Below are 276,021 nucleotides of genomic sequence, written 5' to 3' on the forward strand. Positions count from 1 at the left end.
CATATGATAAAAAGATGCTTCAAGAACTCATCACAGAAGGAAAGCTTTGAAAGAAGCTTGGTTTAGAGCTGATCATACCTTACTTCCAATCTGGTACTTTCCCACTTAAGATAGATACACGTTTCATTAGATGATCACTAGTACTTGGACTTCCAGACGTGAACAAACGTGAAAATACACGGTATGTGGAAAAAACACAACTCTTCTTCAGAGTGAAAAGGAAGGAAAACCTGAACTATTTGGATAGTTTCCTTTCTCCTGATGTGACTGATATTTCTCCTTGAGTTGCATGTAGTGGTGCAAACCATTTCAAAATACCTGAAGTTACCATATAAGAAAAAACAGCAAAGCAATGTCAGTAATTTTTTAAAAATTATTATTTATTTTTAGGTTTTAAGCTATTTTTTTATATAGTGCAAAATAGCTTCATGGAATTTATTGAACTGTGAGCATCTGAAATTGACCATTCAGATGTGTAGCACTTTTAAATTGTACACTTTTATGTGTAATATAAGATGATAGACATAAAAATGCCAATGATCATCTTATTTAATTGAACTGCTTCCTCAACTTGAAATAAGGGATGTTTATAATCCAGATAATGATTAACACAGCTAAAAACGTAGCAGCTTTTTTGTTTCTCAGAGTGGATACAAACATGTATACATGTATTTGACTACTCAAGCATACAGTTCTAAATTTTAAACAGGATATTTTCTAAAAGTGTCTTGGTCACTCCATGATAAATGCATTTTTTTTATTTATTATTTTTTACTGCTAGAGGTCTTCTGTGACCTTAGCATTTTTGAAAGCTTCCGGAAATAACGTTTACTACTTCAACTCGCTTTTTTTTCTTACGATTTTTGGGTTGTTTGTTTTCTCCACAGAGCTAGTCTTGTGGAATTTAATGCCAGATATGATAAGGGGGCCAAAACCAATTACATTAAAAATAGTATCTCATTAGCTAAATACCTTCGATACTTCAAAACCAAGCTGAAAGTGAGACCCATGTTTTCCAGCGGGTTACTGCAGTGATATAGTTGAATTCAACTGTACCGTACTTCAGACATGCAAGATGCGGGATTCTAGCAAACTTCTCAACTGTTAGCAAGGAACTGGTGATCTGCTCTTCCCAGGGGAAGCACAAGCTGTCCCTCACTTGTATTTTGTGTGATTAAATACGTGTACACAGAAACTTTAAAATCTGATATAATTTCACGTTGCACCCTGGGCTGAAGCAGGAGAAACAGTTTTAGATATAAAAGAAGGTATCAAATTGGAAGCACTTGGTAGCCTGATACCACATCAATTATGAAAAAAAATGGAAAACCTTATGCTGCCTTTTTTTTTGTTTTCTGAAAGGAAGAAAAACCTCATTTACACATGGGTGACTGAACTGAACCAGAGATTTTTAATACCGACAGCTACGGTCTGAGGCTTTTCTTACATCTTTTTCACTATCACTATGAATAATGGCAGATAATAGAATACTACTTTAAAAATACTTTTACTTGAGGTGTCTCCCCCCATAATTATGGTGTTGTAGAACATGCAAGGTAAGTTCTGAGTAATAAAACCAGTGTTCTTGGAAACAAATAGAAGCACTCATACTTCTGGCTCGTGGAACAGATGCTCTCACTTCATCTCATCGGTGCTTTCTGCCACACTGAAAGGTTGTATTTTCACAGCTATTACTCAACCCACCCTGCTTGTGAGTCCACCTAATTTCCAGGGCATCCCAGAGGAAGGAGGTAAGGACAAGCCACCTTAGTGTTCAAAAAGAACCAAAAAATCACTCAGGCCTTAGTGCCTGGTGCCACACATACTTAAGTACCTTCAGATGCTTGATTAGTCTAAATGAATACACTAATGGGAATCTTGTAGATGCTCAAGTTGTTGAACTGTTTTGCATGTGACTATGAGCTCTGTTACTTAAAGTTTGTAAATCCTCTCTGCCTAAGCCAGTATTTTTTGTACTTTTCTGTTTCCATTTTAGTTTCCGTGGGGGGGGGGGGGGGGGGGGGGGGGGGGGGGAATAGAAAGTTTGAGAAACTACACAAAATACATGTGTATTGTGGTCAGACATGAAATTGGTTTCTGAGAATGCTTGCAGCGTGCTGGCAGGCTCTTTCTGTTACCTGTAACGAGACCATAAACCACCTTTGGATTGACTTAAGCAGTGCTGACAGGCAGAGAGGTCTGTGCGGCAGCCAGCTCAATCCTGCTCGGTGCATAGGTGGCAGTGGCTCTTGAAGAAGGGTATTTGGTTTCTAAATAATGTTGTTTTAAAGATATGGGTATATATCACCTAGAAGGAACATAAATAAATAACTTTCCTATTATTTCTGAGTAGAAGTATTTCTGTGGCTGGATGTTGACTGAAACAAAAAACAGAATTTGGTTGCCCCTCTTTGCCATGCTCAGAAGAGCTTCCAAAGGCACAGTTCGGATGCTAAGTGTGAGGTAGCTGGACAGTGCTTTTATTTTAAGATGATAACTATAACAATTGCTTCTACTAAAACAAGATTTCTAAATGTGCTTACTTTTCAAATATATCCTTTCATGTTTCTCAAAACTTGCTGCTGCCTAAAAATTACGCTAGTAGAATTTGAACGTTGGTGAAGCATGCAGGTTGGGTTGAGCAGCTAATCTGCAGGGATGGATGGCTGATGCTTTTGTTTTCACGGAGTACCAGGGTTAAAATGCTGTTTTCATCCCTCCACCCCCCTCAGTAAACATGCATGCTCTCATTTCTGCAGCTCTGAAAGCTTCTGGTGCATTTGAAAGGCCAGAGGAAATGCAGGTAGATGCGTTATTTTGTATCTGTGGTTTGAATGACTTTGGTAGCTTACCTCTTCAAACCAGGCCACTGGGGTTGAACTTTGTTTTGAAAGCCATGTTAAAACCCATTGAGCAGTGGTTTTGAACGTTACTGACTCAAGCCGCTTCAGGATTAGCAGTGCTAACTGTTCTTGGATCTTATTTTCCTAGACTCTGGTTTATCTTTTGCAGTTCATACTGCCTTACCAGTATTAACATGACAGCGTTGTATGTAGGTTTATGTCAGAATTTTCTGCAAGAAGACTTCTTTCAACTACCTCTGGTTTAAATAAACAGATGACTCTGTACCACGCTTCAGTACAGCAATAAACTGGCCAGTTTTCACAGTTATCTGCAACATCCTGCATCGCCTGCAAAACGTTCCTGATAAGGAGCAAAGGGAAGCATCCTGGAACTGCTCTTTCTGATGCAGACCTTGCTGAAAATTTTTGGAAACCCTTCAGTTTTTCTCCACAGCTCTTTTTCGGATAAAGGGTTCGTTTTTTCCCCCGCCCCAGGATGTGTTTCTACCAGCCAGCTGTCATCTTCCTCCCTTTGAAGTCAGCTTTACTTCCTGTGGGGTGTCACGGCGTTGCTTTCAAAAAGGCATTTTGTTTTTGTGTTTATACACATCATGGTTGTTCAAAAAAGCAGCTTGCTACTGGCGCTGTGGTGGAAGACTGCAAGAGCTCCACGACGGACATTGTGGGCACCACCACCCGGCTTCCACAAGGACACACACGTGTGGCCTCGCAGAGCTCATTCCCATCCGCCGTCCCTTGCCAGCGTGCGTTCACACATCAGGAGAGCCTCCCACAAAGACGGGTGTGGAGAAGCTGTCCCATCGCTCCGTTGTGCTGGACGATGCCCGGTTAACGTGGACTGCCACTCGGGCAGGTCGGCGGTGCCTTCTGCTGCCGAGGGAGGCTTACGCAGCTCCTCGTGTCCCGCACAGGCCCAAGATGGAGGCATCCCCTCCGTGTGCCACACAAACTGCCCTCTGGCCTGTAGTTGGGTGTGGGCCCCTCGCTCTCAGCGACAGGTAAGCCTGTGTGCTGGTAACAGGGCAGGAATGGGCTGACAGCGAGCAGGCAGCAACTGGCCCGGTCTGCCTCGAGGTGGCTGTGGAGGTGCTCAGGTCCTTCAGTGGCGTTGTTGGGCTTCAGCTCAGAAGTCTCGTGAAAGTCACCTTGTCCAAGCGCCGCATGCTTCAGCGTTTGCTGCAGAACTGGCCTTTTCCTGCCGTTGGACACCGTCACGCAGGCCATGTTCCTGGAGCCAGCGTGCCACCTCCTTTCGCCAGCAGCTGACGGCGGGGCAGGCTGCGGGCACCCAGCCCTGCTCTCCTCCAAACCGGGTGCTAATGGTCAGCTGCTCCTCCGGCTGACCCAAAAAGACTTGCCGCCCTGAGCTAGTTATCGGTGCAGGACTGCAAAAATACAGGTAAAATACAGCTCCGCTGTCTCCTCAGGTCTCGGATGCAGGGTTTGATGCATGCGGGAAGGCCAGCTCTCAAGGTTACGGTGTCACCCAGTGAGTTGATTTTTGGCTGATGGCACTCTATATGCGGGGCCCAGCCAAGAGCTGAACCAAGTGACAAACGCACGGAGACTGGGCACGAGCTGCTCCAAGGGCAAGGCATCCAAGAGGTCACAGCCCATCTGAATCAAAGGTGAGACAATTGGGAATCGGAGCTGGAGCTTGCCTTCAGGATCGTGGCTTCAGGAAGGTGGCGGGCAGCAAACCTACCCGATTAACAAACGCATTTTTTGTCATTTGGGAACTCCACGCCGGAAGCTTCTCCACTAGAGACTGCCATCGCACCTAGCATCCTGCTGCTAGTAGAAAAACCCATGGCAGGTTTAAAAAATAAATCCCATGCTTGGAGTCAGCAAACTTTTCCAGAGAAACCTCTAGCAGTAGGAATGGCTACTGTAGAGCAGCTAGCCTGGGGACAGAGCAGCAGCACGCTGGTGCAGCCGAGGACAGTATTTGCATCCATTTATATTCGTGTCACAGTGTGGATGCTTAATAGCCTTCCTGCCAACCATTGCTCAATATTCCAGTTGGAGAACCTATGGATCAACTTTATTTTTAAAAGTTTGACGTTGCTCTCAGCAGCAGAAAAGTAATTGAAAAATGCGACCAGAGGAAAGTGCTGTTTCCCTTATTTATTTTTCTATTATTTCTGTACCTTCTTGCCTGCTGTATCATCGCGTTCAGCTATCATCGCAGAAATTGTCACACTTTGTTCTGCGTAACTGCCTGCGATAAAGACTGCAGAATAAAGACGTGGCAGGTGCTTGTGGCACTTAGGTGCTCGAGTAGCTGCCGTGGTGGGTAACACTGGGTAATAACCAAACCCTATTTGTGAAGTGAGTGCATTTCTTGGATCCTTTCTGCAGCCCTCCTGTGAAGAGGACACTTCTTAGGGCTACCTTATGAAGGCCGATACCTTCCTGCCCAGTCATTCGACGGCCTACATTTGTTTTACCTGTCTTCAAATATCGACGAATGACCCCAAGGTTGTACGGATGCTGGATTTGGGTCTCAGGCCACCTATGGAAGGACACTGCCTTATAGGTGGCAGGCGGGTAGGAGGCCAGCAACGTGCCCCCCACCCGCCAGCCCCCCTCTAGACATCGCACCTTGTGCATTGCTCGGCACTAATCTGCCGCAGCGCTCCTGCAGCAAATCTCCCCGGGGCAGATAATCCCATCGCAAGCTGTCCCTTCCACCCCCGGAGGGACCCAAACTAGGTCAGATGGGTTGGTATATATATTTTTAATAATATATTCTTTTCTAGTTTACTAATTGGATATTGTATTTTTATTTTATTTTGTTTATACTTTATTTTTAAATTGCAATTATACTTTTTTATTTTACTTTTTAATTTTTTACTTTACTTTTATTTTTATCTTTCTTCTTTTATTTTAATCTTTCTTCTTTCTACTACTTCCTCTTTTCTCTTTCCTTTCTTCTTTTTATCTAATTTTTAATTTTTGTGTTCTTTCTTCTTCCTACTACTACTACTTTTTTCTCTCCTTCCTTTTTTTCTTTTTCCCCCTTTTCTCCTTTATTTTCTTTTTCCCCCTTTTCTCCCTTATTTTCTTTCTTTTTTTCTTCTTTTTTCTCTTTCCTCCTTTTTTCTTTATTTTCTTTCTTTTCTCCCTTTTCTGTATCCTTCTCTTCTCTTCTCTTCTCTTCTCTTCTCTTCTCTTCTCTTCTCTTCTCTTCTCTTCTCTTCTCTTCTCTTCTCTTCTCTTCTCTTCTCCTTTTTTTTTCTGCTTTCTTTTCTTTCTTTTCTCCCTTTTCTTCTCTTTTGTCTATTTTCTGTCTTTCTTTTCTCCATTCTTTTCTCCTTTTTCTCCATTTTCTCTTTCTTTCCTTTTTCTTCTTTCTTTTCTTTCTTTTCTTTCTTTTTCTCTTTCTTTTCTCTTTCCTTCCTCCTTCCTATTATTCTCCTTTTTCTCCTTTCTTTTCTCCTTTTTCTTCTCTATTTCCTTTCTCTTTCGTTCCTCTTTTTTTTTTCTCTCTTTTCTTTCCTCTTTCCTTTCTCCTTTCCCTTATTCTTTCTTTTCCTTTACTTTCTTCTCCTTTCTCTTCTCCTCTCTCCTCCCCCGTGTTTCATTCTCACCGTTTTCACTCCCTTCCTTCTCTCCCTTCCCGCTCCCCCCTCTGCCCGCTCTCCTCCCGTCGCTCCCCCGCCGCCTCCACCCCTCCGCTCCCCTCTGCCGGCGGAGGCGGGCCGGGGGGGCCGGGCCGGGGGGGGCCGGGCCGTGCCCGCGCCGTGCGGGGCCGGGGCCGGGGGCGGGCGGCGGGGCCGGGCAGAGCCGCGCCCGATGGCCGCGGGGCGGCGGGCGGCAGGCGGCAGGCGGGGGGGGCGATGGCTCGGAGCCGGGCGGCGCACACGGAGTACACGGAGGCGGAGGACAAGAGCATGCGGCTGGGCTTCCTGCTCATCGCCGCCGGGCTGCTCTCGCTGCTGGGGCTGGGCTGCTGCTGGCTGCGCCCGGCGCTGCAGGAGCGGGGCGGCGGCGGCGCCGCCAACTGCACGGTGCTGGCGGTGCGGCAGCTGGGCGAGCGCTTCGCCTGCACCTTCTCCTGCGGGGCCGCCTGCCGCGGCACGGCCCGCTACCCCTGCCTGCAGGTGCTGGTGCGCACCTCCCGCTCCGCCGCCCCCGCGCTGCTCCACGAGGACGAGCGGCAGCTCCGCTCCAACCCCAAGGTGAGCCCCGAGCCCCGGGCACCCCCCGCGCCGCGGCGTCGGGGGGCGCCCGCTGGGTCCTGGTGGGGGGGGGGGGGGGTCGTGGGGTGGTCCTCGGGGCTGTCCCGCGGCTGTTACTCAGCAAAAAGTGGGCGTGTGCACGTGTACGCGTTCGTAGCTATCCGTACAAGTGTGTGCGGACACGTATATATGTTCATATCTATCTATATAAGTGTGTATGTGCACATACGTGTTCATATCTATCTATATATGTGTGTATATGTACCCATATATACATATCTATCTCCGTGTGCACGTGCACATATATCTTCATATCTATCTATATAAGCGTCTATGTGCACATATATATATATATGTACTCTCACACACCTCTTGACCCGTGGCCCTGAAACCCAGGGCAGGCGCTGCGCTGAAGCCAAACTTCCCTCCCTGCTCCTTTCATTCTCAAACTTCTGCATCGCGCAGAGGGAACCGGACCGGGAAGAAGTCGCCGCTTCCAGCGAGCCCCAGCAGCATGAAGGCAATGCGTGCTGCTTCTTTCTGTCTTTAGAGGCAGTAACTTCATCCTGCTCTCTCCTTTTAACACCAAGTAAAGTCTCTCTTGGCAGCCTTCCGCCTGGGCGGAGGAGATTTTGCTAAGTAGTTCCCAGAAAATCAGAAAATCCCTGTCCCGAGGAGCACCCAAGCCCAGGTGAGACGCCGGAGAAGCAGATTTTGGCTCTCCAACAGGAGATGTGGCTGCGGAGCAGCCACGGGGGGAGCGGGCTCACATGTCGAGGCTGGGACACCCAGCCTCGCAGCCTCCACAGCCCTGGTCACACCTTGGAAGGCGGGTTAAGTCAGCTCAGGGGCTGCGTGTTGCTTTTTTCTCCCCACGTTCAGAAGTCAGCAGAGCGGGAAGCAGGACGGTAAATCTGACAGGATTTGGATTAAGCTGTTGGCACGGCTCAGACGCGATGAGCGATGTGGCTGCAGTGCTGGACGGCGGCGAAGCGCTGGCCCGTGAGGGAGCTTTGCAAACTTCGCCTTTCCCCGGGGTTGGGGCTGTCAGCAACGGGCAGGGACAAAAAACCCTGGTGGTGTGGGGCAAAGATGCTGCGTGGCCACAGAGGGTGCAGCATCCAGCAGGGATGGGTGCGGGGTGCCCGGGCTGAACATCTCCTGCAACATCCGTGGGTCCGGCAGGGGCTTTCAAGCGGTTCAAGGGTTTTGTTTGGCTTTTACTTCTTGATCCCATCTTCTCCTGCCTTCCTGGAAGTCTGGTGGGAAGGTGGGGCACCTGGGCTGCAGTTTCTGCAGGGGGCACCCAGAGCCTCCGAAGCGACGACTGGAGCTCATTAGCCTGCTTGTATGCAACAACTAACAAGCAAGGAGCTTGTTTAACACCAATACAAAACAAGAATCAAAGTTGTTTAGGTCTGATTAGGAACTTAAATCCTTTTAAGCCAAGTGAAGTATGTGTAGCTGGTACTTTGGTTTTCTTTCTTTCCCTTGCTTTGGTGTCTGTCTAGCTGGGCAGCAAGTCTCCTTTTTATTTTTGTCCCAAGGTCTCACCGTCTTCAAGAGCTTTCAGGATTTTATGCTAAAATAGATTAGTCATAGCAACAGGCCAGGAATCTGATGGATTTAATTATCTGGGTCTGGTACGTACTTATGAATGAGCACTTGAAGAGCCTTTTAACCCTGCCTGTTTCCCTCACCTTCCCGTAGCACGCCTGCTCGTGTTAGTGTGATCAGACATACAGCAGGCTGATCAGCTCCCAACTAGAAGGAAAAAAAAAATATTTGAACAATTTTATTTTGGAGGGTCTCAGGATTTTCCATTCTGTTCAGCTGCTTCTCCTCCTGGGGTGGCTCTGTGCATATTTCAGGCCCCTCGCAACATGCAACTGTACAGCATCAGCTGCCAGCTTCACTCCACCAAAAAAAAATCCCCAGTGTATCAGACTAAAATTATTCCACTTTCCGTAATAGAGTGGGCTGGTGTATAAACATACACATGGTGGTTATGAATCTGTCTATTCCAGTGAGGTCTAGCTGCAGGAAAAGACTTTTTTTTTTTTTTTCTCTTGCGTCCTAAGACGATCACATCACTGTACAGCCCAGGATTCATTTAGCTCTTAAAAGATTATGTAGCTGGGTCAGAGTTAATCCAGAAATGTATATAAAAAGCGCTGCACACGATTACATTTGTGTTCAGTCTGAGTGATTTGTGGATTTCCTTTTTTTTTTTTTTTTTCTCAGAGGAAGAAATTTCAGCAGGGCCACGGTAGCCTTTCTTCAGCTGCGCTGATAGCAATAATCATTTCCGAGATAAGGCTTAGGGGGGATTAATTGCGAAGTCAATTTGCCGCTGTCGTTCTGGCCGTGGAGCAAGATGGCAGCACGCACAGGGAGCGTGGGGACCAGGCTGGGGGTTAGCTGGGTAAAGCCGTGGTGGAGCACGTCACCGCCACCAAGATCTGCTCTCTTGCTCTTCAGACTTCACGCTTTTCGACTTAGACTGCAATACATGGGTCTGTAGGATTAGGCTTTCCAGCCTGCGGGTGCGAGGGTCATGGCGAGATTCCTGGGTCCAAATGATCTCTGTCTTGCCCAGAGGGGTCTTCCTAAACTCTGCCGTTTTGTGTGGCTCTTCTCGGGAGCACAGCGTGGGCTGCAGAGACCTGTCTGCCCTCCAGTACGCCGTGCTGCTCGTTCTTCAGGTCTCACATGGGATTTGTGGTGAAAGCCAGACGAGGTATAACCCCCGGCACCGTGAGCTGTGGGGACTTATTTTTCTGTGCTTATGCATCGCCTCCCACTGCTGCTCCTCACCAGCAGGGTGGTCACGGCAGCACTTCCTTACTCCCAGGCCATGAAGATAACCCAGAAACGTGTGGAGATACTTGCGCAAGTCAGGAGGAGCTCATACGTTGCCTGGAGATCGGGAGTCAGACGATGTTAGTTTTAGTGGTGTGTTGTACTTTTTCAGTGATACTTACCCAGAGCATCTTTACACAAGCAGGTAAATCAGGGGCTAATTATCACCCTGCTATAGAGTGGCTGAAGTGGGAGGTCACTGTGTTTGTTTCATGCCTGTGTTTGCTTTCCTTACTGAAAGGGTTGTGCAGCATTGGAACAGGCTGCCCAGGGAAGCGGTGGAGTTGCCATCCCTGGAGGTCTTCAAGGCAGGTGTAGATGTACAACTTAGTAGCATGGCTTAGGGGTGGGCTTTAGTACTAGGTTAAAGGTTGGGCTAGATGATCTTAGAGGTCTTTTCCAACCTTGGAAAGGATGCTTTTCAGTGCCGTCAGTTTGTATTTTGATGCATTGACTTGCTTCTACTTTGGGCCCTGATGTCTGTTTGCACTTGGGATTTTCTTGGCCTTTTCATGTAGTTGACGTCTTCCAGGCTTGAGACAGCTCCCCTCAGAGCTTACCAAGTCTGCCTTCTTTTTCTTAAAAACGTTACTGAATTAGGCAAGAATTAGTCTTTGAAAAGCATGACATGCAAACTGGAAGCTAAACTAAAGCTCACACCTCTGTCCCTCCTCCGTGGTATGCTCCAGTGAAGCATTCAAAATAACCAAGAGTCCTTTCAGGCATCTGCAGGGACACCAGAGGGTGAGCACCTAGCAGCAAACACATGCCAGATACAAAGCTCACAAAAACCTTGGTGTGACGGTGTATTAGCTGCTCTCTGACACTGAATTGAACCCTGAGTCATCTATCTAAACAGTGGCTTTGATTGAAGAGAGAATATTATTAGCCTGGTACTGATTTTGAGCTGTGTAATTGGGACTGCATTTGAATTGCATAATAATATTATTGTTGCTACGATATGGTGTAGGAGGTGCGCCGTGTACCAATAGGTCCTCCGAAAAGGTCTCCACACTATTAAGTTTATTCTGAGTGTCTCGGCCTAAGTGCTGTTCTCCAACTTCTTTGTAACTGGTTTAAGAAAAGACATCAAAGTAGTATAAGGTGGAACACTTCCACTGAAAATGGATGTTGCTGCTTGATCTGCAATTAAGCACAGGGCATCCTAGCTTGCTTTCAGACGCTTGGCATTTATTTGCGTTTTATTGGTAGGATTTCATACCGTGTACTGGGGGGAAGGACCGTGGAATTAACCTTTCAGAAACGGCCTGTTGCCAGAGCAGGAGGTCATCCCCTCCTCATCCACCACATCACGGCAGGGGAAGTTGCCAGGTTATGATTCCCTTCTATCCACATGCTGGCCGTGCTTTGGAGGGGGATGCAGCTCATCAATCAAAGTGCCCAAGAAGTGTGCTTGGGAGGCTGAGAAATGAAAGCTCCACCACCTACATGGATCAGAAGGAGTCAAAATGAACATCAGGTTAGTGGAAACCATTCTGGGGAGGCAAACCAGCTCCGGTGTCTGTGCAGCAGGTGACAAATCCAGGCTGGTGTTGGACCTAAGGTGTTGACCATGGCTCAAGGCCCTTGTCAGGTTGAGGGGGTGCTTCAGGAAGATACGCAGGATTCCCATGATGACAGTACTTCCTCAGGTAGGGACTGCTCCTTTCTTTGAGACGGCCAGTCCTCGTCAGGTTCAAGCAATGAGGTCCCAATGATTTATGGCAAGTCCCTGTGTGTTTCCTTTGTGTTTTTCCCATGAAGATAGGTGTTCCCGTAGTTGTTCCTAAGCCTGAAATTCAGAATGGGAATACAATGGTTCACCAGGTCATGAACTTTGTGGAGGATCCACACAACATTTGGGGGACATGGAAGGTATCTGAAGGATCCAGCTACAGTTTTGCCAGCAGAGAAGTGATAGTCTTGCTGCCCATGCCTCATGTAATGTGGGGGTAAGTTAAGCTGTGTTACTCAGTTTGTTCGTCTGTAGTGATTTCTTGTATGGACGCCTAGTAGTGACAGGAGGAATTGTGCTTGGGCAGCGATACCCTAATACTTCCAGTACTGGATTCAGCTGACCAGTTGCCTCTTCGTGTTGAATTCCCAGTGGCTGGGAGGGAAGGGTGGTGTGTCAAAGACACGTGGTCCTGGGCAGCCTGCTCTGGGTGTCCCTGCCCAAGCAGGGGTTGGACCAGAGGGGCTCCAAAAGGCCTTGCCAACTCAACCATTCTGTGGTTCTGTGAAAGATGAGACTCAGAAACAAGGTGTGTGGGTTTTGTGCCACCCAGAGCTGCATCTCTGAAAGCCCACATGTGCCGAGGTAGGGGAGAGATTGCCCTTGATCTCCTTGGGCTTTGAAGCGTATGTCTGAGGCTGGGATCTGCACCCAGCGTGCTGTGCGCTCGGCTTTCGTTGGCTTCTCCATGGAAGAAACAGACGCTGAACCTTTCTGCTGAACTGGGGCTATGAACAGTTTGTGCTTGTTACCCGTGTCGTAACAGTGGCAGAATAAGTGTCTTGTGCCAACAGATATCAACTAGATATCAGATATCCCATCATCTGGGATTTGCTGGAGTATTTTATTTATTAGCACGGTGCTAGTCAAAACGGGTGATTGTGTGTCCCACTGCAAATAGGAAGTGATTCAAACCCAGTCCAGGCAGCTGGTAGGAGTACTTCAAAAGTAAATGATTGCTTTTACGTTCATCGTGCAAAAATAAGGAAAACCAACAAACACATCAGGTGTTATGTGGCAGGTTGGTTTGATAACAGAACAAAATGCGATAAAGCCTTTATTTTGTTTGTGAACACTGGCATATTCTTTTCTGGTACCAGCAGGCTGTAACTAGTGATTCAAGTAAAATTTTGCTTTTTTTTCTTTAGAGCTATATATACTAATATATATATACTATATATATATATATATACACTAATACTAATTATTCTTTGCCCGTTTCAATAATTATGGCATTATGAGGAAAATGCAGAGAAAGCGATGCATCGTTATTGAGCGCAGAAGTAACTGTGTTTTCCCACATGTGTTGGCAGTGTTCGTACATCCCTCCCTGCGCCAGAGACGATCAGGAGAACTCCGAGAATGTCACGTACAAGCAGAAATACTGGAAGGAGAAAGTGGGCTCGCAACCCTTCACATGCTATTTTAACCAGCACTTGAGGTAAGTAGTCCACATTTGCATAGACGGATGTGCTTACACATCTGTTTAACAGCTGTGTATGGGTTCTGTTTGAAAAAATATATACGCATACATATGTATACATATACACACGTGTAGTGATGTGGTTTAGAGCATAGTGCTTAGGGCAGAACTTTGCAAACTCTATTGATGAAAAGCAACACGGGAAGTGAAAAAGCGCTTTTACCACTTCAAGTAAAAACGCAAAACTCTAAGGAAGGTTTCCTTTAAGCATGGCATTTTACGGCAAAGAACACGTTGGTTTTTAACACTCTGGTGTCAACTTTATGGCTTGGATATAATTGTTCCTTCCCTCAAGGGAAGAGAAACCGTACTGTGTTTGGGAGGGGCTGGAAGAAAAAGGGAGACCAATAAATAGTACAAACCAACTCAGGAATTGTGTTCACAGAGGATCAATGAATCAGATACATCCAGTAAATGTTCACAGAACTGTCAGTTTTCATACATGCTTTCAGAGTAGAAAGTTGTAACTGAAAGCATCACCTCTTCTGTTTCAATTCTTCCTTTTACTCCCAGTGCTGATGGGACTTAAACATGCACTAGGGTCATAGCTGGTCTCCTCCCTTCAGTAAATGGGATTAGGAAGGAGTGCTCTTGCTTGTCTCCTTCTGGTAGTGATGTGCTGGGAAATTAAAGGTGACGTGGTGGCTGGAACTGAGTGCTACCACAGTGTGCAGGCATGCTGGGAGGAATGTGGGAGAACAGCTGCGGAGGGGATCACAGGTCCATGTAGACAGGGAGGTGGAAAGATGATACTTCAGATCTCCTGATCAGCCAAGTTTTTGAGGGGTTTAGACTCCAGTTCTGGAGGGATACGGCATGTGCTTGATTTGATCAGCATGAGCCATTTTGGTAGAGCTGAGGAGACTGTTCCTGGCTGCTAAGTTAAGCGCTGAATGGATGTCTGCCCCACCAGCGACTAAAGGAGGGTGGGCATCCTACACCACGAACACCCAGAAATTAAACAGGTGAGAGAGACTTGGGTGGGGAATGGCATGGTTCAGGGCTCAGTATGGAAGTATTGGAGTCAGATATCTGCATTCACTAAGACACAGAGGGAGGAAAATGTGAGGCCAGTGTGTGCTAGGAACTTGGAGGAACCGGGGAACTGGAGCAGGCTGGCCAGCACAGAGACACCCAACTCTTGTGGGTAGCTCTGGGGGCTTCAGGTTTCTCCTAGGCTGGTTGTGGTTGTCCTCCCCTCCTTGGTGAGGCCATAGACCTAGTCAGCGTGCCCAGGAGGACAGTCTGTTGTCCCTGGCCAGCTCTCTGCAGAGGGGAACTACCAGTGCTTTGTAGCAAAATCTAGTTGTTTCTTACGGAAGGGGTGAAGCATTGTCTAGAGCATAAAGAGACTGAGTTTTAGGGCACCCAGGGCAGTGGCATCACGCCTGGCAGGGCCCTTGCTGCCCTTGCTGGGATGCCTTTGGTCAGCAAGGTGCTAGTGCTCGGTTCTGCTGAGCAGGAGCTAAGTGATGGCTTTGGCTCCACTGGGCAGGCAGCTGCTGTTGTGGTGAGCAGCAAAGGATTCTCAGAAACATTTGTAAAATGCCAATTGTGCAGCACTCAGGCAAGTTTTTTTTTTTTTTTCCTTATATTTGCCGCATCCTATATAGTTCAATGTTATTGCCAAATGTTATGGCTGCCTTGAAACGCTGCCTTTTGCTGATTGTAGAACAATTTATATATGCTAGAAGGGAGGCTAACTGCCAGAGATACTTGAAGATAGCCTAAGCTGAAATGTGCACACCATCTATTTTCTTCTGGAGATAGGAACGAGCTTCGAAAGATAAGTTTTGCTGACTAGAAAGGTGTTTGCTTAGGTATACTGCTGGAGCTATGATAACTAAAGAGCTTACCAAGCAGGAAAAGATAAAACAAACAAGCAAACAAACAAAAAACAGATATACAAACTGGGGGAAAATTCTGTTCACTTCAGAATGGAAATGTGCATATTTTCTGTCAGCATTTTAGTAACTGTGTGGTGGAGCTCACTCCTCCTTCTCAGCCTGTACAAAATATATACAATTACAGTGGCAGGTCCCTTAGATGGAGTAGTATTCATAATATTATCGTTCTCTTGAGATGTAGAATAAAATTCTAGGTAAGTATGAAGGTAATGAATTAACATCGTCTCTTCTTCATCAAACTTAATTCAGTAACACTGTCAGGATTGTTGCTGCGTGTGGAGCTTGCTGTTGGGCAACTCTCTTCAGTTTGGTGGGGCACATTTCAACAGGCTTGTTTGAGAAGAAGAAGCAAGTGATGCAATTAGTACGGTTCAAGTTTAGACAAAAAGGGTGAGAAGCAAATTTGGCAATTTCAGTCATTCTCTGTTAATACAAATAGCAAGACCCAGCACAACTTGCTGCCTGACATTTATCTAAGGCAACCAAAGCACGGCTTAGGTTTTGTGGATCTCTGATGAAGGTGTCAGTCTGCTGGCATGATGACGCTCCGGTCTGTGGGGAGAGCTGCCCAGCAAGAACCAGCTCCCAGTGTTGCAGAGCACAAAAGAAACAACAAATTCAGGTAAAGCTCTCAGGCTGCTGCGAAGGTTTGAGAAAGCACTGAGCTCTGGCACCTCAGTGCTGGTCGATCTCCCATTGAGTGTCCCGAGGGGTCTGCAGTCATGACCACGTACAGACAAGGGTCACATCTGCATGTCCTGGAGTGGGAGGTCTGAGGGAATGGGCGGGATGGAGGAGATCCTGTCACTCTGCATCAGGGGAAGTTCAGATTGGACATTGGGAAGAATTTATTTCTGGAAAGGGTGACCAAGCATTGGAACGGGCTGCCCAGGGACATGGTGGAGTCCCCATCCCTGGAGGTATTTAAGAGAATCATGGATGTGGCTCTGAGTGATGTGGTGTATTGATGGGACTCAGTAGGTCAGGTTGATGTTCTTGAAGGTCTCTTCCAACCTAGATGATTCTATGGTTCTGTGATGAATTTCTTTGAGTTACAGGTCTCATTGCTATCAACCAAAAATCAATAAACAAGGATCTCTGTCAGCTCAGACCCCTCAATCTCATGCCACTCAGAGATAGACAGAGCAACATATGTCAATTCATTTCTTATTAGTGGCTCATGTATGTGGCATCGTTGTTCTTCAGCTCTGGGCTCATCCGTGACAGCAAGGATGCACTGTGGTTGCTTTGCTGCAGAACAGCTTGATCCATTTCAGAGTTTGCGGCAGGGTGCAGTACAGAAATTCATGCCAGATTTGAAGAGCAAACACTATTTAGTGAGTAGTGACCACCTGTGTGGTGTTGGGTTTACCCTGTAGGACATTTACGTGGGAATAATTATCTGCTGAAGCCGAGGGCGCTGTGGGCATCGGGCTGCTCATCCGTAAAGGGTGGAACAGAAATCTCAGTTTGCCTTGGTACACCACACAATTTTCTAAATTAATTCCCTGCAGTCAGATGACGGCATTGCTCTTTTTCATCCTTTCTTTCACTGTGTGGCCTGTGGAGCTGTTCTCAGGCCAGAGAGGGAAAGGACATCGCTGTCGGTAAGCCACAGCACTGCCCCTGCCTGAGGCGATCCAGCAGCGCCTTGCGGCAGTGGGAAAAGAAACTACTGAGTGCTCATCCTAGTGAAGCTGAAGGGAGGTGAATCTGTGGGCAAAATAAGTGCATGCAGACTGCAAACATCTTTAAATCTGGATTACTCTGAATGCAAAAAATAGTTGTAAGGTTTTCAAGTCCTACACCTTCACTTCTGTTGCTTTTGCTGTGTCACGTAAGTTGCTCGGTGTGGTAAATAAGTGAAACTTTTTTGGTCCTGCATGGCTTTTTGGTAACCCCTGCAAGCAGTTCTTTGCATGGTGCTTGGTAATTGCCCCGAAGGGTCTGGTGGGGACCTGCTTCTCTCAGTGCCTGCTCTGAGCAACCGGGCAGTGCCCAGCCGTGAAGCATCTCATCGTGCAGCGCCTGTCTGGGCAGCCTGGTCAAGGCCACCAAGGCTGCAACTCTGAGCAAGAAGTCTCGCTAAAAATAAGTGCTGCTTTCACCTTTTAACAATGAAAACGGATTTATGCCATCCTTATCTCTGCAGGGAAAGGGGAGGTATGTTTTCAGTTCATGTAGAGACTTTAGTTGTGGTGGTTTTGGGTTGTTTAGTTGTTTGGGTGGTGTTGTGTAGCATCCATCACTGTCTGCAGCAGCTCCAGGGCTTGGTGGCATGCACTGGGGCAGGATGAGCTCCCGCTCACTCAGTAGTTAAAATCTCCTGATTTTCACAGCGAAAATAAACATGTTTCCAGGCACAACATACCTCCTTGGGCTTCAGCATCGCTGCCTCCAGACCGGGGGAGTGATGCTGGGGGGACTTCCAGCAAAGCCACATCCTTGTGCAGTGAGGGCTTCCCACGGGGATGGAGGCACCTTTCCTTTTCTGTTTCCAAGCCAAACACAGGCCTTCATACTCTGCCATCAGGCAGGTCACCTCTACAAAAGCAGTAAACACAAGTCAAAAGAGCTAGATACAAAACTGTGTTCGATGCATGCTGACCTTGCAGTGCAAACCCAAAACTTTAACGTTATTTTGGGTGTATTCTGGGTGTCCCGATAGCTATTTATTTTTCTTCCTGAGAAAATGAGTTGTTTGCTGTGGAAGTACAGCCACAACACTCTCTTCTCTTTTTTCATTTTTCTCCCTTTACCCTTCCACCATCCTCTCGTTTTCCCTGCCCACCCTTGGTAGCCTCTGCTAACTGCTCTCCTTGTTTCTACTGCTGATAAGAGCTATTGCTTTAGAGGTGGAATCCAGAGATTTCAGCTACATTTTTCTGCTCCTTTGGTCCACGTGCACCATTTCTGGATGGCTGCAACATTTTCTTTCTACTGTGGGCTTCCGTGTTGTGGGCAGGTGATAACCACCAAGAGGCATGTTCTCCTGACAGCTACCTCTGGGTGCATTATTCTGATTCAAAAAACTTGCAGGCAGCTCTCTTGTATTAACCACGTCCCACTGTGTAAGCTGTGGAGCAAAAGTTGAAGGTTTTTGTACCGGGAGAGCAGGATGGACCCAGCTTTTGCTGGGCCATGAGGAGGGTTGGTGCAGAGCTCTGGCAACAAGCTCAGGGTGTTTGCTGCAGGCAGGTTTTGTTCCTTATCCCTCAGTGTCTGCTGCAGAAAGAGTTGTCCCAGGGATTTTCGCAGACGTTCTCTGTTTGTGCTTCCAGTGCCTGAGGACAGCTGCTTTGACAATGCAATGTCTGAAGAGGTGCTGTGAGCAGCTAACAGGGAATTGCTGCCTACCTGCTACAATCTAGGAATTAGACAGGGACTCTTGCTGCAACTAACATTAATAATAACATACATCTGAAAGCAGCATTCATCCCGAGACTTCACTAATGGCACCTCTTTTCCAAAAGGGAAACCCTTTAAATGACTAAGTTGTGAGATTCACAATCCCACCTGCAATGAGTGGTTGGAATCCATTACTTCTGTCACATCAAATATTTTCCAAAATCTCTTAAGATTCAATTAAAAGGGTATCTTGGTCTCCCTAACTGCACTTTCTTTTCTTTAATTAAATCCAATTCTCTAGTGTGTTTGCATGCCCTTTGTTTTTAAACTCTTTGATTAGTATCCACTTTAAAAAAAAATACTTGAAATTCAATGTCTCTTGTAAGTTTAGAGCAAGAGGATTGAATGCTGTCTATTTATGGTCTCCTGGCCAATTAGCACTCTGTAATTCACAGGTGAGGATACAGTAAATAGGAGGGAAGCAATATTATGCCTCCTGGGAAAGGATTTCCTCTTTGGGTGCTGTCGTTAATTTGGCATAGACTGGTGAGTTTGTGCACATCACACTAATATTATTTCATTCACATGCGGTCTCCGCATGTTTCTGATTATGTGTCTGGAGGATTTCGGCTGAGCAGCCTTCACATGCTCCCCTGTTGAATACACCTGGGTTTCTTTTGATCGATTTTTATGTAGCTGAGTCTCAACTTTTATGTAGACGAGCTGCTCATGATCAGAGACTTACTCTGCTGGTTCCTACACAAACAGAGATGCGCTGTGCTGGCATCTGCTGATTTGCAGATTAATTAATTTCTTGGTGCAGCAAAAAGGGGATAATAGCACAGTTAAACTGCAGGGAAAGCAGACAGAGCCAGAGCTGAGGAAAACCCACTTGCAGGTGTCCAGACCAGCTTCCCAGGCTGGGGGGAGGCAGGTGGACACCTGGTCTTTCTGACATTTGGCCCGGCTGAATTGCCAAGCCCCTTGAGATGCCTCCTCCTTGCTGTTCTCCTCCTCCACCCTTCCCTCCGTTTCCCTTTAGCAATGTGCGCATCGCTTACAGACCCACACATGGCCGTGTGTTTGCTACCCCTGGCAGAGGTGTGAGGGGCAGGTCCTCAGGGGGATCCCCAAATTCCCCCTGCCTGCTCGAGCCCCCCGAGCGGCCGAGGACGTGGGCTGGTTCTCCACCCAGACCCAGAGCACAGCCAGGGCTCCCTCAGGGGCCTCCGTGTGGCCTCGCAGACGTGCCAGGGCTCACAGCCGGGAGGGAAGCTTTAACCGCGCTTTCAGTTCGTCGTGTGGTGTCTGAGGCCGTTTCAGGTAGGTATGTGTAATTGCTGTCTTATGTAACGTTTTCCTGGAGTGGTTTTTCAATCCGCAGCGTGATATTATATCTCTTTGTGATTACCACGACCCCAGAAAGACCTAAAGTACCAGCGCTTTTTTATTTTTTTTTTGTCTGAATGAACTTTTTGGTCTGTCAGCACTGCAAGGGCGACGTCCTCGCGGCCTGCCGTGGGCGCCGATGAGAGACAGGCCAACAAGGCAGTGACCGAAGCCGAGCAGGCCGCTTAATCACACCCAGTGCTGCTGCGAGCAAAGTGCCTTGATTATTTTCATGGCAGATGCTTTCCCCCGGTGGCGGCGTGGGGCGGGTTTTCACCTCTTCCCGTTGCAGGCCAGACGACGTCATGCTGAAGCGCACCCACGACGAGACCGTCCTCCTGCACTGCTTCCTCTGGCCGCTGGTCACCTTCCTGGTGGGCGTCCTCATCGTGGTGCTGACCGCCTGCGCCAGGAGCCTGGCCGCGAGGGCGGAGGCCATCAAGAAGAAGAAGCACTCGTAATCTGAAGGGCTGTGAGGGGGAACGGAGAAGCTGGGCCGGGAGTCTCACACGGGGAGGCTCAACACACCGCGCGTCCCCGGCGTCCCATCTGACGGCGGAGCTGCTCTTGCCTGAGGATTAATCCTGGGAGACCGCCCTACGAAATGTCGGCTAATTGCTTCTTCTGCTATGGCAGTAAATAATTATATGCTACCAAAAAAACCCTACACTGCACCAAATATGCTGTGCTCTGTTAGTCCTCACCAGCAGCTGCCCGGGTCCTAGCGGTACTGAGAGACAGTTTCTGAAAACCCCTGATGTGGCTCATTTCATCTCTGCAAAGTGATCTTTGCTACTGTTTAATATCATATATTTAAAATATTTCCTTTATGATAGACTGTATTTCCAAAATAATAAAGGTTGGTTGTTGTTTTTTTTTTTTTTTTAACCTTTGTTTTGTTGTTGTTTTTTTATTAAAAAAGCTTTAAGACAAAAATGTCACTGTGCTGATTTTATTATTTTTCACTGAGTAGAAGAACGTCGCTTTAAAACTCAAACTTTTACTTCTGTCTAGACAAAATCCCTCATCATCACCTGCTTATTGTGAGGAAATGTAAAAACCTCTCAGAAATATTCCCCCCCATCCCCCCACCAAAAAACAAAACAAACAAAAAAAACCACAAATTACTGGAAAAGGTGATTAAATACTGGATCTAATTTTGTTGCCTCAGTGGTGTTCAGTCCCTACAGCTTCTCTCATCCCCTCTCAGTTGCCCCCAAACGCTGTCAGGCCATAAGGAGCAGACATTTCATTTGGCGTGGATTTACCCGAATGCGTTTCACCAGAGACTCTCCCAAACAGCAGGGTGCCCCAGCGCTTCCTGAGGGCCGCGAGCCTTGGTGTCACCCATGCCACCAGGCTGTGGGTGACAAGGGAAGGACACCAGCAGGACGGGGCCACCAGCCCTGCTCCACTGGCTCTGGAGCTGTGGGCTTGCTCCCTGCAGGGCTTTCCCTGCCCATACAACCAGATTTTCCCGACCTCATCCTCGGGGCGCTGCAGGTGATTTCAGGAGCATCCTCTGGTCCCCATCCCCACCAGGATGCCTCTTACTTGAAGGTGCCATCTCAGCCTGCAGAAAAGACAGGCAGTACATTTATTGCCAGGATGAACAGAGCACACGGCCTGATGTGTGCGAGTGTGCTGATGTCTCACTCACGTCTTCTCTCAGCATGGCCTCCCTGCATCCTCTGATTCTGAAACATTACATGCACATGTGTGGTTTGAGAATTTTTATTTTATTTTATTTTTAAAAAAAGCCCCCAAATTTAAAGCCCCTAAAATTTAATAGGGGCAGTTTTGTGATGTGTGTAAGCAGTGCCATGTTCACCTCATCTGTTCCCTATTGGTAACCTCTTAAAGGTACGGGGAATGGCCATGATTTTCTGCATGTGTCCTGTGTTTTCCTGCAGGAGGAGAGGTGTGGTGACACAGATTTATCCAAACTGTCAAGCCAGTAGCTTGGGGTTTACAAATCCAGATTAACAAAATCCTCTCTATCTTTGCTCCAGAAGCTTTTGTGCGTGAACAGTGCAACTCTGTCACCTCTGAGCAAAAGGCAAGAAGCGAATTGAGTTCATGCAGCCCACCCAACTGTATGTTGTGTCTTTAAGTGTGGTAGAAACATGGTGTGCAAGGGCCTCTGGAAGTCAGTAATGGCTGCAGGGACAATATTAAACCATTTTGCAGAGGGGATTAACATCACAAGTTGAACATCTGAATTGGCACACAAAGTCAGGCCGTACCCATCTCTGCCAAGCTGGTGTGTGATGCTGAGAAAAAAAAATCCTAAAATTCACTCTTCTGTCATAGCCAGCACTTCGTTGATTCAGAAATGTCTTTCTAATCCCCGTACTTGTTGGTGGAAGCTGAGGATTTCCTTGCAGAGGATTATACACTGATTTCCCCCTTGGCTTTGTGTATTTCCAGTTTTCGTGGCATATTCTCTGAAGCGTATCCGCAGCAAGCATGTCTGCTTTCTTCAGAGCCATCAGCAGAGTTGACTTTTCCATTTTATTCAATATTTATGCACTCTTGCTTTGAGGAATTTTGTTCCGTCATGCTCTCTGTCGCTCAGCTTTAGCACGCCCCCACTTTCATGTGGTGCAATTAAATCATTTTGTTGACACAGCATCTTTCTCTGCTAACATCTTAGGCTCCTTTTAGAAGCTGGAGTCACTGGAGCGTTGTCTGTCAAGCAATTTGTCCCTGCTGGGACTGCAGAGCTGCTCCCGCTGCCACCGGTGTCCCCAGCCCCTGGGACCAAAGCACTCGACCCGCACGGGCCATCCCCTGTGAGCGCAGGTGGGAGATGTGAAAGGGGAAAGTTTGGCCGGTGCTTAAAAAAACCTTCACTTGAGGGGCTGCTTGAAAATGCAAAACTCTTTCAAATCGCAAAGTCAACATCTGAGTGGGTCTAACACGACACCAGATTGCCTGCGAATGGCAGAAATGTGCTGCGCAAGCCTGTTTGCTCAGCGCTGCAAACGCAGGAGCTGGCCACTGAGCTGGTGTTTCTGATAAGTTGCGCCTAAATGGCCAGAAATAAATATTTTAAAGACAAGAATGTCGGCATGGAAGAGGAGAGGACACCTGGAATTAGAAAAGAGAGGACAAAACAAAACAAAACAACTCAGGTGATGGCTTTTATTTAATTATTCAGATGAAATGAAGCACAGCAGAATTCCTAATGACGAAGCTCATTGTACCCAGTGAATAGTTTCTTGTGGTCACTGACAGAAATCCTGTAGCTGGAGTTAGCAACAAATTCTGTGCGTAATATCTCTGAGTCAAAACCCACTTTTTCCTCAGCAAGGAACAGCTGCTGCTCCTCCAGTAAATTCCAGCCAGAAGCAAAGCCCTTCCCTTTCTGCCCTCTTAAGGGTTTCCTGCGATGACACGTGGAGCATAAGCTTTGCTGCAGAGAGTGCAGAAAGCGCGAGTGAGGAAACCTCGGAGGGAAGACGTGCAGGATTCACCACGCTGCCTTGTCGGGTCAAGGCCCCAGTGGATGAATCAGACCCAAGCTGGTACCTGCGAGGCTGCACGGTGTTGACACCCCGGCACACATGTATGTAGCACACACATATGTAGCACACACAGCAATCCATTTGAAATCACTTTCCCAGAAATGCAGCAAAAGTTACTTGAATCACCTTTGATATTGCTTAAAAGTATATATATATAAATAAATAGTAATCTACCCGTAATTTAATTTAATGAGTTAATGCAGTGTCAAACACGAACCTGCAAAATACAAATTTTCCATAACATTTTGGCTAGCAAACGGTTTGTCCCTTTTCTTACTTGCATGCCAACTGTCATTCACTAAAAGGAGTAGGAAAAAAATCAAATATTCAGCTCTTTTCTGTAACTGCTTGTTCAGCAGCCCCCAGCAGCTGCTGGTGGTTTCTGGGCAAAGCACTTCCCATGCCCGGGTGATTTTTCTCCTGAAAAATCATGAAAAATTGGCCTGATACCTAAGGAAAAAAACAAATTCTGGAATTAGCCAGCTTCTCTGGCTTTTGGTGGATTAATATTCGTTCCTCATTGAAGCTACTGAGAGTATGCTGTGACCCTACAAGCATCCAGATGAGTGGATCCCAGGTAGCCAGCGATTCTGCTGTATTAAAAGCAAACCGTGTCCTGTGAACTTTGCTGCTCTTTTACAGTCAAACTGGAGACTAATGGAGACATACGGGAAGCAATACACCACAGGGAGCATTTTAAGTAATGCCTCGGGAACTTATTGGAGAAATTAATTTATATCAGGCTGGCAACAAGCTCAGGGAGACTGAAAATGGGCTGAAGAAGTGTCAACACAAAGCAATAATGAACTGCAAGATGCCGAGTGCAGGTGTGGGGCGAGGAGTCTCAGCAGCTTTACTCATGATATGACATGGCAAGGTAAAGGGCAAATTAATTGAATTTTTTAAAATATGTCAGATCAGGAGGTTTATGAGCGGCGGTTTGATGGGCAGATGAATCAAAAGCAAATATGAGCAGCTAAGAGCATTAGCAGAAGAATAAAATGTCTTTTCTATTCTTGAAAAATACCAACTAGTAAACGAGGATGGGAGGAATACAGCAAATACAGCATCTGGGGGGAGGAAGCTTCTCAGCAAGGAGACCCTTGTGACGGTAAAGCCCCCAGGGGCGATGCAGTTCAGCGGCGTGGTGCAGCAAGCACTGAGAGCACCTGCCTGCCCCCGTGCCCTGGCCTTCTCTTCAGCAGCTGCCACTCAGCGACTTCTTGGGGAAACACGGGGCTGACGTGGCATTTTTTAGCCTGTTTTGCTTTGTAATCGAGCAAAATAAATGAAAGCTTTGGCAAAACTCCGCATTTCAAACCAGAGCTACTTTTACTGACCTACTGCTCAAATTTCATTCTGACCTATCTGGCAACTTTGTGGGGATGATTTCTTTTTGTCTGGTGACCTCCAGCCCCTCTCGTGCAGTTAGAGGGTGGCTGTCAGAGCGATTTGTCCCTGAGAGGGGCTGGGCATGGCCCTTCCTTCCCATGTGCTGCTGGCATGGCGCACGCGCTCTGGTTTCACCCTGCTCCTTCCTTCTTAAGCACCCTTCTCCAGGCACATAAATGCACCCATACCATGTAGTAGATGTTTACTAAACTCATCGTTATTCTGTATTCATGCACACTGAGCTGTCTCTCTCAATAATTAGCTTTATAATGATCTAAAACAGTCTGTACCAACTCGCATTCCTCGTAGCATTGTTCCCCTATCGCTCTCTAACACTCAAGTTACACTTTCAAGGTTGCTTTTATTGATAGCCAAAACAAAAAGAGAAGTGACGGATTGATTAGTTTCATATTTATTTTGCAGAGGCACATTAGAATTCGCTTTTTTTTTTTTTAATTTGATGTACATTCTGTGCTTCGCTAAATAACCTTGAAGACCGTGTTGCCAAGTCAAATGTTGCCATTAGGATCGCCCATTATGGAGCTCAAAAGAGTTCTGATAATTTGGCCCTCTCCATTCAAAGAGTAGCTATTATGAAATATGAAATCAGAAGGAAAAGAAAAACACAACCCCTAAGAAGTGCTGTAGCCTTTCTGACAATGCAGAGTTTGCTTCCCTTTTCAGGAGAGCTTTCCCTTTTCTGGCAAATGTGCTGTATTAAAATCTGCTCCGTCCTTGGGTGAGGAAAAAGAGGGTTGGCAGCATGGTTATTTTTAATAGCTTCTTTCAAAGTGGGATTTTAATTGGAGTGTGTGTCTCCTCACATCCCCAGGAAGCGAGAATTTCTTTTACGTGCAGCTGAACTGCTGCGTGCGGGAGTTAAGCGTTGTGTGCAGGGTTACTCCACGAAACAGCAGCCGAGATGGACACAAAATGTAGGGATACCAGGTCCCCAGTCCCTACCTCTGCTGGTGGATTCAGCGTTTCCCCACCTCACCTGCCCCATCGGGTGCTAGCGCTCCAGCGGAGCTGCTTCTGCAGGCACGGCTGTAAGTGACGGTGTCTGCATCCATCACCTTGCAGCTCTAACGCGTGGTGCTGGCACGGTGCTGGCATGGAGCAGAGGTTCGCTGTGCTAGGGAAGGAGACAGCTTCCCCTGCCCCTCACTGCGTTATCCCTTGCTGTTCATCTGAACAATGCCCTCACATTTTGAACTAATTTTCTTTGAACTGCGGGCACTGCGAAACTCATACTTCTGCTTGCTATTCCTTCCCTAAGCATCTGTCATTATTTATCCAGGCAGTTTAAACTCTTTACGTCCAATTAATTAGTCTCTCTGAGAACTGCCTCCAGCTTTGTGTGGAAATACACTCGGTGATGGAAACAGCTGCCAGGAGGGCTCCTCTCGTGATGGTTTTCATTACCAGGATAGCGAGGACGAGGCAGTTTCCAGCACTGCTTCAGAGGCTGGGATCTGAGGACTGTGCTGTTTTCCTGGAAGGAGGCAGCAGCCCCATCTAGCACAATCTCTTTTACCACCTAAGTTTTGAGTGAAGACACGTTTAACAGTGATCCAGCAGCAGACGTCGTGGGTGCACCCCTTTCCTCGCCCACGTTGAGGGAAGATCTCCCCATCTCCTGCCCCACGGTGTGTGCTGTGGCTGGGAGGCAGCGGTGGGATCCCGCTGCCTGATGTTGTGCCAGGAGGCTGAGGACAGCTGCTCCTCACCCCATCGAGTTCATGCAGTGGTCTTAAATGTCTTAAAACACGGAGGACAGCGAGAGAACGGGCTTGGAGCACGGGGCCTGCTTTGGATGTGCGGTTGCAGTAAGGAGGAAAACATCACAGCGAAGAGGAGATGCTTCACACGTTCAGTGCTTTACTCTCACACAGATTAATTAATTATTTGGTCTGTTTTGAATCATTCTCCTGTACTTCAGGGACTAGTGCTAGGTTTGTCTAAACTGCATGCTTCAAGATCCCACCTGGCCCAAATCTTGTATTTCCTACCTTGGACGCTGTCATTGAAGCTTAGTGGGAACCTCGGTTAGGGCACACCAAGCGGTGTGGCAAATCAGACTGGCCACAATGTTTAGGGAAAAACTTGATTTTAAAACTTAATTGTGAATATCAAGTTGGAGGCTAAAGGGCCATTCATTTCTTCTGGTTAAAGGCCACTGCACAAGCAGCTTTTGAAGTTCAACTACTTCAAGGTCCATATACCACCCAAATCTGTATGCACATTGCTGTGAAAGATTGAAATGCACAGCATTTTCTACAGCATCTTGCATGCCATCTGTTTCCAAATCACTTTCCTCAGCTGCATAATTTAATTATCAAGATAAGTGCTAGAGAGGGGAAGGCATGGGGACACAGCTAAGGGAAAAGCTCTTTCTGAAGGCTCTGCACCACATTTTCCCTTTCAGTTTGAAGGTAAAAAGTGGCATTTCAGGAGCAAAGGGGACCTGGCCATGTGAACAAACCCCTCAGCTTCCCCGTCTCAGCTGGGGACTGAACGGGGCTTGGGCCTCGCTTCCTGAGGCATCCTGGTGGGGTAGTGAGGGGCAGGCCAGGCTCTGCCACAGCAGATCTCTGCTGAAACAGACCAGGGAGTCTACTCGTCTTTACCCTTCCACCCAATTGCCTTCCCATCCCCACATGGATGTTTGTGCAACTTTCCCAACAGAGATGAATAACGAACGCACTCACTAGACAAGAGCAGTAGAAGTGCACTCACCGTATTTTCTGACTTTTCTTCTTTTCCTCTAATTGACTCAGTACAACCAGATGTTTAGGTCTAATCCCACCTAAGCAAACAGAAATCCATGCTCCAGAACATCATTAAGTCAAGCATCAGAAATCTTCCCACCTACCCTGGCTAATCAACCACAACATACTTGACACTAGCGCTTCCTTTTGCTTTTTTTCCCTCTCTATTTTTGCCGTTTGAAATTCTGGGCATTTTTAATGCAAGATTTCAGCTGCCCAGGAGCTCCTGGAGGGGGCTTGGGGGAGTTGCTTGTTCATCAGGATGTTTACAGCAAATTTGTCACAGCCCAACCAGATCTAATTGGCATGATGTGTAAGAAACAGGCTCCTCAGCTATTTTTAGTGCTCCCCAATCTTTCTAGCACAGATCTGTAGGGCATTAATTAATTCCAGTTGTCTGCCAGTTCGGTCTTTCCAAGTTGGGCTCACAAATAATTTGGCTCCAGGTGTCTTTTAGATCCAGCGATAAGATAACAGGATGCTGCCATTTATCATGCTTGGTGTCTTGAGCCTACCTTTACTGATCTGTTTGGTACTTTGGACATTATACGAGTCTTTACTGCCTTTGCAAGTACACATATTTTTCTCCTAGTGGTTTCATTACTGTTGCTTTAGTCAGTGACAGGCAAGAGAAGTGCCCCCAATTAACACATGGACCTTTCTGTATCTGTCCTTTATTTGCATAACATTTTCCTCCCTAGCCAAGCCGTGCGGAGCATTCAGACCACCTTCACTTTACTGTCTGCATCTGATTATTTTTACTCTGTATTTTTACAGTGCGGCTCAGTTCATACCAACTCTATTCTGGTGGCTTTATTATGTGCCATCTCCAGCAAGTAAGGGCTTTCTTATCCATAATACCACTAGTCTCTTCTTTAATTTCAGGTTTCCTTATTCACTGCAGGATGGAAAACAAAACTGAAGGGCCTTCTTTCTTTGCTGGCTGTGCTAGAGCCTCAAACCTGGTCTGGGTTAAAAACAGACATGCTTGTCCCACATACCCGATGGGAGCAGGAGAGACCTTGGGATTATAGTTGCAACAGATCACTTTTAAAATTCCTAGTAATAAATTTGCAAAGTGGAAACAATTTTCTTATCTTTGCACCTTCCAGTAGGCATCTGACAACTCAAACAAATGGATTTGAAATATATCCCCGTCCCTACTGACTTGTGTGTGTGTGCTATGCCATGGACAGGGAAGTAATTTCTTACAGAGTCCTTTTTGTTTGCATATCAATGCAAGGATCTAGTGCTAGTGTCCTGTGGAGCCACCCAATGCAGTTGCTTTTATCCCTGAAGAGACCCTTGGTAATTTTTCCCCATCACTCTGCTAGCCTGATGATTAGGGACTTGACTTTGGCTGCACACCTTTCTCACCAGCTGTGAATTCAGAGCTTCATTCAGAAAATGCTGAGCAGCAAAGCTGTGAGGGGCTGAAGGCCCCAAGGTGACCCCAGATCACCTCCATTTGGCAGGGTGAAGTAGCTCAACTCTTTACCCGTCCCAAACATGGCCAGGATACAGGGATAGTAATCAGTTTACTTAAGCCCATGGATATCTACATAGGCACTGTAGCTATCTGCCTTGCTATCTGCTTTGTCAACCTAACAGCTTTCTGTGGCTTTGATGACTGGGGTATGGTTCTTCTGACCTCCTCTGGTTATTTGGGGAAGGGCGATCACAGGGGAAGTCTGCCCCAGACAGGCATCGCTGTACTAGAAAAGTTTGTGTGTGAGCAGATGTAAACACTCCTAGTGTTTGCTCTGTCTCCAGAGCAAAATTCTTTAGCCCTGAGATGCCACCACAGGTTGGAGACAATGGTGGGAACCAGGTTTTGGCAGCAGCTTGGTTGGTGCCCCTCGAGTGCACTTTATGGGGCATGTATAACCCAATGTTAGCCAGGTGCCTGGTCCCCTATCCTAAGGACAAAGCTGATGGAAATGCTACAGCTCTAGCTCTATGAGAACCAAAGATAAGGACTTTATGAATGTACATTGTTCTCCACATTAAGGAGGAACTTGACCTAAACTAAATTTACACTCTTGATAGTCCTGCAAAGATTTTTTTTTTTTTTTTAATGGAGGTGTGATATTAGCCAGATCATTGACTTTCTTCTGTCCAGGTTCAGACCTATGCAGGAGAGTGCATTTGGGCGTCCCTCAGCAAAACATGCCTAGTTTTAAGGCCCGGTGCAAACCAGCCTGACCAAGACGCGTATGTAAAAAAAGCATCCAAGAGAGCCAGCATGTGAAACAGGGCAGCTGGGAGACACCTCCCTCCTGCAGGGGCTCACCCAGCTCACCCTTTCTGCCTGTACCCCATCTTTTAGACAGGACAGTGCCTCTCCTCAGGCAACGGGGGAGCTTGTGGGAGCAGAAATACCTGGTTTCTGGCCCCTTCTTGTCCTGAGAGGACCCAAATTGGGTGGCACCTAACTACCAGCTGTGGCCTCACTGCTGTGGGGAGAGCAGGAAAACTCTGCCTTTATCCCTCAGTAAAAGGTAGCTGCTGCAGGTCTCTGCTCATTTGGAGCATAAGCAGGTCTGGGTGCTCGAACACCAAAGACAAGCAAGGACATGGTGTGAAACTTGGCAGGGATTTTGGCACGAGCGCGGGGAAGGCCATGTACAAATGCCTGTCCCCGCCAGCGCGGCGTTTGCCAGCGACGCTCGGTGCCTGGCGTTCGGCTGCTGCCCAAGGCTGCGGCTGTCACCCCCCCCCCCCCCAGGCCGGGCTCCTGGCAGTGCTCAGCCTCCTCTGAGCTGCTTTGCAAGCGGGCTGCAGTAACACCGGTGGGTTCTGGTCATCTTGCCCCAGCTTTTCGCCTGTCCCTGTTGCTGTTCCAACAAGCGCTGGGTGTGCGGCCCCGTGGCTCAGTGACTGAAGGCCTCTGTGTGGAGGGAGGAAGCGAGGCGGTGCCCAGCCCAGGGCCTACTGGCACTTCTCTCTCTCGTTGTCTCCCAAAGCTGTGTGCAACCACTAGGAGCACCTCCAGGGGCAGGACACCCTCCTGCCACCCTGTGTGGCCGGGAATTTGGGTCAGAAGGGGGTGTGCGGGGAGGGCAGCCTGGAGCTGAGACCCTCCCGTGCTGGTGGTGGGGACCCTGTCTGGTCAGTGACAGCACTCGGGGCACTTCAGCCTTTTTGGGGTCCCCAGGACCTGCACAACAGCAAAGCTGTAGGTGCTAAGCTAATGTTTTGCATGGAGAATTGAATACTTTGAGGTCTGCAAAAAAGCTTCTCCTTGGATTTTGGTGCCTACACGCCCGCAGAGCGCTGCCTAGCCCTACAGCCTTGGGGAGCCACCCCTAGTCCCATGCAGGAAGCACAGGTGCCTGTTGTGGTGAGGTTTTTGGAAGACGCAAATGATGGCTACCACCTCACTTTGATGTAACGTCAGGCAACTGCGAGAGGCAGACCCCAACACGGAGGCACACACGCCTCTTCACGCAGATACGAACAGCTACCAAGGCCCCCTTGGGACAGGAAAAGCATGCCTGGCTTTTGCAACTCCTCCGCAATACCATGTTTTTTCACTAATTGGAAGGCTGTTTTTCTCTTTTATGTGTCTTTTGTTGTTGCTGAGGGGTGTCTGCACAGGTCAGGACTGGTATTATAAATGAGTGATGTGTAAAGGCTCGGTTAGCAGCACTTCACATTTTCACCTGTGGTGTTTGCTGATGTACTGGTATTGCCAACCAAGTTCTGTCTTCTTGGTAAAACCAGAAGTGCTGGAGACCCTCTGTGTTTCGATTTCCTTGCTGCACCTTGTAAAACCATTTGTATTTATTCCTGTCTGCAGTGCTGGCCATGTTTCTCCTGCATAGAGATACTAACCGTACATTATCTTTATTGCTGCTCTTCTGTGCCTACGTTGGCTTCAGAATGGCGTTTGCTTAGGAGGTAAGCTTTTATACCACAAAGAAAAAATGTAACACCTTCCTCAGGACGTATCTAACAACATAGCCTTCAGTACACGGCTTCTCAGCGAATAGTTCACAGTACAATGTGTAACCCAATACATCATTCTTCCTTTAAAATAAACAGAATCACCTCGTTCTAAACACTTCTGATGACAAATAAGGACTAATGGAGGCACACAGGGCTGGCAACAAGCATGCTACTGCTGAGCTCCCCGAACCCACAAGAATGCTAATGGGTTTTAAGCATTGTGGAGAAGGGGAGCAGGAAAAATATATTTGTTATAAAGAATGGTTCAGATCCTCAGGTGGTAGACAGCGATGTAGCTCCAGTGCAGTCTTAATTGGTACAACCGCTTTGCGAAACATCTCTAAAATAACAGGCAGTCAAGTTCCTGAGTAGTACCGTTGTTTCAAATGCACACTGCATAATCCAGACAATAAGGGCAGAGAACTTGGGGGTGGAACAACTGTATCTTTCTGCATGGGCACTAATCCAGCCAGCAGGCAACAACAGAACCCCTTTCCCCAATAGGCTGAGGCTTTTGGTGAATTTAATGTTCTCTGAAGACCGTCTCACTTGAAATCAAACTCACTTATGACCTTTTCTGTGAGCAGCAGGACAACAAAATCCATAATGCAAAGGCAGTCAAACAGAAGACAAAGATGTGATTTTTTTTAAATGAATGTTTTATTCATGAACTATTTATAAAAATGTGTAAAATACACTCAAATATATTTGATTTGTTGACTGTAGCTAAAAATATAAAAATATACTTAACAAATGCATAAATTAAATTGACAAGAGTAGCACAATTCTGTGTTCACCCAGTGTTTGTTTGGAACACAAATATAAGTAATTATATAGCATATGACAATGGAGTATGTGCTGAAGAATTTTTCAGTCACTTTACTCCAGGCACTGGCAAAGAATTTATGGCTAGCTGTATTTCAAAATCATGGCTTTTTTCACTATAACATACAGCCCTGGTAGAGAGCAATATATATTTAGCTACTTGACATTACTTATAGTATTTCTTTAGCTTTCAAATAAACCAAGAAACAACCAAGTCATGCATATCAATCTACCAGCATCACTGACACTGTCTGTGCCCAAATTCCACAGTATTTTCTAAATTTAGCGAGACCCCAGTCTCCAGTATTTCCTGCCAGTCTTAAAAAAATATCCCAGTCTGAACTAGCTATTGATCGGTGGGTTCACTGGTAACAGACCACTTTGCTTTAGCCATACCAACAGGTCAGGAGTTTGACTTTGTCAGCTTGGGAGGGACAATGAAGGGCACAGGGTCCAAAGCCTACATGCAGTGGTGCACACTCACGTTTTATTCAAAGTTGCAGCCTCCTGGGACTAAGGGTCCCAGAGCTCTCACCTCCAGAGCCCACTCATCTGTGACAGGGCCATGAAGGGATTGGTTGTCATTTTATATTTTATTTTGTTTAAAAAAACCTGTATGCCTGAAGTACTGAAAGAAATCTGAATAAACCTAAGCACCCAACATACCACTCCTTGGTATCGAAGCTGTAACTGCTCTAGGCTGCATCTCTGAATGTCAGATGTGTTTCTCTGATCTGTGACCCTGGGAGGAGATGCTAATATAGTGATTAGATGGTTATTTGCTCATTCCTTTAGCCCACATATTAACTCCCAGGCTGGTGAGCACAGCTAAGCGCTCATGTACTCCGATCTGTTCAGTATTTGACTTTCTGCTTTCTAAGTTAAAGCACAGATAACCATATTCAATACATAATATAAACTTAAAGCTCACACATATTCTTTTCTCTGTTCTACAACTGAAAGAAAATTCATAGTATATCATGGCATAAAATAATATTTCTGGCAATCTTAGGCACGTATATAAGCTGTATAAATAACTATAGCAGCAGAGAAAAATGTATAAAGTTGCACTTTTATGACATCTTCACAGTATGCCTATTTCTCACCCACTTTTGTGTTCCATTAGTAACAAAAAATATCATTTATCAACTCCAGCTATGCAAAATCTACTTCTTTTCTATGATCGGTAGTGGATCTTGTAATTGTATTGCACGGATTAAAAACATTAATTATATTTTTTTCATTATTAAATAACTTTCAATACAAAAATTTGAATTAACCTAAAAGCCCAACCCTGCAAGTGCTTCACAAGTTGCATGGTATTTTTCAGACAAACATTCCAGTTGACTTTCATTAAGGTATTCAGGTAGCTTTGTGGACAATGTGGATATTCACAGGACTGGGCTCCAAGTGTGCAAATCTTAGCTTATGGATCAGCAATAACACTAGCCTTGCTTTATAACATTATTATTGGGAAACATCAAGAAGGGAATTCTGAACATCATCCATGGACATTCAAAACAGAAGCATCCTCTTCAGCAGAGGATGTCTCTTTCCTTCAGAGCCATCTTTGTTCAGTACACAGGCTTCTTCAAGTCCATTCTTGTTACATTAATAATTTCCCTTTGATTCTGTTGTTTAGCTTAGAGGCACAGTAAATATAATTAATTAAACTGGTAAGTAAGTGTCTTATATTAAAAAAAATGCTACATAGATACTTTGTACTTATTCTCAGTGGATTTACACCGGTTTCATAGGACCAGAATTGTCCAGAAAGCAGAACCAGAGCAATAAAGTGTATGTACAGTTTCTTGCATGACCTAACTAGGCAGAGACGTAAAGCTGTTCAAGAGCACTGTGCCAGAGTGTTTAAGGTCATCTGTCATGTTATTAAGTGATAAGGAGGAAGAGGCTTATGCACTGTGTCCATTATTAGCTGAGAAAAAAGATGTTTGCTACAACACCATCATTTTGAGTGTAGACTTGTGAACTCTATAGGTGTTCCCTACAGAGTTCCCTCTGAGAAGGGAGCTGAGAAACAACATTAAAATAAAGAGCAGAATGATGTGCCCGTCTGAAAACAACGAACAACATACATATATAGTAGTATACAATCAGACTTTTGCCATCCAATCATGCATTATTGAGCGAGTTCCATTTCCCTCAGCATACAGAAATGACACGGTAATATATAGAGTGAGCTAATTTACGGCGTGCACGTGGTACGTCTTCACAGTGCTGTTGTACTGCTGGTAACTAACATCATCTTCATTCTGCAGCCACTGCTGCAGAAAGAAAGGACTAAATGCAGCGCACGTAGCACAAAAGCAATTTCCATGATGCCCTAAGTTCAGCTGTTATTAGCAGAACCAATGATCAATCTAATGCTGCCATGCTTGTTTGTCCTTGCCTGCTAACCTGGAGTCTCTGCAGCGCAAGAAACAGAGAAGAGGCCTGCAGAAAACTTGCACCCTTCCTTGTGCTTTTGCCTAGACTTCCCCCTGTGACAGTGGCTTCCACTGCAATGTTGGTCCCTTCTTCTTCAGATCCCACTAAGGATGGTGAATCTTGAGGTTTGTGTGGGGGCCAATAGGGACGTACAGGAGGAAGAAGCAGCGTTTTCATACAGACACCTACAAGCTTATCTGAGCCTACGTGTTCTGAGCAGATGTGAAAGCTGATATGAAAGGTTGCTTCTGAGGCAGCTGAGGGTACTGGACAAGAAAGGATGAGACTCTAGCTGGAGTAAGGAAAAGGCACTATCAGGCTGTTTCTTTCTCTTAAGGAAAATCCGAGTGACACGGATGTGCACAGTCTTGCTGGTTCTGTTTTAGAATGATTTAAGAAAACTGTCAGAGAAGCCTTGCACATTTCTTCACCCATTGTCAGACAGGTGTTCCTACTGCTGAGAGAGTGTGGCTCCAGTAAGTCGTGGTGAAGTCACAGTAATCTTGTCCCAGAGCCACTGCAGTTTCTAACTAAGGCACTTAGATGTATTGGCTGGTTCTCTGGAGGCCTTCAGAAATGCTGATTTCTCTCCAAAATAAAAGTGGAACCTAGGCACTTGTCTTCAGCAGCAGGCTAAGTTTCTTCTAAGTAAAGAAGGAACGAATAGATAAAAGGAGAACTACCAAACACTTCCTACATGTGAAGGAGATGAACTGCGTGCTGCCTCTTTTCTGTTTATTTATAAAATGCTCTTCAAAGACAAAGAACAGCTGAGCAGAGTGTTCAAATCAGTTCCTTGAAGGAAAAGCCTCTTTTGGAGAGGAAAGAGGATGTTCCTAAACTGCTTGGCTGGGCAGGATACCTGGTGGGTGCTGTTGGATTACACTTCTTGCTAATCACAGGATGTTCTGAGTGCATCTGATGATTAGCACAGCGAGCTAATCATCGTGAGACTACATCCCCTGGGATATGATAAGCCTTTTTCTATTCCATCTGCCCCTGCAGCGGTGACATCAGGCAATATCTAAATGGAGGAGTCCTTCTGTGCGGACATGCTGGGGCCACGCTTTTCCTCCGTGAAAGCAAACAGCATTCGAAGGAGACCTGCACTTGGGCTGAGGCAGCTATGCTGCAAGCAGCTTAAAGCCAAATCCAGTTGTGCAAACTGTGGGATATGTATCTTTGTATGTCTTTATTTCAATAAGTTTGTAACCCCTCTACTTCCTAAGCTGTCATGGTACATCACTGTTTTAATGAGCTATGGAAGCTGACAGCTTTCACATCCTTATAGGTCTGATAACGTAAGTGTATGAGGTGTTTTCTTGAAAACTTTTCTTACTGGAATTGTCTGCAAGTAAAAATGCACAGACACAGGCTGTGGTCTGATTCTGCTCTCTTAAACCAGTGTAAAGAAATCAGGATGTGACCTGCTCCCCTCAAAGCGTCTGTGGGGAAAGGCCAGCTAGACTTCAAGGCAGCATGTGTTGTTTGATATTTTTCTACTATGTCACATTAGACTGAAACAGTTGCTTCTAGTGAGGTGGACCCTGTTTTACTCCGCTGTTAATGAGTTCTGTAAAAGATATGTCATGGTGGTATGGATTTCATCCATTTTGGTCAGATCACAAGCAGTAAGGTTAAAGTGAAAAGTAGCATTGTAACTCTTAGGCAGGACTACTGTTCCCTTTCTTAATAGTAGCTTATTTCATCTCACAAACACTGAACTAGTTAAAAAAAATTAAAAAATGAGGCTTTCCTTGTAGGATTTTTTCTTGTGTGTTAAATGCCAATACATAACCTGCTCAAAATGCAGCAGTCCTGTTAGCCATACAATTTAAAATAGTTTATGTAGAACAGTTCATAAAAACTGTGGTAAGAAAAAATAGTATTATCTGAAGCTTAATATTAATATAAACATTATAGAAAAAATACATATTTACATAATGCCAAAATACAATTATATACATTAATATCTATTACACTTAAATTATATATCTTTTAAAAAAACACCAGACCAATAAATAATACAGTCTCAATAGAAAGGTCTGGCACCTTTCTAGTGCATGAAATACATACATAAAAAAAACAACAAACAAAGCCCCTAGTTAACAAATGTGGTCACAAAAGCAGGTGTCTGTAACATTCTCAGTGCCTTGAATAAACAGCATCTGAAAGCAAGGAAAACTGGGATTAGGAAAAAATAAAACAACACAGGTGGCTTCATGTTCATCTCTGCCTGTTGACTTAGATTAGAGATTAGGAGGCAATTCTTCACTCTGAGGGTGGTGAGGCGCTGGCACAGGCTGCCCAGAGAGGCTGTGGATGCCCCATCCCTGGAGGTGCTCAAGGCCAGGCTGGGTGGGGCCCTGGGCAACCTGGTCTGGTGGGAGGTGTCCCTGCCCATGGCAGCGGGGTTGGAACTAAATGATCTTTAAGGTCTCTTCTAACCCAAGCCATTCTGTGATTCTGTGATTCCACAACTACAGTGATCTGAAAGGTGATTGTGCAACAGCAGCACTGGCTGGAGATTGATGTGACAGCTCAAGAGCAGCTCCCACCTTTACTTTCCCAGTTTGTTGAACATGCTACTTCTCTTTTTGGCTACTTCCAAGCTTGCTCTACCTATTGATAACTGATATCTACAGGCTAGATTAAAAAAAATGTTTTGATTCCTTGTGATATAACCTTGATTCTTAACATTCAACTTTGAGGAGCTGCTGAGATCTGACCCTGAAAATTTCTAAAGCTCTTCGGGATCAGCTCTACAGGGCACCTCACAGGCCACTCTCACAGGCCACCTCTGCTCAGCTCTCCAGACTGGTCGTCCAGCCATGAGAACAGGAGGTGAAGGACAGTGCTGGTGCCAGGTCTACTAATCCTGCCCCAGCAGGTCAAGGCAGGGGTAGGAGAGGTTGAGGTGATGACTACTGCTTCAGGAAGACAACTTCCCAGTAGTAGATCCTGATCAACCCCCAGCCTCTCCTCATCACCAGCAGCCACCTCAACTTTCCAGGACACCTCAGCTCAGACCAGCAGGACTGTAATGGCCTGAAAAATGTTACAAGGAATATCCAACAATCTAATGTTTAGGACATTCTGCTGGGACACAGCAGAAATCTATTTAATATTGGCTATAATGAGAATCATGGGCTGTAACTGTAAGACTGGAACGTTTCAGGAACATTTATCAATACCCAGAACAGGGTATGTGACCTGGCTGTGTCTCGAGAACATACCAGGGCCTGCAGGACTCACTCCTTCCCTATAGCCACAAAAGAAATCTAGTCTTGCAGTCTGTCCTGGAGCTGTTACATGCTCTGACTGGTCATTCAGGACCACGGTGCCCCAAGGATGTAGCTGAGATGTAGCCACAGTCGCTTCCTCTGATTTCCACTGGGAAGTAAGATTGAGTTTCCTGGCACCATTTTCTCAAGGCCTACCTGTACAGGCAGCCTAGGCACCCAAATGGGTTGAGGGTTTTCAGTGCCTTTAGTGGGTATAGCTCTAAATTCTCAAAAGGAATTCTCTAATTCTCTAAATTCCCCAAGGAACAGCCCAAGGAACTGGATATAGGCTAGGAAAAAAATAAAAGCCTGTAAGGATGGAGAGCTGTGGGAGGAGGAAAGAGCCCAGCCTTGGACACATACAGTTAAGACAGGCAGGAAGTCCCCTAAGGCCACCTTAGAACAGAAAATGGGGATGATTCAGGACAGAAGCTGAACACCATGGATGATAACAGAGACCAGGGATCCCAGCCAGTGGCCTCAGTATGCTTAAAAGTAGATGGTGTAAACAGCTGCGAGGTAAAGCAGGAAGCCAGTATCAGGATAGGGAAGGGGTTCAGTTCACCCAACAGCATAGGTATCGAAAAGCATGAGACAGGGAGAGCATGAAGATAAGGTAAGAGCAGGAAGAGATGCTATAAATACTACTAATAAAGGAAATAAAGTTGCTGAAACATAGTTGGCAAGCCCCTTGTGAAGCAGATGAAATTGCAAGAGTCACAAGAAAAGATCAGTGGAGAAATGAATGTCCAAGAAGAGAACAAACATCAATGGCAAGGGATAGAGCAATTTGCCCCCTTAATTACATTGTCAATGATCTATTACATTCATAATTTGATAAACTTCCACTTACCTCTGTGATACTCTGGATTCACATTTTCATATATTGGAAACAAGGGATTTTCTTGTTCGCTGCGAAGCTTTCTGGCTCTTAACACATCTCGCACACATTGATGAAGATACACATATTGACACTGCAAAAGATTTTATTTTTTTTTAAATCACTCTGGAAAATTTCATGATTTCATTTGCTTTATTGTGAAAAATCATTACAGGCTGACTCTCACAGAATCAAGAGCGGTGTTAAAAGTGAAAATGTACTTCCGGAATTAATCTCCTTTTCACAGTGGTAATATAGTGAACTTTTGTGATCATCTGTTCTTAGAAATTGTACCATTAAAACATAAACTAACATAATATGTTCCGACTGTCAATATGTTTTGACTGTCAATATGTTTTGACTGTCATAATATGTTTTTTATGGCATGACTGAAAGCTTTATCAACTGTAAGGCATAATTTGACATGAGGCTACACTGGACAGCTACTACTTCTGAATGTTTAGGTAACATGTATGTGTAACAACTGATATGTACAGGAAAGCACAGAGAAAAGACAATTTCCTGATTTTTTTATTATGACAAAAAAGTATTTTTCACATAATTTTATCAAAATACATAAATATTTCATAGAACTTTGATGAGCTAGGCTTTTTTGGCAAAAACTGTATTTTTTGGTCCAATATAAATTATAAGATTGCTTCTAAATATGCAATGAATGACAGACCATCTATTCTGCAGAATGTATTTCACTAGAAGGAAGCTAAGATGACATTCACAACCATTGTAGAGATGGTCAGCATGATGTTACTATCAAACTATCATGACAGAACAGATTGTTAAATCCCCATGCTTTGCTACTCTTCAGGGTTTTCTGCCACTCTTCAGGGTTTATGAAATGGGTTGTTATTGCTTTGCGATTAGTGTAGCATGGTACCCCCAAATTAGGCTGAACATCTTTTATATCAAGATGTATTTTTTTAATATTACTTCATCTCAAAGATAAAATTTCTTCAGTAAGCACATTTCTTCCCCCCACATCTTTTATCTCCCTATTTTCATAAGAAATTCAGTTGTTGCTCTGTGCATTTTTCTCAGTGCTCTGGCAGTAGGAAAGTGAGGATGCCTGCTGTCTGCCTTTGCTGACTACGGATGGTGGGAACGTGTGGAAGGTGAAATGTATTCTTCTCTGAGGATGCCCAGATCAGGCTGAGAACCTGTCTCCCTTAAAAGAGGAGGCGTTCTGTTATTAAGAAAGTTCCAGGAAATCTCTCTTACATTCCCAATGGCACCTTTCTTTATACTCGTGTGACTGCTGCTAAGAAGCTCAGCCACTGATATTTTTGTTTCCAAATTGCAACGAAGAGCTCCATTAGTATCAAGCTAATACAGGCAGACCCATCAAACATTCTGATTCCTCTATTAACAGTTCCCAGGCAAAACGTAGACTGCCTCAACAACTCTCTTTCATTACATCAGCTCCTAAGCGTTTAGCTGCTATTAACTTAAAGTGATTTTCTTGCAGTTTTAAAAGCACAGAAAGAAATACTGAACACTCTTTCTGCACTTGTGGAATATATATACTTCCTTTTGCATAATATGTTAGAAGGGTGATCAATTCTTCCAGTACCATTAATGAAAATGGGCAGAGCAGCTCAATAAAACACAACCTTCAAAGCCACAAGGTCACTGTGCTTAGAGTTTTAAAATTATAGTAGTATTAATTAACTAGTATTAGTAGAAATTAACTAGTATTTCACAGTGGAGTAACTGTGCCGTGCTTTAAGATGAAAGACTGTTGATTATATACCGCAGCTGGTGTTGCTGTGTATTGTAGGCTACCCAAAACCTACCTCTGTCTGAACCATGTGAACCCGGTGAAGCCTTAGATCATGCACTGCTGCATAAATGTCAACAGTGTCCTTCGAATCCAGTTGCTGCAGAATTCTGTCCAGTGCAATGAATGTGCCAGTCCTGCCAACACCAGCACTGAAAAAGAAAACAATCCCTAAGATTTCAAAGGAGATGGAGAGGGAGGGGAGAGATCTCTGTCAGAAGGGGGTAAATGATGGATCTGTCAGATCCATAGGTAGTCAAACTAATCCGTCAGTATATATTTACTTTTCCGAATGGTTCTTTGTGATCCAGATGTTGGGCCACAACCAGCAGAACAAAGGCAATTTAAGAACGCAAAAGCATATGAGCAATGGCAGCTGCTGACACTTTGAAGTGTTCTCCAGTGGTCCCACAAAGACACAGTAGTTCCCTGAGAATAATTTTTGGGGCATCTCCAGGGCGAGACTGTGAGCAAGTGCATGTGCCTTGGGAATGCTGCTTCAATTTATATGGGGACTTGAGCCCATCAGCCATCTCCCAGGTTCTGTGGCTGCCCATATCCTAAGAGGTGTGAATACTTGGGATCTTCCCAATGGCAGGCACAAAGGCTCTGTGCTGCTGACTTTTGGCTGCTGTGCATACCTGCAGTGCACAATAGTTGGTCCTGTGTCTGGGGTCCTGTTGATATAATCCCTTACAGTTCTCACAAACTGGATCAGGGACTGGGTGGTCTCCGGCACACCGTGATCTGGCCACACAGTGTAGTGGAAGTGACGAATGAGCCTTGTTGAGTCAAGCTGCTCTTCCTGTCAGGGTACAAAAGTGGGGGTCAGAACAGCCAAGAGAGGAGGATACAACATGGATCTTCAGAATGCTACAGCTACCACCAAATATGAGCTGGGCATGATGCAACTCTGCTACAGCAAAAGAAACCTTCCTAATTTAGCCTTGCAGTTATTTTTAACCCAACAGCCAATTATCCCCACTGTCCCGTCGACCCCCCCCCCCCCCCCCCCCCCCCCCCCAAAAAAAAAGATGAATGCAAACTTACACTGCAGATTTTAAACTCTCGTATTGTCCATTCTGGGAGCACTGATTCAGACAGCATCTCAACGATCAGGTCTCCATAGTACAAGGAATCCTGGTCAAGGGGCCAGTAGTGATCACACTTTACCTGCAGGGACACAGAAAAAGATTGATTCATTGTCAGTGACAGAAACCGTGCCTCCACCCAGCACCGGCAGGAGCAGACTTCAGACGTCCTGTGCCTAAGGATGAAGGAAGAATCATAGAGTCATCCAGGTTGGAAAACACCTTCAAGATCATCAAGTCCAACCATCAACCTGATCTACTGAGTCCCAACACTCAACCATGCTCCATAGTGCCATGTCCACGTCTCTTAAATACTTCCAGGGATGGGGACTCCACCACTTCTTGGGCAGCCTGTTCCAATGCTTGACTACTCTCTCCATGAAGAATTTTTTCCTAATGTCCAATCTAAACCTCCCTGGCACAACGTGAGACAGTTTCCTTGCATCCTATCACTTAATGAAAAAAAGAGACTGACACCCCCTTTGTTGCAACCGTCTTTCAGGTAGTTGCATACAATGATGAGGTCTCCCTTCAGCCTCCTGTTCTCCAAAATACACAGCTTTATCAGCCAATTTCATCAGCTGCTCCTCATCGGTCTTGTTTTTAGTCCCTTCAATAGCTTCATTGTTCTTATCTGCACATGCTCACGCAACTCAATATCCTTCTCATACTGAGGAGCCCCAAACTGAACACAGTACTTGAGGGGCCAGTTACTTCCCTAGTCCTGCTGGCCACACTATTTCTGATGCAGACCAGGATGCTGTTGGCCTTCTTGGCCACGTGGGCACACTGGTGGATCATGTTCTGCTGGCTGTTGACCAGCACCCCAGGTCCTTTTCTGATGGGCAATTTTCAGCCACTCTTCCACATGCTTGTAGCGCTGCATGGGGCTGTTATGATGCAAGTGCAGGACCCAGCTCCTACTGTTGGACATGGTCCATTGATCCAGCCTATCCAGATCTGTCTGCAAATCCTTCTAACCCTCAAGAAGATTGAAATTCCTGCCTAACTTGGTACCATCTGCAAACTTACTGAGGTACACTCACTCCCATCATCCAGACCACTGATAAAAATGTTAAACAAAACTGGCCCCAGTACTGAGCCCAGGAGAACACCACTGGGGACCAGCCACCAAAGGGATCGAACCCATCCATTCACTAAAATCCAGGCAAACAACAGCCACGGCCTTTCCCTCATCTACTAGGTGGATGTCTGCTTCATCTTGTCATAGAAGCAGATCAAGTTAGTCAGGCAGGACCACCCTTCATAAACCCGTGCTGGCTGCTTCTGAGCACTTGATTGTCCCATAGATGCCATGTGATGGCATCCGATGATTTTCTCTGTAACCTTCCCTGGTGCTGAGGTCAGACTGACAGACGTGTAATTCCCTAGATCCTCCTTCTTGTAGATAGGTGCCACATGCACTAACCCCCAGTCAACTGGGAGGTTGTCCAGGACTGCTGGTAAATTATTGAAAGAGGTGTGGTGAGCACTTGTGCCAGCTCCTGGAGTACCCTTGGATGACTCGCGTCATAGATTTATGAATGTTCGACACATACAGGGGGTCACGTACAGAAAGAAAGAGTTTATAAACTCTCCACAGTCCTCCTGAGTTGCCTGCCTCTTCTTCCAGAGTTTATAAGCTTGCTTTCTTCCTGAGTTCCAGAGGCAGCTCTCTGTTTCAGCCAGGCTGATCTTCTCCCCTGCCAGCTCACCTTTTGGTGCATTAGGACCGCCTGCAGTGGTGCCTTTAAGATTTTATTCTTGAAGAAGGACCAGACTTTACAGTTCAAAACCACCACCTCTCAAGGGGCTCTATCAGCCAGGCCTCTCAATAGGCCAAAGTCTGCCCTCTGGAAATCCAAGGTAGCAGTTCAACTAACCACATTCCTTTCTTCACCAAGGATCAAACTCTCTATCATTTCATAACCTCTGTGCTCAAGGCAGCCTCCAGCCATCACATCACCCAGAAGTGCTTCCTTGTTTGCAAACAACAAGTCAAGTGGGGCACCTGGCTCCCTCACCACTTGTATCAGAAAGTTTTCTTCCAGGCACTCCAGGAATCTCTTAGACTGTTTCCTCTCTGCTGTATTGTATTTCCTGCAGACATCTGGGAAGTTGAAGTTCCTCATGAGACCAAGAAAGGCAGTACTAACAGCAGCTGAATTCAGAGAGATGCCACCTCCTGTCCTTTCAGCTCAATAATGAGAGGCTGGGATGGGAAGGGACTTGGATGGGGCTGGAAGTGAGAGTTCTCATCACAGATGTTTGTGAAAGGTGGAATGGGAAGCACTTCACTGATGCCACAACATTTCTGTGCTAGCTCTTCTCACAGCTCTGCACAGGCTTCTGATGTATGCTTCCCTGCCTCTTGCTGAGACATGACAGCGGGGTCCCACCCTGAGCCAGTGAGGTGCAGGAAGAGATGGCTTGCTGCCTGCTTGCACCTGCTTTCTCCATCGCAAGGAAAAATGGTAAACTAAAAGGAAATATCCCCATACGTCCACTAGATGAACGCTACTTCAAGTTAGTTTAACCTTTTTACAGATCTAGTCCCTGTCTCAGAAGGTGCAGGATATGGTCATCCATGGGGAGGTGGACTGCTGAGACAGCTAAGCAACCTCCTTAAACTGGTGCTCAGTAAAGCTGGTAAGTGTGTGAGTGGTCTCTTTGCTTACTACATCCCAGCTTATGCATCAAAAAGAATGCCATATATTTAATGATGAGCATTTGCTCTCTAGAGCTTATATTTAAAGTAGTAGTTGGTAGAGGTAGATGTGATAAACTGGCTTTTCTTTTGTGGCTGGCTGTCCTTCCGCATACTTAAGGGAATTATATTAGTACTAGTGAACAAAGTGCTGGATTGGAGACCAGAAGCACTGGGCTCTGTTCCTAGCTCTAACTCTGACAAGCTGCATGATCTTGGGATGGTCACTGCATCCTTCACTTCACATACAATCTGTCTCCAGTCTTTAGATTACAGCTTTCATCTCTTACTGTGTATGACCATACATCTCCTTGAGTGGGGCCTTTGGCACGAGTGTGACGCAAGTAATAAGCCCGAGCACTTAATAAATATGAAAACATTAATAATATCACCATAAAAAACATTAAAACAATAATAAAGTCATTAATAATGAAGAAAAGTCACTGCTCACCCGGCCCTTCTCAACACACTGGGTTACCATGACAATATTGTGGACATTTTGTTCCCATGCCATCTTCCAGAACTCATCTTTGGTGCCAGGCAAAGGGCCCTGAGTTGCTATGTATTCTCTGCGGAAACTGTTGCCCTGCAAGCAAAGAGAACTCCATTAGTTTCCATACGGGCAGAAAAATGATCTTCTAACAACTGAACAAGCCATGGGGTTACAGCCAGGGCTCTGCAGCAATGGTGCCCTTGCTGGGACAACAGTTTTGAGAGCTAAATTGTTGCCTTGGACTTTGAAGCAGAAGGCTGGTGGGAGCCGAGAGAGGAAGAGACTGCAGCAGTGTATCTGAATACTCTTCCTTTTGTGACAGTCAAAGCTTTTCATTGTTCTATTGTGTGCAGCACAGTCTCAAGCAATTTTGGAACTACTACAAGCTTTTGTTTTACTTTTACTGTTTTTAATAAATTAGCTGAGTGCTGGCTTGAAATTTATATTGTTAAAGCCACTGCTATTATCAATCACAACTCTCTGGCAAAGGGCATTGCTGTAATCTCGGCCAGCCTCACCATCCTGCAAGATGCCAGCACTGTCAGGATGAGCTACAGCTTCACAATATGGATGCCACCTGCAGTGATAGCTACAGTTGTTGTGGACAGTGCATAAAATCAGTGACCTTTGAAAATGTGTCCTTGGCCAATTAGACCTGCTATCTTACATAACTATAGCAATCCAAGAAAGTGTCCTTGAGTGCTGGCTAAATCACTCACAGCAAACTTAATGGCAGTCAGACACAGCCTTTCAGCACACCCACAAACTGAGTTCTCAGACTTTTAGTTAAAGTGAATAAATGAAGGGGGAGGAGAGCCTTAAGCCTCCAGCTTCGTATTCAGTTTCAGATAAAGGACAAATTGCCACTGGAGGGAGGACTGCAAAATAACATCCTTGAGTCACTTACTGGTATGTAGCTTGCATTGATGTAGTCTGAGCAAGGGTCATCATCAACATTGGAAAGCTTCACTCTTGATGTATCATCTAGGAAGAAAAGGATGACAAGAAGTTTGTGGCTAAGTCTTGATTTCCAGTCCCTCTCCCATTTATAAAAGTGCATTTGTGAAAGGACCAGCGAGATTATTACAGGGATGTTATACAGAGGGCTAATATAGAAGGAAAACTGTTTATGTTTGTACTGCTTCTTTCATCCAGGAGGGCTGTGGAGTGTTCCAAAGACTACAAGGTGGGCAGGTGAGATGGAAGCAGTGAATATCCAAAAAATGTCTCTGCTGAGCTGTACAGAATTGTTGCACAGAATTTTATTGCACAGAAAAAAAAAGAGCCATAAGTTGCACAGCACCTAACTTCAAAACTGCCCGATAGGCGATTAAAGGGGGTAACTTTCAGTGGGAGGTTTTGCTCCAAGAGAACACAGCTAACCTCACACGTGTCTCACCATGCAGAACCACACTAGCTCTACAGGGTATAGTAGGTTTGCTCTGTCCTCTGAAAGAGAAACAGAGTCAACAAAGCCATGTCAGACAGGACTGAATGGATGATACCTGTATGTAAACAACTCTACTGTTATTTCTACTATCCTTGTTATCAGCAGTGACTGAATGCCGATAATAGCTTGAGCTTTTTCTCTCTAGACTGAACACTAGTCACTACATCTCTAGTGTGAAATGAAATTACTGGTCTGTGTGAAGCTGCTTAGGGCCATACATCATCTGCCTCCAAGCACCAGGACCTGAGCTGGCAAAGGTATTTAATCTCTGACAGAAAGGAGGGAAAGGACTGGCTGCACTCTCTTTTCCACTAGGCTTGCTGAAAAAGTGAAAAATAGCTGGTGTGATGTAATATTACACAACCAAAAGTAAAACTCACACGGCAATATATTATTGTATCGATTTTTCCCTCTGTTCTCTGGCAGAAGTGCTATGTCACATGTCTGGTTTCGACCCACATCTTTTAAGTCCTGCAAAAAATTAGAAATAAAATATGAGGTGAAAATAATTAAAGGATGTGATTTGACAGCACAGTGCTTTTCAGCTCCCAAAGGCTGTGAACAGGGAGAAGTGTTTTTTTTTTGTTTTGTTTTGTTTTTTTAAACAAAAAAAAGCAAACCAAACCAAACCAAAACAATAAAAACACCTGAAATTAAAAGGTAATCACAATAGTTTAAGGCAAGCACATGGCTGGCAGATGCTTTCCATGCTTTGTCACACACATGTGGCACACAAATGAATGCCCCTGACGTCAGCGAGGTAGGCATCAGGCAGAGGCTACCAACCAGAAGATGCTAAGCCAAATGAAGAGCTGGTTTCTGTATTAGCACAAGTGGAGTTCGGGTGAAACTCTCAAACTTATTTTGGTTTGTCTGAGACAAACAAATGTAGGTCTTTCAAATGCATTAACACATTGATTCAAGCAGCCCGCGCATTCCTAAAGCAAGATGCTTTGTCTAGATTTGGTTCCCACCTCATATTCCTTGGACAGGAGGTAGTTGGAGTCTGCTTGGAGTTTGGTGAAGTGTGCTTCAAAATGACTGACTTTGATTGGACTAAAATATTCAACAGGAAGAAGAAAATCACAGGATGAATCACAGTCATAATTTATCCAGTTGGTTTATCAAGCTTTTTTTAAGTATTAATTTTTCTTTTTACCTGGAAGTTTTCCGGTTCCTAGAAATGGTATTAAAAGAAAAAGAAACACTTCATCAGTAAGCTGAATGGGGCTGCTCATCCGTGATGCCATGTTAAAATAGCGCTCTTAGAAACAAAACTTTTGATGTTACCCTTTTTGCCCCAAGTTCAGATGGACTGTCAGAGGCCTGTCCCTGCGAATGCTCAGCCTTGCTGTAGGTCTCTCATGGCCATTGCTGGAACAAAAAAGAAGGTATTTTCACTTGTTTTACCATAACAGTCTGATACCAATCAGAGCTGCCAGTAGCAAGAGATACAGTAGTAAGCTGGAAAAAAAAAGAATTTAAAAAAGTCTGTTTTGATTTATGGCTCTGATCATGTGATATTGTTTTTTGTGCTGTGGCACAGTTTTCTCGTATTTTAGTTTGCTGATAGTGATGCGGGGCACGTGCATGTGAACAGGCAATAAGACTTCATTCCTCCCAGCTTATCATTAAGGAGAGCATCTGATTTCCTGCCAATAATGTTGCATCTCTTTCAGTCATACAAAATGGTTTCAATGGATAAAGCTTTTTTCAAAGTTGAGACAGTATTTCTCTTTTTAAAAACATATTTAAAATTAACTATTTAAAATTCAACTATAATGTCAAATATAAAACTACCATCAACAGAAAATGGGGAAGTAAAGTTTGAACTAATGTTTTGGACACCAAGGTAATGTCACACTTAAAAATTTTTGAACTAAAATAATAGAGTCTAAATGACCAGTTTCAAGAACTCATCTAAAACAGGAATGAAAATAATTTGAAACATTTCATTTTTGACAAAAGACATTGAGTTTGCATGATAAAACAGTTTTTCAGAAATATTCAGACTCTTACTGAAAACAAGAAGTTGCAGGGATCCTCTATACCACTAACATCAGTGGGTATTTGAATCTCCTATCCAGAATTTATTAATCTATTAGTATTTAAGTCATTAGTTCTACACTTAGTGTGCATAGATGCTAGGGGACACATATTTCAACTGTTGAATAGTTCAGTCCATTACTCTGATTTTACAGTTATGCTTTAAATTGCTCATATCAAAATAATTTGGCCTGGCCTCATAATTGAGGATGATTAAAGGACTCTACTTACCCAACCTTCTGTCTGCAGACAAACAAAGCAGTAACAGCCACTAACATCACAATCAGAAACAAGCCAGCACTCACACCTTCAATAACTCCAAAGAGAGGCTCTGGAAATGAAACAGCACATTTAAATATTTTGAAGAAAAGATATGAAGAATCAAAGAATCAACAGTATTCAGGGGATATGTTATTACTGTCTACAGAAAATGGTTAAATTCATGGAAATTCAAAACATGTAACTGAACTAGGCCTTGATTTTCTGTTCTTATTTTTTCTAAACAGTATGCAAACTTTGCACTCCCAACCAGAATAAAAGAAAACACAGCCCCATCATAGGGGAGTTTGGTTATCTTGTACTTCAAAGCTTTCTTGGTAACAGCATCACTGAGCATTCACCCTTTCTTGCACTGTCAGCAACTCCATCAAGCAGTCCTCTCAATTTTCAAATTCATGGCTTATCCATGGCAAATGATGGCCACGGATAAGCCATGGCTTCAGAATAATTTCAAAGTAACCTTAAGGACACTGCACAACAATCTGGTTTTGTTCCACTCCTTGCAAATAGTCCTGGATACCAGAGTGTTTTGAGGCACAATATATAATTACTTGCTACAGTGAATGAAAAACAAGCCTGAAACTAACCTGCCTCTGTAGTGATTGGTAAAGAGAAGAAGGTGTCTGCAAAGAGTGGTTTAGGAAGTTCCTTTGGATCTTCACTGAAGAGCTGTGTGAAAGCCCGTATGCTGATCCTAAATAAAACAGTACAGTTAATAGTTAAAGCTTATCAGATGTTCAGAGCCAACAGTGGAAAAATAAAAGATTCAGATAACTCACTTGCCTTTTAAGGGTAACTAAAACCTGTCCATCGACCACAGACAGCTCTTAATGCAGGTGCTTAAGTACCGCAGTTGGAAGAGGTGAATCCCAACCCAGCTAACACAGATGGAGGGCTCAGAGGTACCCTTTGAGGTAATGGATGGGGCCCTTGCTGCTGGCACATGCAGCCTGACAGAGTTTGAAGGCAGGGTCAGCAGAAGCTGTGGTGGTGAGAGGACTCAGAAATGCTTCTCAGTGGGGAGATGTTTTCCCTTCAGGTGGTAGGAGCAGGGCTGTGTTAATGGAGAAATGTTACAATCCTTTTGGTTCTCCTGGTAACATTGGTATTTCCCAAACTGAATTTTTGGGAAATGTGCCCTAACAAGAGCAGAGAGTGGTACAGGCTCCACAGCAATGTCTTAATGACTATGAAGAAGCTGAGAGGCCTGATGTCCACTGCCTGGCACGTGCCTTCTGTCCATGTAGCTGTCTCGTGAGCGTCTTGCAGACCTCTTTGCAAAGTGTTTGCCAGCATGAACGGTGTGACTGAGCTGCACTGGAGCTCACCTTTGGTCTCACAGCCTGTTTAACTGCTGAGCCTGGTCTTGGCAGCAATGCTCTTCTACATCCTACAACGAACTCAGGCCTCACTCTGGAGCCTCTGGACCGTGTCATGGGTTAGAATAACCTCTAGGTTTTTCTACCTTGTTCAAAAGGACTGGTGTGGGTAGTGGTGCCACATAAATTCAGTGTATCATCCCTGTCTTCTGTTAAGTACTCTTCTGACTTAGATGACTGTCTTATGTCTTTCTAAAGAAAGATTTAGTAACTACAGGAAAGCTCACATGAAAAGGAAATAAATAAACCTACTCACTATGCATAATTACCTGTATCATTCCAATGTTAATGAAAGAATGGCTTATACCTATGGAATTGGGCATAGATAAAGCTTTTATAAATTGTGAAGTGAAATAGAAAGAACATTATACAACACAGTTATTAACCTGCAGAAGCTCAAGTGTATCAGGCATTCAGATAGCACCATGCCTAATAATGTGACAGAGCACAGTTACCAACATAAATCAGACCTATATGCAGTCCGAGGCTTTAGGGGTCCATCGCAGAATTTTTGCTGATCTGGATCACACTTTCCTCCCAGATTTTCCATTTCTCCTCCAAGCTTGATGTCGAAGCTTTTATAGTCACTGTCAGGGCTTTCAGCACACCTACTGGCAAAATAGTTTGTCTGGTAGATGCGTATAGAGTCGTTGTGTTTGTACTCCAGGTAGGAAGGCAATGGGTGCTGCTCATCAGGCTTTGGTCCTTCACTACCTACATCATGTGCAGAGAGAGAGAGAAGATGTACATATCACAGCCATTAATGTGATAGCAGCATTATAGGCTCAAAGTGTTGACAGACAAAATTTTTATTATCCAGCTTCCTAACATTCCTTGGAGGGCTGCACTGGCTATCCTGTGAGTATCTTGGGTACCTTGTTTCTAGGATAAACGCTGGTACTACTTTTCTGGGGAACTTCAAACTGATTTCCTCAGAAGACCTCAGAATAGCTGGCAGTAACATTTCCAGACCCCAAACTGTAATAGGTGTGCACAGGTTAAATTCAATGCTATGACACTTTTTCCTGTGCTGTTGGTGGCAATCTCTGTGGTCCAAAATCCTGGATCCTACCACTAGCTATTTCAAAAAGCAAGTAAAAAAATCCCACAAATGGACTAGCAGGGTCTAGTGTATACAGAGAAAAACTGCAATAGGAAACGACAGGAGTCTGCTGAAAGGAAACTCAGAGTAACATGTAAAAGACTTTCTCAAAGAGTTTTGTAGTCTGTACAAGCACAACAAAGTAGACAGTGGAAATACTACCTGTGCTTTTTCACTTAAGGGCTGATGGACAGAGAGATCAAGAAATTTTATTAGGGATCATAAAATATGTCCTGGCATGCCAGTAAATGAAGCCGCTTCTAAAAACAGCATATTAATTGTTTAGACATCCACCTGCTTTGTCACATATAGGCCAACTGCAGAAAAGGCTGCTTCTGGCTGAGCTCTGCTGTTGCTATTGACCTTCTGAGGAGAAAACTGAGTGCTTAAGATTCCAGGCTAGGGAGCCCGAAACTTCTGTGAAACTCGGCAGCTATATGAGAAGTCACTCTGCCGTGCAGTGATGGGAGTGTACCTTCGCATGTAACTTGTACAAGCCACAGAGAGAATGGTATTAAATCATGACACTTACCATCAGCCTCTCTGACAACCACAGTAAAGTACTTCACAGCTCCATTGGTATCACTAAACCAGCTGCAGTTAAAAGTAAAGTTGATGGAGGATTTGGTAATCAGCACCTCTTTTTTGTTCACTCGTATGTCCGGAGGTGGCTGAGGGGGACCTGAAAAATTAAACAAAATAAGGAAAAAAAAAGAAAAAAGCATTGTCTATGTATTTGCTGTGAGCTACACTTAGCAAGGGAAATGCAATTTTAATAAAGCTCAGCTGGCTGGACCCAAGTTTCTGAATCTATTCTCTTTGCAATCAAGAAAGTGTCTTCATGTCCCACAGCGAAACTGCCAAAGGATGAAACAAGCCAGCAATGAGTTAACCATAATAACAGTGGCAGCTCCTCAGCAGGAGTTCCTCCAGAAGCCCACATGGAAATGCATTAAAGTCTTGCTAAATCTAGGAAATTAGAATTTGTAGATGCTAAATATGACACAAGTATAAACCAGGTGTATGGAGGCCAGTTAGCACACTCACTACAGGAAGTTACCTATTTTAAGCATCTAAATGTTTGCTTCCCTTTCCAAATGAAGAGCACTGAGCCAGTCAGACACAGCATTCAACTACAAAGTACCATTTTCCAGGCTGATTGCAGGACTTCTACAGGAAATGCTCTTTCTATGACAGAAAGCTATACCTCAAATAGTGACACAGCAGAACTAAACTGGAAAGCAAGGAATGTAGGGAAAAACCTTCAGAGAATTATTGCAACAAAAGTAGGGATTTTAAGGATCTACACTGCAGAATCATTTAAAAATCTGCACTACTGAAATTATATTGCACGTACAGAAAACACGTCAAATGCGTAAGCAGGCGGCTTAACTTCAAAAGGTTTCAGACTGGAAATAGAATCAAAAAATCACATTTTTATGGTGTTTAGCTAAATCTCTTAAATCTCTAAAACCAAGCTTCATTTTTTTGGGAAGAACTGTGTTGCCTTGGGGAAGGGCCTCCAGTGGCAATGAGAAACTGGGAGAGCAGCAGCGTGCAAAACAATTGAGAGCAAACATGGAACAGCTAACCTTCAAACAGGACTCAGTCCAACTTCTTGTTGCATGGGCTGTTACTACACCTGAACCTGTAGCATTCTTTGTAGTACAGGAGGGAGATGGACACAGTTACCATTAAAAGGCAATTGCTTGGGGGCAGGGAAAAGGTGGGTTTGTGACTGTGACTCCCAAACCAAACATAACTTTTACCATCTAGCACTTCAAACAAGTGTGGCTTTAAGTAAGCAGACAGAGAGGCAACTCTGAATAGGCCTCTTGGCCATCCTGTCATTTTTAAGAAGTTTAGCCCTGGGGCTGTTCAGGCCTCCGTGTCACACTATGCAACTGCATTCAGAGGTGCTGCTAAAACCGGAGCAGCTTTACGGCCAGCCATTGCGTGCTGCTGACTGCAGAGACGCCTGGCAGCACAGAGGCACCAGCAGATGCTGCCCTCCACTCTGCACAAGAGAAGTAAGAGTATCAAGCAGCCTAGGGGTGGAGAAACTGCAGAAACTGTTTCAAAGCACAAGCTTTGGAAATGTATGATCCTCCCTCAGGTCTAACTCTTACAGGTGATTTGGTGAGGCAGCATCTCAGAAGAGAGCACAGAGAGCCCAAAGAGGACCCAGTGCCATAACCCAACGTTGTTATTAAGGGATCTTTGTGCTGAAGATGGCTGCTGTCTGTGAGAGGAAACAGCCAGGCACAAGAAGCCAAGCAGCAACAGTGAGGAAAATTAAAAGCGTGTAATAATGAGGACATCTTTGGTGCTGACTGACCATCAGAGTGACAGGATAATTCTTGTTTATCAAGCTATATTTCGTGAATGAGCCTAATAAGCAGGTTTGGCAATGTACTGAGAGGCAGGATAGTTAAAAACCCACGTTGTCTGTCACAACAGGGGCCAAAGGACAGGTTCTCTCTTCTTCGGCTACCCAATTAAGAGTGCCACGTACTGGCAGTTGCAGACCTCAGAACTTCTGCTGTCTAGCTACCACAAGCAATTACTTATAGCTGCTCACTGCCGCCCTTCGCAGTGATTCTGCATTCCACTTACGGTCGATCATTGTGATGGTGCTGTCTTCAACTACCTCACTTGTCATGTCTGCAGAGTGCACCTTGATGGACACCAGGTAGCGCTTGTGGGGAACGAGGGTCATGATATTAAGCAGAGATTTGTCCTTTTCTATCCTTTTAGAAAATTCCACTTCCCGAGTGTCCAGCTTTTTGCACTCAACGCTATATCCATCAAAGTCAGAATCAGGAGGAGTCCAGGAACACGCGATGGCAGTAGAGGTCTGGGGCCGACAGTGAAGACTTTGTATCTTGTCTGGTTCTAGAGAGATGTTAAGAAATTAAAGTTCGGTGAGAAAAGCGACAAGCATCACTTATTTTTCTACTAACCCCACAGCTCAGGCAGCACCCCTAGGTTCTACATCAACTCTTTGATCAGAGCATGAGGCCGGGAGCCAAAATTTCTCTCCTGCAACCGTGTGTTGATTGATTATTAGGCAAGGCAGTCTAGCTCATTTCAGCCATCTGAAATTGGAGCTAGTGGCATTGGTCTCATCAGGTTTGTGAAGCTTCAGTAATTAACTGTGAAAAAAATAAACAAAATTACCTGCTGAAGTCTTAAGAAAAGCAACACTGGAAAGCAATGGATTTCTAGCACTGTGTTGCAATTTATTTGGAGGTTACTTCTGACTAACAGTATCAGTCAATACTGATATTGTTATCTCATTACTGATCGGGTTTGCTGGATAGCGCTCGGTGTGTCCATATTACTAAAGCATATCAGAGAAGTATGTTTTGTCCATGTAAAATTGGAGCATCGTATATAACATGACATGTAGCAAGAATAGGATTTCACTTTCAGATGGCAGGCACCTGCTTACATTTAAGCAGTTAAATACAGGTGAAAGAGGTAGCTATGCTAAAGAGCTATTCAGCATACGAAACATTGGTGTGAATTTGGAGCTTAACCCCACACCATGGGACAGGAAAGTTTGCCAAGGCTCAGTTATTTTTACAATTCTACGTCACTTTTTCAAATCAGCCTACTACTGAGGTTGCTAGAGCCAGGCAGAGGTGATGAAAACCCCCAGACATTCACTGACTGTCGGAAGTGCACACCAATGAAACACTTTGCTTCTAGTTTCAAATCTAGTACAGCAGGGTTTCATTCAGCCTTCCTCTCTGATTGTTCAGAAATATGCTGACAATTTCAATATCCTACTGTCCCCAATGCCAGAGAGGTTTGGATATTCAGCCTCATTTCACCCCTGAAACGGATCAGTTCAGACTCAGCAACCACACAGCCCCACTCTGGATGTGACGTTTGCAAGTGTGTGCCCATTTTAAATCTTTGACCAGTTGACCTTGTACACAGCAAGGGTTTATTTTAGAGTCCAGCTGAATTCACTGCCAGTCATTCATGAACTTGTAAATGGAAATTACTAACTGTGAAAGGAATCGGTAAGATTTAACAGCTTTGCAACTTCTCTAGCTGAGTGTTAAGGGGCAATGGAAATCATTACTTACTGGTTCTCACACTTGCAGACTGAGACTGACTGTATGTCTTCCAGCTGTCACCGCTGACCGTTCTCACACTGAACTCATACAGCCTTCCTGGTCGCAGGCCGTAGATGATGCGTACTTTTGATTTGCTGCTGCTGTAGGGATTGAATACTGTGAGGGGATCCTTCGGGAACCACTGCAACTCAAAATCATCATAGTCTGTCCAGTCTGGAGGACCCAGCCATGTGATTGACAGAGAAGTGTTTGCAACATCAGTAAAGGAGACAGAGTTAGGAGGGCTGGGTGCTAAATAGAAAGAAAAAAAAAAGAGAGGGATTCTTACCAAACTTTTACATGAAACAAGTAAGATGGAACATCTATTATTTTCTTCATGCACCACAAAGTGGTTGATGTTATCCTGGATACACAGTTACCGCATCTGCACTGACTGTGGTCACTTCCAGAGCTGTTATGTATTCATAAGTCTTTGAAAGAAACACCTGCTCTAGGTGGCCCTGCTTGAGCAGGGAGGTTGGACCAGATGAACCCCAGGGGTCTTTTCCAACTTACACCATTCTGTGCTTCTGTGAAAAACGGTGCTGAACAAAATCACACTCCATTGGTTTAATACCCTCAGGGATATCCTTTCTCTTTTAGAGCTTAAGTGTCTCTTATAATAATAAATCCTTCATCATCAGAAAAAAGTCTGTTGCATAGTTGTGAACTGATCTGAATCCTGACAGATATGACTAAACAAAATCCCAAACCTTTTGGGTCTTACCTGTTCTTCCTTCAGCATTTGCTGTGTTGGTCAGGTCACCACTATGAGTCACCACAACCAGCGTGTACTTTCTGCCAGGAACAAGCCCCTGGAAATGCCACTCCTTCAGGTCTTTCCTGTGCCACGTTTCTTTCTGTGTCCCATTTGGGTTGTAAAGATTCAGCTCATAGAAGTCAACGTCTCCTGCTGCTGGACCCCAGGTGAACCACAGGCTGTCTGTCATGTTTCTGTTGGATGCCTTGAGACCAACAACCGGCGCTGGTACTGAAAAAAAGGGAGTGGATATTACTTTAGAACTTCTTTAGGGTGAGGAGAAGCAACAAGGTCAAACAGACCTTATACTTAGATATAAAGGTTTCACATAACGACAGCTGTGTAGTAATATAGACAGACACCGCAGCTGGCCAAAAATGCAGGAAGCATCAGGAAGTAAATCTCAACACTTTGCTTTCATATTTTGAACAGCCATTGTCCCAAAAAGGAGCCGAAATGTTCATAATAGATAGTTTTGCAAATGTTAAGCAGCTTTTTCCTAGCCAGTGTCTGGAAACATCGAATTCTGAGGTAGCTGGAGAAAGTGCATCGCTGTCCAGAAGCAGTGGTACACAGGTGTTACTACATTGCGGATCAGAGAACAAAGGAAGGTTTCACAGATGGTCAGGTTTGCTAGAGCTACTTAGGAAACTCAGCTTCCCACATGTGGCTGAGCAAATATGGAGCTGCAGCCAGAGCTCCCCATGGGAAACAAGTTTTATTTCACTGGGAGACTGTCTACTCCATTAAGCCTACTTGCTTTGCCTTTTTGTCTTTTCCATTCACAGACCAGTATTGGCTTTTGGGTGGGAGACAAGTGTTTTCCTTTAAAGCTTATGCAGCATAAATTGGGTGCCCTTCTCCTGACCTGAGTACCTGGGAACTATTGTAAAACATAGGTAGTAAACCTTTTCTGATACATTTCTCTTCTTGTAACCACATAACCTAGAATTTTCCCTCTTATTTGTCTAATGCTTTAATATATAAGAAAACGTTGATACTTCTAATTGTTGCCCTTATCTAGCGTGAGCATCACACTCAGACAAGCTCACTGGTGTCTCTCACATGTACCACACTGGAGACAGTTCTTTTCTTGTATGTTCTTACCTGTTCTCCCAAAGACAGATGACTCGTTAGTGAGGTCTCCGCTGTGGGTAACGATCACCATTCGATACATCCTGCCTTGCCGCAAGTTCAGGAATGAACATTGCTGAAGGTGCTGCTCTCCTGAAATCCTGTCATGAAGGGACTTGTCTGGGTTGTACAGGAAGATGTCATATGAATCAAGCTCTCCTTGTGAGGTGGTCCAGCTAAAGGACAGTCGGTCAGTGGTGTTCTCAGTGACCTTCAGATTTGTGACAGCTGCTGGAACTGAAAAGAAGGATAAGTGCAAGAATAAGTATTAGGGTGACTACCCACTAAGATGAACCTTAAAAAAAGTAACTCATGGCTGTGACATATTTCAATTAAGCCACAAGTAGCTAAGTAATGTCAACAGCAACTTTCATAAGCAAGGAAAAAGCATTTATGAGGTGCCATTGAGTCTCTCCAATATAATGTTTGTATTTCCCAGGAGGCCTGGTTCTCTGGCCTGTGCTCACCACAGAACTGTCCATTAATTTCCACAAGAAGCTTTACTAGAGTTAAAACTGCAAGACTTGGCTCAAAGTTTAGAGATTCTTATTTACATGAAATCCTTTGCTAAGTGCCTTGAGACTGTGAATTAAAAACTTTGTAACAATAAGGAATTCAGATCATTCCATAAAGGATAGACTGAGGGAGGTACTTAGCACTTTGGTTTAGTATTCTTATATGAACTATGGCCACCTTATTATGCCAGCAAATTTCAAAGTCACATATCAAGCACATAACAGGAAAAACGATGCATAAATATCTGGAGTCTGTTCTTATCAGAAGCTTTCCAGTATCGAGATATACAGATGATTCATGTATTCAATGATATCTTACTGAGGGAGCTATAAATAAACCAAGATGTTCTAATTACCTGTTCGGCCAACAGTTTCTGCTCGTTTACTGAAGAGTCCACCACTGACTGTCAAAACTTGTATTTTGTACTTCTTGCCAGCTAATAAATCTTCAAATTTGTGCTGTTTGGCAGTAGCTGGTTCTGATTTGTTGCTCAGTAGGACTCCTTGCTCATTCAAGAGCAGAATGTCATATCTTTCAGCTACACCAGGAGCTTTCTGCCAGGTTACTAACAAGGAATGACTGCTGTAAGCGTGGTGGGCTAATAATTCTTGGACGGATGCTGGAACTGGAAGCAACAATTAAAGGCATGACATTACCAGGTGAAATAAGGACCATTCAGTACACAATTTTGAGTAATTAATAGAGAATATACATTTGCATGTTCATTCATGGGAAAAGTGATGGATGCCTGTGCATGTATTTGCACAAGTAAATAATCCTAGACATAAATAGTCAGGTGAAGTTACAGAACATCATGGATATCTGAACTGGGCATGGAAAACCAAAAGATATACTTAAATTATAATGAAAAGGGGGATGGAGAGTTGGATGAACTGTCCAAAGCAGATAAGAAAGGCATATGGAGAATAACCAAAAAATACAAAAGTGTTAAATTGGTTCAAAATAGTGGCACAAAATAGAAAATGTTAGCCACCTGCTGTTGCACAAAAGTCAAGTCCCCAGCAAACATACAGGTGCAAAAGAGAGAAGATGGATTAAAAACAAGTTGTCTTTTGCATCCTGACAAGTAGTGTATTGGGGCAACATATCGTCTAAGAAGCCTTAACCATGCAATGAGTACTGCCAGCACACAGCATTTGACTGCAGAGAGTCCCACAGATGCATGTGTCGCATAGATTCAGGCACAGGACTGGGCAGGGATGAAACTTCATTCTTCCTACAAAGGCACACTTTGGGCTGGGAGCCTGAATCCCACACACATTTACCCAGGTAAAGCTACTTATGTGACAGATCTCACTGCTGTTAATGGAGCCACACCTAAGTGTTTGCAAGAGCAAGGACTCAAGATCTTTGAAATAAAAACACTTCTCCTGAGTCTGTGCCTCCCCACGCTCAATGGTGTGTTACATAAACAGGCAGGGTGTAACTTATTTCATACGAGTCAGCTGCTGGGTAGACACAATGAAACTTGCTCCTTGTCTCAAAAGAAACGTACTTGTTCTCCCAAAAGCTGCTAAGCTGTTGTGCAAGGCACCGCTGTTTGATTGCACCACCACCCGGTACAGCTCCCCAGCTTCCAGCTTGTGAAACGTGTGTTCAGAGACGTGTTTGGAGACACTCTGGGAACCAAGCTGATGGTTTTGCTGAAATATAGTCACTGTGTAGGAATCAACATCTCCACCTCCAGGTGTCCAGCTCACTTTCAGGCTGTTTGTCATGCCATTAGGTGAAACATGAATGTTTCTCACTGCACTTGGAACTGGAGAAAAAAAAAAAAAAGGAACACAAAGACACCTGCTCACAAAGTTCCTGGTTCATTCAGACTTTTAGATTCTTATATTTTTATGGCCATAGCAAATGATTCAAAGGACGAAGAGCATTTATGGGTACAAACAACTTCACTCATGGGTAAACACAAGTAAAGCTTCAGACATTTGTGTTGGATTGTACTATTTTAGAAAAGCAATTCTAAGTGTTTATGGCAACAACAGCAAAGAAAATGTAAGCAAGTTAAACAGAAAAAAAGTTAAAATGTTCCTTATCAGGATTACTTCCCTCTTTTTCAAGTGATGCTTTAGAAACACCTCAGAAGATCAAAGCTCTTTATGTACACTGAATTGGTTAGCCATTTTGCAGTTATCATCTCACCCACTTGTTTCAGGTAAATAAAAAGAGGTGCAAAATAACTTAACTGATTTACCCAGAGATACTAAGCAAAAAAATGGCATGTGTGAGAACAACAGAAACCCTCACGCTGACATCTCAACACCCTTCCTATGCAGCACATCAGATTATCTGCCAACAATCACATATTGATGACTGTGACATCTGTTTATTAAGTGCAGATAAAGTTAGCTGATGTAGTGTGGTTTTCAATGAGATCTGTGTTCATGCCAGTGTCACAGGAACTCAAATAAGATCATGATTCAGCCTTGATTTTCTGTGCCTCATTTTTTCATCTAGAAAAGCCCCAACACATGTTTTAAATACCACGTTGTTTCTTACTTGTCAGGCCTTCTATGAAAGTAGCGCGTTGTGCATCTCCGCTGATTGTCAAGACAAGAATTTTGTATAGACGTCCTGGAGTCAGAGCCGTGAACCGATACTCCTCAACGGTGTTTCCAAGGAAAATGGGTGGGAAGATCTTCATATCATTGAAGAGGAGCTGAATCTCATATTTATCAACATCGCCCTCAGCCTTTGACCAAGTTACCTGCAGATCTTCTGTGCTTCTGTTACTAAGAGTCAGTTCCTTCACTGACTCTGGCACTGAAGAGGTGAGAAAGGAAAACTTCTCAGTACTTCTTACCAAATCACAGCAAAAAAGGTAACAGCTCTGAGGCCACACTACTGAGCTAAAACTTTTCGCTCAGTTCCTTACTAAAAGAAGTAGATGGCACTTAGCTTCCTTATACATCCTTATACATTTCCATGACAAGAAAAGTCCTCATCTTGTACATTCTGGCCTAGCTCAAGTGTAAATACTAAGCTGATGTGGAAATCTATACAGCTCTGGTTTTCAGTTTTCCATGTTTCAAGATTTATCATTCCAAGGTCACAGCACAGGTCTCTTTTTCACTTTCTGTATGTCTGTAACTTAAACATCAGTCATAAACTCAATACTGCTTTCCATCTTTGGAATGACATGCATTTGAAGAGTCACACTTAAGAGTCATCTTATGTTCAAATCACACAGTATTGTTGAGAGCAATATACAGTAAATAAATAAAAAAATAATCCCAGATTGTCTCAGGATGTTTCTGGGGTATTTACTTACTTGTTCTGCCATAGACCCTCTCACTGGTTTCGTATTTCCCACTCCTTGTGCTGACTGTGACGCTGTACTGCCTCCCCGGGACCAGATTAGTGAACACACATTCATTTTCATCCTTTGGGACACTTTTTGTTTGGATGAAATCATTGTTGTTCTTGATGATCACTTCATAATTATCAAAATATCCAGAGGCGTGTAGCCAGGACACCTTCAAGTAGTCACTTCTGGCTGAATTGCTGACAGTAAGCCCCTGAACGCTTGAAGGGACTGAAAGAAAAAAAAATAAAAATTAAAGATTCAGAAAGCAGTAACTTCCTGAAATAACAGGAGCTGCTGTAGAGGGATTATATTTGTGGTAATTACCAGACATTTCTGAGGAACTTGCAAAAAGACCACAACATGGATTTAAGCAATACCCCACCCTCTAAAATAGTAACTGTGTAGTTTCCAGGTTGCTTTACATCATACGACAATGGTCTGCCTTTCTCATTTTCAGTCTTTTGGAACAACTTGGTCAGTTTTGCTTATAGCTGTGAGTTCCACAGGTTGACACTGGTCCTGAATTTGCTTCTCCTCATTTATATGGCTGTCCCCGGATTTTCAGTTATACCATGAGAAGCCTAAAATTGCATTTATTGTGCTAACTTAATGCTCTTTGTCATTTTAACACCCCTTACCATATTTCCTTTTATTTTACTGGTTTACTAAATGTAAAATGCCCCTCTTTTCAATCTTTGAGGAAGTTTGGAAAAGTTTTCCATCATTATTGCCACCCTTCTCTGAAATTCCTCCATTCTTTTATAATCTCCTTGAACACTGCATAAACAATAGACACAGGTATTACTCATTTATGTGGCATCTTACTAATATTTTAGTAGTTAGCTCCTATCCCCTTCTTTGAGTGTCTGAATAATTTACTTGGAGGGTTCTCTGCAGGATATATTTCAAGAGCCACGTAGAGAGGTTAAGAGCAATAAAACAACTTGAGCCACAACTGATACATGACTTCTGCTCACTCACAAGAACTGACACTCAACTTCTATTAATGCTAAGGTCATTTTGTATGACTTATAGCAGCAATAAAGGCATAAGAATAAGACAAAGTATGTATAGCTGTAATTTTATGGTTTGACCCTCCAACTTCTTCTCACCCATCTCAGTTTGGTCAGATATTCATAGGTTTTTAATAATGGCTATCGAATGTAGTTATGGTGATTGGATTTCTTCAAAGGCTCTATTTACCTGTTCGTTCCTGGCTGAAGGAGTAATTTTCATACTTTCCACTCTTTGTGGTTATCATCACGTTGTAAAGCGTTCCAGGAGTAAGGCTGCTAAAGGAGCATTCACTGAGGGATTTGGAAATGGTGAGAGTCTGAACAATCTGGTCATTGTGCGATAGCGTTACCAAATAACTGTCTACATCTCCAGAAGCTGGCAGCCAAGAAACACTGAGGTAGTCACTGCGACCTGAGTTATTTACTGTTACTCCAGTCACGCTGGAAGGAACTGTGCAACAAAAAGGAAAAAACAGAAGAGCTGTAACTAGCCAGTTCCTATTGCTGAGAATGCCTGGAATTCAACGCTATAAAATAAACCGCCTAGGACTAGGGAGCTCTGCACCAACTCCCACTCGGCAGCTTGAACAGTGAGGGAATTCGTCTGTGGTGGCATCACCCCATCACTCCTAAAATCCCACAAGATGAGTTATCTGCTCCAAGTGCCATTTCTCACTAACAGCAATAACCGCCGATGCTTGTATGAAGTTGAGGCCCATAGCAGAATGCGTTTCATTTACAATGAGTTCTCTGACGCCTAGTGGCCAAAACGTGAATGCAGTTTGTTTTTCCAGCCAGCAAGATGAGCTCAAAGTCTCCAAACAGCCAGAACACCATCAGTCTAAGGTACAAAACTATCTGAGTTATTACAGTGGCAGGCCTTAATCATAAGGAACTGCTATATCTTCACAGGGCTCTGACACACTGAACTGACTTACCACAGCTGTCAGAATCAAAATTATTACACTTCACATGATATGTCTATGTGTTTCAAGTCTTTTAGTGTTATTCTTCTCCAATTGCTTTTATTCTTCTTTCTGCTTGGAAATAGTTGTCTTCAAGGAGAACGCTGGAGCAAATTGCAGAATGCCTGGCTTTTGCCAACTTCATATAAAAGGTGAAATTGCACTGTGTTGCCAACTTTTCCCCTCTATTTAAATATCCAAAGAATTGCTATTACATTTCATAGGTCTTTAAACTTAGAGAAGTTGATGCAATAGTAAAACCTGTCCTATGCTGTACAGGAGGGCCTCGTCAGGAGTAAGCATCATTGGTTGACATAATTTAACGTTGGAGAAAAAGAACAGGTCATGAGAGACTGCAACCCAAATTCATCCTACCACCTTTAGGCAGCTAATTTGCACACCTCAGTGAGGAGCAATTGCCCTATACTGCCATCTAGTCAAGGCAACAAGAAAGGACCTTCCAAGGAGTGATTCACCCACCACAGCTGTACACCAACCTCAGGACATCTTTTTATCTTTGCTACAGAATTGTCCTGCTGTAGGCAGAGCAGCTGGCTCCATAAAGCAAGGTAACCTGAATCTCGACCCATAATGTGCCTGAGGTCACACACAGAAAGTATATGGCTGAAACCCATGTATTTCTGAAGTCCCAGTCCCGTGGCTTAACTGCAAGACCATTTTCTTTAATAAATTCAGCTTTAAGGAATTTAAAAAAGACATGCTGGAGTATTTCTTTTTTACCTGTCCTCCCCTCTGCGATCATTTGCCTTGAAGATATCCCCCCACTGACAGTGGTGACAACAACTGAATAGAGTCCTCCAGGTTTCAGGGGGTAGAAGTGGTATCTGTTGGTCTCACTGGGAACAGTCTCATTTTTGATGACGACGTTCTCATGAATCAGTAGTACTTGGTATGAGTCTACATCTCCCAGTGCTCTTGTCCAGTTGGTGAACAAGCTGTTGGTTGATCCCTGACTTGCCACAGTCAGACCAGTCACTTGGGCTGGCACTACAAACCAAATTGTCATTATGTTACTGAGGAGAAACGAAATAAAACAAAGCAACCCCCCCAAATAACCCAAGTTTAGTCACACTGAGGAAGTACATCAAAAGAACATTCCAATTTGAAGCCAGACTCAACAAGACTAAAAATAATCTGTAGACTGCTTCCTGTCTGATGGGATGTGGTCTATGGGAAGCTATGGCACAGAAAGGTCTTTCAGGCTTCAGCACAGCTTTCCTTGGTCAGACCAAAATGACTCAAGTTCAGAGAACTGGAAGAGGCAGCATTTTACAAATACCACCAAACAAAATTTAGGAAATCACCTCTTTTAGTTATGACAATTTCAAATAGAGTCTGTTCTTCTGTTCTCCCTTTCCTCTCCTATTCTCCATCCGTCATTCTTATTAAATGGCACACTTGTTTGATGAATACCTCAGAGTCATCTATACCTTGGAGAACTCTACATCTGACTCTTTAATTTCAGGATGTACTGAGATGGAGGTTTTTGGTTTTACTTTTTATGTCATAAGGTCTGCAGAATAATAACTTTTCTAGCAACAAAAGATGAATTAATTATTAAACAAGCATAACTTTTATCTAAGCATAAGCTGGTGAACTTAGCCACACCAAAAAGGAAAAAGAAAGAACAAAAAGGAGTATTTACCACAGATTTTACTCAAAATCATTTTTTTTAAAAAAAAAAGCAAAACACAAAACAAAACAATATTTGTTCAAAGCATGAAAATATAGTTACTTCTTTCTAAGTATTTCTTCATACATAACCAAGCAAAACTGAAATAAAGAGCCCTCAGACTTTGGAAAATGTGATTGCAAGCTTCTTGTTACTATCAACCTTTCTGCATACATACTACTGGATTAGCAATCATTAACAAAAGCTAGAAAATTAGACACATAGATGAAAAAAGGCAATGTTCACATAAATGCAAACCAAAAATCACACGTGTTTTATAACACTGCCACAACATAGTAAGTCCCCCTTACTATGGTCTTCCAACCCAGAAGTGCCAGATGGCTCTGCTAAAGGCACTTTTATTGATACCTCAGGCTTCTCTAAAAGCTGATCAGTCCGGGGTGCGTGTAAAACCTATTTCTGTCATTTACAGCATTATTTTGAAAGTCAAGTAGGTTGTCCTGCTGGGAAGAAGATCCAGAGGTCTGGAATGCTTATTGAGACCTATATTCAAATTTACTGATGTTCTTTATCACTTTGAATGTACTGCTGGCATGTTATCCCTGCCTGATGTGTTTTCAGGCATTGATTCATTTTAGCAAAGTGGGCCACTGTAACCTCTATGCCTAAATGGGGCTCATAAAGGGGTGTAAGGCAGAAGGAAGTGAAATCCCAGCTACTTAATCACATACCAGAGAAATGAAAGTTTAAGTCAAACTTTTCAGGCCTTGGAAGGAGTTGCAACACTTTAGTAAGGACCACTGTCAAGGCACAGGCATGATTAGATTCATACACTAGCAGCTTGGTTTTTTTTTTTATGGGCTGTGCCAGATCAGAACTATATTTTAAAACTTTGCATGCACTGGAGAATGCATAAGTCAAGCAGAGCAAAGGAATACATATGGTTTAAAACTTGCACACGTGCACAAAATTAGCACCCAGTAGGGGGTGGGAATGGGACTTTCCTCGTGTCACAGTCATCACTCTAAGTAACAGATACAGATTTTGGAATCAGAAGAGCAGGGAGATTCAAACTACATTTGCAAGGTCACATATGTTTTGTGTCTGTCAACCTTGGAATGTTCGTCCTAAATCAACATTTTCCTGTGTGTTTTTTTCCAGATGATGCATGCTTTGAATCAAGGGAGTGACCTTCCCTAAGATTTGTTCTTATATAGAATCTTATGCTAATGTAGATTGATCAGTTATGACATAGTGTTTCAAAAAACAATTTTGCTGAGAATTACATATCCACTTTTTTCCAAAACTTTAAATAAATACTGCAAGATATCTGAGAGTTAGGAATGAGAGACTCAGAAAAGTAACTCTACTGAGGAAGCAAACATAAATACAAGGCTTTTGATATTTAGACCCCGTGTTCATTCTTTTCACTACAAAGCAAGCGAAGTTGTTGATAGTTAACAGAAATAAAGATCAACATAGATTGACAAAAGAGTACCTGTTCTTCCTTCCACTGAAGTCCAGTTGCTTAATATCCCACTAATGGTAGTGATGGTAGCTGTGTATTTTCTTCCAGGTACCAAGTCAGTGAAAGTAAATTCTTTAGCTTCTTTTGCAAGCCCTTTCTTTATGACAGTAAGATCCCTGTCTCCCAGTGAAACCACGTAGCTGTCCCATTCTGCAACAGGGGTCATCCACATGACACTAAGTGAGGATTCATTAGCATACTTCACACGGAGCTGGAGAACAGGCTCTGGAGCTGTAAAAGTACACAAATATCACAAGAACATGACTTGGTAGTGAACACACATGCAAATCTCAAGCTGCTGTAAGGGATCAAGCTAGAAATGTGACAGCAACAGAATATTTGTAGCACTGAGGACATTCTTTACCTTCCTCTAGGAAGCCAGTCTTACAAATCTATTATTTCTGCTGCTCTTTCAAGTAAGGGGCTGTAGCAGCAGACTTCAGTAATGTGTTATGGCTGCAATGCTTAGGTTTAAATTTATGCCAGTTGATTTTAGTGTGAATAGAAATTCAGCGAAGTCAGTAAGCCCTCTCTTGAACTGTGGGTGCTAGACAGGGCCATAAAACATCTGTACCATAAAATACATCTAGGTCAATTTAGCTGTGACAAATAAGGACGTAAATTATAGGCTCAGAGTGACATTGATTTTGCACTGGTTTGTATCTCAGTGAAGTTGGGAGAAATTCCAAATTTACAGTGTTATAAAAGAAGAATTCAAACTTTTATCAGTGCATTTGTGTGTGTGCGTGCCCGCGCATGCACACATGCATGCACGCACACACAGAGGGCTTCTGTCACCTGAGTTCCCTGATCTGATTTTGTCTCTGTTATGCTGAAATCCAACTCACTTTCCAAGCCTACGGGCTGACATAAAAGAAAATGAAGTGAGAAAAGGGACTAATACCTATGCTTCCCAACACATACATTATGTATCTGACTGTGAGGTCAAATACAGTTGTGATACACCCACTGCCATATATTATTTATTTGAACACGTTCCAATCTCTTAGCTGTGTCCATTATAACTATCACCGTGAGCTTAAGTTATCTGTAATTTATATTGAAGTACGTGAGTTGAGAATCTGCCCTGCTTTGATCAAGTTGGCTAGAAGCGAGAGAAAACTTCAGCTTCTACTGGCCTTTCTGTTGTGCAAAACTAACAAAGTGAAACCCTCAGGGAGTGACAGGTAAGGGTGCAGCAGGAAAGGTGGCCACCAGGAAGGGTGAGGATAAAGTAGGGTGGTCCCATCTTAGCACACGTTCTCCAGCGAGATAAGGCTCTGCCTTGATCCTTGCCAAATACTCCTCTCCTCCAAGTCTTCTGGTCCTCTGAACTGCACTGTTTTACATTCACAGAGCAGAACGACTAACAATTATATTGCAACTATTTCTTAAGTTTGAAGCAATCAGATGTGGCTTTGACTAACACATTCCAAAAAAGTTCCATTAATGTCACTGCAGTGCATATGGATTTCCTCTGGAAAGGCTAACTTGAAGTAACCCCATTTTCTTTCAGGAACCCAGCAACAAGAAATGTGATGTTATGGAACAGTCATGCAAACATACACCTCGGCCAGCTTGGGTTAATGCTGTTGATACCAATTAGTTGTTCAGGCTGGCAAGGAAACCAGTTTGCCACTGAACATACTGGTGAACAACTCAGGAAGCTCTATATTGCCCTGTTTAAAGAACAATATAGGGTACCTGCAACCAGCTACAACATTTAACAGTAAAATTTTGTACACCTAATGTTTTGCCTCAGCCATGACAGAACAGTGATGTAATTCCCAAAACTTTCATCAAGATATTTATCACGAAAATAACCCCTGAAAGTTTTCGCAGAACTGCTAAAATAACTATTTCTGATGCTTACAAGGGAGCTCTTTTTAACGTATTAAAAATGAAATTATTTGTAGATTTCCAAGTGCTATTTCTTTCTGATTGTCCAGAGAGCCAAGTTTTGTATTTTCATACTTGCTGGTGAGCATGCCCACCTGTTCTCCCCGTGCAGGTAGCCTTGCTTTGCAAATCGCCACTCTCCACAATGACCTCCACTTCGTACTGCCTGCCTGGAATGAGGCCCACGTCTTGGATGAGGTGCTCTGTCGCCTCCTTTTCTAGGGTGGTGTTGAGCACCAGGGCAGAGTGGTTCCAGAGGAGCAGGCGGTACCTCTCCCAGTCTCCCGCAGGGGGCAGCCAGTTCACTCGCAGAGACCTCAGCCAGCCACCACCACCGGCTTTCAGCTCAGAAACCTTCTGGGGAACTGAAATAAAAGAGATTGTGAGAGTAATTTTGAAGAGGGGTATTTCTGGCAAGACTTAACTGGACACTGGCAAAACCTGCCTCACAGCATAGCTATTGTAGAAGAAGTTGCATCAGTTAAAGCACCATCAGGTACCTTGTAGTTGTTCATTTTGAAGATGATTTTACTCTTCTCCACACACCAATCACTCACTTTTTCACTGTTGGTTTCTGACATCAGAAATAGGGAACCCTTCTTAGGGTAGGGAAAATCTCCCCCATGCACCTCCGGGATGCGTCCTGCATGTTTCAGTTAGCTTCCCAGCTGTTTTCTGGAGTTGATTAAGTTCATTTAGAAATTGTCAATGAATTTTTCAAAGCTAAGGCCAAAACTTCAGTCGCTGTGGGCCAAATTGTGGTCTCAACAACAGAAACACAAAGCCTGACAGCTTCTTCCACAAAGGCCTTGTATGTCCTAGTCCCTTCCACATGCAAGGCACTGAGTTCAAAGTGAGGACCTGAAGCTGTCCCTTCAAAAGGAAAAGGTAATCTTAAAGGTCTTTAATGGTAGAGCTAGGCAATCAAAACCAACACACATAAAACTGGTCCTGCTTTGTACTTACTGGACTTGAATGGCTTTATGGCTTTTCATGCATCTTCCAGCCACATGATACTGCACTGAGGGTAGCAGCTAGATATGCCGAGGATGTTCCTGCCTTTCATGTGGGTTAAGTTGAAATTATAAATATTCTCTAAAATAAATACTCTCTCTCTCATATAAACACACAATTGGTATTTGTTGGCTCTGAGTTTATTAACGATTTATGTACATATTTTTCAACTACTTTTATATTTCTCCCATCTAAATTCTACCTGGGTTAAGCTGGTGTGGAGAAGATGAAATGTCTCCGTGGCCAGTAATGCTGTGAGAGAATTATACCAGGATTTTTCAAGTTGAGAACTCATACAAGAGTTGCCTGAGAGGAAATTATACTTCAGAAAGAAGATAAATAAATCATAACCCAGCTTTACCCAGACTTCCACATGCCTTCCTTAGTAAAGAAAGACGAGACCTAATCTTTTCTTATTTGTAGATTTGTGTCTAGAACAAGGGATAATACTATTAGAAGTTGCAAAAATATTTAAAACTCCATTAACAATTTGACTACATACAGACTTCCCCATAACATAACTCATTTTATACACTATGCTGAGCTGAATTCAAGATAAAGTTTGTCAGAAGTGGAATAGCATAGAACACTTTTGTGACAGACTCACCCAACTATACGGTCCCAAAATGCATTATTGCTTCCTGCTCCCAAACTATGCTGTAACTGCTTTTGACTGCCAGATTAACTGTTGCCAGAGAGTCAGGAAGGAGTACTCCCGGAACGATATTGTGCTCTTTATCTTATTTTGCCTGGAGTCCAAATCACTTTGTCTCCTGCAATGATTTTCTACAAGGCCAGTGTTGGCAAAAATAGCATTGGTTAAAATGTTCTTACTGAAGCAGAAGACTTACATGTCCTGCCAGTTGCCATCTTATCAGTAAACAGTTCACCACTGATTGTGCGGGCAGTAACCTGATAAAGACGTCCTGGAGTTAGCTTGTCAAAATGAGTGTCTGTGACCACTGGCTGTAAAGTTTTGACTTCTTTAACTGATCCAAGATGAGACAGAGTGATATTATAGAAATCGAGGTTTCCTGAAGGTCTTCTCCATTTAACTTTTAATGTATCCAAGCTGTCATCATTAGTCACTGTCAAATCTAAGACTTCAGCTGGGGCTAAAAAAAGATAGTAAGAAAGAGAATAAAATACTTCAACAAAAGAACATGTGAGACCTACTGCTTCCAAACTGCAATAGTCAGTTTTGCTTTTAAATAAGTTAAACAGTAAGTTTTGCTTTTTGTTATATGAGATGGAGTATGAATGACTGCATATCAATGGTGAAAAGGGCAAAGCCTGAGCACAGTGCAACTGACCTCAGCCCTGCTTAAAGTAATCTACCCCAGAAGTGGCACCTGTTATGCTGCCCACTCTCACTTCACAGAATAGAAAACCCGTGAGCCACATCTGTACTCGCACTAGTTGTTTTGACTGTAAACCGAACAAGGCACATGCTCCTAAGAATGGAGATGTCTGCACAGATTTTACTCAACACTATAGCATCATTGAAGCTCTGCCTAATTTACATCGGTCTAGGTGGGATTGGATTAAAACTCATTTAATCCAACCCTCCATCAAAAGAAAAGTATAGCCACCTCTTAACATCTTCATTTTCAGACTAGGGGCACTCCAAGTATTGAAATGGAGTGTCATGCCAGAAACCAGATGGAATGCTTTTATATTGAGAAAACTAGTGAGATTTATTTTTTTGCACCCCACAAGAAGAAGAAATAAAAAATTCTGAAGAAATAAAGTGAAATAAGGGTATAACACCCAGAACAACTTCTACCAGGTGACAACGGCACCCATCTCTGTGTCCCAGACATTGTAGTATCATTCACTTTATATTAAATTATGGATATGTGGTGAGATTTCTGAAAGAAACTGGGCCTACAGTTTCCCAGAAATTAAAAAAGCAGAGACGTGACCCTGGTTGTGCTTACATGTGTCTTTTTGGGCTCTAGTAGGACGTCATCCTACCTTTCACCCTATGACCACAGAACTCCATTCTGAAAAAAAATTGATCTCTAAAACTCTGGTTCTGTGAATTGATACTTCTCTGTGGAGGAAAAAAAAAAGGCATTCAATTTTAAATTCCTTAACCTGCTCTACATTTTCTTCCACTTCCTTTTCAGAAGTGCAGCTATTTTGCAACCAAGCGAAAAAAGTCTGTCCTGGGGAAAAAAAAAAAAAAAAAAAACGAATCATAAGAATCATAGAGTTAAACCCTCTTCAATACTGTGAAATAACAGACTACATACTGTCTCAATTCACTAAGGGAGTTGATACAGCAATCACATGGATCTATTTCACAGACACCAAATTTCACTTGTGATACCAGTGGGTTGGGCTCAAATTGTTAATCAATTTTAAATGCTTGATGGAGCTGCCTACACTAAGCAGTGCAGCTAAGTTAGCTGCAGTCACCTTAAAAGCTAATTTAGCAGCTAACTTTGCTTTAATGATAACCTAGGTAGCTAAGTTAGCTCACAGTGTCTGTAACTCCCTCCACAGCCTTTGAGAGAAACACCTGCCAAGGGTAAGTCAGACACTGACTTGGGAAGATACATTTGGAACGTGATCCATTTATCATTAAGTATGTCTTGTAATATTGCTAGATTATAGCCTTGACTTCTTGTTCTGTTGTGACAAATTGTGAAATCATACCTGTCCTAACTATTTGGAAACTGGTGCTCTCCAATCCTGCAGCCTGGGTTATGACAGAGAGGTTATACAAGTGCCCTGCTGTAAGTCCAGAAAAAGTGTAAGAAGTCAGAGGATCTTCTTGGTGAATCTCATGAACTGGAACTTGATTATCCAGTAACACCAGCCTGTATAGATCCACATGCCCAGAGCCAGGAGACCATGAAACATGAATAGTGTCTGTCTTGACATTGACCTGAATATTCTTCACAGGGGATGGCACTGTTGGAATAAAAACAAAAAACAAAAACACATGCTTAAGGCCTAGGGGTTATCTCCACAATTTCAGCAACTTTGCACAGATTTACTTTTCAAATATGTTGAGTTTCTTTAGGGTTAGTGAAAACCTAACCTCAGATCTATGGCCAAATAAGTCATAAAAACATTCCTCCATTCTTAGCAAATGACTCTTTATGTTAGTCAGCCATGCTTTGTTTATACCTGTTGGCAATAAATACATACTTATATATATACATATATATATTTCAAGGAAGAAGAAATACATATTTGCTAGTTTCAAAGTGCAGAACTGCAAAATACTTTAAGTGGTTTTACTTAGATGAACTACAGTCAAAGAAGTCTTACCAGTAGATCCACTTATGTGAAGTTCTGGGGTGCTTTTATTTCCAGCAACTGCAGTGAGAACAATATTGTATTTACTCCCAGGGATTAGACTGGTGAAAGTGCTTTCCATTTTTGAAGATCTTCCTGGTACAGAGACTTCTTGTATCTTTGTATTATTGTGATCAAATAATACTAGATTGTATAAGTCCACCTTTCCTGATGAACGGTCCCATTGAACTTGTAAGCTTGTCAATGTAGTTTTCTCCTTATTAATTTCAAAATGAGATGGCGGTAAGGGATCTGTAGTTAAAAAAAAAAAAAAAGGACAGAAAACAAACCAATATTTCTTGCATCGGGACTGAAAGCTTTACATAGGGTTACAAAAACTTCTAAAACTCTCCCTTTTCATCATCATACTGTCATTGTTTTTCAAAAAGTCTTTTCCATTTCTAAACATCATATCAGTGAAATCTGCCTTCACGAGACTCCTGCAGAGTTCAGCAACGTTACTTGCGCATATGTGTACATACATACACATGCCCCTACAGAAAAGCACTTGCAGTTGTGGATGTAAATTGTGACCTTGGAAATCTGATGATAGTAAAACAATAATGACTAATAAGAAACATAAAACATGAAAAAAAAAATTACACTCAACGCCTCAGTGAAACATAGCTTTATAGATACAATGCTACTAGTGGCTTTCGTTTCCTAGCACTCACACTGAACACTTTATCACTAATGGGCATGAGCATTTACACAGTTTCAAGTGCCACAAATCTTTGTTTTTCATATTAACTTCAACCACTTCAAACAGATTAAGTATGCTTCTCTTCTGGTGGAGTATCGTTCATATAAATTAAAAAACAAACAAACAGTACATTGGGCAGGCTTTTAGGAAATAATTTAAAAACAATTTAATAACTTAATTAAAGCTATTTATCTGAGAAACTCTTTGTGTTCATTATAGTGTTTAGTAAGTAGCTCTCAAGTAAAATGACCTGCAAAATATCATACACTCTAAAGAAATGGCAAACAAAAGATGACCAAAAGAAAAGACTGTGGTTATTTGTACTCTCCACATGTATTTCATCACCCACAAGACTTCATGCAAATGAAAATAAATGTATTAAACGTTAATGTATTAAGGCATTGACATTTATGTCAAACAACTGCATATTAAAAAGATACCTTTAAACAACTCAAAGCAGAAAATAAAGTATGCACAAGCTAGAAAGTAAAAGGTTCTCAACAACTTAGCTGAATTTGGCTTCCACATGAGTATGCTCTTGGCTATTTGTGCTTAGCATCAAACAGAAATCTCCCAAACTCTAACGTCACGTACACTAACGCATGCAGCATGGGGAAGAAACAAGATCAGTCAGAGATGCGCATACAGTTGCAGGGCTGTGATCTTACTGGGATCGTGGAGACGTGGTGGGATGGCTCCTGTGACTGGAGTGTTGTCACAGAGGGATACACGCTCTTTAGGAAAGACAGGCTGGGGCGCTATGAGGAGCTGACAGAGGATTAAAGGGAGGACAGGACACCACTTCATAGTGGGGGTCTGCCACAGGCCACCTGACCAGGAAGACTGAGCAGATGAAGCCCTCTACAGACAGACAGGAGCAGCCTCACATTCACAAGCCTTAGTCCTCTGAGGGACTTCAACCACTGATACCTGTTGGAGGGCCAGCACAGCAGGGCATAGGCAGTCCAGGAGGTTCCTGGAATGCAGTGAAGAAGGGCAAGAAGGAGGACTTGGGGAACTAGAGGCTGGTTAGCCTCATCTCAGTCCCTGGGAAGGGGATGGAACAGCTAATCCTGGGAACCATTTCCAGGCACACAAAGAAGTAGAAAATCATCAGAAGCAGTCAGCATGGATTCACGAAGGGGAAGTCATACTTGACCAACCTGATAAGCTTCTATGACGACATGACCAGCCTGATGGATGAGGGGAGAGCAGCAGATATTGTCTTCCTGGGCTTCAGTAAGGCCTTGCCACTGTTCCCCATAAGATCCTTACAAAGAAACTGCTGAAGTATGGGATGGATGAGTGGTGAGGTGAATGGCTGGGCCCAGAGGGCTGTGGTCAGTGGTGCAAAGCCTAGTTGAAGACCAGTGATAAACGGAGTACCCCAGGGGTCAATACTGGGTCCAGACCTGTTTAACATCTTCATTAATCATCTGTATGATGGGGTAGAGTGCATCCTCAAAAATTAGTGGATTACACAAAACTAGGTGGAGCGGCTGATTCACTGGAGGTTTGTGCTGCCATCCAGTGACCTCGACAGGCTGGAGAGGTGGGCTAACAAGAATCTCATGAAGTTCAATAAGGAGAAGTGCAGAGACCTGCACCTGGGGAGCAACAACCCCAGTACATGCTGGGGGCCACCCAGCTGGAAAGAGGCTTTGCAGGAAAGGACCTGGGGGTCCTGGTGGACACCGAGTTGAACCAGCAATGAATGAGCAATGTGCCCTTGTCACTAAGAAGGTTAATGGTATTCCTGGCTGCGTTAGGAAAAGTAGTGCCAGCAGGTCAAGAGAGGTGATCCTTCTGTTCTTCTCAGTGTTGGTGAGGCTGCACCTGGAGTACTGTGTCCACTTCTGGGCTTCCCAGTACAGCAGAGACATGGACTTACTGCAGAGAGTCCAACACAGGGCCACCAAGACAATTAAGGGCCTGGAGCACCTCTCCTATGAGGAGAGGCTGAGAGCTGGGCCTGTTCAGCCTGGAGAAAAGGAAGCTTAGGGTGGACCTTATCAATATCTATAAATACTTGAAGGGAGTGTGGAAAGAAGATGGAGCCAGGCTCTTTTCAATGGTGCCCTGTGCCAGGACAAGAGGCATGGGCAAAAACTGGAGCACAGAAGGTTCCATCTAAACATCAGGAAGCACTTCTGTACTGTGTGGGTGAATGAGCACTGGAACATGTTGCCTACAGAAGCTGTGGAGTCTCCTTGATTGGAGATTTTCAAAAGCCACCTGGACATAGTACTGGGCTACTTGCTTTAAGCGGACCTGCTTGAGTGTGGGGGGTTGGACCAGATGACCTCCAGAGGTCCCTTCCAACCTCAACTATTCTGTGATCCCGTGATTCAGGCTGGTAAGTGAGGTCTCCATGTCAGCAGTGCGTTAAACACAGAACAGTAAGACTGTTTTTCCAATGCAATCACTGCTGTGCTGTTCCCTGAACGAGGCAGATGGAAGAGTACGAGATCGCAGTCAGCCCCAGGAACACAGTGATAGGGGAATCATGGGGCTAGGAGCCTTGTAAACTGTTCTTCTCCAACGGTGTGATTCCTTCCTACAAAACTGTGCTGAGAATATACTAGTGCCAGGTTTTGGTGGTACACTCTGTCAAGAAGTTATAGCAGGAATTTCAGGGGTAAAATACTGCCCTCCCTTGAACCTAGTTTTCCAATTAAATCCAGATTCCTCCTTTGGACCACAAAGACTCTGGTGCTCTTAAAAAAAAAAATTAAAAAATGATGACAATTAAATTAATAAAATCAATGAAGAAGAGTAACTCTCTTCTTTTCTTGACCTCTTTCTTTAAGGCCAAGCTACTTTTGCTTAAAACTGGAAAATAAATAAATAAACAAATAAATAAATAAATAAAACTGAAGTCAAAGATCAAGCACGTCAAACTTCAGGCCAGATAGTTAAAACTTTACCGAGTTACAGCAATTGAAACAGGAGGTTTTAATGAAAAGCATCAGGAAATCTTAACAATGGGCTTGAGTACCAGCTCCACCTATAACATACACTAAGTCACTGAAGGCTATTATGCTGGCAAAAGTGAATAGCAGGGGTATAAACTTGTGCCTTGAAGGCAATTGTTCTAACCAGAAAAGGTCAAACTTTGTCAGTCAGAAGTGAATTTCAGCACTATATATGGTCAGATGCACAGACAGCTGAAACAGTTTTAATTTGACTAATACCCAGCGAACGGTCATGATAACTGTCAAGTTCAACTCTCTCTCGGACAAAGTTAGAATAAGGTTGACTGTTCATTTGTCCTGCAAAAGTAATCAACGTTGTAATCCACATTATTTGTCAAATTCCACAAAAGAAGACACCTCCTACGTCTTTGGAAGTGCTTATACTATCCTAGGCAATCTGTCTTCCAAGGTGCATTAAGCAAAGAAAGTATTGCGTGCCTGGAAGGTGAAGTTCAGAAATTCAGACTTTATCTAATCTATCTGGTCCAGAAAACAAAACACTCAGTGCTCTGTACATCCGTTAGAACAAAGGAACAATGAGATTGGGAAGTGCCTGGGCTGAAAGAGCCCTGGATGGAAACAAACACTTAAAAAGCCATTTACATTGTTATACAAGTCTCTGCTGGCAACAATACAATACTGATATATCACAGAAATAAAATATTTTCTAAGATATTTATATACCATTTGATACCGTATGAATTGATGTCTCCCAGTCTTCTCTTCCAGAAGGCTTCATGTTGCTTTAATTATACTGCATCTTCATTTTGACTTTTGGGAGAATCTGCTTTGTATGCACAGGTGCTATAAATGTATTCTATAGAAACAATATACAGTTTCATACAGTCCCCCCAAATACAGTCTGTAAGCACAGAAACACCCCTGCCTTAGGCAGTAGAAAAAAAAAAATGAGGTAAGTGCTCAGGACTGAGGACTGGGAATTCCTGACTTCAGCCTCAGCTCTCCTCCTACCAAATCATTTGTTTTTTCTTCATTTTCCCTTTTCGTAAAACAGTAAACATGGCCTACTTCACAAGGACTCTTCTGAAAATTAAGTTAAAAGGTTTGATTTCACAGTTTTTAAGTACAAATACCCATTTCATTGGGACGATATACAACAGAAAATCTTTAGAACAACCTACATTATCATTTATTTTCTTTTTATACTCTGCATTTGAGACGATCATAATTATTACATGATTATGGATTATAGGATTATACAGACTATAGTTGGTGCCACGTCACAGTAGTTGTTCTTACAGATGGCTAATAAATCAGATTTATCCCGAACAATTTGAAATTTACAGGAGCAAACACATGGCCAAACCACGCTTCTGGCACTTACAGTTGCGTGGTGCAATGGAAAAATACTCCGCCAGTCTGTGTCTTAGATGGTAGAACTGTTAACCTCTTTTCATTCAAATACTTAACATTTTTTTCTGGTAAAAACTTCTTATTTATCTGTTAGTTCTCTCAATGCAGGTAGGTTGGATCATGCAGTAACAAAAAATATCATTGCAACGCTTTCCTAGAAAACGATGTCGAAAATCATACTTTTAAGCCTATTTTAGAAGATTTATTTGAAACCAGGGGAATTCTCAAGATGTTTTTCCATGGCTCTCAAGACCAGTTTTACTTCTGAATTTCAAATTCTGAAATTGAAATTCATAAATTTACCAGTAAATTAGAATCTGTTCATACGCTACTGTTTTTAACTGGAAATTTACTTTAAAATATCTAATCCTTCACTGAAAATACACTACTGAAATATAGTGATGCTGACGCACCAACATTTGGAAAATTGAAGACTTAAAAGTGTTTTCTCTGAAATCAAGAAAGACACAAGTCCACCTTTTTTTGTCATACAGTAGTAGCTCTTAGTCACAGAAAGTGTTACTGAGATCAAAAAAGAGACAACAAGAAAGGATCAACAGGTGTATGTGTTGTTCTGATGTTAGAATGTCAAGCACGTTGACTAGTTACATGATTTTATAGATATATATTATATAGATTGTATATATACATATAAATACACATACTAAAAGCATAACGAATGGCAAATATTAACCTGAAATAAACTAAATATCCAGACTTGTGCCCACTAACATCTGTCATCTCAGGTTTCCAGTGGAAAATCTAGCTGTAGCTCAGAGGTGATAAATGGCATTATCAGCCTTTTCTTCATTTCCTATTCTACCAAAATAGCACAACCAACATTGCATGTCTGTGTATTCCTGGCTTATACAATGCGTATGTGATTGCATTTGCCATCATTTTTGAGGATCAATTTTAGGTCTCCCTCAGAGGATTAAATATTCAACATTTTATATTGGTAATTTGTAGGTCAAAATTTCTTGAGTAAATAGATGTAACAGACTCCATCTTGGTGGACTAGCATGGTTTACTGCATTACTATTCCTGCATTATTAGTTTTCAGATATATGCATCCATATATTAAACAGAAGCTGCTTCTCTACTCAAAGATTCGCTAAGGTATTATGTAAGAGTTTATGGAGTCTGGCAAGCTGTGCACCCACTCTATTAGAATATCAAACTTGTACATAGCACAGACAAAATCATAGTTATGACAATGCAGAACAATGTAAAATTAAAGACACAAAAGGCCAAATTTAGCTAAGGATTTGGTTCTCTCCAAATATTTACATTGTAACAGCAACTATGCAGTATGCATGTTCATATGCATTATTCATTGCTTTCACCATAAGTCCTTAATCAGAACAGATCACGCTCAAAATTTGACAAAATATTTTGGATTTTATGGGTTTAGATGCTCCAGCACTTTATATAAGAAATGTGATGAAAAACTGAACTTCCAACAGACATAAGTACATGAAAATTTTAATGGGATTGAATATGAGGAAAATGTTAAAGCTTCTGAATGAAATGTGAATATATGAAATTCTTTGTGTAGATTTATTGTGTCAAGGCAATACAGATGATCAAAAGCTCATTTTGCAAAAGTAAATGTGAGATAGGATTCCTCTCACTTAACTTCAACCATCTAAACCTCAGGTGCCTAGTCTAACCTAGGCTCCTTTCCCAAGCAGTGGAAAAAATAGGGCACCTCGAAAGGACAGCTTATCCCATCTTTCTTAAGACATACTGCTCAGGAAGGGAATCTCACCAAGTAGCAAGGTCAGACATCGTATTTTTAGATGGCTCATGATAACTCAGTTCCGCTACCATCCAATCAGTGGAAATTCTGTTTACAATATGTCTGAAAATATTGTTCATACTTCCGTATTCACCAGATAGTTTCCAGGAACATACACCTACAGACACTCAGTTTCTGGAGATCATAAAGCAAAACTATTGACGCTATGTTACAAAGGAACAGGTGAAGAGTTTCCAAAAAAATGGTTTAAAATGCTGCCCCTAGTGGAAACATATAGAGAAACATGGAACTGGACCGCATTCAGCAACGAAATGCATGGAATCAACAATACAACATCAGTTGCTGAGAGGCAAAACAAACCCCATATATTGTTTAGAAAAAAAATAAAATTGTCATATTCCAGAGCTAATTGTGTATTTTAAATATTATCGAGCAATGCAAGAGATGTAACTGAATTAAGGAAAGTGAGGAACCACAGACCGATCTGGGGAGCTGTCTTTGAAGCAAACCTCCAAAGCTCCTCTATTCTTATTTCTTGCTTTGACTAATCTCTGCTATCCAAAACTGGAACACAAACCACACTTCAAGTATTGTCAACTAATTTGCAGTATGTCAGCTTGTACTTTAATCAGTCTTTTCACTGACATTAGCTACGTAACATGACTCCAATCAGTAGTTGCTTCATTCACTTTTATCATCTTACAGTCTTGCAAAAATCTATGTACCAATAGTTTGTAAATGGCATATACAAACTACTGTCTGAATGATCATGCATTAAATCAAAATGTGGTCTAAGGTGCTATCTTCTCTTCTACCTCATCTCAAGTGTTCATTATTATAACTTTAATACACAGTACTGATGGTGATTCATACCTGTCACTCTGATAATGGTTGATTTATTCTTTCAATTTTCAAATTACAGGTCGTCAATATTGAAAACAATTGGCATGATGTATTATATGGACTTAAATCACCATATAGAAACTATTACTTGTTTTTATCAAGTGACATAACTTGAGCTTAACATATAGCTATCGCACCAGCAGATCTGTCACTAGACTTTTTCTGAACTCACCAAAGCAAATTAATGGAGGTTGTTTACTGTACTTGTATGGCTACTGCAGGGAAAAGGGTCTGACAATAAATGGTGCATCTGAACTGGTAAATACTAAGTATTTAGCTGCTGTAATCTTCAATACTAATACTGCAATACCTCTCTAAGACTTAAGGAGCAAACCAGGTAGGCATTTAATGATTGACCTTACTTAAGTCATCTCTGTTTTGAGTCTCGTGTAACCGCCCGTAAGAGGTTGGACGATATTATTTTTCACCATCTTTAAAAAAACACTAATACACACAGAAAGGGTCCCATTCTTCTGTCTCTGCAGCTGGTTGGTCTATGTAGTTCACTGCTTTGAAAGTTGGGTTGTTCACATCCACGCACAAGCACGCCCGCATACAGGGGGCTTCCCTGGGCCCCGGCAGGCCGCTGGAACATTTCTACAGCCGCTCACGGGTCCAACACTGCGAGCGCTCCGCACACCGCTGTCCGTCACAACACCTCAGTGGCTGTACTCGAAGCCAATGCACATGCAAGAAGTTTCAGCCTTACTTTTGGACTCTTACTTCTAGACTAAAACGGTCTAGGACAGAACGAAGCGGTAAGTTATCCTTGAGCGGGATCTACCTGTCAGGAAACAGGCTGCATTTAAGCGCAGCAAACACGCTGTCACCTGGGAAGCTGCGAAGCCAGCAGGCTTGGATGAGGGCACAGGACGTGAAAGCATTATCTCAAAGCATTACTCTGCTGGACGGCAGCTTGAGGGACGCAGGAGCAGCAGGGACACTCCCGAGCCTGCCGCGTTACCTTTTGGCAGCGCCCACTCCCGGCAGCGGCGCCGAGACCCCCCCCACACCCCCCCAGAGCCGTCCTCGCCCCTCGCCCCTACCTGTCTGCAGGGACACGTCGGTGGGCTCCCCGCCGGAGAGCGGCTGGATGCGGAGGTGGTACCACGTCCCGGCCTCCAGGCCCCGCAGGGCGCAGCCGTAGGAGCCGTTGGCGGTGCGGGCGGGCTGGCAGCCGGCGGGCTGCCCGTCCTCGGAGCGCCCCGTCACGCTGAAGTTGCAGGCGGGGGCCGCGGCTCGCCAGCGCAGCCAGGCGCCGTGCCCGGCGACGAGCCGCACCGTCAGGTTGGCGCTGCACCCCGCCGCCTCCCCCAGCGCGGCCTGCGGGGAGAAGAGGGGAGAATGGAGAAGAGGAGCGCGGGGAGGCGCTGCGAGAAGCCGCCCCGCCGAGCGCTGCCCCCCCCGCCGAGCGCTGCCCCCCGCCGCTCACCTCGCTCAGGGCCAGCGCCACGCACAGGGCGAGCCCCGCTCCATGGCTCAGCATCGCCGCCCGCCTTCACCCGCCCAAGCCCTCGCGGGGAGGGGGGCGAGAAGCCGAGCGCGCCCGGCGGGGTCCCGGGGGCGCCCCCTCCGCCGGGCCGCCCGCTTGCTGCATGCGCTGCGGGACGCCCCGGGCGCCTCGCTCCCTGCCCGCCCGCCTGCCTGCGCCGGGGGGCGGCGGCCGGGGGGTGCGCGGGGGCTGCCCGGCGGCCGGCCGGCGGCGGCTGAGGAGGAGCGGGGGGCGGAGGAGGCGGGGGAGGCGGCCGCCGCTTCCCACGCTGCCATTCTGACCCGGGCTGACTCCGCCGGAGCCCTCTCGGCGGGCTTCCGCAATCAAAAGGCGATTTCCTCGCCGCCCGAAGCGGGGGTGGGAGCGGGGGGGGGGGTTGGGGCGGGCGGGGGCGGCGCCCCGCGGCACGGTGCGGGGACGAGCCGCGACCCCCGGACCCCGGGTCCCCGGGGGGCGAGGGTCGCCCTCCTTCCCTGGGCGCCACCCCCGCGGCCGCCCCTCGGTCCCTCCTTCCTCCCGGCCCTCGGCTGCTCGCCCCCGGCTTTCCTTTCGGCCCCCTCTCCCTCCACACCTCCCTTCCTTCCTCGACGCTTCCTCTCTCTCTTCTGATCCCCCCCCGGGCCCCTCTCCCCCCTCGCGCAGGGCGGCCGCCATTTCGCACCTCGCACCTTGCCTCGTGCCCACCTCACCTCACACGCCCCTCGCCTCACACCCGCTTCTCCTCACGCCCGCCCTGTCTCCTTTTGACTTCAGCCGTCTCTGAACGTCCCTCTCAGCGTCTTTTTGCGGGACAGCCTGGCAGCCTGAGGGGCGTGTGGGGTTTGCTATGGACCACCGAGGCCTCTGTCCTCACCCTGTCCCTGTGACACCCTGACCACAGCCGTCAGGCCAGGAGCACCCTGGCAGATCTCGCCACCGAGCTGCCGCCTACGCACAGCAGAGGAGTAGCTCGTGTATCAATGGCCAAGCTTTTTGTTTTGCTCTGCATCAACTTCTGTCCTTGAAACAATTCCCCGGAATAACTCCCATGCTAAAATTACACACCAGCGAAAGGAAAAAAAAATCCCTGTTTTTAGACAGCACACAACAAGCTGCGCGCAATTTCAAATTCAGCTCTAGCTGCGGCACAGCTCTCCATTTCTGTCATGCACACCCATTTCCTTTTACTTAAGTTTTCTGCCTTTTAAAGCTCATATGCATGTGTATGCAGGTTGGGGTGATGGAGAAGAAACACAGCTAAAATTGTTTCAGACCATCAGATACTCAGATAAGCGATCACCTAGCAACTACCAAATAAATTTGTGGCTGCATAAAGGGGGAGGAATTCATCATTTACTTTCTTCACATGGGAGTGGCACTTTTCTGCATCTTTCTGTACTGCAAGATGCACACAGCATCTAAAAGCAGTGTCTCAAGCAAATTCAGTACCATCCCTGTTTCAGTCTTGCCCCATTTTGATATTTAGGGAGAAAAGGTGCTAGCATTTAGAAACGTTAGTCTGCCTTTCAGGGGAACTGCTACTGTAGGATTTGGGGGGCCCTTAATCTGTCAAACAAGATATAAATATCTGAAAATGCTTAGCTCTTATTCTTCCGTTCAGAAACCAGAGGTCTCAGCACCCTCGGGTGGTGACTTGGACCTGCGGAAAGCTTCATTGCTCTCTGGAGTTTCATGCCTTGTCCTAGGGACCTGGCACAGAGAGTGCTGGGCTTTACGCTGCAAAGGCTCGGGAAGACCGATAGCTTTAGGATCAATAATCTTACTTGATGTTATAAATATATATTGACTATTATATCATTGTCAAGCCCATTGCAGGACTAGATCTCCCCTGGAAGAAATGTTTTACATACTTCAGACAAAAGGAGTGACTGTGCCTCTAAGAGCTATTACAGTGGTAAAAATTCTGTTGACAGAAAACACAAGGTGTGTGTATTGGATGTTAACTGGTACTAAAACTATAAAAGTGTCTTGTAATCAGCTTAAAGTGAAAGATTTTTGCAGCATAAAATCATCTTTAGACAATTGTGCTTTAGGGACCTAATGGCATAAACTATATCAACACTTTCCCAGCACTGGAGAATAGAAAATATGAAGGCTTATTGGGATGTTTGGATCACTTCAGACCCCTCTCTGAAAATGACAATATTCAGAGCAAGCTGCATTTTCTTGGAAAGTTGGAGCTTGCTTTGTAGGGACTTTTTAAAGCATATCCATAACTTGAAATATATAACTCAGACATATAGGTGTAAATTAGTTAAGTAGATGTAATATGTGAAAGAAAAAAATGAAGTCCGTGCATACTTATAGAATTCAGAAAATAAATTTAACCTATCAAAAATGAAATTTAAAGATTCTTGGAAATGTCTGTCTGTCTTCTCCAGCTGACATAAGATAATGCGCGGAGAAAAGCTATGTTGCTGCTTCTCACCATTGCCCATAATTTCGAAGTTCCTACTTTATTACCCTTATTCTTGCTATCATAAAATCTTTAAAACTACCCTGCTATAGCTGTATTAGTAAGAAAATTCATTTTTACATGGTTTGAGACTTCCTTCTGTACATTATCCGCTACAAGACTGCTCTAAGTGTAATGTCTGCCACAGACGTCTATGCCAGTACTGGAACAGAACAGGAGGGATCCATCATTCACTGGTGGCAATATATGTATATAGAATAGCCAACATAATATGAGTAATTATTTCCAGACTGGTATTGAATAAATGGGTTTTTAGCAAATCAACAGTCTTGCAGCCTGTAACACTTACTGATCTGTGTGGTAAGCCAAGAAACTAATTAAAAAAAAAAAAGAATAAGAAAAAGAAAAAAAAAAAAAAAAAGAAGTGGAAGTGAGCTTTGGGAGTGGCCGGACATGTCTCTAATAGCAGGCTCCAAAGTCTCTTTCAGACACTTTCCCAAGGTTTCCTGAGTGTTTTTTTTTTTTTTTTTAACACCAACCTCTCTCTCTGCCTCTCTAATCAAGAGGAAATGGGCTTTGCATAGCTTTTGTCACGGCTTGAAAGTGCAAGCTGCAGTTTTACTTGAAATCCAAGGCTGCTCTAAACCAAACATTTTGTTTGATTGAAGTGTCACCATTGTCCCCTCAGAATTAGTATGCTCACAGCCAAATAACATCAAGGCTTTAGTTCTACAAACAAGAGGACCTGGCCTGGGGCAGACACAGTTCACGGGAAGAATTGTCTTCCTAACAGCCCTTATCAGTCTACCTGTTTTCAAAGTATCACATTAACTCCGATTAATCTTTTAAACATCTCTGCTAGCTTGACAAAGATGTTTTTAATTCCACTCTAAGGACAAGGAAGCTGAAAGACGGAGGCCAAAAACTTTTCAGTTTGTATGTCAGAGTATCTGATAGAGTATCTAGATTCAAATGTCCAGACCTGGCTGGAGACTCCAAGTGACAGATACTTGTGATTTTTATTTATTTATTTATTTATTTATTTATTTTTTAAATGGTGATGCCTAGCATGCTTATCATCAGCAATCTGGTTTTGAAGTTTTGACCTAAGCAACCTGCTCAGTGCATATCATGTGAACGAGGAGATGAGCTGGGGTAGGAACATAGGAGGTGATAGCTTCAATACAAACAGTGCTCTTCTCCAGCAGCAGCGGGACTTCAGTAGGAGTGCTGGAGGCACTTTGGGAAATAAAATATTCTACAGGATATTTCCATTTGGAGGAGACAGATATTTTGTGCAGGAGGTTTGTATATGAGCAGAGGGCATGGAGAAATTAGCTCAGCCTGCCTGTACCAACCCAAAATAATGGTATTTTAAAAGAATCAGCTGTGAAATAGGGTGCAGTGCACCCATCATCAGCTCAGTCCCTTGTGGGCAGCACCAAAATAGTTGTGACAGGGACCATAAATGTTCAAGTTAGTAATTTCGGCCAGCATAGTCCTGGGTAACACTACTTTTTCTTTCCCCCTGTCTGAAGCAGTCTCTAGTGACACTGTTTGAACCAGAATGTACAGGATTTCCTTAGAATAATCAGGATACGTTGAAGAATGAGCTCCTGTTGAAGACTACTCTGTCCCACAGCCCTCCTAAACACAGAACATATTTCTTAGTCTCATCCACGGTAACACTGACACCCAAAGTAATAACTGAAACGTTTGCCTACCCCAGTACATCGAGTGCAGTGTGGTCTCCCGGACAAGAAGCTACAGGGAAATATGGGATTTTTAGCTCTAACACCCAAGTGTCGATATCAATAAAGTGGCCAATAATCTCCTCAGTGCTTTAGGTCTAACTGCCTGGGGACGTTTTGCCAATGATTATACCAGATTTGTTCTCAAATTACTTAATTGTGCCTCGCCCTCACAAAACAGAAGCCTGGAGGTACTGTATGCCCACACTTAGCTTCTTCTCTGGATGGGGCTGGCACCCACTCACCTACTCTGCCAGGGCTGTCTGTGGTTGGACTCAGGAACATAGATCCAGAAGCAGCTGTGTGTCCTCCCCTCTGTCCATTGGTCAGTAAATAAGCTGACCAGGGTCAAGGCAGGGTTCCTCGTGATGCAAGTTAAAACATTCCCTTTTTACTTGCTTTGGTCTATAAGCCATGTGTGTAATTTTAGGGCTCAGCTATCCTAAAGGAGTTCATAAAGCGTACTGTTTCTTACAGCATACTTAGAGCTAGACCCTCACGTCACGCAACAAACCAACGGCAGAGGCTGTCACTGAGAACAGATACCTCAGCTCCCGTGTCTCCTGCTACATCCATGAGCTTCCCATTGCTCCTCACGTATCCTGAGCCTTTTCCCTGGAGCTCAGAGATTTTCCCAGTGCATTGTGCACACCACGATTGTGCTATACGGAAGGGGAAGATTTTTTCTGCAGCTGTACTTCTAGCAAAGGGGACTATCAGCATGAACAAAGAATCCCATCAGAATAAAGAACAAAGCTCAGTCCTGCAGCTGTTTTTCTTTCTTTTTTTTTTTTTTTTTTTCAGTCTATGAAGCATCCACCTGTAATAGCTATCAGGCTCCACAGAGTGGAGCAGGCTTAATAAAAATCAATCAATAATTCCTCTGCCTTACCTCCTCCGTAGTGCTAGGGTATTGAGGAGTAGTTGTTGGGATCCAGGCTTTCTCTGTTACTGCAGACTTGAAATCAAAGTAGAGGTTTTCAATTAATTTTTTACTGAAGTGTTCAGTCACATTTCTGGTGAACATCTCCGTGCTACTCTCCGGCAGATTTTCAGGCCTAGAGGTAACAGTGCTTAAAGGGGAGGATGTGGCTGTAGTACTCCGTACAGAAGTGTCTGTATCTTGGAGATCTACGATAAATGAAGGAAAGTGATTAAAATCAGCTCTGCATTTTTATAACCAGTTCTCTACATGCCTATAAATGTGGTTGAAATGGCTTCTAAGTAGTCTAAGTGCACCTGTCAGCTCTGGAGTTTCTTACTTTCAGTACAAATATTATTTTGTGTCAACATCAAATTTTGTGCAAAACAAAAGTATAGAAGAATAAATATCCTGAACATTCACACCATTCATTTTAAAAGTGGTCCGTCACTGGTTCCAAAGCGAAGAGAAAGGCTGTGTTTTGTCATTAGCAGCATGATGTTTTCACTCATAGCTTTTTCACTTACGTGAGTTTTACCAAACAGCACACAATTTCAGCTTTACATGGCCAATAAAAAGTCCAGGGTTTAAGGACAGGGGACAGATTCTCATCTGCCTCTTGTTGGTGTAAGTTCAAATCATGGCTTTATTTGAGGTAATGAAGTTCCTTGTGCCCACATGGACATTCTCTTGCATTTCAGGTCTGTCCCATGCAGACACCACGCTAACCCCTGACTGCACCCTTCCCAAGGTTCAGCTAACAATGGTATCAGTGAACTAAAGTGTCTGCAAATGTAACTGCGGGTTTGCTTTTTTAGTCACGTATGCTTCAGAGAACGCCAAAGTTGCAATTAGAGCGCAGGAAAGATTTTACTACACATTTTTCCTCCACATTTTCACGGCTCTTCCTCCCCATTGGTATGTATTTAATATCCTTTCTTTGTGGCGGTGAGGGCAGGGTTCAATCCGTGGTGGCCTCTACATCTGGTAGCATCACATTTCAGCTAAGCGATTGGAATCACTCGCTGGCCCCTTCTCACAAAAAAGCTGCCCTGCCATTGCTGGAGCACAGCTCGTGTGTGTTGGCCCAGCGCCCAAGACACTTTGTCTGTCCTTGAACTGGGGTCTACCAACATGACAGAGCCTTGTTTTGCTGCTGAGCCACTGGGCTGGTTGCCATTTATAACAATTTTAGCTCACAAGCCCTCTAAAAAAAAAAAAGAAAAAAAAAGTAATGACTGTGTTAAATTGAAGCAGAAGCTTACAAATGTAATTACTTGGTGGGCAATTATGTCTTAGCAGGCCAATGTGTGATTACCTCTTTACCCAAAGGATCAGTGGGTGAGCTTATATGAAGTCTTTTTTTTTGTTTTTTGTATATGTGTAACTATGCGTGCTAACATGTTTATTTAATGAAACTCACAGTACTCTCGTTTGCATCCAGAAATAAAAGTGAGATTGTAAGCCCTTGTAGGTGACACTTCCATGCAAGCGTCACCTGCACTCGACAGCACAGTGTGCTCACCAGGTATGCAGTGCTGGATCTTCTTGAAAAGGATTGGTTTGCTAGGATGGGAGGATACCCACTTTATACATTTTCCCTCCTTTTATCTAACTGTGTTTCTCTGGAAATAAAAATCACCAGGTATCCAATTCATTACAAAAATTGTTGATCGAATATTTTTCCAAATCAAGGCACTGAAAATAATACTATAGAACTAATTCTGCATTATTTTACAATGAAAGTAGCCCTTTACAGTGCAAAGGGTTTTGTCAGACCCTCAGGTCTGCTCCAACACTGTGTGATCATCCTCATGCTGCTGCTGCTGTATTTGCAGAATCCCCTGCAGAGTGCCTACGGTGCGAAGTCTGCTGTGGTCCCACATCACAATACCTTTATGTCCCACATCAAAAGGATGGAGAAGAGTCTGGCAGTGGCAGCCGTGTGCTCAAGCTGTCATCAGCTACAGAAGTAAGCCCTTCAGCTGACACAAGTCCAGGCTTAGTCTCAGGTCTTTGTTCCTGAGGATCTGCTGTTGGTTGGGGGTCTCTGAAAGTCTGCAGTAGGCAAGTGGAAATGACAGCCCCAAGGACTAGGACAGAATTAGGCCTGCTGGCTCTGTGCCTCTCTGATATCTCCAACTTCAGCAGGGAGTAGGCTACTGATAGAAAGATAGCTTTAACAAAAGGGCATCTGAGTGGTCAGCAGCCGCTTAGGAAAAAAGGCCACGCAGCGAGGTTCCTAAATATAGATTTACACACCCAACTTAAAAGCACATTTGAAAAAAAAAATCTTGGCTTTCTTTACAGACAAATAGCAGCCATTCCAACAGGAAGACGATTACATTCCAGTGCCAATTGTGTTTTAGGAAAGCTGCTACTCTGTAAAAGGGACAACGGTGCTGCCAGAGGCACCTATGGGACCTGGCATCCAGTGGGTAAGTGGCACTCCAGGAGCCGAGGGGAGAGCCTGACCCAAAAACCCCACTGGCAGCAAAATGCTTGGCCCCCAGAAATGTGCCACCAGCCCGAGGAGGTCCCACAAATGAGCACTCAGTCACTGCACCACCTGGCTCCTTTTCTTAAGACAGAGGATCTCCCCAGTCAGAGGCTGACAACCTACAACCTGCAGATGGAAACGACTTGGGCACAGCACTGTGCCATCCTGGAACTTCAGGTATACATACCAGTGCTTCTCATGTACGCTACACTGGACTAACAGGGTCCAAATCTGCCCTCACTTCAAGCAATTCAGGATTCAGGTTTATATTAGCTTTCTAAGTAAAGCCACTACAGTCCTAGCGTAAGGGCCCTCACATCCTTTCTTCAGCAGCAGGCACTTATGAAAGAAAATTTTGTATTATAAGATCCCAGCAAACAGATTTCTGCACTACTTTTCTGCACAAATTTCTATCCAGAAAAAAGCTCACCTCCTAGCTGTACATCAGCAAAGTACACGGGAATTGCAACAGTGGGATTACTCGCAAGTGTTTAACATTGTTCTAGCAGTCTCTTTGGAAATCAGTCATGAAACCGTTCATGGGAACAGAGCTGCAGAACTGACACTGACATTGATCACTAGTGGCTGGATGATATACAGTGTGTGAACTGTAATCATCACTGCATTGTAATCATCAGTGGCACACCCAGCAGAAATTATGGCATTATGACTAAGCACATACTTCATCCATGGGATGTACTGCAGACTGCATCCATCTGCACAGCAGCAGGATGCTTACAAGAAAAGGAAATCCACATGCCATGTATGCATGATGAGCAAGGGCGCTGTGCATCTATCCCTGGTTACTTGTCAGGTACTGAGAACCTGTGGTGGTGCCTTCAGACTCAGGTGAGCCAGCGTGGGGCAGCTTTCTGAAACTGCTTGCATCCTATTAGTCCGCCCAACCCTTAAAGCATAGCTTCAGAAAATGGAGGCTGAATTGCTTCTGAAAACACAAATGATTCAGGTATCTGTTGTATAAGAAAAAAATGCTGTGTAAGGCTGAATCTAACTTGCTGACAGCAAGATTTTAAACTTGAAGGGGTTGTTTTAAGGTCTCTATATGTGCAGGAAAATGAATTATCTTTCTAGCTGTCTACTAACTCATAAATAGACTGCAAAAATAAAGGCTCTCTGATATATACATATACATACATATATATATATATACACTTTGGATTTTTGTTGCTTGTAGGAGTGTGACAGAAAACCAAAATATACTGAATGGCCTTTCTTTCCCCATGCTTTTGAAAACTGTAAAATGTATGCTACTTTAGAAAAATGTCTTCTTTATCTGAAAGGTTGTAGAGATTAGAGATGCTTGCATCTCATGTCAGAGAGGTCAAAACTCCAGTAATCCTGAGCTGATCCTGTACTTGCTTGTTTTTGAAATGCTGAAGTAGCCACTTGGAGGCTCTTACAGCACCATACTGGTGGAACATCCCAGATAACTACGGTGATAATACCATAGCTCTATCAGCCCTATTTCTGACTCTCCAAATAGCCCCAGCTCACCCTGAAGTGGTATTTTGGTCACTGCAAGGTACCAAGACCCCATAAACTCCATGGACTGCGTCTCTACTGAAGAGAATTTAGAAAGGTAGATACTACGTAGACACCTAGGGCTTGGTTCAGTTGCCTGAACATGGACACCTAGAATGATCAGAGATGCCCTAGGGCACCTGAGAGAGCTGCTCAGGGCTCTCAGAGGACCTATGGAAGACTGATGTCTCTGTGGGTATGCCGTTAGAGGTCAGGAATGGAGAACCTCGGATGGCATGAAAGCACTATATTGAGACAACTGAATTAAGCCCTTTCTTTAGACACTGGTATTTAGATATCTAGTAGCTGAAACCTTCTCCATACTCTACACAGAGATCCATGCAAAATAAAGAGAGAACTTAATCATGAAAATTACCAGTATAGTTGTCTGCAACTGTCATCTTTGTTAGCATTTGCAGCTCAAGACGATATAGTAAAGCAGGACTGGCCATCCTCCTGGTTGCTCTGGGAAGCTGCTTATGTTGCCACGTTTTTTTTCCTATGATAGGAGCTTATCTGTTTTTATTCTACATTGTCTGCACTACCGTTCACTGAGACTTTGAAAATTAACCAAAACAAAAGACCTGGACTACACTGCAGGTTTTTCCATTTCTTTTTAGAAACTGTAAAAACACATTTATCTTTGAGCTTCTCTCAGTATGGTATTGGATTGTGTGCAAGGATTTGTAGTTATATCCAAGGATCTGACGCTGATGTCTTTCTTTTTCCAGAAGGAGCTGAGCAAAAATGGTCATCCATACATTGCTTTGACCAAAGAAAGAAGATTCAAGTATTTTTTAGTATTTCATGGGTTCACATAGATGTTAGCAAACTCTTTTACTTTCAAAACCCTACAAAATAACACCTTAGGGAGATCAAAACTGGTTTGACTGAATGTTTTTTAGGAAAAATGTTTTGAGTCAATTCAAAGGTAAAATGAATATGTTCACTCTTCCTTGTCTATTTCATTCTGGAGAAAAGTGTAAGGGGTACACATACAAAAGCCCAACTTGTTATAAACCTGTAGATGGATTGTTGTAGTCATTGTCAACAATGAAGGTGTTGAAAAATGAAGGCCCGGAGATGTAACATGGTGACAAAAATAATTAAGAGTTGCATCTTTTTCTGTGTTTCTGCCACCCTTCTTTGGTGCTCTTAGATACTAGGAACAAATTCTTTACTCACAGGGTGGTGAGGCCCTGGCACAGGCTGCCCAGAGCAGCTGTGGGTGCCCCATCCCTGGAGGTGCTCAAGGCCAGGCTGGATGGGGCTTTGGGCAACCTGGTCTGGTGGGAGGTGTCCCTGCCCATGGCAGGGGGTTGGAGCTGGGTGGGCTTTAAGGTCCCTTCCAACCCAACCCATTCTGTGACTCTGTGATACTGCTTCTCGGCTGTTTTGGAGCATGCTCTGAGTGGGCACTGCTCTGGCCTCCTCTTCCTTCCATCTCACCCACTGATGTAAGCAATGGGATGTGAACTGAGTAAGCTCATGCTCAGACTTCCTTGTCTATTTTGTTTTATGTCTTTGTAGATCCCACTATGGCTTTTAAGGACCTGGCACATAACAGTGAATAACAAAGCCATGCTCATCTACGAAGTCAGCTTCTCTTCTGAACGGGGCTTAGTCCTGGTAACCACAACTGTAGGGTTTTGCAGCTACACTTGCTTCAGGAGATGTCTCGACTGTATATGATACAGCAGAAGGGAAATGCAGCACAGAGTATTACATTACAGAACAGTTCATGTCACCTTCTGTGTCCACACTGCTCTACAGGCTGCACGTCACTCTCTGGAGCTCAGTGAATAATTTCAGCATATACCTTTCCCTCTTTGAAATCATTCTCCACTTAGTGAATAATTTTTCGTCTGCGGTGGTTTTGAAGTTTGTGGATAATATTTGAGGTGCCAGACGGCATTGCCTCTGATCTGTAATTGCGTATTTTAGTGAAACTAATCTTCCCAGAACAAAAAAGACTTGTAAGAATTGCTTACGCTTCTCAGAAGTGACAACAGCATTATTGTGTTTTATTTGCGATGCTCTGGGTTATCTGTTATTTGCATGCAACAGATTTTGCTGTTCTCAGTCATAAGTGAAGATCTTAGCCCCTCTCAAATAACATTGCCAGTAATTTGTAATGATCACATAATTTACTGTGTGCAAAGTTCCTGTGCAAATCTGTAATACATCCAAATACAAAATAGGAGCCTGAGAGTCCTTCAAGTCTGCCAGTTCTCTACGTGCAAAACCATACTTTGCCTAGCTCTTCCGCTGTCCTCATGAGGACACTTCCAACTACTAGTTGATTATCGTAATTAACATGCAGAATTTACTTCTCCTTCTGTCCCAGACGTACTGTGCTTCCAATGAGTTTAAGCTCTCTTTTCTTTTTCTACCTTGCTCCTTAGGTGTGTTCTGTTTCTCCAAGTGCCACCACTCCCTCATCATCCTGCCTTCATCCAGCTCCTCCATGCTTTCCTCCTCCCTGCTTACACTCCTTTTCCTTCTCCTGGATCCTGGACTTAGGGGAGCTCTGACCCCAAGTTCCTGCTGCTGAAAAGAAGGCCCTAGCTCTTTTGGGACGATGCATCTTTCTGCCCATAATCTCTTTGTGAACATGATGAGAACCAAAGTCTCACCATCTCAATCAAGGGAGATGATACCTGGCGAGCCTTCGTTGTGTCAGCTGTTTCAGCTAGCTGCCAGAATCAGCCATGGCTTTGTGTGAGACAGACTGTCTGCTGCTAGATTTAAAGTGAGCTCTGACTGAACAGAGCCGGGATACACGTGTAAACTGATCGTGATTTCCACAGAGTCATTTAGGTCAGGTTTGTAGCAAAAACTACATATCCAAACACATCTCAGACGTCTGATTTGAAATCCAAACCTAAGCTCAGACTTTATCCAAGCTCAGAAAACTCATGCTTGGCATTTGAAGTAGTTCCAGTACAAAAGGTAGTTGCAGATGTTGGGTTTGGAGCTTGTACTTTATCTGAGCTGATAACGTGTTTGGGATGTAATTCAGTAAGTTATTCCTTTGTGAAAATATTTCTACTTTTTTATGAGTACTATGAAAACAACGAGAGTAAATTATAATAAAATATGGTGTTACTCAGGAGTAGAAAAACATACAGCCATTTCAGCTCCAAAGACTTAGCTCAGTTTTTTACTATCTTATCTAAATATAGACTGAATATGTTATTTTAGGCTGATCCACAGCAGCTTTCACTGAAATTAGACAGATGTGTTTGGAAGACTAATTTTAAGAATTCAACATTGAAATTTTTGACACTCATATGACCATTGAGACCAGCACTGTAGGCTTTTTTTTTTTTTCTTGTAGTACTTATCCTTATTATTTTTAAAAATGCATCTCTTCGTACTACTTCTACTCTATATGAGCTTCTTACATACCTAGAATTCTTAGTTAGGTACTGTGGATCATAATGTATTGTTGATTTCTCAGCTTCCCAGAGCTGTCAGAAAGGAGACGATAACTGATACAGTGAGTCTCTGAAAGTGGAACAACAGCTTTCCTTATGGGGAGAATTTCAGGAAAATTAAGGTAAATTCATTAAAGAACTGTGCACAGTAAATAGATGAGAAGGTGCTTTGATACTACATGACAATCGTCTAACTCAGTTCTCATTGGTCTTAAATTGCTCCTCTGAGGATGAATAAGAAAAGGATGCAAGGTTTTAAACGTTAGCCACACTTTACCCAGCTATCTACAGAAATGAATAGTGCCTGGGTACCTCACCTTAACTCTTCATGGTGTCTTTGAGTAAGCAAGCCATTCTTACCCTATACTCAGGACTTCAAATGATTTTGCATTTTTAATCTCTAAAATGTATGGGCGGGCTGGGATGGCATCTTGGCCAATTTTCCATTCCCTGATTCTGCAAGCTGTCTTTTTGGACCTCCACTCAGGTGAGTACTCTTGCTGTTGTGAGTAGATTTCTGCAAGTGCAAATTGGGTGAAAAAATGATATCCAGCCTTACAAGGAGTGGGTGGATCAGCTGTCAATCATGCCTTAACATTCTCAGGTTAGAAAGAACAAGCAATTTGTTTCAAACATTCTGGAAACTTGGCCATATGCAAAAGTATTGGATCATGAAACATTTTTGAAATCCTGTAAAGACAAGAATAAATGGTGCATTTCCCTGCAAAATACTTAACTGTGCACGTTGCTCTTATTTACCATGAAGAACAGCTTAAAAGTGTGCAAGCAGAATATCAAAAGGATGAGATGGTCAAAATGAAGGATTGACAAGAGGACATCAAGGAAAACATTATTAATTAACATTCAAACCATTCCTTTGGTTTGAATGTTCATACCTTCATACCTCCCTTTTTGCTGTGGATATGTAAACATGTAACTTCACAGGTCCAGAAGGATGTGCACAGACTCATTCATATCTAAGTGTTATTGCAAGAATTTCTGAGATTTTAGATTTAGTTCGTTATTTTCAGGATTTTGAGTGTTCTTACAGATATTTCATCTAAAGGCAGAGTGACACTGTGTAAACACATGAATGTGTAAGCCATATGGCTCTTCTAATCATGGATTAATGATTCTTCTAACCATGATTTGGGTTAATCAGAGCAATAATTGTATTTGATTTTCAGATGTCTTCTTGCTCTTGAAAGATTGAATATGCATTTGGATGATAAAATGAATGGGGAGGAGAAGGACTTGTACACATCCATATTAAAAAACCTATTAGGAATTATAACCCACATTTCTGTTTAAAAATGTAAAAGGAAATGACACAAAATAGTGAGCTGAGATTGCACATAAGCACTTTGATCCAAAGACTGGGAGTAGAAAAGAGGAGGGACATCCTGAAAATGCAAAATGGCTTTACAAAACACACCAATTGTCAGAAAGACAGCACTAATCTCAGCTGTTCTTTTTGTTCTCTAAAAGCATTTTTGACTATGAAAAATGTTTTTCCATATGAATAAAACAACAGTTTGTAACATTTGATTAAATATAAAAGACATTTTTGCTACCAAAACTTCCAGGATACTTCCTTGAAGGAATAGCTCACCTTGCTTTGAGCACAGATTTACATAGACAGGTTTTCCCATCTCTCTGGCTTCAAGCTGCATCCATGTATGAAGATATTTCTTACTCTGCTTGGCCATTACCTTCTGACCTTGTTTTGTGAGAAAGAGTGAGCTGTTGGCCACCTTCAGGAGCCCATCCTCCTCATGGCAAGTCCACCTGACTGCCTGGGAGCAATCAACGATGATGCTGCGAGACGACAGCGCAGAGCGCGTGGAGATGCTCAGGCACTGGCCAGATTTCACGTGGAGGAGCCTGTCATCGGCCATCCACTGCCACTGCTGGTTGGGGCTGGTCATACTGCACTTTTCCATAATGACTCCTTTCTTTTCTGAAAGACACTGCTGTTTCTGCACATGGATAATCAGAAACCCCTCTGGAAGAGGAAAATCCCAGAAAAATACAATAGATTACATATGGTTATTTAACAAAAAGCAAATTCCTGATGATTTAAAATATGTCAGCAAATAAAGATCTCTTCCCACTTTCTACATGTTGAACTTTTCATGAACTTTCCTTGTGCTGAACCTATTTAAAAGAACACCAAGCATACAACCCGCATGATGCAAACACTGTTTCATGGTAATGTAAAGAGTGAGGATGCAAAAAGCAAACTGTTGTGACAAACCTTACCTTGACCTTCATTATATGTAAAAATGAAAAAGAAAAAAAAACAACAACACACCAAAATCTGTATATAAAATAAATCCAAGAACTTCTAACTTTAAATACCAGTTCTAAATATTGCACTTCCTCTGCTTGAAAGCATACAGAGATCTACAAAAGCTCTCAAGTATTTTTTCAGTTTTATGGCCCAGTCTTTTTACAATCTAATTTACTGCCTGCAAATTGTTTATTAAAACTCAGTGTTAGTGAAGAAAACATACAAAAGGACATTCCCAGATCTGTGTGTCTCTCAGTGCCCGTGCCTTTACAAGAATGGAGGCTCTTTACTGATAGGAAGTATATCTCTTACAGGATTTACTCCAATGTCTCTAGCTGTTAGTTCTGTGACCGCCCTGATTCACATCAGATCAGCTCTTTGTGCCACCATACTTTAAAAACATACAACAAACACTTAAATGAACAGAACTACAACTCATTCATCAAAAAGCCCCGAAGTTACCAATACAAAACCCGTACATGTCACAGAGCGCAGAACTGGATGTTTCAAAGGCAGCCTCTCTGCCCCATATTATTTACATTTTTTTTATAACGTGTTGCTCAAACTTTTCCAACCTTATTAGTTACAAGGTGATAAAATCAATGCCTATTTCCCTCGGCTGGGGTTTTTCACCCCTCTGTTTTAACAGATATAGCTAGTTTCTAACTAAGCATCACAGAAAGCTCCTGCCTCTGGAATTTTCACAAAGTAGGACTAAAAAATAGGAGCCTCCCTTTCGAAGAGCTTGTCCCAGAGCTCAACCCCTGCATAGTCTAGCATGAGATCTTCTTAAAAAAAATAAGAGTTATATCCAGCATAGAAAAAGACAGTTTATTTTCCTGTGGAAAGAAATCTAAACAGAACAGGCTACATTGGCCCTGCCCCCCGTTCCTTTTGTATGGACTCAACCGAAGAAGTGACTCGGTTTTTGTAAGTCACCGGCTGCCCTGGTGGGGCAGAAAGACCAATACAGTGGAGGGGAGGTGGGGAGAGACACTTACCTGAGGACATCAAGGCAAAACAGGTAAAAACCAGGACGTGAATTAAAGAATCCATTTTCCCTCTAGCAACTCCCCACGCTTCTCTTAAAAAAAAAACACCTCAGATAAGTGAAGCGAAGGCTAGGAAGGAAATGTGCCTTCACAGGGGGAAAAAGTCAGTGACGAGCACTTCCTTCTATTCAATTGTTTTGGGGAGTTTTGCACCACTTTGTCGTTTCATATGATTCTTCAGAGTTTACTAGTTGCTTTATTTTGGAAAAATACAAATATGTGGGGCACTAGAAGAGATGGCGATGAATCTCTTTAGACTAAAAGTCCAAAGAAAAGGGATTGTACTTTTGTGTAATGTGTTGCCTGTGAAATTATGAGCCTGCAGGTGATCTGGATGGTGCTGAATAGGTATATACTGTATTATCCAGGGAACACATACACATTTCTTTTTGATATGTAATCAAGCAAACTCCTGATATTGATATTTGTAGCTCCACAAGTCCTAAAAGCCAAGAAGACAGGGGTAGGAGAAGGGGAAGAGGAGGAGGCAGAGCTCTGAGGTTTGTACCAGGTCTTACACAAACTCCCCCAGAGGATCCAGTGATGCTGATTTTGCCTTCAGCAGGTGATCCGCTTTGCTCAGCGTCAGTAGGAGCTTGCCTGTGTCATCTGGATTTACTCTCCTGTGGTCTGAAGTCTTGGGGGATCTAACCAAATTGTACTGGTCTGTGTCTGTTTTGGGGGTACAAGAGTGTGTGCCGCATTGCTCTAAGCAAAAATAGAGACTTCAGTAAATATTTTATATCAAGTGTAATTTATTAGCAGTATGAAGCAAAGTCAACATCACTGCATTAAAAACTCATTATACCCTGTGAACAGACCTCCCAGTGCTATAAGTCATAATGCCAACTTTGAATTTCTCTTAAAAGCAAATTCTTACTGAGCAGTAAGGAAACAGTCATAGCAGCATTTTCTTTTTTGTATAACCTGTCATGGAACAGTCCATATCACTAAAGGCATCTATCTCATATTGAAAGAGATAGAGCAGATAAACAAGATAAGCAAAAAATCCCATATTAATAAAAGACAGACAAATATTTAAAATCCTTACCATTTAATATATGCTACAAAGTTTCTTTTAAAAGTAAAGTGGCTTACACAATTTACAAATACACTGGATTTGGGTCTGTAGCAGAAGCATGTTCTAAGACAATTAACAGTATAGGGTAAATACATACACATTGAATAACAGACATTGTGCTCTGCAACTGCTCTGTAAGACCTACAGTAAATACACATTTAATAGTTAATAGTATGAAGAACATATATTTCCATATAAAATATTGACTGCTTTTGAATATTTTCAAAAACAAGACTTTTAATTTTATCTCATCTTCTTTTTCATTTTTTTAAATCCATAATTGAACACTTGCAATTTTAGCAGCAAGAATATTATGTGGCCAAGAAACAAGCTCACCACATAATCAGTAATAGCACTTTACAGTACAGTTGACAGTCCATTCACAAGACAGTTTGCAAACGCTAAAGCATTTATACACTTGATAAACATTTCTTCTGTAGAAGTTCCAATGTCCAACTGACTCCAGCAGTAGCACATACATACATTCCATATGGCAGATACCAGTATTACAGAATTAACCCACCTTTAGATATATATGTGAAATCCATGTGTAGTTTCAGCACGGTACCTTCTTTATAAATCATTTTTGGGAAGCTCACAATACATTCATATACAGTAAGGGTCCAGCAATCTTTATACTCTTGCCAAACTGTCCACAATCCTTTCAGAAGTTGGCTTCAAAGCCGTTCTTCCCACTGCAGTAAACTCCTTGAAGAAGCTGCTGGTAGGTAATGAAATAAATTACCTCAAGAGACTGACATTCGGTTTTACCCTCCTTGTCTTCACTGGACAGCTTCTGCAGAAAGTCTGCTTTCATACAGACTCAGTGCATGGTGCACAAATTCATACTGTTCACTGGTCTGAACCATTCCACCCCTGAAAAGGAAACACAGCAAAATGAAATCTTATTTCTTACGAATGCAACAATCTCCTGTCCATGCCAGCCCTATCACCACCAGATAATGCAAGGACTTTCCTCAATGTTTGACTTAGAGTTTGCTTGAGTAAGTGGGAGATTTGCCTAAGCAGAAGTACATTCTTCATGATTTACATGTACAGCATGAACTACCGGTCCTGATACCATCTGAGTAAGAACTACAGAGAAGAAACACCGGGCACAGTTTACATTGTTAAAACCTACATTTCAAATTCAATACATTCATAGAGAAATTCATTCAGATGCTTGGGCAAGGAGGACCAGGTACAAGGAATCATCATTACCATTGATGGAGCAAGGGAATATTCAGAATCTGGCCTTTCTCTTTTGTCCTTTACTAAAAATGTAACCTTCGTTGACCCTCAGATTGCCTGTACAGAGAACAGCTCTTCCTGTCCTCTTTCTAACGCCTACAATGCATCCTGTCTGAACAGCAGCCACCTAAGAAATTTTACAGCAATGACTCATTTTAGCACCAACAATACAGCAGAGTTTAACTTGACCATAAAAAGGACTAGTAACAGCCACACTGGATTTGACGCCTACATTTAATACATCCAACTGATTACAATTCCTTTTTCAGGTTGAACTGTGAGGATCAAGTCCCACATGTCCAGTGCCAGTTGCAGTGAGGTAGGAAGGGGATGATGTCCTACAGGAGGTAGGTGTGATATTTAGTATGAGTGTTACCATTCAGCTCGGAAATTGAACAGAGCTTCATTCCAACAGTACTAATGTCTTTCAGATCTCACTTCTCATTGAGTGAAGGCTCAGGTTTACTTAATTCCACTTTCTCTCACCTGCCAGTGTACTCAAAGCAACAAGCTCATCCTCAGCTTACCCTGGAGCAACTACTTACCTTTGGGGGGATGAATGGACTTAGATGGAAGGATGACATTAAGATGATTCTGTGATTCTGTGATGTGTATTGTGTCTGGCATAAGCTAAATCTTCACTACAGCAATGAAATTCAGAGGGGGATTTGGATCCAGAGCAATGTAAAAGCCAGGCAGCTTACAGCAGAAGGTCTGACAGACTCCCATGCGATCGCTTTCAGGGGTAGCAGCAACAAAATGGTCTACCAATATAGAGGTGTGTGAAAAATGGCAACACTGCCTCAACAAATGTTGTCCTTTAGTATTAGAAAAGTCCACCTACAACCATAAGGTCCTTCCACTTTCCTCAGTACTGCCTCTTCGCTTTGCCAACAAAGACATCCACAAATTCATAACCCCTGGCTGCCTGCAGCCGCTCTCCTCTGCACCCGTCTCTTGCTTGGAGATCCAGTGAGAGTCCAAAGGTGCCGGGAGGGCTTTGTTTTGGTCCTCCGTGCTGCCTGGCCTCCTTCCTTCCTCCTCCCTGCTGCGTCCTGCCCGGCCCACGCAGCCCCTTCCCAGCCGCTCTCGCTCCGTGTCCCCCAGGACACACTCTTGGGGAGCGCATTCCCCAGCTTCAATCCGCTGTGAGGAGGGGTGGAGGAGGAGAAGGCATCCAGGGAGGAGCACATGGCAGGAAGGGAAGGTTAAAACTAGCCTGGCTGCACTAGGCTGTTTGTGGAGGTGACCCTCGCACCCACCTCTGTTGAGCTGAAGTAACACAAAATCCCTGAGAAAACATGTAAAAGCCCGTCTGGGGTTGAGCCCAGCACTACTGCATTTGCTCCAAGAAAAAACAAAGTGTTGTGGTGCTCCTAAACCCTGTGTGGGCAGAGCAGTGCGGATCCCTGTCAGCTGAGGGGGCACTCAAGTCTTGGAGGTTCGGACAACTTGTCAGCGCTATCACACGTGGGATTCTCCCCTTTGTTCTTGTGTAGAGCCCACACCTAACATCAAGGAATTATCTGCGATCCTAAAACATCGGTTTTAGGAAGAGTGTTCAGGAGGAAATCTGCTCAGGGAGGGAGGTTTCCTCTCCCGTGTCCCCAGTGCCCAGTAGGGATGGACCCACAGCTGCGGCACCTCCGGGCCTGCAGCCTTCGTGCTCTGCCAGCCACCACTGCTCGGCTCCTCTGCGAGCCGCTGGGCTCGCTGCTTCTTTGGGGTGGTGCTCAGAAGAAACATACCCTGGTGCCCAGTGGGTTTGGGGACCATAACCAGGTCTGCCTGAGCAGCCATGGTGCAGGGGCTTGTTCCCTGCCCTCTGGCTTGCTGCTAGTGCAGCTGGATGCAGTCCGCTCCACAATGAATGTGATGCGGCGTTTGGAATTTTTTTTTTTTTTAACCTGAAGCGATTAGTCAAAACACTTAAACAATGAATTGACGCACACTGGAAACTCTTTTCATCCTGTCTGGGGAGCCAAAAGCAAAGTTATTGGACGTCATTCCAAGAATGTGCCTTTAAGGTTAAGAATGTGCAAAGTTTCTCGATATCACAGTAAACCTTGAAGATGCCTCACATCAAACGTTTCCTGTTTCTGTTGTAAAACATAAAAAATGAAGTGGAAAAAAAATAAAGTTGAGCTGAGGGTCTGTCTTTCTATGAAGCCACACAGAGCACAGCTATTTCTTCAACGTGGGTCAAGATTTTGAGTGGATGGTCCATTTCCTCATGTTAGTTTAGCACAGATGACTGCTGCCAGATCCTTTCAACTCTTAGCAAACTCATAATTAACATTTAGCAGCTAAGATGAACACAGCACCTAAACATACTGTAATTGGGAGCAGCTCTCTCCCACACCATTCCCTGCTGGAGCTCTATTTATATATCTCTATATCTCTCTGTTTCTAGAGGGGCTTCATAGGCAGTTAATTAATATATTTTTCAGCACAGCTCTTTGCCACTATCTGCAATTTATCTGTATGCTTGTTTGGTTCTCACAGAGTGCACTCTGAACACTCAGTTTTCTCTTTTTGTGAGGGCAATCTGATGTACAAAGAATAAATTTCAGCCTGCTGCTGGCCAGCTTCATGAGGATCAAAGCCTCATTTCTGTTCCTGCTCTGCTCCTGGTTGTACCTCATTGCTCTTGTTGGCCACGCTAGCAACTGAAATGCAACACAGCTATGGCCACAGCCAGCTCTTGCAGCCATGTCTAGCGGGATGCCAGCTTCAAACCACTTGTAGTGACCTTCTCTCACACACCACCAGCCGATATCCCCATGTCTGGACTGGCTCACCAGGAGAAGTTGATCTCGTGGAGCTCTGTGCATGTTACAGTGATACTCAGCTACTTTATGAACCTGCAGTCTGGCTGGGCTGGCAATGGCTGCTAAGCTCTGCTTTAGCAATCCTTACTAGAAACTAACTGCCAGGTGAGCAAGAGCCATCCTGCAATATGGCCAACGGGAAAAAGGAACGAAAAAAGAGTATCTGGTGTACTGAGTTTTGCCCAGAAAAATGTCTTCAAAAATTAAAACACAAACATACTTTTTGTCTCAGGCAATACCTGAGAATATGTAGAGCTGAGGAGCCTTCACCAAGATCTCTGGAGTCTATTTAAATAATCTGAAACTTGAAAAAATATCAAAATGCACAAACCACAAGACTTAGATTTTATAACAAGCTTTGTGTCACTGACATCAGCGTGCTCAATGTTTATACTTAGGTCAGATTTCCATTCTTTTTCCAAGGTAATCCAGGATCATAATACATATAAGAAAGTTCATTAGCCAGATATACTTAACCAAACTGTGTTGTCAGTAATAATGCTGAAAATCTGGAACATTTTTCCTGTGGCTGAAATAATAATAAAATATTTGAAATAAAAACTGATGTAGCTGAGAACAGAGTTTGCCCTCACTTCTCTACAATTAAGCATAAGAGCAATGAGAAAAAAGTTGACTTATAACAGAAATACTAAAATGGGGAAGAAAAATACAGGCCTTTTTAAAACAAGAAGAATAGATAATCAGGATGGAGCACTGGAAACGTGGAGTTGATAATTTAAAACAGAGTAAGCATTTTTTCCCTCAGCTCTTCCATCTTTTTCTGCTGCTGTGATTTTCAGGTCAGGAACTCCCCTTGGAGAATTTTGCACTCCAAGTGGCTCATGCTGCCCTGTAAGGATCACATTACATTCTCCACTCTGATGAAGGTGTGTGGGAGGGGAAGGGCAGAGGAGGTGATGCATAAACACAGTCAGCTATATGGATTCTGGTCCTTTAGCAGTTTGTGGCTCCGGTACCTTTCAGAATGCTTCAGAACACAAAAATCCTGTATTGTCCCTTTGACCTGAGTTTTTTTTCAGTATTTGCACCCCTTATGGGTCGTTTCCATGTAAAGAGGAAAAGTATGTCAGAAACAGTTAGTATTCTTGGAAGGATATTATATAACCTGGTACCTACTGCAAGACTCCTCTGTTCTTGGTGCAACCCTGTTTGTTTACTTTATACAAAATCCTGTTTCTGTAAGCAGAATAAGAAGTCCAACCAAACCAGCAGCTTGCACTGTACACAATACCCACATCCTCCTTTCCAACACAAATCTTTCTTCAGCCACGGTTTTACAAAACAAAGCATTCTGCAACAATGTTGGCTTACAGCGTTCCTGCTTCCAAGCCCTGCTCCCAAGCTGTGAATTCAATCAGGGAATTGATCTGACTTAAGAAAACTCTGCAGCAAATGCCTTGCTGTTTTCTTAAGCTGGGTTAGTCTGCCAACCCGATTCAAAAGGAGCTCCAGTGCAGCTAAGGAAGTAGCAGCAGCATCAGACTTGGTACTCTCTGCTGTGGACTACACACTGAGTGAGCCTGGATGTCCCTGTCAATCCAGGCTCAAAGACAGTCCTTGCCTCCTGATTGCCCCGTGTCTCTTCTGACCTAGTGGGATGCTGCAGGCAGCAGAAAGCTCCAGGAGGGGAAAAGAGGAGCACCAAATGCCCAGCAACCACAGGACTGCCATCTCAGGAGAATTTAATTCAGTAGAATGTCATCCAGTTTCACCCAGAAAACAATATTCCTTAATCAGGATCTAAATATGAAAGTAATTTTGAATTCTCAGCTAATGCTGTCATGCCAGTCAGCAAAACCAACAGCAGCCACTCCATGTAAAGCAGCATTCAGCTGTGAAGTGGTTTTCAGAGTCATTACTGAAGAGTAAACCAGTCTCAGTCTGGCTCCTCTCCATGTTAGGACATGGACTATGCTGGGCAGATGGGTTATGTTTCCTTCCCCCATTCTCTGGTATCTGGATGACATAAGAACATTTCTTTGTACTTTAGAGAGTGCCCTGTGCTGATGTAACCCACAATTTGATGTTAGAGCAGCTACAGGCTCACTTTCAGTCAACAACTGCAACGTAGGGTAGTCAATTCACATGGGAGACTCCAATCACTGCACACTTATTTCAGCTCTGAAACCACTTTTGAGACGCATCATCATAAAGTATAACAATACTTATCTTAAAAATTAAATAAATAAATACAAAATTCCCCACTCTTCTGCCAGGATAGGAACGGAAAATTCTGTGTTTCTCTTGCTAGAGATGATTGGAGTACTAACGTCAACACTATCTGTGTCCCTGCTCATGGCCTACATACAGAAGGCAGGTCCCTGCTCTAGGTGTTAGTGATGTAACCTCCTTGTACTGTTAACAGCAGTTGGAATTGGGGTTCTGAAAGACCTTAAGTATAAACAAAAATAACTCTTTGCCTAGAAAGGGTAGAGTAGCCTACACAAACGCTTTCTGTGTTGGACTAGTTCAGCTGATGATGGTGCACGTAGGAAAATTTCCTTTGCAATCAGCAGAAGGAGAAGCAGGTCAGCTGGAGCCACAAGAAAATCTAGCACAGTTATTTGCAATTATTAAGTCATCCCATATGCATGTTAGATGTTTAGCAACCTGAATAATTAATTTTGGTGCCTAGCAGACTTTTCTGAAGACCTTGACTCCTGCATATTTCTTATAATTTTGTAACAGGTTTCAGATATTGTATCAGCTACAAGACACTTTCTGCGAAGATGTAGAAAACTTCAGGTGTCACTTTAAAGAAATTCATGTTATCTGATTGATTTACAGTTCTTCTGGAACTCACCTGTCCACTCGTAGCTGGCAGACAATGCTCAATGCATCTACAACTCCTTCTTCCTTCAGTTGCTGACAACCAATGGCTGTGGCAATAAAACAACCAGTTCTTCCTATACCAGCACTGAAAAGAAGGCAAAATTTAATAGGTGAATGGAACTCACAGATCAAAGGAGTTAACTGGAAAACACTACATAGATATGAAAACACTAAAAATATGAAGCAGGAAATTGTTAGAACCAACAGTTCCTAGGTGTGTGACTCGTAAGGGCATCTTCTCAGCTCACTTTTGTAGGTAGAAATGAAAGGGTGCAGTTCCATCAGTCTAGTTGTTGTGGGCAATTTGTGAGGCTTACATGATTCCAGTTTGCACAAAAGCGTGTGGTTAATAAAACAATCTCCGTTAGCACCACAAAGTCCAGATATTCTATAGCACAATGCAAACAAATGATGGAGATATGTGCTGAGCTGGAGGAAAAGCCCACCTAAGGCAAAAGTCAATGGGGCTCTATGTTTGAAGCCCTTGAAGTATAGAGGAGTTTTGTTAACTGTACCTCTAACCATGAAGGTGAAAGGACCAAGAACCATGCTGATGAAGTTAATGCCCTCTCCTGTGATTCTGTAGGAAGGAGAAAGATTTGATACCGTAACTTCAGCTTTTCTTGATGCCTGCTTGGAAACAGCCATTTTGGCATTATCTTTACTCCCTGAGCTTCCAGCACTTTTGACAATTTCTGCCTGACTCTGTTTCTTGCTTAAGTAATGTGGAATTCAGTACAGCTCTTCCTTGTCATGTTACATGCCAGGAAAATGTGAGGAAAATAGTTAAAACATGGAGTCAGGGGTCCAGGTCTCCATTTGGCTTGACTTTAGAAGAAATACTTAGCCATTAGACTTTGCTTTCTTCATCTTTGCAACGGGTATGAGTGCTACCTGCTTCATAAAAGCACTACAACAGTTATTTAAACTAAAGCCAGGAAGGATGTGTTGAATGTCCCAGATGAGAGCTTGATATGAGTGCAAAGCGTTACCAGGAGTATGTCCACTTGCTACAGCTGAAACAAATCATGACCTACTCACCGCAGAATGAAAGATAGGAGTGCTTTTGGGATTCAAAAGCAAGCTCACTCCTTCCAAAGTGAGTATTTCCAAGAGGACTCAGCAGTATTAAATATATGAGCATGTCTAAGCCAACCATGAGGGGATAATAAGACATCAAATTGGCAGTGTAAGAAAAGGTCAAGTAAACTGAAGATTGCGAGCTGACAGCCTGGCAGTGTCAGACAGGACATCAATATCTATGGGATAGATGTATCCAAAAGGAGGAAAAAGTTTACACAGGGATCTGCAAGTATCTATCATTAGATGCATACCCCTATTCTCTTCCTCAAATATTCTGAAATCCCTGAAAATGGGACTAAGAAGTTTAAACAATTCAGATGTAACCAAACTTGGCTATAATGAAGGGTTATTTTTTCCCCGCGCTTTTTTGTGTGTGTGTGGATTAAGTGTTCTTGGACAAGTCCTTAATATGTATTAGACAAAAGCTAGGGTTTTCTAATGTATTTTCTTCCTCAGCTCAAGCATGCAGGTCCTATCTTATTACACAGCGTTATTTCAGACAGTGCAAGATAAAAACAACACAGTTCTTCACTTGCCTTACATTTCTTTTCTGGTATATCCAGAAATCTGGAGATCTACTTACTTTGAAGTGTTTTCTGGCACCCAAACATGTAACACTATAATATATATTTCTATTTTTCCCTTCTTCTTCAGGATTTAAGGTGTAGTAGCTCAGTCATAATGGTCAGCTAATTGGGAGTGTAGACTGCTGAGCTTCTGGGATTAAGAGATGTAGGCAGTATCCTTTTTATAGAACATGTTTATGCTAGTGAGGAAGGAAAAGTAAAATTTTCCAGCAATAACAGTGTCAAATTTCTGAGCATGACTTTTTTTTTCACTTATTCTCATTTAAGAAACTCATATAAGTCCTCCAAAATTACTGTGTCTTCTGGGAAGTAGAATATTGCATTGTGGGCCAGATTCTTGGTCAGCTTTGTTTCACTAAGTGGGGCTAAATTAGTTTTACATTTGTGGAATATAATTCTGTGTGTCTAATTCTCCTTTATTCAATCAATTTAAAGAAGAAAAATCCTTCTGTGTCTGAAATCTATCAATTAAAACATATTTGGTCCTAAAGTACCTAGTTGCCATAAAACCCAAACTTATTCTGAGGTATTAAATGAACATGTAAAGGACAGATTAAGGAGATATTTTCCATCTTTGCCACATGCTTTAAATGAGCAATGCGAGAGAGGAAGCTTATATACCTTTCCAGAGAATATCACTATAAAGACTCTTAAGGACTTAAAACTTTCTTCCTTTGGAAGTCTACTTCCTTGGTATGTGGAGAATCAGATCTGCTGATTTCAAGGACCAAAACAAATGCTTATTATTTTTCCATGTGTTTGCAGAACAGGAACTGCTTTGCTGAAATGAGTAAAGTCCTCCTTATATCCTAAATCCTGAATGGACTCCTCACTGAAGTGTGTAAGACAGCAGCCTATGCTGATAGACGACAAGAAGACGCACATAAAAAAATGATATATATATATATATTTACTTGTTATAATTCCAAATCTTAAGAGATTATTAAAGCCCTTCTATTTCAGATTAAGGATCATGCCTGAGTGTGCCCTGTAATGCTTCTCTGGAAATAACTGAGAATTGTGCATTTGTATCTCAGGTCTGATTTTAAAAGTGTGTACATGCTCTGTAAGACCTGGATGACCTCACCGGCAGCTCATATTAAAAGGGAAGAAACTATGTGATGAGAAAATGCATTATGAGTGAGTTTATCCACTCTGTAGACCATTGTGTAGTGGTGTATAGATAGGTGAGTTGTCACTGAAGATCTATTAATTTTAATCCTGGGTCTAGGCCTTCGATCATGAATAATTATAAACCTTGTTGTCATATCGCTCACATCAGAAAGATACCTTATTCCTCTGAAGACCTTCATTACTGAAGATCCTTACTAGAAAAACGGGAACCTCAATGGTCATCCACAGATCTGTGGATTGTTTAGGATAACTACAATTCCTGACAAAAACAGCTGGATAAAATTTAGAAAATTCCTATTCATCACATTCTAGTTTTGCAAAATGATGTGTGATTCAAATCTGGCTTCCATTTCTCTAACTCCAAAATATGGAGTTAAAAAAGAAGTGGCTCAAGATGAAAAGCTCTGGTTTTGATGTACTTCAAGAAAAAAATAAAAATAGTACTATACCAATTGTAAGAGTATCACAGTTATGAGACAAAGCAAGTAAAGAAACACTAATTTCATTTTTTTTTTCTGTTTTGCTTCACCTACCTTTTTTACCAATACATAAATTCAGTCCAACTTCCTACAACTTAAATTGCAACAGGGGGCAATGAATCAACAACAAACAATAAAAGGGTATGACGTACTTACAGTGATTACAAGGATATTCATTGCAAATTGTGTTCATTAGAATTTGTGTTAATAACACTCTGCTCTTGAGTATCAAACCAACTGCCTTTGTGAAAATGTTCACAAATTTTAGTACTGATGTGTTCTGGTCTGCAAATTTGTACCCGATGTCTGCTGCTTACAACATTTTAGTCTACAAGTCATGGGGGCATCTGACTTAGGTATGTAATAATGCAACAAGATAAAAAAGAAAGCAAATCATGAACAAGAAACAGAAGCAAAAACATCTTTCCAGCTGGTCTTTCAAACACAGAGCTCATTATCAGAAATGGAGAATGTCTCAGAGAAGATTGCTAGAAACAAGGAAATTCTCTGCAAAACTCAAATCCTCAGATAGGAACTGAAAAAGCCAATTAGCATGAAAAGTCCTAGGGAATTTTTCTCTTCCCCCAATATGCTCTTTGTTTAGGAGGACTGTTTGATGTGATTTTCTGTGGCAGTTGTTTAAGAAAAGGGTTGCAAATTACCTGCAGTGCACGATGACGGGCCCTCGGCCGGGTGATTCCAGCCTGTCCTCTTCTACATCCAGCATCAGCTGCAGCAGTGGCTGGGCGCTGTCAGGGGTTTTGTGGTCTGGCCAGGATGTGTACCAGTAGTGCTTCACACTCTGGGATTGACTTCCTTGCTGGACATAACATCAAGGTTTTATATGCACACTTGTGGTGAACAATTCTTTTTATTTTTCTCAGTGTTATGGTAAAAAGGCAGTAAACATTTTAAGAGAGATTTAACAATTTGGTTTTATTGGACTGAGGGGATACATTTGAGGGGAACAGACATGCTTCCAGGGACACCTTTTAAATAAGGGTTTGCGCACCTGAAAACTTGCCTGTTTTTCCAGCCATGTAAGCCCTGCTCTGTCCATCTAACTATGGACTTGCTGTCCGTATTGTCAGGAGGTAATTGTCAGAGGCCTGTGTTAGGTCAGCAGTAGAGTTAAAAAAGACCACCTGGATTTGGGCTCCTGATTCTCTCTAAATTATTAAATATTTCTGCTACCTTTCAAGGACATTATCATAAGGGTCAGACACTAAAATTAAAAGAGTATTTAAGTTAAAGGTGCCGAAGAACTGCACTTCTGTATTAACGAAATATCCCAGTTTGTGCAGCTGTTCTCTCCAACAGAAGCTGCTACCACTTATTTCAGCAAGCAAAGAGGGTAAATATAGGCTATGGTCATTTGAACACTTCTAACCTGGACAATATGGCTTCTACCCACTTCTCACTGCCTCTTCCAGACCAAATCTCCCCAAATCTCCCAAATGAACCAAAGCTTCCCAGTTCATTATTTGTTGTAAAGTTCTGTCAGGAAGAGCAGATGTTGCAGTCCCATTGCATATAAGCCCAATGTGGGGAGTAGCTTACAAGAGAAGCATCTGCCTTATTTCGGACAGTTAATGCTTAGTCAAGAACCTTGAAAGCCTGAAGTTTTCCTTATGCACTCCTTATATTTCTCCATTCTCAAATAGGCTATAAATGCACTCAATGCATCACATGGACAGCTTATCTTTTTCTGAATCATGCTGTGCTAGTTCTTTCATTAAATAAAATCCCTTTACATCATCTTGGCAATGCTAAAAGGGCCTCAAAGCACACATAATTCAAATGAGTGAAATTTGCATTCTTTTTGAAGCCTTTTTCTTTTTTTTTTTTTTTATTGCCAGAATGATACAAAGCAGCAATATGATGTGTTCCACAGCTTTGGTCTCAATTATACCTTGCAGCTGTGAGCTTCACAGCTCAGTTACTCCTCTTGTAAAAATTTATGCCCTTTAAAAAACATTTTAACTTCATTTAACATTGAAAACATAAAACATTAGGAACAATGCTTCTCAGATGCAGGCTGTTACCTTTATTGTAAGTTGACGGACAGTATAGTTCTCACATTCTTGCACACTGTTAACAAGGACTTCAACCTTCCCATAGATTCCTCTTTTTTCTGGCCAATAGAGCACACATTTCTAGAAAGCAAACATCAGTCTCATCAGGAAACTGGACTCTGAAGCCACATTAAGATCTAATTTTTAACAGGTTTTTTTTGTCTCGTAAGTACAGATGAATTCAACCGAGGTGTTATTGATGATAGAAGCATTCCTAATAAAATATTGTAGGCTTGGGCCTGATTTTCAGGATCTGAATTTCCAAATATGAATCTCTACCACTGAAATCTTTAAACAGCTGTTTTTATTTTTAATGGCTCAGTGAAGTTAAATTAAAGGAACTATTTTACAGATTCAAAACTTCCAGATGATTTTTTTTTTCTAGAACATTCCTTATTTCACAGAGTTAAATCCTGAAGACTTATAAGGTGTACTCTTTCTAAATGGGACTTCCTTCTAAGCAAGAGGTTTAGAATTTGTCCTGTCCTCACAAGGCTTTTTGTCCTGTTTACTCTCCTGAACCACAATAAAACAAACCATGCAAATGTGCCCTTAGATCTTACTGGATTCAATGGGACTTAATGTGCATGTTAAAGTGTTTTGCAGAATCGTGGCCTAAGTTGTCTATTACATTAATATTATACAATGAACCATCTTGCTACAGTTACACACAATTATATCCAGAATTCTTAATGACTCAGTAGTGTTACACTATTTCGGTGACGTATCTGACAAGAGTCTACTGAAAAGGAGATGAAGAAACAGTATTTATAGAATTAACTGGTTTTTTTTTTCCCCCTGCAAGTTTGTTTACTTTCAGATCAACAGCAATTTCATGTTCATTTCCATTAAAGTATCTCTATACCTGAAAGCAAACATCCCTGTTATAAAAATACTTCTCTAAAATAGATGCTCATTACCTCAAAAGTATAAGGTGTGTAAGCCACATTTTCTGAAATAATGCTAACCAATCTGAATCATTCATTGAATTAAAAAAAATAATCTAAAGAAAGCAGCACAAAAGGTAAAAAAATGCACTGAGAGAACAGACAGTCCCACAGTAGGAACCCCCAAAATGACTTGTTTGCATTTCCTCAAACACACTTGCTGAAGAAACTGGTATATATTTAGACAGTAGCCTACATTACACAGTAAAACGAAACAATCACTTTAATATAATTAATTGCTGTAAAACATAGCTTCCAGAAAATCCTGCTAAAAATGAGGCAGAAAAACCATCAGTAGTGCTCAAATTAAATGCCACAGTGAAATGCAAGGCTTTACCTCCAGGTGTGATCTTTAAGCTGCTACTCAACCCACTAGCTGATTGAACTGAATGCAAACATCCCTGCTCTATAAATACTTTTCTAAAAATAGATGCTCATTACCTTCAGAGTGAAAGGTGTATGAAAGCCACATTTTCTGAAATAATGCTGGCCAATCTGACTGGTTTCGTTCAAATCCTGTCTTTTGGAGAGTTACTCGAGCACCTTAAATTCGCTGTCTCCCCGAAGACACCAAGAATGGCAATAAAATACTCAGAAATTTGTATGAAAAAAAGTGTTCGCCAGTTCCACAGTCAACCCATGTGACACATACAGCTGTTATCATCTGCAAGATCTGCAATTCATGCCCCTCCCTGGGAGTGTAGTTTTCAGTGCTAATATGGGAAAAAATCTAAATACACAATTGTACCCTGACAATCAACAATAGTGCAGTCAACCCCTGAGACTTCTTGATAAATGAAAATATGCTGTGCATACTACAAAACCTTCAGGCAGTCCATACAAGTGTTTTTCTTGACTCTTTCCCAGAACTGTAATTGGCAGCTTGTGCTGGGTGGACAATGAAACGGGGCTGTCCATTAAAATAACTTTCATTTAACAGCCCATCTACATTTAGTAAGATACAATGGATTATTTTTAACCCAGTCTCCATGAGTCTTTTAAAGTTCTATTTGTTACTGCTTTAACTGCCTCGAAAATAGAGCTGGGATCAGCTGTTTTCAGGCACTTCTAAGAAGTCAGATATTTGGGGAAATTAACATATTTCTGAAAGTTTATTGTAATAAAGGGATAAAGGTGAAGGTGGGAGGCATAAAGGTATCAGATGTACAGAAAATAATATAGAAATCCCAGGAGTATCAACAACAACAAAAAGATTAAATGGGCTCAAGCTATTACGTGAACCTAAAAGGAAATTATACTGGTCTCAGGTCAGTATATTTTAGACCTGCTCAAAAGCCAAAGACAGTGGTTAAGAAGGTTGCTCTCTAGTCTCACATCTGTAATTAGTAAAAGCTTATCAGGTGACTGTATATACTGCAGAAAAGGAAGAATTCACTTGTTCTTATTATCATATACTCCCCACTTTTCATGCTCGTCCTGTTCCTTGCTGTTTTTTTCAGGCCTCTTTGTTTCCCTTTGGGCACATTCATCTACCACAGCACTTTCTAAGTAGGTCACAGATTTTGCGAACTTGGGGTTGAATCCTCTATGTAGTCAGCAAACACGTAACAGCTATGAGCAGGATATTTTAAAAGATGCTTAAGCTAGGAGAAAAAAAATCCCAGCCAAATTGCATGCCAGCCAAAAGCCTGGGAGTATTCTTACTTCTTGTAGAAAATCTCATCTTCCAACCATCTTTCAAATTCCTCCTCAGGATGCATTTGCACGGTGTAGCTCCCTGATGGTGCCCTCAACTAATAATTTTGTATTTCTGATCTGGTGCCTGACCTTTTTTTTTTTTTTTCCAAAAACAAAAACATTATTCCCTGGCCAGAACAGGAAGTTCATACAACAAACAGCATCTCACGTGACCTTTAATTTATTTTGTCCTTTTTCCTTCCCTCTGTGACAGGGTTGTAGGCTTAGGTTCCCTCTGTCCCCTGTCCTATCTCCTTGCATCCCACCCCTGTTGGTTGCTGGGCTTCACGTGGTAGCTCTGGAGGTGGATCTCCGTAACTGGATGGGATCTGGCCCTGCCTCAGACCAGGGCTGGCATCTGCTATTTGCCACCACCCGTGAGAGGAGCATGGGTTTTGTGACTTGCCAGAAAGTGCTTCTGTTGCAGTCTAGTTTCCCCAGATAATTCTGCTGAATGGAGAAAGGATTTCTCAGCTGACTGGTTATTTACTTGCTTTACTTTCTCCAGATTTGAACCCTCTGAACAAAGTTCGTTTAACAATTCCCAAATATTTGTGAAGGTGCTTGCGTTCAGCTTCAGTTCTTTTCCTGCTTATTTTTTTTCTTATAGCTATGCCAATAACTTTACACATTAACTGACCCAATAACCACCCAAACACAAAACTTTAATGAATAATTACAGCAAAGCTTCAGCTCCAGAATCCCTTTTTACTCCTGCCCTCTATTGACTGCCACTTCTAACTCAAGCATGAGATTTATATTTTAGGAGGGCTTGCAGGATTTGCATTTATATACAAAAATCCTCAAAGTTACTACCAAATCTTCTCAAATTTTATAACCCTGAGACATCTCTATGGTGGCAATAATGAGTGATCTTCAAAGAGCCTTATATGAATTCTGCAGAAGGTAGTATTTCTGATTTCCAAAATCTACTTTGCTATGGTTAGATAAGAGTGCCTATAGACTGAGGGAAAAAATGTTGCATAAAAAGTGATATGAGCTTTTCATTGTGAGTTAACAAGATTGTCCTAGATAATTACTGATAACAAGATTTCCATTATCTGAGTAGAATAAACATGCGTTGTTTCATGCATCTCTTAGTGCTAGCCCTTTTTTCTGCAGAATGGCGCATAGTACTTTTTATTTATGCTTCCCAAGATATGTTTCTTGATTAACAGGTAGAAGTTCCATTGCCATGCACTCTCCTTGGACGGGTAGATTTCCAATCTGTTCAGACACTGTACAGTTTTCAGTAAAAGTTTTACAGGCTCTGTTTAAAATACTCACTGCAGACATAATTTCCTTAGCATTATTCTTGCTTACTAATCAATTTCCATTTTTTCATCAGACATCAAAATGAAGAAGAATCTAAACAAGTTCATGCTCCATGTTTTCTCACATGGCTGAAATGAATATTTTACTCAGCATTCTACTTTTCTACTTTCACATTATATTTTCATCCATCTTACAAAAATTCTTGCTACATTGAGTCTTAACTGTTTTTCATCTCATGAAAGGAACTAAGCCCATAGAAACCTGTGTGTATAATCATTTCACACAATTTCCTTTCCTTTTGCAAATTCATGACATCTGTATATTCAACTAAGGAACTGATGTCCCAGATAACTTTACTTATGCTAAATTAATTTATTGTTGAGCTTATTGTTTTTCATGTGTCTCTCATTTGAGAGCTCCCTACTCATACAGTACTTCATACATTCTAGTACAATACAGGTGAGAAGGAGGTTGAGTGATGTTGCACCAACTGCGGAAAGGGACCTATACCTGTGAATCAGGTATGGGAATTTGTTTGTGCAGAGGTATATGTGGATAAGTACATGAGCACGCTTTCAAATATGAAGGCATTTGTATGTGTGAATATTACCAATGCTCCGCCCAGAAAACGACAGAAATACAGCAGACCACAGAGAAGAAAAAATATCAAGCGCTATTATGCTAATTAACTTTTCGTGTTGCCTTCTTCATAGACCGCAAATACTTTAAAGTTAAATTAATATTCTTGAGCATAGCCGTTAGCCAAGCTGTTTTCTTTTCAATAGCAAGCAAGGCTCCAGGACAAACGTGCTAACGGTGGGAGAGTTCCTAAGGTTTCTAGACAGGGCAGGACAGCTTGCGCAGACAGCCTCTCTATATAGCCTGGGAACTACTTGAGATTCTCCACCCTTTCTATTAGGAGGAAATTACCACTGCCAGGCCACAACAATGCGGATAAACACCAGAGCTGAGGGACTGCGTAACTCAGGTAAACACAGGGCTTCCTGACACGTTGGAAACCACTGGGCACTTCTTTCAAGTCATTCTTCTTACACAGTGTCAGATGTGAGTGTTTAAACAGGCAGTATTTCCTCAGTGAAATATTTATCCTTTTGGACAATTAGGTTGCGGTAGCTTTCCTACATTTTCAGGATTAATCCTTTTAACATAGGCTTCTGGACACTGGATTGAACGGTCTAGTTCAAAATGGCACCTGGTTTGGAAACATGTCTTGGGATATTTTCCAGCACTGACCTGTATTTTGCATACACTTTTCTTAAAATCCACTGGATTTTAAAGCCACTTCATGCTAGAAGGCCAAAGTCACGGTGACAAAGAGACAAGCATTGGTCAAGCGCAGCAGGAAGGAAGAGTATGTTGACCGAGTCTGCCTTTAAATGGGGCAGTGAGTTTGCACCATGGAAATGCACCCAGGATCTTGGTCCCCTGACCGCTGAGACTGGGAAATTTACCTGAATAAACTCCGTTTCTCTGCCACCACATTCAACTGAGTCTGAAGTGCAGGGAGGTGAGTGGAGCAGGAGCAATATGGCCCTGGTGCTTACCTGACAAGGTGCTGAGACGTGGTTGAGGCACCTACCTGGAGTTGGGAAGAGCTCCCTCATCTATCAGTTTGGACACAAGAAAGAAGTCAAACTCCTTTAAGTCTGTCTCTCTTTTGTCCAAAAACCCTTTAAACCACCTCTGTAACATTCAAACTTCCAAAATAGAGCTTTCTATTGGCCTGCTGCACAGGAGAGTGTTTTTTGTTCTTATTGTCTGACAGTGAAGTATGGACTCCGGCACTATCAAGGAAAGCATGGCAAAAATTTATATAAATACTAGATAAAGCTATTAAAGATGCAGTTGGGAATCAATCCAACTACACAGAATACATAACAGGAGCTAGATGGCCATTAGCAATTAAAGTGCTATTGTCACCTGAACTTGGTACTGAGGTAAAGAGCTATGTATTTCCATCCTGGCTAAGTCTCTCCATAGTAATGGCATTTGGGAGCCCCAGCTACATCTCTGGGATGATCTAGATGATTTGTTGTACCTGGAACGGATTCAAAAACTGCTATTTCAGCAAAGTACAAACTTTAACCATGTCAGGAAACCTCTAATCATAACACTACCCATTTGCACATCTATTCTTTACATAACAGAAAGTAACAAGCAAGAAGTACAGAGGTGACCACCAGACAAATGAGGTGTTTCTTAATAAGTAACGAAACCAACAGCACAGATCTAGAAAAATAAATTTCTTTTTGTCTTTTTTTTTTTAACGTCTCTTTTGATGGCTACACAACTGCAACTGGTGTGTTTGGGTACCCTAACATTACTTTTCACATTACCAGAGTATTTAAGAGCTGATTATTTGCTGTATTTCTTCCATATCTGCTAAGTTTCTTTCTACAGAATGCAGCCATTGCAATAATTTCTTGGTCTGGCTAGTTGTCATACCTCATTTTTTTCTTTCAGCTTTGTGATCATAACAATGACAGGGCTGTCTTCTTGCCAAACCATCTGCCAGAAATCATTCACAGTATTAATCATGGGTCCCTGCGTTGCGATGAAAGCCTTCTCTTTACCTCCATATCCCTGGTTTAGAAACAGACACAAAAGCATTTACTTTAAATTCATATGGTTGATCAAAACTGCAGGTGAATGTTCTAAAAGAGCAGAAAGAGGAATCTGGAACTGCAAAAAAAAAAAAGAACAAGAAAAATTTATTTGAACTGAAAGCAATTATGAGTAACAGTAGAGCAGATCAGAAATTTTTCAGTAGAACAGTTTTTCCTCTGAGAATTACTGATTCAATGAACTGAAATGATCCTGGGCATACATCAATCCCTCTCAAATTTCCCTGCTTACTTGGCTTCTTCTAGCTTACCCTGTTTACAATATAGTTTACGGTCAAGAAGCCAGATAAAAAAATAGAGAACAATAAAACTGCTTTCTATGAAGATTCATGACAGGAAAAAGAAGATTTAAAATACATGAATGCTTGTGAAAGCAAGGACTCTGAATCTTTGCTAACGGAGAAGCAACATTAAGAGACCTTATATGAGGGACAGCATCAGTACAGGGAGTCCTGAGACACACAAGGCAAAGAAAGGTTGGGTAAACAGTGAAGAATCAGAAGGGAGGGAAAGGCAGGAAGAAATGGGAAAAACATGAGACTGCCTTCTTATTTTTCAGGTGAAAAGGAGATCTTGGGAGTTTGTGCAGTGACAGGGAGCCCAACAGCAATGCAGATCAGGAGAGCCTAGCAATGTGGGAAGGGAATGACTGCAGAGCAGCTGGAGGTGGTGTGGGGGCCCCTAACCACAGCAGTTTCTTTTGGGTGCCTTTCTCCCTAGCCGTGCTCTTCTGCACTGTTATCCATTGTATGGACCAACAGGATAGATCCTCAGCTGGTACAAACAGTCCCCCCTCTGCTGACCAATTTGCCTGAATGTACTCTGTCAGAGACCAGTGTGTCAGGACCCCAGTGAGCCTAATGATTTCATTTCATCGCTGACACCTCTACCAGTGGCAGCAGCAGGAGAAATCACAGTATTTTGGCATGTGGGGTGGTGGCACAGAGGACAGGGAGACCCCAGAGAACTCAAAGCGTGGCCTGGCTGATGGAAGAGTCGTGCTGTTGCTCTCCAAAGAGAACTGCTCTGCTCAGTGACATGATGATGTCTTTCATTCAAAACACTGAAAGTACAGAACGTAACGTGAGGTGGCTTAAGAGCTGTGGGGGATGTGTCCGTATATATTCATGTACTGTTATTTAAATAAGCAGTATCATCGTTGAGCTCAGGGGCCATAATTTCAGTTGCAGTAATACATTTATTCCAGCTGAGGATCCGGCACATAGCTAACCAAAACATTTAATTTTGCAGGTAAAAGACTATACTCCTAAAACATTACTGAAGTAGTCTCTTAGTATTCTATGCAGCATACATTGTGCCAGGAGTTTAAGAAGGCTGTGTGTGTGTCATTGAGGATTATTACATAGCTGACACTTAGAAATAATAGTATCCAACAGGGTTCATACTGCTGAAGTGCTTGCAGCATGTAACCATGCAATATAGGGAGTAAACAGGTGAATGAATGTGCATGCTGGTGCACATGTGTATATTTAATACATCTTATGCTCCTTTTCAAAAGCTGTTACAATATCTATTTAATTACTTAACTGGTGATTTCAGGACTATCAACTGACATATTTATGTATGAAAAAAAAACATCAGTACTGAAGATGTTGGTACATAACATGACTGCCATGAGCAACCGTAGAGCTTATATTGCTATTGACTCTGATCTTTCTTTACCAAAATACTAGTATTTCTGTCTCTGTTAAAAGTTAGCCCTTTTTTCCTTCCTAAAAGGCAGCAAGACAATATAAACCAGTAAACACTGAATTAAACGGAAACAGCGATGAACGTGTTTCTTAATGTTTTAAATGTATCCGATAACCTTTTTCTTACTGCAGCCACTTTAGCACATTGATGGCTATGTGGTCTTTGGCACAATCAGATCATGAAGCTACTTCTATCACAGCAATGTAGACAAAAAGATTATAGGATTTATCAATGAAGATGGGTAGGGATAAAATGAGTGGTACCTTGGCAAAAACAGCTATTCAGGTGGAAAATCAAATATTCTCAAAAGCACAGGAAGAGTGTACATTTACTTACCCTAATGTAGTTAGCATTTATGTAGGTACTCAAGGAGTCAGATGGATTTTTTGGTTTCAAATACACTCTGCTTAGAGGATCTAAGAGCACAAGGAAGACGGAAATTGAAAAGAAAACCCATAATTAGAAGATTTCTATAGAGAATCAAAGACTTGTTGAAGAAAATAATCTATGGTTATTTGGGGTAGTCAAGCACTAAAGCATTATGCATGATTTTTTTTTCGCTGCAAAGACTCATCACGTGAAACTAAGGAATACCTACACTGCACAGTTCTGGGCTGTGTAGAAGTATCTCAATAAGCTGCGGACATCGAAGCAATACTATCAGGTCCAGGCAATGTTCAGGTAAGGTCTAATCTGCCTGTGCTAAATATCCAGCTGACCTGTCTAGACTGTCTCTGAAGCTTGTCATATCTTTGCAGGATGTTAGATAAATACACCAAGTCCTTTGGATTCAGCCTAGATACCTCCGCATGAAGCTGGGCTGTTTCAATGACTACAGCTGGATTTAATTTAAGAAAAGTCCTCTCTGCCCGGGGTGAAATCATCTATGTGTTTCTATATCAATGTAATGTTCACTGTACGAGTCTGGACTAAGTGATCCATATCTTTCCCTTCAGTCCCCTGTTCTCATCTAACACAATTTGTGAACATTGCTGTGTAACGGACTGGAGAAAAAATACCAAAATATGGGAACATTTTCCTTCATGCTCTTCTTCCCTTCACTGTCTTGGATGACCTAGAATGGAATGGGGCACAGCTCTGCTGACTGTAGAACTGGGGGTTAAAAAATTCCCCCTGCAAATGATGGTTTTGTTTGTTTGTTCGTTTGTGATGATGTGATTGCCCGTGTACTAGCCTTTTGGAATTAAAGCCAGTAAATTCTCAATTACATATTGTAATGGAAAGAGAAAATGAGGAGGAAAATGAGATGCCTATGTTGTTGCTGTGTAGGGGCACACTGGCTTTCTTTGCACCTTTTCTGAAATAATATTCTACTTCTAATAAAATGATATGGCAACATTTCTGTACTGGAAAAAAAATTCTTCTATCAGTTTGCTTAAATAATTAAGTAGAATCATCAGCTTTTTGACAGTGTCCAGACCCCTGTTAGTTTGGAAATAGTCTCTGGATAGCTGCTTTCTGAGCGCTAGCAAGGCAAAATGTTCAAAGATTCTTACGTGGACGCTGAACTGGAGAGTAGTAAGAAAACACTATTTAATAGGTGGCCCTGTAATTTACACCAAAAGATATTATCGATGTACGTATGCTGTAGCAAAACCTGTTACTTTCAGAGTTGCTTTTGAATTTCTTCTGTGACTTTTCATCCTGTTCCTATGAAAAGATAAAACCTTTGCAAATCAAAGGAAGAGATGGGCGATCCCACACATACTTTATGTCCTTTTCCCCCTAGAGGTGACAGGAACTTTGTGGGAAGGGAGTGGAGCCATTACAGGACTCGTACCCGTGTTATGAAGTATGTTTCTTAAAATGGACAAATGAATTAATGTCTTTTAATTCAAAGTCTGTGCATGGAAGTCTTGTCCTCTGTGTTAATAGCACAACACGAAGCCTGCTTAGCTTGTGTTACAAGTCTCTTTGTACTAGCTTTCCCAACTTTTTCACTTAGAGCATTTTTTCTCCCCCTTAACAATATGAGGACAGGAAACCTCTCATTCCTTTTCAGCACAGAGTGATTATTAGCCATTTCCACAAATGCCTCAGGCTACGTGGCCTTGAAAAAACACTCGCTTCCTCTAGCTCACACAATGCCTCCAATTCTGATGTAGCTTGACCCCTACCTTAAAAAACCTCTTCCAAGCAGACTCAACATCCAGCTTATTTACCATACCTTGGGATAAATTCCTCTGTTACTAAGGAGCGGCTAAATCAGTTTCAGAATTTATGAGACTTTCTTCCAATTCCAATCAACTAAACAATCACTACTTTGGAATAGAGATCTTTTATAAATTAACAGTCCTAATCACTTCTGAAATAGATAATTGCTGTACACGTAGCTCAGAAATGAGGAACACCTGAGCACTCACTCAAGATCTAGAGCCACTAAGCAGTCATTGCACACAAATGGAAGTAATTAGCTGAGTTCTGAATGACAAATACCTCGGAGGTAATCATCTTCTCCTCAAGGATGGCAAAGTCTGAGAGTCTGAAGCTACAGTGGAAAGACACAGATGGTGGCTGCAAGGCTGAATTCATCAATGTTTGTAAAACATCTTGAAATGCAGCAGAGCTGTTAAGCACTTGTAATTGCTAATAAAAAATGCCTCCTACAATTTTGACTGAGGCAAAATTACTGCTGTTTTTTCCATGTATCTAGGAAGTCTGGAATAGCTCGCCCATTAAAGTGGAAGAGGCTTCCTCTAGCTCCATCTTTAACAAATTAATACTGGTATGAATTTACCAGGCTGGAGGAATAAGAGGGATTTAAGGTGTCTGTAGCCTGTGAGGAGCCATGAGAGTAGCCAGTGTAAGGAACACATGCCATAGCTAGGATGGCATTGCCAGACAGCCTTCCCAGTGCCATGGATACTGGAGTTTCATCCACTGTAGAGACACCACTCTGTCGTGAAGACTCAGAGCTTCGTCTCATTTCACAAGCTGTTCTGCTGTGGGTTGTTAGTTTTTTTCTTCTTCCACTTAGACTGCTACTATGTACTAAATTCTTTAGGGCATGAGTTTGTCTGTTCTTGTAGTATTTCCAAGGTAAGTCACTTGTTACCCTTAGTCTAGTCCCAGTTACCTTACTGACAGTAGGACTCAAACGGTGTAAGAAGGGCTATCCTCACAGTATTTCTCTTTCTTGGCCAGGAAAGGAAAACGAACATTTTGTGAGGCAGACTGCTGCCACACTTGCAGCCAATGAGTCATACAGCTTTCGGATATTGAAACATTTTGAAATTCACCCACTCCTATTTTGCCTGTTTTTGCTTGCAGTCTATAAATCAAGTATGGGTACTCATATTCTTTGACAAACATCGTAACACAGAACATGGAAGAATCGTACCAGACTGTATCCTTAATCTATGCCAGCTACAGAATAGCACTGTAGGGCAGGGAATGGGCTATTAGACGTGCAAATAATACAACAGCCTCAAAATGCCTCATGTACAAAATACCTGTAATACCATGCCATTTTTAAATCTCATCTGAGTCACTTCCCAGTACTTTCATTATAGACCAGGATTTCCCAATGGAAAACCTAACAGATTTATGATGGTGAGTGTTACTACACTTTAAAACATACTTCAGCACTAGAAAATAAAGTTTCATTGATGCAAAGGGAATCTCTCTTATCTTCTAGAAATAAGGTTTGCCTAACATCTATTTGTATTTTTAACTATGCAGCCTAACATTAATTAAATAATCAATTATAATACTGGCTATTATAATTAGTATATGATAATAGTCATGATACTGGTGAGTACAACTAGGACACATTTTGTCAAATCACATGGAAATACAAAAATTCTTTGATGAATCCATGCTGAATTCCCCTAAGATCAAACATTTTTTTTTTGATTTCTACTGCGCAAATATGTTTTTTTTTTTTTTTTTTTTTTGTCTCTAAAAACCTGCAGTTGATCCTTTGCCTTCGTTAGGGAGCAGGACTGGAGCAAACATGATAGAGTTCATAGTCAGGACTATAATACAAAGGAGCTCAAAAATCCTCACAAGAGAATGGTTTCCAGTATCTGTCTATAAGCTTGTGTAAGAAAGTGCTTTGTTCATACAATTTAGATTTAAGTTTCACCTTGTCTTTAAACAGGGTGCCAGAGCCAGTTTTAGAACAAACAACAGCTTGTAGATTTGTGGGTCTGACCCACCAAGTGCTTTGCACCTTCCTGTCACTGTGAATCTGCTGTTCTGCAGTGACTGTTTTCATGCAGGCTTTTGCCCTGAGGGTACTTCTTAGAAAGAAATAAGGAATGATGTCCAGGTACCTTGGATGTGTTGCACACACACAGATACCCACCGAATAGTGTTAAGTCAATGGCTCCTTTGTGAGCAAGAGCCCACGCACGCTCTGAAGCACCACAGCAATTTTACCTGGTTTGAGGTAGAGAAGTGAAATAGGAAGGGGGAAAGATACAGGTCTTTGAAGCTGAGGTCCTGCTGTGGTAGGGGCTGCAGGAAGCAGCGGGTGAAGGTGTGAAATAAGAGGATGAAGAGGGGGCACCAGGGCTGGCTGGTGTTCTGCCCCAGGGATGTAACCATGGTGAGACTGTTGAAGTCTGTCTGCAGTACTGGGAACACGTTCAGAGGGAGCCAGAAGTGCTGTAAGCAGATGGTGGGGGAATACAGCTGAATGAAGATACGGAGAGGGGTTTAACAGGACCGGTAGGTGGCATCTTGGTCAGGAGGAGGGATGGAGAAACAACGATCTCAAGGAGCAGCCTAACCACTTGCCTTGTCCCTTCACTAGGAGTATTAGTATATTACTATGAAACAAATAACACTTAAAAACTTACAGACGCACCCTAGCATTTGTATTTGAGCATTGGCTATACTATACTGCAACCGAAACATCTTCCATAGAAACGTAACATTTCCTGAACATCACAATTTTCCATATAGAACTGATTTTCACTAGGCATTCATTTTACTCCACCAGCCTGGGTCTGTCTGGGTAGGATCTACTAACAATAACCTGCCCCCATGCACCCTGTGACAGAATTATCTGTGTTCGAGTTATCTCTTAGAAAAAGAGAACATCCTCCCCAGCGTAGAGGGTGGAGTGGGTAGATGGGGGCATTTTTAGAGATAATCCATCAATCTCAACGTCACTTGTCACCACAGGTGCCCCGATTCAAGAGACGCGCCCAGTGCTGGGAATGGAAAAGCTGACACGGGTGCGCTAAGCAGTAGGTTGATATCATCTGAGCAGGAAACCAGGAAGGCTGCTCTATTTAATCATGCAAATCGTTTCCAAACCCTTTCGGACTGGGCGTGGGTGTGTGAGTATTTATTATGAGCGTGTGCCTCGATCCTCAAAATATCTCCTTTGAAAAAGCTTGGTGCTAACACACAACAGACCTTTTGATTTCTGTCAAGGAGGGTTACAAAGCGCCTGTCAGAGAGTAGCTGTGGTGCACACTGGCAGTAAGTTTTGACTGAAAATGTGCCTCGGAGTCAGCTGCACGCCCCGGCTAGCTGGAAGTGAAAACACAAAGGCATTCTGACTCTCAAAACTCATCAGCATCAACCGCAGCCCAGCTGCTGCGACCCAATTCAAAACACATGCGTCACCGAGGCAGGGCTCTTTGCACGCGCAAGGTGTTCCTGAAGGCAAACCTGATGCTAGGCGCTGTAGGAAGGGGGATCTCCTTCCAAAAATGCCGCCTGTCAGGCAGAGGGAGGCTTGGGTGATATCCTGGCTCCGCCACAGCCGATGGCAAACTCCTGCTTTCGTCAAAGGGGTCAGGATTTCGCCCTCTGTGCACATCCTGTTGACACCGGGCCAAACTGTCGGGGCCACTTAATTTTCTGATTACTTGGTAACTGATAACTTGCATTCAATTGCTTTCATTTATTTAATTCCCTTCAACATTCCACCACTGCGCTCAGCCGCACATAACTATTTGCTGCAACAGATGAACCGGCCCTGAAGGCAACGGGAATTCTGCTGGTGGCTGAAGGGAAGCGAGGGCTCAACACAATGGGTTTCTTTCCCAGCCATGTATCGTGTTTCTGAGACTAATCTAGTGGCCGAAGGCCATCTTTTTCATTAATCTGACTGCAAGGTCTTCGGATGGTGCGATCAAATTACAGAGCATCCAGGCTCACTGAGAGAAACCCTGTAATTTAAAGTGTGCGAGTTTGTATACTCACTTGTATTAATGTGTAACATAGTTCTACAAGGACATTACAGAGATAATTAGAAAACAGCTTCCTAGTTGATAGGACATGCTATCATTTAGAAAGTATTCTTCATTCCAAACCCAAGCAAAAAGTTGTGTTTACATTTTTCTGTGGGAGTGTCCCCCAACATTTAGAGTCACTGAAGTTTTCCACTTTGATACTGTCAAAATATCATAAAAGTACAACTGTTCATATCTATATTTAGTGCAATATTTAAAGTTCTGCAACTTATTTTGAAACTGAACACAAAACAAAATGATTTATGAAAGAGAAATGGAATGTCTCAGTATCCCCCAAGAAATGTTATAAAAATAGTTCAATTTCAGAGAAATGTGCATTTTGAAGGAAAACTATTCCACTGAAAAGTTTTCAATCACCTCTAATTATAATAAAGCAATTGTTACTATGTCAGAAATAAATAATCTGGGCCAATGAAAATACAGAAGCAGTATAGCAAAGCAGTAATAACTCCACGGCAATGATGAGGCAGCACTGTGTGAGAGTGGTTTTCTTACTAGTGTAAACAGATTCCCACAAAGCCATGCAGTGCATGGAGAAGAAGAAAAAAAAAAACACCAAACCAACAAAACCCAAATAACAGAGGACTTATAAAGTAGGAAGTCCACTATGAGAAAGGATAGGATGCAACTGCTCTTTTAGTCTGGGCGACTTAAAGTTAGACAGGATCCCGAGTAGCTTGACCCAACCAGAGGGAATTCAGTGATGGGGTGCATGCTGCAAGATGGTGTGGGCTGTGATGCAGGCAACAGCCTTTCTCCTCTCATCCCCCAGACTGGGGAAGATATTGCAAGGCACAGCACTCTCTCTACCCCTTTGCTTGAGCTGATGTCCAGAGAAAACCAGCATGCACCCCGGCTGCATTTCAGCAAGTGGTTGGGATGCAGCCAAAGTGTACCTACTGACTAAGCCATGTAGAGTCCTGCATTGGCCAGTCCTCCAACACTGGGCTTTTCTTTCTACATAGACTACAAATACACTTATGAGTAGGTAGACAATGATCAAAGATAAAGACAGATAGATATTCACAGCAATATATTTTAAAAGAAGGGCTAAATTCCATACTAGGAAACCATGGGATAACTCACTTACTTGGCAAAATTGTTTTATAGCGGTTTTTAGTTCCATGACTTGGGATGTCAATTTCTTTGGGATCCACAAAATTCATTGGTATTTCCTATAAAAAATAAATAAGATTGGTGTTTCCAAAGGAGCCATGCAGGAAATTATCACCAGAAGGCCATCTGCTGTTACACAACTGTCTTTTGACATCAAAGTTATTAAGAAAAAAAGTGGTTCCCACCTCAAGCCTGTCAACACCCTTCCTTTAATAAACACAGGAGTTGCATACTGAAGGGGTGACTTCCAAGGAACACTTCTGATGAATTATTAAAAGCAAGGTTTTTATAGGATTAGGAGATAGGTTAGAAAACACAATAGTACTAGAAAAATGGAGTTGAAAAGTGCAGTATCATGCAGAACAGAGCAAAATTTTACATAAATGGACCAGGAACTGTCAAAATAATTAAATATTAATATATGTCAACCTTTTTTTTTTTAATTTTGTGCAAAGCCCTTAACAATGTCAGTTAAAGATCGTATTTGCTTTTTAAAGAAAATATTAATCCTTTTAATACAGTAACTCTAAAGTATAATTAAAAAATGAACTTGATTTCTCTTGATTCTCTTTTTGACTTTTTAGCCTCTGGGTGACATTGTCACCTTTAAATTTGCAGTTGTGCAAATACCTGATGTGACAATCTGGTCTTGATCAGTTTTTCAATTACTGTTTTTCAAGTTGTTTGTCAGAATGAAAAGTAAAATTCCTCCTATTTTTTGTTAAACAAAATGCTTCATTTGGTCTAAGGAGGGAAGAATCACATTGATTTTGAGGTCCTGAAACATTGCTACTGTTCTTTTAGTTGAATAAAAAAAAAACAACCTTCTGGAAATGGTAAAATGAAACATACATTTATTTCTATTTTTATTTATTTATTTTTTCCATGATTTGGGGGGACATTTCACCAGACAGGATATGCAAGATGCTTCAGCTGACTCAAATCTTCATTTTTCACTGGTTTTTTTTTTTTTTGGCCACCACTGTTTAAATTATCTTCATGTAAGCTGGAATTTGATCTTTGGTAAATTAATACTTCCACTTAAGAGCAAAGTCATTTCTAGAGACTTCAGAACTCCATTACTAGCCTGGGACATTTATACAAAGAGACAGTGGTATATTATATAAATGCCTCTTGCAGACACATGAGGAGGCACAAATGGTATTTGCTCTTCCCCTTTTCAATGCAAACCTCCTTTGACTTGAGCCGCTGGAAAATTTACTAAGGCATTTTCCTCCAAAATCAGCTGGTTTCTAACTCTAAAGCCTGTCCCGGACTTTGGCAAAAATCAGAAGCACGGCTGTCGTCCTTCAGACCCAAGTACTTATGGGGCCAAGGGCACAGACAGAAATCTGCCAATACATTGTGGATCACAGCCATAGACAGGTCACTTATTGCGAGGCTGGCTATGAAACGCAAGAGATGATTCCAGAATAAAATTCAGGATAGTATGGGGAAAACATCCCTGCTAGCAGGGGAAAATAAACCCAGCACGAACACGTGCAAATTAGCACACAAAATCTGTAGATGTCTAGACAATATATATCAAATTGTTTTAGTAAACCAAATTGTTTTACTAAACATATATAATATATATATATATTTAAATAATTATAAATAATTTATAAGGTGCACACCGTTGCATGCGTGTAACTACACATGTCCTGCATATATGCCTTTGTTCATGGGCTACTTCGCCTATTTGGGTGGTCCTCTTCTAATAACAGGTATTCTGGCTCACACTAGACTTTCAAATGCAACAGCTGTTCATAAACGTAAAGAAATATGATTTGGGTCTCTGAGAGCAGAGATAATGTGGCAACATTTATGAAAATTCAGGCAAATGTTTTTATACCCATCCCTCCATTTTGATGAGACAAAAAATTTACACATTTAGCTAGCTGGCATTTCCCATGCACGATTGTATTTTCTGACATTCCAGTGTTTCAGGAACATGAATTTTTCTGTTCTGTCACCAAATTCCCAAGTATTTTTTGAATAGCAGTACCTCAGGCTACTGAAGAAATATATGCTGGGAAATTTATATATCTTCCTCATTGCCAAATCAGGTGCATTCCCCCAGGTAAAACTATTCAAACTTTCTGTCAGCCAAGAAAAAAAAAAAGTTCTTTTTTTTTCTCACTAAATATTGTAGAAAAATATTTTGATACTGACTAGCTTTTACAAATAAAAAGTATAATTATTAGTTCTCTAAACTGTTAATTAAAAAAATAATAATTTTTTAAACCAAAGATAACCTGAAAATGATCGTGCTTTAGTTTTCCATTGAAAACTTTGAACATTTCTCAATTTTTAGCACACTTGGAAGGTTTTCATGGGAAATGTTCATTTTAGTCTCAAGAAGACTGCTTTACTATATTTTCTTAGTTAAAACAAGCTGAGTGAATGGAGCGAGTGATGGTTATATATTGCGTTCTTTGCATGCTTAAAGTTCCTAATAAAGCTATTATCTGTAGCAAGGAAGACATTAAACAGAAACTGTTCAACAGCTTCATCTTAAAACATATTTAAAAGAAAGATTTAAACTGGAACAGAAAAGTCATGATCTTTTCAATAGAATTCCTTGAAAAAAATCAAGGACCAAAGTTATGTTGTGCCCCACTGACGGAAGAATAAAATGTGAGTATCCATTGACCCAAAGCCATGAATGGATGCTGTGTGAGAAGACTTGGGTAAATGAGATTCTGTGGACATGCCAAGTTGTTTGTACAAACTGAGTTCTAACATGGGGGCTTTAAACATGAAAATGTTATTTCTTCCAACTTTCCTGTCTAAGCTGCAGAATGACAGAAAATGGATGGCACAAGTGGTGATAAAATAATGTTGGATGCTTAGAATTCTTTCCATGTACGCTGTCTGACCATTTGTTGGTAAAACAACCTAGTGATTTATTTTTCCTGAGCAAACGACTTTCACTCTAAACCCTGTCTCTGTAGAGGTGAAAAAAGGCGTGACTTTTATAGGAGTGCAATTATTCATAATGAAAAACTACTCTTAGACTAAGATGGCACCCATCATCTGTTTTACTGACTTACACGCACAAATTGTAAAGGAAATAAAACTCTGAGGAATCACATGCTCAGGAATGTTTAATAAGAATTGTATTGTCTGTATGCTTTTGTTAAGATCAGTGTTGTATAGGTCTTCCTGCTCTTATATGCCCCATTGGGGTACACATTTCTGTGTGTCTCTATTTATTAAATCTGAGCTATTAACCAGTCTTAAAAAGTTTTGCTTGTTTAGTTTGGTTTGCTAATGAGTTGTAAAAGCTAAAAACGTTGTGGTAACATTGGGTTGGGTAGCTGGGTGTGTTAGGTTTGTCCGATCTGGTACCCTCTGATAGCAGTAAGTAGCAAGGCATCTGAAGGAACTATAGGAACAGGATGAGCTTTTCATTTTATTTATTTATTTAATTTTAATCTGGCCACCTGATTGCATTCTTTTAGCATGAAAAATAATGAATATTCACTCATGTTCACATTCTTGCTACTCATGATTTTATAGGCTTCTGTTGGAGCCTATAAAGGACTTTTCTAGTCAGAGGAGTCCTTGCTTGAGTCTATGTAGCATCATTGGATACAGAAGCTGCTCTAGCCTGTGATTATATTCACCATACTTCCATACATGCTTTGAAATGGAGCGATCAAAGCAGCTTGCACTTCTGACTGTCATATAGGTTTTTCCACTACCATAAAGATGTTTTCTATTTTATTCTCTATTCCTTTTCCCATGACTTTTAGCCTTCCATTTCAGAACCGACTGAAGAATATAAAGCTATTTCCCCCAGACACATAACATTTTACTTTTCAATCCTGAATTTCACCTACCTTGTTACACTCATATAATCCATCTGGAACTTCTTTGAAGTCCATTTCTAATTTTACTACTCTTCGTAATTCAGTATCATCATCATACTTTGTCACCTTACTATTTGTTCCCTTTTCTAGATGGCTTTTGAGCATCTTGGTCAGTATCAAATCCAAAACAGATGCCTCTGATAGCCTCCTTTCAGGCTGAGAAGCAACCACATAGGCTACAAATCCCTCTTATGCTGCTAACACTGTGTTGCTTCTTCCCTGATGTACTGCATTTGCTCATACAACTATTAGTTTATTTCTTTATTATAATTCTTTGCAGTTTCTCTGATACATACATCAGACTTATAGGTCTGTAGTTCTCCAAATCTCTTCTGGAGCCCTTCTGGAAAACTCTTGTTAACTCTGGCCCTCTGATTCCTCAGATACTGGCACCCAAGTGCTAGTGTACACCTGCCCTGTTAATACATCAGCAATTACAAATATGAAGTCCTTTAGGACTAATGGATGAATACCAGCTTATTCCAGTGTTTACTTTTTATACAATTTATTGATCTGTTCTGTTCCATTAACACTTCAATATCAGACAGACCCTTTAGCAATCTGTTTTAATCTACTTCCGCCACACAGGTAGGAAGTTCCGTATGTTCATCTGTGGTGACCACGGATATAAATAACACAAACACTTTTCTCCTGTCGCCTCACCTTTTCTACCCTTTGATCTTTTATTGATCCTCATACTCTTTGTTAAGTTTTGTGCTTTTGATCTATTTAAAAATAAAGCTATAAGGTTTTTTGTAAGTTCAAAACCTTTTTTGGCCTGCCTTATTCAGCTTTCACATTCAGCTGGCTTCTGGTTACACTCTATTCCATTTCCCTTGTAAAGACTGTCTCCTTTTTTCTGATAGACATTTTTATCTGGCTGTTTTGCAATACCAGTCTCTTTCAGGTCTTCCTGAAGTAATATTTAATAGTGTGTTTTCCCTGAGTTAGTTTTCCTGCTGTGACTTGTTTCTTCCTGGCCACTGTCTTGGTTTTACATTCCTACCCTTTTTAATATTAAATACAGTTGTAGGAGACTTTCCTTTTTTTTGGTCTTGAGTATATTAGACCCACAGTATGGAGTGTTTGTTAAAGATATGTTCAACTGACTTGGGAGTTGCTTCTCTTTTTTGGTGTCCCTGTCTGCTCCAGAAATGTCATTTATAGTGCCTAAAATTTTAGACTTCAAATTACAAACATTCCTAGATGATGTTTACATGGGGATAAACAAAACCTCCAATTATTACTGTGTTTTCTGTCATCACATCCTTTATGATCTCTCTGAAACTGTCACAGCATTACAGTCCTGGCTGTTTGTACTGCACCTCTAATGCAACATTTATCCCATCTAGGAATGGAACTTCAAACCGGGAGGAATCTGTGTTATCTACGGCTATAGGTAACAGTTATTTACGAGCTATTTATCTCAGTGAGTTCAGATTTCTAAACATAAAATGCCACCTTGGAACAACCTCATCAGCCATTCAGAAATTATTTGCACCTTGATATTAAAATGCTGCCCAATTATTATTTTTTTTCCACAGTTTCTGTTGCACCAATTATGTAAAAACCGTCATTTAAAGCTTGCTGTTAAACTCACCATGAATTCTGTTTGAAGTAAATGAGAACATGCAACTGCATCTCGGAGCTGCTGCCGTGTCAGGACGCGGCCAGCTGACTGTAGGTATTCCATTGCCACTTTTTCTCGTGGAGTCGGCACAGAGACGAAAGGTTCAACACTTCCCAAACTACTCATATCCAAAGTCAGAGAGACATTGGATCCTCGTCTGCATTAGAAAATAATTAAAAGTTTTATCAGATCTGTGTTCATTGTAAGTCCCATACTCATGCAGCTCATCCTGAGTTAGTTATGTACCGTGACTTTCTGTGTAGTCACTGGGATATTTGAATATGCAAAGATTGGTTTCACTGGAAGAACTGGGTGGCCACAAAACGAAGATTTTACAGATCACCCCACCTCTTGAATCTAACAAGTAGTTTTGAAAGAACGCTCTTCTAGGGAGGAACTATTTGGATTATTCTTAAAAGCAGAAACTGCTCCCTGTATGCTACCTAATCTTTATGGATGTTAAATGTGCAAGTGGTATGTTGGTAAGGAAGAAACATTTCACAGAAAGAAAAGAGTTTATTTCTAACATATATATATATAAAGCTGGAAATAAATTCACAGCATATTGGCTAAATTTTTAAGAATCTACTCAAATATAAAATATAGAAGGGGAAAAAGTGATGAAATCAATAGAAATTAGTGTAAAGGGAGTGCTAACATTGTGGATACCAAGTCAGTGGACAACATTTTGGGTGAGGTAAGTGAGGAGAGAGAAACATAAAACCATGATAAATCCCAGGAGAAGGGACGGTCACAGACTTAGAGCAGTTATTCAGAAATGCCAAACATCTCACATAGGACAATCAAATTCATCAATGTTTCCACACTTCCACAAGAAAATAAAGTTTGATTCAATCACACCTTTGAGCTGTGAAAATACCAAGAAAGCACATTTCTGTGTGTTTGGTATGAGCGCTAACCTTTTTGTTGCTTTCTCCAAACAACACTTTAGGAAACATTCTTCATAGTTTCAACCCATTGATCAAATGTTACCTACTCAGCCCTTAACTTGAGGTTTTTCGATGGCGCTAAATCCATACTCTGTGAAATGTGATGACTAAACACACATCCGTAGGCATTAATCAAAGCTTTTGTATTTACTAATCTGAATTTGTTACCGTGAAGACTGAGTTAGCCAGCTACCTCTGAATTGGGCTACAGATGCCCTGTCAGTGTAAACACATCTCTAACATTTACCGAGCAGCACTGTGCATATAGAGATGTGACAACACAAGTTTCATCCCTTTAACAGTAATACATATTACCGTATATTACTATAAATATCACACAAACATCACCAGACAGTATCTGTGAGGCATCTGCTAGCAATACTGGGGGAATGCTTTCCTCTAGGCTGCAGCAAAAGTTGTGTTAATGCTTGTCTTTTACTCTCCTCTCATTGTTCATGAGTGGCCCATAGATATTTGAATGCACGCATATTTGAGTAAATTATTTGTCTTTTCTGATATTGTGACTCTTTACTTCATGTTGGTGTTGCTGCTTTATTTTTAAACTTTTTTTCTTCTGCCTCCAGAATGAGTGCTCTTAGGGCTTATTGCTTTCTTCTCTGGTGGTTTTGTTTTGTTCCGAACTAGCTTTAGTGCACTTCCCTCCCTCTCATACATGTCAGCAGATCCTTCAGTAACTTTATTTTAAAATAAACTATTTCTATCATGTCATTCAGCATGAATAGAAATGATTTCAGCCACCCACCTGCCACTTAGCAAAACACAAAAACAACAATCACCGTGAAAAGAGACCACCTGATGGAATCTGTGAATCTCAGATTGTGCCATACTGTCCATGAGCCTATTTCAGCTCAAATGATGGGTGGGTGACAGCAAGAGATTTGCTGTCCAGGCACACAGATGGTAACAATGAGTCAGTGGCAGAAGCTGAGGTGGGAGAGGCAAGATGGAGCCAAGGTGGCTGCAGGCAGCTGGCTGCCTCCTGGGGTAGATGGGGACAATTTCTGCTGGCAGAGGGAAGACAGAGAGAGGGGTACGACTCTGCTAATTTAGCTAGGAGGAAGGCAGAACTGAAGCAGCATGCTGAGCAGAAATGATGAGCAGCTGTTACATGCATACGCTACCTATGTTGCATGCGTTGGCTACCGGTACTGCTCTGTGGCTTGCTGTGCAACCTCCATCGCACGGAGGTCCCGCCTGGTGGCTGCCCTCTGATGGAGGGTCCTGGCTCACGTACCTGAAACACCTCCCCAGGGACCATTCCCGTCTGCAGGGAAGTCAGTCCCTCAGCTCCACGCCACTCCGCGAGGAAAACATCCTGTTAGACTGCTTTCTCATAAAAACCCTCTCACTTAAGCACCTCTTCTGGCCATGAGTAGCAATTTATTCCGCGGAAAAAGGCAGTCCCTCAAACAGGTGGCTCTGAGGGCTTATATCACAAAACAAATCTTTTGAAAACCAGCCAGAAGTTCACAGAAGAGGTGTGCAATGAACATCTCCAAAACTGTTTTGACTACCTTTGGCTGAGAAAAGGGTAGCAACTGAGACCCAGCCATACTTTTGGAAGAGCCTACTGAGATTTCCTAATATAGAGGAAAAGTATTCTCATTGTTTAGTAACAAAGTACAGTGAAAATGTTAATATTTTCTTTGGCTTTTACATTGTTATAACTGACAGTCTTGGCAAAAAGGCTATTTCCTTTTTAACAACAACAGAAAATATACCTGATCTAATTATAACTTTGAGTTTACAGCTTTTACCATTTATGGGGATTATTGAGGAATACCAGTACTGAGAATCAAATAACTTACTCTGGAAAGAAAAAATAATTTTTGCTATATATTTAACACATTAAAAGCTACACAGTGAATAAATACTGAACATAAGACTGAAAATAACTACCTAAAGGATAGCAGTCTTTTTATAAAGACATACAACAAACAATAGCTCTAAAGGTAATTCCTCCATAAAAATGGGCACCTAAACACTTTTAAGAAGAATGCTTAAGCTAATAAAAAGATTTTAATAATGTTTACATTAGTTAACTATTGCCAAGATTAACATTAATTATATAGACCTCTTTACTCCTTTCGGGGCTATACTGAGAGACAGGGCTGAAAACAGGGCATTTTGCCTGGTGTCGAAAGATCAGGGAGGGCATGAACCCATCATGTTATTGTATGCTGTAATGTAAGATGCTCCTAGTCTCAGATCCTGCTCTGGACTCTTGGATTTTCTATGTTCCTCTCATAGTTAAATTCTTCACTTTTTGTAGAAAAAAAAAAAAGAAAAAAAAGAAAGCAGGACTTCTGTTTTTACCACCTGGATGGAAAGAGGTGAAGTAGTGAGCAATCCTTTACTTACCTTATTGGAAAGAATGCACAGTACATCAGTGGGACCAATGGAACTGCTACTCAGACAACTAACTTTTTTTGGATCCCTCTAAACATACATATATACACACACACACACACACATATATATACATGCACACCCTGACTACACACAGGTATCTTTCCATTTCAATTACAGCAAAGAAGCCATACACGTTTTTTCTCTTATTTCTGAATATTTACAATTCTATGCTACAATCCTCTAAATAACTTTATCTTCTGTTCCCCATGTTAATAGCCAAAGTAGAGAAGATTGATTTTCTCCTTTGCAAGTAAAATCCCCTGTCCTGGAATCCCCTCGAGGTTCTGTCTTGGTGAGTATGGGCATTGTGTGAGGAATCTGAGGAATTGTAAACATTCATGACAACATTACATTAAAGTCAGCAAGAGACTAACTCTTCCGACTTTTCACCAGCTGGGACAGCCACCTCATTACTGGGTATGCGAATAAGTGCAATCAGGAAACCACTTGTGTCTGTGTATTGTCTAGTACCTCAGAGGGGGGCCTACTACATACTCACGGCCCTATTTTCAATAAGGCAATAGGAACACGTCCACTAATGAGAATCCACTGGAGGATTTTTAATTGTGCATTTATAGAAGCAGATTTTATTGGAGACATGATGAAAAAATGCAGTGTTTGTTTGAAAATTCTCAAAAGGAAGCTCCACCTGTCCACCTCAGAGAGCCAACAGGTTACCAAAGCCTATTAATCATTAGCAAGGTCATTTCCAGGTCTTCCCTGACCCTAAAATTAAGCCGCAGTCGGTGATTATGAAAATCCAGCTACCCGACATGTTTTTCCCAGGTGTTTATTTAAGCCGGGCAATTTCTTTAAATACACCTTCCCATGTTTATTCAGCACTCTTGAAAAACGTGACGCCCAGATTCCCCGTCCCGGGCTTCGCCTGGGGCCTGGGGCCCACCGGCAGCCATTGCCCTTCGACCCCGCCATTGCAGGCCCGGGCGGTGCTTCCTCTCGCACCCGCGCTCCTCGCCCCGCCGCTGCGCCTCCGAGGGCCGAAGGCAGGCCTGTGTCAGCCCCGCAGGTGGAAGGAAGCCATTAATTAGCGGGAAGAGCAGTGCTGGCTGAGGCTGCTGGGGAGGGAGCTGCTTCGTGTCCCGAGATCCTGCCTGTAGGCTGGGATGCTCCACAGGGCTTCTCTCCGTGGGTTTTACCGCAGGGACAATGGGAAAACCACTGCCTTTTCCCTGTGGGTTTCAATTCTCTGGTATTCCTCTGGTCTAGACAGGGGTCCTGATGCTCTGCTCTTGCTGGGCATTCCCATGAGCATTCAGGTGGGCTTTACACTGCTGTAATTGCACTGAAGGAGCACAATTAGGCACACAATTTCCACCACTTACTGCCTTACTGATGCCTTTTCCAGTGCTAGAACTCTCGTGCTTATCTAGTTTCATGTTTCAGTAGAATAATTTAAAGAAAAACAAAATTAAATTGACAAAAAAAGGGCAGTGGAAAAAATATAGGACCCAGCTTTCCTGCTGGATTTTAAAATAGCTAAGAGAAAACACGTTCAGGAGGATGAACAAATGTGGTAGATAAAACTGCTGTGGGGTGGGGATGTGAAAAGCACAGCAAATCAGACAAGGACATAATGTTGTTCTTGTTATTAATGCTGTATTGTGAGATAAAATAAATAAAAATAGGGTACTGCATAGCTCCCATTGACTTCATGAAGAAAAATCAGGTTCTGTGTTAAAAAGAAAGCAGAAGAGAGGAAATACACAAGGGTTAAAAAAAAAACTTGAAAAGGACTGAACATACTGCCATTTTCTATTAGCCTTGGGCTAAGAGTAACACAGATTTTCTAATATACGAGTAAGACATTTCCTTACAAATCCAGATTTATAATATCCATTACAGTCAGTCCTCAGAACACCAAGAGATGACTCTCATTTGAGGTGAAATATAATTTGAGAATTTTAAAGTAACATTCACAGTGTTGTTAAATAACTACTTCTAATAAGCATAAGAATAGTTTATGCATTTTCCACAAATGCTTATATATGACACTTGCTCTGTACACAATAGCCTGAAATATATATCACATTGTACCGGTAATATTACTAGATGCCTAGGAAAAGTAGGGTGAATGAGTCTATGGTTACATTAATGGGTGTGGTAATCTCTATTTTTTCCTGCCCATCAGTATATTATTTCAAGCAAGGCTTCTAAGCATGTGGTAAAACTCCATTATTAACAACCCAAAGTGGAAAAGAGAATATTTTTTCCTAGGTCTCTATTTTTTTTCTTGGAAATGCAGAACTTGTGGGTTTCAGTTTTCTGTTATGCTGCAACACACATTAAAGAATATTCTGACAGAAAAAAAAAAAAAAGAAAAGAAAAAGAAAAGAAACCCACAAGTCATGATAATATACAAAGAACATAAATATAGTATCCTCTTATTTACTCCTACTTTCACCAAAGGTCAATCAATAACATCAGCATAAGTTTAAGAAAATAATGAATAAAAGATACAACTATGTGAATGTCACCCCAATAAATAAATAATGCACAAAGTATTTAGTGCATATAATGCACTTTTTAGTTTTAAACTCCTGGGTGCTTCATGAGGCATTGCTACACAGATTCTATGCTTGGCAAGTCTGTGATGAGAACGTAATTTCCCAAATGATCTCTGATTTGTCTGCTGACATTTTGGGGTTCCATTTGGTTTTTGCTTGAACAAGCACTGCAGCTTTTAAGAACCAACTCAGACCTGAGGTTCTCAACACTTTTAAACAAGAGGTTCTTCACTGAGAGGGTGGTTGCACACTGGAACAGGCTCCCCAGGGAAGCAGTCACTGCACCAAGCCTGTTGGAGTTTAAGAAGCGTTTGGACTGTGCACTTAGTCACATGGTCTAAAATTTTGGGTGGACCTTTGTGGTGCCGGGAGTTGGACTCGATGATCCTTATGGGTCCCTTCCAACTCTGGATATTCTATGATTCTATGATTCTATGAATTCAAGCTCATGTAACACAAAACCCGAAGTACTCAAGAATCAGAAGCTGCATTCAATGAGCTAACTAACAAGATGGAAGAAGAATTAGCATTAGAAGCAAAACTAAAACCCAAGATTCCCTAAATTTCTCAAGTTCCTTTAAATTATTTTGAAGTCATTTGTCGCAAACATTCTTACCTAAAGGAAATTGCTCTTCAACTGATTTTAAGATTCAGTATTGTTTATGTCAATCATTTACTTAAAAAACAACAACAGCACAGGAATACAAGCTGATTTTGATAGAAAATCTAAAACTTTGAATATAAAATGACAGAATTATGTTGCATTAAAGGATAACATGCATCATGACCAATTGATACAGCCTGATACCTGGACATTTAAGCTCAGGACAGCCTGGACATTTAAGCTCGACATTTATAGGAGAGGCAATTGATCGTGGGACACTGACCCTAGGCATCTTCCAGAAAGATGTGTTACCTCTGCTCATGTTTGCTCTATCACACAGTTCTCCTCATAGTATTCTAGTGTTACATTATTTTTTTTTTTCATTTATTTGACACTTGAACAACTGATGCTTTCTATCTCTCACTCTGAGGAAGAGGTCCAGAGGTAACTAGAGCAGGCTGTGTGCCTACTGAAATGGAGAAGAGAGGATACACAGCTACTGGGAGACAAGACTTCCACCCTCCTGCAGCCTCCTAGCCACAAGAAACCTGTCAGCATCCTCCAGCCCTCTCTGAGTCCATAGACACCGATCAGGAGCCTCAGCTATAATGTTTAAACAGTTCTTCTGGAAAGCGAAGGCACTTGATGTTCTCTCCAGAGGGTCTGATCTTGTTCCCACAGCCATGAGCGAGAGCAGGCCAATACTTCTAGCACTAAATTGCAAACAATTCTCAGGATCTACTCAAAGCTCAGCATGTCAAAATGAACTAAGGAAACGGTTTTGACAAGTACTTCTGGACTAAGTTTTAAGCAATCAGTATCTGGTTAGGACAGGAATGGCTCAATATCCTGTAGAGGAAAACAGCTGACATGAGAGTAGTTTCAACTTTCCCTCTTTTAATCATGCTTTCTAATGTACTGCCAATTCACTCCTGTTCTGCCCTCGATAAGGCTATGCTGCTCTGCTACGGGAACTGACTGTTCAAAAATGCAAAGCTTATACAACCTCCCATCTTTTCCTGTAGATTATTTCTACATTAAAATTGCATTTTGTCACGCAAGCTCCTCTCTCCAATAAAATTTGAAGGGTAACATAAAGCTCTGTTTCTGACTCACTCTCACATATATGTGTTTTTAGCACAGATAAAAACTGAGTTAAATGTTCAGAAATAAAAATAAATGAAGATGCTAATTTGTTGTGCTCATTTGAGCTGTTTTTTTCCAAGTGCTGAATAAATGTTTACTAATTTATGGTTAATTTGCTTTAGATGGTAGAGCTTTAATTGAATGCAGTCATGTTTATTGCTACTATTATTTGCTCACATTGCAGCATTGCTCTATTTCATACTGGAGGCCTCATTGCACAAGCATACAGGATGACCTGTTCTCTGTCCAATTAATACACACGCTAATTTAAACCAAGCTATAATGAATATAAACAAAAGGGATTAAAAGAATAGGGAAAGGAAAAAGAGGATGGGGAGGAATAACAATTAGCTGTTGAGGCTGCACAGATTAAACAAAGGCACAGGTTACTGAGTTCACATAATGCATTTATTTAAGGTAAACCAACAAGAAAGAACTGTTAAAAAAAAATATTCTGTCTGCTGCATCTTGTTTGAAAATTGAAAAAAAAATCAAAATATTTTCTGTCCTCCTTGTACGAGTTGCCCCTCTACTATTTCAGTCCATGAGTGCCTCTGCGATGCCTTAGAGGAGCGGTAGCCAGGCACTATCATTTCCCATGTAGATATCTTGGCTAGATGCAAAGTCTGATTACGTTTCTCAGCACATGCCCGGCTCACTTCTTTGCTGAGCACTATAGCGTGCCCAGAGGGTGCTTGCCTGCAGTATTAGAGAACAGTAGCCTATCTAAGAGAAGTGACCTAATAAATGGGAACAGAGAGATGCAACACTACAGAAGCAACTTCTAGGAAATACTTTAACGACTGCTTAACTGAGATGTTTTGCTATCTAGTTTGTCAGATCTATAGTAAAAAAAAAAAAGTTTTTTCAACTTTAGATAAAAAACTTTTTTTTCTTCATAACAGAAGTAATCTCAGTAAGTCTCTCTAGCATAATGTGTTTGTTCCATACTAATTAACCTCTTAAGCACAATCTCTACCTCCAGCCTGCACCTGCTGCTCATTTAAAGAACAAATATACAGCCATTAAAAATCCAAACAAGCAGGTATATAATCCATTAACATATTAATGTACTTCAGTACTTTTTTGAGAAAATCAGTCAATCTGGAAAAAAGGCATGGGTAGAAATATCCTTCATGTAAATGAGCAGAGAGTGTTCTTACAGTATCAGCAAGAAAAAAAATATTTTTTATTGTTACTTGAAGACTAATCAGTACAATGAGTTCTTTCCTGGTGCATTTGCCATTTGGGAAAGACAGGAAGGAACATCTGGGAAAAGAGGCGTTTACTACACCCTGTCAACCTTAAGATAATATAAAAGCACATTCCTTGTTTATTTGACTTGGTCTTCATTATCTTTAAACTACTTCAAGTGTCACAGAGAAGATTTCTAAGCAGACAAATGAATTGTTAATGCACTTTGAAGAAATTACTGAAAAACAGCAGTTCCTGAAGCATGCAAAACCTCCAGACCCACACCATTGTTCAACAAAGCTGCGCCATCTATGGACAGTGCCCTTCGTTTCTAAAGGTAGTAGCTGATGAAATTGCTCCATTCAGTGACACAGTGGACAAAGGCTGGCTGTATGGAGCAAAAATCTTTCTAGCTCAGACACTTGGGAAGGTGCAATCCCATTTCCAGAGTGACTTACGCGCTTAAGTTATACTGTGAGCTGATGGGATTCAGGCTGTCAGAGCCAGGAGCCAGGAACGTACACTCAGGTCTGCCACTGAGCTGGCAGAAGTTTTCTGAAGTTTTCAGAGCTGACACCTAAGCTAAGTATGCAAACATTTCTCTCTTCCCAGCATTTTCTTCTTCATTCAGTTCAATTTTCTTCAGTAGTTTCCAGCCATGCTTTCTATGGGCAGGCTTGCTCAAACAACTGTATTAATGTACAAAGTGCCTGGATTCCCTTTGAGAATGAGGTTTAGGATATTCACTTGGGCTTGCAATTTGAAATGGAGCAATGCTTGAATGCTTTTAAAAGACAGGTGTAAGTGTCCACATACCAGAGTTTACTTTACCTTGCACCCCAGAGATTAGGTAGGTCTTCAGAAGTGGTATGGCCAAGTTGTGCAGTCCCGTTTCGGGCTGAGAAGCTGATGAGGGACAGACAGGTAAGTGGTCTGGAGCTCCTTTCTACAGAGCTCTGCAGGTCCCACGGCTTGTGTATGGAGGCCATGGCCATGCCCACTGCTCTCCTTCATCAGAGATGTTCCTATAAGGGAATGCACAGGCTGGGCTCTAGAGAAGGGAAATGCAGCTGAACCTGTGCCCAGAGATGAAGGCATGGGCCTGAGCAAAGGCTTCCTGCACCTACTCTTCCAACATGCAGTCTGTCAATGTACTAGTACAGACTGGAAATTTCAGAGTGAAATAATTAAAACTGCTTCAGATTCATAGTTCTCTGTTAGCAAAGAATTTGTGACCTTAAAAACCTCATATCACTCGATATAAATTCACTTCTGTGAATTTGAATAGAGAAGGGAAATGTGAGGAGTCTGATAAAAGCAGGGTTACTCTAAATACACATTGTATAATGGAATAAAGAGAAAGGAGAAGTCATATATGAAAGACGACTAGACTGCTCCCCTTGCCCCAACCTGCCCTGCATTCCTCTCGCCCCAAACCCTCTCAGCACATACAGCTCCCTCTAGCTAACGATGTAACATGGGGCACATTAACACACGCTGACGGAGTGATGTAGACATACAGTGTGCTACGTAAGACCACAGGTTGACTGGTATCCTGTTTTCAACTATGGCCACCAAGAGGAAGTTTGGGGAAGGAACACAAGAGCAAAGTCAGCAGGAATTACCAATTACTTAATTAACATAGGTGCTTTTTGTCAGTATGTCCCCCAGCTTCTGGCAATCTGTAGCTTCGGAACATCCTGAACCAAAGGCTGATGGCACATCTTTGTGTCTGGTGCCTTCTCTTCCACGATTTTTCCTTCAGACAGCTCTCTTTGCTTACTTTATGACCTCTGCAGCATCCCAGGACAATGAGCTCCATAGCTTGGAGGCTTTGAGCTGGGAAAGAGCCAACACTGGACGCAAGGACTGGAGCAGAATTTAGACCATCTACATTAGGGAAAATCCTTGTGATAAAGCAGAAAACATTTATTTCATTCTAATCTTATCAGCAAATTGCAAATGCATTCTCTGTAGCTGGAGGATTACCCTTGGGATTAATTACAATACCAGCTTTCTGCTTTCCACAATGCCTTCTTCTTTTACAAACCTATTTAGCACAGTACTCTGAGGGCCAAATTCTCTTTGCAGATACCCCTACAAATCCACTGAGGCAAAACAAGTTAAATGGAGTCTAAAGTGAAACAAGACCATGCAAATTGGATTTATTAGCTATTGTGTACTTTGCTGCAGCCCTGACTGTTTTCCTTTATTTGTTGTAAGGCTACTCTGTTATGTCCACCATCAAATCCAGGGAAAGGAACCGAAAACCTCTGGACTATGTGAACGTCCCCCAGGGGAATTTACTACGACTCAGGATGGATTTGAGACATCTCAGAGGAGGGAGAAGCAGCTTCCAGGGGACAGCAGGAAGCGGAAGCACCAGACCTGATGGAGGGGCAGGCTCTGCCACCTCCTGCCCAGCGCTGGCTCCATCTCTCAGCGGCAGCAGCTGTTGGCCATCCCGGAGCATCGAGACGGAGTTCCCTAGAGAAACATTGTGCATAACGACATTTTTCTGTGTGGGAATTATATACAGTACTTCCCCTTCTGATGCCTATCACATATTTCAGCAGTCATTTGAAGTTGCTGTGCTCTGTTTTGCTCCTGTTATCAAATAGCAGTATTAACATAACAGAGATAATTATAGCTACCATAAATTAATAACAACAATGTGCGCTGTTTGTTAAGCATCAAAAGCATTTCTTTCACAGGCCACAAAAGGGAAGTCCCTGTCCCCAGAAAGAAATATCACTGCTGGAGCTTCTTACAGATTCCACTGGCCAGAGGACAGAAAGAAGAGTTCAAGAGTCCAGGTATTTTATGAAGACAGGGCACTAATTTGCAATATCACCTTGATTCCGTTACTTAACCGATTATATCTCACTTGCCTTAGTATGAAAATAATAAAATGAGCTCCTGAAACATACTTATGGCCATACTTAGCCAAGGTTCAAAGTCAAACCATACTGATGCATCAGCTTGGATGTGATGGTACGAAAGGAGACAAACAATTCTAGCAAGTACAGGACTGAAATGTCAGTGTCGTATGGGGTGAGCTGCTTACTGCCTATGGGCAATGTTTCTTGGGCTGAGCCATTCGCACAGCATACTTTGGGCATCCTCATGCCTGCCATGGTGATATTGCTTCTCCACTTCCCGAGGCTTGCCTGGTTGTCTGTACACATTTACTACCTTGTCTTATGTTTAGATTGTAAGCTTTTTGGATAGAGGATCTTTTCTTCTTTGTGTGTATAAAGAACCTTGCACTGAGGGATCCCGCTCTGCGACTGAGGCGCTCAGGTACTATATTACTATAAATGCCAAAGAGATTTTCCCACAAGAGGCGAGAAATAGAAATAGCCTGACCCACAGATTTACAGGCAGTGTTCCTTGAGGAAAGGTGTGTTTGCAAACAAGTGACATTTCTGCTAGCAAGTGATGTTAAGCTTTCTGTACATATTGGCTCTGACTGTGTAAAAGACCTCTGCTGAATTTCCAGGACTGTTTTTTTTTAATTTTTTCTCCCTAAAAGAAGCTGTGTAATTCGACAGTCATCATTTGCAAGTGTTCTTCTGACTAGGCACAGAAATGAAATGAATTATGATTGCAGTCAAAGAAGAGATTCATGGCCTGGCATATTAACTGGTGGCTACAATATAAGCTGGATACTCAGTAAGCATTGTCCAGTATGTGGCTTCCTGCAATTCAGAGACATACTTAGACATTTTATACTGCAGGTTTGGAGGGACTTTCATGGTTTCCTTTTCTTTCTTTAACTGCTGTTCTGTGTCTGTTCCTAACGTTTTAAATTAAGGGAAATTGAACTAAAGTCAGCTTTAGGCAGTCCTGCAGAACAGCTGGACAAAAGGAATGGCATGATCAATGAGCAGTCCAATTCAAAACAAAAGGAAAGGTGAATAATTCTGTCTTAATTTGAAGCACGATCATTTTTTCAGACATTGAAGGAGACTTTTCTATAAAGCTCCCAAAACTGAACAATCAACATTACCTGTAAATATCAAAATCCTGTATATCTGGTATGGATGCTCCCTTCTGCACAGGTTGTTCCTGTTCCTGAAATCAGCACCTGTGGGTTTTAGTCAAGGGCTCACGAGATGTAATGGAGCTCATCCTGCCCAAAGGATGAGCCCAATGAGCCCAACCCTCATAACGAAGCTGGTGCTCTCCTCACTCTCTCCCTCAGCACAGTATTTCCAAAAGGCCTGTGCGAAAAGGCAGTGTATTTGGTTGTGAATGTCTCAGATGGACACGTGCTGCCAGGGGCTGAGCTATTTGGAGCATTCCAGTCCAGCTAATTTGCAATCTCGTTTTTGCAGCTGTCCCCCTCTGCCTACACATTAGCCTCAGAAATGCTGCGATGGGTGACCACAGGAGCAAAGCAGCGCCCAAGCAGAACTGTAGAAGTCAGTCACTGGAAAGCTGCAACCTTTGGTTTAACAGTGCTTAAAACACCAAACCCGCTGCTGGACAAGACAAGAAGATTACTCACACATCTCAAATTAGTCATGAGCCCAGGGCAACACTGGCCTGTGTGATCCTAGGCCTACAGAAGCATTTAAATATTCACATAGATATTTCCCCTCGGTTTCTTGAGCCGTGTGTTACTTTTCAAAAGATCAGCTGGACGAATCACTGCAAAGCCACCAAAACTGTCTACCAGATGGCGGCCACTGATTAATTTGTCTTAACTTAAGCCAAAAAGGAAGAAAATGTGATGGGTGGAGCAGTAAAGACAAGCACAATCAACATCCGACCAAAGAGGGTTTCCTGTCACCTTGGGAACAACACTGATTGGCACTGCGGTTTCCTGTGTACAAGCTAAAACCAGTAGCAACTAGAGTAACAAGAATAAACGCAAGATAAGAGACCTGGGAATACAATAAAATTATTATAAAATTCCTGACTAAACCTCACAGGATGGAAAAGGCAAAATCAAGTGTAGGCAGGGGCTGCACTCTAAACTGAGCACTTCCCTACTTCTGAGAGGACATGAAGCTGCACCAGAAGATTTTTTTCTGAACAAGGGTGGGCTAATTTGCCTGAATTATCCACTCCCAGAAATGAATGTCACGTGCTTTGAAGAGCTTTTAGCTCTTTGCAAGGGGAAAAAGAAAAAAAAAAAAGGATGTGGGACAATTTAGATGTGACAAAACGGAGATGGAGCTAGGAGAGGCAACATAGCATCTACCCACGCTAAGGTGAAGTAATTTGCAAGAGGTGCTAGAGACACAGGGAAATGGGCTGTGGATGTGTGTTTGGGCAATGGCATGTAGTTATCTGCATCTATTTATTTAGATCATTAACTCCCATTGAGTATTGCTTCAAAGAGTTCTAACATCAACTAAAACACCTCCTAAAACAGTGAGTAGTCGAATAGTTAAAATACAGTCTTTAAAGGGTCTTTGTTAGGCTGGTGCCTGAGTTCACTTCCCCTTCAGAGAAACAGGACAATTCACATTCCTGCCCTCTTCCTAAACTGCAGATAAGCAAAGACGTCTGCAATGGACTGGGCTGAGCAGACATTTCTGCAATTCAGAGGTCCGGTGTTTGCAGAAAGTTTTCAGAGAGACTGCACTAAGAGAATTGTTAGATGCATGCAAGCTGGAGGTAAAGCACAATTCCATGCCTAGTTATGCATTCACATCCTACAAGAGATCTTTCACCTCTCAGGCACTGAGCAGGAGACCCTCCCAGCTGGATCCCATTTCATGTCCCCATTACTCAGACCAGTTTCTCCCACCGCTGTAGCACAGAGCCCTTGCCCTTCCCCTGTCACCCAACGTGCAGGTGCAGGCAGTCGCCCTGTGGCCTCTGTGGTCCCCGAGGAGGAGAGAAGCCACAGTGCTGGGCGGTGGGGACACCCCATGCTGAAAGGCGGGTTACTAGAGGACATGATCAGGAGTGCTCCCATCATGCGAGCTGCGACACCAGATGTGCACTTCTCAGTGTGCAAGTCACATCTACAGAAGCAATGAGGCAGTGCCAGGAAACTATCCCAGGCACTGCCACTCGGTAATCAATATTGCTGAATTGCAAGCCGTGCCCTTGGCTTGTTTTTAGCCTTTGCCAACAAGAGCTCTCCAAAATAATTAATTCCCTGGCATAGTTTGGGAGCTAGCTCATGCACAAGGCATTTTCAGTAGGCAGTCAGCATCCAGCCCCTACTCGTTTGGAGGTAAAGGGAGTTTGGCAGCATGGACACGGACTAATCTCTGCTAGTTGGCCTCAGTGCTAGCAAACACTTCTTGGTGTATTGAATTCATCAGTGCATCTTACACACTTGGACACAACACAGTTGAGGGGTCTGCCAAATTAGAGAACGCATTTTTAGGTACTTCTGAAAGTTTCTTTCCACACGCCTCTTCATCTGCATGCACAAATAGTAGCACGTAGTACTTTTACTGTACTTCAGGTTGCGGGTCTCGTCTGGGCTGCATCTCTTCAGATGGGCATGCCAGCCCGACAGCCTCTATGCATTGGACAGAGGAGGTTTATGTGGCATGTCCAAAGTGCTCTAATGAGTTGGTGGCAGACACAGGCTGGAGCACAAGAATTCCTTTCTCCCACCTCCAAACTCTTTACTGCTCCCTGGTGCTTTCCAAATTCCTTTTGATAGGATATCAGTGTAAAATTGTTCTCCAGCTATTGCTTGTGTGCTGGCACATAGCTGTGCTTTGAACAATTGCACTGACATTTTCCTGAAAACAATCCCTAGGATTTAAATTAAGAATGCAGAAAGCATATTCAGCTCCACACAATAGGGTAAATTTATCCTCCAAATCTATGCAAAGCTAGTATATTTTAGCCAGGAAATTCAAGGCCCCTTCCTGTAAATATATTAAGTTCCCATGCTTCTGTCATAAACTACAAAAACTGGCATGTTTACAGGCCTCCAACTGCAAGGTGCTACCCTCTGAGTAGTACTTTCAGTGGTCGCTCACAATAGCCGGTTTTGTATAAAGATAGCAGATCAGCAACACCATAATTATATTTGCAGTACCAACAGGGCGCTGTGATTTAAAAATCAGAACAGAACCAGAGAGAATTGTTGGAAATTTTTTTCTCATCTACTAGAGAGGAGATGCAGCTGCCATTATGGTAATGAAATGAAGAGTACATCGGGTTTTTTACCCTCTCTCCAACATTTCTTACTAAGTTGAACCAGGGTATTTATTTGGCACGCAGTAGCATGAATATAATAATTCTTTTTAAGGATACTGCTTTTCTAACAGCAGGAAAATAGGTATTACAGTTACTATTTGACATCCATGGTATTTATCTGCTGGATGGCAACTGAGGGCACAGAAATCGTATAGGTGACCAGAACAATAGTTTAATTTGTGTGGCTATGCAGAATAACCAATAAAAGAGAACAGCTATCAGTATTAACATAGGAATTTCTTCCAAGTCTAAACTGTCCGTGGTTTTCTCTGTAAAGGTGTCAAATGCAAGACATTTCTAAGGAAGGATGCCAAAGGCTGGTAGAGAACAATCATTGTTTTTGTTATTTCTGTGTGCACGTGTGTGAGTACCTCTTGCAAACACACCCCTGATTCAAACTTTACCTTTTGGTGTACTAGTCTCACAGACTAGTATGGGTTATTCAAACACTTTTTTTTTTTTTAGTTACTAAACTATGTACTGTTTTTCTTTTCCATCAGAATATTTCATTTTCTCGTAATACAAGGAAGCAGACAGATGCGAACATTTATCAGCTTTGCAATACACATTACTTTAACTTTTTTTTTCTCATTATAGTTACAATTATCTATTCTCAGTGTATGTCCAGAGAGCATTTGCTCAAACTGGAGAAGAACCATCAACTTACAGGCCTCTTCAGGATGATAAGGGACACCTCGCTGTTTGCAATCTGTTACCCATGTCTTAGATTTTTATAGTGCTGCTCTTCTTTGTGGGAAAAAGCAACATCCCGTGTGGTTCTCTCACAATCAGAATTCAAGCCAACATTCAGCACTGCCTGTCATGTTAGTGGGGTGCTATACTTGACATCAGTTTAGATGATTTCCCCCCCCACTATTCTCTGCTCTGATGCCTCTTGATTTTCACTAGATGTTGCAGACCTGGTTGCACACTTATCAGGATGCCTGGCACAGTGCATGGCTGAGTGATGTCAGTGGGCAGCCCTCTCCCCTCCAGTCTTGCTCACGCTGACTTTGCCTGCCTTCCCTTTCCCAGAGGATCTTAAGTTCTCCTGTGTCCCAGAAGTGTTCCCGCATAGCTACAGAATTCTTGTATTTCACATTTAAAAAATCTGCCAGGGTTTTGTTCTAATTGGAAAGCTTTTTTTCCTTCTATTACATTCTCAACTTTCTTGTATTTATTTGCACAGAAAAAAAAATCAGCACTAAAACCCAACAACAATAACAAAAAACCCAAACCCCAAACAAAACTCGACTGAGTACAAAGCACGTGTAAAATGTTACATGGTCTGACTGAGTCTTGCATGCCCCTAGCTCCTGATACATGAGCATGAGGAGCTCTTCCTTTTAGACAGAATCATTATCTAATAACTGTGTAACAGACCGAGAAAACAGTGCTGTGATTTTTCCCATTGATTATTTAGATTTAATAGACACAGTTTTAGGTCCTTGTGGCTAGGATGGAATACTAATGCTTGAGAAGACTTTCCAAAGCATTGCTTGTGGTTTGTTTGGGTTTTTTTTTGTTTGTTTGTTTTTTTTAATATACACAACAGAGCACCTATTTTCCACATTTTCTTTTCTTCCATGTATTTTTGCACGCTAGACAGTAACTAAATTATCTGAACAAAATAGAATGCTGTACACCAGTTGTCTGAAATACAGTTGTCCTAGTCGCAAATAATACCGTAACTAAAACCCAGCAGCACTGTCTGGGGAAAACATAAATCCATTTGTAAAACAAGTGAACGCTATGCTGTTGTGGTAACTTGTTTATATCCCCACCGTGCTTGTGTTTTAACAACTCGCTGCTTGTACTAAGAACTTTTAATGCCTGACATGTCAGAATGAAATTTAAAATATCACATCCCTCTTCACCAGACTCTAATTTTGGCTGGAACCATTCACATCAAGATAAATTTTGGGCCAACCAGCAGAATGAAATGAAGGCTTATCCTGCTGGGAAAAAAAAATATATATTATTCATATAAACCTGTAAAAGGCTGATGCAGCATTCATGGTTATGCTCATGGAAGAGAAAAGGATCATTTACATCCTAAATTCAGGCATCAGCCCTAAGATATATGACAGTTTGTCACAGAAGACACCCACAGGAGAAAAACATTAGCTCTCCTGCTCCTTTGGTAAGGAACAACATCGTGGGGGTTGCTGATGGAAAAGGTGTTTGCTGCAAAGGAGCAGCAATTGTGAAAATGCTAGAAGAGAGCAACTTCTAAGCATTCTGTACCAAACAATTCAGGGGATGCAAGGAGACTTGGAAGAAAGCCTTTCACCCGTTTGGCCTATGTCTCTAACTAATAGAAAGGGGATCAATGCTTCTTTGCACTAACAAGCCTATCACTTCTCCCTGATCAAACACTTTTGGCCACCAGTGCTTCATCAATTCCCTGACTGCATGCTGAGCATGGGCCAGCATCCTTGAGCAGTGCTCAGGACAGCAATCCATCTGCAGATGCCACAGGCCCAGCTGTGGTCCAGACTACACAGTCACCTTCTCTGAGATCTACAGCCAATGCTGAACTAAAAAATGCTGGCCAATTTGCCATCAGCTCTTCAGAGTTTACTGAAGTTTACCCAGATTGTGCACCTGGGAAGGGGCAGCCCTGGCTTTACGTACAGACTGGGGGGTGAGAGGCTGGAGGGCAGCCCCACAGAGAGGGGTCTGGGGGTTCTGGTCGACAGCAAGCTGAACACAAGCCAGCAGCGTGCCCTGGCAGCCAGGAGGGCCACCCGCACCCTGGGGTGCATCAGGCCCAGCACTGCCAGCCGGGCGAGGGAAGGGATTGTCCCGCTCTGCTCTGCGCTGGGCGGCCTCACCTCCAGCACTGTGTGCGGTTTGGGTGCCACAGTATAAGGACATAAAATTATTAGAAATCAGCCAAAGGAGGGCTACAAAGATGGTGCAGGGTCTAGAGGGGAAGATGTATGAGGCTGAGGCCCCTTGGTTTGTTCAGCCCAGAGCCGAGCAGGCTGAGGGGAGGCCTCATGGCGGCCTGCAGCTCCCTCACGAGGGGAGCGGAGGGGCAGGCGCTGAGCTCTGCTCTCTGGGGACAGCGACAGGACCCGAGGGAACGGCATGGAGCTGGGACAGGGGAGGGTCAGGCTGGGGGTTAGGGAAAGGTTCTGCACCCAGAGGGTGGTCGGGCACTGGGACAGGCTGCCCAGGGCAGTGCTCAGGGCACGGAGCCTGCTGGAGTCCAAGCAGCATTTGGACAGTGCTCTCAGACACAGGGTCTGATTTTTGGGTGGTCCAGTGTGGGGCCAGGAGTTGCACTCAGTGATCCTTGTGGGTCCTCCCCCAGCTCGGGGTTGCCCGCGAGACCCCACACAAGCCCGCCGAGGGGCACCCGTGCGCTGCCCTGCCGGCAGCAGCCGTGCCCGGGGCGGGCCATGCCGCCTGCCCGCTCTAGATGTCGCTCTTCCCCCGGCCAAGGGCAGCGTCGCTCCGGCGGCTCCCCCGGCCCGGCCCGGCCCCGGCGGTCCCGGCGCCCCCCGGCCCGGGCAGCAGCAGGCGGTGGGCACCGCGCCGGCGGCGACGGGCGAGGCTGCGCCCAAGCGGGGGTGGCTGGAAAGCGGCCGCTCGCCATTTCGGCAGCCTCTGACAGGCAGCGAGCCCCTGGCACTGCCGGGCACCTGCCGCTCTTCTGGACGCCCGCAGCCGTGGCAGGCACGGGGGAACCGGCCCGATCCACAGCGGCATTAACCAGGGCACCGGGCACCGGACTGCGCGTCGCATCAAAATCCTTCGTGGCACCTCAGGCATTTGATAACGCAAATGTTGCATAACCTGCTGGGGAAACTGTGTCTTACATAAACAGCTGAGTAAGAGCCTTTTCAAAGAGATACACAGCGAAAAAATGTACGTGGACTTGGCTTGAGTAGTCAGGCGCAAAATGCATTTTAAGAAGCTGGACACACTCCCAGAGCTGTCTATGGACAGTTCTCAATTAACAATTTGTCTGCCTCTGTACCAGCCAATGCAATTCTTATTAAAAATTGAAAGGTTCGGAGGGCCAGATGTGCTTTGTGAGTACCCAGTTCCACCACAGTTTTGCATTTAGATGTGCCCTCTGAAGCAGAACCCAGTGTGCAGGGCAGGGAGGGCTTGCGAGCAGGCATCATCTGCCTTGCCTGCCCCAGCCGAGAGCCAGAAACTTCCCATCTCAAAGGTTGAGCACAGCAGCTGGCTCACGCCCTAGTTTGGCCAACGGTCTGTTGATTTCTCTTTGAAGAGCTGGTTTTCTCAGTATGGACTATAAAAGGCATTTTATAACCACGGGTCGCGCTCGAGAAATCAAAAGAGGCAGTTCAAATAGTTAAAAGCTACTGCTCAGGAGCCTCTGTGCAGTCAACTAGCCAAAGGAATCTCGGTGCTGACTTTGTCAAGGAACCCCTATATCCATAGAAGCCCAATAAGAGCTCCTTCCCCTGGTAGAAAACAAAATCAGGGTAGGAAACACTACTGAATGAGATCCCAAACTATGGCTATAGTCAGGAAGGGACCTCCAGGCTTGACCCCACTCCATACCGATAGGAGAAGGGCTGTGAGCAGACTGTTTTGCACAGCATGCTGCTTGCAGGGAGCAGACCACTAGGAAGTCCACCACTGCCAGGTGTAATGGCCCAAGGCTACTTAGTGCAATGTTGTTGTTGTGCAGAAAGGTGGAAAGGGATTTAAAATTGTCCTTATACCTGGTTATCAGATGATGTCTGATGAAAAATGTATTGCTGCATTATTACATTCTGCCTCCAATGCTCCTGTGTTTCACAACGTGTGTAAATTTGTTCAGAGTACAGCATACAGTAAAGAAGAAATATATATGATAATAGCTGCCTTTTCAGAGGAAGAGAAGACAACCTATCCCCTGTAGTTTTCTCTCTCACATCCCATACTGCATGCTTGATTTCTAGGATCTTGTGGTATGAAAGCAACTACCAAAAATATTTACTTGTTTCTCCCATTCCTCATTTTGTGATACGACTACATGTTTTATGACAGATCTGCCTTTCAGCATCTTTTACATATGGAAGACTCAGTCCCCCTCCCTTAGCAGTGTCCGTGGTTCATAAACCCATTGATAAAATCTGTCACCAAAATCCCATTGTTCCAGCTGAATCAGAGCTATGTCTCAGCTCTGAGAGTCCTCAAAGAGATCGCTCTCTTTGGTCTCCTTTTCCATTCTGCTTTTCCCGTCACATTTGCATGGTGTCTGTTCTTTCATTTATCTTCTGTGTCGGGGCAGAAGAGTTCAGTTGCACAGCTGCATGCTACGTTAGTTACTCAGAGCACTGATGCTTTATGAAAGCGGCCTGCAGCCATCAGGCAAGGAATTATATAGGTTTCTAACAGAGCAGAGACAGATGTCAGTGTGCATTCTCCTGTGAGAAGAGGAACTGGTTTTATAAAAAGAACACTGGCCCAGTTTTTTAAAGGTGAAATGAGTTATTGCACAATGTCTGGTGCACAAGTATTTCTAAGGAGCTGACCACGAAGGATGCCATCATTAGCAATCACTTCTTTTTCTTTTTTGTAAAGTCTGTAGACCTTGGGCTGTATCCCTACCATCATGGAAAGCTGTATTTAAGAAGAAGAAATGATCTAAGGGTGATAATGGAAACACTGCATGACACTGGTGTATTTAGTTGATATAAATATTTCTCCTTTCTAAGTTTCCCACGTGTCAGGGATTCCCTGACACCACCAATGTCCTTTGCTGACTAAATGTAAGCAGCCACTGTGCCCTTTGCCAGGATTTTCCATGTTTTTGATCAAAACATGCAAAAATCAAGGGAAAATGAAAAACAAATACGTATTTATTTGTGGCAATTGTTGGGAAGGGGAAGAAAGAAATTCACAAAGAGAATTCTGGTACTGCAGTTAGCTCAGCTCAAAATTCTCTCTCATTGCTCACATGAAAAGAAAAGGAAAGGAGGGAATATTCATGAGATAAGACACTAACACACCAAAATCCCACTTCTGAGATGTTGTAAGGTGATGTCCCAAGTCAGCTGACAGAAGAGCCATATGAAATCAAGCAACATTAAGATAACAAAGCAGAATAAATTCTGAATGTGCTGGGCACCATCCTACCTTTCCTGGAGCCCCACAGGTTTCATTCTGAAAGGAGACGGACTGGCACACGGGGGAGGTTTGAGCTCAGCAACACATTGGCCTTGAGGGTCCACTACCACATTGACAACCTTTGGAGCCTGTTCAGGCTGGACCATGCTGTTGGTGGTCTTATACTCGGACTGAGATGTCTGCAGGGGAAGCGGTGCGAGGTGGATCTCCTGCTTCTTTTCCTTCTCTTGTCTCAGTGACAACTGGATCTTCTCCTTTAATCTGTACAGAACCTATTGGAACAGAGCAGAAAGTCCAGTCTCAATTCCCTGGTAAAAAAGGTAAGAAAGAAACCACAAATACAGTAAGATCGCTAAATGTGGCTTTCATTCCTAGAAGTTAAGCCACAAGTTGTGTTGCATGGCATTTCTCACAGCAGGATAAATATTTCCATTACATAAATCACCGTGAATACACGTGGGCGGTAGGGATTTTAACAGTTCTTGTTGTGAGCCAGTAATTATTTGTAATACCAGTAGTTGTATTATTAAAGGGACAAAGAACACAGAATGGAAAGTAGTCACAAAAGTCACTGTGAATAAGGAAACACTGATAAATAAAGTGATTGTAGAACATTTTATAAGGTTTCTAACACACGAGTGGCAACGGCACAAAATAAAATAGATACTTACAATATATCCAGATATATGTATCCAACTACAGCAACTTCAGTTTAAGAGCAGATGATCTTAAAAGCTCTTACTCATTTTGTATGGAACTGATAGTTGCACAGGGTAATTTTACCAGGCCACTTTTGTAACGGTAGGTTGCTACTACCCTGAAATATTCCTCAATATACCAAGGATGTTCCTCAATATCCTCAAATAAACATAACCAGTTCTGCAACAAAGCTGAACCAGCACGTCGTCTGTGAAGCTATTTAGGGATCTGTGTCAGTTCAGAAAAGTGTGTTTTACAATCAGGAAGACATTGACGTCTGAACATACTATATGTGTAGCAAAAGGTTTTCAGAAAGTTGTACTGATCCTCTTCCCCTGAGCTCCACACGGTTGTTCTCACACGGTGGCTTGGCAGGGTCTGGCAAGTAGACTGTGCTCAGCCCTGTTACTCCAAAGGAGCCTGTGTTACACTCGTGTGACATACCACATCGCTCTTGAGGGGAACATGAAAAATAATTTCCAAGCTGTAGTTGAGCAACTTGCAAAATGTGCCTAAAACCCACAAAACTTAAGAGAATTACCATCATGTCTTCTGCGACAGTCGTCCTACCGTAAGCATTGCGTGTGGAGGTGGGTGAAAGGCACTTACACAGCTCTTTGATGGTGTCTGCTTATACCCATATACTTTCTACTCTGCTTTATCTGTTGCCATAAAGCACTCTAATTGAATCCTGCTTTGCAAAGCCATAGAAACAGAGCCTAGACCAAAGCATTTTTTCTGCTGCATTTTTTGACAGCTGTTTCCCTGCTAGCACTGCATGGAGATCTACCACTCCAGAGCTTTCCAGTGAAGATTGGATATATCTGATGGGTTTGTTTTTTCAAGGATTAGCATTAGAGGTTTATCTGGGAACTGACCTAATGTCATTAGCAATACACCCATTAAACAAGACTTAGCTACGTAAACCATCTGTTCATTCAAAAGAGTTTAGAATTAAATTGCACGGATAAGATAAGCTGCTCTTTGCCACTATTTTGCAGAAAAACAGCCCTGCTGTGAAGCAAGGACACAGGTATCAGTAAAGATAAAATGAGGATTTGAAATATTTTAACCCTCTTTTGCCCCGGTGATTGCTTTGGTCTCATCTCTCAGATGCATAGTGAGACATTCACAGTCACGACAATATTAACCGTACCTTCTTGTCACTGATGTATTTTGATGTAGTTTTTTTTTTTTTTTTCCCCTGGAGACCCAGGAAATTATGGGGTTGGGCTCCGAAACTCTGGACTGCTATTATTTCCGATGCATTTTAATACTCCATTACTAGAGCCTAGAAAAAAGACAGCCTCCCACTGGCAGAAGTTGGAAAAAAAGGTGAAGAACCACTTTTGATCCTTAGAAAGTGTGGTCTAGGCCGGTTGTTTTTTTAACGAATTCCAGGTAAAAGTCACAAAAAGAGAATTGGCCAAAAAGACAGTGGTCAATCCAGTTGCCAAGCTCTGAAAAGTGGACTTAGTTGTGCTCGTATTTCAAGTCACATTAAACACGTCTGTCAGTACAGGTGAAAACAGATACGAAGCCCCTGAACTAGAAGAACCGATGATTTACCGATACCTCAGAAGATTCATTCTGCAAATTATCAAGAAGCATGGAGCAACTGAGCAACATGAAGTGCTGTTTTCCAGGACATACAAGGTGGGTCATCTCTTCATTTTTCATGTATCAGACCTAGGGTTTGAAGCCTCAGTTCAGTACTAAAATGACTTTTTCTCTGTCCTCTTTGACTCAGCTTATATGGAAGAACGACAGCATGCCGGTAGCACGATACTCTTCATTTCTGCTCAGTGTTCTGCAAAGGAAAGCTGACGTGCTAGCTTGGCCAGTACCTCCTAGCTACCCACTCAAACTGCCAGTAGATACTCCTTTTATTCATCTCCAGAGAGGAACAGGAAATCCCAATGAGAGATGTAGGTCTCTGGGATGAAGATCTTGGCAACTGTTATGCGGAGAAGTGATACGAAAATGCATCTGCCTAGAGATATTTAGGGCACCCAGGGCTGCATAGTAAAATCTCACCGAAACCAAGGAAATTAAGATGGTTCACTCCAATTAAAAGTGTTTTCTCTAATGAGTGCTTATCAACAAGCGTATGCGGCCAGGTGCATACCTCTGCCTGAGCCGGGCTGCTCTGTGTGTGTGTACACATGAGACAAAAACCGACTAACAAAATTTCCCTCAAACCCTGGGGAGGGTATGAAAGAACAACGTGCTAGTCACGTTGTTTAATGAACTATTAGTGGGAGGCACTTGGATACCGTGATTTGAATGCACTATAAAAGGCTTTATGGAAGGAGAATAAAAGAATTCAGACAATCCGGGACTAGTTTATACATAAAAATGCTAATTTCAAGTCTGTTTAAACACTATTGCAGTATGATTAAACTGTGTACCTTTAATTTTGCTTTAAACCTTTAAACTGATAAAAAAGAGCTGAAGTTGGTGGGTTGATATTAGTTAGCTGCAGAAAGCCTATAATCAAATTGCTCTCAGGAGCCCTGCACCATTTTATGAATCCTGAAACTTGTAAGTTTAGAAAGAAGTGATAGGCATGTGAAAAATTGGATATTGGAATGTTGTTTCTTGTTATTCAATATTCTTCTTGTTCAAGGAATTCCAAAATATATTCATGAAGTTGAAATTTATTCCTAATTTGAGTAGCTATCTCCTGAAAGCATCAAATAACTGTTCATAATTTATAAAGCACTGGAACAAGTAATAAAACTTAGACTCTCACAATTTGTTGACAAGACAAAATCCATATCTTTCATTATTTTAAATGAAAAAATATTCCTACTTTTTTGATATTTTTTTAAAGTGGGAAAAAGAACAACATTTATAAAGCTGTCTTATCTCAACCAGCTACAAATATTTCATAATCTGAAAATGATAATTCCAGACCACTTGAGTTTTTTATATATAGAGGTTATATTTTCAAAAAGAAAAAGAAAGAGAAAGGATATGAAAATATACTGATTTATCAAAAGAGGCAAAATTACAAAATTAGTAAGAAATATTGATAGCAAATAATTTAATCCACTGTCAAATATTGTGTTATTTATTACATTTAGAGATGGCTCAATTATTTCTCTACGTAAAGCAAAAAATAGAGCCCTATTTCACACATAGAAGCACTTAGAGTAGTTATTCCTACTTAGCCCTGTGCTTGGCATACTTTATAAACAACACACGATGTTCCCAGCAGATGTGAGCCCCTGGTCTGTCCCACTGCTGAGGGCAGCAGTGAGCCATGCGTTGACCTCCTGGTAGGGTGAATCCCTCCTGCGATGCCCGAGGCTCATCCTGTGGCAACGAGGACCGGCCAAGTAAATACGCAGAATGACCAGAGAGGTACAATCTGCAAGTCCAAATTCAGCTCACGTGCTGCTGTATCTCACCCTCTAGCGATACTCTGCACTGTAATTTTTTTATGTAATAGAGGCCAGATATTTGTTAAATTTCAGCCAACTATTAAGAAGTCTGAAGGCTGTTAATGCTCAATGCTCTCGCAGTGTAGGGAGGTGCCATGATTTGTACAACCCAGGTAAGAGACAAGGCTGCACGTTTACTATTTCTGTAGTAATTTCATAGAACAAAGCTTTGACACTGAGAACTGAGCTGCCTTACACTAAGCACTGTTGATCATCTTAAATGATCATCGTGACCATCATTTAATTCTCTTCCTACTCCATACTTTAAAGGACACTTCCAAGTCACCTGTAGATGCAGGCTCATCTTTCTGCTTTTTGACCCTTTAAACTACAAAGAACCACCTAAAAGCAAACCGGTGCCCACCCTGGACCTTTAAAAAAGAGGTCTCATTTGGGTGGTCTCATCTGATGACAACAGCCAGCGCCACACAGAATCAGCTCCAATGCCTTACACTAGGGCTGAGTGATCCAAGAGACTGCTTTTCACAAATCTGCCATTCTGACACATGTAAAGCAGGATGAAAAATAAAGTGCACTGTTTGTTAGCCTTATAGATTGCACATACTTCCTTTATCAGTGGGTCTCAGTACAATCTGAGACAGTGTCCATTTACATGGTCTGAAGAGTAGCACACGTGAAGATGCAGATTGGAACTGGGAGGGGACAGAAAAGGGAATGCCTGCAAGAAAGGACCACAGCATCACAGTAAACCCGGTCGGAAGGGAGCTCAAGGCATCTGCTAGTCTTTCCTCCTGCCCTAAATACAGATCAGCAATACTCAAAGTAGTCCTGACAGATGCTTGCCTAAAACCTCCATTGATGAAAACTCCCAGGCTTCCCCAGGCAATGTGCTCCAGGGCTTAGTGACCCACATGATTATGAAGTTCTTTCTCATGATAAAACAGAGTGACTCTTTCAAAAATTTGCTTCTTGTCCTGCTCCTAGTGGACAAAGGAGTACCTTCTTCCTTACCACGGCCTTTGAAAACTCAACGTGGATTCTCATATTGAGTTTTCTCAACATGATTTTCAAAAACGAAGATCTTAGAGATTGTGACCTAATTTGTAGATCCCAGGGCAAGAACTGTAATTTTTGCAACAACATGATGTTACTCATTCACTTCAGGATGGGCTCTGCTGTACTGCTTATCCTAAGAACTGATGCTTCACCAGGTAGTTCCTACATTGTATTTATGTACACAACTGGGGTTCTTCTCGCTGCTGAGCAGCATTCTCACTACTTCACAACTTTTCTCCAGTCCTTTAAGAATATTCTAAGTTCTGATAGCGTCCTTCACAATGTTTACAGCGCCCAATATTATCTACACCTTCCAAATAATTAATGAAAATGTTATGTAGTACCATGACCAGGACAGACACTATGCTCTACAGCTTTCCAGTTAAAGTCAGTAATGGACAAAATATCTTGTGTTCTATTTCTCCAAAGTAAAAATTTTGGGTAAAAGTTACTTTGCTATCTTGGAGGGAGATGGCAGGGAGAAATGAAGATGACTAGAAGGTAGAAGTTATATAAAAGAACATTTTTTTTTAGTAAAAAAAATCATATTGAAATCCTTGGGACAGTTCTTAAGCTTAAATAAAATTTTGTTATATATTTGCTCCTTTAGATCTTCAGTTTAAATGTTCTTTCCATCTTACGGTTGTAAGTGGGAAATCCATCTAGGTTACAGAAAATTAAATATGTTTGAAGGCAAAATAGCTTAAAAGACTCCAAGATACTATGAATTCATAAGTGCTGAGAATTGTCACAGAATTCAGTAAACCCATATGTTTATGCACCACAGAAGGCATACACGCTTCAGAGAAGGAAACCATGTGAGATACAACACAGGAGGAAAGCAAAACAGCCTGTGAAGTCAGTGGTGGTGGAGCCTTGTTTGTGTTCTGTGTGACCATTGCACATCACACATTCAGCATATTGTAAGTACACCCAATGCCCAGAAACGTGGCCACTGAACTCGCACAGTGTGAATGTCAAAATTGTTCAAAGACACGATCACTCCTTCGTGTACTTAGTAATCATTTCAGTTTAAAATTTGTATATTCAGTACCTGAACACAGACACATGCTCTCTCTCTCTCTCTCTCTAACAACTGTACAATGCCAAGAGTGTATCGATGTGGTATTATTTTATTATCCAACAGAACCAAAATGCAGTAGCCTAACATGACTTCAGGGATCCTGGGACCTTAGTAAGAACGTTGAGAAGTCATCACTCACGTCACTGTAGACTTACTTTGCAGACTCAAGAGCCCACGATTTATTTCTTCAGCTTTCTTCAAAGACATTCTTCAGTTGGACTCAAAATATACCAAGAAATATTTTTCTTCAAACTTTGGCTTCACAGCATGATGAGAGTGACCAACCATTACCTTCTAGCTGAGTTTTTAACAGCTTTGAAGAAACACCTCTCATGTATAGAATGTTACTCTATCCTTCAAAACTCAGAAAAGCACAAAGTAAAGAACAGCAAAAAAAGGTAAAAAAGCAAACTTACCATTAAACAAGTTACTAGAATGACAAAGATGCTGAGAAATATGACAACTGCGTAAAATCCTTCTTTGCTCCAGATTTTGTCAGCTTCCCGCTGGCCTTGCAGAACATTTTTCTTTTTTAAGCAATAAAAAAGAAAGAGGAAGAGGAAAAAAAAAAAGTTACACAGTAGCGCATGCAGATTAAATAGCTCTTGTCAGGCATTAATCACCGTCCCCAGCAGGCAGGGCTCAAGTTCCCAAGGGCTCATTCCCAAGTCGATGGCACTTACTCGGAGTACCTACCCTAGCTAAGCACCCTGCCTGTGTGCGACACAGGCGTCTGAGATCTTCCTTGTGACCGCTGAAAAGCTCTTCCCACGCAGCCTGTGCCCTGGTTTGTGGTTTAGGCAAACAGGGCTTGTGCTCCTGCTTGGAAACTACCTGGCTGATCAGGCGAAAGGGCAGCGTTCTGGCGTGGGCTGAGGAAACTGCTCGCGCTGCCCATTTCTCCGTGCTGCTTATCTCCTGCCCCACCACCCACACGCCAGCCTCTGACCCGCTTGCACTTTACACAGAAGTGAGAACAGGTGACTCGCTGGCTCGCCCACACCAGCCAAGACGCCCTGATGCTGCTACCTTTACAGTATCTACCCGCATATATGTACATAAATGAAAAAATTCTGATTATGCTTCCAGTAATCTCGTTATCCATCTAGCTGTAATTCTGATTATGCTTCCGGTAATCTCGTTATCTTTGGGTTCCTGCTGATACTGCGTTTCTGAAACAGCTGCGCACACTGAAATTTGCAGAACTCCTGGGGAACTCCTGGAGATTACAAAACAATAATAATTGTAAAAGCATTTATTTTGGGCCTTGTTGCAGTGCGGTGACCTGGTTAGGCTATTAAATTACCAGAATTTCACTGTTCCCAGATACAAGTTTGGTAGCAGAAACAGGGCACATGCGCCCTCAGCCTAACAGCAATGTGTTATTTACAATAAAGTAGGGATCCCTGCAAGAACGGAAACCTTCTGTTGTGCGGTTCCACGACAGACGTTCAGCAGACATTGTTCTCCCCATCTCCATCTATTTGCCTTTCTTTATTTTCATTGTGTATTTTTGGTACAGTTCTCAGACTGAGGAAAAAAACAACTTTTTAAAATTCTGGTTTCCATTCTGCATGTTCAAGGTCTAGGTGTTTCTCCTTCACCGAAATTCCCTAATGGCCTCAATTACAGTTCTCGTTTAACGAGTGAGTTACCTCCCCATCGCAAGGTGGCCTTCTTTCCTCTCAGGGGACAGACATTGTGCGAGAGGACTGAGACTTGCCCCGTTCCCACAGAGGAAAGAGTTTGTGTAGAGATGAGGGGCTGCTCGTGGGACCTGTGCTGCTACAGCACCGGGACCAGAATGGAAACACTTCACGCCCTTCTGCCAGAGTACAGACACAGGCTCGTAAAATTAATACGAGTATTTGTGTGTGTGTAATTACGCAGTGTTTCATGGTCTGTGCCAGTAAGTAGTGCAGGTATCACGGGTTAACAAGGGCTGTAAGCATCAGGCTTCTGTTCAGTGAACACCTTAAAACCCAAAGCACTGCAGCTTGCAAAGGTGAGCTGGAAATCGTGCCAAATCTTTACGCAAAAGCTGTTCCTAGACACATCCACGCCACGCAGCTGCTGTAATGTGGTGCAGCTCTGGGTGCGACCTGCTGCCTCGGCGCACAGAGCTTACTCCCTTGTGCTCCCAGCGCTGTGGCTGCTCCCGGGGAGCTCCCTGGGGACCCCAGGGCGAAAGCAGCAGCCACGGTGCTGACCCCTGGGCTATAGCCTGGCTTCCTGGCCCTGGGTGCCTCACCTTCCTGGTGTTTCAGATCTGTCAGGAGGAAATCTAGGAGAAAAGCAGGTGCTGGAGGAGATCAGGTTGTGCTGACCTTTTTAGTGAATAAATGTGTTGTTTGTTTTTTTTTTTTGTACTTCCTCACTGAAAGGGCAAATACACTGAAAGTAAATGAAGAGCTAACAGGATTTTTTTGACACAATGGGTAAAAGAATTTAATTAACCAAAATTCATTAGTGTCACAAAGCCTTTTAAATATTTTTATATTTGACTTAATATAAATAACTGAGTCTAAGCAAATTAATCTCTGTGATTTCTGCCTAATGGTGCATGCGTTCAGTATACATTTTTTCCAGATTCATCTAAAAATAAAGTTCAAAGAATATTAACGAATGTTGTAAAAAAAAGTAAAAGAAAAATTATGCTATGGCTTTAACACATCCAATGCACTGTTTTAAAACACTGTAGGAGTACCTTCACCCAATGAAGAAAATCTCTCCCCTGGTCTACCTGGGCAGTGTTCAGGAGAGCAGAATCCTTGCTTCAGCTGCTCCCTAATGACAGAAGAGGCTGCGACCTCCAGTAACTGAGTCATTTTGTTTCCCTGATAAGAAATTGCTTTCTGAAATGTTAGTGCTGCTAAGTCAGAACTTTGCTCCTGGATCTCAGAGAGAGCTGATAAGAGGGACAGCAATTGCCACGATCACTGCACGACTGCTAACACCCAGGAATCAAGCTCACAGGATGGCCCAACACAGAGGAAGATGTAAAAAAAAGGGAGAGCGAGTGCTTCTGTCCATGGTGACAGGCACAGGGCCTCCCACACAGAAATGTGCTCTGTCTCAGTTGGCTGATGTCGCTCCACATTTCTCGCGCTCAGATTTTCCCTGCCTGCAAATCCACTACAGCTTGCGAGCCGGTTTTTGAGGAGTGGGAGCATACAACAGCCAGCAGAGGACAGGAAGATAAAGTCAGCAAAAAGGCACAGCTGGTAAAGGCAGGGGGAATACAGGAGCAGGTGGGCTGGCTGGGGAGTTTCAGTAGCTCAGGCCCTGCCAGGTCCCAGAGCAAGCCTGGCTGCAGGCAGGATGGACATCATCATGCCCATCAACCTTGGTGCCTGTCTCCATTCTCTAAGGAATCTCCACAGTTAGGTGATTTAGGCAGAATTAGCCAGGTTCATTTAAATAGTTTTAATTTGGCATCATTTAAGGTGGGAAAGAATCACACTGTATATTCTACACAATCCCTTGCTATTGCTAGCTGCATTGAAGAGTGCCTGCAGAAGTACCTGCTTTGCTCTAAAGTGGAACAAGTGCATTTAGACAAATGAATTTTTATAGACTTAAAATCCCAGATATTACAAATCTACTTGCCATACTGGTCTTATGGAAACCTAATGGATTATTTCTACAAACAAGTAAAACAAGCAGACAGCTCTTGATAATATCAAGAGAGACACCAACCTGAATCAGCCACTGTAAAATCTGGGACTGAAAGAACCTGTCAAGATTTCAGGAGCTGCTGGGAAAATTAAGTCTTCACTGGAAAAAAAAAGGGTGAATTCTTAAATTGTGTCAGATAATCTCAGCTAGTTCCTTAGGCTGAAAAGATCATGGAAACAAGGCAAGCTGCACTTCAGGGCTCAGAGGAAAGCTTCCAGGGAGCTAAGGATTGAACTTAAGATCATGCAGGGTTCACTGAAGTTCATACTGGGTTGCTTTGCTTTTTCGGCTATTTAACTAAGTTAGCTAAGGCAGGGTAGGAAAGTCTGATGAGAAATCACTTCCCCTCCAGTGAAAATATGCAGGAATGTCGGTGACCTCCTCAAACAGTAGATAACCACCACTTAATATCCCCTATGACAAAGCCTCCTCAAAGATACTAACTATGCCACGTTTTGCTTTTGCCAAGGTCACCTTTCAGTTTCATGACCATTCTCTCCATACCAGTATTCATCCTTTGCACGTGTGCGCGATGAAGTGTCGTGATTTCATGGAAAAGCTGACAGCCTGAAGGTTCCCCTTCATGCACCAGCCAGCTCACTGACTTATGGTTTCTGTATGGTTTAAGTGCATGACTGGTTCCTTTGATTTCTTCTCTAGCAGCAGTTAATATCACACACTTCAAAGGCAAACAATAGAAGCCTAATAGAGGCTGCTGCAATTGTACATTTTGGGATTGCATAATTTTGGAATATATTCTCCCATGCAGATTTCTCCTTAGTGCCACATCTTCCAGCTAGCAGCTAGTTTATCTCACAAAGCACAGTAAACCCTGCTTTACTTACTGTAATTTCAATTACTTCTTTATCCAAACCCACTTCAAAGTCCTTTTCTACTCTACTAAACTCTGAAATTGCATAGTATTTTCTTTTTTTTCTCTCTTTTTTTTTTTTTTTCTCTCAGCACCATTTTAAGGCATTAGAATTCTCACAGAGACTGTGATTGAATTTAGTCCCACCAAGAAGAACCAGTTCAGTAGCTGCTTGTTAGGGAAGTCTGCTCCCAGCCCTGCAACATGCTATGGATAAGAATACAGTCCTAAATTCCACTGCAGACACAAACTTTAGATCATAATAAAAGATCAAATGCTACAGCCACAATAGGCCATTGGAAGAGAAAGGACAAATGAAAAGATCTGTTGCCCTGGATCTTTGAAATGGCAACGACTCAATTAAACTAAATTTTCACGTTCCCACAGGTACCCTTCCCATTCTAGACCAGGCAGGAAAGGACTCCAGTGGTTCCTACAGCTAAGACATATAGGAAATTGTCTCTTCCAGCAACAGTAAAAAACTAGGATATGAATTTTGAGACAGGTAATTAATTTAAAATAAAGTCATGAGTGATTAATGCATCAGTAGATGTGAATTGGCAAATCGTTACTGGAATGAATGGAAATGCAGTTCCACTCACCTACATCCACTGAGAGTTTTTATGTTTATCACATAGGCTGAGACTTTAGGAAAGAGCTTCAGTTTTCTACCCAGGTTTTCCTACACCACCTTGGTAAAGTTTCTTAGGACATGGCAATCTCCCCCACCATTAACCCTCTACAGCTAGAAGTCTAGTTTACGCTAAGCCCTGATGGAGAGAGTCAACAAGCAAGTTCAGGGGAGGTACGTCAGAGATGGGCTGAACTGCCTGCTGCAGGTATCTTTTTCTTTCTGTTTACTGCAGAGAACCGGTAGACTTTCAAGACTTACGCAGCTAATAATGAAAAAGACAGCTAAAATTGGAGACAAAATCCAGCCCTAACACCTCTGTGTCAGCCACCCACCTACGAAGATGAGGATAATGCTTCCTTTCTGCACAGATACACTGCTAGTGCACGTGTAATACTGGTTGAGAAGCACTGATTCATGTTGGTGGAAGACTTACAGTTTATTCACTCATGAATTAATTAGCGCTGATAGCTCAGGAATAAACACACAAAGTGGGTAAAATAACGTGTCAAAGCTATGTCTTAAAGTAACTGTATCTATATCTCCCCTCAAAAGTTTGCTTGTTTTGATTTTCTTTGCTGTTATTTTGATTGGAAGGATTTGTTCTTAGAGCAAGTTGATTGAAGAGTAAATTACTGGTTAGGAGTTGAGCAAGTAAAGATTATATGTTGTTGTCTTTTAGCTGCTGTTTTCTGTGAAGTCTTACACATGTAAACGAATTATCAAGTCCCAAAAGGAATACCTATTAGTATAAAGCTGCAAGATTTTTGCAGGATCAGGGTCTTAGCTGTATAATCTACATGCATCTGAAATACAAAAATTACCTCTTGTTTCTCCAACAGTGCTAGAAGGAAGTAGAGACTGTGCAACTTTCATTCTAATCATCCTTTTCAATGTGATGCCCTCTGTTTGTGTACACTTTTTTTCAGAGAGAAAATTCAAATACCTGAGCACTTGTGATTACCATCTAACATAGATGAGATCTTGAGTTCAGCACTGTTTTTTCTCCAGCATCTTTACATAGCTTGATGACATTTCTTCATTCATCTATTATTCATGTATGTTCTTGTCCCATAGCTACCTGAAGTGTTACTTGTAACTGAAGTACTTGGAAGAGATAATTGTATCTATCACCACTGTCACAATCATATGCTTCTGTAGGAAAGGACATTGTAATCTAAAGGGAGCTTAGTCCAGGCTGCCGTTGAGCTATATAAAGACCTGATTTGACTTTTGGACAATATCACCTGGCTTTGTTTTGTATTAAAACAGCTAAAACCTGAGAATCATCTCATTTTCATAGTGTCAGGCTGCTGTAGGGCATGTAAAATTGCACTAAAATGACCCTGTTTTTATATTTTATTTTTCATACTGAAAGCATCTTAAAGATTCTTAAACAACCTCTTTTTTTCTGCAGGAGGACCTGGATCCTAATTCTTAAACAGCCTTACAAAACACCATTAAAGTAATTTAACAGGACTAGCTGTGTAATTGCCTTACAGCAGTAATGCCATCTTAGTTTATATTTCCCTGTCTCATTCATGAGAACCTCAGCCTGAGAACTACCAGGGCTGTAAAATCTGCCTAACAAACTACAGGTGAAAAAAGTGATAACCAACCTCAGGAGAGACCTCTGTTATTCCAAACTGGGATAAACTCTGATGCAAAATGTTGATATTCAGTGAACGCAGCACTTCTTCAGATGGGAGCGCATCAGAAATTCCTGGCTTTCTGTTCACTGGGGAAATAAACAGTTCCACACAGTTCTTCTTCCCCTAGGAAAATCAAAAAAAAAAAAAAAAAAAAAAAGGCAAAATCATAGGAAGGTTCTGAGATTAGATAATCTCTTCTATCTGTAGATTTTAACTATATGTCCAGAAATGAAAGCATGGAATAGAAAGGCTGCAACCTGCTCTATGAGGAAAGTGCACGTTTTCCCTTCCTCCTTAAATTCCAGCTGACTGTGGAAGAAAATGCTAATACCATATGTGGGCAGGTGGGCTTTGTCTCATTTACTGTTGACAAGGTCCCCTCTTCTGAGCCTAGTACCACTGAACAAGACAGGTCAATGTCACATGAGGAGGGGGGGAGCCATGCATGGGGACAAGGGCAAAGAGCCAGCAGGGGTTTTAGCTGACAGTTCTGATCTGAGCTGAAGTGCAGTCCTGTTTTAGATGCTGGGCCTTAAACAGGAATGCTTAGTATAATGCTGTGGTATTTTGGCACTGCTTTCTAATCTGGTGTCAACATGTTGTGAACACACACTACAATGAAGTATAATGCCCTTTCAGCTGACTGCAGTGTAGCTCCTTAAGACAGCACAACGAAATTTAAGTTTTGCTTACTTTATGAGTAATGTAAAAAAAAGTAAAAAAAAAAAAAAAAAAAAGTAAAATGAGTAGGCTGAGCATGCCTAATTCTCCCCTCCATTAATTCCTGACCCAGTCTCATTGATGTGGTGCTGTATTAGAGATGTTAGTGATGCTGACTCTGTAGCAGGACGGCAAAAGGAAAGATTGCCAGAGGGTTCCTCTGCTTGGTTGTCAACAACCAGAACAGCACCTGAGACCAGTGCTGGTGTGCTTGAACCCAGGTTAAGGGGGTGCCCCAGGGCTGCGGACAACCTGGCTGAGGCTGTGATGTAGAGTCCAGGCCTGGGTAGTGCCCCACACACAAGGCAGGTACGGAGCTGCTGACTGCACAGGCAAGAACTTCACCGCTCTGGTTATTTGGGGTTGGTTATGCAAGGGGGGAAATCAGTTCAAACTGGGATAATCCTGATCTCCCCCCCGCTTCCTTCCCCTTGCCATCAATGTGCATCATTACCTTTACTGAAGTGAAGAAAAGACATCTTTTGCTATTCTTAAAATGCCTCGCTTTGCATTCAGAAGTAGAGCTGCATAGAAAGGGACATTTTCACACGCGTACCCAAATCTGCCCTGTGCGCTCTCATTTGTGCCACGGGTCCCTCTGCTCGACAAGACTGGTGGGGCTGGCGTTGCTCAGTAGGCCTCCTCAGCCCAGCGGGGCCGTAAGGAGGGAACACAGCCCTACAGCTCTGCAGTCAGTGCACGGCAGGGGCTCCTCCTCAGGCTGAAGCAGCTGCTCTGAGGCCACGGCCTTGCTCGGTCTCTGGCGTGGGTAAGTGGCCACTTCCAGGTGTAGGTGGCAGGCGCAAAGCAAGGCCTGGTGAGGGTGCAGCATTCCCAGCGTTTTGTGCCTCCTCTGTTAGGAGATCCTCTGCCTGTTAGAAGGACTTTATGGGAGGAGGATTTCCTGGAAGGACTGAGAAGATGCTGGAAATGCCCAGCTAATGTCTTGTGGCACAGCGCGTGCTGTTACATGTCAGGGGCTAAATTGCCTCCAAACCCAGTGGAGGCAGGCTGGTATCTCCAGAGAATGATTGCATCCATCCTAAAATAACTGGGATCTCAATGCCTCTCCTTCTCGCTACCCTTCTCTACAACTGCCTTCAGAGGGACCCTACAAGAGCACCTTAGACCGGGCTGAAGAGAGGTGAGATGAATTTCGATGTGCCCGGCTTGCTTGCCAGCACTCTGCATGAGAGGAACTGGCTTATGTTAAAAGGATGGGAAGGTGGGAATAATGCTCCCTAAGCTGTATTTTTCTCTTGTGAATTCTGACTTTGTCTGTGATTTTAAGAGCAAATGTGGCTAAAGTTTGTTTTATTCCTACATCACTAAAAAACAGAAGTCGTAGCAGCCTTTTATGGATGTTGAGAAGACTAATTCATTAATAGTACTTCATGTATTCTGAGGTATATGCAGGTGCAAAATGCTATTACCTCTTCCCTTGGATCACAGATGAGAAGAGAAAGTGAAAATCTATCAGCCAGCAGGAAAATTAACAGTGTCTTTCTTCTGCTTAGTTAGATGATTTCCACAGAGCGTAGTAAGAAGGCTACAAAGTGACTTGGTGTGTTGAATACACACCCCAAACTCTGGAACATTTCTCATTTAATTGTGTTTTTCTCTGAATATGTTTTTCATTCAGGTTAATACAGGGGACAATAGAGATTCAGCATCACTTGTCAGGAATGAGTGACGTCCCTGGCAAACATGAAAAGGGCTGCATTGCATTCCTATTGATCTTTTCCACTGTGCATCTTGTGTGATCCTTTCTCACAGAGACATTATTTGAAGGCGTTTTATAATCCTTTTTGATGCATACAATCCTATCAAGCTATCAAGGCAGGAAATACTTTTATGCTGAACCTGTCAACTTTCTTCCCTAATATTCAACCTGCAGGTAGAATAAAATAACATAACTCTGCTTTTCTCTCTGCAATGTGAATGGAAGGCTAGTAATGGACACATGATATTGTTGTGTTTTTTTTTTTTCGTTTGTTTCATAGAAAAACTGTCAGAAAAAGAGACCAGTGTTAAGAATGTATGCTCTTAACCATCCACATAAAAAATATAATGAAAATTGTTTTTAAAAAGTCTCTGCTGCTGGAAACAAATTTCTCATAATCTTTTGCAAACATGATACTTTAGTCCAAAAGGTCACATCCAAGGATATGTTGTTATAGCTGAATAGCAAAGCGTGAATATTAATATTTTGAGAAGACATTTATTTTACTAATGGAAAGTCTGAGAATTAATTGTGAGGATGTCTTCAAAAGGCAGAATCACATGTATTTTTGAGCAAGATTCAACCTTTGAGAAACAAAAAAAGGAATAATCAGCTTCTAATGAATGTGATGAAGAACTACACTGGAATGCAAACTAGGGGATAAGAAAACTGCTTATGAATAAGACACAAAAGAGATCTATCTGACATAATTTTTCTCTAGGCTGTAACTATGAATGGCTTCCTTTCAAAAGAAAATTTAAGTCATTCTGTAATGGAGATCTATTTTTCTTTAGTGCAGTTCAGAAAAAAATCTATCAAAACAAAGTATTTTTCTGTCCAATTTTATTGCAGTTTTCCATAATGAAAGGAAAATAAATTTAAGAGAATTCTAAATAACCAGGTAAATTTTATTATACCCAGTCTTTAGGTACTTACAATGAGCCTGTTGATATGAACTTGCTGAGGTAACAGTCCCAGTGCTGCAGCCACTCCTTGGCGAAATATCCGAAGCAATGTGATATTCAGCTTGTTTACATCCATTTGCAGTGTCTGAAAAAGCAAAACCAGTTCAAATGAACTCCTTGCTCAACACATTCAGTCCTCACGACGTCTGATCTCTGGGAGTCTCACTAATTGTTTTTTTCCCAGAATAATAATCAGTGCAATCTACTTGCACTGCAATAAAGAACAAATCCAAAGGAAAATTTAAGCATTTAAAATGCTGCTTTGTTTCCACCTTTTCTCAAAAACATTCAAAATAGATTCCAGATTTTTTTGGCTAAATTCCTAAGACAAGTTACAGTGCTCAAGATAACACAATTACTGCATTAGAAATGAAAGACAAGCATTGAACACCAATTCACCTTTAAAGAATGAGATGTTGGATTTACACAATGAAAATTTGCTTTGATTATTTTTCTTAAGAGTTTCTCCCTGCAGGTGAAGAATGTGTCAGTCATAGTGAAATTACACATTTTTTATTTTGATTAACAGTTTCTGAGACTGAAAAAAAAACCAACAACCACACTTAGGATATATTTTACATACTTGAATTTCCAAAACTTCCTAATTCCAGGCAGAACAGGCTATTAATTCTCAGCAGAGACCAACAATAGCACTGAAGCATTTTCTTTCTCCATGTCAGAATAATAACAAAACGTAGACATTTCTTCAGGTTCGAATCCCTCCTGTGAAGCTGATAGTGTTTTACCCAGGAAAAAATTTAGGTTCAAGTCTTCACCTTCCCAGAAGACCCAGGTGTATCTGTGCAGATGACGTGTTGTGACCAGTATCACATCAGTGGACAACACCTCGTGGAGAAGGCAGGGAAGAGGAGTATATCAGATGGTACCAGGTGGCCTCCAACATTTCTGGCAGGGCACTGGCTTAGGAACTCGGTAAGTTCTGACTGAGCTAGTTGACTTGAGCTGAAGATTTTTTATTTATAGCTTTCTATTTAAAGCTGTAGGCCAGCTTGCTGGTCTGAGGAGCCACACCAGGATTCTTCCTTCCTAACTGGGGTGGCAGAAAGAGAATTAAATATCCATGGGTCAGACATCACATTGTGAACGTGGCTGTGGTCTAGAAAGAAATGTAACTTTTTTCTCAAAGCAAAAGAGCACCACATATTCTGATTGCCGTTATTTATTTTTAAGAATTTATAAGTTACAATGTAAAACCATCAAATATTTGCTTTTCTCTTCCACTGTCAATTTGATGTTTCCATCAGTACTGAATGTTTTTCATTTTCTTCCCCTTTTCTCTCATTTTTTTACACTAATGGGATTGTCAAGCCTTGATGCATCAACTGAGACCTGCTCTCAGCATACAGCTGAACTTTAATTCAGCTGCAAGTATTATAGGAGTCTTCAGTTTCAATGACCCTGGCTACCCTGGCATTTTCAAAAAGCAAAATCTTCTCTTTGCTTCTTCTTGAATTAGACATCTTGAGTGGTTACAAAACCGCTCCAGCTTTGACACTGAAACAGAGAAATGTCTTGAGAATGAAGAGAGAGACATCCCACGGGTCTGAGCACCGTTCCTTCTGCATCCCAGGCTGGTCGCAGCACACGTGGGCGATACAGCAGAGGAGAGCTGGTGTGGAGCTATGAAGCTGTCACTACACTGAAAGCCGACATCCTAGCCTGAGGATCCCGGGTAAGTGAGAAGAGGAGTTGTTGCTGAAATAGGAAGGCTGTCATGAGGGTCCCCTGAGATCCATCAGGATGGAATAAAGAGCGAGAAACTGCTTGTCTCAGTCAATGACCCCGAGTTATGGGGATTATGCTAGCTGTTGTTACTGAACAAAGCTAACGGGCGTAAAATCAAAATGCACTCACTTAAGTATACTTGAACCAGGCATCAGATCACATTAACACCGATGTTGTTAAACAGCATGTTAAGAGCTCACTGATAAAGACACATAAATGAAACATCCAGAAAAATATCCAGCTTTGGATGAAACAGAAGAGGCTTAAAGAGGCTATAAGGAGGTAATGTCTACCTAATAAATTCTTATAGATTTAGTAGGACTAGGTGGCTAGGCCTAGCACTGTGGTTCATCATATTCAGGGAGAATAAAATGAGGTGAAACTCCATCATCTTCCGGACAGTCACAGTTCCTTCCACCAGACCTGAATTTGGACCACCGCGCCCTACAATAAGTAGTCATAAAAGGCTGCACAGTCTTTGTGTCTCCGTAACAGCTCCTGTTCTCAGTGCTTCAGAGGGAAGCCTGACGAGCACAGTGCTCACCCTGTCACTCTGGACTCAGCCTGCTTGGAAAGCTCACCTGGCCTTACAGCTGGAGATTTCAGGACCCTCTCAGGATGCATCCCAGCACATCTTATTTCCTGAGATCAGCCACGCCATGACTTCGCGCTGGTGGGATCTCTGCAGGTTGCACAGAGAGCTGATGGTTGCCCACACTCCAGGTACGAGCCCTCAGGATGTGCTCTGAAGCCCAGCACATACCTGGGTACTGCCCAGGCAGGCTGCCAGCCGGGCACCAGCTCCAGGGCTACTTGCAAAGGGTGGGAAGGAATTTGTCTTTAAGCCTCATCTCAGGGTGCTTCCTATGTAGCAAAATGGATTGTGATCATTCATCCACCAACCAACCAACCAACCCACCCAAGAAGTATCTGGGGAAGAAAAAGCTCATGTTTCTTTATAAGAACTTTGTCCTCCTATCCACTGAAGGAATTTGCTTCTTAAGTGCTGATGTTAGTGTGAAGCTTTGTTTCTTGCCGATTACAATGCAAATTAGGTAAAAGTAACAAAGACTGCCCTTTTCCACATCAAGCAGCACAAGAGAGTGCATTTGTCTCTTCCTATCAAGAGAAAATTTAGCAATCCAAAATCTGGCACTTTAGGAACAGGATTTCTAACTGGATCAGTGAAAGATAGCTTCTAGAAAAGCCAGATGGGACCCCATGAGCACCTACTTTAGAGCAAGCAGCACATCACGAACGTGCTTTGTGCTATCATTACCCCCTTGTTTGTACTGGAGTCTTAAAAACATCGAGTGGGAGTGGACCAGCCTGGAGATGCATCAAGATCCACATCCTGTGGACACCTCTGGATGCTTATGGAAAGCAACATGAACAGGACAAGAACATACTCTATTTTTTCCAAGTTCTTTCTGACAAGATCCAGGCTAGTTTACACCTACTCAGCCCAGAAAGGCAACAGGTCTCCTCAATTACATGGATATTATTACACAGTAACCCAGGCTGGCACTATGGAGATCTGGGATGAAAGCAAAGCTTGGAGGCATTATATTCGCAATGCTGGCATGTGCTGAACTGCAGTGGAGTTTAAGTCTCACCTGAGGGTCTGGTACAGAATTGTCTTTCTGCAAATTCTTACACATTGATTTTGTTGAAAAAGTTAGAGAAAGAAGAGGAAAAAGAAAAATAAGAGAAAAAAAAATGAAAGAAAAGTTCTCTTTTGTCCTAATAGGAAAAAGTCCTAACTATTCCCATCACTGAAAAGTTTCTAAAACATTATTAAAATGTTAATATTTTAACATTATGGTGCCATTCTGATGGCATGCCTAGGTAGTGTGTAGACTAAAGTCCATAAAGATGGGTTTAGGATAGAAAATTGATGCTGGATGAACTGCAGATGCAACAATGCCTGTACAACAAACAATACAAACCTCCATTTAGAGAAACAGTCCTAGAATGGAAACCTGTCTGGCCAGGTACAGACCATAACTGCACAAACAGAACCAATATATATTCCAGCACCACCTGCAATAACACATGAAATTAACCTCCGTAAAGTCAACCCACAGAGTTAAATAAAATAAAGCATTAGCACCGATACACAAGGTATGCCTTACTGTGGTACTCTAGTTGCTCCTTTTGCTTCGGAAAAGAAGGCGCTGAAGCATCCCAGTCAGGCAGCACTAATCATTTACCCCATGCTCATCGCAGTGTTTACCATCTATTGCAGCCCGCTCCCCAGGGAGTTCACACTTTTGAATTTGCTGCCTCTGGTGGCAACAGGGACTTGCTGAGCCCAGAGGCGGGCACACTGGAGGACTCATTTCCCCGAGCAATTACTGATCTGGATATTGCTACTGTAGCGACAGTTTCTAGGTTTATCTGATCTAAGCAAAACAGGTAGTTTCAAGGGAAGGAGATTTCTGCGTGTAGTGGAAAAGATAACTCTGTCTTGGAAAGAGAGTTCCAGAAAAGAAAACTCAGCACAGAAAAACACCAAAGCCAACTGACACCTCAGATCCTACAGGGGCTTTTTGAGAAAGATTTGCATTTTAAAGAAAAAAAAAAAAGTCATGAAACAGACCAACATTATCTCAGATTCTGAAACAATATTTTTGTCTACTATTACAATTAGCCAAGTCAAGTTCTGCTCCTCAAGAAAAAATCAGAGATGCTTCCCTTTCTTATCTTTTCCTTCTCACCGGTGATGTCCTTTCTGCAATGAGCCTCAGAAAAACACCTCTCCCTTCCATGCATTGGTTACTCCCCTCTAAACTCCTCCTGACCCCACCACCACAGCAAACAGAAATCTAGAGAAAGTTTGAAAATCTTGAAAATATTTCCAAGGTCAGGGATCAATTACCGAAAAATTGTGAGGGGGAGTCTTGGCTATTCTACAAAAGCACAGTGAAAATCACCTGAAAGAGTAGAAAAATTACAGGCATATGTTTGAGTTTACAGGAACCAGTGAAAAGCATTGATAAATGCTCTACAAATCTCTTTCTCTTGCTCTGCCAGCGTAACTGCCCTGACCTGGAACACGCTGCTGTGTAAGTCACGCATTTTCTAATGAGGAGACAGCGAGGCTGCAGAGCACGCTGATATGCCAAAAAGTCCCAGATTTCACATGTAGCCTGCAGAAATTTATGTGGCCTTGTCCAGAGAGCATTTGGGTGATGAGAAAAAGAACTCTAAATTGGTTCCATATAAATGCAAGAAAAAGTGGTAGGAATGGGATACTTTGATTGCTTCAGTCCTGATTACTCCAGGAAGTTCTGTAGAGTTGGACGCTGCCTTTCAAGATGTAACATTGTACAGCTTCACTCACTTTTTTTTTTTTCTACAGAAAGAAAACCATGTCTTTTATGGGAAATCTTTATTTAAAGTAAGCATATTTTCCTGTATTTATGCATTTCTTATGTAGCCTTAAAGAACATTTTTGGCTCATGATTAATTTTTCCTGAAAGCAAATAAACGTAAATAGTATGAGCTCCCTGAAAGAAATCACAGACAGAAGTAATACGCATTGGAAACGTAGGGGTAATCTCACCAGTTAACACAAATATATTGTCTCCCCCCATACTGATTTTCAAGTGCATGTGCAGTAAAATATGAGCAAATCCAAATCTATTTGTTTCGTGCACTGCAATTAATCCATAGACCTTTTTACCACAGGAATTTGCTGAGGCCAATAGCTGAACAAGATGCAGAAAAAGAGCGGTATGTTTAGGTGGCTGTTGAAAGTCACTGACAGGACTGAAAACAGAGATACTACAAACCTTATTATACAGTTGAAGTCACACCTTTAACTACCAGAAACCAAGGCGGATCCTAACTGAATGAAGAGACAAACTTCTCAGCCTGCTCTCAAAGCTCTGAGTGCTGGCCATCATACTGACGACTAGACACCAGGTTTCACCCGAGTCCTGTTTTGATCCACACGTAGATCTCAGTTAGGGATGCTCCTGGAGGCCAGTGCCTTAACAGAGGTGCTGCACCAGGCATTGAAGCGAGGCCAGGGCACTCTGCCGGCATCCACAGCTCGGACTGGCAGAGCTACTCGAGGTGGGTAGGTGATACCACTGAAGCGGTTTGTCCCAGCTAGGTGACAGATTTACACTTCTCTCAGGGAGACGAACCAGTGTCTCAGATGAGATCAGCTGATTTGATCGCTTCTGTAGGAAGCACCAAAACAAGAGCGAGGAGCCCTCCATCTGTGATGTCCGGCTTCTGTCCAAGATTCTCTCGGTGAGATTTTACATGCACTTGGGCAGTGAGTCAGTCAGCTGCAGAAAGAGCCTGTGACCTTCATGGATGATTGAAGTGAATGAGAATCCTTCAGCCTATTACGGATAAGGTTTGTTAATGCCTCTCTTCAAGAGGCACACTTTGATTTCTCTCAGTCCTATGTTCTGCATTAATCTCTGAGTTTGCCGTCTCCTAGCCAGTAAAAAGGGTCAGCTATTCCAGTGTCACAAGGTAATGTGGATTTACCGATCAGGTCTAATGTGAATACACAGCACAGTCTTCTATCTTTCTTCTGACAGAAATCTCAGGTTATTTCATTCCAGTTTCTGAGTCATGTGGATCGTTCCTGTACCAGACCTGACATAGTCAGTGGGGGTGACAAACTGAGAGAGTGCGTTAGGCTGTCCTCTCAATGCTCACTGGACTCATTTCTTCTTTTCTTTTACCTCTTTCCAGTGGCATCTTTAATGCATTAATTATTCGTTATATATTTGGAGGCCAGATTACGTACGGAATCTCACGAGCAGCCAGTGTACTTATTGGTTGTATCAGATTACCATCTCAGAGCCCTCATTGAGATGGGGCTGTGGAATGATAATCTTATCCACAGCCCAGCATAACCTTATCCACAGCCCAGTAAAGTTAATGGGACTTTTTCTGAGTCAGGGGGTTGCAGAGTCCCGTATCCTAAATGTTCAGTGGGATACACACTTGTCATTGCTGAAGGGGTTTAAGAGGAGGGAAGGAAAGGCTATGGTCCGTGGGACCCAAGTTTGAAGCAGCTGTGTCATTACACAGTACCAGTCCCAGAAGCTCTCTGCCTGTGGGAACCCTTCAGAAGGGGGAAGGAGACGGGCAGAAGGCTGCAGTAATGCTGTTGTACCCCACAGATGATTTTCTAGAGCTTCCTTGCAAGAGGGAACTTTCTGCTTTGCCACATGCTGGAGCCCAGTACATAGTACCACAGGGTGCCTAGTGATGAAAGGAGCCAGTGTTCTCCCACGTATCATTCCTTTGTTAAAAAACTGGTCACATACTACATCTACTTCGGAGAGTCCGAATCTGGAGCATTTGCAATTACCGCAAATTGATTACTAGGAGGAATGAGAGGCTGAAATTTAGCTGTGCCTCTAGCCTTAGCAAGGCTACCTCAGTTAATCTGCTTCAGTTCTGTGTCTATAAAATGGGGATGATAGCGTTTGACTGTCTCACAGGAGCCCTGTGAAACTAAGCATTTTATATACTGAAGAAGATGTGAGACAGATACGTAAGATGGAACTTCTCAACTTCTTTCACAGACACCTTTAATGTTGCACACAAAAGTTAACTCCTGCCTCTGTTTGTGTGCTGCATTTCTTCAAGGACTGGGATTTATTTCATCACAAACTATTTCAGCGTTCCTAAAGTACCAGTTGAAGTACATTTCAAAGCTCTGATGACTTTATTGGCTTTTTCCTTCCTCCATCCACTTCTCCCTTCCCCGCTCCCTTCCATTCACTTACCCTGAGATTACATTAGACAGCTGAAAAGGCCAAGATGATGGAAGAGCACAAGACAATACACAAGGAGGTGGAACCACGAGGAGAGCAGGAAGAGCTCAGTTGAACACCATTTCAACCTCTTTGTTCTTTGCGAGGCATATATAATGAGCTCCATAAAATTGTCATATCTGTCCTTATTCAATATTACCAAAAAAAAATAATAAATCCTTCCATTACAAAAGAAATGCATAGTGCTATTATGTCCGGTACAAGTTTTATGCACAGCATGATTGTACCAGTCACATCCTATTTCATCATCCCAAAGCCAGCTGTAATCTTCAGAACAAACAGATCCTTTGAGCACAGTGCTTTTTAATACATTTTTTTTTCCGTTCAATTATTAAATCTCTAAATAGAGCCTGCCTAAAGCTTGAAATTCCCAAGAATCAAAAATGACTCTCCTTACTCCTTTTGTAAAACCCTAATTTCAGCTAGTTTTATGTTTCAAACAATTCTTAGTTACTGAAGTTTAAATTCCTGCTACAACTTTGTAAAATGGTCCTCAATAGATCGAAATCCCTTCCAGAAAAATATCAGGCAAAACAAAACTTAGACAAAATCATCCTTCTTTTTATCTTCAGAATTTTAAATTTAGTTTGCAGCAGGCTGATTATTTGACCTTACATAATAATGGAGAACAAAACTGGAAACCTAAGACAATACAGCCACTTCCAATTTTTTCAAGAGCCAATGTGGCCAGAAGACTCCCACTGACTTACTCCCCTTAGTAACCTTTCTCTTTGCTATGAAAATCAAAGACAGACTTCAGTATTGCTCAGATCTTAGCTTTCTCAGGCTTTTAATTTCAGACGCATTCTTTACTGATAGTTTCAGATGAGCAATATCTGCCTGAACACGCACAATGGGAATGTTGCAGAAAGAGGCAAGCACATTCCCTTTTTTTTTTTATACATAATCATAGTTCTCTGCTCTTCCTGAGCATATGAAGATGAAAATTTGAAATACATCAGAAAAAAAATATATATATTCTTAGGATTCATTTGGCTCAGCAGAAATTGAGATATTTACATGAAAGACTGTTCTTGTAGGATTCTGGACTGTGTGATTGCCTGTGTCCCAAGACAAGCTGGACTATTTGTCTACCACAGCCAAGATTTTCCAAGTATGAAGCAATTCTTTTGCCTCAGCTCTTGGGAAATCAGGATCCTGTTCTCTGGAAACAAATGTCCAGCAGAAAGGCCTCCTTACTGTGACAATTCGCCAGTATGTTTATCTGCTTTCAACCTTTTAGCTCACTGAATTTTGTTTATAGCTATTATCATGACCATAATCACACACAACTGAATTAAAATATACATGACTCTCTACCTACTACAGTACGATCTGAGTGCAGACAGTACAAGGCACCCAGGCGACTTCTGTCTTACATTCCTTTAATTATGAACTTGAGGCAAAATCAAGCAGAGCCTTTTGGGGGGGGGGGGGTGTTTTTTCTTGGACAAAACTTGCATCACTTTGGGTTTTACCCTGCCATGGGTTCATATGCCTGGCTACGTCTTTGTCTTAGTTTTGACAAAACCATTAATGATTGTGTGTGAATCCTATAAACTCAGAAGCTGGAGAGCAGATGAAAAGACAATCTTGTGACCTTGGCAGCTCTCTCAGGATCTTTGAATTCTTGAAGCTGCTAATACCAAATGTATCCAGAAGCTATGATGTATAAATTTCCTTTCTCCTGAGCAGCCAGACAGACAAAGCATTTTTCTCTTACGTCTCTTATTGAAAAGGGAAGGTATGGATTAAGGGAAAACACTAACTCCAAATCTTCAAAGGTTTAAGGAGAGATTTACCTGAATGATTCTTGCTAATGCTAATATCAATATAATTTTTTGATGAGCAGTTCCAGATTTGGGTTCATAGATTTAGAAACCTGAAAGCTATACTGTGTCCCAAAAGCCCTAACTAACATAAAACAAGTTTTCTGACTGAAGCACTAGGGAAGAAGATTTAGAAAATGGTGTTCAGTCTGATTTGAGGAACTTTTCTTTAGAGATGACTTCACCTGTGAGGTTAATGATGAAGAAGTTGTGATGCCTTCTATTATCAAATATTACTGCTCTAAAATTACTGGGAGGCAGAGACCAATTCATGGATCTTCGGCTTCTTTCTATTAGGTTTAGCATCAGAAGAGTAGCCTGTGTTCATTTTTTTATTTTTATTTTAAATAGGCAACACAACTGTAAGAGCCAACATCAGAAGATGTTTAGAATGGGAAAAATGCAGTTTTATTCCTTTTATATTCATAACTGATGAGCCTTAAAAGAAAATAGTAAAAGCTGTTTACATGCATTTCTCTCATTTTCACACATATACAAAACAAAAGCAAATGAGTGAAATTGAAAAACATTCCTTTGCATCCCCACTATCAGCTGATTTTTAGGATAAATAGTATCTGTAAGTCACTCTTACGTTACAACACCATCTTTACCATCCAAGAAGAATTAGGAATCTATCATTTTGAAGAGTGTAGGATTAGTTAGCTACAGTCATTTCATGGATGCTAGACAGCTCTTCCGTGATTTATTTGTTTAAAAAGTGGCAAGATTTTTTTTAAATATAGAGTCCAAATGAATGAATACAGCTGAAATCTTGAAGTCATTTTGCAAACTAATTAATTGCTTGTTTTGTACTTTGCTCACATTGCCCTTTAATCTCTTGCTTGCCCTGTGTTATTCCAAGAGTTCCGTCACATAAAAATGAATGGAAACTCCCTCAAGACACTTAAGTGATCCTACTTATTCTTCTGGCTTGATTTCCTAACCTTTTACACCCTTTTACAATCAGAAAGCAATGTTACAGCATTTAGAGTCTATTTTTTTTCTTTTTTGTTCTTTCTTTCTTTGTAGTTTTCTGATTTTAGTCACTGTGAGTGCTTCAGTGCCCTTTCTCAAGTCCAAACATTGTCCCCTGACCACTCTACCTTCATTCAGGAAAGTAGCTGAGCAGCAAAATAATTCATAATCCTTTCAGAAAGAAGTAGCAATTGTAAATTTGGTGGGTGAGGTTTTTTGGTCCTTTTTTTTGTTGCTTCTTCCTTTTTAACAGTATTCTTTAAGCATGCAAAAAGCAATCTTCAAGGTTTCCCCAAGTGACCACCACCAGTGCAATCTGTGTTTGTGAGGTCCTGCTGTAAGGAGGCAGTGAGTGCACCTTTTTCCACGTTTCCTGCCTCCTTCCTGCACTCTGGAGGCCCGTGAAAGCCTTGGTGGTTCTGCAGCTGCTGTTCTGTGTGAGAAGGAAGAGCAGCCTGGGAAGAAATACTCAGCTCCTCAGAAACTGGATACAGGGCTCGGATTCAGAGCACCCCTGTGTTATATGTGTCACAGAGCAACAGGCCAAGTCTTAAAAATGATGGCAAAAGGGCTTGTAGACTCCCAAAAAACCCAAGGCATCTATCTTATTTCTGGGAAAGCCAGCAATCAGTTGAGAGACATGGTGATAAAACTTAATAAAAGGATGTATGCCTTCTCCTCAGCTGGTATACAGCTAAAATGTAGGACATTGATTTATCAGTGGAAGTGTGTCTACTTAAGTTTAGAAGCTTCATACAGGTAAAACAAAGCAAAAAGCTGCAAAGGCTCAAGAAAAGTGGAGGAATGATTTAAATTTGTAAGTTTATATGTCATACTTTTTTTTTTGACAGCAATATGCAGAGAAAGACAAGAATTTCACTGGAAAATGGCTATTGCTGTCCTTTTTTATACAAAAGAGCTAATGACAGCAACTGTGGTTTTTTGCTTGTTTTAATTATTTTGAGAAAATATCTCAGTGATCTATCATTTACAAGGTGTTGTCCCATTTAGCTGTGAGAAGACAGAAATCCATTTTACAAAGAGGGTCCTAGCCTGCAAATGCTTCTGGAAAGAAAATGCACTGACATCATCGCACCGAAATCTGTGTGATAGCGTGGGAGACGCAGGATGCCCCGGGGCACCTCTGCCCCAGCACTGCAGCTACACACGGACATGCCACGCCTGCCAAACTGCTGGCCACGACACAGCAGCAAAATTCAATAGATCCCATTAGTGTTGGACTAAACACGCACTATACTCTCTGAGATTGCAGGTTGCAAGAGATTCATTCTTCACGCTGACCTCAATTCCCATTCTCCTGCTTTATCTTCCCTTCTCTTTCTGCAGTGCTGGCAAATCATGCATTTGGACTCCTCTAAAGACAGAAGCCACAGGCTGTGCAGCAGTCTGATTATATACAGTATATCCATTACCCACTCTCTTGGCAGCCTTACACAGCAGAGCCCATACCATACAACTCAACGTGAGGGTGCAGTCCCACTACAAGACCCAAAAGGATGGCACGACAGAGCACCAAAGGTGCACAGCAAAGAGCTTGGCCCCATTTCTACAGATAAAACAGGGCTGTTGTGGCTTTGCATACAGCAGCAACCTCAGCTTCTCCAGACCAAGGTGAATCTATCGTGCAAGTGCAACATGAGCGCTCCACAGACGTGCAGAAGTCAGCTCACAGCACTTCTGGACACCCAGAATCCATCTCTAGAGCTTGACCAAAGCATCAGGGCAATGTGTTACCTCAAAGAAAAGTGTAGTAGATGACTGTCAACATGGTAGATGATCGCCAAGGTCATGAGGGCTGGCAGGGCTCTTCCACAGTCTGTAGACTAACAGCTCCTCTGCCTTTTCTCTGAGTTAGAACTAAAGACAACAAGCTTGCCGTGCCAGCCTCATCATTAGATTTTGTCTGTGGCAGTGGAGCTCATGGGACTAGCTGAGACTAAGCTGAGCAAAAATAATAGATGATAAAATGGAACAACCCCATGCTGGCATGAACAAAGAAACATAAGATTAACTAAATGGCTGTTACAGCTTCTCATTTCTGTGATCTTTTTCCCATTAAACATAACACTGCCAGAAAACCTCTCAAAAATTAAATGACTGGAGGGGAAGGAGGAAAAAATTATCAAGATGACCATTTTCTAAAGAAATCTGAATGTTTTAAGCAAAGCAAGCAGCAAGAGGAAGCTAAAAATTCTTGACTAATCTCTGTCATTGTAGCAAAAACATTTTCAAAATGTGATTTTTTTTCCAGTTGTGATTTTTCCACAAACTGGTACTGCAACAAATGAAAGAAATAATCTCAGTGAGGCTGAATGTCATACCTTGAGACCCTTTTGCCCTCAATTCTTTATCTACCTCTTGTCGTAGGATACAAGAATATACAAGGGAGAGTTCTTAGTTCAGCTCCATAAATGCATGCTATATATTTGCCATATTAGACAAAACCTACTCAGTAAAATCCATCTTCTACACACGAGCCATGTTTTCCTCTCATCAGCACAGCCCACCACATTAAACAGACCCATGTCTGTCTCTCAGTCAACTCCTGGTATCTCCTGCTTTTCTGGGAGCTGATCAGCCACTGCTGCTAAGTTTGCATCCATGTGCACGACTTCAGGCATCTTATTTTCACCTGCCAGTGATCAGCCTTAATCAGGCATGCTTATAAGCCAGCTGAAAGGAAGGCAAATCCCGTTCACATGGTGCCAGTTACTTCTGCAAGTGCACAGCCAGCCCCAGCCCTCCTGAGGTGTGCTCCCCTGGGGAACGCTGCAGGTGGGCTGTGGGTCCTCTGCATCCTGCTGTAACAGGGGTGCACCAAAGGGATGCTTTTCCTCATCATTGCAACATTAAGTTGTATTATGCAAGTGTGGCAAAGAGCAGGGCCTGGTTCGACAGGATCTCACGAGCCTTCTGGAAGATTAAAGCAGCTCCTGCCGAATTATTTAATAGGCACTTCCAGAGAGGTATTTTAGGCAGCTGCAACACAGATCTCAAATAACCAACAGCATTAACCACATTATTGTTACTTGTATTAACATCTTTCTGTCATGCTTACGGTAATTTTAGTTCTTCCCTTACTGTTACACACATCGTGTTACCTGGGTCAGGCAGGTATACCATGGTCCCGAATGCTGCCTCATCTGGTAAATACAGAACTGCTTGTACTCTTCTTAAACAATTTCAGACATGCAATGAGGGTTTGTGTCATGCTGGGTGGCAGGGAGAGAAAACATGTAAGGAGTAAGGACACCTCAGTAATAAATAATTCTCAGCTTACATTTGTAGGTCTTACCATGTGGGCACAACAAGGGATTTAACAGTGGGGTCTGAAGAAACAGAACTGCATCAAGGCAAAGTTGTTGCCTTCCAAACATAAAGAAGAGCACATGTCAGAAAGTGAAGATTTGAAGACCAACCCAGAATTCTGGTCCACATACCTTGTTATCTTATTTTTCAGGTTTTGGGGTCATCCGTTGTAATTTATACTGAAAAACATTAATGCTCTAACTCTAACAGAGGTCAGCATTTCTATTATTAGCACAGATTTCGAAACACAGAAACAGAGGACTTCTTATATATCATTTATGAAGATGACTGAATCTGAGGTTTTTTTTAATGTACTTCATCATGTGTGCTGTTTTCTGTTTGAAGCCTGTACTATATACGATTAAAGACTCTTCTGTTTCATTAAGAATAATTTTTGCAGTTAATTGACATCATCACAATATGTTACGTAACTAATATCAAAACACAAGACAAGCATTTAAATTATTTGCATAATGTAAACGATGGAAACTTTGTCATGTCAGCTTGAATGCTGTTTTTTTTTTAACCTAATATAATTTGAAAACATATTTATGACTCATCAATTTAACAGTTAAACCACTTAGAGATTCTAAGCTGGAATCTTGCAACTGTGAAGTTCTTGAATTTCATTGTAATTCTGTATTCTGCTTCTTTTCCTTTAGTTGTCTTTTCCACTAAAAATTCATATAAAGATTAGACACATCATAGGACGGCTCATCAATGAGAAAAATACAGTCGCAAAAATGTTTTGCGAAATGCAATGAATAAATAAATAGTAATTTCTTTCCAGTCTGTAGGAGTCCAAATAAGCTCAAACTTCTATTTAAATGACCATTGTGCAATTTATGTTCACCAAAAATCAGTCTTCATTTGGTGACCCAAACATTTTTAATTTTAATAATTTTGAGATGACTTAATAAAAGAAAGAAGAACATAAATCCAGATAAGAAAGGTGATACGTTTTTCATTAAAAGATGTTTTTCACTAAACTGTTGTGAAGTTGCTATGTACTTATGGAAGATTACTCTTCGGATAGATGAGACTTTTTAAGGCCATATCCTTAAGGTATTTAAGCATTTCTGTGTATTCAAAATTCATGTACAATGAAACACATGGAAAGCTTTAGCTAGTAGCAGAACACACGGCTGTTTGCTTTAGACAGAAGAAATATTACACCTGGATTTAGAGAGAAGCAGGAGTGCTGTTCTTATTTCAGAGCTGAAACAGTGGGAAGGTAGATGACGAGAGATGGTGCTAAGAAGCAGGAAGAAAACTGGTTCAGAAACTTGGAAAAGTAGAAAGAGAACCAAGAGATCAGATTTCATGTTATCAATCCAGTTTGCCTCCCCCGTGGGAATCCTACTCTCCTCTGATCTTCCACCATGCAAATTTCATTACATAAACTTGATGAAGGGGATAATTTCACACCGTTAGTGATATCTGCACTTCTGTAGTGACACTAATTTTGTCTTTTTGGATAAGAATCCTCTCTCTACAAAAGGTTGTAAATCGGTGTTTCCTAAAGAGCCCGATAATGCATACAAGCTCAGGCTGGGACTGCCTGTCCATCTGCAGTGCAAAACTGGGTGCTGTTTGCTCTAAGTTCTGCAAGCAGTGACCATGACAGTGGCAGTGCTACCCCAGCCTAAGGCACTTATCTCATACCCTACAGATCTGGAAAAGATAGTCTGTCCATGACAGCTCCAACCTGTAAATGTTCCTACTGAATGAGGCCACAATTAAACAGCCCCTTTAGGAGTGAGAGAGAAATACTTTGCGAGGTACAAACATACTCTGGCCCTTCAGGAACGCCTGCTGCACTGCTTTCAAATCCAGAGAGTGCTGACAGCTCGACATTCCCAGTTTATGAAAATCCAAAGTGCTTCCTCATGAAGAAAACTGCAAAGCTTGTGAAAAGACAAGTCCTTTGTTTCATTATGTTTCTGTGAAGGCAGCTAATTTTTACCCCTTCAGATAACCATGTAAATACGGCAATGAAAAAAACAACAACAAAAACGACTTTGTATGAGCTGCTGGCAATGGCTAAACGAAGAAAAACTATTCAAGGATATCTAGGACAAGTAAATTTAATCATGATATTTTGCTTTTTGGTTTAAATGTCCACAGGGATACCACACTGAAATGGTAAAATTGTTATAATGACAGACAAAAGAAAGAAGAATTCACTTCTAGAGATTTTTTGAGGATGAGAACTCAAGAGATGATACTAATATGATGCATACTGGCTATATTACATTCCAAAAGTAATCACATTGGATGTGAAAGGGAAAAGTAAAAAGGTAAGCCTGTACATACGCTGGAACTGATTACCCCTTTCAGGAAACCGCTCCTAGCTTTGTGCCAGTCAACATCCTTATTAGAGGTCTGTTGAGACACACAAAGTCATGCAGAAGCTTGAGGATAACTCTGAAGCAGAGAACATGTGCTAAACAATAAAGTAGGTCAGATGCCCTGGGTGATTCTGGTGCCTCGATCGGCTAACCTCACCTGACCATCATTTACTTAGTATTGCCAAACTCGAGACAATACAAATCTTGGAAGAGAGTATGCAGTTCACCTGCAAAGAAATTCATTACTAGAAGAAGGGACTCAGAAAGTGAGTCAAGGTTCATATTTGCTCACCAAACAAACATATATTCCCTGGGCACATGCGGGCTAAGGGTGAGTGAATACAAACAATCCCTGCTCAACCTCTGAACCGACTGGAAACGGTATAACCACGTCACAGAGGTGGTGGCATTTGGTTATTGCATCCTGGTAATCAACAGAGAGAACTGCACGCAGCCGGCCACTTTCTGCCCCTTTCAGTTCATTGAAGTGTTGCTGATGCTCATGGTCAGGAGCATGACTATGGCCACGACCACAACCATGACCACACACATTCACACGCACGCAGCTTCTTTGGGAGGTGGGGATTTTGTAACTCTCCAGCTGCTTCCAGTTCTGTAAACACTTATTGACTTGGTTTCTGCTAATGAGCTGAGGCTTACCAGGTGACACAAAACACCTGAGGGGCAACCTGCACAGACTGCAATTAACTCTTGGTTCCTGTTTCTGTTATTTAATTAGCAACATCAATTTTGAACGCTGCACATACTGATCACAGAAAATACAGGCAATTACAAACAGTCATCAAACCCTATTTTCTAAATTACATGCCAAGGATAAATGATTTTCAAGTAAAAAAAATAAATGTAGGTGTAACATTTTTATGCTGTGCCTCTGCTGAATAAGCTTAACAGTTCCTCACATTTAATGATAATTCCTATAGTTCTGTCTAGGCTCAGGGTAAACAAATCACAATCTCATAAAAACTCTTCTCTGTGTAAATCTCAGTACGTGTTTTCCAACAGAACAACCCAAAGATGCAGAGTTTGCACAGAGAAGTCTTGGGAGCACCATCTACAGGTTTTGCTACTCAGAGGTACGTTGAAGAGGGTAAGGTGTTCACTGGCTACTCAGTGCTTTAATGCCTCTGTTTTACTTTGGATCCTGTTTCACCTGGCTGTGACTAAAAGGTGCTTCACAGTCCTTGGTCCAGAGTTTCTGGGTGCAGTCCATAAATGCATAACCCTGAATACTGAAGTGACTATCTATGCCAGAAAAGGCTCTCCTTTCAGTCCTATGGTCACGTAACATAGAAAGCCTAGAAGCCAGGTCTAGAGCTACAGACTTACACTGCCTTCCATGTCATCAAAATGAGGAAAACTGAGCTCCTGAGGTTAGCTGCTGGTCTTACACCTTACAGAGGCTGCAAATGAGCAAGCGCACTAAATTTCTGTTGAGCCTGAAGTACGATGGAGATGGGGAAGAAGTGTTGATGCCTTGGGCAGAGGTTGCCCAGAGTTGTGCCTGCTGGCACAGGTTGCCCAGAGAGGCTGTGGTGTCTCCATCCTAGGAGATACCCCAAACCCAAGTGGAAAAGATCCTGAGAAACCTGCTTTAGAGACCACTGCTTTGGGCAGGAGGCTGGACACAACCATCACCAGAGGCCCCTCCAGCCTCAACCACTCTGTGATAAGAAATCAAACACATACATAGACATTAGTCATCAGCCAGAATCAGTGTTTTTTTTGTGTGCACTGTACCTGTATTGCACACTTACAGCAACCTCTCTCCTAGAAGAAAAATTGGGAAGTAATTCTATATGGAGACATAACACTGACTTTTTTTTTTTTCCCAAAAGTAAAAAGTAAAATTAGTAAAGAAAGTAAAAAAGTTTAAAAAATGTGTATTTCTGTCAGTAAGAAACTCTCTGGCTCACTGTTTAAGTGCTTGATCCAGATCATTTTTCCAAAGCTACAGGGTTGACAACAATAAAACAATGAGAAACTTACTTTTGTATCTAATATTAAACAGCTGTGTTTATGAATAAACACAGGGCACAGCACTGCCAAGAACAAGGGTGGCATTTTGCAATCATTTTCCAGAGCAGCTGTTATGATCATTCAAGGAATATTTGCGGTCCTATTAACTTCCACAAAATTATTCATGTATTCAGCACTATGCTTCTGCATTTTGCTGCCGTGCTGCTTATTAGCCCTCACATTTTATAGAGCACTTATAGTAGGATCATGGACAATGCTTGGTATCCAGTGACAGCCCCCATTGCTGCTCACAATTCACGTAACACTTTGAGGAGGAAGGCTCCTCCTTAATATCACTTCACAGCATGAAATTATCTAAAATGTGTGTTCTATTTCACGCTTATTTGTGCATAAATTGGCATAAAATCTTAAAATAGCTCTCATGAAATAACATTAAAGCGTTACTTATGCTGTGCCAGTGCTTACATTTCACAACAGGAGCGCACAGCCCTCCTGCCTCTGCCCACATGTCCACCTCTCCCAGCCCCGTGGCTCATGCACAGCTGGAAGAAGATGTGAAAAGAAGCACAAGAACAGGGCACACGTACAAAATCTCTCCCCTGCTACTAATCCTGTGGGGGGGCACAGAGCACACTGCTTAGGCTACGGAGCTGCTCTGTGCTGTGACAGCACTACAAAACTCCGATCTCCCCTCAAAAACCTCAGAAGATGCTCTGACTTTATATGTTTCGCATGCTCAGTTGTGCTTCAAGTCAGTTTTCTTCATCTGGTTTCAAGAAAACACTGTTACAATTAACGGGTATCACAATATTTCATATTTTCTTTTTTTATGTGTTCACTTCTAGGATTATTTCTCAACAATAAAATCATTTTGTCAATTAATTACTGGCATAAACAGTTGCAAAATTCTGGCATTTATCTCAGAAGAGAAATTTTACAATGTGTGAGAGGTTTTAAATAGCTTGAAGAAAACCACTTAAAACTCTCTCTTTCTCTTCAGCAAGTGGCGACAGTTAAATCAATTATGTAAGCGTGAGTCTGCAATTACTGAACTCAACAGCAGTGCCCCCAGTAGCTTCAGTAATACAGCTTTTGGACCTAAATATCGCTTCATTTATTAGGAGCAGAGCAGGAGAGCATATGGGAGCTGCAGGAAGGCCACCTCCTTAGATACTGACATTAAAAAAACATGCTTTTTTTTTTTTTCCCTTAGAGCTTGCTAGAGATCAAAGAGATTGGGATAAGCTTCTGAGCCTAAACATAATTTGAAGTTTGACAAGTGTCCTGTTTTCTGTGATGGAGTTAATCTTCTTCATAGTAGCTGGCATGGTGCTGTGTTTTGGATTTAGGATGAGAGTAGTGCTGATAACACACCGATGTTGTAGTTGTTTCAGAGCAGAGCTCACACAGAGCCAAGGACGTTTCAGCTTCTCGCGCTGCCCTGCCAGTGAGGGTGCTGGGGGTGCACTAGGAGCTGGGAGGGGACATGGTAGTACATGGTTTCAGAGAGGTTTTTTGTTCATTTTAGACCTCAGCCCTAATCCTCTACAGTTTGTGGAACATGAGACTGAACCTAGACCCAGGCTGGCAAGGGCAATTAAGTTGGTGCTTGTTCTAACCCAGTCCTTACACCAGGGCTAACATTAATTCGTTTCAGAATAATTACTATCATTGCAAGGGAGGACAGATTTTTTTTCTCCTTGTGGAAAGGATACATTTAGGCACACAGCTCTTTTAGACAAAGGATGAAGAGTAACATAGGATGTGTTTTAAAGACAAGAACTCTCTACGCGATGGCATACGATAAAAGCTATCCCTTTTTTTGGTAGCTACAGCTTACTCTTCCTCACCCCCTCACCAGCTGTTATTCTGCTGTACATGCAATGCATTCAGATCATTTCACATATGCAAAAAGAAACCCAAACCGAGTCAAGAATAGAGCAATTCAAACATATGACAACCTGATATCCAGAAAAACACTCACTTTAGTCATTCAGCAGATCAAGTCAAACACCACATTGCCAGAGTTTTATTTGCAGCCATTGTAGAAATCAAGAAATGGCACAGTGGAGTGAAAACCTCATCTAGGAGAGGATGACAGAGCTGCAGCATGTGTTGGTGCCTGCCTTTCCCTGCCGTGTCCGCCACAGCCTTCTGTGGCCACTGAAGAGCTGCTGCTGCTTTTGGCTTTGCAGCAGCCGGGCAGCCAAGGTGTACTTGTCTCCCCCCCCCACCTTACTCTTCTTTTGGTTCTGGGGGAATAAAGTCTACACGTATCCCCTCCTCCCCGTATATTTCAGCAAATGATTGCCTAGACTTTCATGATCCCTTTTAAACATATTGATTACCATAAGTAATGAGATGGGAAATGGAGAAGCAGGTAATTTTCCTACATAGCTACAACGAGGAGGTCTTCTCTGCATGGCAAAGCTCTCACCTTATTTGTAGCCCAACTTTTTTGCTCAACATCCTCTGCAAAATGTATATAGTTTAGAGCAGAGTGTGAGATAAATCAGAGAGATGCCTCTAGTCAACCAGCAATGGACAAGCAAGGAGGACAGACAAACCAAAGTAACTTTTTGCAACAGAAACACTTGCACTCTCTATTAGCCTCAGCATTTGAGAAAACCCAACCCTGACCACGGGAATAACTGCAATGAACTTGTACTAAGCACCACTCTGTGGTCTTTTAGGAATCAAACGAAGAAATGTAAGGCAAGATAAGCACGTCAAGAACAGCAAAACTTTGACACCTACATATGGTTTTGGCAATTTGAACAAATGCTAGACATCCATCCACCTTTTCTACAGAAGTTAACTCCTATAAGAAATCTCCTGTTAAAAAAAAGACTATTAGGATTTGTGATCACAAAGGACATCTCAATGTTCTTTTTTCTTATTTATTTAAATATTTGTCTTCCTAAAAGAATTCAGACACCCAAAAAAGAAAAAGAAAGTATATAAAGCATACAACAAATAGCAGAGATTAGCATCAAGAAAACCTGGTGTTGCTGTTGGCTATTTAGTTGGCTTGTATCTTAAAAATTAGAGGGGTAGTCTGCCTGATCTTTATGATGGAAATTCTGATTTTGTCTGCCTCCATGATAACTGGGTAACCTAAAATACAGCCATATAACAGGATGTTTAAAGCTGGGGCTCCTGGAAAAAGAGAACTATTTTAGCCACATGTGGTTTTTTGTTCCCACACTTACTTGTCTTCAGTGACTAACATTTGAGACAAAGGAAACTTTTGAGTAAAATTCAGATGCCTCTCCTCAGGCACTGAAAACAAGCCCCGTGACAAATCTCAGGTACTCCAGCTAAATCAAGGAAGAGCACATGTGACAGCCCTGGTGTTTTTAATGGCATAACAAAAAGACAGCTTTCAAAAGTACACTTCTGTATATTTAGAATATTTTGAAGAGTACTGTGGAGTACCTCACCTACATGGGGACAGATATGGAGACTTGGCAACAGGAATTTATCAGTGCAATGTTGCTTTGATTACTGTGGGAAATCTCTTTTGTGCTTTAAGCTCAAAGAAAATTATTCATAACTATACCAACATCTCTGCAAACATAGCGTAAAAAGAGCTGGCTAAAACACACTTTTTCTATACCCACATAAATAAAAGAAATTATAAAAATCTGTTTTGTTTGTGTACAATAACAGCTCTCCACTGTTAGTAGGTATCTTTGTCATGGACTCATCGCTTAACTCCTACTGCTCAGCTGTCCCTGTATATAAGGTACACATTACATACACTAACAAATTAATCTTCATAACAAATGTGTTTTTTGTTTGTTTTTTTTCCATCTGCCAGTATCCTGGTGGGAGTAAATTAAGGTTACAGAGAGACAAGCTTCAGAAACTGGTGTTGAGAGCATTTAATCAATAAATTGCCCAATCTGGGGCAATACTTGAGCAATATTCAATATTCGAAAGCCTTCATCCAGGCAATAAAACTAAACAGCAATGTAAGTTCTAAAAATGTAACCACTCTCCTAACCTGTACCAGCACCAGCTGAACAGTGTGCTCCGGGACAAATTTCACCACTCAAGAACCTTTATTCCTAGTGAATAAACCATAGACATATGACCAAATTGCACATCTGGAGAGCATATTCAAGACCTGAACATGCCTGATGGATTTGGATGACCACGCAGCAGGGTGTGCAGCTTGTGGCAAAGAACCTATACAATAAGGAAGCAACGGGCAGATCTAGAAACATGCTATGCTTCTTGACCAGTCCTGCGACTGACATGCAAATACAGTGCAAATCTGCTATCTGGAGAAAAACTGCAAATCACACGGAGTGATTAAACATATGAATCCATATGGAATTAATGTGTTACAATACTTCTTCCACCCAAAGCAGGCTTTAGAAGACTCATGTTATTTACTGATGTGTGACCAATTTTTTGAGTAGTTGACTATATGTAATGAACATCTGAATTACTAGTGAATTTTTAAAGATGCGGATATTATGTTGATAGGTACCATTATTTTATTTTAACAGTTAATACCTTGAGCTGTTGACTGAATCATAAAATATGGATTGGACAGAGAGAGGAGTTCACATGTTCTTTTTTTAGCAGTTGGACAGATCGTCTACTATTAAATTAAAATGACTGATGCAGGCTGAGGAAGAGAAGTAGAAGGGAAATTATTGAAAGAGAGGTAGAAGTTTCGTTTAATGGTATAAAAATGAAACATGGAACTCCTGCGATGCCTTGTTTTTGTAAAACTGTAAGGCGTGGGATGAAAGCAATTTGTGGCAAAAAGTTTATGCCTTACTGTGCCTCCTGACAAGACAGAAGACTGTGATTCACAGAGATAATGGTGAGTACTTTTCACTTAAAAGGATGTCTACGTACATTACCAACTGATTCACAAAATATATATGGTATTAATTATACAAAATCCTGCTATTTAGCACAGAAATTCAGCTATCGCTGGGAGAAGCGAAACGAATAATGAAGGCAGGAAATGCAGAGTATATGCTGTAACAACCCTCTCCCCACAGGCCCATGCTGTATGTTTTTCAGTGAATCTTCCTCTTTTTCCAGCTGTCATGGTGAATAATGACCTGCAATAAAGACAGGCAATTGAAGTTCTGCAAGATGTAGCTCAGCAGGCTGCAGAGCTGCCCTCTTCTCTGAAATGTTAAGTGTAATAAATGGCAAAACGCTTGCCACGTCCCCCCCCTTGCTTGTCTGCCTTAGAATAAAGAATGCCTGCTGTTATTGATACCACGAGAGCAGTTTTCCTTTCTGCTCAGGTGGAACAGGCATGCATTTTGGAGCTTGGTGTTTCTGTCCCAGTCTTTGCGGACTGTCCGGGTGCAGAAATCCTCAACGCTTTCACCTGCCTGACCAACTGCATAAATACAGCAAAACTTTGCTGAAATGAGAACTGAAAAAAACCGTTTCCTCCTAACTGACATTTTCCATTTGGCATTTCACTTTGGGGCGCTTCTAGAAAAAAAAAATAAAGAAAATGAAATGTTAGATTTGGCTCAGTGTTTCCACCTACTCTGAAAGCGCAAAACAGTCAGCAGTGTCCCTGGGGAAACGCAAGACAGGAGGTCCAGCGCTCTGCCACGAGTGTGGCAGGGGGAGCCTGACTGTCATCTCCCAGCCCCCAGGACAAAAGGACTCCCACAGTGTCAGCTAGCACCCTTGGTGCCAAGCCTTATTCCGAGGTGAAGGAAATCCTGACTTCGCTTTCAGGTACTGCTCCATTTTATATAAAGCACGTTCAGTCAGTAAAAGGTAGAGAAAGACAGTCGAGCCTGGCGGGTAGGGCAGTACGTGCACGCTACGGCTGCTGTTCTCATACATCTCTGAGCAGCTCACACCGGGAAAAAAATGTCCACAGAAGAAAATGAAAGCATCTAATGCAGAAAAGCAGACAGCCCAGTAACTAAGTTTAAAATCCCTTGAAGATGAGGAGGGGTCTCCATACCCTGGGAAGTGTCTAGAGACAGCTGCCGTATGAGAGGGTTTTTTGGTGTCTTCTTCACCCTTCTCACCAGTCCATTTTTTCATTCAAAGCTACTTACTGAATTAGACCTGAATGTGAACTCTCTCTGGGATGACTTTTTTTTTTTTGTGACAAATTGATTGCTTACCAAAAATATTTCTGTCAGCTTTACTGTTTCTGGCTCATTTTCAAGTGGGTTAAAACCAAATCTATCCAAAAGAAAATGAATTCCCAGACATCTATATTATCATTAGCAACTCTGATATAGATAAGAATTTGTCCTCTCATTACCATTTTTTCCTATGAGGGGTGAATTGTTCAGAAGAAACTGGGAAGTCACAGAATTTTGTTTCTCCGCTGCTCACCTCCTCAGCCAGAGCAGCCTATCTGAAACCTGCTGGTAGAAGAACGCGCTTCCTTAAATAAACAAGAATACCAGGCACTTACTTAAATGCTCTATCACACAAATTGATTTTACATTAATAGGATTGAACTTTCACACACACAAGAAGGGAAAGATATGCATTTTAAAACTGACTTTTCTGATGAACTTTCCACTTCAGTGCAAGACAGTGCTGCTAACTTATATACACAGCAGGTGAAACCAGAGGATCAAAGTCTCTGAATAAAACCTGAAGCTGGAATATTTTGAATTCTGCACTGTTATTTGGCTTTCACAGTTAATTATTCCAGCTATTATCCCAGCACGAGATGTTCCTTTATATTTGCACGATACTCTTATCTTTTATCTTTAATTGCCTGGCTTACTTTTATTATTAGCCTGGGAAATTCTGGGGATGTCAAGGAAGAGTCTCTTAAAACAATAACTCTGCTAGAAAACAAGATTTCCTTAGCTGTTTGTGCATTAAAAAACACTTCATGCAATTATTCCATCACTTATGACTTCGTTATTAAAAATATGTCTTCTGGGCTTACAAGGTCAAGAACAACACTCCTCCAACACGAATAAACCTCGTATCATGCAGAGCTGTCTTCCTAAGCTTTGCAAACAGGCTGTACTCACTGGGAAGCAAGAACAACCACAAGCATCTCTCTAGGAAACGGGCCGAATATGTCATTGCTGATAGCATTAAATACTGCTAAAGATTTTTTCTTGCCAGTCTACTGAAGCCAACAAGTCCATATTCCACCATGTTTTTTAGATGTCCAAACCCTTTCTGCTCCCCAGGTGACCCGCAGCGTCCCAGAAAATTCTACATCTTGAATTTCTCAGTATAAAAATGGGAATGACTTATCTAATGAAATGTCAGATCGAAACAATAGAGGTGGTACTGTGATGATCACTTCATCTTCATTCAAGAAAAAAGAAACTTACAAAATCTGAGGGAAGAGCTACAGAGTTCTCTGCTTGCTGCTGTTGCGCAGGGATGTGGGACCTAGGTTTGACGCTGACCTGCCACACTGTGTCTGCAATGTTGGCTAGACTGAGTTTGAAAGATCCGAGAGAAGAAAGAGAGAGAAGAAAGAGAGAGAAGAGAGGACAGATGCATTCCTCCAAGATTTCTTTAGCCTGCTACTATTTGGTCAGATTTTTTGGTCAGGGAGAAAGTAGGCTTGAATCATAGAATGGCTTGGGTTGTAAGGGACCTTAAAGATCATCTAAGTCCAACCTCCCTGCCACAGGCAGGGATGCCACCCACTAGATCAGGCTGACCAAGGCCCCATCTAGCCTGGCCTTGAACATCTCCAGGGATGGGGCATCCACAGCTTCTCTAGGCAGCCTATGCCAGTGCCTCACCACCCTCACAGTGAAGAATTTCCTCCTAATGTCTAGTCTAAATCTATCCTCTTCTAGTTTAAGACCATTCCCCCTTGTCCTATCATTACCTACCTGAGTAAAGAATCCTTCTCCATCCTTTTTATAAAACCCCTTTAAGCACTGAAAGGCCGCAATGAGGTCTTCCCGGAGCCTTCTCTTCTCCAGGCTGAACACCTCCAGCTCTCTCAGCCTGTCTCCACAGGAGAGGTGCTCCAGCCCTCTGATCAGCTTCATGGCCCTCCTCTGGACTTGCTCTAACAGGTCCACATCTTTCTTGTGCTGGAGGCCCCAAACCTGGACACAGTACTCCGGGGGGGGGGGGGGGGGGGGGGGGGGCGTGGTTCACCATGCCATGGGGCATGGATCCATTGGTTAGGGTTTCTTGATTTAAACTTCCTGGATATTTATCGTTCTTGGGTTGTTTTTAAAGCACAGACCAGCTCAGCATTCCACCTTATATCTCTGCTTCATCCAGATTCCAGTAACCAGCATTAGGACCATGAGTGAATGCACTTGTTTTTCTTTGTTCTGGACATATTCATAATCAAATCTATTAGTGATCCTGATTCCCTATTTTGATTTCAGAAAAGGCATATGTAAGAGATCAGGCAGAGCTCTAACAGAATAGATGAAAGAATTGGCAAGTATGCTAAATTCAAGTATGTATCCTTGGATAATTGGTTGTCATGCTAATCTTTCTGACAACTAGATTTCTTTTTTTCTAACTAAACTCTGCTAAGGTCAAGTATTCAGCTCATGAAAGGAAGACAAAGGAGCTGTGATGCTCCTCCAGCAGGGCTAAAGAAAAGAGAATTAGCCAAACCAACCAGCACAGGCCAGTTAAAAATCCGGAACAAAAGCTGCCCAAATTCAGTCAGAATCTTTGCTCTTACACTGATGGATTTGGGGCAGGCTTGTACTAAGTAAGCAAACGTGACAGTAGGAAAACTGATATTTCTCCGTCAGAGAAAAAGCTAAAATCTATTCACAGGGTGTCATTTACTTCTGTCAAAGCTCTTCACAGCACGTCTCCTCCCTGGTCTGTTCCTAGTAACTCTAGACATCATGCCCTTTGTCAGATGCACGCCGCTGCGGCAAGCTGCCACTTCTGTGGCTGCTTCTCGGGGGAGATATTGGTTTATTGACAGCTGTAATGTTGCAATTTGGATCAGGGTTGCATAAGCCTGCTAAAGTCTCTCGGTTTATGAACCATGGAGTAAGCTATGTCCTCTGGTGGGGGATTTTATGCTACATGTCCTCACGTAGCCTAACGGGGTGAAATGCATGCAGTGGTTTGATGTATAGTATATAAAGTGCATGGGTAGATTTTTAGGGGAATGTTATGGGACTATTTACAGAGTCTTTTCTTTAATACCCTTAACAGTCATCTAGTAAAAAGTGTCTCTGAGAACAAAAGCACTCTTTTACTTCTAAGAGAGTAAGCAGAACCTCAGAACATCTTGCTAGGATGCAGATTTGATTAGCATCCCACTGAGGATGCTCTTACTAAAGGGACATACACCAGACAGGATGAATTTCCTAATAAACTGAGAGGAAACAAAAAGAGGAATGATTTTTCATTTAGTTTCAAAACCAGTTTGGAAGCTCTCTGGGAGTGGAACAGAACCTCTCTGTTACACTGATATGACACTGAACCATACTGTAATGACAAAAAGCTACAAGTAGCTGCCCAAAAATAGATGTATCTGTTAGGTCACGGGGGTAGATTTGTTGCTAGTGTAATTTCTCTGAAGTAGCATTGCCATACCAGCCATATATTTCATTCATCATGTTTTACCATCTACACTTCAATTTTTGGAATAATCAGACATATTGTGCGTGGTGGGCATATGGTATAGCTGCAAACCAGATCTACCCTGAAACTATTTTTGGTTATTTCCCTCTTTCCTGTCACAAAACTAGAAATCTGTAACAACAAATACTGTAACTGAATGGTTATGTCCTCTGTTTTAACAACTGTGCTGAAGTACCCTGGGATATTAATTCAACTCACGTGATAAAAATTCTGTTCAGCATTTTTCATAACACTAGATGGTAGTGGCAGTGCATGAAAAGGTAATTCTCTCTACAGTCCTAAACAGCAAGATATAAGACTGGAAAATGAGCATAGACACTTAGCTAGCATTCACTTTTCACTGGCAAAAAGTAGAAAGGTGGATTTTTTTAAACCCTTTAAAACATAAATCAGGCAATTACCCCTATTAATTAATTATTTACAAGCATCAGAAATGAAAGCTTTCTGTGAATCCTACTTAAATGTTTTACAAAGTTCATATTTAAGAATGATAATTTATGATTTTTTCCTAAATGTGACCTTTAAACAAACATATGTTGCTCACTGGCATTAGCAGTTTCCAAAATACCTGGATGTATCATAGTACTGTTCTTTTGCCTAACTCACAGTAACTTTTATTTTTGAGATCATCTTATGAAATATAAATCCCTGTCCCTGTCAGGGAGAAATTTAACTACTCCCTCTCCTCATCCTGAGCTACGATGATCCCTACTCTTCTAGATTTACCAAATATTTTAATGACAGTGGGAAACATCATTGCTGTGTGGATTCCTCCTCCCCAGTCTGCAGCATAATTGTATCTTTCCCTGCAACTGGGAGCCAAAATTACCTCTGTGCCAATTAGCTTTTCAGACCTTTCCAGGTAAGGGAATCAAGCCGAGCGGAAACACGGTGAAGGTTTGGTTGCAAGTCTCGTCAGCACTACAGAGGATGTGAGGTGACTATCCAGGGGGCATTACCTGTTATTGAACATGCAAAGAGGCACTCCTATCTCTGTGAGCATCTCATTGTAGCTCTTCAGGGCTTGGTGATGTGACTGTTCTCTGCTGGCAATTGGAAGGGTGTTCTAGAGCGTTTATCCATACAGAAAAATCTAGTTTCGTCTTCAAAATGAAAAGATTATTAATAAGGTAGCAGCAGCTTTAAATTTAGCAGGGTCAGCTGTATTTCTGTATGGCTAATGAAAAACACTTAACAATACAGAGCAGTTTCTGATCCATTACATTGCAAGATCTTCTAAAGCAATGGAAACGCAATTCTACTCATAGTCTGTCTGATGATCAGTGCACCATGCTATTTACTTTACATACATAAGATCGCTAGGAAATAAGTTAAACTGTTCATGTATGAATAGTCCTACCACTGCTAGGAATGGGTAGCCGTTAAAGTTTCTTGCCTTAAAAATGTTTTCTCATAACTCTTGACTCATGCAATAATTTTAGAGAGTTCTTGGAAAGGCTTAAAGCCTTCCTTCACATTTTCTGTATGAATCAGGTTTAGAAACTACAGTTATAATAAAAATCAAATCACTTGTTGAAGGAGAGGCAGTTTAAACCCACTCTGAGAGCTGGAAGATGTTGTGAAGGGTAATCACAACCTCTGGTTTTCATTGACATCTTTTTTTGCTTGCCATCATCTCAGGCATGATATAATTACAGTTGAGTGCCTGATATTTCCTTCTGCATGGATCACCTTTCCCATTACAGCAGCCTAACCAGCATCTTATGGACACTGGTTCGTTTGTATTCTCTTCTGTTTTTTTGAAGCTGTCAGTTCTGGGAGAGCCAGAAGGCCACACACAAGTCACGAAATGATTATCCTCACTGAAAGGAAGGTTTCTTTCTTTCTAACATTCTCAGGCATAGCGTGAGCTATGTGCCAAAGCAGAAAGGACGATGACTTTTTTGCTTCTCCACTTTCCATTCTACCCTGTCTAATCATAGACATCCCTATTTAAACATCACATCTGCAAGACTAGAATAACTGATACTTTCTCTAACAAGCAGAGCTCATTTCATTTATTTTAATCTCCACTAATACCTGCACCCTTCTCATTACTACCCACGTTATCTCCAGGCTGGTGGGAGGATCTGCCTAGTCAGATGGGAGATATTGACCTATATCTTGTCATGAATTCAGTTTCTCACCAGAGATTTGTTTTGCCATAAGAGAAAAGGGAATTCATTCACTAATGCAGGAAGCATTAGCATGTGCAGTTATATCATCTACTGAGAATGAACTTCATTAACACAACCAATACAGAACCACAAAACCTTTAAAGAGCATCTGAGCTCCTTTTTTTTTTTTATTATGAAACATTACCATTGATTTACTTTCCCAGATGTACTCCTTGTTAGAGTCTGATGGCCAGCTTAAGTGTTTTATTAGAGGAAGAAAAATCTCAGAAGGTTTTATTTCTCTGAGGACCACATTTATTTGCAGATTTTTTCCATCTTTTTTTTCCTGTCTCTAATAATATCACAGCACTTGTAACGAAGAAGAATGTTCCATATAATCTCATAAGACATTATGCAATTAACATTTAACTATTAATGGAAGTGAGGATTCAAGGTTTATTTGCTTTTTTTTTTTCCTCCTTTCTGTTTCGATACAGTCATGCTAAATTTAGTAACAAGTTGAGAACAGCTCAGTTCACCCTGGGAGGCCAAGACAAATTTTTAAATGTATGCAATGCATGTTTTCTTGCTAAAGCAGACAGGATCAAATAATAATGTTACGTGGCCACTTGGGCTTTCTTTTTCTCAGCAGGTGATATAATTCTTGCACTTTTCAATAGCTTCATAAAAAATTAAACCATTTTGCAGAAACATTTTCCCCTACTCACTAGAGAATTGTGTGGGAGGAAGAAGAGAGGGAGTGATCAAAAAACACAGAAATTGTTTCAGGATGATTCTTTATGAGGACCTCCTTCATTGCCTGCTTTCACATAGTTTTAGGATAGACACATAGTTATATGGGAGCACTAAAACAATTCATCTGACAGATGCTTACCAAATTGCTACCAAAAGATATGATGGAATGGACAGGCAGTCCACTCATGACATGATTTGGAAGAATACTGAAAGATTTTCTAGTGGAAGATTTTCTACGAAATATTTGGCAAAAATAGAAAGGGAGTGCTTGTTGGTATAACATGGCAGAGGAAGGCCTGAAAAAGATCCAAAATGAAGAATTTGAGTATAAATATAGATTGGAATCCTTATAGTTAAGCAGCTTTTTCACAGGGGTAGATGGGGAAGACTGTAAAGACTGGATTTCTCTAACAAGGCTTCCTGTGGTGTCAGAAAAGAAAAGCAGTGAGTTTCGCCACAAAAGGTCCTCTGGAAAGAAGGTAGGAGGGACACCATTAATGACCTTTGGAAAAGGAGGATGTGGATGGAGTGGGAATCTTCATTTATCTACTGGTCTCTGCCAGCTGTCAATCAATCAGCCTTGTGGACTCTACACAGTGAAAGCAATACTTCATTTCTGCCTGGCGAGGTGGAAGGAGAAATTTAGTATTAATCATTAGGGAAGCAGTACAGTTGAGCTATGTGAATAAACTTAACGGTCAGAAGAAATACTACTAGAGATAGCCACTATTCCCCTTACCGCTGCCCCATTCCCATTCTAGGGAATGAAATGAGTACAAGAGATAGGAAATGAGGCAACATAAAAAACATAAGATGACATGTAGCATGGTAAGGAAATGACTGAAAAGGTATAAAAAGAAGTGATCTTTAGTCACTAATGCATAATCTAAAAACAACTAAACTCGTACCACCTGATCGTTAATAAAGAAACCAAATGAGAAAAGTCACGTTCCTGCATTGATATCTATATCTACTTTTTTTTTTTCCCCCTTCTGTTGCTTCCCATCCAACACTGCCACACAGCTTCTCTCCTGCCTGCAGTAGCCCCAACACCTGCTCTGGCCTCATACTGTACCTCTCACGCCAGCCTCGCGTCCCGGGACTGAAACAACCTCATCCAGCCTCCTCCACCATCAGCAGTGGGATTACCTCTGAATAAAAGCCTGTTGGTGGAAGAGATGAGTGCACCTCACAGGGAAGTAGCTGTATGCCAGGACCATCAAGGTATTCACCACTGAATTCAGTGGGTAATGAAACAAGTCCTATAAGAGTGAGATTTGTGAACACGCTTCTCTTAAAGAACAGTTTGTTCCTTATCAGGGGAAAGCTACATCTTTGGCAGATTTACAGTAAGGATTTTTTTTTCTGTAACCTTTTACTCTGTCTCTTTACATTACAAATAAATGTTACATCCTACTAATTTGGAGCAGCCTGGCCTTCCTAGCCAGTAGTATCCTTATATATATATATATTTTTTTTTTTTTTAAGACAAGACAAGGTGAGTGGCTTTCTTTGCTCTAAAACAGTCTATTTCCCAAATAATGATTCACTCTGATTCACCATTTTGCAGCCTTCCAATGAAACAATCATAGGTTGCCTGTAGCTGTTTATTTCGCTTTATTACAGGTAAGAAGGACAACAATCAGCCATAAGTGAACAAATATTTACAAGCCATGGTTACCGAATAGGAGCTCATGATCACAGCCAGGAAGACAAATGAACTTTAAACAGATAAAGGCATGGTAATGGAGATTATATATTAATAGAACTAAATTACTGACCTGATTGTTACATTCATTCAGAATGTGCTAGGAATACTCTAAGCATATCTTCCATAAGGATAGACACAAAATTTACACACCAAGTATGTTTTAAAAAACAGACATTGCGTTACAGAAAATATTTTCATTAGAATTTTTAGTTTTCTCTAAACTTTCCACAAAGAACAGTGGTTGGTCTTGAGTAAAGTCACATTTAAAAGATGTTTGACACATCATGGAGGATGGAAACTGCACAAAGGTAGCAAAAAGCTACTGGCCTAAAGCTTTGGCTACATATTTTTTCTAGTTTTGCTCAAAAAGCAAACTAAAAACTCAGTCAAAGCTCTCTGACAGAGTAAGTTATTATTATAAAAGGCTGTTTCAGTAAAACAAATCACCTTAGCATTTTTTTCCCCCCCCCAAATTATCTAAACTCTTCAATACTATAAAGATGGAATGCTTCATTCACAATGAATGTTTCATGTTTCTGACAGCTTTAAGGCTGAGCCACGCTATAAATTTATCTCTAATGACCCGTTGAGAGACCCTAGTCATCAATACACATATACGGAGTACATACAGATAAATGAAAAAACACTTTTTTAAAAAAAAAAAGTTCTACAAAATTTCTCCCTTATAACCGATCATTTGAATTTTTTCTGCCTAGTATAATGCACAAATATAACTTACCAGTTGTATCTACAGGAGCAGAGCAGCCTTTTGTTCCTCACTGCCTTGTAGAAGGCTAGAAAAAGAGCTGTACACACTTTTTGGGGGACTCTGTCTGTATCAGCTCTGCTGCTGCCAATTCTGTGGAATCAGTGCAGCGAGGATAATACAGTTCAATAGCCCTAGTTCAAAAGCCTTCATATTTTCAGATTATTTTGTTCCGCTCCACATGATTTAATGCACAGGGGATAACATAAAGGCCTCGGGGGACTATTCCATCTCCTCAGTGCTTGTGTGATACTTACTGTAATGCTAATGGGAGTTGTACGTGTGCACCCAGGGAAGAACGCACCATGATTTTTAATATGATAAACAAAGAGCAGCCTAGAAACAACTTAGGTTTTTACCTCAGCACAAGTCTGCAGTTTACCTTTGAAGCACGGAAACAGAAACAGAATAAAAAAAAAAAAACACAACACAAGACAATTCACTGAGCATTGTGGCTGCAAGACTCTCCTAACTGGGCTGTTTAATGTCTGATTTGTGACAGACTTGTTTTGTGAAAATTAGGTTTATGAAGCATATTACAGATGTACCATATCAACCATACTTAATATATATCACAGAATCACAAAATTGAAGGGGTTGGAAGGGACCTCGAAAGATCATCAGGTCCAACCCCCCTGCCAAAGCAGGTTCCTTAGAGCAGGCTGCCCAGGTAGGCGTCCAGACAGGCCTTGAATATCTCCAGAGAAGGAGACCCCACAACCTCCCTGGGCAGCCTGTTCCAGTGCTCCGTCACCCTCACCGTGAAGAAGTTCTTTCACATGTTGGTGCGGAACTTCCTGTGCTCCATCTTGTGGCCATTGCCCCTTGTCCTGTCCCCACAAACCACTGAAAAGAGGTTGGCCAAATCCCTCTGTCTACCACACCTTAGGTATTTATACACATTGATGAGATCCCCTCTGTCTTCTTTTTTCCAGGCTGAACAGACCCAGGTCTCTCAGCCTTTCCTCATAGGGAAGATGCTGCAGGCCCCATATCATCTTTGTGGCCCTCCACTGGACTCTTTCCAGGAGATCCCTGTCTTTTTTGTAGCAGGGAGCCCAGAACTGGACACAGTACTCCAGGTGAGGCCTGACCAGAACAGAGTAGAAGGGAAGGAGGCATATCAAATGTGCAAAAATATATACTTACATATATATATGGCTATACATACAAAAAATCATACGTAGATATGGGGAGTTATGTAGGACAGAGCAATAAAGCACTGCTCTGTGCAAGGAGTCCTTTGAGGAAAATGTGCTGGGAAATCAGAGACGTGGTCTGCTTTGTAGAACATTTTTAAAGTGAATGCTGCCACTGAATGATGCCATACACACACACACACACAAATCTGCATGTGTACAAAAGACAGAACACATTCAATATTAAATATATTGCTTTGTATATTCACCTCTTTTCCTTAGAATGCTGGAAATTGTACTTTTGTACTTCCAGCATGCAGGTAGATACCTGTTTTTCATACCTACCAACCTTTTCTAACTACTCAATTACATCATAAAGTGACTATACCTTACATCTGATACTCACACATATGTACAGTTGGAATTAGAAAGAAACTGTATGCTTTGAAAGCCTTAAAAACACTTTGCATAATTTATAAGCTAGAGAAACCCTACAGAAGGTAATGCAGTGTGAAGACTAGCTGTGATTCAAATTCTTTATATCCAGTTTCCAAGATAAGTCCAGGAGTTAAAAACATGATAACATGACTTCTTCTAAGGGAATTCTTTTCTGTGGAAGATACATTTTTTTTCTAATCAAATTCATTTAAGTTCTTCTGTGCTGTTTGAAAATTTGAAACAGGATCACAATGCCATTAACAAAAAAATAGTTAAAAAATAATACTGAGCTTTTTTATTATTGTTATTTGTTAAATCACAAATGTCTTTCCACTGCAAACTTTTTACTCAGGTGATATTGACCTGAATCATTCATGTGCATCTCCTCTGCGGAGCGATTCCCCAGGTGCACGATCTGCCGGAGCACATTCCTTAGAGGCCACACACCAGTCTTTGATTACAACTGCAGAACAATGCCCAGCCATGTGCAAAACCTCATGCTTACACCGACCTCCTTTGCCCAGGTATTGCGACTGCAAGGAGGTAGAGCTGACAACACAGCAGATAAAGCTGGCAGTTCTTGGGAAAGGTGGATACTCCGAGAAAAGTTGGGGAACCTAGAACTTTAATGGCTTATCCATCACACACTCTGCGAGATGAGCCATAATTTAATGTACTTTTTCTTGTTGCTTTCTATCTTACTTTTATTGAGAAAAGTATACGAGGCCTAGTACCTGAAGCACTGGCACAGGCTGCCCAGAGAAGCTGTGGGTGCCCCATCCCTGGAGGTGCTCAAGGCCAGGCTGGGTGGGGCTTTGGGCAACCTGGTCTGGTGGGAGGTGTCCCTGCTCATGGCAGGGGGGTGGAACTGGATGGTCTTAGAGGTCCCTTCCAACCCAAACCATTCAATGAGTCTTCAATTCTAAAAGTCTACGAGTCTATGATTCTAAAATTTGAAAGTTTAATATAGATGGCCATATTTTCTTCCTAATGGAGATTTTATTTTTCTTCCTTAACTGCATCACCACCAGTATCATCAGGTCAAATACAAGACAGTGCAACAGCACAAATGAAACCTAGAAATACCCCGTGCCCATCTGATTTAGCTGATGGAGCTGCTGAACAGCAGACTGCGCTGTTGGTGTTTGTAACCTCTCAGAACAGCAGCTTGGTACCTGGCAGCTTGGGGGATGTTTCTCAGATCATTGCAAACAGAACAGCTCCTCAGCTTTTCCAAATCATGACTGTCATCCACAAGAGCAAAAAGCTGTCAGCCCAAGAAGAGCTGTATGACATATTTTCTTTGACTTTTTTTCCCATTAAAAAGTAACTTGGTCTTATTTTTTTACTAAAGAAAGCAATATTTCAATGCTTTTAATACGAAATTTATAAGGAAAAAAAATTTGGCAAATTCCAGTTGGAATTCCTACATTGATTTAGTTTTGGAAAACAAAGACTATGATACATCTTTTTCCCCCCTCTGATTCCTCATCCCCAATCCAAGTTTTTTGCCATCAACTGGAATAGAAGAAATGATTTCCAGCCTTGTGATTTACTTTGGTTTCCTTTCCAGTTTTCCTATTTTTCTCTTTGTGCTTTGTATCTTTTTGTTATTTTTTCCTTTTAACTTACCCAAATTGCTTGAAGTTTTGAAGAATCACAGAATGAAAAACACAACATAATGACTAAAAACCAACCCTGAAATAAACACAGGTACGCTTAATTCTACTAAATTACATAACAGCAAAAAGGAAACTAATAAGAAATGATAATGTGTAGAGAGGTTTGAAAACTAAGATAAAGTGAATTTCAGTCTAACAAATATATTTAGTTTTCTATAAAATATACAAAATGTTCGACAAGAAAAACAACTCAGAGGATTTCCCTAATTAAAAAAGAAAAAGGTATAGAGGACTGTAAAAGTTGGCCCTATTACCTTTATATTTAATACCTTAATGAATGAATTACAATTTATAATCACTACTCCTTACAGAGCTTCTCTGGTTTAGGACAATCGTCTGGAGTGTTAACCACCAGCCTCTGAAAATCACTGAAAGACATGTAATAACATGGATGGGGTCTCACCAATCATCTCTTTCTTACAGCCTTCTCTTTTTCAAGAAAACATATTGGAGATGATGCAAGCTTTCTGAAATCGAGATACTGAAGAGGAAGAGAAGAATTCTCTTGCCTGTGTAGGACTGCAAGAAGTAAGCTTTGACCTCCCAGACCTGCCTGGTTAGCTGTAGCAGAATTCAGTCTGTCACTCCAGTGGCTTCAAACTGAGCACCATGCATTAATCATGAATTTTAAATTTTGACTGGCAGAACAGACAAGAGAATTTGTTAAAAGCAGATGGCAGCCTCTAAAGCCCCTGCTTTGCCTTACCTACAACATCTGCACGCAGCACCTCTCCTGCAAATTAAGCCTTTCACTCAAAAAAAATAAATATATTTGTAGACTGATTTACAGTTTTACCAGTAGTTTCACTAAAACACTTTCTTTAAATTGTCATGGAAGGAAATGTAGATCTGTTTCTACAGGAGACATATCTCATCATGTCAGATTTTTTTTATGGTTATAGTAATACTTGTTTTTTTTGCAATAGATGAGCTTGTAACAAATGCTCCATCTTTGTAAGGTAAAGCCAGATCCATCCTACTTAAAGAGTTACTCATGATAAAATACCAACAAGCCTGTACTGCTCTGTGCTGAAAAGAAAGACTCATACTATGTGCAGTAACTGGGTCTATACATTACCTGCAGTGGGAATTGTGATTTTCATTTTAAGTATTACAGCTCTGGGGGGATATCCTGCATGTAAAATGTTTATGCTTTGGATCACCTATAGGAGCTAGCATTAAAAAAATGAGTTTCCCAAAACTCTGATTTTAAGGCAAACTTTGTGTGATGTTGCTCAAGTCTAAACACACTGAACTAATTTCTGAAAATCTCCAGTGAAAAGCATCCTGTGCTTTTAGCTAAGACTAAGAATTATCTGATTTCAGATAATACGGAGCTAGAAAACACCTACCACATTCTTCTTGGATCAAGCTTCTTGCTATTGAACTCAACCAAGACATATAAACCTACCGTACGCTGAAACAATGAGAACACAGAAAGCTAGGCAATTCAATCAATCTTTTCTCCACAAAGGTTGTGGAGTACAGATTTTCCTTGCTGTTAGTGTGAGAATATTCACTTTGCAAGCACCTTTTGAGACATACGTGTATGCTGTTTTTAATTTTGAAGGTGTTTTTTCCTTTCTATGTTTATTACTGTTGTATTTGAGAAACTCACAGACTGTTAATGAACGTGTATGTGCAGCTAGCTCTGTTTGTGGCAAAATCACTAACACCCTGACTGAACAGAGGGGAAACTGAGGCATAAGCAGACAGACCATGCATAAAATCTGTGCTGGAGCTGGTGACCAAACCAAGATCACGGTGCACAGTGGCATGTTTTAAATCCTGTTCCACATGAGTGCAAGTCATACCCAGAGGTCTAGGGAAGGACTCTGCTCGCTTGCTTATGCTCAGGCTGCTTCTACATCCAATACAATATAGAAGCAATCGTATCTTCACTCCTGAGTAATTTAGAGATTAGGGATGTCATCTAGAGTAAAAAAACGTGGGTTCAATATTCTCCTCTTTAAAAGTAGACTTCAAGCCACAGTTCCCAAGAATGAGATTAGTCTAGCAAGCCTGAGGTTATTCTAGGACTTTTAGCATTCTCCATCCATCCTTTTGAAGCCAGTTCAGTGCATTGATATGAAGTCCAGATTTTGGAAGGAACAGATAAAGAATTAATGTGACTGTGACTCTGCAATTTAGTGACCACTTTAGGCACAGAAGGAGGCGAGTCCTCAATTCTGCTCCCTGCTTTTATCCAGTAAATGTTTTGCAATACCAGTATTTGGTATTTTTTTATTTAATTATTAACAATTAGCAATTCTTCCTTAGAAAATAATAACTAAACACATGCAAAAAGGACTCATTTGTAATTTATGAGTAATAAAGTAGCATCTTCCCCGGGTATCTAGTTTCACTTTATGCTCAAGTTCCTGAACAGTATTTCATTCCATCTTTTAATGCATAATACATAGCAGAAAATTAAAAATGAATTTTCCTCTTAATCATGATTACTAATAAACATATACTATTTAGCATATACACAGCATGCAATAAATTTTATATTCTTCCTAAACAGAGGCCTTATTATCCTAACTATTCTGTAATTTTGCATCTCAGAGGACGTTCACTGGTACCTTGTGCAAAAGAACCGCAAGACAAGTGGGTTTATGGCCACACGGTCCCTTCTGTGCACTGAATGTCTGCAGGTTCCACCTGGTGCATGTGATGGCATTTTGAGGTACAGTGTAGAAAAAAAAATAAAGATCAAGCTAACCTAGCTATGGCTACTATGGCCACACTGCTCCTAGTACCTTGGCTGGCTCATTTACAGCTAGCTCTTTGCAACGTGTACCATAAATATGTCCTGGTTTCTTACAGGGGTAGTGCTCAAAGCAGGAAGCAGACACACTAGAGAACGGTATTTTTAGAGGCTGGAAACGTGGATATGCTTGGCTAAAACGTCTAAGATTGTGCTAGTTTTTAAACATCAGTGTGCCACAACAGATTTATGGTTGCATAAAGAAGAAATTAGGAAGGTGCTCTGCTCCAGAGGAAGCAGGCTCCAGGGCAGAGCTCCGGACCTTTCACAAGAACATTCTTCTCCCAACCTCCTCCCCAAAAACTGAATCAAACAAGCTGTCTGACATGGCTGTGGTTATGCAAGTAAAGTACTGCTCTCCCACCTACCACCTCTCTGGTGCCACTTCTGTCACAGGTTTTTCACCTCTATTTTTGTAGCAGAGAGGAGCACAGCCAAAAGGAAGAGGCTGAAAGTGAAGTATGTGGGAGTTCAGCTTGAATGAGTGCTACAAGATTAGACAGATGCACTTTTGTTTTATTTCATGTTATTATGTGATATGGCAAGTCACACAAAGAAAAGCAATTAAAGAACCAGGAACATTTTGTTCATTTCAACTGCTCTGCTGAAGGAAAGGTTTTTTTCCTGGATCTTTGCCTTTGTGAATATATTACATCTATTCTGGATTGCAATCCAAATGTTATGAGAAGTAACTAATACGCTAAGTTAGTAGTGTTGCCTTTGCATAAACACCCTTCAAGCACTGTTTTGCAAAACTTGTCACAAATGCTCTAAATTACCGGGATACTATTTAATAGATTTAATATTGTTTATTACTGATGAAGCAAAGCCAAACATAAAAAGATTAGTTCACTGAAAATGGTTTTGTCCTCAAAAAGGACAAGTTCTGTCCTCAAAAAAGGATATCATGAACACTATTAGCCCTTATAGGAAGAAAGGACAAGACAAGAAGTGATGGGCAGCTGCTTTCTGGGCAGCTCTAGTGGTCTAAAGACCGGCAGGGAGCTCTCAGGCAGAGCTCGGTGTCATGCTGACCAACAGCGAGTACTGGAGCTAACAGAAAGGTTAGCTGGCACTACAGACACAATCCCAACAGCAATTCAAAACAATCGCATGCAGCTGTCCATGCTCACTGAAATCTGAGAGCTTTGAGATGACATACTCATGGTTATACTCATAAGATGCAAAATGCAACTTGTAAGCAGACGGCACTCATCCAGTCCAGTCCATTCTACGCTCGTAATTCATCTGCTGTGTTGCAACATTGCATTCACTGTTGGCCAGTATCTTTGATCTCCATATGTACTAAGATCTGTTGAGGCAGAAACTGCCACTGAACTTGAGCCATTTCTTTTATCATCACACTAGAAACGCACACAGTGCCATTTCCTCTGCAGATATCTATCCAAGGCACATCCAGTTTGAGCAAGTGTCCACAAGATGGGATCTCTGGCTCCCTTCCCTCGGTAAGGCACAGGCAAAGAGATGCCCCAGCATTTGAACAGATCTCCAGAGACACAAGCTAGATGTGGATAAATCTCAGGACAGGAACCCCTACGTATGCTCACAGTATGCATGGGTGCTTTTCATATGCCTACGTGTTATAATCCATACCAAGATAGTAGAAATACATGCATGGAGATACAACAAGCATGAAAGAAAAGAGTATTAGAAATAATAGTAAATATATTATCCAAGACCTTTTTCTTCCATTTTACAAGAATCACATAGATAGTACTCAGAGTTGCTAAATTGTTCTGCATTTTTTCCAGCCTTATTTTGACTATACTATAGCACATGAACTATTGTTAACTGAATGTATATGGTTAATAGTTACTTAAAACAATTCCTCTACTGCCTATATTTTTCACCCACTTTAAAAATCCATTGTCAACCCTCCTCATAAAGCGCTACCAGACTAAAACCAGGTGTTACACTCGATGTCTGTAAACACAATCCAAATAGTTTACAGTAAGAGGATTTTAAGTCCTCTATAAGGAGTGTTATGGAAGCGAATTTTATAAAAAAGCTCACTGCTGACCAAAACTTGCCCTTGTTTATATGATATATACCTCATAGAAGATTAGCACAGATATTGTAATATTTCCTAACTATCCTTTTTGTAGAGTTATCCGTACTTAGATTGGTATGTAAATTAAAATTTAGCTCATCAAAAGCACAAGATATATTGAGTACTTTCAAGTAACTACAGAAAAGAGTAATCTAGAAATCTTGCTGTGATATCTGCCCAACTCGTATTTATAAAATATATTCTCTCTCATTTCAGCATTAGCAGCATACTGCTAAAATGGAGTTAAGCCGCAGGTTGGTTATTATACCTTTGCACACTTATACAGTATCTTCTAGGGTTAAGCATAAAATCTACTTAAAAATTACAAGTACTTACATAATCTGAATTCATTTCTGGCTTTAGAGTAGGTTGTGTACATTCCTACATTAAAATTAAGAAAGTTGTGCAAGAAATTGTCTTGTCTCTATCGTTTTTTCATCTAGTGTCTTTCCTCAACACATGCAAGCAGTTTAATAAAGATGGTACTTTATGAGATTAAAGAGCTAGAGATAATCCAGGAAACTGCAAATAAAATAACAGGATTAAGTTATATAGTTAGCTCACTGGACTGAAACAAATTTAGTTCACTCTGTTGGGCTAAAATACATATAAAACCTTTTACTTCTACTAAACCTTCTTCTTGAAAGAAGCTTATTTACATTAATATCACAGTATATCATGAATTGAAAATCTTAAATATACTTATGTATATTTAGGGCAAAAAAATCTAAAAATTAAATTAGTTTTGTATTGGTCTATGGATTTGAAAATCAGGGTAGCATTTTCTAATACTCAGACTTGAAGTCAATGTTCATGTCTTGTTTACTGGGCTAAGGAAGTTAACATTTTTTGTTATTTTGTTTGATTGCTTTTCTTGAGAGACAATAATGCCTTGTGGAAACAAAAAACATCACAAACAAAAATCAAAAGAAACTTGCCATGCAATATGCCTTCTTGAAGTGCATGCACACAAATATACATAAATACAAGATATACTTTCATCTAATGAATATAAGGTGTTTGTTGATATCTTAATTTAGGAAACAGAAACTCTTAGCACACCCACCAGGATGAGGATGTCTGCTGTTCGCAAAGTGGCTTATTTTCTCCGAATTAGTTAAGAAATTTGTTCTTTCCATCTCCCTTCCTGCCTCCCTTGGCTCCCACTGATTTCCCCTTACTTAATCAAGCTTACAGTGCTTAGACACCAGAAGGCAGTAATTAAGACAGGATTCCTACTGATGAATCAATCTACGTATGTATTTCTTCCGTTCTGGGAGCAAAGAGAAGCAGCCTTCTACTGGAACAAAAATGGCGTCCACCCACCGCAACTGCCGGGCTGAGGCTGAAACCCAGACGGAGGAGCCACAAACCTCCCAGGACAGAGGCCTACACCTAGACAGACCTTCTGAGGACCAGAAGAGCTGCCCAGACCCTCACTTGCAGGAACTCCAGATTCTGGAAGTCCCCGTGGGGCCTGAAGGCAGAGGTGTGTGTCGTGGGCGCAAGTGTGGCCAGCTGGGTGAACGCTCAGGGCCTGGGGTTCTACAGTCTCAGAGACACCTTCGGGAGACACCAGACATGCTGACACTGGATGGGGTGCACCCGACCTGGTGGGGCAAGAGCCTTCTGGGCAGCAAGCTGGCAGGGCTTATTAGCAGGGCTTTAAACTAGATTCAACAGGGGAAGGGGTTGTACCGCTGAGTGACAGTATAGAACCTGTGAACACTGACACTAGGAAGCAACAGGGAAATACCTGTGAATTGTCCCAAAAGAATTAGGGAGGGCTTCTCTAAAAAGGCGATGGGGCCGATAGTCCAGCTGAAGTGCCTCTGCACCAATGCATGCAGCATGGGAAACAAGCAGGAGGAGTTGGTAACTGCAATTAGAAAACTACAATCTGATTGCTATCACAGAAACGTGGTGGGAAGAGTCACACTGTGGGAACACTGCAACTGAGGGCTACAAGCTTTTCAGAAGAGAGAGGCAGGAAGGGAGGGGTGGAGGTGTTGCCATCTATGTTAAGGAATGGACAGTTTGCAAAGAGCTGCTGCTGAGAAACAGCCACAGACAGTGGAGAACCTGTGGGTAAAAATTAAGGACCAGACCAGTAAAGGACACCTTGGGGTTGGGGTCTACTACAGGCTGTCTGATCAAGGGGACCCAGCAGCCGAGGTCTCCTTGCTTCAGGTACAAGAAGCATCACACTCAAAAGCTCTCATCCTGATGGGGTACTTCAACCACCTGGGTGTCTGCTGGGAAAGCAGCAGAGGGGGCTGTAAGCAACCCAGAAGACTCTTGGAGCATGTCAAGGATAAGCTCCTGGTCCAGATATTAGACAAACCAACCAGAGAAGTGTTACTGGACCTGGTGCTCACCACTGTGGATGAACCCATTGAAGAAGTTAAGACTGGAGGCAGTCTGGGTTGCTGCAGCTGGCTGCTTAGTCATCACAGGGAAAAGGAAGCTGAGGCATCCTCCCTGTATGGTGGCATCACTAAAGAGCTGTGAGATGTCCTGGAGCTGGCCATGATGCTTAAGGGCAGATGTTGGCAGACCTGCCCATCTCCCACTGAGGGCATGGTCAAGTATATGGTGATCTACAAATTTGAGGGTAGTAGCCAGAGTGGCCAGTCTCAAAGAGATACTTTGCAGTCCTGCTGTAGTCCCTAGACACGCATGTAGGGCTGATAGCCAAGCATTTGGCTCAAGCATGCTTCACGGCAAGCTAAGAGGGCAGCTGAGAGAAATGATATACTTGGCACAAATGCAGGTACCATGACAGCATCTGCTCCAACATATACCTAAGTTGAAATCTCCACAAAAGCCTCATTCCTTTAGCTCACTAGTTCTGCCAGTTCCAGTAACCTGGAGTCTTTTATAGACAGGTAAATGAAGTATATTGACTCATATTTATGAGATTATATTTACACACATAAATTTATACAAATCGCAAATATAAGAGATTAATGTTCATCACTTCTACCATGCAATGCATGATAGACCATTTGCCAAGAGAAGGAAACACACACAAAACTGAGATGACAAGTAGAAACTTACCAGTGAACTCCTATAATTTATTTTCATAACTACAGCTCTCAAATACCGTTAATGTAATTGCCATTTATTCATGATCTTATTATGCAGTGGTTAACAGAGACTTGGGAAATACATACACTGTGTGTAAATTGCCTTTAATAAAAGCAATTAGACAGTTGAATGAATATTGTTCATTACCACCTATGAGTACAGGGACATCTGGTGGACAGTACAGTTATTTGATATTTTTGTAGATACTTTCCATACATGTTTTTCTGCAAAACTCCATAGGGTACAAATTTAATCTGCTCAATGTCCCACACCTAAGAAATAAGGCATATCTTTATATTATTTTGTGACCTTTGATATGTAAATCTTCAAATAAATTAATTTTAAATGAATATCTATCTCAACTAAGATAACTTTTCATTGTCTTTCAGCAGACATCTATTTAGTTTCTCTTAGTCAGAACTCGTGGTAAAAGTGAAAATATATTTTCTTCCATAACACTTCAGCAAAAATAGCAAAATTCTATCCGGGACTTTGAAGTATATTTTGGTCCCAAGTTTAAAATGAAATTTTCAGAAATCAGTTACATCTTGTATTTAATTCTGGGTCTGTAAGTACATGAGTGTACCTACTTCACAATAACCCTTACAGCACATGGAATCCAGAAGTCCATGGAGCATTGCTAAAGCAAGGCAACCCTGTAGCAACAACAGTGGATCTTCTCTAGTTGTTTTTTTCCTAGCCTAACACAAGCAAATATGTTTAGAAAACCTCACAATGGACAACAGCAGTTAAATACTATGAATGAAATAAAATTGAAAAGAAAAAAAAAACTACTAAAACAAAACAGACCAAAACATCTGACTAAAGACTGAGCTGAGAACACATTCCATAATGTCACAATATACGGCGAGAAGATGCACGTTACTGTTCAGGAAAATGTCTACGTTTCTACAATGTTGTCAGAGATCTGGTAACAGAACAGGGGCCCAGGGCAAGTAAGGGAGCGTGCACACCAGAAGGGAAGACTACGAAGGGAAGTAAAGAGAAATGTGGGCTAAAAAACAGATAAGAATGGAGAGGAAAAAGGGATCAGTAATGTGGTTTGAGGCTACAAGACTAAAAGAAGGAGCAGAACACAAAGAGGAATGGAAAGAAGATGAAAGGCAATGAAGGCAAGGCAGACCCTGGTAGTAGTCTGGGACAAAAAGTAACAGTGAAGAGATGCAAAAAGGAGGGTAGAACAGCAGAGTGTGAGAAGAATGAGAATGTGGAAGAAGAAAGGGTGCATGCATAGCTAGAAGTGTGCAGAAGAATAAAGTGGCACTCCATGGAGAAAAAGAGTTTCACTTCCAGCAGCTATATGGGGGCATGATCAAGGAAGATGAATGTGCTATTTAAAGAACTTTTCTGAGTTCGAATTTATTATTAAAGATTTGGGGTAAGATTAGATGTTTTCCCTGGCATAGCCTGAAACCCAAACACATGTTAAAAAAAAAAAGACAAGAGGTGGATAAGGAAATGATTAAAGGGTTTGTATGATTCACATGAAGCAGAGTCAGGGGCTAGATGAAAGAACAAAACCATCAGGGACTGTTTGAATGCATAGCGACACAAATGTATTAAGCAGCATAGACTAGGTATTTTGGGGTAAGAACTTCAGTACATTCATTACAGAAATGAAAGAGGATAAAAAAAAGGGAAGAGAGCACTGCATGGTAAGCACTGAATGGCTAGCCATTACTGAAGAGGACAAAAAAGGAAGGATGTTTAAAAGCTTCAGCAGTGTTCTTTTGAATCAATGATTCTGAATATGTTACATGCCTCATTAAATGGAGAAAAAATACGAGTTTTACACTGGGCAACACAAAACATATCAAGCTCTTAGGACACTTATTCTCATAAGTTTCACATCAATTCACATCAGTAGTATAATAGCATTAGTCCCTGTAGAAAATATAATTCAGGAAAGAATGAACAATGTAGAAGTAATTTAGTGCAAGTTTGGCTTAAACTATCATCTAGTTGACATTCTGATTTTAACTAAATGACTCCCAATTATTCATGGATAATTTTTAAAAAACTTCCCTGGATAATAAGTGACATTTCCAAACAGAGAACATTAGAGTATGCTAGGCTGACCACACTACAGTTTTATTCATTCTTTTCTATTTGTGTAACCTATCTGGTATTGTCTCTGAAAATCAACTTCTGCCTCCTACTTTACCAGATAACGCACACGGACTGCATATGGTCTTATCTCTCTGCACACATGTAATGGCTTGTATTTTCACTCTACAGTGTTTTCTTCAACTTTTTTTTTTTTTTTTCTTTAGAAAGGATGCAGAATTTCCCTGCTATCTAGGTTGTGTGAGGAATTCAGTATACCCTTATCAGGATAATCTGTGTTGAGCCAACACATTGCCTTCTTGTTTCATCCAGGCTTTTAGCAAAAGACCAGGTAAATACAGCTTCTTTCTCCGGCTCCTGTCCCCAGAACTTCTCAAAATTGTGAGATTTACACTGCTGAGAAATAATACACTGATGATAATCTCACTAAGGGCCAACCTGATAAAGACCTGAAGGAGATCTACTTACTTCTGAAAAAGCAACAGATCTGTGGTTAGAGCTTTTTGTTGGCTATGGGAGATTTCTGCTCAAGTCCTTGATCTGTATATGCCTCAGAATAAAGAATTCATGCTTTATTCTCCATATGCCACATGATTAATTGAAAAACTAGACTTCCAGATGAATCTTTTTTCCACCAACACCACAAATTCTACTCAGAGCAAATAATTAAATAAAAATTGATCTGGAAAGGAGAGCAAAGCATTTCAGTGTCTTGAAGAGGCTTGTCCTTATAGAATTCCCATATAAAAGGCAAGACCAATCTCAAGTGCAATGAAAACACCCCTTCTAGGTCTTCTCTCAGGTCTACTTAAAAACTGAAGCAAAGCCACTAAGTGACCTGATTTGAGTGGTTTAACTACCTCCCTCCTTGTGAAGCTTGGCTCCAACCAGGATGTGGCAGAAGTTGGGCTCTGGGTTATTGGCCATTTCATGATGCAAGACTCATTTTCCTTCTCGCCTCCCCATTAAAGTATCTAAATAGCTCCATTTTGTCCCAGTTTTTTTTTTTTTGAAAACCTCTGAAATCTTTGAAAATGAACTTTGTTTTCAGACTATTTTTATCTTGCATTTTTGACTCCAAAGACTTCACTTCAGTGGGTCTTGATCAGCCTTCTGTACAGCTCAATAGCTGCAAGGAATGGGTGATCCACACCGTAACTAATAAGCTGTTAGAGATCTGGTTGGCAGCTGGTGTGATATCAAAGCAAAGGTATCTTTGTATTGCATCAGACTCAAAGCAGTTTTGAAAGAATTCAACAATTAGAGACAAGAGAAGGAAAAAGAAAGCCAAAGACCGAGCCAGAATAAGCCAGCCTCCAGGCAGAATAAAGTTTAAGAAAGAAAAGATATAGCTTATATGCTAAAGTAGAAGAGCCAAGAAAACAAATTACTATGCATCGGAGCCAAAGATTACAGTCAGTGTCTTTCTACTACAACTGAAGAAACTATAACAGTAGTAACATTGCCAAGAGAGCAAAGATCAATAGCAGTAGAAGAATGGATAGAGGGAGTTATGACAACATTAAGACAACAAAAGAAAGCTAGCAGCCTTTGCCAAACTTATACAGTCCTCTTTGGCAAAGGCAGGGATCACTGGGACCGGCAACACACAAGACATTAATGAGGCCACAGTGACTGAACAGTCCTTTCAAGCAGCAGATATGCACTTCTGAAGTATTTGATTTCTTCAGTGATTGATCAAAAGAAGTTAATATACAGAATGCTAAAAGCACTGGATTCTTCTAAAGTCTCTTACCTTTAATGAAAAGAATTTATAGGGTTACACTCAACAGATGAGGACTGGTCAACTAGCAGCCGATGAGTCAAACAGGGCACACAAGGAAATTTTGGCTAGCCCCTGGAAAAGCCTATAGCTGTAAGACAAGCCAGCTTTTCAGTCCTCTGAAAAGTAACAAGAGAAAGCCAAAGTGAATTTGAAGTGGGCCAAGTGAGAGCATTTCCAATCATTGAACACACCTGGCTGGCCAGCCAAACAAACCAGTAGCATTTCAGGAGGAGAAAGGTAAATTGCATAAGAATGAGAGAAAGGGTTTGACTGTGGGTAGGACAGTTCAGAATATTTGAGTCTGATCTAGAAATACATTCTCTGGCCTAGAAATAAAGTCAGTGCTCAGTCTAACTGCACACAAATGTGGAGACACCAAAGCTGCCCTTATGCAGGAGGACCCCTTAACTCAGTGCTAACATTGATGCTCCTCATGTTCTGCAACACATTCCTGGGCACTGGGACTCCAAGGGACATTTGGTTAGAGGTGGCCAGCTCTGTACATTGATGCTAGGCCTTAGCTGGCAAGACTTAATAGATGTGAGCTAACTGTGTCCAGTACACCTACATCTTACTATGCTATGTCATTATATTATTACTTTACATGATCAGGGCTTCACAACATCACTTAGTCCCTCACTTTTAATAATGGAGAATTAATTATAAAAACATCCCACTTTAACACCTGCACAGGAATAAATATGACCATTGAAAATAAGCTGCCTATCTACTTCTTATTTTTTTTAAGTATATATACCACCACCACAAAGGTGTGCTATTCATACTGAATAATATTATTCTCAGACTGAATCTCTTTTTTAGTTTTAGAATCCAGCTATAAAATTTTTCCTCAGGTACTTTATTGAAACATCTCTGATAATTCTGGCATAGACTTGTATAATTTTGGCAAAGTAAACTTGTAGCTTAAGCCTCACATTAATTTCAGCGTGTATTTTGTGCCCTCATTTTATAATGGGGTGCTGCAAAATGTTTATTTTGGCCACCTTCTTAACGAAATTAGACTCCAGGAAGGAAACTACTAAAGGTGATAAAAAGAGAGTTTAAATTAGTGTGCTTAAAAAAAACAACAAGAAAAGTGAAAAGGAAAAAGATATTTTCTGCAGTGTTCCCTTGCCTCTAATGGCATGAAGGACTGTGCAGAGTGAACTGCCTACCACAGGTCCTCTAAATCTCTGCCTGAAAAAGAGGGAAGAAACTCATTCAGTTACTGTAGCAATAGCCATCTTACTTCTGTTACTGTACCATGCAGCAGTTTGAAGCATCTGGAATTCTTTGGGCAAGACAACACTATTCCGTAAGCACAATAGTATCCCAACATACTTGCTGAGCAAGTTAAAGTAGAACATGAATAATTTTCATTGAACAAAAGAAGACAGTAATGAAAATAATTTAAAAAATAATAAAGTAGCACTGTTCTGCAAGTATTTGTAACGTATCAGGCCCTCAGCCTTCTAAAATTAATTAATGCTTTAATGAAAGTTGTCTGTTATCTGACTAACAAATTTAGTTTTTCTAATATCCAGCTACCCTGGCTTTCAATTAAGACTCCAAGAGCCAAGAACTGATTAGAAAGGACATCATAAATGATTTATGAATGTCCTACTTTTGTGTATGGTACATTTATTATTCCACTTAATGTATCCATATGGTTTTCTAATTCATTCATTACTGAAAGCTTCACATTACAGTTATTTCATTAAAGGTTATATCCATTTTCAGGAGTTTCTTAGGAAGCACATTTAAAAATTAAAGCTACAATTGAATTTTTGATTTAGTGTATGGATTTCAAAGCATCTATTTAATTATTGTCCTATTACCTATTTCTGAAGCAGGCAGTTGTCGACTTTTTTTTTCCTGATCAACATTCAATATCTTTCTTGCTATTTCACAGTGTGTTTAGTCTTTTAAATTCACAGTTAATGTTTCCTTGTTATTCCAGTTCCAGTCAATAATCCCTTGCTGCAACCACTAAAGTATGTATAAAGTGTGTCAAAAAGGCATTCTCATAGCTAATTCCCTCCCCCCTGCCCAGCCATCCTTTAACAGAGTATTCCTACCAGGGTCAACCTAGAAATCCTTCAGCTTCTGTCTTAGTAGGCAATGGACAAAGGGGAGAGGTCTTTAACCAGTGTAGTTATAGCATAAACACAAAAAGTGGACGAAAGGGAGTGAGTATTTTTAATTTTCAGGTAAATTTCTATTGCCTGTATATACTTCCATTGTGGCTAACTAGGCAGAGCATTGTGCTACACCTTTCCAGAGAAAGCCTATGAGAGGGATTTGAGGATTTCTGTTTTCTTCTTCATCATCATCACATTTAGGCAAGGAGTATCATTTCTATAGTGTTTTAGCTTTATTTTGCCCAACAAATGCAAAGACTTTAAAAGAAAAGAGCAGTATTTATCTTCCTAGCCCAAAACGTTTGTTTTAATGACCTGTCAGCTCAGAATAAGGTACTTCGATAAAACTGCATGGTACAGTACCTGAAATGAAACTATGAAATTAAAATATCATATTTACTTGTAAGTATTAGCCTCAAGAGCTCTGTTCTTAATTAGGCAATATATTATGTGTTGCTTGAAGAAAGCGTATCAGCAACAATTTGGCTAAACAGTGCAGAAAGAGATAAATGTTGCCAGACCAGCACAGGATTATAACCAAAGCGATCCTTATTTCTTTCAGTGTGTTTTCAAAAAACACCAACAATGTTTCTAGTATAATCAGTAACAGCAAAAATATAACCTCTTATTGTAAGGCCACCAACAGGAAAAGGGGCAAAAAAAAACCAAATTAAACTCATTTAATGACATTGTGTAAATCAAGCCAAATTGACTTTAGCATATTATAAACGTAAAAATCCTGACTATATTGTCATTGATTTCTATGTTGCAGTTTATTACACAATGACGATTCCCAAAGAGAATGCGTATCCCCAGCCAAATCTGTATGAAGCAGACATTCCACTTTTATTCTCCAACAGCTAATAAAGTCTGAAATTCATATTTAAATAAACATAGATATAAGCTGGCAAACACTTTCCTACACTATTCATCGATATTATATTAGCAGCCTTGATGCATACCCACAACGCTTTTCACAATGCTTCTAGCATGTATTCAGAGAATCGGAATCACAGAATGGTTTGGGTTGGAAGGGACCTTAAAGCCCACCCAGCTCCACCCCCCTGCCATGGGCAGGGACACCTCCCACCAGACCAGGTTGCCCAAAGCCCCATCCAGCCTGGCCTTGAGCACCTCCAGGGATGGGGCACCCACAGCTGCTCTGGGCAGCCTGTGCCAGGGCCTCACTGCCCTCTGAGTGAAGAATTTCTTCCTAATGTCTAATCTAAATCCACCCTTTTTTACTTCAAAGCCATTCCCCCTTGTCCTGTCACTACACTCCCTGACGAAGTCCCCACCCAGCTCTCCTGCAGGCCCCCTTTAGGTACAGGAAAGCTGCTGTAAGGTCTCCCCAGAGCCTTCTCCTCTCCTCCAGGCTGAACGACCCCAGCTCCCTCAGCTTGTCTTTACGGAAGAGGTGCTCCAGCCCTTTGATCATCTTTGTGGCCCTCCTCTGGACTCATTCGCACTACATCCACTTGAAGTATTTTCCACCAGTTTACTGTGGTGCAGAGCCAAATAAGAATTAGCTCCATCCCAGATTATCAGTCATGACTGACCTTCAAAGGAAGGACAGCAAAACATTACTTGAATGCTTTTAGCAACAACAACAAAGACTTTGTACCTCTTTGCTTACCTCCCTGGGTTCTTCCCCTTTCCACGAACTGTTTCAATACCAAGGGGACTGAAAAACCACTGTTCAGTTGACAGCTCGCTGATCATTTTCAAATTCCAATACCCTCCCAGCCTGTGCACTTCATTTATGAATTCAATATTTATTTTTGGTCAAAGAGATGCTGAAGTGCAGTAATACTTGACCTATGAGGCTTTGTAAAGAGTGTGTTCCAAAGATCACTTTCTGCTTCCTAACACTGTTTCTCTGATTCAATAAGTCATCATGTTTTAAAAATATCATATATTAATGTAGTTATATAAAAATATGTTATTTTTCTTTTTCAAAAGCTGTTTTTAAAAGGCTTAACATTTAAGGGGTTGCACACAAAAAACACACTATGAACCACCTATTGAGGAGCTTTTGAGAAGCTGTCACTTTCCCTAACAATGATGTCAGAAGTGGAGAACTGGAAAGATTATTCCAGAGGCTGAACTGCCAGATCCAACAAAACATTGACTGATAATGAAACACATGCTGTCTTGATGTCTTTTTATCTGAGTGCCCTTTATCTGTCTTTTAAATGTTATTGTAGAGGAACTTGGCTTTCCACAAATATAGTTCTCTGAGGGCTCTAGCAGAAATAAAATTTAAAAAAAAAAAAAGTAAAAAAAAAAGTATGCTTCTTCAGTCTTTATTCCTGAACACTACCAATGCAATGCATAGATTTATTGTGGGGAGTTGTCAAAATATTTATTTATGGGTGGGTCTCACGGTGGGTCATTTTGTTCATTTATGACATTGGATGTCACACACCCACGATTCCAGTGATGGCACCTGGAACTGTGCATGCCAGTAAACTCATCCCTCTCCTCAGCCATATTTAGACAGTAACAGGATTCAGCTCATTATAAAAGGAAAACAGAACATAGATCGAACTGCTGAAATGCAACCCTGTCTGTACTGTTACGGGGGAATGGAGTCAGTGCAGCTCCAACCAGGAAGGGGAGCAAGAGCAGCCGAGAAGCTGAAAGGCTGCAACACCCAAAATGTAGCTTGTGCATTGTCATAAAAGAGACAAGCAAAGGGCAGGGATGGAAAATCCACTTCACTCTAACATCTTGTGTCTTTCTCCTGGAAATCAGCACAGCATGGCCAAATAAATGGGGCCATGTAATAAGGAGGCAGCAGGGGGCTGTTTTATTTTTTTTCCTCTATTTCAAGGACCAAATCAAAACACATACAAGAAATTTGTACTGGACCAGCCTAAGATTAACACTACTTTGAATTTTCAGTTGACTGAACAATGTCTGTTGGGTCAAACAAATGTGAGTATGAGACATGGGCTATCAGTACCCCTTTGCTCAGTGACTAAATCATGTGAAATGAGAAAGACTCAAGTTTAGTTTTCTCTTCTGCCTCCTTTAGGGCAAGGCTTCGAGCCAGGTCTCCCACAGTTGGGTATACAGCCTTTCTGTCACATCTAAGTTCCCCTGCATTTTTGAGACATCTTGAAAATGCTTAAGTAAAAATGAAGATCTTTGATTTGGCGGCAACTGTTGCTGAATGCAATCCAATGTCATGGAGAATCTCTGTTTTGCCAAAAAGTGTTTTATCAATTAAAAAAGCTTTTCCTGGAGAAAAAAAAATGGAAAAAAGGAAAAACATTCCTTTCTCCTACACACAAGTATCTACTTTATAGCTGGGACTGGCCAATTAAAGGGAACATGCAGCTGAAAGAAGCATGGAACAGTTGATACTCACCTTATCTTTTTCTTACAGATGAACTTTACAACATTAACTGCCAATGAAAATTTAACCTTTAGTTTGAAAGCAATGACATGCCTGCTTCTGAAATCCAGTTTTCATTTAAACTGTGCAGCTCATGAACACTAAATGACTTCAAGAAACATCTTCACCGAAAAAATGATGGAAAAGGAAAACTTTGTAATCAAAGAGGAACTGGGCAATTTAGGAAAAATATTACTAGCTTTTGTTCAAGTTTAGCATCCCACTGCATGGTACAGAAAATAACTCCAAAGTTGCCAGCAGTAAGCTAATCAACTAAAGCACTGGGTTACTAAATATTCCACTAACATACTATTAACTTTTTGCTAGTCAGACGACAAAAAAAAAGCCTTAAGGAGGTCTGAGTGCATGTTACAACCTAATGCAATCTTTCCTGTTTTCCACGAAGACTGACAGCAAACACAATACCATGATAATGGTTCAGCATGCAATTATCCCTGCTGAAGTGCACAGAAGGAAGCAGAAAGCAAATGAGGCCAACTAATGCAGACTCTCTAGATTTCTTTGTGCAAACAAAATCCAGAATGACAGAGCTGCAGGCGACTAGGTCTGTTTGTAAGGCTTGCTGCAGTTATGTTGCACGCAATGTAATTACTTAAGAAAGGACTAAGATAACGATGAGCATCAGTCTTTAATTAGAAGGTGGACTTGAGTTTAGAAGCAGAATGCTGTAAAGATCTGGTCATGATGTAAAATGTAAAGGGACGCAACAAGGGTACTGACTGATAGTGCCCACTGTTGTAATGTGTGACTAACATTTAGAACTTGTTAGCAATTCAGCGCTGTAATTATATTAAGATCTTAAAACTTCACCATCGATCAGCACAGCACTTGTCCTCTGTTGATTCAAGCATTAGACAAATACATGACCTAGAAACAGAGAGGGACCGTTTGATACCCCATTGGATCTGGAGATCCTACTCCTCAGAAGGCTCCTTTGAGAAGTTACTAGAGAGCTACAATCTTGTATGAAGTCTCCTCTGCCTGGCCCAATGCCAATCCCTCTCTTAGGCTGGCAATAACAGGCCTCAGATGCTCAGTGGCAAGAAGGGACATCTGACTTTTTGTTGCATCTCATAGACGGTCAGCTTGGCTGTTTGCCCCAGCACTGGTTGACCTGCCAGTTTATGGACTACTTATTCTCCTGACTGATAACATGTTTATGCCTCAGTCTTGCTCCATTTCATAGCTTATTATAATTTCAAAAGTGTTTCGACCACCTCTTCACAAGGCGTACAGAGGGAGTGCCCTTAGGGTACTTTTACTGAAGGAGAGTACACATCTACATCTATCCCAGTGAAAATAAGGACATTACCAGAGTGGATGTAATAGGAAGATAAAATTTGAACATTTTGAATAACTTCCAAACTAACTGTAGTTAGCTGGTCACACAACATAACATGTCATACAACACGTGATGGGAGGCAGACAGTTCATGAGCAACACTTGCTTTTAGAAACTCTGTTCCATAGAAAGAACATCCCCCAGCCATCATCCATGTCTCTCCTCTCCTGTGTCCCCAGCCCCCCAAATTAAGAATTACTTTTGGTTTGTGGTCTCCTAAAAACAGTCCTAAATTTCTGGTCTAATGGATCACTCAGCCGTCAAAGTTTCTCATAGACTTCCATGCATTTTCATCAGTCAGACACATTAAAATGTAAATTTGCAGACTGTTTACCATGGCCTCACTGAACCCACTCCAGGAACAACTGAGCTCAGAGATGCAGATTGTCCAGCTCTGTATTAGCTGGACAGATGCTGTGCCAACAGAGGCTGCACAGAATTTGAAAGCCAGAAGAGTTTCTGACATAGAGAACAACAACAAAAAAAAAAGTAGAGACTTGGTCTTATATCAAAATAAGGTGTTCAATATCAGGGAAAAGAGTGGTGAGACTATAGAGAAACATTCAGTCAGTGGAGCAGAGAGCTGGGGAAAACTGGAATAGCTATCAGTGAACAAACATTATTGGAGCATATTCTCAGGTCTCACTGAAATGGTAAAACCTATGGAAACCAGTAGCCAATACTCTGTGACGCAGCCTTGAAAAAGAGGGGACCTTACATTACCAAAATCTCAATGAGAAGAAATGTGTATTTTCTGTTTAAAGAAAAGCAAAAAGCAAATTCCACACTGTTCCATTTGTATGAAGACAAAAAAAAAAAAAAAACAACAACAAAAAAACACCTCTATTAAATGTCTCCACAAAAATGTACCTATAAGGAAAATATTTTGGGGCTGAACACGACCAGAAGGACTGAAGGACCCCACATTTTTTTTTTTTTTTTTTTTTTACCAGGTTCTCTTCCTACAGTTCTTGTGGCATTCCAACAAACCAGTCAGTAGAAGTAATTTCAGTGTTAAGAAGTATGCTTTGTGGCCTGGTTCCCTTTGTTTGACCAGTCTTCAAAAGAAAAAAGCAAGTCCCATATCAAAAGCAAGTCTTGGGTGGACGTATGAAGGACAAGAGAGAAGGACATCCTGTTTTTTACTAGAGGAACTTGGATGGGACATTCTATGTGGAAGCCATGGCTTGTCAGAAAGTACAAAGGATTAGAACATTTCTGTCAGGAAAAAGTGGTGGGAATAATGAAATAAAACATAGGAACAAATAAGGTAGCTGAGGTCCTGGGCTTTGACACAAAAAATTAAATCTGATGCATCAGGAAATGGGGAACTAATGGAGGAATAAACTTGTGTGTGTAAGGCCATGTCAGTAAGCAAACAAGAGCTGCACCTTCTCTAAGTATGCATCATGGGCAAACTTAGAGAGGAGCCGTACTTGTGGGATGAATGTGACATAAATGTAAAAGCAGCTCTGCTGTGGTTTCACAGGTTCATAGTTTTCAGCTGCCCAAAATCCTAGAAGCAGCTCACCTACTTGAACTGTGCCTCGATTCAGAAAGGATTTTCACATTATCTCGGTATAAAAACTGTTGTTTAACCTGGGATCACCTGCAGACTAAGACAGCACTAAATCACAGAATGGCTTGGGCTGGAAGGGACCTTAAAGATCACCTAGTTCCAACCCCCAGTGTGCATGCATGAATATATGATACATATAAATATGCAAGTAGTCAGTGTGCAGCACGTGCTTATACACCCGCTATCACCAATAGAAATCTTGTCAGTACAGCCATTTGGGCCTAGGGAGAGAAGATACTCGGCTCACCCTGAAGTAGACATCAAGGCTATGTTGTATTGGTAGTTCACATGCATCTGGCACTGTTCTCTGGCAGTACGAAAAGTGATGTGGAAATGGCCCATGTCAGTACTAGCCTCCAGAACACGATGATCACATCCAGTTTGACTATTGGATGTGGACCCTGACCTATATTAACTCCCTAATCATGCAGAAATTGTTTAGAATAGTGCTAGACAGCTCGTTAGGCTACAAATAGGCTAGATCTCCACTGCCTATACTGAAGCTTGAATACCTAGCTCACACGTGGGCATCTACTTATAGCTACATACATTCACGTGCCTTACTCTTCCTCTGAATCCTACCTCGGAGCACTAGCACCTGAAACGCTTCCTTGTTTTCAGCTTGCTTGAAGGTAGAAGGGTCAAACGTTAATGACAAAACAGTTGTAATGGTATGGCAGAGCTGCAGCTCTGAGGAATTCAGCCTTACACAAAAAGCCATGGCAATGCAAAGAGAAGCTCCGTGTGGCTGTCTGTGCATCTTACATCCCACTGATAATAGCTGAGAGAAACTCCACTTAAACCAGCTCAGTGCAGTAACACACATGCAAGCCAAATGAAACTGAGGAGATGCACTGAATTTTAGGTTACGGTACAGCGCTGTCAACTCCATAAGCAACAAAAATAGAGACACAGATTTTCATATTTATATAAGAAGGTGCATAGTAGTAGTGGGAGGTGAAAGGGAAAAATGATATAGTGAGCAAGCTGATTAGCTTTACATTTCTGAAACACTTTATAGTATATGAGTGAAAAAAGCATCTGAGAAGCTTGGCCCAATGTTAGCACAACACGCTTGTGTGTCTGAGAGAGACTTTGGACAGACCAAACCATATCAGGTTGCAAGTGCTGATGCTTTAGCATTTCCATGAGGTGATACTTCAGGTCCAGCCTGAGCTGTAACCTTTACTACGAGTCCTTCTGCTTTTTTCTCAAGTTCAGCCCTAACTACATATATATACGTATGTATGTATGTTTGCTTGTTTGTTTGTTTGTTTAACGTATGTTAGGCAGCAGCACTTTTAATAAGGGCTTATCAACATAGGATTTATGCTCTCTGTGTACTGCCTTGACCTTGCTGGTGCTCTTATTCAGTATTGAGAAGACCTAGAATAAACAGAGGCCTGTTTGGAGAATTTGTTCATTTCCCTGCTAACTCTCTAATATGTTTGATGCATGCATGGTTTCTGGGTTCCCAAACAAATCCAAACAAACAGAAAATCTTAAGTGTTACCAGAAAAGTAGGTAATTCCATATATTAACCAAGCAATTTTTAGATGAGTGGTCTCATGTCCTTTTGAATGACAGCTAAACAAAATGCATGGCTAAGCACAAAAACATTGATAAAACAGTCAAAATGCTTCTAAGATCTCTGGATTGTCCTTACTTCCCCCAACAAGATTTGAGCACTGAAGGGAGGTAATGTGACAGAAAGCCTTCAGGTACAGAAAACATACTGCCAGAAAATAAAACCCTCGCCTTCCTCCCTTTGGCAAACAAGCAGTACAATTTCCCCAGGTTCAGTAATATTACTTCTTAACATGCATTTTTTATTGGTAGAGCCACAAAACACCATTTTTTGACACAATACCTGCAGAATTCTTGGCTTCACAGCACTCTTCTGTGCATTGGCAATGTTTTGCTTGTCAGATGGCAGAGTCCTTAGCACGAAATGTAACCTTGTAATCGTTCTACATTAGGCATCTATTTGCCCTACCTTTCCACCTCCATCATGAAGAAAATGGACCTCAAGTCACTGAAATTAGATTGAATTCAGTTTCCTCCCCTCTGCAGAGCTGCAACAGCGTTGATTTATTTTAAAAAATAACCCCCCTTTCAGGCTTTCGTTCTAAATCACAGTGTGCACTAGTCATGTAACTGGATTACAGGAAGCATTAACACCAGCAATTGCCCTTTCAAGTTGAGCAACCAACAACATTGCTACAGGCTGGAACAAAAAGGGTCAGCCAGGGCAAAACAACAAATGTTGCCACTTGCCCTATATAATAAAAACCAAAAAGCAGCAACAAGCGGCAAGTGCTAGTTCAAAACAAAGAGGGAATGACATACATGCATTCAAAACAAAACAGACTCCCTTGGCAATGACATTAAGATTGCAATCTACTTAACATGAAATTCATGAGGGAGAAACAGGGAGAAACCAAGCATCCAAGTGCAGAGACCTGGAAGAAGCAGGGCTGTGCTTGGATGATGGCAAGCACCCTGCTGTGGGACAGATGCCCTTTAGAGGAAAACAACTTCGAAATTTTTTATTTTGGGATTACTCCACTGGTTGCCCAAGTCTCCCTGTGCTTCTGCTTTAAAATATATGCTTCCCAAAAGGCTTTTTCTGAAGGGATGACATTAAAACCAAACTAAAATCCCTGTCCTTCAACACACCGAGAGATAACTGAACATCCCGAGCAACAAGCAGCTTTCATGTCGTGATTAGCTCACGCTGTTATGCCCCCCCTCAAAGCACATATGGTTCCCAGCCAGAACAGAAGGTTTCAGAGCAGCAGCTCCATCCTGCAAATGCAGTAGCAAAGCTTCAGACCGAGGTCACTTAATGAGAACTTAATGTAGATTTAATAGATCTTTTTTTATGTGACTCCAGTTGAAAATCTGCCTCACTTAAGTTTTAATGCAGTCACAGAGCCAGTCAGCTAACATCAGAGTAGCCCCAGAATATTTTGCAAGATTATTCCATTCACAGTTGAGCACTGTGGATCTCCAAATGCATGCAAGGCTCTGCTAAAATAATAGTTCTCAGGTAACACCACCATTAATGAAAAAATAAGAGCTCGTGCATATTCTGAACTCCTTGCACTAACAGAGAGCTTTCATCTTCACGGGAGGTGAAATGCTTGCCGTGGGAGAAAAGACCAGGCACTTTTGTGCTGGCCAGGCTTTCGTGCTGGCCCTAATGGCTGCAGCAAGCACAGGGCATAAATGTATTCAGCTTGTTTGACATTTCCTCCTCCAGACCAGTACCATTCAGCATGGGGACTGTGTGGACGGTTGATATGTCCCTGTGAAGCTAGGCTGTCAGTCCCTTATTTTGCTCTGAAACGGACTGCAGTAGCATGCCTCCATAGAACTGAACCTAGACCGCTAATTACATCAGCCATCAAATCTCAAATTAGGAGGCTTTGCTCACAGGGAATGCAAACATGCCCAGAACACAGCTTTTTGAGGCTAGATCTCTATTTTTTAACTCTTAAAATGAGCCCTTACTGCACTCCACTAACCTCGGTGGCATGCAGACAGCTACTCAGTGCCTTCACAAGGGCAGATCTCCAGAGGTACCAGCAGTAAGAGAAACTATCGATTGTGAAACACTTCAAGTGCTAACATCTCCCAGCGCTGTACACTCTGTCTTCTATCCTTGTTTGCAAAGGCCATTCTTTTTTAATCTAGCATCTTTTGTACAAAGCAATTTACAGAATTAGGCAAATAGCTGCTGATTGTAATTAGTCACATTGTTTCAATTTAATCTTTATTAGTTAACTCTAATGGGTGAGTGAGCCGTTACGAATGGTTGTTCTTCCCTCCAGAAAGAAGGATAAACCCAATTCTGCATCATCAGGCAGGGCTCACCATGCACCGGGGTGAGGCAGAGCAGTGTCCGTGCAGAAAATACGCAGACTGCGCTGCACACCCCACAGGGGACAACTCTACTGACATTGTCCTGCTCCCCTGGCATGAAGGGTGAAGATGCAGCAGGGTGGCATCAGTGTATGGCTCCACTGATGTGCTGTCGACTGTAAGAAGGAGGGCTGCCATCACCTTGCTGAGAATGGGAAAGATCACACAGGTTACTGAATGAAGAGGGTCCCGGACCGTATCTCCCAGCAGGAATACACATGGCTTACACCAACAAAAACATAATTCTTAATTTTTTTCAAGAAACAGACTTGCTTTCAAACAGCTACGTAAGCATAATGGTGGATTTGTTACAGAAATAGAAGTGAATGAACCCTTTGCATCAGACTTTTAAAATCTCCCTGCCTCTGCAGAATTGTTCACTGAAATACATTTTCTTGTGCCCTATGCAGAGTAAGTTTAAAACCCACCCAGCAGTGCAAATATTAATCAAGACAAGAGGATTAAAGGCATTTGAGGCAAAGGTATGTTCTTTGCCTACAGAGAAGCTATATTCTGCACTGGTTCATCAGATTGCTTGTTGATCACAGAAAGGCTATACGAATGCAAGTTCTACTAAAGTGAAGAGCTTCAAGATGTGTGGTCACTATTTAGATTTAGATGATCAGCCAGGCAGAAGAATATGAGCTTTGGATACCCCACTTTAAAATCTGTGTCTATATTTATCTGTAAGCATATTTATTCACAAAACAGCTCCAGAAACCAGAAAAAGGCACTTACCACAACAATCACATTTGTTGCAGGAATGGGAAGATTTTCCACTTCTAAATCTTGACCAGCCATAGCTAACAGATTGAGGGACGGGTCATAGGCAGGTCTGGGGAAGGTTGATTTAACAATTATTGCAGGGTGCAGCTTGTTTATTTTAGTGTGGGAAGAAGAATGGAAATTTTGTTTGGAATTCTTATAACTGTCTGTATCCAGACTTTTCTCCACATTCTGCACATGGTGATAAATAAACACAGGTTTTCCACTCTTTCGCTGATGAATTGCCAAAAAGTGGTCATTGTCTCCAGAAAAGCAGCCTGCAGAAAGAAAAGAATAAGTTTAGAATGTCTCTCTTGGATATTCTGTAGATGATTCTAGAAATTTGATGAGATCTTTGGGTTCTACAAGATTTGGAACGGTTATTTGTGGAATACAAGAATTCCCTTGAATGCAATTTCTATAGCAATAGCTTAGCAACACCACAGAGAGTCTACTAAGTATGTTAAGTGTATTAAATTCTTAAATTCGTTTTTACAGTGCTTTTTCAAACGTTTTCTACTTCTAGTCACGGTTACATTTCAAAAATGATATATGTGCTGAGCCAAGTCCAACTTCTGTACTGGTATTGACTTCATTATCAAAACATATGCAGTCCACTTTCTGATGTATTTAATCACCTAGTAATAACAAAAAATGAGAATTGTAATGATCATCTTTAATATATGGGAATTGAGGAAAAAAGGCCAAGAACCAGGTCAAGAAATCAGACTTAAACGCGTAAGAAAGAGAGAAAAGGTAAAACTCAGATGCTTGACTCCATAACCACAATTTACCACCCCACCATTAGGCAACAGCATACAGAGTATATATACATCCACCTCTATCACCTCCCCATGTTTGTAATAGAAGGGGGCTGTCGCACTCCAAACCCTCCATGCTGCTGCCATGAGATGAAAAATAAGTTTATTTCTGATAGTCAAAGTACTTCCTAATGATGCCTTTCTAAAAGGAACCAGAAATAAACAGCCACAACAGCCCAATTGAGCTGCTCGTCTGGGAGACAGGCTGTCCCTCTGAGCAGAAAAATAGGCACAGATCATCTCCTTTATAGATAAAAAGTAACTGAAGCTGAATTAGTCACCTCCTGGATGAGTGCTCTAAGAAACACGCTGTGGTACAAAAGGGACTTTGTGTTCTAAGAGAAGTGAACCCTGAGAGCTCGCTCTGCTCAGCTTGGGATTTCTTTTTCAGAAGCTGCTGGAGTTAATGGGAATGGTGAATTTGTGCACTGGTTTTCAGCTAGGAAAAAAAAAACAAAACACATTATTTTAATTCTCATAATGAGCTGTGAAGAACAGCTCCAAACCAACTACATTTTTCCCTTCAGGTTGAACAAGAAATCATTTTGTTCTGTTCAGACTGATTTTTGCCTCTGTTTTTTTTTTGCTTCTATAAGCAAATCAAAATAATCAGCCATTTGCACAGCTCTACCCGGTGCCCTTAGGAGATTTCAGTGTAGGTAATTACATTCTGTTGACCTAATTTCCTTATGAAATTTCAGTTAGGAAAATCAACGCCAATATCTTGTCTGTGCTATAGTATTGCTATGCATCACTGGGATCTGCGTTCACTGCCAAAAGTGGGTCCATGTCAGTAGGCAGTGAGGCAATTCGTACCATACATGAGCAGAAAATCAATAGGAAGACAGAACACAGACTCAGGCATTCTGCAGTACGCTTAAAGATCCTCCCAATATAAAGTACAATGCTAAACCCAAGGCTATGCTTTTAAATGGAAAAAAAAAAAAAAAAAAGCCAATTTCTAGATGACCACTGAGGACACGTTGCCAAGTTTAATTGCAAAGATCACTGAGAGCAGAAAAAAATGAGAAATTGCAGAGTATGGTCTTAGGGATAGCTGAATTTCAGAGCTTTTTAAGCTTTCTGGGATCTCATTCAGATTTCTGGGGGCTGGCTTCATTGATAAAATTCTGAGGGCTGGTCTTAACCTAGCAATTTGTAGGGTTACGTGAAGGGCAAAGTAAAAACAAGGGAACTTCAGCACTTCTCACAGTCACCTCTTCACTGGCTTTCTTTTCATGTCTCCATCACAAGCAACTCGTATTCCAAAGCCGAGCATATTAACTACAAACACACCTTGTGTCTGTGGTTCCTCATTGTTTCCTTCACTCCTACTTCTTTGTTTCTGAGGGAATAAAAAGCACTGTGTTTCCCCAGGAATTTTTTACATTGGATTTCCTCCTCACTTTAATATTCCAAGTTCCCCTTTTATTTCATTTATTTTTACTGAAAGAAGCAGAAAATATAATTACTAGTCCAAATTTGTCACTGAATAATATTAAAGTAAATTCCAAGTAAAACTTCAGAGTTAATCCTGTCTGAATCCAGAAAAAAAAGAATAGTTGTCTTATTTTTGATAAGCCAAGAGTTTAAGGAATTCCCCCAAAAGCTCATCTGCTCACAAATCTTATTTTTAATAGCAGTATCACCATTTCTGACTAAATCCTGACAGACTCTCTTCCTTTGCAATGCTAAAATCACGGCAGTAACACAGCTCGCTGCAGCAGATTCAATACATGATCCATCACCACAGATTTTCAAGATGGACAGCAAAATACAATTTGGTAGTGACCCATTCTGTAGAAATGAGCAATTAACTAGTCTATTTACACAACGTACCCTCTGCACTCAGACAAATGTATTTTTACCAGCTGACAGCACAGAAGGTCAAACACGACCCAAGAAAATTACCAGGCTGAACTTAGTTTTCTGAGAAGTCCACACAGCCCCAATAATTTCAGCAGGTTCCATGCACTGACAGTACCCGGTGTGAAAACTTCATTGATCCCAGTAGATTGTGGATGAGGCCCTAAACAAGATAAGACTTTGACTCCCAGATTGCTACCTGTACCTCAGGCGACCCTAACATTGGCCACCATTGATCCTATGGTGGAACCTAAAGCTTCCTCCGATAAACATGCTTTCTTGTCCCTGCCATCCAAACCTCAGCTCTGAGCACAGTTTGCACCAACGAGGCACGCAGAGAGGTTAAGGCAGAAACACCAGCACGTCTGCTACACATACCTACAAATATTGCCGGTCTCCAGCCCTTAAGAGGGAGAAGATAGGGAGTCTCTTTTCCTTCCCATATCTAGTTCTGTACCCACACAGAAAAAACAAGTTCTCCTCTGAGGCCCCTGGGGAAACCACCAGAAACTATGAAGAACTGAAGCAGCACAGTATGATAGCAAAAACTGATTCAGGTGTCTTTTAATCTTCCACTATATCAAGAAACACAGGGATTCAGAAAATGAGACTTAGGACAAGACTCAAAAAAAAACCAAAAACGAATTCCTAGAGGAGTCTCTTCCATAAGCTTAGCAAACTTGATCCTAAAGTGAATTTTTATATTCCAGTCACATTACCCTGTTTGAACTCTACTTCAGAGCATCATTATTCATGACGGATTTGCAATCATTCATCCAGCGCTTATATAGCCCTTTACTAAAATAATTTTATTCCTTCTCCTAAAATTCCTCCCTCCCTCAAGTGTATTTACAAGGCGTTATCATTTATTCTGCCTTGGCGTTGAGGAGAGCAGACTAGATGTTCAGATTGTGATTTCATGCTATTTCTTCTAATCAAAAAGAGGATGAATCTTCACCTATTTCTCAGCTAAGTATAGTTATTTTTAGGAAAATGGAAAATTTGATTTCAGTATTTTATTCCAAAATGAACAACAATCAGTGGCTACTTCCAGACTTGCATCAGAACTTATCTCAGCAGCATGTTTGTACCTACCTTTGCTCCTGGAAGACAGCCTCCCCTTCCCTTTCATGTAATAACCATTCCAATTCTCTTTGGTAACAGATGCGGCACTAACTTTTATACTGGTTTGACTTGTTGATTCTGTCTTCCAGTTTTCTACCTGTACATTGTTCTGATGGGTCAGCGCTCTGGCTTAGGTTCCTGATGAATATTGCTACTTCTTCCTCTGGTCTTTCCTACCAGTTGACTTTGACTTCTTCCCTGCAAGGAGTTCCTTCTTCCATGTAAGAAGTTACATGCTGCTTCTTTTCCTTAGTTGTTGTTGGCTTTGTTTGTTTGTTTCTCTTGTTTTTGTTTGTTTGTTTGCTTTTTACAAGCAAGAACACCTCTTTCTCAATTTTGCATGTTCTCCTATTGGTTGTTCTATTTCTGTCTTCTCTTTGCTTCCATGCTCCTCCCCTGTAACCCTCTTCTTTAGTTTAGATTCCTCTGCACAACAGTCTTCTTCCTCAAAATCTCTGATTATCTTTAGTTGCATTTCTAGTCCTTGGAGCTTTGCTTCTAGACCTTTTAACAGCTGCAACATTTCATCAAATGATAATGTGCAACAAGAAACTCCACAGTAATGTAGAATGCATATTTTCTATTTTATTGCTTGTATTAATTTCAGTATTTCCATCATTGCTACCAGTTGTCATCTTTGTCTTCATCATCTTTTCGGGAAAGTAGAACAGGAAAAAACCCTACCAAACTCCCTTGCAAGCTCACAATGTATTTCTTTATCCCTGCCTCATCCACCTTAATGAAAAAAAAAATTAACATATCAAGAGTAGTCAACATCTCTGATGGGAAATAAAAATGTTTTAAATGATGCTGAAAGCACAAATGAAAACAAAAGCTGTCTGGAGGCAATATGCCTTGCATCTGTACTGTCTAGTTAACAGTATGTCTTACCATCAGCAAAGTAGTACATCAATCAAACCTAAATCTCATTTGGATAGGCTGCACAGCATTAGCCCATCAAAAACTACTCTTCAACTTTAGCAAGGTAGACCAAGAACTATTACTATTCTGTGATTTGGTGATATGACTTCACCAACCGTCAGAGAAATAGAACAGACTTTCAAAAGTGCTTCCGTGAGGCCAACCAGGCAAACCTGAAAAGGAGAAAGTATGAATCCACTTGCTAGCTTGGTAGCACCTATTGGAAGTTTGGGAACTGGTAAAAGAATTCACCTGGGAAAACCCTTTCCCACATATAGCAGTCCTTGTCGTAGAGGGACTTGTAGGCTGTGGGACTGTTTCTGTGGTGCGGAGTGCAACAACAAAACACAAATCCTGATCAGGTCCTTCCTTCAAACCACTGCCTTCTCTTAAGATAAAACTGTTAAAGCAATACAAATGAAGCTATTCCTTACCCAAAGTAGGCTGTTAGACCCAATGACTTTTCATCAGGCATGCTCCTGCATGGCTTCTCACAGCCTCCTCCAGCTAAAGGAAGTTTCTGTGCCCCATTAAGTTCAAAGTCTTGCTTATGGGCAAAGAGGAAGCACACCTCACACATGTAATTAAAGCCAAGAGTTCGTTGTTAGCAAAATGAAACTCTTAAAGGTCTCATTCAAGAAGCAACATAGGACTAGATATAATTGTTATAGAAAAACAAGAATAACAATGCAGGTAGAATGCTTATACAGATAAAATGTCACACTAATAGCAATAATGCAGTAAAAATTGTTACACATACACTTCTTAGCTTCTATCCCCGTTCTTTATGGGAAGGACTCTGTGATTTCCTAGCAAGGTCTGATATGCAAAAGGTATGTTTTTTATTAAAAAAGTGTTTTGTATTAAAGGAATAGCACCCTTTGTATGTCAAAATTCAAAGCAAGTGACCTGCACCAGAGCTGAGCAAACACAGGACAATTGGAAAAATTTGGAAAAATATTTTGATTTGCCCTTGAACAAAATGTTCAGAACTTCTGACTGAAACAAAAAGTTCAAATGATCAATAAGGACAAAATATGTAGGCATCTTGGAGGTGTATATTCATTTTCTGTTCTCTACACGTGAGGGAAAACACATGCATATGTGAGAGAGAGAAAGCGTGCGAGAAAGAATTGCAAGGGATTCTTTTCCTTCTGTGATAAGCAATCTGCTGAAAATAGAAACGACTGTAAATTCATTTTTTGCTGAATTAGTCCTTTTCAGTAGGGAAAAAAAAAAAAGTGCTCTGGCCAAAAATATCCACAGCTACAGTGAGTTAGAATTAAGCACATCGGTGCTATCTTTTTCAAAAAGGCACTTTGCATCTCATTTTATGGGCCTGTTGCCTAATATGTCAATAATGAAACTGGATACTACAGAGCATTGATTTCAGTAGGTCCACTCATGTGAATTAATGGATGAGCCACTGGTCCCAAAGGCCCTTAAGTATTCCGCCATACTCATGCCCTGGCACCGACGTACCATATAGTTTCTCATCAGACTTTTTTCTCTCCAGAAAATGTGAGAAGGTGCCACACCAATGTGCTAATTTTGTGATTACCGTCATTTTCCAAATGAAGGCTGTGGCTAAATTCTGCTCTGCATAACGTGGATGTAAATATATAGTATCTCCATGGAAATCAGTAGCTGTTATGAAGGGAAGCAAACTTCAGTCTTAAGGTTTTAGCAGGTGTGGGTGTTTGTGGTTTTTTGTTTTGTTTTGCTTTTCTGTTTCACTAATACTGCTCTAGGAGATCACACCAAGGATTTCTGAGCAGATTTTATTAAGCTTCTCCAAGCACTTATTCCGAAACCATGCTGAAAATCATGAAGGGCAACAACTGTGCTTTACAGAATGAACCTTACTCCTTCTCCTAGCCGCCTACCAGGCCTGAGAACGTGCCTGCAGAGGGGGGCCACCTCCACAGCCACCTGCTGTACCTGGTTTGCTGCCTTCTAGACAGAGAGACTCCCCCAAGAGATGAATTTGTGGCTTTTAAGCAAGGCTCCTGCTTCACTCTCTGGAGAAGCTGGAACCAGCCTTTGCTGTCTAAGATGTTTCGGTCTTCTCATAATGCACCAAATGAAATTGTGCAGGGATTCCAAGATCACAAACCTCAATAATTTCCTAATGGCTGTACTGAACATAACCCCCTTGTAGATGATGCCTTTCAAAAATTGTGAATAGCACGAATTTCCACATGTAAACACATGACAAGAATCTTCTCTATTTCTTCAAAAATAATACGAAGCCAGACACTGAATTATAAAGCTATTTTTCCCCAGCTGAACTTTTAAGGGGACAGATGACTACCCTCTGATTATCCACGAGTCTCCTAATAAAAGGCACAAATGTCTATTCTAGTAAAAACACCCACACATGCCCGGCAATATGTTTTCTACTGAAGGCAATTATAAGTACCAGCTACATTTAGATTATGTTAGTGTAATGAAGCAGAATTCCAATGCATTTTTTAAATCAATAGCTCCTTCACATTCACTCTAAATGTATTTAGAAGCTAGCATTATTCACACACTAGTATGAGGCTACTGAAATGGATCTGATGGCAAATGCATTTTGTGCAAATCGCATTTCAACCCTAGAAATATCCTGGAAAATCCCCAGATTTTCTTATTTTTGTGACAGAACTTGTGTGATTTCTAGAAAATAGGACCCCCAATACTTGATTAGGAACTGCAGTCTACTCCAGTCATTTCTAACCACGAGAATACAACACACTGCATATTCGACCAGGAAATCTGCAGGACTAGTTTCTGCTCAGCAGGACATGGTAACATCACCCTGCGGGCTTTGGTAGCAATTAAATGAGAAGTGGCCTAGCATATTTATAAGATATGTTTCTCTACCTGGAGAGTTTTGCCCAAAGAAGTGTTAGTTTGTGGTCAAAGCATTGCCCCAAGAAAATGAAATGCCCCTATTTCCTCCTTTGAATTTCACCTGATTCAGCCAACGGGCTTGGAGAATGGATCTACCAAGAGGCTAAGACTAGGCCCTACGTGCTTCCTCTCTGAAAAGGCTGGTAGGGAAATATTGGTCCATACTGACTAAAGGATGTCAGTGCATCTCTTCACTGATGAAGAGAAGAATAAAGTGAGGTATTAGAAGTCCTGATGAAGCTACCATAAGGCCTTTGCTCAACCAACCATGTCTTAGATGACCTAACCAAATCTTCAGGTTCTAACTTTTTGCTTTTCCTGTAGCAGAATTTGTTCCTCTTCATACAAATTTCATGCAAAATGCTTTCTTCAGATTTTAACAAAAGGCAGGGGGTGGGTTAATATGCTAATTGTTAACTAAGTTTTTTCTAGTCTAAATGATTTTCCTGGGTTATTTCCTATGACCAGATATTTAATCCATCATATGTTTTAACTCTTTTCATACAATCTACTAAAAATGAAAGTGAGGTGAAACAGTTAATTAGTTGAGTAATCTCGATGACGCAAATAGCTCTAATTGCATGTTAGTCTAATGCATCACTTTGTGGTTTTGCTACCACCTGCCATTCTTTTACAAGGAAACAATGCTCTCTAGTCATCCTGGGAGACATAAATTTTTCACCGCAAGAACACGTATTAGATCATAGCAACTAAAAAGGAGTATAACCTGTCTTGCACTCTCTCACGCAATGCATAATAGAAGTCAAAGATTCATGCTGACCTGTAATCAGTAGCTACAAATTTAGGTCTTCCTTTAACAGCAAGCTCTGCATACGTTGATTACTTCACCTGCTGCACTCAGCATAAGGGTCTAATTCTGTTTCCAGAAATGCACACACAAGTGTCTTTGATTTCAGCAAGAGATATACCAGTATACCAACAGTACAACAGAAGTTAATTTTCTGTTTACACAGCTGTCATGTTTTATTGGAATAGGTGTCTGAATCAACTTAGTAAAATGATACCTTTTTAAGGACATGGAAATTCTCAATCACGACAAGGCTATTTCCTTTTTTTTTGCAGATACATATGTGGCTACTGTGACACGAGTGTAATAGAATTGCCTTGCCATAGCATACTAGATTTGCAATATGACATGCATTGCCTTTCTATTAAAAAACACTATTTAAACATATTAGAAAATGAATTCTTTTTGCAGTAGTATCACATCAGGTAAATGTAGGGCTGTGTTTTCTCTAAAATCTACTATCACCAATTGACATTACAGGAGATTTTCTTAACATCTGCTGACGGTTTCTTTGGCATCCCTTATGCAGAAGCATGTCTCGTGTATATTCATCCTCAGAACAAAAAGAAACGTGAAAAGCCAAGCACTTTGCATCACAGTACAAAATACTGACATTTGGGATATAATTTGTGATCCAACACTAGTGGCAAGTGGAATGCATTTTATGATATCACATGAACCAAAGCTGCAAAAGCACCATCAATAATTCATAAGTTTAGGCTATACATAAAAGATGTCTGTAACGGTACTCCATGAAAGACCAAATTTTCTACCTGCATCAGATGAAACGGGGAAATCACAGCAGTTTAAGCTCGCTGTGTTATTTTATCGTTATGACATCTTCAGTGACTTCCAGCAGGAGCCAGCCGCGCTCAGCCCTGCCTAGAGGAAGCCCGGTTCTTGCAGTCAATGGGAGCCGTGCCCAATATGCAAGGGCTGAATTCAGCTCCCGTCCAGCCTTTCTGTTGCTTTCTCTGAAACACTTCTTTTCCAAGATTGCCCGGGGAGCAAAGTAGCACCATATGAACTTCTGCGAGGTATTTTTCTCCTATTTTCCTCGTGATTTTCGAGGCCTTTTCATGATAAAGGTCAAGCTTTGTAGGCTTTCTCAGTGACTTAGGGAAACAAGTTAAACTTGGTAAGGAAAGTAGATGGCTTTCTGGCAGGAGATAACACCAGTTTCCATTAGCAGGGTATAAAAACGAAGCACATCTAAATGAACGCAAAGCCCACTATCAACAGAGGATAAACAGAGATTAGAAGACAAGCTATGCCCAACAGAGGCTGCCCACTAATTTCGTACACGCGATCGTTTTAATACGTGCTGTAAAGGAACAACCTAACAGCGGCTTACGGCTTTTATTGAAACGGATCACGAAACGCGCCCTGCCTCTCCGTAACCCCACGCAGACGGGAACGAACATCGGGCGTAACAGCGCGAGCTTCCCAAGGCGAAGGGCTCCTGGGGTTTACGAAGCGAAGCCTGGCGTACCGGGGCAGTGCAACGCCGGTCACCACGGCGAGGCACTTCCCCAGGCGACGGCACACGGAAGGATGGGGTGCCCGGGTACTGCCGTACCCCCCAAATCCTCCTAGCGCCCCGTGGAGTGGGGGCACGAAGTTCGGCCACTTCCAGCGGCTCTGCAACACGGCGACGCCGAGGCTCTGCGCCCGGGCGCCGCTCCTCTGAACACCAAGCAGGGCACCGAACGGTGCTGCATTTCGGGGTGCGCTTCATTGCCTCGGCTAATTAGACTTCGTGAAGTGCACGCAGGGCGGGTTTGTGACCCCCCCCCCCCCCAGCCTGAAACCCCCCCTCAGAGCCCTGCTGCCAGCGGACAAGGGAGCAGCAACGGCGCCCGGTCCCCCGAAACCGACACGGGGCGCCCCCAGACAACGCCCCCCTCACGGCGGGGCTCGGGCCGAGGGGCTCGGGGGGGGGGCTCGGAGGGGCTCGGGGGGGGGGTCGAAGAGGTTCGGAGGGGCTCGGAGGGGCTCGGAGCGGTTCGGAAGGGCTCGGCCGCCGGTCGGGGCGGGCGCTGTCCGTGGTGCTGAACGGCGCCCGCCCGCCGCCAGCCGTTACCCGCTCCCCCCCCCCCCCCCCCCCCCCCCCGCCCTCCCGCCACAACAGGTGCTCCCGGCCGCCCGCCCCAGCGCCCCCGCTCACCTGCGGCGCGGAGCTGCAGCAGGAGGCACAGCGCGCGGAGGCACGCGGCCGCCCGCCGCATGGCGCGAGCGGAGCCGAGCGGAGCCGAGCCCCGCCGAGCGCAGCCGAGCACAGCCGAGGCGGGCAGCGCCGCGACGCCGCGTCCCGCTCCCCCCCCCCCAAGTCAGTGAGCATGCCTGGGAGCGCGCTGCGCATGCGCAGCGCCGCGCGGGCGGGCGGTGGGGCGGGGGGCGCCCGCACCTGGCTGTGGGGAGCGGGCTGAGGGGAACGGGGGCGAAGGGACGGGAGGGGAGCTGGGGGGGCACCGCCGGGCACAGCCGCACCTGCGGCCGGGTGGAGGGAGCCCAGCTCGCCGGCTTCCCCCTCAGGGTCCAGCCGGAGCCGCAGCCCGGGCTCGCTGCCGCAGCGGAGCGGTGGTGTTGCGTCTCCTGGTACCAGAGGGCGGGGTGGGGGGGGGGTTCGCCCCAAAAGATGTGGGGCGTCTGTGGGGGTTTGTGCTCCCCTCCGATCTGCTGTGAGGCACGCGGGGTTGTGAAATAAACGGTTAGCAAAAATCGCGTGATGGGAATGATGGCTGATGTGAGGTAAAGTAACGCTCGCTTGGGGTCTGCTGAGCTGCTGGCTGGCAGCGGTTCAAGCCAGGCCAACGCAACACCGACGTAGCAGGAGCTCAGGAAATTTGGTACCATGTACATTACAAACCCAAATAAAGAGGGCACACACAAAACAGCTGTGTAACGTGATCGTTTTCTAAAGTTGAGTTTAATTGAACAAAAGAGTCACTGGAGGCTAACCATGAAAGGGAGCGACGGATGTGTCACCCGGCAAGTGACCCATCTACAAGCATACGGTTGGATGTGGCTCATGGTCTGTCCTGCATGGAAACAACGCTTCTGAAGTGAAGCAGAAGATAATAGGAGATTAGCAGAGCTTTCCTGCTTTTAGTTGTCTTCAGATGGACCTGTGCAGGCATTTTCTTCATGTCACAGAATCATAGAATCGTTAGGGTTGGAAAAGCCCTCCAGGATCACCTGGTCCAACCATCCACCTACCACCAATGTCACCCACTAAACCATGTCCCTAAGCACCACGTCCATCCTCTCCTTGAACACCCCCAGGGACGGTGACTCCACCACTTCCCTGGGCAACCCATCCCAATGCCTGACTGCTCCTTCCGAGAAGAAATGTCTCCTCATTTCCAACCTGAACCTCCCCTGGCGCAACTTGAGGCCATTCCCTCTTGTCCTACCACTAGTTAGCTGTGAGAAGAGGCCGACCCCCAGCTAATGATGCAAAGGGCTGCACAGGACCTGTTTTCTAGATGCGATTGCATGCGTGACCGTACATATGCAAGCAAGCTTCCTCTGCTAGACCCCACATGGCTGTTGACATGCTTATGGGCTGCTGGGATGTTCAATTGACAGCACCCTCAGTGAAAAAAGGCTTGGGCTGGGAAACAGCTCTCAATCCTGAGCTCTGCCCGAAACAGGGAATTAAAAGGATCGAGGGGGTTTTGAACGCAAAGTGGCTTTTGAGCTTGCCTTTTTAACTTTTGTAGGTATTGTGCCGCAGATGCCCTTCTAAGTCACAAGGTCTCTGCTGCTTCTTATACTGAGATGGTACTTTGCTGTGGGTATGGACTAGTTGTAGCGCATTCTCTTCCAGTTTAATCCTACTAGTTCTGAGCAGTAGAAATGAAAGCTAAAAAAAAGTGAAAGATAGTAGTCCGTCTATGCAGCGCACCCCACAACAACATTTCCCGTGTGCCCAGAGAAGAATATGGGAGGAATAAGTAGGCAGTTATAATTATTCCCCTGAGTAAATTATGCAGTGCAAGTTACATTTAGCCAGCTCCTAGGGAAAGACACAAGAAAAATTTACTTACAGTCGTCTGCTGTTTTGTTATTCTCCACAAGTCATCACCCTTGTGTGTTCTAGGCAATGATTTAGGGTCAAATATGTCAACAGGATAACTGCACTGAAGCTAATGGTATTGATTCATCCCCGTGTGGTTGCAGATGAGGCAGCTGTGGTTTTATATGATTGAGCACTGCAGCGCTATCTGCTCACCTCACTTGTAGAGCCCAAAGACACGAAGATCAGATGACTCACCACCACTCTGTTAAGAAAATTGTTTTCCACTGGGGAAATGCCTTTAGATATGGTTTTGAGCCGACATCCAAGAAAACACTTAAGCTTCCAACTCGTACTTAAGCTGAGTTCAATGGGAAGATAAGACTCATTTGCTGAATTTTATATCAAGGCATCATTTTTAAAAGGCAGTCTCATCAATGCAAAATGGAAACATGACCGTGGAGTGGGAAGCTGTTACACAGAAAGTTGAGCTAACACATGTTGCATTAGCTTGAATTCTCTAGCTTCAGGGATTATTATTTTCTCTTCCAAATATAGAACATGATATTAGCAGAGCGGAGATAATTAATGTATGTATGTTGAGAGAGGATATTAAGTCTAGAGCCGAATTAAGTGTTCAGCTGAATGCTAGCTTTACCAATATTTATCAGAGAGGTAAATGACATGGGATATTGCTAATTATTTTTTATTTTTATTTTTTCTATATGTTATTCTCTTCTGATGTGACAGAGTATGCTGCTGAGAAGTCGTATTTCATGTTGGTAACAATTAAGAGAGACTGGTTGAAGTGTTAGAGCTCTGCTTTTCTCACCCGTCACAATGGTTGGGATCTTCCTTGTTTGGGATCCATTTTGCACCTAGACTTCCATTGACAAATGGCTTTAAGAGGAAGCTAAAACAATGAAAGCCAAATTCTAAAATAGTCTTTAGTTTAAGAGGGCAGCGATACATGGATTAGCAAGCAGGAAATGTGTCTGAAGAAGAAGGAATAACATTTTTGTCTGAGATAAATAATACAGATGCTTATGTCTGTTGTCACTTGACAAGATTCAGCAGAATATTAAAGCACTGTGTAGTACTAAATGAAAGCAGGTTGGAGGAGGAGGAGGGGTGAAGAGGAGGTTATCTGCATAGATCAAAGGATTCTTTGGAGAGATGAATGCAAATCAGAAAAACAACTACTTTTTGCTGTGTGCACATGTGTATGCTGCGATCTCAGTGGAGGAAAGCTCATGACATGTAAGATTAGGCCTAGCACAAAATGATATTGTTAGGGTGGGCAGAGGGGTTGCTTTAACACAGTGCTGAAAGGTAACTCTGCAGGAAGAGTGTCAGGGACTAGCTTGTGACCTGAGAGATTGCCTGCGGGCAACATCATCATTGTACCAATGTAAATGCATCATGTTCCTTAATGAGTATTGTCATTATAGGTCTGCAGCACTTCTGAAGTAGTCTGAGACTTTCCAGAGTATTTTTGCCAGAATCTCTCATATAGACAAGAAAATTTGACAGAGAGAGAGGATACAAGGGTATTTTACTGTCTGAGCCAACTCATTTGTGGCTATGTGAATAGATATAAAACTTCAAAACCTCTACCCAGATTTTGGCAAGACCATATTATAAATTTTACACCATTTTAATTTATTTATTTTTCCTGGTGAAATTACTTATAGCTTAACTGGAAAAAAAAAAGTCACTCCTGCTTGGTGGGGCAGTCTAGAAAGAATGAAATGAATTGGGGGGTATGTGAGCAAAAGCTGCCTGTTAAAGCTACAAGGCACGCAACTGTTAATCCCCAGTGTGAGCAGCTGAAGTGTTGAATGAGGCCTGCAAGGGGCTGGGGCAGCCCCAGCTGGCAGTGTGGGCAAGGCACGAGTACTTGCAAATGCATTTAGCCATGCTGATTACTTTCCTTCTGGCAGCATGTTTCATTCATGCATTTAGATTGCTAGTGAATTCTCATTATTTTCTTTTGATGTGAAGTTATATAGCTCTGGGTAACTTGCTTTCCAAGGCAGTGCCCAAAAGCTATGTCTTTCTACAGTATCTTCAGGAGTTTACATGTTGCAGATAGGGAGAGAAAAACAAGTTGGTAGTTCAGATGCTGGTTGTGGTTTCCTCCTTATTTTCCACATGAAGGAGGAGAGGAATGAATGTGATGGAGAGCTGCTTATTCCTACCAGGTTTCTGATTGCTTGTCTCAGCATCTTGTATTCAGTGGTAAAATACTTTTAAGTGGTTTTGAAAGAATAAGGATGGCTATTTGTCTTGCTTGTGGCAAGGTCTTTTAACACTGTTTCCATCTGAAGCCTAATTGTGCAAATGTACCAGAAACGTCAGCTTTGCTCTGTGCTGTGCTGCATTAGCCATTCCATTGTTTTGCCTGAAAGTGGGACATGAACGCAGAGGTCAAAATATTCCAAATATAGGTGTGGGATTCACTTCACCTAATTTGAGAGGTCTTCAAGGTAGTTATCTTCCTCTGAGCTAGTCATGATAAGCTCTATTTGTCATAAAGAGAAACAAGCAAGAAGTCCTAGAGTATATTTCATCCAACTGCTTTTAAATATCTGCCTTTGGATGAATCGTGACCCACAATGCTGAATTTTCTCCACTGACTGTAATGGCAGATAAAGATAATTATCTTCCATATAGGTAACAATATTTGCCCAGATAAACTTTACACATTCTTACAAAGTTGCTCACCTTGGGCTTTTCTCTGGGTTTCCCATTGGAGGTATCTGTGCCTTTGGATTTCTGATAATCCTCACAAGGAGATGTTCAACCCTCCACACAGACATAATCAATAATTCCATGTTAACATGTGTTTTTGGCTCTCTGTCCAGATCCACTCATAGTAAGTATTTGGAACAGCAAATTGCATCTCTGATTTCATACAGCCCAGGTTTCAGTGTTTCCTCTGATATCAAGCTCTTCTCTCTTTTATGCTATTCATACCAGAGGGCGGTAAAGATACCTTCCTCCGAAGTTCTACCAACAGCATCAAGATTCTTAAAAACAGACAGCAACACAGACAGCAAAAGATAAGAAAGAAGTTTTGGATTATTCTCATAGACCTTTAGTCAAGGCTAGGAATATCTGTCTTGAGCTATACTAATACGTAGAGTCAACTATTTTATGTCAAGATAACTTAATATGGTACACCTTTCTCAAAAAATACTCATATTGACCACAAATATGTGTGTATACTAATGTGCATTTAAATATGGAATACAGGTTACCTGTGTTTACTGGTAAGTACACAACCCGTCTTTAAATGAAGCAACTATGCTTAAGATTTAAAGTAATTTGCACAGTACACTTTAAACTCTAGACAGAAACCTCTCAACACAGAAGTAGCTGAATTTGTATGGAGATAGTAGTAACAATGAACTCCTCTCTTGAGTGAGTCAAACTTCAGACAACTGATCTAATCCCAAGGTGACAGTATTAGGGTTACTTCAGGTTCAGATAAGATTAGGCAATTTGCGCGCTTGTCTATTTGTAGTGTAAAACCTCAGATAGTTTGCTTTGGTGATATGTTTCAAGAAAAGTATGGCTCCTTGAAACAGAAAATAAGAGAGAATTTATTCAGAATTTCATTGAATACACAAATTTGTATAAAGTGAACTTTCTCTCCTAACCCAGTTAAGCAATAATAGACTGCCAGTCATCTCAGATCAGTTTAACATTCATTACTTTCCTGTATATGCACAAAGACTGAATTAAATGAAAATATGTTTGATATAGCTGCCCACTGGCTTTCCAAACAATGTTGTTAAAAAATACTTGCAATTAGGAGTTGAGGTTTCAGTACCTCCAAAGCTGCAGCGCCTTAGCCTTGGTTTAAAAAAAAAAAAAAAGGTCAGGAAATTGTAATCTGTCAATATTGAATTGACATTCGATGAACATTAGGGGGTCACAGCAGTTGTCCTCAGCAAATAGTGAGTAAACATCTTGTATAATTAATATTCAGCCAGACACTGCTCAGAGATTCATTGGGTATAAGCACTTTTTTGTTAATGATTTTTCTTTAGGGTATCATTTGACTAATTTTAGATTAGACACGTGAGGCACCATAAATGTAAAGATCTTAATGTAATTGCCCTAGTTGAGAAAAAGCTGATTGTCAGATACAGTTCCTGTGAAGATTACAGCACAAATCAAGGCTTTCAACTCCATCTTCCGTAGTAACCTTTTAGTTAAATTTGAGGTGTATGAAGTGGGGAGGAGAACTGCAAGGTGGGTGGAAAAATGAATGAACCAACAGGCTCAAATGGTGGTGGTTGATGCTTCAGGACAAAGCTGGTGACCTGCTACTAAAATCTATGTTGGGGTTGACACTGTTTAAGGTCTACATTAACAAAAAGTGGGGTGGGTTGCACCCTCAGCAAGTCTAAAGTTCACACAGTCTGGACAAGGAGTTGGTACGCTGGAAGTCAAGTCTGCTACTCAGCAGGACCTTGACAGACTGGAAAATGAGCTGACAGAAACCTTGTGAAGTTCAAAAAAGGAAAATGTGAAGTCCTGCACCTCAGATGGAATAACGCCATGCAATTAGTTAGCACAAGCCATGGGCTAGTGGGGTAGGAGGCAGCTTTACAGAAATGGGCTAGGAGGTTCTAGTGGAGACCAAGATGAACATGAGTGAACAACGTACCTCTGCGGTGATGTCGTGGTGTAGCAGCTAAAACACCACAGAGCAGTTTGCTCACTCCCCCGCCACAAGTCAGGTGGGGGAGCAGATTGAAAAGTGAAAGAACTCGTGGGCTGCAATAGAGATAATTTAATAAGAAAGGGGGGAATAACAACAAAAAGAATAAACAAAGCAGGTGATTCACAACGCAACTGCTCACCACCCACCCACCGATGCTCACAATTGCTCACAACCCGCACTCTAGACATTTCTACTCACTGCTGCTTGCACACACAGACAATACCTCTGAAGTTCACGGGTGTCCTAAACAAGTGTTTATCAGTGAGTGGCCAAGACCATGAAAACAAATTCCATAGGTATTAAGAACGATGGCAGAAGCTCATTTACTTTCATTCCAAGTCTAAGGCATATTTCTTCAGCCTTCCTTTACCTAGCATAAGAGCACAGCATTGTGCACATAATATTTGCTCCAAATTTTCTCTCAGTTTTTATCTGGGGTGGAAGATGGGGAAAAGAATAAACAAAATCTAGCAGACACTGGAGATGTTGCTTAATTCAATTCTGGAAGGAAGACCAATCTCACAAACACAAATTATAAGTTGAACAATTTGGATCTATGCACTGTGAATTTGAATAACTTGCTGCACAGTCCTAAATCATTAAAGAAGTCACACGTTTTATTAGACTTATTGTTAGAAATATTACTTCTTGGGTGTTTTGTTTGCTTCTTTTACAAATATAAACTGGAAAGCAGCAGCCTATAACAAATTTGTATCCCATTTAAATACTGTATATAATACATATATTAAAAATACATAAAATTTAAAGTTTAAATACTATTTAAAGTGAAATTTACTTGTAAAGAGGGTGATAAAGGAATCACCAAAAACATAAAAAGTCCAGTGTGCACATTTTAAAAATAAATTATTTACAGATAAACATTAGCCAAGTTCTAGTCTACAGGCTTGGCAGTATTGTTATGAATTATAACAGGTATATAATAATTTTATAGAAAGCCCAGACTATACCCTTTATTGTTGGGAGTTTAAAGTGTTATTGTGATTCACAATTAAAACACAATTTATTCTTTAGGAGGGAGCTGGAGAACATTTAAATACAAATTTTAAAACATCAGCTATTTTAAATTCTCTAATTAAGGTTTCCTTGCATCCTGTAGCCACAGTTATTTCCCATTTCAGTTGCTTCTAGAGCCTGTGGGTTTATTTATTTATTTATTTATTTTTAAAGAGAGTTTACTTAATCTTACTGCAACACATTTCACTCTACCTGTTAATGCCAAGATTAAACCATTAGAAAGGCATTATAATCTCTAATATCACCAAAATTTTGATAGGCTCTAAGAGCCATTCTGATGTCAGGATACACATTGTTGTTATCGCAAAAAGTTGTCCCAAATTCATCAAAGTTGTAAGAACTATATTGAGGGTTTCTGGAGGTGGTGACTGCTGTTTGCTTTCATCTGGAGGTTTCATCTGGAGATTTCTCTCAAAAGCTCACCTGCCCAGAATATACTTCAGTGCTAGTAGGCATCCAGCAAGAGCATGTGTGTCACTGCAAAGGTAAGCAAGATTTCCTGTAATTACTGCTCCTAGCAGCAAGGAGTCCCAAGCAGCAGAATGGAAAGCAGAGAACTTCTTTCTAGACCTGCTGCTAGCAGTGGAAGGGAGAAGCCCCAGTGGAAATATCAAAAGGGATACGAGCGGAGAGGGAAGTGTTAGCAAGGTGATATGCTGATGTAGTCTGTTTACAAAAGGAAAAACTGAACTACAGGAGTGGATGGGGGAAGACACAAGAAGAGAGACATAAAGTGGTCAGGAAAACAGGAGGAGACGGCAATAGAAGCATGAGGGTCTGTGGTCAGTAAAGTACATATCATAATTTGGATAGGAATGCCAGATTCTTTGTGGGCTGAAAAAAAAACATTTCAACTTGCTGAGCAGCGAGTAATTTTATCCAAACAAAAAAAAAATAAACAAATATCATCTCTGCAATTTATAGTCTGGAGAAATAAAAAATGAGAGGCCAACATTTAGTAATTGCTTCTCTTAATGTCAGTTTAGGGAGTCCAGTCCGGCTTTTCTAGTTACATGGGCTCCCTCACCAACTCCTAGGGGACACAGCGATTAAAAACAAGGAAAATAACTGTGCTTATTAACCATGATTCTTTAATTGATAAAAAATGAAAAGAAAAAAAAATTAAAAACAGCACAAAAAAAGCAATGGTTATTCAATTTTCATTCTTCCTATTCTATTTATTTATCCTTTTTTTGTGGAAAGGCCTTAACAAAGGCTACATCACAGAGTGTGGTCCAACCGTATGGAGTCCAGAATATTTACTTCTTCCAAGTAGCAGCAAGTCTTAATTTATCATAGGTAACAAAGGTAGTCTAGTAAGCTATCCGCAGTTCCATCTGATGACTGATCAGACCTATGTAAAGTATTGCAGATAACCTAACTTGTAGAATTATAGATTATCAATGGAGAGAAATGTTAAAACTTATAATATCTGGAAAGTGGTTTGGTAAAAATAAGTCATTTGGGGAGCTGTCAAAAGTAATCGTATAAATGTGTATCAGTAGTCTGATAAAATAAGTCTTTCTACTGTTCTCTTTTCCCCATAGTATTTTAATTCAAATAGTAAATCAATATCCTGGTAGAATCGTCAAAATAGATGTATCAATCAAAAGTCTTGGCAATGCTTTAACACTTTGTCTTTGGCAATGTGGTCTTGTCATCATATTACAGAAACATTAATGAGAAGAAAATCACTATTCCCAAGTGGTGTGTTGCAGCTTCTTTGCTTTGCCAGTTTTTTTTAATGTTTCTAGTTATTATTTATTTGTAGAAGCCAATGGACAAATTATGAAAATTAAAGTAAACTTGAGAGCAGAAACAAAACCTTTCTTCTGCTACTCTGCTACGTGTTTTATAATTTCATATTTTAATAACTTCAGAAAAGGAGGAACACGTATATTTATCAGGCCAGAAGTGTTGGCTTCTTACTGTCTCCAGACTCACTATGTGCCTCCAACCCCTTGTACACTCTTGACATATTTCCATCATGTGGCACTAAACCAGATCTCTGTCCACCTTTTCTCCTAATATAACCCTACTTTTTCTTTTGTTTCTGAAGAAAATAATCTTCTTTAAAGTCTAGAGTCTTTCTGACGCTCAGCTGTGATGGAAGGTTTATTTTCTTGAAAAAACAATTGTGCCATTACCTAACAGGAGCTTTCTGAGACAGACATTGCTCTTTCCAGTGACATGCATTTGTGGTTTAACTCCCGTTTTCTCACTGTACAGTTGCTTTTACACTTTATTGGTATGTAAAGCACTTCCAAAACATAATTAAAGATTCATGACAAAATACTGTACAGAAGGCACAGAGATTTTTATACACTATCAACCTTATAGCATAAAGGGAAGTAGTGTGAAAAGTTGAAGAAATGTAAATTTGGGTAAAAAAATGTTTTAAAAAATGCATTAAAAATATTTGCATAAAAATGCATAAAATGCATTAAAAATGTTTAGTGCTTCGTGGCTAATGTATTTTACCTTCTAACACTTGAAACTGATCCTTAACTAAGAAATCATGCAGAATTTGTATATTTATCCAGAGCATTTCCTAGTGGAAAATAAATCCCCCCAAACTTAACCCATAAATAAATACAACTTTCTGCACTCTCCAGCCATCACTGGTATAAAAATAATCACAGATACCTTTTCAAATTGAGAAAAACTCTGACAAGATAGCAATGATTTAACATTAAAATTTTACTTACAACCATTTTTGAATCAATATTGTTGTTTTTCCCTGCACTTTGCTACCAGAATACAGCTATTAAGCCACAGGCAAAGTGCATCACTCATCCTCCAGCAGCTGATACCCTGAGAGGGAAAATAGCCTATAATGCTCGAAGTGGCTCAGGTCACGGAGGACATTGTCAGCGTAAAGACTTCAACTTGTTGATGACTCCTGGGAATCTGTGCTATTCCTAGTTATTTATAAAATGCAAACTGAAGAGAAAAATAATCCGATATGGAAGGTTTCAATTGAAACATTATGTTTATGCTTACACAGCCAAGTCAAATACCTCATTGTTTATAGCCCATTGCTAAGTCTTAACATACTTTTAAACCAGCTGAGAATGGTGAAATACAGCCTCGCTGTTCTAGCTCTGTCTGTTTTCAATACAATTCCAGGCCAGACCTCTCATCTGACTTTGTAACCCTCTCTTGGATATTTAACATTAACATTAAAAATGTTCAGTCCATTGCTTCAGCTAAAATATGGTGTCCAAGGAGCTAGTAGGAGCAAGGAAGGAAACAGCAAAACACACACTTATTGACAACATTTCTTAACTATTGTAGCTTTATTCTTAAAGCACTCAGGTTTTCAAAGACCTCACCTTTTTCCCACACCTGATCTCACTCCTACACTGCATTTGTCAGATTGTTGTGGTGTAAAGGGGAAAATCAGTTTTTCTTCCTCCGTCCTACAAGCCCTTTCTATCACGTGGCTGTGGCTGGTCCCCACAACCTCGCTGTCACGGAGCCTGGCTCTTGTGCCATGTGTCCTCTCAAGCATTGCAGCTCTTTCCCTCATTACAGCCAACTCTTCAGTAGATCTCTGCAGAAATGCCAAGAGGAGTCAGACTACTTGAGGGACAGTGCCTGCTTTGGTGTCAGCACGGTAAGGACAGACAGCAGTGCTCTTCGAAGAAGTCAATCTCATTCCCGGGCTCAACAACTATCTTCTACAAAATTCATTGTATCTGCCTTTTAAAAATTAGAAAAGATTCTAAAGACATGTTTGACTGTCATGGAGTTGCAGAAATGATACAGTAGCAAAGTTGAATGCACAAAAGCTGGGAAACATCAAGATTAAGTTTGTCAGAAAACTTTACTTTGGTCCTGTTGTCCTTATCCATTAAGATGCAGCTTCCATGAGATGACCACACACCACACTTTTCCCTGAGATAAAACACAAAGAGGCTTGATACAGTGGGGTGGTCTTCAGATTCCAGTACTGACATTTGAGATATTTGCTCAAGTTTTCCTCAAATGTGTGCACACTTTCAGCATTTGCAGTGAGGAAAAGAAAAAAGAGGAAAGAAAAAAAAATGTAAATGCCACAGCACAAGAAACAATCAAAAATTCACATACAGTGGGATTTCATCCATTCAAGTAGCTTATGCTAAGGCACTTATGTGCAATAAACTTCTCATCGTCCAGTTTTAGGAGTTACATAGTGCATAATATAAAGATTTAATTACATTTATTTTTCCAGCAGTTCAGGCTTTCTCATCATTATTGCTGAGTTTCTTCAAATTCTGGCAGATAAAGCTGGTAATCATGATAATCTATATAATCTTTTTAACTGGTGTGGGTGTAGAAAAACTGTTTCCTTAGACTTAAGTTTCTTTAAAAAACACTACCGAATTCGGTCCAGTACCTCTCAGAATATCAGTAAACTGTATGTATTTTATATAATAAAACACATGATTGCAGCCTGGGCAGATGGGATTATATATAATGGCCACTTATGACCCAGCTGAAAGATCACCTCTCTGGTTTTTAAAGACCAAGTGCTAATGAGATGTCCAGCTGTGGATGCTGATGGGGTGCTGAAGACTTCCACCTTGCTGTCTGTGTACCTCAGAATCATTTGTAATCCCTAAGTTAATTATAGGATATGGTCTTTGAGAATTGTTCCCTCACAGAAACATTTCCAGTTGTTTTTGACTCTCCCACCTCCTGGCCAAAGGTCCTTGGAGGATAGTCCCAGTTGCCATTTGGTCACAGAGCTCCAATATAAATTGAATAGTATTTTCAGTTCTAGAAACATTTAGTTTTAAAGCCGTAACATCTTTTCTCTTACAAAGATATGTCCACACATTCATAGTCCAGGGTTGAGCTCCTCTGTTACCCATTGCACAGGTCCTGGAGCAAGTCTGTGCAGGGCACTTCCCTACATGTTACTCACCATGCTTAAGTCCTCCCTTCAGAGTTACCCCACTCCCTTACCATTCCTTACCGTACGTAGCTGCCATTAATACTCATTAGACCGTGTCAGAGATTAGCAGCGCACGCAGCTGAGATTCAAGGAAGTGCAAAGTACAAATAGCAGAAAACCAAACTGCACCCATGTAGCAGGCTCAACCTCAAGGAGGACCCCAGGCAATGCTCAGTACGGGTCAGGATGCTCACTAGATGTCACTGTTCTCCAGAAATAAATGTATGAGCACTGTTTTGTGGCTGTGAATATAGTGCATCTTTTACAAAATCGTGCAGCAACTCGTACGTTCAGAAACTGAGATCAACTACAGAATTTTCGTAGTTCAGCAAAACATTTCTCCAAATGCCTACTCCGCTTGCATCGTCTGATTTTCCTCTCATTTACCTCAGTGTAAACCAAGAATAAGTTCACTCAGACTAAATAGCACGTCTGGCTGGTGGCCAGAGAGGAATGTGGTCATTTTTCAATCTTTTACCTGTCTATACTGTCTAAGATACATGCTTTAGAGATGGGGGGATCTCAAAATGAACATTGCATTGCTTTATGCTGTCTGGCTGTGTATGTATACAACAGTTTTTCGCCCTGCAGATAAAGAAAATGGAAAATATTTTGATGCTGCTTTTACCCAAGTGCAAGTTTTATGCATTTAACTTTGTATGTCTAAATTAATATTTTCCTTAGTGTCACTATATGATCACTGGGGACCAACTGAGTCTTCCTCAGTGACTCAGATTGGAAGCGCAAGTGACGTGCTGCTGGAAGAGCTGCTCTTTTTTCCAGTGAGTACATCAGCTGCTCAGGAAGAGATGACTTTTCTTACCTGAGCACATAAAATTACATGATTAAAATTGACAAGTGTGAGCACTCCCAGAGACGCTGGACTCAGGTTGTATCCATGCATTGCAATATAGAAAGGATGCTACTAGTAAGAAGACAGACTGGAAGAAGAGGCAAAGATGTTTCTAGTGAGGTAATCAACTGTAAAGAGGATAACTGAATTAAACCAGGCTGTTAAAAAAAAAAATTAAAAAAATTAAAAAAAAAGGCTCTTTTGAGAATGTTTTGGAACTCCCAGTGTTCACAAGCAGGCTACAGCATGGACTCACTAATAACTGCCAGATTTGGCACTGTTTTCCTCATATTTGCTAAATCAATAAACATTGGGGAAAAAATCCAACCCACATCACCCAAGTGTGTCCAGAGCATCATTAGTGCATAACAGCATGTTTCTACATGGGAGGTCACCCTGCTGACTTGAGGCAGTCAGCAGCTTAGGTGCTCTGACTCGCCTTGTGCAGAATCTACTGCTCTCTGGTGACTCCTTTACTTTTATATAGAGAAACTAGGCTGTGAATCACCCTCAAGTGTGCAGTTCAGCAGCATTTTAAGCTGATCTAAGTCAGTGGTGTGGCAAGTCCCACCTCCACCTCCAGCTGTACATTCCTGCTCTTTCTCCCTCACGTCTGGTAGGCGGTGAGCTGGTTCGGCCAAAAATTAACCCAGAGGGGAGGAAAAAAATAAGCCAAAAACAAACATTAGTTTTCTATTTTGGATAAGCTCCCTGAGAAGACTAAAAGTTTGTAGGGAACATGGGAATGCACCACCAGGGCGATGGAAGGCAAGACCCGGGCCACCCTGACTGAACTTTGCTTGTGCTGCCAGTGCTGGCACTGGGTGGAGAGGACAGCCACGTTCCCTCGTGAGTAAAACATAAAAGCACAGCTGAGATATAGAGCAGAGCAGAGTAAAAGAGCAGTGATCATATTCCTGGGTTGCTACAACTTTCTGAGGGGCATCTTGGCTCTCAGTTTGGTTACAGATTATGAGGATGGAGAATGATTTGGAGAAATCTTTATTCAACCCTGATGCTAAAGCACGTACAGATTGCACAGATCAAGGGAGCTCTCTCTACATATTTTAAGTTAGGCAAAACAATTAGTCTTCATTAACAGCTAGTCTAATTTAATTTAAAGGATAAATCTGCTTCCCTGTTAGATGACTGAAATAAACAACAGCAACAAAAAGCAAATTAAAGGCAAAAACTTCAAACCAACATTTGACTGCCACGTGTGTGTATCAGCCAAACTCAGGAGTCATTACTACTTATCTCAGCTCATCATCTGCTCTCATTTTGTTCAGAAACTTCACATCATTCTTGACACCATATCAGAACATTTCATGGATTTTGCATTACAAAGTGCCAAGTGCCGTGGGAGATTGATTTTGCTAGAAGCAACTAGGAGAAAGACAAAAATCAAAGCCTTTTAACTAGCCCGTAGCATCAAAAGTCTTATGTGGATTGAAATTCCTGTCATGTGGAATTTCTTAAAGAAATTCAAAGATCTCATTGAACTTTCTTAGGGTGAAGTTAATAAGACTGTCTTTAAATATTTAATGAATTTGTTGTCACATTTGGACTGATGGTTGCCTTGGCCAACCACCTCTGGTCTTTTTCTGCAGAATGTTTATTTTCTAGGAACATATATTCACCATAACATTAATTCATAGGTTACAAGCAAGCAAATCTCTACTTCTCTTATCCATGCCTTGGAGTCTATGCTACTTTAAGATATTCTGTCTGGGAATGTGTGTCTCCTTGGTTACATTACATGCTGAGAAATAAATGTTAAATCCAGAGATTTTGAAGGCCAGAAAACATTTGCCAGAGACTTACAAAACTCTGTGGTTTGTGATGCAGTTATTTATCCTCACCTGCATTTAAGAAGGCTAAAAATCAAATAAATGCTATAGTGTTTTTTGTTTATTTGTTTGATTGATTGATTGTTTGTTTTCCTAGGCAAGCTATTTCTGCCTTCCTTGCTCAGATATCACTGTATCTTTATAAAAATATACCTAATAAAATGGAAGACACTCAATAAATCTATGGATGGGGAAGAATGGGAGACAATATATTTTGCCTGACTTTGTTTCACATTGCAGGGAAATGGACAATCTCTTGAACTTAATAAGTTTCCTACTTTGTCATCCTTCCTTCATTTGTTCTTAAAGAACTTGATAATTTCTCATATTTGTGGGATTTCTACAGGATGTAGAAGGCACAGGAAATTGATAGAAATGCAAATTTGTGTCAAGATTCACTGAGGTTCAATGGACTGGAGAGGAAAAACAGAATACAAAGAAAGCAAGACTGAAAAAAAGAACAGTCTTGGAACACCAGACGGGATGTGTGAGTTGTAGTTCCAAATCCTCCTGGTTTGCAGCCACATCAGGGATTTGATCCAAATTCTTCTGCTTCTCCAGACAGCGCCTGATCAGGTGCATTAGGTATCTTCCATCCCATTTGTTGAAGTTGGTTCTTTTTTGTAAAAACATTACAAATTTAATGGGTGCAGATGCCCTGAACCGTCAATTGTGAGCAGAAAAAATGTTTCTTTTTTTTTTTCCATTCTCTTTAATTCAACATAAAATATATAAATAGTGTGAATATTGCAATTACATTTTCTGCCACAGCTTTCCATCTGTTCTTGGATTATCATTATGCTTTGGTCACAATATCTCGGCCGTCTGTAAGCCTTGTTGTTTCAAAACTTTATTTTATTTTATTTTATTTTATTTTATTTTATTTTTTTTTGGTAGAAAACTGAGTACTTAGATGCTGCATTAATAAATATCTGTTTAGCAGCCAAAGGGTTCCTGCTTATTTTCAGCTCATCATCTTGGGGTGAAAAAAAAAAAAAAAAGCACAAAACACCACTTCAGAAAGTTGAGAGATTGATACTGACAGTACTTTGACCAAAGGATTACTTCAAACATCTTGTAAAATAGACTTCAAGGGAAAACAAAGATGAAAACACTGAATTTGTAAGAACTGTACACATGGAAAAGCCTTCAGACAGAGGAAAAGGCAGAGGAAAATCTGTTGTTTCCGTTCTGATTTCAGTTACCTGAAAGAACAATGAAGGAGTTTCAAGGCCATGGGGAGAGCTGACATTTGGAGAGTCAGTCTACCTGATTTCATCAAGTGCTCAGATGTTTTTAGGCATTCCTCAATAACTAGCCGTGGGGATCCCAAGGCCACGGACAAGGTATCATTGTCTTGTATTTACAAGAGATCATGCATGAGAGGAGTTCTGTCCTGTAGTGGTTCTTGGGAAGCTGAGCTTAACCATGAAACACAAAGGAAATGGAAGTTAACAACTCTTCTGCAGTATATCATACCAGAATGAGGGGGAAAAAAAAAAATCACTTTTTAGCCAACCAGCTAAATCAAACGCCAAATGAGGAGTGTGGTCACCCCGTGTTTCTTCTGGTGTGAATGCATAAAAAGAGATACCGTGAAAGGGCCCTTCAGACCATAGCCGGACAGCATTAACTGTTGAAGGAGATTCTTATTCACCTGCTCTGAGCAGAGACCGAACCCCAAACTGTCATGTTCCTCACTCCTGAAGCTCTGTTGGTTTCTCTCAGTCAGATGAATTCAAGTCACAATACCTGTCCCAAAATACTGGACTTGTAAAGCATCAAGTTCAAATAGAGTATTTTCTTCTCTGTAAATACTGAGGCAAAGAAAATTAGATGACTTGCCAGGGTCACCCAAGGAGTTTGTGACAGAGCCAGAAATTCAGCCAATTCCTATTCCAGTGCTCTAAATGCAAGGCAGAATTACCATTCCCTGTAAAGCTTTCATGACTTGTTCTGTGTTACTTTCAGATCACTTAAACAGAAGGTTTTGAAAGTAGGCCAGTTTATTAGAACTTATTTGAAAAGAGCAAGTTTGACAGACTAAATTAGTCCCTTAATATCACTTTTGGTGTTTCTTTTACATTTGCCATCTTAAAATTGTGGTACCACTTCACAATAGAACAAAGGTTTCCCTTTTTCCAGTAAATCAATGCAGACGATTTCTGAATATGTTCCACAGGCAGGAACAAAAATTTAATGTTTTTTTATTTTTATTATGAAAATATTCACCCTTTGGCCTTGTGGGAAGAGAAGGTTGTGACTGAGAGATATTTGTTTGGCAAACCAACAAACTCCTCAGACTGCAGCTTTTCTTTCCTCAATCCCAGACGCTTTGGGGGCTTTACAGTGCTGCCACTTACACATGTGAAGAAGCCCACATCCCTACGGGCTCCCTGTGCACCTTGTCCAATGATCCAAGTCCCCCCGTTCTTGACTCCAAACTCAAGGCTCCTTTTGACAGTGATTGATGGCCACCCTCTTACAGGAAGAGTGACTAACTCCAACCTGTGAGTATTGGAGGTGCTACAAAATATATCTGCTGTACTATTTATTTTGGGAGGCGGACATGTGCCCACATTTTTATTCTTGGAATAAACATTCTGACATTTTCTGGCAGGTGTGAATGCTGTAGCATACCAGCAGGCAGAAAAAAAAATTAAAATGACAGCTTCTAACCTCTCTGATGGAAACAAACTGACTATTGCTGATGTGAAAATTGTAAACCCTCACCAGATTCCATATGAATTCTATCACTTGAAAAGCCAGATTTTGATCTTAAGGGTCTCCTGGCAGACCGGAATGAAAAATATCAATTTTTTTCAATGGTGCCTACTTGCTCTTCTTAACCAAATCCAAACCATAAGACAACTGTATAATGAATTATGTAAATTTTAAACCTCAGCCTGATTGCAGCCAACTCATTTTGCCAATAGTCTGAAAAGATTAGCCCTAATGTCTAAGTGACAGCATGCAGAACCCTTCTCAAATCTCTTTCAGCTGTCATCTCATCAAAAGTGCATTGACGTAGCAGGTCTGATGTGAAGGGGTAATTTCAGTTCTTATTCAGTTTAAGGTCAGTAAAATTTAGACTTAATTTTACGTTGCTTTATTCCAACACTTGCCTAAAAATTTATATAAGCTTTTACAACAAATATTTATGAAAACCTATTATAATAACAGTTCCTTACACATTATTTGGTATGTCTTGGCTGTAATGTCTTAGAACTTAACAGTGTGTATGGAGAAAACATTAAAAGTCACAGATGAAGCATATCCTTTCTAGCTTCATTACATATATGTATAATTGTAGGCTATAGCTAGTAAGAATATATTTTTTTCTTTTATGATTAGTCCATAGGGAGACAATCTCTAATTCTAGATTGGAGTTTGTTAATGTTTGGTGTCACTTGAATGTTAGCATTGACCAGAACAGTACAGAGAAAAGGAGTAAGAAGTTACATGAGTCAAAATAGGGAAACTCTAATAAATGTCAGTAAGTAGGCCAGAAGAATTCTGTATATACTGTAAGAAAGTCTTAGATAAATTCATCTTTTCTCTTGAGCATATGCACTGTACTAAGAGCTACTTCTCTACTACTCAAAGAACATTTTGGTTCTGAAAAATCACAGCGTAGAAATTAATCTATCCCACATGAGTCTAGCAGTGTAAGTCAATAGTTACCCATTTTGGACAAGCACACACAGAACAATTCATCAAAAAAAAAAAGTCATTAAAGCATTTCAGTGCATTAACACTGTCACAAGAACAGAGCATCTTCAGAAGTCAAGAAAGGCTGAAGTGTCTAATGGAAAGAATACAGGAGTCCATCACTAACCTACCACAATATCTTAAATTAGCCACTTCACTTTTCCGTGCCTCAGTTCTCCATTTCTGTAACCAGATTTTCTTCAAGTCCTGTGATTAAACAGCAATAGAAATGTTATGCTTTTTATCACAGTAATTATTTAAGATTTGGTTTGGGGACTTGTTAAGTTCTGTTTATATATTATTTCTGAAATAATGCAAGTTTCCAAAATGTGGTGCTGTTCATAACTGACTGAATAATAAATAATAATGAATAACTATGGCTAAGAAAAAATGGGCTCATCTGTGTACAGATGCCTTGCTCATATGCAAATTGTTTGTATGCACAAATGTCTGAGAGCACAACTGAACTGAAAAATATTTAGTATTTGAATGAAAGCAGGACTGCCAAACCACAGCATCAGGCCACCAACATTCATGGCACTGGTATAAAATACAAATATTAAGAAATACTACATTTTATTGGTCTTCTGGTTTTTGAGCCTTCCATGATCATTTTTTTCCAGCTTTCTTCAACAGCAAGAGCTAGTCACAGAACGGAATTTCTGTCTTCAACAGGCAAAACCATTAAATCGTTAAAAATGTTGCGGAACATAATTTCTAAAAAAGAATTAGGTATGAAAGCACAGACATATTTCATTCTGATAATATTGAAATACCATTAATATGAAGTTCAAATGAACTTCTTCGGCTCTATCAATATGGAAATCAATATCAATATGGTTGAAATGGCTTTCTGTGATTAAAAATAATTTATCTGTAATGGTGCTATATTTTCCAGGTGCGAGCCATACTGGTAAAAATCTTCCTCTATACAAACCTGAGACTGAGATGTTGATTTTTAAAAGTAGAACTGACATTTTTGCTTGTGTGATAATATTCTGTATATGAACTCTTTTAAAAAAAAAACAAACAAGATCTAAACCAGGAGGTTCCTACATACTGAAGAAATCTGTACTGCTGTTGAGCCTTCATGTGGTCCATTGCTGCACGTCAACATTATGCTGGGTAAATATTACCCTATGGTCAGGTGCAGATATACAATGGAGAAGATGGATACATCATCCTCTTTCCTTCCCTGCCTCCATCATTTATACGAGAAATGTGTCCCAGTCTTCCAGATCACAGCACACATCCACAGGCTGTACAATGCCCACCATTTAGATTTGTGTTGCTTCTCTTTGTGACAGCTCTACAGCCAAGCTTAGGAGGTCACAGGACAATTTTCTATCAGGTCACAGGCTTGACTGCCTGACAGCGGGCAATTTGCTGCACTGCCTCTTCAGCAGTCAGCCATCTCAATCATTACAGGCCATCCTTTAATTGTCACCAATGCCATGATGACATCAACTTTCAGGACAGCCCACGTGTTTGAAACTGCCTTCTCCCAAAGGCTGTCAACCAGTGCTTCCTATGTAGCTGAAGGAGAGAATTCCCAGAATCTAAGCTGGATGGACTGAATTATAGGAATTAATTACAGGAATTATGGGGGCCTAGATTATTTTGCTGTGCTACTTCTTTCTCATATCTCTCCTTCCTCCTGCCCAGGGATCCAAATGTGGTGCTCAGGAGAGTAGAAAGTTTGAGTTAGTCATTGCCCTCTTTAATGCAAATACTGTGGTACCGAGGTCCATAAATCAGGCAGGTGGGCCATCAATTGAAATGTTTCTCCTTTCCTTTCTTAAGAGTGAACATGCATCAGTACAATTACTCTAGATTCTGCATGCGTTGGAGTGGTACCCTGCTATTAACCAGGGCCTCTAGATACTCAAGTTGAAGGAAGACACGCAGTCTGAAAAACAGAAAGCTTTGTGGCAAACACATGAAACAGAGCTCAGGCAGTTTTCCCTAGGAACAAGTTATGCCCCTAGCAGTTCTTATTGAATATTGTAAAGCAAACATTTATACTGGCTTTTCTTCTGCATCTACATGGGCTGTGAATTCTCCATGCGCACTGCAGCCAGCTAATCTGAATGGAACAAAAACATTTGTTTTTCTTCACATTTCTCTATATACCAAGCTCTTCCAAATAAATATTCAGCTGAAATCTCTTGTACTATTAGGGAAAACAAATAAATCAAATGAATGAATTCATTTGAATGCCAGAAAGATCTATCATTTCTGTGTTCTAAGAATATCCCACAAACAATTAAATGTTCATGTAACAGAGGCAGGCCTGATAAAATGATGAGTCTCCCTGGCGCCAGCATTAGGCCTGGCTAAAAGCCAGCAACAGACGAGCATTTAAAAACCCTACAGAAAACATAAGTGACCCCAGCATGGATAAGCTGAGGAAGAGCTTCCCTTTGAACACCCGGAGCAATTCACCATGCTGAATGTTCCTTTAGTCTTTGGCTTCACTGTCTGGCTCAAACTTGCAGATGAAAATCCAGATGAATTCTGTGGGTCTTTACTCAAAGCACAGAAAAAAAATAGGCAGACATTTCAAACTTGATTCTGGCTTTGGATTCAGTCTTCCTTGCATTGATAGTGATAAGGTGATGGAAAGCTGGGAATTTCCCAGCATGAGTGGGCACAAAACTAGATACCACAACAGTGATTTGTTTATACCTATACCATCCATACCAGTTATTTCTCTGGGTTCAAGAAATGGGCCATTCCACAATGAAACAGGAGGGAGGCAGGATTAAACTTATGCCTTCACAGCCTGCTCCAAGTTGTGCTGTGATTTGGCCTTTGGTCTAGGGATCAAGAAATAGATAGGGTTTCCAGGGCAGTCTGGCTGAAAAAGCATCTAACTTTTGGGATGCAAAAGCCCCCAGACAAACTTCATATACTTTAAAGTACTTTTACAGACTTAAAGTGTCTGGTAGTGTAAATTATAGTAAGTAATGGGACTGCAGGAGTTTTCTTTCTTTTAAGATTCGGGAGTTGTTAATCATCCTCTGCTAGTAATGGTACTACCATTAATAATGTCTGGAGCAAACCAAGATTATTGCCATGTTGCAAAGAAGAAAGACAATGAACAAAAAGGCTGAGGGAAAGTCTCTGCCTTCTCTAATTTGCACGGTGCACCCATTAAAAATCACCCTTATTAAACAGGCATCAGCGTTAAGTATCTGCTTCCAAAAATCTTGATTATACAGTGTAAATAAAACTGAATATTTTTAATATGCAAAATATGCAATTAGTTTTCATTACACACTTGCCAATTTTAATTTGGGAAGAAAAATCTGTGCTCCAGTTATTGAACTGAAACCTTAATCTCATTTGAAAGGCTTTATGCTTAGAGATGAAAACTGTTTCTTCTGTGTCTTGACTTCCTTCTCACTCCCCTAATCCTAATGGAGCCCTCTCTTCTCTCCCTCTTTTTCTGCATTTTCTTTGGGAGTGAGCAAGGAGGCCCTCTACCCTGGGGGAAGGCATGCATCTGTGTGGCCTGGAAATACAGATGAAGCCCTAACAGACGGTGTCACTGTGGTTTTGATGGGGAAAAGAGAACACTAAAACATCTAAGGCTGTTGAAAGGACTGCATATCTAGTTTAGGAGAAAAATGCTTTAAAATGCCATGGAATTAGAGAATCACAGAGTGGTTTGGATTAGAAGGGACCTTAAAGATCATTCAGTTCCAACCCCTCTGCCATGGGCAGGGACACCTCCCACCAGTGTAGGTTGCTCAGATACACCTATTACTCCTTTGGTTCCCAGAAATGGGCCATTCTACAATGAAGCAGGAGGCAGGAATGAGCTGTCATTCTTCGATTGCACAGCATGGGTGTCTGGGGCAACTATCACAAAAGACATTGGGGTTATGGACAGTCAGCGTTTGGTTAAGGCAGGAGGAGGTGCAAGTGGAGTTATAGGACTAGTTTGTATTAAGATGCCTTGAAACATTGTCTGATAAACAGAAGCAATACTTTTTCATGGCCATGTTCCTTCTAAAACACACTTTCAGGTACTTCATCTTTTCAGGCTACTGTGAACTTTAATGTTCAGAGATTAATTAGACTTCTCAGGAAGATTGTACAGTAGAGATCACCTGATGGACATACCCCTTCAGTGGGAGTGAGGAAGCCCCCATATCCTGAGACTTAAAAATCAAATCATTCCCAATGTGTGTCTTTTTCCATTCCAGCCGAAAATGAAGACTGGATCACAACCAACACCTTCTTGTTTGGGCATCTTTTCATCTGATGTGGTATAACAGAGATGCTGTGGACCTTTGGAGTTGAATCCCAGTGCTGGCTCATCCCTGTGAAACTAGAAGAAATGTTCAATTTCATCTACATCTTTTTTCAAACTGTCACTGTGATTTACTGGGGGGAAAAAAATATATTTGCTGGACATTTTTTGTTTATAGATGACTTCTTGTTGACTGACTCCTGTGTGATTTGTTATCTTAACACACAGACAGGTAGCTAAAACACTTGTAAAGTTCAGCAGCTGTAAATTGCTGCAGCCTGAGCACTAGATTTCTCATGAGCCAACGAACATCTCCAGTAGATGATTTCTCAAGAAGCTGTTGACTTTGAAGATGTGTAATACATCCTATATGCTGCAGCTTGCAGGACTGCCCTCCTATGGCTCAGAGGTAATATCTGCTTGTAAATACTAGTAATAATTTGCAACATCATATAATGTTAGTGTAAATGACAAGACATTATGGAAGCTATTTAAGTAACCTCTGTTTTTTTTGTAACATCTGTCTGAAATCCGTGAATGATGTTTGCTTCAGTTTACATTAAAGCAAAAGAATCAGTTAAAAATTATGACTCAAGGTAGCATATTGGTTAGTGTGACTTACTGTAATATCTGAAAAAAAAAAACTAGAAAGTGATATGGTGTCCTCAGAAGTTCTAGAAGAGTTTATGAAGCTTCTAGCATTGCAGAGAGTGAGGCAATTCTGTAAATGCATAGTATTTTCATATGAAATAATACTGTAAGGTAACACACATAGCATTGCCATTCATCAACAATTTGCTGCTGCATATGCTGTACTTGTTTTTACTTGTAGACCACAAAGTGCAGATATTTTTCATGCAATATTTAACGAGTGGTAGTGTTCTCACAAGAGTGTAGTATTTTCTATAAGAACAAAATGTAGTAATGTTGGGTACCCTCAATTTAAAAAACAAAACAAAACAAAACAACCCCCTAAACCCTAATAGTGCCTAACAGAATTTGTCCCACTTCTTTTTTTTTTTTTTTTTTTTAATCAAGAGGAAAATATTGTTTGCAGTTACAACATTTCTTCAAGGTTATTTAAGCATTCGAGTGTTCTGTTTATTGTACTGATTATGACTTGCTTTGCCAAACCCAACAAATTTTAAGTCACTGCTTTGATAGTCTACCATTCCTTCTGTTCGACATGTGGTTTCTCTAGCATATGGATGTAATATTTCATATTCCACTTAATACTTCTTGTTAAAACTCCAGTTTTCCTGCAAATCTTGGTTCTTTCACCTTCTATCTACCCTGCTATATCCAATCTGACCCACTTATGACATGCCCAAGGCTATCATAATAGTCTCTTCTAAATCCTTCTGTTAAACCCGTATTCAGATCTGGTTAGATTTGCTACATTTTTAAGAACTTAGCTATGTGTGTATCAACATCTTTGCAACGGGGCTAGCATCAAATAAATAAATAAATACACTGTCTGGAGCTTTTCTACCTAAATCTAGTAGGTACCATCAGTATGAAATGTGATGCTTTCCAGATGTTTTGGAATTTCTTTCGATTGTTGAGCCAATTCTATGACATTCTGAATGACAAAATCCAGAAAGTGATATTCTGAATACTTTCTTGTGGCAATAGTTAAGGGCCTGATCCTGCAACATATCGAGCATGTCATGAAAGGTCATAAATGCCCTTAAATCCCACTGAACTCAGAAGTTAAGAATGAAATTTAAAAACTGTATGAGATCTTTGAGCTTTCACAGCATAAACTCTTGAGCATTGGTAATTGAGGATACTCTGCTTTTGGAGACATATGTTACATATAGTCACAACAGTTGAGGAAATCAGTATATTTAGAACAGGAAATCCCTTTAATACACATGCCAATTAGATCAGAATTCTCTTTGAGGAAAAACATAGCTAGTTTAAGAAACATATTGGTTTCCAATACACTTGATTCTTGAACAAAAACATCTGCTAACAATGCTAATCATGGTAGAAAGAACATCATAATTAAAAATGCATTTGACATCCAAAAGCTAAGATACAAAGCAAGGATCTCAGTGGTTTTTTTTATTTGTTTGTTGTTTGTTTTTTTTTTTAATCACTTGAAAGAATAAAGAGTTTTATCCCTTAAGTGACGTCCTGATTCAGAACCGAAAGCTCTGATGATTCTTTACCTTGAACTGGACACTTTTTTTTTTTTTTCCTAATGGAGACAGAAACAAGCCCTATGCATTAACCTAATAAATTACACAAAAATAATTGCACAGTGGCAGTTGCTCCCACTTTACCCTTTTATCTCTGTAGCTTACACAAACAAGGTGAAGTTTTCTTTCCAGCTGCCTAAATTACTATTTCTTTGTATACTATGTGTATTTCTGTGACACCTATTTCTGTTTTTCCGTTGTTCTCAGAGAATGAATTTTTCAGGTGATCCACCAGAAACATGCTTTCCAGTCTTTGGTTTCCAAGATATACTATGTCAAATTCAATTCATCCTGGAATATTTAGGAAGTATTTCTGTAGAGCAGAAAATGGCAGACTTTCACCCTTCAAGCTCTTGTGGGTTTGATCCACCTCATTGGTCAGCATGTCTCAGGGGAATGTAAAACCATCAGGTGTAACCTTGACTTTTCACCACCATGTATTCTTGTTTTAATATGTGCACTCTAATTGTTTCAGTTTTTCCTTAACTGTCGGCTTATGTTTAGCATTTTGAGCTTGTTCATTACTTCTCCGTGTTTCTCCATTGGTATTCTCTAGGGTCTTCACCCATGTAGCAAGTAACACACAGAGAACAAATATTACAGTTGTAGCTACCTTTTAGTGATCTCCCAGTGTTCTTGCATCTACTTCTTGCAATCTCTCTCTCTTCTGAAGTAATTCATAGAGTGAAAAGACTTCAGTATTGACTGCTTAATTTATAATACAAGACTTTCAGGGTCTTTTCTAATCACTGTCTTACACATTGTTATTAAATGTTATTCAGTGCACTAAAGCTTTGGTTGAAGTAGGAGCCAATAATCAGATTTTATTAGAATACAATATTCACAAGAACATAGGTCATGAGGACTTATTCTGGCAATTTTCACCTCTGAAATCTGCAACACCTAATATACTTAATACTTCCACAGCTTTCAATAGAAAGGGATAGATCTTTGGATTTGACAAAGACTTTTTAATTTCTGAAGGGCTTCAGATTGCAGTTTCTACAGTTTATGATTACTTGTGGAGCTACAGTTTTGCTGTGGTCCTTTGGTTTCAGCCCTGAATTTCTCTCATTATGGCATTCGTACGTGAAGACCCTTCAACCTGTTTATTTCTCTCCTTGTTGCATATTGGCAAATTGGCAAATGGATAAACAGTTTAGGTGGTTTCCATCATTCAACTTATTTATAGTTCATAAATTAAAAAAAAAATCCTAGAAATAAAATATGACGTACTTTTGGATCTTTACAATATATGATTTTTTTAAGCCTCACATATCACCAAAATATGAAGTTACTTTTGACATTAACATTGGTCTGACTGTCTACAGAAAAGCAGGAAGTAAAGATACATTACTAAATTTTACCAGAACAAAATGAATCTATTCAAATGCCTGAAGCATGCAAAGCTGGTGATGTATTATGTTACTGTGATAGAGTGACCTTGTATTATTGACAGGAAAGGAGGAGCTCCTTCACAACATCAAACTGTTGCAAAATTAACAAAAGCCATAACAAGATGAGAAATATATCTCCCAAAAAGGCGAAACCTCAAATCATGGATATCCTGACCATCCTGATGGGAACAGAGCTGATCTGCCATGTTGGTAACAGATGTGAGAAATATGATCTGCTTCCTACTAGAGAAAGGACTGTACAGGACTTCATCTGTTTTCATTTCTTCTGAGGATATGGGAGGGCTTCTCTGCCAACTCAATGGGAAATAGACATCTATATGTTTTTTCCGAGCTAAATTATTGCTGCCTCCCTTTGGTTTGAAATTTTTATATGTAAAGTGCTAAATTTATTCAAGTACTTGCTAGCATGTTAAAAATAGTCTAAACTTGGAAACAAATATGATTTTCTCTCAAATTAAAGGCAATAAATATTTGCATTTTCTGAGTGTTAGTTATAGCTCCTTTTGAAGCTACACAATCCCTTTTAGAGTGTCTGAAAAGGAAGTAATAAGAGGCTGTGTCCCACCTATGACGCAGTGAGCCACAAAGTGTTTGATGCATAGTGGCTATGTTTATAAAGTAGTATGAGAAGGAGACCTCCAGAAAGTTGAAGGATTGCATGCTAGGATAGATTAATATGCTTTATAGAAAAATTCAAGAAGCTAAAAAAAGAAAAAAGGCCAGAGATGCAATTAATGAGTGATTAACACTCAACACTAAAAATTCTTATATTTCTTTCTGTAAGGCAGTAGGGTTTTGGTAGGTCCAGATGAGGATGGCATGTGCAACTCAGTTCTTCCTAAAAAATCAGATCTTTGGTCCCTTTTTGCCTACAGCTTTCGCTAGAAATGGTCAGTCTGCAGGACTGCAGCAAGAGACAGGTAAAGATCTCTTCTCTCTTTCCATCTCTCTTCTAAGAGATTTTTCATATTAATGTTTTAGAAAGATGAGGACAAACACTCAGTTTTGTCCCTTCCTTGACTCACTAGTAGTCAGATTTCAGGGGAAAAAAATCAACAAATTCAAGTTTTCTTCTGTGACAAAGAATTTCTCTTTATTCCTGCCACCCTAATCAAGATCTACCCTTAGCTCCATGAACAGATTACCTGTTTTTATAAACAGTGCTTCTTCCCTACATCCCGCTTAAGAGGCAGCATAAGCCTTGTTCAAATTCTTCAGTTTGTCCATGTTGTTCACTAATCAAGGTCTGGCAGATCAGCTTCTTCCTAAACACTTGGACTTCTCGAGACATAGCTAACATGATGTGATACTCAGATCTATGCAGGAATCACAGGACTCTCTGGTGGGCTGCCTTCTTTGGCCACTCCTTGCATAAGATCTAGCCTAGTGACTCAAATGCAGATTCAGCAAGCAGTCTTAGCACTTAAATCAATTGACTCAAAACAAACAAACAAAAAAAAAAAAAAACCAAAGCAACAAGAACAACAACAACAACAAAACCATAGTGCCTTCTGGACCGCTGTAGCACAATCACCTGCAGCACTCAGTACCTGCAGAAGATCCATATTCAGCTGCAGACTAAACTAGGATGTCCTCAGAGATCCTGGCACTAGACATGTTCAGGCAACTGATCCTTTAAATGTTTGTTCTCCCCCCTTCTGTGAAGCTTTCAGTAAGGAATTTGGAGAGTATTTTTTCAAGGATGTTAAATAGCCGGCTTATAACTATGAAATGAAAAATGACATTAATTCAAATACCAGAGAAGAAGGTGAATATAACTATATCCAAAGACTTTGGACAGGATCTCTAGCTCTTGCAAACCAACAAACAGATGTATCTCCATTATATATGAATAGATCATGTATGTAGGCTAGACAGGTAGATAGGCTTTGGGATATACTGTGTCCTTACAGAAGGATACTTTTGAACTGATTCCACAGAAGCAGTCTAGTGCCTGACAGGGTTTTGGCAGCCAAGGAATGCAACTGAGTGTTGAGCCCGTATCACTGATCCAACGCCCCAGGAGACTCTGCATCTCTGGAAAACAAGCTCACCCTGCTCATGTCTCCAGCTTAGGTCTGGTATTGGCCTTGCTGGACTCCACTCAGTTGCTACTCCAATGCCTCTGCTCTCTTTAGCTGGAATGCTTCAGTAATTTAGGCACAGCAGTGACCTGCTTCAGCTCTCAAAAGTCTCATGTTCACATGGTTCGGCACCTGAGCTGATACCAGGGGGGTCCAGTGCAGGGATACCCACGCTCGTTCTGCATGAGCTAGTTCAGGGCTGGAAGCCATCGTACTACCTAGGTTTCTGTGGACCAGAGTGTTGTAACACCCAGATTATCCTGGGTAACAGACAGCTGATGTCAGTGATGCCATATTGACTTAAACCAGCTGGGGATCTAGTCCTTCATGTGCGACTGCAGAAAGAAAATATGGAGTGAACTTCCAGAGGAGATTAAATGAATCCAGGGCCTGACCACAGTTCAGAAGCTCTGCCAGCCCTTTTTATTCGATAGAGTACATTTTATCATAACCAGAACATTTCTCATTCTTTTCCCCAAAGAACATCCCATGGCAAACAGAGTTTTCTAGAACTGAAAAAGGAGAAGAGCCAGAAGAGCCAGTCCATCAAGGAGTACACTGCTGCCCTCTAACTTACATGGGAAGTGTTCAGATAACATGGTGGCTGGCAACACAAGTCCCTAAAATAAGGTTTAAGCCATCAGTGCAGGAAAAGAGTTGGAACAAGAGATAACAGAATGGCTAAACCCACAAATTAAAAACAAAAACAAAACAAAACACTTTTTCCAGAAATTATATGTACTGAAACTCAATTGATCAAGACTGATCTTTGAAGAATCGATTCTGATATCTCTGTTAGGCAGCTAATGTGTAATGCTCCAAAAATAGTAAGAACATTGCTTGCAGTAATCCAAAGCAGTGTTCTCTGTCACTGCTACTCTCCTCCTCTGCAGTTCAGGGTTTAGTGCCATCCTATTGCTTAAAAAATTGTTTCTCTCTTGTCTTCTGGATGCTTTCATTACCCATGAATGCACCTCAAGCCGTTGTTCCTGTTCAGTAAGATCACATAGTGTTTTACCTACTATGAAAAGTTTTGGAGAGGAAGAAAGATTCAGTTTATCTAAAATGTTCCTGTTCTCTATAAGAATCTAAAATACTTATTTTTTTTTGTAAAAAATAATAATAATAAAAAACAATTAAAGAAATCATTATGTGGTGAAAGGCCTTAAATTATAATGGAAAAAATATAAAAGGGTAATTCCAAAACCACTCTTTTTTTTTTTTTTTGTAATAAAAAGAGCAGATAAATCAGTTCTTCCTAAGAAGAAACATTTTTTCCTTTCAAGCAGGAAGAAAGAATAAACTTTTTTTCCTTTCACATTAGATGTCTAGTTTAGGCTACCTGTCTAAGCTTCTGCCACAGTTACCAAAACAAGTGGATATTCACTCTGAAGAACTTATACCATCCAACCTATATACCTTTCTCTGATTGTCCTAAATCAGTCCAATTAGAGAAAACTCTCACCATTTCTATATTTAGGTATCAAAAAAAAAAAAAAAAAAAGAGTTGAAGTTTATTGCTACTGAAGACTTTGTTTCTGGTTACCATAAACCTTCAGAAATACTTTTCTGCAATCAAAATAGAACGAACTATACACAAGCAGATCAGCGATGGCATTCATCTCTCTTAATCATCACTGCCTATGCCAGAGCTAGCTATCTGGACTTCTTTTGTTATCAGTAAGGAGACAACAACAACAGAAATGTGGGCTGAAAGGGATCTATGTGGGCCCATCTAGACCAGAACTGTCAACAGCACAAGATCAGGCCAGTGCTGGCTTTGTCTTGAAAATATCCAATGAGGCATATATCACAGTCTTCTTGTCGGGCAGCTTTCGCAGGTCTTTCCAGGAAAAGTCACCTGTAAGTGTGGAATTAGACAGAGCCTCTAACCTGTTTTACATGGCTTCTGCAGAATGAAGGAGCTGTGCCTCAGCTTGGGCAGCCTACAGTGACCGTGTCAGATGTGGACGGTTGGCAAGGTAAAGCCAGTCCCAGTTAGTCAAGTAGCATGTTGTCTGCGGTGAGACTTAGCTCTCCTGATTTAAGATATTGGGAAGTTTGAGTGTTAAGTCTAAGTCACACAGGCCTCTTCCTTGATCAGTGGAGAGATATTTCCAAAGTGTAATTCATCTCATCTTAATATGAGGTGGAATGAATTGCCCTCAGGAGATACGCAGCTATTATCAGCTATGGTGGGAGAGTAGATGAACAATTTGTGCTATAGGTCTGTATTTTAGATTTCAGAAATTTATGTGGTTTTGATTATATATTCAGAAAGATATTATGACAGTCAGAAGGTTAGGAATAGTAACTTCCAATCCACATATATAAATGTATATCCAACAAACATTACAAAACCTAGTTATCCTATCATTAAAAAATTATAACATTTTAACAATGCTTTGCATCAGCAGAAAGAAGTCTTGTGCTGAAATACTGCTCAGTCCTTAATTTTCCAGAAATCTCTCTTTAAAGAGATCACAGGAGAGTTGATAATAAAGAGAAATGCCTCAAGGCTTAATTTATATTTTCTACTTTTTCCATTTGCAGGAAAAATACCAAAGGCATAAACAGCATTTCTGTAACTATTTAGGGAGCTGCACAAATTTCTTAAGGAATTACATCTCAGTTTGAATAGACTTCACAGCAAAAAGAATCCAATATGGAAAGAAACATAAGCAATGCATGCTGAGATCCAGTTATGTCTAGAATAAAACACAGTTTAGCACAATAACATTTAATGATCCAATAAGATGAACCCATTGCTTTTCAAGCAGCTTTAGTCACTCAGCTGGGAATGATATAGTTAATAAAAGAATATTTAATACAACTAGGGAAGATTTTTCAAAAGGGTCACTAAGCTAAAAGGCAATCTATAGCTTTTTCTTTTTCTTTTTTTTTCTTTTTATGAACAAGTTACCTTCCTATTTATCTGCACTGCCCTGTGGCAGAACACTGACACTGGTATTTGCAGCCTTTGTCTCATTTAGAATAGATAATGCAAATATCTCCTTTTATTTTAAACAAAACAGGACCGGTTTATGAATTCAAGTAGAAGAGAGAGAGAAAGAGAAAGAGAGTGCATGAGAGAGAGTGATAGAGATTTATGATAGCTTAAAAACAGATGCTGGTAAAACGAGCAACAGCAACACGGCTGTGGCACCGCTGTTGCAGCCTAGATACACTGCACAGTGTCTAACTGATAATTCTGTTTCAAGGAGGAAGACCACAAAAGTTGTATTTTTACAGCTGAAGACCCATTCTCTATTCCTTTCCTTCGATGCTAGATGTTTAATCATGTAACAGGGAGATGCCTAGGTCAAGCATCTTTAAAAAGTTTGAAATTCTTAAAAATTTCTTCTGTTAAATGTGCACTCATTTCTCCAGCTCGTACAGATGAATATTACCTTCATGTATAGATGAACTATAAATGAGATCTATAGATGAACTATAGATTGACTCTAGATCTTCTACATATGATCTCTATAGGTTTTCACAGATCTCTATAATATATATAGAGAGAACAATAGAGTTCTTTATAGATCCCTAAAATATATAGAGATCTAGAGATTTTATAGATCTCTATAATATATATAGAGGGAACTATTAAGATCTATAAAGATATACAGATGAACATAACCCAGAGTAAACCCAGGCCTGGTCTGGCAGCTTGTAGCCTGGATGACCTAACAGACATATTAATGCTTGTTGATGGAAACAGGGCATGAAATGGCATCTCTATCACAAACCATAAAGATCTGTTACTCAACAGAACAAGCAACAGGGTAAAACATTATTCCATGCAGTCAGTTTAAATGGCTAAGATTTTGGATGTTTATTTGTGGTGAGTAGTCTCCTATATATTTTTTGACAGGCTCTGCCACTGACCACAGAGTGCAGAAAGAACTGCAGTATAAGCAAAACTACTTTGTAGACAGATGTCAACTGCCTTGAGTCTCTCCTTAAGCAGCTGAGCATACACCAGTTATATCCAAGTTGCTGGGGTTTGGCAGGTTGATGCTGAGCTCTTGGTTCAATCATGTCTTCAGTGAACTCTTCACCTTTGTTTTAGGCCTCTTCAATTTGTTTGGCATACATAGCAGAACTGAAGATTTACCAGCCAGCCCTGATGACCACCCACTGACATACAAAAACCTCTAAATATTATCTCTCTCTTTTTTTTTTCTTTATTAGGTAAATAAATATTTTTGGTTTTCTTAGTTTGGTTAAGTACGTATTTCTCTATATATCCTATGGTCAGAATAAGCATCATAACTGAGGTCTGTGTCTTCTAGCTCTGAGCAAGATAATAGAACAAGGAAAGTATTACTATCTTTGTGGCTCCTTTTTATCTCCTCCCCACTGGATCTTCACATGGACTTACGAGAAACCCATCACACAGTATCACAATAGCTACCCTTGGGTACAGTAAAAGCAAGGGTCACATTAGGGCTGGCTGAAAGGCAGTAATTCCAACTCATTAAATATACTGAGGTTTCAGAGCCTGTTCCAACATGAA

The 276,021-nt window shown here is 41.6% G+C and overlaps 3 protein-coding genes across 6 annotated transcripts; 1 reads left to right on the plus strand and 2 right to left on the minus strand.

Moving 5' to 3' along the window:
* Nucleotides 1-6,622: 6,622 nt before the first annotated feature.
* KCNMB4 (potassium calcium-activated channel subfamily M regulatory beta subunit 4) lies at nt 6,623-20,708 on the plus strand. Its single transcript, XM_048065460.2, has 3 exons — nt 6,623-7,048; nt 12,959-13,086; nt 20,065-20,708. The coding sequence occupies exons 1-3, from the start codon at nt 6,707-6,709 to the stop codon at nt 20,231-20,233; spliced, it is 639 nt and encodes a 212-aa protein (XP_047921417.1). The 5' UTR covers nt 6,623-6,706; the 3' UTR covers nt 20,234-20,708.
* Nucleotides 20,709-35,870: 15,162 nt separating this feature from the next.
* PTPRB (protein tyrosine phosphatase receptor type B) lies at nt 35,871-97,669 on the minus strand. 2 transcript variants are annotated; one of them, XM_048065356.2, is made up of 34 exons: nt 97,532-97,669; nt 95,850-96,242; nt 86,726-86,964; nt 81,221-81,497; nt 72,431-72,709; nt 71,810-72,067; nt 69,997-70,260; nt 68,227-68,496; nt 66,203-66,463; nt 63,792-64,058; nt 62,273-62,536; nt 61,034-61,297; nt 60,262-60,525; nt 59,252-59,515; nt 58,091-58,360; nt 57,193-57,456; nt 56,053-56,316; nt 55,296-55,577; nt 53,812-54,090; nt 51,728-51,877; nt 50,564-50,807; nt 49,302-49,408; nt 48,667-48,766; nt 47,680-47,763; nt 47,549-47,566; nt 47,364-47,445; nt 46,770-46,860; nt 45,847-45,923; nt 44,898-45,032; nt 41,699-41,821; nt 41,290-41,453; nt 40,665-40,800; nt 38,827-38,947; nt 35,871-36,857 (listed from the first exon to the last, which is right to left on the minus strand). In XM_048065356.2, the coding sequence occupies exons 1-34, from the start codon at nt 97,584-97,586 to the stop codon at nt 36,835-36,837; spliced, it is 6,633 nt and encodes a 2,210-aa protein (XP_047921313.2). In that variant the 5' UTR covers nt 97,587-97,669; the 3' UTR covers nt 35,871-36,834. The 2 variants fall into 2 exon arrangements, with proteins under 2 accessions (XP_047921313.2, XP_047921314.2); XM_048065357.2 differs by lacking the exons at nt 86,726-86,964; nt 95,850-96,242; nt 97,532-97,669 and adding an exon at nt 81,607-81,896.
* Nucleotides 97,670-98,619: 950 nt separating this feature from the next.
* On the minus strand, nt 98,620-242,687 carry PTPRR (protein tyrosine phosphatase receptor type R). Of its 3 annotated transcripts, XM_066993002.1 has the most exons (14): nt 242,547-242,687; nt 231,914-232,218; nt 170,694-170,807; nt 167,282-167,437; nt 160,899-161,009; nt 154,243-154,505; nt 132,065-132,251; nt 126,561-126,645; nt 119,571-119,650; nt 117,343-117,480; nt 110,927-111,037; nt 109,544-109,701; nt 105,570-105,683; nt 98,620-99,539 (listed from the first exon to the last, which is right to left on the minus strand). In XM_066993002.1, exons 1-14 carry the CDS (start codon nt 242,605-242,607, stop codon nt 99,446-99,448), a joined length of 1,977 nt encoding a protein of 658 aa, XP_066849103.1. In that variant the 5' UTR covers nt 242,608-242,687; the 3' UTR covers nt 98,620-99,445. The 3 variants fall into 3 exon arrangements, with proteins under 3 accessions (XP_066849103.1, XP_013053466.1, XP_066849111.1); XM_013198012.3 differs by lacking the exons at nt 231,914-232,218; nt 242,547-242,687 and adding an exon at nt 218,734-218,867; XM_066993010.1 differs by lacking the exons at nt 167,282-167,437; nt 170,694-170,807; nt 231,914-232,218; nt 242,547-242,687 and adding an exon at nt 161,179-161,195.
* Nucleotides 242,688-276,021: the final 33,334 nt, after the last annotated feature.

The sequence above is a fragment of the Anser cygnoides genome, chromosome 1, assembly GCF_040182565.1.
Source record: "Anser cygnoides isolate HZ-2024a breed goose chromosome 1, Taihu_goose_T2T_genome, whole genome shotgun sequence".
NCBI lineage: Eukaryota > Metazoa > Chordata > Aves > Anseriformes > Anatidae > Anser > Anser cygnoides.

Bases quoted from the DNA above. Each gene is read 5' to 3' on its own strand.
- KCNMB4 (XM_048065460.2), top strand. From the start codon at position 6,707: ATGGCTCGGAGCCGGGCGGCGCACACGGAGTACACGGAGGCGGAGGAC. The intron at 7,049-12,958 runs GTGAGCCCCGAG...ATGTGTTGGCAG, and splicing joins AGCTCCGCTCCAACCCCAAG to TGTTCGTACATCCCTCCCTG. The intron at 13,087-20,064 runs GTAAGTAGTCCA...TTCCCGTTGCAG, and splicing joins TATTTTAACCAGCACTTGAG to GCCAGACGACGTCATGCTGA.
- PTPRB (XM_048065356.2), bottom strand. From the start codon at position 97,586: ATGGATTCTTTAATTCACGTCCTGGTTTTTACCTGTTTTGCCTTGATG. The intron at 66,464-68,226 runs GTGGGCATGCTC...GTACTTTTACAG, and splicing joins TACCTGCACGGGGAGAACAG to CTCCAGAGCCTGTTCTCCAG. The intron at 64,059-66,202 runs GTACTCTTTTGT...TTTGGTTTGTAG, and splicing joins TTCAGTGGAAGGAAGAACAG to TGCCAGCCCAAGTGACTGGT.
- PTPRR (XM_066993002.1), bottom strand. From the start codon at position 242,607: ATGCGGCGGGCGGCCGCGTGCCTCCGCGCGCTGTGCCTCCTGCTGCAG. The intron at 170,808-231,913 runs GTAAGTGCCTTT...TTGCTTTTTCAG, and splicing joins CAACAAATGTGATTGTTGTG to ACACTGCAAATGGATGTAAA. The intron at 105,684-109,543 runs GTAATTTGCAAC...CCTTCTTTTCAG, and splicing joins CCCGTCATCGTGCACTGCAG to TGCTGGTATAGGAAGAACTG.